This window comes from Geotrypetes seraphini, chromosome 16 (genome assembly GCF_902459505.1).
Source record: "Geotrypetes seraphini chromosome 16, aGeoSer1.1, whole genome shotgun sequence".
NCBI lineage: Eukaryota > Metazoa > Chordata > Amphibia > Gymnophiona > Dermophiidae > Geotrypetes > Geotrypetes seraphini.
The window spans coordinates 4,538,818-4,826,442 of NC_047099.1; the positions used below are offsets into that span (position 1 = coordinate 4,538,818).

Genomic DNA, 287,625 nt, shown 5'->3' on the forward strand with positions numbered 1-287,625 from the left:
CCGCCCCTCTCTTGTTTGCCGGCGTTCTAAAGCCACGCACAACTTCCGCCCCTCTCTTGAGAAATGGCAGTCCGACTCCCTTAACTTCCGCCCCTCTCTTGAGAAATGGCAGTCCGCTTCCCTTAACTTCCGCCCCTCTGTTGAGAAATGGCAGTCCGCTTCCCTTAACTTCCGCCCCTCTGTTGAGAAATGGCAGTCCGCTTCCCTTAACTTCCGCCCCTCTCTTGAAAAATGGCAGTCCGCCTCCCTTAACTTCCGCCCCTCTCTTGTTTGCCGTCGTTCTAAGTCTCGCACAACTTCCGCCCCTGGAACATTTCGACTCGTCTACTGAGTCCGTCTCTAAGAAAGCGGCAGAAAATATTTGAGCTGTACCGTGAACTACAGTCCTTAATCCCTACCCTGGAAGTCCCGCGAGAGCACAGTAAGAGAGGTTGCATGGTGGGGGTGAGGTCCGTCTAACTTCGAGCTTTTATAGTGATGCATGCCTGCAGAATGCAGGAGATATATACATTTGTAACCTATGTACACCATATGCGTGCATACCGAGTCGTATAGAGATGGTGCATGCAGGGCAAATGTCCATGGTACTTAATGTATGCATGCACCTATATAATTATCAGGCGTATATTCTGTACTGTTCCAGTGTATTCATGAAAAGTCCCAAAAGTTCACCGGTCTGTAAATTTAACACTTCGATCTTGAATCCTCAACTGTAATAATATACACTCAAATTGTGTGGGTGGGTGTATATATATATATGAAATCATAAGTTTTCAGTGCCCAATCTGCATTGGAGCCACAGCGAGATCAAATCGGGACCATCATAACGCCATCGTGGCAGGAGATTGGGCACATGATTTCATTATTTATTTATTTGAGTGTATATTATAGCTGAGGATTCAAGATCGGAGTGTTAAATTTACAGACCGGTGAACTTTTGGACTATACATATACACCATATCTCTGTCCAATATATGTGTGCACAGAGACATGATCAAAAAAAAAGTCCCCATTATAGCTGGCAAGTACAGGGAATAGGTAATGCTGCATCTCCTCACCAATACTCTTCCAATGCACAGGACTTCAGAGTACAGTTTGTCTCTGCCCTGCAGTAACCATGGGTCATTCTCTACTTCAGTCATGTGCAGGGATTCCTTGTGTGGCCTCATTTGCAGGTCAGTGGGGGCTGAAAAGTAGGGCAGTGTGTGAAAAATAAACAGAGCTGGCCCTGCAACACTGTTCCTTATTAGAGTTAGAATTCCCTCGAGTCTCAGTAAACTGGAAATAAAGCAACTTTCCACCTGGGCCTCTGCTCTCAGCCACAAGAAGTCTCTGAGCTAGTGTTAGGCAGGATAACCCCTTGATGCCTGAGCCCCACTGGGAATGCTCCAATATGACAACCATCGAGAAGTCAGGAGGAATAAATCAGTTTAAAAACAAAGCAATTGCTTTTCTAAACATGTATATCACTTTTTTAAATTGTTTTATTTTTTATTATTTTCCAAATACAAAGATATAAACCATACATCACAAACAGTGAACAAGTCCCCCACCCCCCTAGAACAAAGAGGACAACAGGCTAATTTTACATATCATCAGATAGATACAAAAATGTGTGATGTGCAAAATAAAATAAAAAAGAAACCAACAACGCCCCAGATCTACTTCACCAGTTATCACCATGCAACCAGCCGAACTGAGATTTACTAGAAGACAAGTAGTATTGTATCTCTAACAGAAATCAACGCACCTCATCTTTCCACGTAAGATAATTATCCCAATCTTTATGAAAAGGTACCATTCTTTCCATATTTATATGCCATCAATTTAGACATAAGACATATATAATCTAACTTATGCAGTACCTTTTCCATAACTGGAATCACAGGTTTTTTCCACGATTGGGCCAACATGTATATCACATTTTGACGGTGAAGGAGAGTTTAAATTGTAGCACCTGGAGGGGGTTTGGGGTGCAATGACATGGGCTTTCCACTCCGCCAGTGTAGGGCTACACATTTGTTGAGCTCCAGTTGGGTATGTGTTATTGTAAGGCTCTTATGCTCCATTTTATTGAGTTTATGCAAACCACTTCAATGGATTTTCTAGAGACATAATATCAAATATAATAAACTTTTTCATTCTTGTATAATGATTTTAGTATTCTAAACTGCCTAGAAGATGCCCCCCAGTATGCAGTATAGTAAGACGTGAAAAAAATTGAAACAAAATGTAGTTTCGGTTCACAAGAAGGTCCGCTGTCTGCTCCCTGGGCTGATGCTCATTCTCACCCTCTCACTGCCATTGCAATCTCACTACTCGTGGTCCCTTCATCCTAGCTGTTCTCATATGCACCCCTGGATCCCTCCACAAAATACTTGCTGCTCTTCATTCTCCAACAATATTCCTTCAGCATTGCACTGCCAGCATATGGTGGGTCACCTCCCCTGCTGAAAAGGCTTGAGCAGACAGCTATACAATTGTAAGGGAATTAAAATCCCTCCACACCTCAGCCTCCCAGATACACAACAATGTACCTAATGAGTGCAAATCCCCACACCCCCAGATGCATAGGAACTAATGTTAGAATTAGTTGCCTTGCAGTACTTGGGAGTCAAGTTTGCTGGAGAAGGTGACAGAGGCCAACCCTTGAGGCACCACACCTGGACAGAGTGGCACAGATTCTAACCCCTCAGACACCATATTGGGATACAGAAAGAGTTATACTGGCCCTTGGGGGGGCTGGTCCCCTGGCCTTCAAATCCTGTTCTACAACTAGGGATTCCAAGAAAGGAGTCTCTTGGGTCAGGGTGGGCCTTCATTGATGTTTAGATTATGGCACTAAATTTTCTATTTGTAACCATCTGTTTACAGCTGATGAAACCATTTCCATCACTTCAGAGAGGATCCTAGACTAGCGAGAGATGACAGAGTAGGAGGGCACTGAAGACACAGCATGAACCAAGAGATTGAGGGCGATCTGTCAAGAATGTTGACTTAAGGTCATGCCGTACCCATCAGAGAAATCAATGAGTCAGAGCCTCCCTCCTTATATACAGGGGGTGGAACCCAGTGGCATCTTGCACTCTTTGGAAGTGTTGAAGAGTCAGAACCTCTTTCATTACAAACACCCTGGAGAGGGCATCTCGTGCAACCTGGAGAAGCCAAAAGATCAGAAATGCTTCATTTACAAACATGGAGTCCCCAGAGTTCTCATGTGCTCCTTGGAGAAATCAAAGCATTGGAACCCCACTGCTTATAAGCACAGGGACAGCACAGTCCTCATGTGCCCCTTGGAGAAGTCAAAGTTTGAAGACTCGCCTCCTTATAAACACAGTGACCCTGGAGTTGTCTTCTGTCCCTTAGAAAAAGCAAAGCATCAGAGCTTCCATTCTTACAAACATGTTGTCTCCAAACTTAACTTACCTTCCCTTAAAAGATCAAAGAATCCGTATCCCCTTTCTTACAAACCCAAGAACCCCCAAGTTGTTTTATGCCCCCTGAAGCAGTTGAAGACTCAAAACTACACTGTTAGCAAAATTAGGGTCTCCAGAGTCCTTATGTGCCCCCTACAGAGGTCAAAGAGTGAAGGATTTCTTCACAAACCCAAGGACCCCCAAGTTGTCTTGTGTCCTCTAGAGAGGAAGACAAAGTGTCATAGCCTCCCATCTTATAAATACAGAGATGTCCTCTTGTGTCCCCTGAAGAGGTCAAAGGGTGAGAGCTCCCCTCAAAAACCCAATGACCCCCAAGTTGTCTTGTGTCCTCTAGAGAGGAGGGCAAAGTGTCATAGCCTCCAATTTTACAAATACAGAGATATCATCTTGTGTCCCCTGGAAAGGTCAAAGGGCGAGAGCTCTCCTTACAAACACAGGGACCCCAGAGTTGTCTTGTGTCCCCTTAAGAAGGCAAATCTTCAGGGCCCTCTTCCTTATAAATGGAGGGATCATCAAATCAACTTATGCCTCTCGGAGAGGTCAAAGGGTTTGTGCCCCTCTCCCAACAGGTGTGGAGATCCCAGAGTTGTCTTGTGTCCCCTGGAGAGGGCAGGAGGTAGGAGTCCCCTTCCTTTGAAATGCAGCTACAGTGATCTTACACTGTGCCCTCTGGAGAGGTCAAGGGGTCCGAGCTATTCTCTTTACAAACACAAATATAACAATGTCACATTATGCCCCCTGTTGAGATCAGAGGCTCAGAGTACCAAAGTTGCCAACAATGAGATTCTAGAAATTGATGACACTGAAAGCAACACCTGCAGCCACCTGGAAGCTGGCAGCCAGACTCTACAAAGAAAGGTCTCATCTCTCAGGCTAATCAGTAATGGTACAGGAGACGGAGGAGGGCCATCTCGGAGGCTACAACTCAGTCCAGAACCAGCACAACCCCACTTGTCAACATCGGAATCTTTTCCACTGGAGACAACAGGAGATGCTTGGAGCTGCCAAGGAGTCAGAGATGCAGCAGAAACGGAGACCTTCACTGACAGCAGGTTAGAAAACTTCTTTCTTGGATGGCTAAGGTATAGGAAATACTGCTTGTAGATATTGGGGCTCATTTTCAAATTACTTGAACACTCAAAAAGTGTAGTATTTGTATGTCTATACTTTGGAAATAAATCCCATATGACTTAAGAACATAAGACTAACCACACTGGGTCAGACCAGTGGTCCACAAGTCCCCGACAGAAACCCAAACACTAACAACATTCCATGCTACAAATCCTAGGGCAAGCGATGGTTTTACCCATGTCTAGTCAATAGCAGACTATGGATTTTTCCTCCAGGAATGTGTCCAAACCTTTTTTAAACCCAGATACACTAATCGCGCCTACCACATCCTCTAGCAATGAGTTCCAGAGCTTAACTATTCTCTGAATGAAAAAATCAATTCACTTTTACCAGTTGGACACAGCTCAGGATTTTGTAGACATCAATCATCTTTTCCAAGCTAAAGAGCCCCCAACCTCTTTAGCCTTTCCTCATATGAAAAGAGTTCATCCCTGTTCCCTGTGACTAGATGCTCTGTGGTTTTCTGACTCTTGATATTTTGAGTTCCCTTCCAGCCCTATTTTTCTGTAACTTTCCATGATCTCTTTCTATTTTTTTTCTCTGACTGTAGCTGATCTCCCCCAAGTCCCTGTAGAATGGGGGATTGTGGTCACTTCCAGTCTTCCTTTCAGTGATTCTTATCAGATGGTCTCTTAAGTCCATTGCAACTCTCACTTTCTCTAATTGCTGAATGGGATCATTTATACACAGGGATTTTATCACTGATGGAAGAGAAATACTTTATACGTAGACTGTAGAACATAGGTTCCCAACCTTTTTTTTTTAATTGGAGCCCACTTTTTCAGTGAATGATTCAATAGTGCCCCCCTTGGGTAAACTATATTGTACATACTATATATTGAAAAACAAGGATAAATTTTTAAAATTATTTTATTAGAATATAATAACAATATTGATGTATTGCTCACAGTATGATTTTAAAAATATGTTATTAAAAAAAATGGGATAGACTGGAGTCTTGGAAGCTCAAGATACGCTAGGGAGACAGAATTCCTGGAGGCTACACAAGATTGCTTCATGAAGCAGCTTGTTAGAGAACCAACGAGAGGAAATGCCACTCTGGATCTAATCCTAAATGGATTTAGGGGACCTGCAATGGAAGTGGAAGTAGTGGGACCGTTGGGGAAACAGCGATCATAATATGATCAAGTTCAAGGTTGAGGTAGGAATACCGAAAGGAAAGAGAACCATAGTGACAACTTTTAACTTCAGGAAAAGAAACTACGAAGCGATGAGGGAAATGGTAAGGAAGAAACTTAGGAACACTTCCCAAAAATGGCAAACGGTAGAACACGCCTGGTCTTTTTTCAAGGACACTGTGAGCGAGGCGCAAAATCTGTATATCCCCAGATTCAGAAAGGGGTGCAAAAAGAGTCGAACAAAAGACCCGGCGTGGATAACTAAAATAGTGAAGGAAGCGATAGGCAATAAGAAAAATTCATTCAGGAAATGGAAAAAGCACAAAACTGAGGGGAACTGGAAAGAGCACAGAAAGTATCAAAAAGAATGTCATCGTGTGGTTCGAAAAGCCAAAAGAGAGTATGAAGAGAGACTAGCCAGGGAAGCACGAAATTTCAAACCGTTCTTTAGATATGTTAAAGGGAAGCAGCCGGCTAGGGAGGAGATGGGACCGCTGGACGACGGAGAGTGGTAAAGGAGGCGAAAGAAGTCGCGGAAAGACTTAACATGTTCTTTTCGTCTGTATTTACAAACGAAGACACAACCAACATACCGGAACCTGAGCAATTCTTCAATGGAAATCGAGCAGAAAAATTAACATCCATGGAAGTGAGCCTTGAAGATGTGCGCAGGAAGATAGAAAAACTAAAAACTGACAAATCCCTGGGTCCGGATGGAATCCATCCAAGAGTTCTGAAGGAATTAAAGGAGGAGATAGCGGAACTACTGCAGCAAATTTTCAACCTATCCCTGAAAACAGGCATGATCCCGGAGAATTGGAAGATAGCCAACGTTACGCCCATCTTCAAAAAGGGATCAAGAGGTGACCTGGGAAACTACAGACCGGTGAGCCTGACCTCGGTTCCAGGGAAAATGGCGGAAGCACTGATAAAAGAAAACATCGATGAACATTTTGAAAGAAACAAACTTCTGATAACCAGCCAACATGGTTTCTGCAAGGGGAGATCGTGCCTAACTAACTTATTGCACTTCTTCAAAGGAATTAACAAACGGATGGACAGAGGAGACCCCATAGACATCATACCTAGATTTCCAAAAAGCCTTTGACAAGGTGCCCCATGAACGCCTACTCTGGAAACTGAAGAACCATGGGGTGGAAGGAGACGTACATAGATGGATCAGAAACTGGTTGGCGGGTAGGAAACAGAGGGTAGGGGTGAAAGGCCACTACTCGGACTGGAGGAGGGTCACAAGTGGTGTTCCGCAGGGCTCGGTGCTCGGGCCGCTGCTATTTAATATATTCATAAATGATCTAGAAACAGGGACGAAGTGCGAGACAATAAAATTTGCAGATGACACCAAACTATTTAGTGGAGCTCGGACTAAAGAGGACTGCGAAGAATTGCAAAGGGACTTGAACAAAATAGGGGAATGGGCGACGAGATGGCAGATGAAGTTCAACGTTGAGAAATGTAAAGTATTACATGTGGGAAGCAGAAACCCGAGGTACAACTATACGATGGGAGGGATGTTATTGAATGAGAGTACCCAAGAAAGGGACTTGGGGGACATGACAATGAAGCCGACGGCACAGTGCACAGTGGCCGCTAAGAGAGTGAATAGAATGCTAGGTATAATCAAGAAGGGTATTACAACCAGAACGAAAGAAGTTATACTGCCGTTGTATCGGGCGATGGTGCGTCCACATCTGGAATACTGCGTCCAATATTGGTCGTTACTCGAGAGGGTTCAGAGGAGAGTGACACGTCTGATGGGATGGAAAATCTTTTATACGCTGAGAGATTGGAGAAACTGGGTCTCTTTTCCCTGGAGAAGAGGAGACTTAGAGGGGATATGATAGAGACTTACAAGATCATGAAGGGCATAGAGAGAGTAGAGAGGGACAGATTCTTCGAACTTTCGAAAAATAAGAGAACAAGAGGGCATTCGGAAAAGTTGAAAGGGGACAGATTCAAAACAAATGCTAGGAAGTTCTTCTTTACCCAACGTGTGGTGGACACCTGGAATGCGCTTCCAGAGGACGTAATAGCGCAGAGTACGGTACTGGGGTTTAAGAAAGGATTGGACAATTTTTGTGTAGTGCAAGGGTTAACGCGCGCTAAAAATGCTAGCGCACCTTAGAGTCCCTAGTGTGACTCCCAAGTTTCAAGTTTATTTAAAATTTGATATCCCGCTTATTAAATATCTAAGCGGTGTACATGTAGTAAGTTGGGGAAAATACAATGATAGGACAGATACAAAAAAAGGGAAAAACTGTAGAGAGGGAATAGATTTTTCATATGTAATAGATTTGTCTGAAGAGGAAAGTTATTTATGAATAAATTATAAATTAAAAATGCATCTTCCTGCAGGAAAAGGGGATAGAGGGGTATAGATAGAGGATTACTGCACAGGTCCTGGACCATTAGGCCACCACGTGAGTGGACTGCTGGGCACGATGGACCTCAGGTCTGACCCAGCGGAGGCATTGCTTATGTTCTTAGTGAGAGAGCTGAGCTTGATATGATGATGAAACTTCCATCCAGTGTATGCTCCTTCCTCTCTCTCCACTTCCCTTCAGTGTCTGCTTCCCTCTCTCTCCCATCCTCACTTCCCTTCAGCATCTGTTACCCTTCCTCCCTCTCCCTCCACTTCCCTTCATGCCACTCAACCTCTTCCCCCTCATCGGGCCACCTTCCTCCCTTCCCCTCACCTTCACGGGCATTCTTCATAGTTTTCTCTTTCTGAGGTGTCCGGACATGTCCGGAGGTATCTCACCAAGTCCCGCACAACTGCCCTAAAGCTTCTCCTCTGATGCACTTCCTGTTTCCACCTAGGCGGCTTGTGTCAGAGGAGAAGCTTTAGCGCCAAAGAAGTTGAAGCGTCAAAAGTTGAAGCGTCAAAACAAAGACGACAGTGCTGCCGTAGGGAGCTACTGCTGTAGAATGTTAAATTCCTATCCTTAGAATCTCTGAAACATCTGATCTTTTTTCTGTGCCAGTCATGTTTCTCCTTCTTGTCGTTTAAAGCTCGCAGTGCTTGCCTACAAACAGTCATGAAGTTCCTTCCGATTTTCTGTGTCGAGAGTCTGTTGAATTTCCAGCTGATGGTTCACCAGTTAAGGAAAGCAATTCAGGTACTGATAATCAAAAGCTGACTGTGTTTTTCTGTCCGTTCCTCTTTGTGCCTGTGTCGATATGACTAAAAATTATTAGGCTGTCAATCCACTATCAAGTCAATAAATCTATAAATCTATCAAGTCTATAAATCTACTAGCCTCTTTTATTCAATGGTGGAAAAAAAGCCTCAGATGTCGAGCAAATGCACCATCTGGTGTCTGTATGTGATAACTAAGTGCTCTTGATTCAATCAAGAACATAAGAATTTCCATCTTCGGATCAGACCCTGGGTCCATCAAGTCTGGTGATCCGCACACACGGAGGCCCCGCCAGGTGTACCCTGGCATAGTTTTAGTCCCCATATCATTGTATGCTTCTCAAGGGAGATGTGCATCTAATTTACCCTTACCCGTATCACTCTATGCCACTCTTAAGGAGATGTGCATCTAGTTTACCCTTAAATCCTAGAACGGTGGATTCTGCAATTACTTCCTCTGGGAGAGCATTCCAGGTGTCCACCACTCGCTGCGTGAAACAGAACTTCCCAATATTCGTCCTGGACCTGTCCCCCCTCAGCTTCAGTCTATGTCCTCTTGTTCGTGTCACATTGGACATTGTAAATAACTGCTTTCCCTGCTCCATTTTGTCAAATCCTTTCAGTATTTTGAAAGTCTCGATCAGATCCCTTCGCAGTCTCCTCTTCTCAAGGGAGAACAACCCCAGTCTCCTAAGTCGTTCCTCATAGTCCAGGTTCTCCATACCTTTCACTAGCTTCATTGCTCATCTCTGCACCGTCTCTAGCAGTTTTATATCCTTCTGTAGGTATGGAGACCAATGCTGGACGCAGTATTCCAGGTGCGGTCTGACCATGGCTCTGTAGAGCGGTATTACAACTTTCTCTGATCTACTCGTAATTCCCTTCTTTATCATGCCTAGCATTCTATTTGCTTTCTTTGCCGCCGCCGCACATTGCGCCGACGGTTTCAGGGTCCTATCTATCAGTACACCCAGGTCCTTTTCCTGTTCGGTCTTTCCCAGAGTTACACCTGACATACTAGTGATCTTTATTTTTTCTGCCTAAATGCATCACTTTACATTTTTCCACATTAAAATTCATCTGCCATTTATCTGCCCACTTCTCCAATTGATTCAAGTCGCTCTGGAGTTCCTCGCTGTCCTTCTGCGATCTGATTGCCCGACATAGCTTTGTGTCGTCTGCAAACCTGATTGGCAAAAAAACAAAAACCACCTGCCTTCCTATTTTATTTAAAAAATCTTGTTTAACTAATACTCTCCTTTATTTTAATTTATTTTCTTCAGTCTTCTTTCTTTCATATTTTTTTATATCAGTCTGTTTATCAGAAGATAAAAAAAGATCTTATAAGAGGCTATTAGACTTATTGATTTGACGCCACTTTAGAAAACAGTGGCTAGAGAGAGTGGTTGTAGAAATTCCACATACTTATACCACTGTTTGTGAATTGGGATAACTTTGCCTTGTGCAAAAAAATTATTTGGAACATAAAATGAAATAGAAAGTCGTAGAAAATGAAAATGCAAGACCAAACTGATCAGACGGACTACAGTATGAAGTTAGAACCATAGGAGAACCAAAATATGTATGCTTTGTTGACGTGTCAATACCAGGTTATAGGAATGGAAAAGATTATGAAGCACTAGGATTTACAAATTGAGATTGGTGGAATAATAATAAGGGCTTTGGGGCCATACAATGGAGTCTTACAAGGAATTCAGAATTACTTAACCTGGAAGGACTATCGCCATTCCAGCTACAAAATGTATCCGTTATTCGGATGTGCATATAGTTTGTCACGATACTTGTACAATTCTTACATCCTTGGTTAGGACTTGAAATTGTGAAGGTACAATCATCCAAAAGACCATGACTTTTTAAGATTTGATGATATTATAGAGATATATACCTGGTTATTAAAATGTGTGGCGCAGCCTCAGCACCCTAAGGTTGTGGCTTCAAACCCCACGCTTCTCCTTCTGATCCCGAGCAAGTCATTTAATGCCCCCATTGGCTCAGGTACATTAAATGGAATGTGATTCCACCCGGACAAAGAAAAAATGCTTGAGTACCTGAATGAATTCATGTAAACCATTCTGAGCTCCTCTGGGAGAACAGTGTAGAAAATTGAATAAATAGTGTGAAAAGTTTCAGCTTTTGATAACCAGAGCTGGAATTGTGACATCATAATGCCTCATTCCACCAATAAGAGCCAACCTCATCAGTGATGTCACAGTGGCTTCATTGTCCTAGGCTTGGCTTACTTTTACTACATTCCGATTTCTAGAGTGGCGCAGTGGTTAAAGCTACAGCCTCAGCGCCCAGAGATTGTGGGTTCAAATCCTGTGCTGCTCCTTGTGACCCTGAGCAAGTCACTTAATCCCCCCATTGCACCAGGTACATTAGATAGTGAGCCCACCAGAACAGACAGGGAAAATGCCTGAGTACCTGAATAAATTCATGTAAACCATTCTGGGCTTCCCTGGGAGAAGAGTATAGAAAATTAAATAAATAATTGTGCCAGACACGTATGTTCATGCTTATCTGTAATTGTTTATCCACCATATGTTCTCTCTGCTTCCATCTTCATAGAGTCACCTCTGATATCCTCTTGCTTGCTCGAAAGCCCAACTTCTGGTGAAATGATCCTCGACTCTGAGGATGAGGGTGGGAGCATGTGTCACTCCAGTAGTAAGGTAAGGGGAAATGTGACAACCCCTCACACTCTGTAATACAGTGAAGGAAATCAGGTGGCAGAAGGAAGGAGCCTTTCATACAGTCAGGATAGCAGAGGGAAGGGGTGTCTTTCACAATAAGATTTTGATGTTGGCACATAGGGCATTGCACCTAGGCGTTTATTGAGGGGACTTCAGCACAGTAAGGTGAGGGAAGATATGTAACAAAGGGGGAGAGGTCTCTTCCACAGTAAAAGGGGGGGCTGACATTTCTTTCATTTTTTGATTCCCCTCTCTAGCTGTCCTTGAGGAATTATCAAAAGACAAGATTTAACACTTTCATCCCCACATTCCATGAACACTTCAGGGCAACTAGTCGCAAGTTATACACCTCATGGAGACCTCGGGTAAGAAAACAGTTGGGAATTAAATCAGTTACAGTTATTTGATATACCACACTTTACTCACAAAAAAAGTCAAATCAAAGCGGTTTACATAATATAAAAACTATGGGGAATGATTGAAAAGCAAAAGAGACAGGGAATAAACAAGACAAGTGTATCACATGTGCAGAGGGTCTGAGCACTGCTGATACTCTACACAAGTGTAATATGTATAGGTCTGGGGACGGTCTTATGCTCAATGTTGATACTGTACACAAAGCCCCATTTTTTTGCCTAACTGTACTGTAATTTGGCTAATTTACACTTCTCTCTCCAAATTTGTGGGTTTAGAACTTGCAACTTTGGTTATTCGTGAATTTCTAAACCCTGACACCCCCCCACCTCCTAGACCTCTCCACAATGTACCTGGTGGTCTAGCGGTGAGGCGGGGCAGGAGCGATCTTCCTTCGCTCTTGCCCCGTGCAGAGCCATCAACAAAAATGGCTGCTGTGAGTTCCTGCTCTAGTCTCATGAGACCATGGCAGCCATTTTTGTTGACGGCTCTGCACAGGGCAGGAAAATCGCTCCTGCTCTACTTAACTGTTAGACCACTAGGTAAGGTGTGGGGGTGGGTCAGAGTCAAGCTTAAAAGTTATTAGCGCTTTTTCCACATTCACAAGCTGGGCTCTGCCCCTAGCCCCTGCAAATATGGAGAGAGAAGTAGAATTTTAAGTGTTGGTTAATGTCAATACACGTTTCTTTTAGCCAGCAGGTGAATCCTTTGATGTGAGATCTGCTTAGCTCGACCAGCAGCTGTATGAGAAAATCATTGCGATACCCTCTTGTTATAGAGATGCTTGGAGAACGAAAGAGGACCATGGGACACGTCTCCAGTCCAGACCTCAAGCAATCACAGGAAATGCTCCCCAGCTCAAAGGGAGCATCTGACTGTGCAAGATTTAAACAGATCCCTAGGTTGCAAAGAGAGGATCCTTAATGTAAAAGGTCACAGCTAGGCCAGATTTAAGATTTTGATGCTCATAAGCAAGACCAGAGAGCAGGAGATGAGGGGGTGGGGAAGACATCCAACAGAGGAACAGAGAAAGGCCACAGTGCTCCAGTGATGCCCTTTGATGCAGCATATAACATGTGGTAGCAGGCTTCTCTTTGGCTTGGATATTTGGTGTCTTTAGAATATGGCATCCTAAGCAAATTTGCCTATACACGAGGCACATAAATTTCTGAGACTGTAAAGGGAGAGGCCTTAGATGACACTTACTGACCAGTACTTTATTTCCAATTATTCTGCATAATAAAGGTAACTTTCTTTTTTTAACATCTTTCTCTTTATTTGTGCAATGCTAGGAATGATCAGTGAAAATAGCAGAAATGTCTCTTCCCTGCACATGGCTCAGGATTTTTATAAAGATGATACAATAAGGTATTCAATGTATACTTGCAGACAGCAGGATACACAGATGTTGCCTGGGGGATACGGTGTCATGGTGAGAGAAAAGGCACAGCAATGGACTTTATTCCCTGAGGTGTCACCTAATGAAATAGTAGGCAAGAAACACCTGAGGATGGTCTCTGTTCCCTGTAATACAGTGAGATGGAAATATCTGGAAATGTGTTATCTGAATTTGAATGCAACTCTTTTTTTTTTAAGTCTCTGATAGAAAGAATATGAAAGAAGAGAGGACATTCCTGCTGTACATACTGTAATGAGAATACTGGAATGGGAGGGTGAGGAGTGTTTGGAATCCCCACCCTTGGTCCTCTTCTTTGAGAATCTCTTTGCAAATGCTGAGGTCTCTTGGTTCTCATCTTTGAGAATGCCCACTCTAATCTTCAGTTGCATTGGGACTGAAGATAGGATTCACCTGCTGTGTTACACGGATAAAAGTAGTACGACGGCTCAGCTCCTTAAGTTTCGCAGCTCCGACGTAGGTGCAGGTGGAGCGGATTCCCCCTAGAACGTCTCTGACAGTATGCTCCACATCACCTTTGAAGGGAACTTCCACCGTCTTTCCTTCTGAAGCCCTAAAAAGAAAAAAAGAGCTCAAATGTAGACAAATCCTGGGTTTCTCCCCAGCAACTCGTAACACTATCCTGCCTCTATTTTTCCCACTCACTGACACCTCTCTGTCAGAAATTCATGAAGGCTCACCGGTACTCTGCCACACCCCCAGCATGGCGCTTCATGGCAGTCTCGGAACTCATTCCATAGAAAAGTTTATATTTCTTTCCATTCTTCTCAATTATGTTGCCGCCCGATTCTGTATGTCCTGAAAGCATTCCTCCCAGCATCACAAAGTCGGCTCCTGCACCTGAGGGACAAAAGGGCCAATTCATAAGGACAGAAAAACAGCCTTACTGGGTCAGACCAATGGCCCATCAAGTCCAGTAGCTCATCTTCACAGTGGCCAATCCAGGTCACTAGTACCTGGCCAAAACCCAAAGAGTAGCAACACTCCATGTTACCGATCCACGACAAACAGTGGCTTCCCCCATTTCTGTCTCAATAACGGAAAGGTCGCCTGAAGTTAGGCACCTAAATTTTCTGTGCTAAGCACAAATGCTATAATGGCATTTAAGCGTGTAATTGTATTATGGAATACTAGTGTAAGGCAGCATTTAACATAGACACATGATGGCAGATAAAGGTCCATCCAATCTGCCCATCCACTATCTCCCCCTCTCTCTATTGGCTAAGGCTTTTTTTTTTTTAATAATTTCTTTATTCATTTTTTCATATTACAACAAGTGTATCAGAAAAAAATATATGATCTTATAAATACACACTTGATTTACCTTCATGAACACTTTAAGTACAACATATCATATTTATATTCATATTTTATAATGTTCTAAATAATATGTAATTCATTTAATATGTATGACCAATATAAATAAAATAACCCTCCCCCCTCCCAATCCCTCCCTACCTATTTCAGAAAATCTAACCTAATCCTTTAAAATTTATTAATTAATTCATACATATTGTGAGATAAATAAAATAATACCCACCCACATCCCCATTTAACAAATATCTTATTATGGGAAAATGTTATTACTCATTACAAAAATCTGCTAATGGCCTCCAAATCTTTTTTGGTAAATTTCAGAAAATTTGGCTAAGGCTCTTAATACTTGCATTATGAGGTCATAGAGCTTTATGGTTATAGAAACAGGACAGTAGATAAAGGCTAAAATGGTCCATCCGCAGCATCCACTATCTCCTCCTCTTCCTATTGGCTAAGGCTCTTTACACCTGCGTTGTGAGGTCATAGAGCTTTATGGTTATAGAAACAGGACAGTAGATAAAGGCTAAAATGGTCCATCCGCAGCATCCACTATCTCCTCCTCTTCCTATTGGCTAAGGCTCTTTACACCTGCGTTGTGAGGTCATAGAGCTTTATGGTTATAGAAACAGGACAGTAGATAAAGGCTAAAATGGTCCATCCGCAGCATCCACTATCTCCTCCTCTTCCTATTGGCTAAGGCTCTTTACACCTGTGTTGTGAGGTCATAGAGCTTTATGGTTATAGAAACAGGACAGTAGATAAAGGCTAAAATGGTCCATCCGCAGCATCCACTATCTCCTCCTCTTCCTATTGGCTAAGGCTCTTTACACCTGCGTTGTGAGGTTATAGAGCTTTATGGTTATAGAAACTTACACCCTCTCTATGGCAGTTGTAAAAGCGCCTCTGAATACAGCACCTTACCTACGTAACTGATAGTATTGTATAAAGTACACAGTAGACTAGACGGGATGCCCATGCCCCACCCACAAGAATGGCCCTGAGCAGTTAGACGTTATCCCACCCACAAGAATGGCCCTGAGCAGTTAGACGTTATACATGCGTACTTTATGCACATGGGTTATGACCCTATTCCAATGCTAGTTAAGGCCAATTATCACCAATCAAGTAATTAAATTGCACATGCTCCATGTGTGTTCCACAGGTTATATCGCCATTCTTGGTCACTTCCCTCTACTGAAATTCTCCTTAACAATTCAAAAAGGTAAAAACAGAAAAATGAAAAAACACTAAACATAATTTTAGTGTTTTGCGGCTGATTGTCGCATCTTATACAGGGAGGTTTTCACAAACGAGGTTCTTGGTTTTGTTATTAGTGGAAATACCTTCTTTGTTTATTTCCTACAGAATTTTAGGATAATTTACTCAATATCTAACTGTGTACCATTTATATAATAAGGGAGAGGCAATGGATCAGCATTACATAGGGCTGGAGAAACGGTCACCAACAAGGCAGAAAGGACAGAGAGCAAGATCAGGGTCTGTAGGGATCTTCTTTCTTGTGAGGCTGGGTTCTATGCAAGAAATCTTACCGAAGGCCTTGGCAACGTCACCTGGGCAGCAGCAGCCTCCATCCTTAAAAAATAAAGAAATACATAACAGGCTCTGCACATTAACGCTGGACTTCTATTACTAGTCCATAGAGTGCATCAGGGCATCTTCTTGAAAGGTGCCTGTACAGACCAGCACAGCACAGCTTGTGCTGGTTAGTACTGCACAGATGCAGTGGTGTTTTACCGATATAATGTGTCCATCCAGGCCATGGGCAGCATCAGCACATTCGATCACTGCGCTCAGCTGTGGGTATCCAACCCCTGTCTTCTTCCGGGTTGTGCACACAGAGCCTACACAAACAAGCATCAGCACAAAGCTAAATTATCCCTAAATATTTCTTATTTTGCTACAGATAAATTCATATGTGCTACCAGGCTAACATCTTTGTCCTGGGATAATTTCTGCTACTCTGGTTCTTCCAGTATCGCTCCTCACCCTGTTTTTGGTTTTGTCATGCTTTTCTTTTCAGAAGAAATTCTCACTCTGTTTTCCCAGAATAATTACCTGGGCCGATTCCCACTTTAATAATATCAGCTCCTGAGAGAATAAGTTCTTCCACCATCTCCCCTGTTACCACGTTCCCTGCCTACAGCAATGAGACCAAGAGAAAAACAAGCAGAAAACTGTTCCAGGAATAGCCAGCAAACACCTTTATGCATCCATGCATCTTATGTATGTCTAGTAAGGTTCTAAAAATAAGTATTTTTATATATTAAGATGTTAAATAAAATACACACACATCAGACCAAGCCTGCTTAGTCGCATCAAAGTACAGAGCAGGAAGCAATCTCTTGCAATATAGGTTAAAAATACACAGATGTATACATCACGAAGTCCTGACTAGTGAGAGAATGACAAAGAAATGTCTTTTGTGTATGAGCATAATATATATTGTACAGACAGGTATGCATACACACAAAGATATTTCTTTGATATTTACCCACCAGGCAAGACTTCTAGTTAGGCCCTCCAATGTTTCCTTTCCTCGCTGTGTGACCTAGTTTGGTTGCTGTGTCTGTGTCCATTTGCACATTGGTCTCATAAGTACAGCTGTGTGCACACCCAGTAGTCAGCAGAATGGGGTAGGCCATAGGGATTGTAACCCCTACCAGTATTTTGCCTAACACAATATGAACTATTAGCTTGGGGGAAGAGCTGGAGATTGGTTTATTTGGCCATGTACCCACTCTCCCATAGCATAGATTTGGTGTATTTTGGGTTCTCGGCCCTTTGGGTGGTTTTAAGGAAAAAATTAAGTGAGTCGGTTTAGTTGAGGGGTTTGTCTCTTAAGATTCCAGGCATTCTGCCAGCTGAACAGAGACAGCTATAGTTAGCAGAATGTCATTGGCAGGCAAAGTCATTGGCAGGCCTTCTTATCTCCTCTTTGCTTCCCTTCTTGGGATTTCTGCTAAGTCACCTTTATCTGTGCCCTTTTCTTCCACCATCAGCTCTAGACTCGATTCCTTCCATCTTGCTGGGCCATATATATTTAGAACAGACTTCCTGATTTGACATGCTCATCTCTAGCTCTCTTCAAATGCAGGCTAAAAGCCCACCTCTTTAAGGCTGCTTTTGTGAGACTCTTAGCCACTTATTTGCCTGTTCAATACCCATTAATAATTCCAATAAAAAATGAAACTCCTTAATCTCTTATTTGTCTGTTTTAAGTAGATTGTAAGTCTCAGTCTAGAGGGTGTTTATGTTGTAGATAAGCATTCCTCAGGAGCTGTATCCATCTGTCTTGTCTATAAGGCAGAAAAGATGCAGTAGGCTAATTCCCATTTCTGCTAGTTCCTACAGTCCAAGCAGAAAGGAGGGAAAAACATGCCCAGATCACCCAAATTTGGAGGAAGGAATAATTGCTTATCTGAACAAAGGAACCCTTTCCCTCCCTTTCGTTTTTTTCCTTTTATGTAATTTCCAATATAGAATGAAATTGTAACTTTTCCCCCCTTTCCTCCTTCAATCATGTCTGTCTTTAATACGACTGCAAAAATGTTAGTTGATTTATTTAATTTGTATGTTGTTTTTTTATCCAATTGTATGTGAGACCACTAACTAGTGGCTTTTTAAATTGTACATCGCTTAGAAAATTTGTATAAGCGATTCATCAAATGGTAATAAAACTTGAAACTCGTTACACAATGCATTACAACGGATGTATTCTGAAGTCCAGGCTAAAGGAAGAAACGGATACTACAATATATTAAGTGCATAGGGATACTTTACCATGATTGTGTGGTCAGGAAAGTGGGCACGCACATCCTTCACGTACTGAACAAAGTGTTCCGAGTAGCCATTGGCAACATCCAGGCAGATATAGCGGACTTGAGGTACTGCCTCCAGGATCTTCTTTATCTGTTCAAAATCGGCCTGTCCTGTGCCTGAGCTAACAGCAACATGCTGGGATATAAAGAGAGTGAGTGTGTTAGTGGTGGGGAGGGGGAGGGGGAGGGAGAAGAGCAAAAGGCCAATATGTGAAAATTAAGGGGTGAGAGCCAAGGACTGGGACTCACCTGCAGGCAATCGGGGTTCTCAACAGCAAACACTTTCCATTGATCCACTGAGTAATGCTTGTGGATGGCAGTGAAGAGTGAAAACTACAGAACAGAGAAATGGGGTTGGGGAAAGAAGGGATGTGAGACCTATCTTTACGCTATCGTTTACTTACTTCCCCCCACACACCTCTTTTAATTGCCATACATAAATTAAAAAAAAACAACAACCCAAAAAACAGTTGTGAGTCTGTGACCTAGATATTACCTTACAGAGAGCCTGTGCCATCTCAAAAGTCCCCACAGTGTCCATGTTGGCTGCGATAATGGGGATCCCAGTGTAGGACTGTTTTGAATTGCGGAAAACATAGGATCTTGCTAGCTCCACCTGCCAAAGCACAAAGGGGGAAAAAAAAGGTAATTCAGAGATCATTGGGGGAAGAAGAGGAGAAGGTCCATTCACCATCCCAGTGAGGAGAGCTTAGCAAGACAAGACCTAGGGCTCCTTTTACTAAGCTGTGCTAGCGGTTTTAGCACGCATGTTACACGCTAATGCCCCATAGAGCTGACGTTAGTATTTTTGTGTAGTGCAAGGGTTAACGCGTGCTAAAAATGCTAGCGCACTTTGGAGTCCCTAGTGTGACTCCCAAGTTTCAAGTTTATTTAAAATTTGATATCCCGCTTATTAAATATCTAAGCGGTGTACATGTAGTAAGTTGGGGAAAATACAATGATAGGACAGATACAAAAAAAGGGAAAAACTGTAGAGAGGGAATAGATTTTTCATATGTAATAGATTTGTCTGAAGAGGAAAGTATTTATAAATAAATTAAAAATGCATCTTTAAACAGAATACTCCACTGATGTTTATCGCTACAGAGGATGCAAACATTACAAATTTTTGATTGTTGCTGTTTTCTGGGTCTCGCTGCGTCTGCGCCGGCAGCACTGTCATTTGATGGCTGAAATGTCGGTTCTACCTACCCAGATGCAGCGAGACCTGGAAAACAGCACCAATCAAGACGCCAGCCATGGAAGCCTAAGAGAACATTATATATTCTTGTCACATCCTTATCTGTGTCACTAAAAAAACTGTTCTCATCTTTGACCCCCCCCCCCCAACTGTGGAAAGGATTCCATTTTCAAGTATGGTACAGTGTGAGGGCATGATGAAAGTTGGTATGTCCAGAGGAAAAGGAACTGCAGGCAAGGTGCATCTAAGTGTTGCATGAAAGATGAAATATCCTACAGGGTTGTAGTGTTTTGTGGGTTGGGCGTATCCCAAGAAAAGAACACTGCAAGTGAGGTATGTCCATGGGAGATTTAGCAAGGATAATTTCTGTCCAAAAATGTATAGATAAGCCAGGCACTAGTACAGCCCTGCATGCAGGGGTCATGATAAGGATGAAAGATAACTGTTTCAGTAAAGATGAGGCGTGCCCTGTAAGGACTGAGTATAACCTGGAGAATGCAGGTAACGTATGACCAGATTTGATACAGTTCATGGGTTCAGTATTGGTTGGTCTCTTGGAGGACATGTATTTGGTTAAATGTCTTATGTTGTTTGTATGTACTGTTCATAAGTTAAGGATGCGATTTGATGTAAACTGCTTTGAAAGAGCATTTTGGTTATGAAATGGTGCATGAGCATTTTAATAAAAATAAGGCCGAGGTGTATACAGACATGTTGAGGTACAAGCTAGGCCTGTCAGTATGTGCAGAAAAATTAGACAGGTCTGGATATGGTGCAGTAAGGGTGAGGCATATCTGGATGTCTTAGTAAGGGCAGGGTGAACCAAATGGGATGCTATAGAGACAGGGTATCAAGCTATCAGGCAAAGTTGATCAGGATGGATGATGGTTAGGGCAAGGCATGTCGCAAGGACCCATCTTTCTATAGTGTAGAAAGAGTGAGGCATATCTGGATGCATCGTAGTAAGGGCCAGATATCAGGGCTGACCAACAGGGCAATTGCCCTGAGCCTAGTGTTACCAGACATCTGGGAAAACTCGAACATGTCGGATGGACTTTGTAAAACACAGCAGTTTGCGGGTTTTGGAAAGCACCAACGAGCTCTGGCCGCATCTGGAGGTCCTCTCGTATGAGGAAAGACTAAAGAGGTCAGGGCTCTTCAGCTTGGAAAAAAGACGACCAAGGGAAGATATGATTGAAGTCTACAAAATCATGAGTGGTGTAGAACGGGTACAAGTGGATCGCTTTTCAAGATTTACAATGATGACGTCACACACTTCCACGCATGCTCAAAGCCCTCCAAACACAGCCGGAGCTCATCGGGGAAGATGAGGCTTTGTAGCGGTAGGGGCAGAACAGGGCAGGACTGGAGAGAGAACAGGGCGGGGTCATATCTCTGAAATTTTACTGTTCAAAATATGGTAACCCTACACGGACCCCCATATTAGTGTCCTATAGTAGTCCCAAACTTGCCTGAAGTTCAGTGGCGGAGCAGGGTGGGGGTGGGGGGGGTTTCCATCCCAGGCACCATGTTGGTGGGGGTGCCAGCACTCCTCCTCCTCTCTGCCCCCGCCTCTTCCCACTCATCCCCTCACCATGCGCACGCCTCCCTTCCCCCATACCTCTAGTTGTTCTCTGCTGTGAGCAACAACTTCAACGTGCTCCTCGCAACCACGTCATCTCTCCCACTGATGTTACTTCCGGGTGTCACGCATAGGAACTGACATCAGAGGGAGAGCCACTGAGGTCACGAGGAGCACACTGAATTTGTTGCTCCCAGCAGTGAACAACTAGAGGTACAGGGACTTCAGGGAAAGGGGGTGCGCATGTGGCAGGGAGGATCAGGGAAGGAGTGGGGCGTCTCTCACCCATGCTAAGCCACTGCTGACGTTGAAAGCCTACCAGTAAGACTTGGGGCACCCTCCCTACTATCTGTCTGGGGACCCATCACGTCTATCAGATACAAGACAAGGCGATCAGGAGATGCGGTGGTGATAGTGTGCTCTAAGGGAAAGAGGTATAGCACAGCCAACGTCTCTGGCAATGATGCCGCAGTCCCAGTGGTGAGCATCTCACCTCGCTGCGTGACTTCAGCGTGCTTCGCTTTGGCCGCAGCAACACGTCCTTGAAGTCGAGCTTCACATCGTTGTCAATGCGGGGCATTTTCTACACGTATGATTCACAAAACCGGTCTAGAGCCAGCCCTGGGGAGGAGAAAATGAGGCCCTTTCCCAAAGTCTGGTCAAAGGCACCACCGCTGTCTCCTTCGCACAACCTAACCAGTTCTTCTTGTGGCAAACGTCAATGGACTGGGTCGTCAAATCTGGCACGTGCCACACGGTCCTCCACCATAGGCGTTAAAGTTTCCAATTGGGTTTGTTTTGTTTTTTTTAATTAAATAGCGTTCAGCCAATGTCTTTGGCCCACCCAGGGTAAGAGGGGGAGGTGAATTTTAGATGTTTTGTGCGCAGTCTGGTGCAGAGGCGTTGACCTTCAAAGGGTTAAAGCTGAGGTGGGTGACTCCTTGACTATAAAACCAATAAATTAAAATAAAAAATTAACGGGAAAAATCTAAAAGTTTAAAAAACCCAAAACCACCAGGAAGGATCCTTCCGCAGCCGGTAACGAGTCCCTCTCCCAGTCAACGCGCGGAAGGATATCTAAGGATTGTTCTAGAATAGATCTCAGGAAGTAACGGGTGGTTGGGATCGGGCTTGCGCGCGCGCAGCAGTCGGCCTTCGTCCTCAGCGACATGGCTCCACCCACCCGCCATTCCCTGCCGGGCCTTCGGCCAATAGGCATCCCGAACTCTGTCCAGGCCGGCCAGAGCGAGGCTCAAGACGCGCCCTCTTCTTCAAGAGCTTCCGGCGCGCGGCCTCCGAGCCGCGCTCCGCGGGACTCTGGGAAGTGCAGTTCTGAGAAGGCCCCGCCTCCGATCTCTCTGATAGGGGGCGAAAGCAAAAACTACCGTGCCCGGCGAGCTAGTGGGCGGAGGCTGCTTGCGCGCGCAGTCAGTGGGGGGGGGCCTAAGGTGACTCCGGAAGCGGAAGTCGTATTAAAACCGCCGGCTGCTGCAGTCTTGCCGCTGTCGAGATGTTGATCAAGGTGAAGGTGAGGCTCTGCTAATGGTGTTGTCTTTTTTTGCCCGCTCAGGGAACGGCGTGGGAGATGCTAAGTTTCCCATGATGCACGGCGGAGCTCTGAGTGTGGATCCAGCCCTGGTTCCCTCCGGGGGAGCTGCTCGTGGTTCTGTTCCCACGGCCTCCGGGGTGCAAACAAAAGGTTGACCCTTAGTCCTCCACAGAAATAAAAGTCTGAAGAGGACCAAAACACTGCGGAGAGGATGATGTTCAAGACGAAGGCTTCTATTTAAAAATACAATCCAATAATCTGCATGAAGAAATAAATATCTAGGGACTATGGACCCAACACGGTCTGTGTTTCGACCAAACGGTCTTCCTCATCTGCGCAGAGATTCGCCTATGATTGTTTTTAGCCTCTGATCCATGAGGTTATGTATCGGGACGACCCCTAAGAAGACGTTTTTGTCCAAACGCAGACCATGTTGGACACTCGAAAGGGTCCAGAGAAAAGTAACTAGAAACTGGGCCTCTTCAAGATACTGAAGGGAATAGACTTAGTAGATAAGGACAGGTTGTTCACCCTCTCCAAGGTAGGGAGAACGAGAGGGCACTCTCTAAAGTTGAAAGGGGATCGATTCCGTAGTTCTTCTTCACCCAGAGAGTGGTAGAAACCTGGAACGCTCTTCCGGAGTCTGTCATGGGGGAAAACACCCTCCAGGGATTCAAGACAGAGTTAGACAAGTTCCTGCTTAACCAGAACGTACGCAGGTAAGGCTAGTCTCAGGGCACTGGTCTTTGATCTAAGGGCCGCCGCATGAGCGGGTTGCTGGGCACAATGGACCACTGGTCTGACCCAGTAGTTCTTATGTTCATAGTCCCCAATGCTCTGGGTCCTAGATACTTATTTCTTCATGTGGATTATTGGATTGTATTTTTAAATAAAAGCCTACATCTTGAACGTCATCCTCTCCGTAATGTTTTTGTTCTTACCCTGTTTTTACTATCACAGAATTGCTGACTTCTTGGTTATGCCTGGATTTGAACTTAACATAAGAATAGCCTTACTGGGTCAGAGCAATGGTCCATCTAGCCCAGTATCCCGTCTTCACAAGTACCTGGCAAAACCCCAAATAGCAGCATTCCATTCCACTGATTCAGGGCAAGCAGTGGCTTCTCCCATGTCTGTCTCAACAGCAGTTTATGGACTTTTCCTCCAGGAACTTGTCCAACCTTTCTTTTAAACCAGTTGTATTAACTGCTCTTGCCGCATCCTCTTGAAATGCATTCCGGAGCTTAACTATTCTCTGAGTGAAAAAATATTTCCTCCTATTGGTTTTAAAAGTATTACTCTAACTTAGAGTGTCCCCTAGTCTTTGTAAACCGTGATGCAGTAAAAAAAAAAAAAAAAAATCAATCCACTTGAACCTGTTCTACACCACTCAGGATTTTGTAGATTTCAATCATATCTCCCTTTAGCCATCTCTTTTCCAAGCTGAAGAACCCTAACCTCTTTAGTCTTTCCTCATTTGAGAAGAGTTCCATCCCCTTTATAATCTTGGTCACTCTTCTTTGAACTTTTTCTAGTGCTGTAAGTCCCATCAGGTACTAGGATGGGGTAGACAGAAATCCAGGAGTGTCTTGAAATCTCTTGCCAGGAACTGGGTAACATGGCTTCTCTGCTATCAGAACTGCTGGAGCCTGTGAACACCACCAGTCTCCAAAACTTTTGTGCACTACGTGGTTAAAAACACATGCATCCACATACTTTTTAGTAGGTTGGTTTCTGCTGCAGGCTTTAATTGGGGTAGCTTTTTGGTGTTAATTATTAAAACAAACTCAAAATGCAGTTGAACTGAAAAGAGGCCTTGTTATTTTTGTCCTGAAAAAGTAAAAGCCTGTTAGCCAAATCAAGAGGCTTCCAGGATGAATAATGAGCACCTTTGGTACATAGGGGTAGGGTGGCTGGCTGGAGCTTATCTTCCTCAAAGTACAAATTATAGGTTAGTAGAAATAATACATTTAAAATCATTATTTCTCTGCATTCTACATGGCAACTCACTACTGTCTTCTAGTACTAGGTGGCCAATCCTGGTTCTAGTGACCTGGGTTGGCCACCGTGAGAATGGGTTACTGGGCTTGATAGATCTTTAGTCTGATCCAGTAAGGCTAGTCTTATGTTCTTTTGTACAAAGGCATTCTGGAGGATGTAGGTGTATTCATTGTTTGCTGCTTTTCCCCCAAAATCAGGTATAAATGCTGTCAATAATGTATTTCTAGAATACCTTGCCAATTTTAGCTGAAAGTGGGTTTGTTTGGGGAGGGGGGGTTAATAATGTTTGTGGTTAAGGTACAGGTCTTGATCCTACTTCAGTTATATATATTTCTCTTTTTTAAATTTATTACAGACCCTGACTGGCAAGGAGATTGAGATTGATATTGAACCCACAGATAAGGTAACAGATTCTTTACAAATCTTAACAAAATAAAAGGATTCTCTTTGCCTCCCCCAGCCATTCCACTTTTTCATAATAATATTGCTTTTCTCTCTTGAGTAAACTACTCAGATCTCCTTTCTCAACAAGATAAAAAGCATTATCAAATGAAGAGGTAAGTAATGTACGGAGCTAGTGGATGAGATCTAAGGAGAGTGGGCAGGGCAGGTTTAGCCTTTAGATAGACTTGTGCAGCAGCTACATCCACACTTATTCAAAGAAACATAGCTTGTATTCCCCACAGAGTGTGAAATTTTCAAGTAGGCTACCTACCAAGGTCAATAAGCTTCTGCTAGGATTGATAAGGAAGTGAAGCTTTGTGATCATATTTAACTAGTTCTGATAAAGAATCCATTGATTTCCGATTGAATGAAGAATTTAGTTTAAATATATTTTTTTATAGGGTTTAAGGTCCGTAATGCTATATACTGGTCTTCTGTATTAATTCTTTTCATCTGGCTCTTAAAATCACGCTTGTTTGGTACATTACATTACAATTAAAAATATTTTGGTTGATCAACTCTCTAAAACGTGTTGAAAAGAAACTTAAGAATTGACACACTGGGTCAGACCAAAGTGGAGGCGTGGCCTAATGGTTAGGGCTGTAGCCTCAGCAACTCAGGTTCAGACCCAGCACTGCTCCTTGTGACCCTGACCAAGTCACTTAACACTCCATTGCCCCAAGTATATTTGTCAGATTGTGAGCCCACCAGGACAGATAGGGAGAAATACTTCAGTACCTGAATGTAAACCACTTAGGCTATAAGCAGTGTATCTAATATAATAAAACCCTAAGCCACGCATGCACACTCCCACCTGCGTGCTCCCGTTTTCCGTGAGCTGTAGGTCTCCGGCAGGTAGGAGTGCGCATGCGTGCTTGGGGTTCTGTTGTGGAGATGTAAAGGTAGGCTGTGCATCCTGGCTGGCTTCGGTGATGTCCATTCCCAGCCCTTCGCTTTAGCTGCACCAGGAGGCTTGCGAGACCAGACGGATCAGAGGACCAACGAGGACGATGGGCCGTGTGACCAGCCAATGGTGGGCCATTGCGAGGGGCAGGGCCTTGGCACTCGGTAGCTGCGATGAATGGAGAGCTGTAGTGGCGCTCACACCGCTGCTCAGTCTGCAGCACGAGGCGGGACCTGCTAGCATAAACGATGAAGCGAGGCGAGGCAGTGAGCGCGAGGCGGCTCTGACGGTTCCTGACTCCCTTGGCCAGGAGGATGGGGAACGCGTAGAGTGCAGACGGGGCACCGGGGGTCGCTGCGCCACTGTCTTCCAAGATGCCCATGCCGGAGCCCTGCGAGGTGGAGGAGAGATTCGCCATGAAGTCTGGTTTCTCTATATATTTGGAATTTCCAGACTTTATCCAGCCCTTCTTTTAAATCCAGCTACACTAACTGTTTTTGCCATATCTTCTGGCAATGAATTTCAGAGCTTTAACTATATGATGCATAAAAAAAAAATTCTCCTATAATTTTTTTTAGTATTATCACTTAAGGTGACGTCAAAGCCAGGAAGATATAATAGCTAGTAGGAAAACGGAGGTGATGATGCCGTTGTATATTTCTGGTGAGGCCCCATTTGGAATACTGTATGCAATTTTGGAAACCACACCTTCAAAAAGATATAAATAGGATGGAGTCAGTCTAGAGGTCTGCTACAAAATTAATTTGTGGCTTTTCTCATAAATCATATGGGGACAGACTTAGAAGACCTTAATATGTATACTCTAGAACAGTGGTCTCAAACTCGCGGCCCGGGGGCCACATGCGGCCCGCCAGGTACTATTTTGCGGCCCGCAGTCTATACTAGTGCTGTCTGTACTAGTGCTGCTCGCTCTTTGCAGTGTCCTCCGGCTTCCCCCCCTGGCCTCCCGCTCTTACCTTCAGATAATTATCGCTGCCTGCAGAGAGGATTGCCGATGCTGTAGCGATCCTTGCAGGCTGCTGTCATCCTTAGCAACATGTTCCCTCTACCGCGATCCTGCCCCTGACGTCAGAGGAGGGGCGGGACCGCGGCAAAGGGAACGTGCTGCGAAGGTCAATGGCAGCCTGCAAGGAATGCTACAACACCAGCGATCCTCTCTGCAGGTAGCGGTAATTAGCTGAAACTAAGACCAGGAGGCCATGTTGGAGGGAAGCTGGAGGATGCTGCAAAGAAGGGGGAAACATGCAGGCCTTCGGGGGGGGGGGGGTGAAGATTTATAAACTATAAAGAGTTTCACCTCATGCAAAATTGTCATTTCTTTAATAAGACATTAACTATTTTTTCTGCGGCCCTCCAAGTACCTACAAATCCAAAATGTGGCAAATGTGCAAAGAGTTTGAGTTTGAGACCACTGCTCTAGAGAAAAGACGGGAGCGAGGGGATATGAAGAAGATGTTTAATAAATATCTCTGTACAGGAGGTGTCTTTTTTTTTTTTCAAATGAAGGAAAACTCCATAAGGAGAGGGCATAGGATGAAGTTAAGAGGTGATAGGCTCAGGAGTAATGTAAGAAAATACTTCTTTACAGAAAGGGTGGTAGATGCGTGGAGATAAAGACTGTATCTGAATTCAAGTTAACATGGAATCTCTTAGGGAGAGGAGGAGATAACGGATATTGTGGATAGGCAGACTTAATGGGCCATTCGGCCTTTATCTGCCGTCATATTTTTATATTTCTAACTTAACGGAGTGTCCCCTAGTCTTTGTACTTTTTTGAAAGAGTAAACAATTCATGTTTATATCTATTCTACTTCACTTAGAATTTTATAGACGTCTTATCGTATCCCTCTTCAACTGTCTCGTCTCCAAGCTAAAGAGCCATAACCTCATAAGCCTTCTCTCATACAAGTCATTCCTGCCCGTTAATCATTTTTTATCGCTCTATTTTGAGATGCATTGACCAGAATTGACCACAATACTCGAGGTAAGTTTGCACCAAGGAGCGATAGAGACATTATGTGTGTGTGTGTGGATTGATCTGCAGAATGATATATCAGTTTATTCTAAACCAATATGGAGATTTGATAATGCTTTACTTGCAGACATAAAATTTATAGAAGATATTAAAGAAAAAATGCATGAATTCTTTCAATTCAATAATTCAGATTGCATAAACATTGAAATTTTATGGGACGCTTATAAAGCAACAATGAGAGGAAATATCATATATTCTGCATATATGGAAAAAACAACTTAAAAAACAATTTATACAATTGGAACAAGAAATTAAATTATTAGAACAAAAATTAATCACTAAATGGGAACATGATACATTGCAGAAATTATTAAAAACAAAAGTTAAATATAATGAGATTTCTTCTCAAATTGTAAGGAAAGATATGTTCTGTCGGCAGGTACAGTATTATGGAAATTCAAATAAAAATGGAAGATTATTAGCAAATTTTATTAAAGCAAAAAAAAAGAAAATCTAAGATTATTGCAATTAAGGATAAACGGGGCAATACACACACTAGCAATGAAGATATTATAAAACAGTTTCTTGATTTTTATAAGGATTTATATACTTCTGATACTTATGAAAATAAAGAACAAGATGGTATAGAATTTTTAAAGGCATTTATTGGACCAAATATTCCGGATCATATAAAAGGAAGTTTAGAAGAACATATATCTTTAAAAGAAATAGAATCAGCATTGAAAGCTCTTAGAGTTGGATCCGCTCCAGGTGGAGATGGATATACTGTTGAATATTATAAAACATTTCAAAATATTTTATTACCTTATCTATTAAATTTATATCAATATCAAATAAACAATGAAAATATATCAGGAACTATGGCTGATTCTGTTATAATTGTCTTACCAAAACCAAACAGGGATCTGACATTGATAACAAATTATAGGCCTATATCTTTGATGAATGTAGATGCTAAATTAATTGCTAAAGTGCTAGCTATAAGATTAGCAAAAGCTCTTCCTTTTATTATTGATATACACCAAACAGGATTTGTTGCTAAAAGATACTCTTCACATAACACTAGATTAGCATTTCATTCTCTAAATTTAGCAAAAAATTTGAATGATCCAGCTTTTCTAATATCATTAGATGCAGAAAAAGCATTTGATAGAGTAGAATGGAAGTTTATGTATCAAGCTCTAGAATGGTTTGGTATAGGACCTGGTTTTATTAAAATGATTCAAACATTATATAGCTCCCCTGGAGCAAGATTAAATATAAATAATAACTTATCTGATAAATTTAACTTGCTAAGGGGAGTTAGACAAGGTTGTCCTTTATCTCCCTTACTTTTTGATATCGTTCTAGAACCCTTATTAATTGCAATAAATCAAACTAAGGGAATAAAGGGAATCACATTTTCTAATTGGGAATTTAAATTATCTGCATATGCAGATGATATATTATTATATTTAAGAGAACCAGAAGACACCATTCCACATCTACTTAATTTAATAGAAAAATTTGGAAAATTTTCTGGATATAAAATCAATTGGGAAAAATCTGAAGTTCTTCCAATTAATATCCATTGCACCAAAGGATTATTTGATTCATATTCATTTAAATGGAAAGAGGAAGGACTAAAATATTTAGGTATTCTTATAAAAAATACAATTGACGAAACAGTTAAAGAGAATGAAAAACTTTTATTAAAGAAAATAACAGAAATGTGCGAGCAATGGAATCCTTTACATCTTTCTTGGTGGGGAAGAATCCAAACAATTAAAATGATGATTTTACCTGTGGTTTGTTATCAAATGAGTATGATTCCAATATTTTTTCAGGGGTCATTTTATAAAAAGTTAAACAGTATACTAACAAAATTTGTTTGGTTTGGGAAAAGACCAAGAATCGCTTTAGCATCATTACAAAAAACAATTAAGGAAGGAGGGGTAAATTTTCCAAATTTCTATGTACCATCAAGCCTATATTTTAAGACAAGGAATGTATTGGATCCTCCCAGATCTCATGGAAAATGTACCCGACTGGTTATATTTAAAATGGCGCCTCATGTTCCCTTTACATCCAGAACATTTCAATAGTATAACAATACCTAGGAGATATAAAGATCATAGAATTCTAACAGATACATGGAAAACATTAAGATTTATAAGCAATTTATCAAAAGATCCATTGACTAAATCTTTAAATCAATCTATTTGGGTAAACTGCAGGATCAAAATTGGTGGATTTAAAATAGTATGGAAACAATGGATAAAAGCAGGTATACGTACTTTAAAAGATATAATAATAAATGGATCACTGCTTAGTTTTTCACAATTGCAACAAAAATTTGGATTAGATAAAACACAATATTTTAAATGGATGCAATTGAAGCAGGCCATTCAGGAAGGGTTCCCTGAATGGAAGAATCTAAACACTCAATATAGTTTACTAATCCTTTGTTTTCAGGCGGATTTTCAAGGACACCAAGCCGCAAAATGGTATAAGAATATAAACGAATTTTTAAACAAAAAAAAGAGATCAGGACTTAGGGATATTTGGAGTATTGAGATAGGACAGATAATTTCTCCATCTCAATGGCAAAAATTTTGGTCCTGGAGAATACATACTACAAGATCAGCATCTATGAGTCAAACATGGTTGTTTATATTACATAGAGTTTTATGGACCCCTACGAGATTACAAAAATTAGATAGTAGTAGATCTAGTAGATGCTGGCATTGTAGGATAGAAGTGGGGACATTGGACCATTTACTATTCTTTTGTCCCTGCATTAATTCCTTTTGGAAATTAATTTGGCCCCAAATTAATAATTTATTAGAAAATCATGTTGGACTATCATATGATACAATATTATTTGGAACAGCAATGAGAACACAAAGTCTGATTTCAGCTAACAATAATAAACTTTTATTAATTTTAACAGGGGTCGCCATACAGCAAATTACTCAGAACTGGAAGGATTACACTAAATTGAATTATACTTTTTGGTGGAATTCAATTTGTCATATATATAAAATGGAAAAAGTATTGGCATTACAACAAGGTTATATTAAAAAATTTAATAAAATATGGGGACCATTGACAAATTATTCTATTGATCAGATATAATAACACATGTATAGAACATATAGAAGGGGTAGGGAGGGAAAACTATTGTAATATTAATATGATATAAAATTCTGATAAAGGGTTTATTTAATTCACATTGTAAGAACATTTAATAATAATTTCAAGTGTTTTTTCATAATTGAATGTATTACATGTATTTCACTTGATGTAAGAATTTAAAAAAAGAATAAAAAATATTTAATAATAAAAAAAAAAATAGTCTTTGTTTAATTTTCTATACCTTTTCCTAATAATTCCTACACTTTTATATTGGTGCTTTTTTGACCCCCCCACCCAGTTTTTTGAGACTTAATTACTTAGAATGTGTTTTTGTATTTAATATGTGACTTATTACAGTACTGTTAAATATTTTAACTGCTTTACAGCCACTGTGAGAGATGGTCTAATCATTTGAAAACACACAAAGTGCCTAGTCAGTTGGGTTTTCAGGATTTTCACAATGAATACACATGGGGAAGATTTGTATAAGCTGTCTCCATTGTATGCTGACTTCTCCAGAGATAGGCACACTCTTTGATGACATTTCTTGATAGATCCAATAGGCTGGTACTCTCCTCTAGCAAAGTAAGCCTTTTGGCTAACTGTAGCTCCCTCTGCCTACTCAGACAAGTTTCAGCTCTTCTCTTTCCTCACAGCAGCATTCTCCAATTTCAGAATGAAAACATTGATGACTTTTCAGCACAGCAAAAACAAAACTAATGCAAATTTGTCATGCATAATTAGAATAGCTGCAAACAGGGCTGTGCAGTCGGCACACCAAACTTTCAACTCCTCTATTTTCTACTGTGATTCCAACTCCTCCTATGCATAGTAAATCTAAGAGATTTGATTAATTGCAGCAACATATACACTTCTCCCTCCTTATTCGCGGTTTCTGCACTTGCGATTTTGATTATTTGCGGTTTTTAGCATGCTGGCTCCTCCCACCAAATTATGCCATCCATGAGTGCAGAGAAAATTTTGAAATGTTTTTCCAAGCGCTGATTCCCAGCGTGCACAGAGAAAATCGTTGATTCCCAGCACTTTCTTCACCGTTTTTTGCTCTCCTTCAGGAACAGGCCAGGTCTCCCACCATATTCACGATGGTATTTAATAGAAAACCGCAAATAACATATATGAAAGTTATTTGTGGTTTTTCTGTATTCGTGGGTCTGTTAATCCCATATCACAGCAAATACAGAGGGAGAAGTGTACTGTATATACTTGAATATAAGTCAAGATCCCCATTTATCCCCCAAAAAGGAGGAAAACTGGTTGATTCGAATATGTCAGGCAGCTTAATATCCAAGTGCCCTGCCAAAATCTTCATCCAGCCTCCTCCCTGCCAGGCACTGTACATAGCCCCCTTCCCTCCCTTTGTCAGGCTCTGCACCCAGCATCTCCTCCCTCCTCTGTCGGGCTCTGCACCCAGCTCCCTCCCTACCAGGCACTGCACACAACCCCCTGCCCTCCCTCCCAGGCTCTCCACCCTGTCCCCACTCCCTGCCCTGTCTATTGTACCTCCTCTCTGCCATGGAATCCCTGGTGGTCCAGAGGTGTAACAGGCAGGAGTGAGCTTTCCGTGCTCCTGCCCGCTGCTAATCCGGGTCGGTCGCTGCCTGCTGCGAGTTCTGGCTTCCAACCACTGAATTTGTGGGAACTATTCTGGAAGCTGCTTAGCTCCGGCCAGCAGCGCCAAAGCACGCTCTTGCTCAGTACGGCTCAACGGTTGGAAGCTGTAACTCCCGGCAGGCAGCGACCAACCAGATTAGGGGGCAGGAGCGCGGAAATCTCACTCCTGCCCACTACACATCCGGATCGCCAAGAATTCCAGCGGCAGAGGAGGTACGATAGACAGGGCAGGGAGGGGGACACAGGGTGCAGAGCCTGGTGGCCCAGCGGAGGCCTACAATAAGTTTTGGAGGTTGGTGGGTGGGCCAAATATAAACCAGGACCCCCATTTGGGCACAAAAATCCCAGTTTATATTTGAGTTTAAATGGTAGTTCCAATTTTGTACATAAAAAATCCTAATATAGCACAGAATATAATGTATTTGAAGTTTGAACAAAGAACCCAAACAAAAAAATAACATTATATTGTATAAGTATAAAATGATGTGTTTTTTCCATTTTGAAGCTTGAGTTGGTATATTTTTTCTGACTCGGATTCCACCCAAAATTGCTTCTGACTCCACAGTCACATACCTGGTTGGATGTGTACTCGAGATAGGTCAGTGCTTCTCAATCAAACACCTTTGTATTGTACCCATGAGTGGGAGTAGGTTGAGTGGAAGGTATGTCAAGGTACTTGGTTTGGAGATATGATTGTGCAAGAAGGAGGGCATTACTTACTGAGTGAACAGCCCTGGCACAGGTTTTGAGGTGGGAGATGGCGTCGCTCAGGCCCGGTAGTTGATGGTAAAGGTCTTGACACTGAATTCACCTATGATTTTTTTTGTTGTTGTTATTAGGTGGAAAGAATAAAGGAGCGTGTGGAGGAAAAAGAAGGGATCCCGCCCCAGCAACAGAGGCTCATCTACAGTGGAAAACAGATGTAGGCACCAGTGGTGGAAGGGAAATGGTGAACGGGGTGCAAAGGATAATAGGAGGAAGGCAGCAGGGATGTGATAAATGATGAAAGAAAGGGTTGAGGATTGCTTAAGAGCGATCAAGAAATGGATGGATGTAAATCATCTGAAACTGAATATGGAGAAAACGGAAATTCTAGCTTTAGGTCGTGAAAAGAACCGTGCATCGTTTCCCTCTGAGTTAGTACTTAATGATACTGGTGTCTAACCAATGTCAATATTTGGGCATGATCTTGGACTCCTTGTCTTTTAAACCGCAAATTTTGTTTGCTTTGTAAATTAAGAGATTTCTTGCCAATAGAGAACTTTCGAACAGTCATCAGTGCAATAATAACTTGATTTTTTATATAGCGCAATACCAAAAGCATTTCAAAGCGATTTACAGAGGAAGAGACTATATATTATAGACAGTGAATTACAGAAAAACATTCAAAATTACATTAGCATGTTAAGGTTAGTCAAATTTATCTGGAAGTACATCAAGGTTGAAATGGGGTCAGAGAAATTTGTCAAAGATTGACTTCCTAAAAGTTTGATAAGGAAGTGCGTTTGATTATTGCAGTGTTCTTTATTTTGGTTTACCGAAGTAGGCCATTCGAGCACTACAGTTGGTGCAAAATGCTGCAGCGAGACTGATTGTGGGGGCTTCAAAGAGAAACCGGTAATGTTAAGTAATCTTCTGAAATTATATCAGCCAACATGAACACTGTGCTCTGAGGAAAAACTGTTTGGAAGTTTCATCATATTTTTTTTTTTCCAATTTTTTATTCATTTTTTCATCTTACATCAAGTGTATAATATTACATCAATTAAATCATGCACATCGCTTGAAATTCTTTTCTACTATCATCTTAAATACATAAATTAATCCCCTCCCCCACCCTCCCTTTCCACAAATATTGTAAAGCAAGCATATTGTACATGTGTTCAAAAATATTAATTAAACCAATAATATAACTATATATCCCCCCTTTCCCATTATTATAATTATACTTTTAGTGTAAAAAGGTGGCTAATCATTACAATATGTTATCAATGGTGAAACTGTCGCGACTGTCGCTCGATGTTGACACTACAAGGCGTTCTATCATGGAACGCATTGCCTCTCGATATAAAGAATGTATCATCCTTACTAAATTTTAGGAAGCTGGTTTGAGAGAGATTTTTCATGTAGTGGGATGGTTGAGGGGAAGTTATTATATAGATGCCCGTCGTTGGGCCTGCTGCATTGAGGCTGGTTCTTGCACCTTATGACATTTAGTGTATTTTATTTTCTGTTCACCGAGATGGTTGTCTAGTGGTGTTTTTGTTCAAATTACGAGAGTTTACTTGTAACTTTCTCAGAATTATAGCGAGTAAGAAATTTTTAAATAAAATAAAGAGAAGAGGGAGGAGGCACGGAGGATAATTGCTATGGGAAGTTCGGGTTTGTTTGGTTTTTGTGTATATGCTTGTGGTGGGGTGGGGGGAACTACTTTTTGCATCTGATGTGTCCTCTCGTTGTTTCTGTTCCTTCCCTGCAGGAACGATGAGAAGACAGCAGTGGATTACAAGATCATGGGAGGTTCTGTGCTGCATCTGGTGCTGGCATTGAGGGGAGGCCTTCGACAGTGACCAGGAGACCTATGAGTCCTTGCACATTTCACCACACCCTGCTGCTCAGTTCTGTTTGGGGGAACATGGAGAAGGGAGGGGGCTTTGTTCTTTTCCCAGTAGGGCAAGGGAAGACTGCTTTGATTCCCTATGTGGAATGAACCTGTGTGGAAGTTTTTTTTCTTTGTATGTTTGTAGTGTCATGGGTATTGTATGTTCTCATTTGCAAATAAAGCTATTTCCCTGCAGACTTGTGTCTTGCTCATTTTTATGCACCGACTTTGCTTACAGTAAAGAATAACTGGAATGTGTAATGGTACTAAAAAGAAACTCTGCTAAGCAGACAGATTTCTATGTTCTATTTCTATGTTGAGAATCTCCCTATAAGGAAGAGACATTGGACCTTCCAGCCTTAAAGTACAGTTCCATGCCTGTATGAATTACAAAGCCATAATCTTCAATGGTGAAAAAACCACCTCAGGTACCTACAGGTTAATACTCGTGTTCAGGGATAACTTGTTTGGAGGATCAGCACTTTCTGATAACCCTTCCTTATTTCCTTTCTTTACAAAGGGGGGTTATTTATTTTTAGGATTTGTACACTGCTTATAGCTTAAGCGGTTTACATGCAAGTACTTAAGTGTTTTTCCTTATCTGTCCTGGTGGGCTCACAATTTAACTGATGTGCCTGGGGCAATGGAGTGTTAAGTGACTTGCCCAGGGTCACAAAGAGCAGCGCTGGGCTTGAACCTGTGACCTTGAGATGCTGAGGTTGCAGCCCTAACCACTAGGCCACTCCAAATGCAGACAATGAATCGGAAGCCAAGAACAGGCTTCGACGACGAGAACACACAACGAAGGAGTCGTGAGGACAAAGCCAGGGGTGTATGGTTCAGAAATTCACTTTATTGATAGATATGCTACAATGGCTCAAAGTCATACACCCCTGGCTGATCACTTGACATCTTGTCCTCACGATTCCGTTGAATGTTTATGCAGAAACAGTGAACTATACTGGGAACTAAATGTTACATTATAACAATAATATGGTGCAGTGTCAGGATTGCTTATGCTGAAACAGCACCATAGAGGATTCATGTAGTGTATAACAGTAGAGTCAGAGGAAATAGTCGTTTGAGGTAGTCAGTGCTTAAAGCTACAGCCTCAGCACCCTGAGGTTGTGGGTTCAAACCCACATTGCTCCTTGTGACCCTGGGCAAGTTACACTTCCCCTTTTCCATTCGCGGTTTCCCTACTCGCGATTTCACATAATCGCAATTTTTTTTGGGGGGAGGAGGAAAAAAAAACCTCCATATTTTTGTCTTCCCCCCAGCAGCCCGGCCTTACCTGGTGGGTCCAGCTGGTTTTCAGGGCAGGAGCGATCTTCCTATGCTCCTGCCCAGTGCAGATAGCCATTAGAGACTACGGGAACTCCCCACAGCCATTTCCTAATGGCTATCTGCCTGGGGCAGGAGGGTAGGAATATCGCTCCTGCCCCAAAAACCAGCTAGACCACAAGGTAAGGCCGGGATGCCAGGGGAAGGCGGAAGGGAGGCGGGGGTGGGTCAGAGCTGGATATTAGTGGTTTTTCGCCATTCGTGGCCCGGCTCTGCCCCTATCCCTCGTGAATAACGAGGGAGAAGTGTACTTAATCCCCCCATTTCCCCAGGTACATTAGATAGATTGTGAGCCCACCACAACAGACTGAGTAACTGAATAAATTCATGTAAAACCGTTCTGAGCTCCCTTGGAAGAATGGTATAGAAAATTGAATAAATAAAAGATAGGACATAAATAGAAATTGGAGTATTGTAGGTACGGTTGAATATATTATGTACAATTGGTGTTGCAGCAGAGCTTCCCAAATAGACTTGAGACATTATTTGGGTCCTAGCCTGCACATAGGGTACTTTTATTTTAACATAGGCAACAGAATCGCAGACGAACAGAATCTGTTGCTGGGGTGGGAGCCCTTCTTTCTCCTCCATGTGCTCCTTTATTCTCTCCACCTAGAAAAAAATAATAATCGAAAATGAGTTAATTATTAAGTCCTTTACCACCAGCTACCAGGCCTGAGTCATGCCATCTTCCACCTCAAAAAGCTGCAATTCTGTTGCCTTGGTCACTGCTTTGGGTGAATTTTTCAAAAAGATAAATAAAGCCTAATTTGAGGGTGAATCAGAAATTAAAGGCAATTGTTAAGCTACGTACTTGTACATTGGCTGTTGGATAGTTCGTCCACGCACTCGGCCTTTAGTTGTGTGTCCGCCATGATGGAAACACGGACACTCCATTGCAAGATTGCACCATCGAAGAATAACGTTCAGTAGTGTGCTTTCTTTGGGCAGAGGGAGTGAAAATTCACTGTCAGATACTGACTTAGTGTGGACATACAAACCTTTTGTTGATTCATGGTGTTGAGTGGGTAAAAAGGTTTAAAGCAGGAAGAACAGGTGTAACCGATGGATAACAGTGTCTCAATTGGCTGCAGATTTGGATATCGGCTATGGATATGGATCTGCATTTGCCATAATGCATGCTGACTTGGGGTACAGGGCAGTCTGCGCACGATGGGTTCCCAAACAGCTTACTGATCTGCACAAGCAACAGCATGTGGAGGTTGCGACCCAGGTCCTGAGATGGTGTGAAGAAGATCTGAGTATTCTGGAGAGAATTGTCAAGTTAGGATAAAAACTTGTACTGTAATGGTAAATCATAACCTGTTAACTATATAACATAAATGCCTCCACTGGGTCAGACCAGAGGTCCACCCACGCGGTGGCCCAACAGGTCTAAGACCTGTGCAGTAGCCCTCTATCCCTTTTTCCAGTAGGAAATTGTCCAATCCTTTCTTGAACCCCTGCACCGTACTCTGCCCTATAACGCCCTCTGGAAGCGCATTCCAGATGTCCACAACACACTGGGTAAAGAAAAACTTCCTAGCATTCATTTTGAATCTGTCCCCTTTCAGCTTTTCCGAATGCCCTCTTGTTCTTTTATGTTCTGAAAGTTTGAAGAATCTGTCCCTCTCTACTCTCTCTATGCCCTTCATGATCTTGTAGGTTTCTATATCATGTCCCATCCCATGATTAAAGGCATGGAAAACCTTTCATACACTGAAAGATTGGAGAGACTGGGGCTCTTCTCCCTGGAAAAGCGGAGACTTAAGTCCGCTTTAGTCCCCTCTAAGTCTCCGCTTTTCCAGGGAGAAGAGCCCCAGTCTCTCCAATCTTTCAGTGTATGAAAGGTTTTCCATGCCTTTAATCATTCGTGTCGCTCTCCTCTGAACCCTCTCAAGTATTGCCATATCCTTCTTAAGATACGGTAACCAATACTGGACACAGTACTCCAGGTGCGGGCGCACCATTGCCCGATACAACGGCAGGATGACTTCTTTCGTTCTGGTTGTAATACCCTTCTTGATAATACCCAACATTCTGTTTGCCTTCTTTGAGGCTGCTGCGCATTGTGCCGTTGAATTCATTGTTGTGTCCACCAGTATGCCCAAGTCCCTTTCAAGGCTACTTCCCTCTAATACTAATCCCCCCATTTGGTAGCTGAACATCCGGTTCTTTTTCCCTATATGCATGACCTTGCATTTCCCTACATTGAAGTTCATCTGCCATTTATTCGCTCACTCCTCCAGTTTGTTTAGGTCCCTTTGTAGTTTCTCACACTCTTCGGCAGTTGTAACCCTGCTACAGAGTTTGGTGTCATCCGCAAATTTTATAACTTCACATTTCATCCCCGTTTCCAGGTCATTAATAAATACATTGAAAAGCAGTGGTCCGAGTACTGACCCCTGCGGAACTCCGCTCGTGACCCTCATCCAGCCCAAGTAGTGACCTTTCACTCCAACCCTCTGCCTTCTGCCTGCCAACCAGTGTTTGACCCATCTGTGTATGTCCCCTTCCACCCCGTGATTCCACAGCTTCCTAAGTAGCCGCTCATGGGGTACCTTGTCAAAGGCCTTTTGGAAGTCGAGGTAAATGATGTCTACGGGTTCGCCTTGGTCCAACTGGTTGTTTACCCCCTCAAAGAAGTGCAGTAAGTTTGTTTGGCACGATCTTCCCTTGCAGAAGCCATGTTGGCTCGCTTTCATCAGCCCATTTTTTTCGATGTGCTCACCGATGCTATCCTTTATCAGTGCTTCTACCATCTTGCCCGGAACCGATGTCAAACTTACCGGCCTGTAGTTTCCTGGGTCTCCTCTCGATCCCTTTTTAAAGATAGGTGTAATATTTGCTGTCTTCCAGTCCTCCGGGATCTATCCAGTTTTCTAGGATAGGTTGCAAATTTGTTGGAGTATTCCCGCTATCTCGTTTTTTAGTTCTTTTAGTACCCTAGGGTGTATTCCGTCAGGGCCTGGTGATTTGTTGCTTTTTAATCTTTCTATCTGCTGGAGGACATCCTCGTGGCTTACCTCTATTGTTGACAGTTTTTCTTCTTGGTCTCCATGGAAGATCCTGTCTGGTTCTGGTACACTGGATGTGTCCTCGCTTGTGAAGACTGACGAGAAGAACTTGTTTAACCTGTCGGCCACCTCCTTTCCCTCCTTTATCACTCCTTTTCTATCTCCATCATTCAACGGTCCTACTTCCTCCCTCAATGGTTGCTTCCCTTTAACATATCTGAAGAACAATTTGAAGTTTTTTATATTATGTATGTTTAACCTGTAACTCATTCTGAGCTCTTTGGGGAAAATGGGACGGAAAACTAAATCAAGCAAGCCTCCAAGGTGTGTAGAGGGCTAACTTATTAAGTAGTCTGGCCTTTTTCTTCTAAAGGTCTTGAATATTAGAGAGAGGGCCTTAGGAGCCTGAAATATTTGCAGAAAGGATGTGACGTGTATGTTACACTCCAGCGTTCATGCTAGAGCCAGGATGGTGAGGCAAGCCTAACAGGCTCAAAGAGGTTGTTTTCTGGACTTGGCAGCGGAAGAGTTAGGCTTAGAGACGAGTGAGTCATGTTCACAAATCCGGAAATCCCTCTGATGCTCTCCTACCCTCCCCTTGGGAAGGCGGAGGAATTGAGAGGGTGGTAGAAGAACCAGAGGAAGGCAGTCTTCTTCCTTCACTGTCTTAGTCAGGCAGTGTTTGCAGGCAAAACGCACGCTCTGTTCTCGAGCAGGAAAGTCAGCTTTTTCTGCATTTCTTTCTTTTCATAGTTAAATGTCAAGGAAGCTAGAGCTGGTGGTCTTTGACTTGGGTGAGTAAAAGAAACACAAACCCCTCCACCTGCACCAGGCTGGATGCTCAACCTCCCCTCTCTCTTTTCTCTTTCCAGATTATACCCTTTGGCCATTCTGGGTGGACACCCATGTGGACCCACCCTTCCTAAAGACCAGGTGAGTGAGAGTGGGTGGGGAGGGGGAGGAGGAGGGCAAGGAGGGGGATCCTTTTGTATCTACTTCTGGCTCTTCCTACATGGTCTTTTCTCCTTCTCCGTTTCTTTAGCATTTTTTTCCGACACCATCTAGCGACTGGAACGTCACAGTGGTGATGTACCTGGTTCATGTCAGCAAACAATACCCAGTAGAGTGGTTTAATGTGCAAAAACAGACTGGATAATTCATTTCTATAGGATGGGAAGGGATTGAAGGAGATGAGTAGTAAGGATGGTGTTAATATGCATTGTGTTCTCAGGTATTATCACAAAATATGTTCTGATTTGAATTGATCATAGTTACTACTTATCACTTATATAGCGCTGAAAGGCATATGCAGTTGTGATGAATACTCTGTCTTACATATATATACAAGTATGTCAGTAACTTCAAAAAAAAAAAAAAATGCAGGAATAGATTGAATTGTGCACTCAGGGTGCAGAAATCCAAAGGAACAGCAAGAGGCTGATGTGCACTCAAGAGAGCGACCCCCCCAGATTAATAGAGCTAAAAATCTCAAGTCAGCAAAACTGGCGGGATAAGATAGGACCAGATCTGGAGGAATCTCAGTCTGTATAGAAAGAGGGAGGGCCTCTAACATCATTATTAAGAAGTTGCACTCTTTCCTAATCACAGACACTAGAAAGCATACTTACACATATACCAGCTCACATGCGAAGACATCCAACAAACACATGCATTTAGAGAGTTTGAAAAGTATTTCATGCTTTCCTCCCCCCCCCCCCCCAACAGAGCTTACGGAGAAAAATGCCTAACCTACAATACTGTGTCTCAGTACATAAGAATAACCTCACTGGGTCAGACCAATGGTCCATCAAGCCCAGAAGCCCGCTCTCACGGTGGCCAATCCAGGTCCCTAGTACCTGGCCAAACCCAAGGTGCAGCAATATTCCATGCTACCGATCCAGGGCAAGCAATGGCTTCCCCCATGTCTTTCTCAATAACAGACTATGGACTTTTCCTCCAGGAACTTGTCCAAACCTTTCTTAAAACCAGCTACGCTATCCGCTCTTACCGCAACCCCTGCCTGGCAACGCGCTCCAGAGCTTAACTAGTCTGACTGAAAAAATGTTTCCTCCTATTGGTTTTAAAAGTATTTCCCTGTAACTTTATCGAGTGTCTCCTGGTCTTTGTAATTGGAATTATGATGGCATTATGATGTCACAATACCAACTCTGGTTAGCAGAGGCTGAAACCCTTCACACTATTTATTTATTCAATTTTCTATACAGGGAGAGCTCAGAATGGTTTACATGAATTTATTCAAGTACTCAAGCATAATTCCCTGTCTGTCCCAGTGGGCTCACAGTCTATCTATATTCCATTTATCTGCATAAATAGTCATTTTCCCAGGCAAATGGCTTTTGGAAAATTCTCTCTTTAGGTACCTACATACAAAACATAGTAACATAATAAATGATGGCTGATAAAGACCCAACAGCCTTATTTTTTTGTATTCAATATTTCAGCCATAGAAGTCTGCCTGGCACTGTCATTAGATCCTAACTACTGGAGTGGCTGTCCAAGCTCACTCCAGCTTTTCTGAACCAGCCCAAATTATTGTAATTCCCGTCAAAGCCCTCCCCATCCCATCCTGACCGTATAGTCATATACGGTGCACCGATCATGCAATTTATATCCATCGCTTTCTGGGTAGAGATTCTGTGCTCGTCCCACGCTTTTTTTTCGATTTCAGCACCGATTTGCTCTCCACCACTTCCTTTGGGAGGGCATTCCAGGCATCTACCACCCTCTCTGTGAAAAAATAATTTCCTAACATTACTCTTGTCTACTGCCCGTAACCTCAATTTATGCCCTCTAGTTTTACCATAATTCCCTTCTTGGGAAAAGATTTAGTACGCTATTAATACCTTTCAAGTATTTAAACATCTGTATCATATCTGCCCTGTCCCTCCTCTCCTCCAGAGTATACATATTCAGATCTTCCAGTCTCTCCTTGTACAAAGTTAAAAGTATGACATCTATACTTGTTTACAAGATTGTTTTGAGATGGGTGATAGGCTATTCATGATGTTGAGTTAAGAACATCTCATAGAGATTCTAGAGGCATGAAAGATGCAAGGCTGAAGAGTTAACCTAGAATGGTGCTTACCAAACATTTTTGGGCTGAGACCCTATGGTGGCAATGTCCAGGACCCCATACTTCTTCGCAGAATGAACTGCCAAGTCCTCTGATGGTTTTAAAAGGTGCAAAGGATTAGTAGGTAGGTCAAACCAGGACCTCTGAAAGCTGGCTTCTCGACACCTGTGTGCACAAGAGAATATGACGTTCTGTATCAGCTCGGTCAAAGCTCCACTAAGACCAGCATCTTGTTTCCAACAGTGGCCAGTCTTGGTTATTGGAAAAGACCTGTCAGATCCCAAACAGAGAATGAGGACTTTCCCTTTTATTTCTCTGATATATGCTCTCTCTCCGTCCCTCTCTTTTGCAGTGATGGAAGGATTGTAGATCAGACAGGGCGCTCGATCAGACTCTATAACGATGTTCCTCAGGTCCTGGAAGAGTTACATAAGCAAGGGATTCTCATGGCTGCCGCCTCCAGGTAACATCTATTCCTCCCACCTTCACTGTGATCCTGAATTCTCCTATGTGTAGCCTCCCAAAAACCTGTCCAAGCTGATTCCGGTGGTGGGGGGGTGAGGGGCAGCAAGTTCTGCTCCCAATCTCAGCGTTGCTTTCTTCTTGCAGGACAGGTGAGGTGAAAGGAGCTAACCAGCTGCTACAGCTCTTCAGTCTGGATCACTACTTTTCACAGAAAGAGATCTATCCTGGGTGTAAGGTTAACCACTTCCAGAGGTGAGCTGCCGAGCTTAAGTCTTAGATGAATGTATGAAGCCAGAGCCAGAACCTGACCCTGGCCTTAACCTCCTAAGCCATCCTGAGATATCACTGCAGAGGGAAAGCATCAGTGAAAGTCCCAGCGCTCAAGGGGACTCGTCCTAGGCAAAAATCCAAGGGAATGGTGTTTTTTTTTTTTTTTTAAGTTTTTATTAGGATTTTATATACCGCCTATCAAGGTTTTATAAGCGGTTTTACAATCAGGTACTCAAGCATTTTCCCTATCTGTCCCGGTGGGCTCACAACCTATCTAACGTACCTGGGACTATGGAGGATTAAGTGACTTGCCCAGGGTCACAAGGAGCAGCGCGGGATTTGAACCCACAACCCCAGGGTGCTGAGGCTGTAGCTTCAACCACCGCACCACACACTCCTCCGTGCAAGCTGAGAAGGACACTGATGGATCAGGAGCTGTCAGTTTTTTTTTCTGTTACCTCTTTCTTGGCCTCACAATGGGGCTCTTTTACTAAAATGGGTTTAGTGCGTTCTAACACAGCCCTTTCCTGTGAGCTAAGTAGGGTTACCAGATTTTACTTTAGTAAAATCAGGACCCCCCTAGACCTGCCCACTGGCCCACCTAGCCCCGCCTCCCCCCTTCCTGTCTGACGCGATTTAGAGGAAGATTTTTAAACCCCAAAGTGCTAGGTTTTGAAAAGCCGTCCGGATATCTGGTAACCCTAGAACTAAGCCCGTTTCTTGTGCAGCCATAAAATAGGCATTTTTCTGTTTTATTGCATTTCTGGCCATAAGCTAATATTAGCGATAGCGCACAGCCATTTCAAAATTAGCGCAAGAGCACTTACTAAGCAGTTAGCACAGCGGTAAGGTCGGTGTAGTAAGTCATTTTTCCTGTGTTTAGTTAAAGGGTCCTAATGTGTATAATAAACACTACCAAAATGATGCATATTGTATACAGAAAAAACAAGAGGGAGAGAGAGAGAATGTGTGGCCGTGTCTCCTCTTTCCCTTAAAATTAGATTTGTTTTTCCTTCTCATTTTTTGTTTATTTTTCTCTCTCAGCTTTGGGGAATGTACTTTTTATTCTCTTTGCAGTAACATAACAAAATTCAACAACCAGTGTAAACTAGAGGTCTGCATCGGAACGGGGGTCCTGCGGGAAGCCCCCTTAACCCATGGGACTCCCATGGGGACCCCCCTCTGGCCCACGGGACTCCCACGGGGACCCCCCTCTAGCCAACGGGACTCCCACGGGGATGGAAGGCTTTGGAAGCAGGGTTCGTTCATATAATATAATGGACACGTCAGCCTTAGTAAAAGAGGGGGTTTATAAGTTAATTACCTGAACAGAAAACAAAAAAAAAAAGGTTCCACCAAAGAGATTCCACAAGGAAAACAGCAAAAGAAACTGTGGAATTGATGATCCTGTCAGAAGTAATTGCTGCTTTTTATGGGGACGGGCGGGGATGGAGGTAATTCCTTGCAGGGATTGGTGGAGACAGAGAGGATCCTGACGGGGATGGGTGGGATTTCTGTCCCCATGCAACTCTCTAGTGTAAACACAGCAAGTGAGAATCAAAGCACTGGTAATGGCTCAACCCAATAATATTGGCGTACAGGGCACAGACCTCAGAGACCTTGTGCTGATCTGTGAACGTGACGTTTTCCAAAGATAAGTGCAATTAAAAAAAATTGAAGCACTATCTTTTTGGGTTTTCATACATAACTTAAAGTATAGTTGAATGCTACTGAATTTGTATTTCAAGTATTAATTGAATTGATATATTTAAGCATTCGGGGTCGGACCTGACCTGCTGATTCCATCATTATGGCTTTGAAAGATCTCTGAGGTCTGTGCCTCTTACGCCAATATTATTGGTTTGAGCCATTACCAGTGCTTAGAGTCTCACTTTGTATTCTCTTCCAGGATTTTCTCAATACAGGTGAAAATGTGTTTCTGTTTTAGTTTTTGCTTGTTTTTAATTTTTTATTTATTTGCAAAATCTACAGCCCAAAATGTCCTTTGTTCTAAGTAGGTAAAAAAACAAACTGTAATAGACAAGATGTAACAAGTGCCTAAATGCTGAAAATCTACCAACCAGGGACTTTAGAAAGCCTTGTTAAATAAGAAAGCGCGGATACAGAGTCTGACTTCTTGGGTTTTCCAGTTTGGGTTGTGTCCGCATGTCTCTGTGTTCTGCCAGCGTGATTTGAGTCTGCTCTACAGGTATTCTGCACACAAGGAGGATTTGGGGAGGGTTTCTCTAAGGGTTCTCTTCCATTTTCTCCCTGTCTCTGTCTTCTCTCGGGGCAGTGTCTCCAAATGGGTTATTTTTGCCATGATACTAAACCTCCTAAGACAGGGTATATGGAGTATTATCTCAAATTGATTGCTGTGGCTCACCAAAGTACTGGCATCGTGCCAAAGAGAGCTTCATTCTGGAGTTCTTCACGCCCTCCACTACATCCAGCTCTGACAAATTATCTTTTCCTTTCAGCTTTCTTACATTACATTAGGGATTTCTATTCCGCCTGTGCCTTGCGGTTCTAGGCGGATTACATTATAGAAGATATCTGGGCAGTTCCAGTGGAATTACATTTCAGGATAGGAGTATATTACAGTAACAGTAAAAGAGTTATGATACTTCAAGTTCACAGAAGATAATACTTATCACAGAAGTTATTACATATAACAGAAGATAATGCATTTTGCAGAGGTAATACTTGGCAATTCGATCGTTTAAATCAGGTGTAATGTAGAGGAGTTACATTACACCTGATTTAAACGATCGAATTGCCAAGTATTACCTCTGCAAAATGCATTTTCCGCCTCTCTGTCCATGCAGATTTCATTTGCTCTTACTATTCAGCTTTTATTTTTCCCTCGCCCAAGTCCCCCCATTCCCCTTCCTCTCATTCCACAGTCTTACTTTAACTGTTTCCTCTTTCTGCCATCTCCTGTCTTCCTTTTAGTGAATCTTAGTGCATTTCTCTCTTGCTCTCTCTGTGTCTCATTGTCCCTTGCTTCCTCTTGCTTTTTATGTGTAGGTTTATCATCTTCCCCTTAAATCAATAAACTGCAGCAGAAAAGCCAGGACAGAGCATCTGTTAACTGAATTATTGGAACAATAAACATGTTCTGTCCCCCTGACATTTGAGGAAATGAGATGTCCTCATCTCTGTATCCATTACACAGGCCAACAAAAAAAAAATTCTTGGTGCCTTGGGTGTTTTGACCCTTTCCTGGGGTTACTTGGGGCGCTGATTCAGAAAATCGCATTGGATAGACCTCATCAGCTCTAGTTTCTTAGATAATGCTTTTGGGATAGTAGAGCCAAACATGAACATTGGGCAAAAAAAAAAGATTGGCCTCCGAGGGAATATATGGTGCTTGGAGGACAAAATGTAATCAATGAACCTTTGGTAGCACTCTTTGTGATTTGGATTGGCCACTGTTGGTGTGTGTGTATGAGGTGGGTGGATTTGAGATGATCATAAATGTTGAGTTTATTATCACAATCTTGGTGGGGAGAGGGGAAGGGGCTGATGGCTAAGAGTTTGACACCCTTGCTCTGATCCTGCTCAATTTCTGCCTCTGGTTCATGTGTTGGCTTTGCAGGATTCAGCAGAGGAATGGGATCCCCTATCAAAATATGATGTTTTTCGATGATGAAAGGCAGAACATCACAGACGTCCGTCCATTAGGTACCAGAGAAAACACTAGAGCAGCCAGGCTGGAGAGTTGATGCCTTTAGGAAGGGACCTTACAGCTGATGCTGAGAATGAGAGACCAACTCTCAGTAGCTACAGCCAGGGCCTCTCTGCCTCACTCCTTTTCTTCTTCTCACTGCCCTCCCACCCAAATCCTCTTTTTCCATCTCTTTTCACACCCTGTTCTCCTCTCACCAGCTTCCTCCCTCACTCACTTCTTGTCTCTTCTAGGCGTGACCTGTGTTCTTGTCCAGAATGGGATGAGTCTGAAAATCCTGAAGGAGGCGCTGGAGAAGTTTCCTCAATAACATACTTAAAGGGACAGCTGAATACTCCATCCTCAAGAGACTTGACAGCCAAGCTTCCCAAATCCAGTTTCTGGAAAGCAGCTTAAGAGATGCCGAGATGCCAAGACGCCTAGTTTCAGGCTGGAGATTTTAGGCACTCCTGGTTTTGAACTTACATCTCAGAGGAGTTTGAGACTTGTAGTGCATGAGCTTGCCCTTTGAATTCAGTACCGCAAGTCCCAAGATGCATTAGGAAGGGGCTATCCCAAAATCTCTAGCCTGGAACTGAGTAACTTGAGGTGAGGAAAAGCCTAGTGGTAGAGCTGCTGCCTCAGCACCCTGAGGTTGTGGGATCAAATCCCAGCACTGCCCCTTGTGACCCTGGGCAAGTCACTTAGTCCTCCATTGCCCTAGGTACAATATATGTACCTGTATATATGTAAACCACTTTGAATGTGTGACCACAAAAAAGCAGTATACAAGTCCCATTCTCTTTCCTTAATACAGCTTTCCTATTTAAGAAAATGTGTGCAATTTACAATTAATAAAAATATTCTGTAGCTCACTGTATGCAAGTAACATTTCCTTCACTCATATTTCTGTTGAATCGGTCTTTCTCCCTTATCAAGAGGCAACCCCCCCCCCACCACCACCAGCAACCCAACTGACCATCCTGGAATTTGTGTGTTTTATTGTTTTAATTCCATGGCGGAAATGTAGTGAGACAAAAAACTTCCAGAGGGGTCCTAGTCTTAGTGACTAGCAGTAAAAATGAGAAAGAGGCTGGGGACCTTTCTTGGCTGACAAACTGACAGATCGCTCCACAAAATAGGGAACAGTGGGCAGTATAACATCCAGCTCACAAGGAACCCACTGACAGTCAATTTTTCATCACTATCACCACCGAGGGGATTATAAGAAGCTAAGGATGCTGATCAATTACCTCTACTTGAAACTGCAATGCTGAAAAGTTAAGCGTTAATTTATTCTCACTTTGGAATGTTGTTGTTATTAGGAATGATGTTTTTCAAGCGCTGGGAGAAGTGGGGGGTTACCAGATTATATTCCAGTAAAATCTGGACCTACAGCCCCACCCCCAGATCTGCCCCATTATGCCCAAGTCACGCCTTGTATTGCCCCCAGGCCCAACCTGTTCTCATCCGCGTGACTGCGTCTGGAGGGCATGCGCAGATGCCCTCCCGACGCTGTCCTGAAGTGGAAGCTTTTCAAAACCCGGATACCCGGACATGTCTGGATATCTGGTAACCAAGGTCATAAGGGAGCCGAGGCTGACACGAACAGGTGGAAGTTGCTGTTTACGTTAGTGAACATTTCAAGAGGTGTTGGGGGGGGGATGCTCAAGCAGGTGGGAAGAATAGGAGGCACCCAGCATGGCCTCTCTCCCTCACTTTGCACATCATGTGATTTTTATGAGGATACAATCTTTTTCTTTAGGTACTCTTATTGGGGGAAGCCTCTGCTTGGAATGTTGCTATTCTTTTAGACACTGTATGGAATCTTGATAGTCTTAGGTTTTCTAGAATCTTTTGGTACTCTGGGTTTTGGCCAGGTACTAGGGACCTGATTGGCCACCGTGAGAACGGGCTACTGGGCTTGATGGACCATTGGTCTGACCCAGTAAGGCTATTTCCCCAGACATGTCCTCCTTTTGACATGGGTGGGCCTGGAGGCGTAGCCATGGGTTCGGATTTTCCTTTGGAAAAATCTGGTAACTCTAATTTTATCTGAAATCAAACTCAGAGCTTTAAATTTAGCACTGTCAGGAACTTGTAGCCAGTGCAGTTTTGTGGGAAGGGTGAGATAGGGTCATGCCGCTTGCAGTCCTGTATCAGCTGTGTTGCAGCATTTTGAATTTGTTGGAGTTCATGCAGACAAAAGAAAAAATTCAATCATTAAATACAAACTGTATAATAACAAGTGAGTAAATGGTAGGTTAAGCTACATGTCTTTTAGCATTTCTAACCATTCAAATAATTATCTGCCTTCCCAAGATCTCCCAGAATAGAGTTCTAAACCAAAGGGCCTTTTTTACTTTTTAGCAACAAAGTGGACAGAGCTAAAGATCTACTTTCCTAGGTATCTATCTACTTAAAGCTGTTTGGAGGGCTATAAACGGTAACCAGAGTTAAATTTCCAACCCTGAGACTGAAAATTCCTAGTTGAGGTTCTGATCCAGCTGGGAACAAATGGTGAAACTCTTACACATATATACTGTCAGCAAGACTTCAAAACACAGCATGGTTTGGACAAATTCCTGGAGTAAAATCCATGGTGACGGGACTAAATCGCGCGAGACAACGGCACGCCGACAACTGAGCGCAAGGTTGATGGCGCGCCGAAGAAAAGCACTATTTTAAAGGGCTCTGACAGGGGGTGTGGGGGGGAAACCCCCCCACTTTACTTAACAGACATTGCGCTGGCATTGTGGGGGGTTGTAACCCCCCATATTATACTTAAAACTGAACTTTTTCCCTAAAAAAACAGGCAAAAAGTTTGGTTTCAAGTATAATGAGGGGGGTTACAACCCCCCAAACCCCCCCCAACGCCAGCGCGATGTCTGTTAAGTAAAATAGGGGGGTTCCCCACCAACACCCCCCGTCGGAACCCTTTAAAATAGTGCTTTTCTTCGGCGCGCCATCAACCTTGCGCTCAGTTGTCTGCACGCCGTTGTCTCGTGCGATTTTGTCTATGAACCAAATCCATAACCATTAGGTAAACCATTTGAAAAGCCACTGCTTATCCCCAAGGTCAACTCAAGGCATAAGCCAGCTGCAAAGCTTCCAAGTTACCCAGTTCTAGGTGGGAAAGTTTTGACCAGTCTTGAATTTATGATAGCCTAATCTTGATGCATTATGGGACCTACAGCACTGATGCAAGTTTAAAACCCAGACTGGCCATTAAGTCTTCCACCTGAAACTGGGTAAGTTGGAAGCTCTGCAAAAGTCTGTCTTGACGGCTAAACCTTTACAGTTTAGAGGGAGATTTTTGGCCAGCCTTTCCTGGGTTTCTAACCACCTCACCTTGACAGTATTCTTAGCACTACAGCTACCATGTTGCTATGGGATTTAAGTTTAAACCAGGTCAGGCTAAAAAAAGGTTTCCTCGTGGAGCTGGCTAACTTGGCAGCTCAACAGCAGTGAGAGCATGTTTTGTGTGCTCTCTTCATGGAAAAGAGCTGAGCCATGACGAGAAGGGTGGGCGCTTTTTGTTTTCTTGATGGTTGGCGAGCCTTGCTGACAGAGGGACGAGCTGCTGCTGCCTGAAGTAAGCCGATGACAATGATTGATCCAATGCAGAACTTTGTGCATGCCTACACAAGCTAAAAGCTTCAAAAGCAAGGGTAGAGCCTTGTCGTGTTGGCTCCATCAATGAAATCGCCAACTAGTGTGCCTACATCTCCTCTGCTTTTCGGCTGACAGCAGGTCTTTCCTGTTCTCACATTAAAACCTTTGGTGGTTCCAGTAGCCAAAGTCATGTTTCTCTGTCTTCTCTTCCTTGTTTCTGTTCTGTCAGTTAAGAACAGCCTTACTGGGTCAGACCAATAGTCCTTCTGCACCAGTAGCCCATCCTCAAGGTGGCCAAGTCAAGTCATTGTATCCCATGATAGATAGTGTATATATACTTTATTTATATATCATTTGCATTAGTTGTATTTTGTTTGTTATAAAAATTCAATAAAATGTTTGAACTGAAAAACAAGAGCAAAGTAACATATGCTCACCATTTAAATTAGGTTGATCCTGAGTCAGTGACTAGGGAGGGGGGTCGCCACAGCATTTTGCTGCAGCCATGATGTCAAATGGGTAGAAACGGACTACAAACCCCACAGTGCTTTGGGACGTACGTTTTAAAACTCAGAACTGGCCAAAATAAAACTGGAATGGAATAACTCTGGCTACCTTTTAGGACAGGGATAGGGAACTCCAGTCCTCGAGAGCCGTATTCCAGTCGGGTTTTCAGGATTTCCCTAATGAATATGCATTGAAAGCAGTGCATGCAAATAGATCTCATGCATATTCATTGCGGAAACCCTGAAAACCCGACTGGAATACGGCTCTCGAGGACCGAAGTTCCCTACCCCCTGCTTTAGGACTTGCGACTGTTGGAAGCAGGATGTTGGACCGGACCGGTGCCGTGTTTCACTCCGTGAACTCATCGGCCGCATTATACCTGCAGCCCCCTTTAAAGTCCTTCCCTCGCGCCTGGCAAAAAGTCACGTCACGTCACGTCACGTCGTCTCGGACGGGCGTGTAGGCGGCACGGCGTAACGGCCGCCTCGTGACGTCACACCCGGAAGTGAGGGCGGCGGCGCTGCTGCTCCGCTTTCTCTGCCGAGGTTTTTGCTTCTGTTTGTTGGGTTTTCTTTTCGTTTTGAGCTTCTCTGACTTCGTGAAGGAAGCGGTGCCATGAGCGGGTTCGGCAGGCTCTTCGGGAAGGGTGAGACGGTGCCTTAAAAGCAACTATAGCCTATAAAGGGGATGACGTCACGAACCGTGGAGCCCCCGCGCGCCCCTCTTCAATGTTAATGAGCCGCGGGCGTTGCTTAGCAGCACCCTATCAGTGCGGGGATGGAAGGGAGACCCTGGCTCGTGCTGGGTTGCACTAGTGATGCACTATATGTGCTGCTCTCAGTTTGATAGCTTCTTAATGATGCTGTGAATTTTTGTTAGATGTAAGTTATTCTGTGCCTTGGTGTCTCCTCGCTGCTGCTTTTCCTACTGTCCTTTCCTGGATACTCCCTTTTGATGACCTGCAGATCCTGGCACGGACTCTTGTGGAGTGGGGGAGGAGATCTGGGGTAGAGAATGACACGGGGACAAATTTTTCCCCGTCCCCTCGGGAACTCATTTTCCCATCCTGCTCTTTTCCTGTCCCTGCAAGCTCCGTCCTCATCTGCGCTTTAAAATCATAAGTGTTCAAGGCTTGTGCTGTTAAGACAGCGCTTACAGGAATGGGGCAGGGACGGGGAAATTGAGTTCCTTCGGGGACAGGGGAACTGGATTTGATTTCCGCAACAGCTTCCTTGTGACCCTGGGCCCAGGTACAAGAACTCAGATTATGAGACCATTAGGGCAGACCTCAGCTTAGGGTACGTGTACACCCATACATACAGTGGGGTTTTCAGGTCATTCATTTGGGATGTTCTGAAAGCCCGACTGGATAGGTGTGCCCTAAGGACTGGGCTGCAAAACATTTCACTAGGGATAAAGAAAGTACCTCTGTGTAAACTATGTCGTCGTACCACGGAAAGGTGACATGTCAAATCCATGACCTTTCCTTGTGATCAGCTCACCATGAGGCCCCTAAAATCCACCTTCCAACTCCTCCCCTACTGTTGTGCAATAATGTAACATTGTAATGCCTTTTCCTAGCAGAAAGGGCCTTCTTATAGTGGTGAAGGTTGAGAGGGGGTGCTTTAGCATCATCCCTTTCAAGGAGGTCTCGGTGCCCTTTTCTCTTTCTCAGGGAAAAATGCAAAGGGCAAGGCTCCAAGTCCGCAGGAGGCAATTCAGAAGCTGCGGGAGACGGAGGAGATCCTGGTGAAGAAGCAGGAGTTTCTTGAGCAGAAGATACAGCAGGAAGTGAACACTGCCAAGAAGCATGGAACCAAAAACAAGAGAGGTAATGGGAATCAGGGGAAGAGATCAGAGGGAAAACATCTGGGAAATAATGCTAGAGGTTGCACTAGGAGAGACATCTTCCTTTCCTCTCTTCTCCCACTCTCTTTAGCTCTGTAAATTGGGTCTACCTCTCTGCTCTCATCTCTTGGGTTAAGACCTTCCCTTTGCCTTATCTCCACTGGGTGGGCATGATCTTCCAACCCCTTTTATTGCTTTCCCTTGAAAGACAAGGTTTATGTTTCTCACTCTTTCTTCTCAAAGAGATGATATTACCATGACAGCAGCCAGCTGAGTTGCCAAAGCATCATATCGACTAACAAAAGTAGTACATACATAGAAACATGATGGCAGATAAAGGCCAAATGGCCCATCTACAGCATCCCCTATCTCCTCCTCTCCCTGAGACCTCACATGCCTGTTCCATGCTTTCTTGAATTCAGTCTTTGTCTCCGCCACTTCTACCGGGAGACTATTCCACGCATCTGCCACCCTTTCTGTAAAAACATATTTCCTTAGATTATACCTGAGCCTCTCGCCTCTTAACTTCATCCCATGCCCTCTCACCCTGGAGTTTCCTTTCAGTTGAAAGAGATTGGCCTCATGCCGAGTTCTGGTATTGGTTGCTATTGTTTCTGTTCAAGTTGCATTTTTGACAGGGGAACAACTTACTTTATTGGTTTAGCTGCTGCTGCTGCTTCCCCCACTACTACCACAGGCTTTCATTTTTTTTTTTTTTAATTTTGCTTATTCTTTATTGGTAAGGTTAATATTTGGGGGTTTTCTCATTACATCCTTTTCTGCTCTTTCTTCCCAAATAGCGGCGCTGCAGGCTCTGAAGCGTAAGAAGCGCTACGAGCAGCAGCTAAATCAGATTGATGGCACGTTGTCTACCATTGAATTCCAGCGTGAGTCCCTGGAGAATGCCACCACCAACACGGAGGTGCTGAAGACCATGTCCGAGGCCGCCCGAGCTATGAAAGAGGCCCACCAGCACATGTAAGTATGGCTGTCACATGACTGCAGAAAAGCAGCCCCATCGGCAGATGTAAGTGAGGATATGTGTCGGGGTGAATTTATACGAGGGCTGTTCAAAAAGTATCAGACCTTTATTCATAAAAAAAATACTCGTATTCAGATACAACAATCTTATACTAATCTCCTTCAAAGTAGTCCCTTTGGGCTGCCACACACTTCTTCCAATGGTTCTGCCACTGATGGAAGCAGCGCTGGAACGCCTCTTTTGAGATTGGTCGCAACTGGTTAGTCGTATTCTGCATGATGGCTTCTCTTGACTAAAATCTGGTCCCTTTCAGGGGCATTTTCATCTTGTGGAAAAGCCAGAAGTCAGACGGAGTCCTGTCGGGAGAGTAGGGAGCCTGAGGAATCACAGGTGTGTTGTGTTTGGCCAGGAAACTCCGTATCAAATGTGAAGAATGGGCAGGTGCGTTATCGTGATGGAGCTGCCAATTGCCCGCTTCCCACAGGTCTGGCCGTTTGCGTCTCACAGTGTTACGAAGGCGACACAGAACCTCTTGGTAGAACCCCTTGGTGATTCGACGATCCTGCATCACCAGGGTCCTCACTTGGTCAATGACGATCTTCACTTTCCACTGATGTGTGGCCATCTCTGAGGCGGTTGTACCACTCCTTAATCTGTGTGGTGCCCATTGCTTTTTCCCCGAAGGCCTGTTGAATTTTGCGAATCGTTTCCACTTGGGAATCGCCAAGCTTTACACAAAATTTTATGTCATTTTGTCAAGAATGAAAATCGGACGGCGCTCAATTACCCTTCCTCACTCATTAGCGGTCTGGCGGCGACTGACAGCTTCTGTAGGTGGGAAAAAAATTCAAGCATGCGCATTAGGGTTGCCTACATACGTGCACCAAACCATAGCAGCAGCAATTCATATGTTCTTAAATTGGAACTTTTGATTCTCAGTTTTATTACACTTAAATATATTGTTGGTGATTTTTCCCTTGACAGTCTTCTCCTTGATGTCAGCCATGTTTATATGCTTTTTAAGGACTGGAGTGTTTTTAGACCTATGAAGCTCAGGTCTTTTTCGTCACTTCTATTTTTATTTTTTTGTATTGCTCTTGTGGAGTTTGTGATATGTTTAGCTGTTTGCTGACGTAGGTAAGAAGACTCAAGGGTTAAACACTTTAAGCTGAGTGTGTATGTTGTTAATAGATTGAGTGACATAATGCCCCCCCCAAAATGCTGATGTTGGTGTGGCTGATGCTTGTCATGTTGACCCACATAACCCAGACGGCACCTGAGCTTGAGCTGTGTCCTGTAATATAAATGGAATTTGTGCTGAGGTTTCAGTTGTTAGCAGTCCTCTTCCCACTGTCTGCATGTCTGAGGAAGACATGGGGATTTGTCCCCCATCCCCACAAGAACTCAATTTCCCCGTCCCTGTGAGTTTTGTCGCTGCCCCATTCCTATAAGCTCCATGGGGCGGTGGATGGCCTTGTCCCCGTACCTGTGGTGAGCACCTTTCCCCCCTCTCTACCGTTTTGGCAGGTTAGCTGCGGGTAACGTCCACCATGTCATTCTCTAACCTGGAAATGCATTTGGTCGCTACTCTTTGCAAATGGTCCTTGATGAACTTTTGATAGCCTTTGGACTTGTTCTTCGCATACATTTTAAATTGTGTATGGATCTGGTAGTTCTTTTGAGCATGATCTGCTTGGATTAGGGAAGAGGGTTTATTTGTTATATGAAGGTTCTTTTTCTCTTTGAGCTGCAATATGAGAAATGTGTTTGTTATGCAAAAAAATATACTAGCTACAAGTTTGCTATATTACGTTTTCTATCCATGTGATTCTTCTGTTGTTACAGCATCCAGTGTTCTTATTGCACTTTGTGGCATACTGTTTAATAACGATATCTGTCAATTAAAAAGAAACATTCTTTGAAACCACCCTTTCCCTTTACAAAGAGGCTGAATCTGCCTGTGTTGCTTTGAAGGGACATCGAGAAGGTGGATGACCTGATGGCAGAGATCACAGAGCAGCAGGAGATAGCACAGGAGATTTCAGACGCCATTTCCCGACCTGTAGGCTTCGGAGACGATGTGGATGAGGTGAAGATACATGTCTCTCTTTTTCAGCCTCTTTATTATTTTATTTATTTGGATTTCGCTTATGCCTTGTACAGTTCTAGTTCAAAACAAGCTACATTCAGGTATAGGAGGTGTTTCTGTGTTATGTTTGTTTCTCTCTCTCCTCTTCCTTTTCTCTCTAGTTCTTTCTCTGATGTATACTCAGGAGACTTTATTGACACGTGTCACCAAAGAAATATATAAAGTGTAAAAAAAAAATCAAAATTACAAAGCACAGAATAGACAATAACAGAGAGAGTTCCAAAATCCTTATGCTGGTTCTGGTCCATATTAATGACATTTCTAGCCTCTGTGTGGCCTTGTATATGTGTCTCTGCTGCCTGCTCTATCCATCCTCCTGTCTCTTCTTCAGTCTGCCTCTGCATTTAAGATTGTTGATGTTTCTGACTATGTTGGAGCTTTTCTAGGTATATCACTGCTCACGTTCTCCCCCGTCTAATCCTCTCTTCAGGACGATTTACTTGCTGAGCTGGAAGAGTTGGAGCAGGAAGACCTGGAGAACGAGTTACTAAGTGTGGGAGAGGAGGACCTCCCTAGCGTCCCAGCCAACCGTCTGCCGTCTGTCCCAGGTACCTTCCTCCAAGATCGGGATTCTGCTCTGAGCTGAGGGGGGGGTTAATAGAAAAAGTGAGGGATGCAATGGCAGTTGGAACTCACCTGATGCCTTGTTTTATTCCCAGCATCCCGAGTGGCGGAAGATGACGATGAGGATATGAAGGAGTTGGCTTCATGGGCATCCTGACCTCTCAAAGAAGAAACACCATTAACACACAAGAGTGCAGAAGGCTTGAGAGAGGAGGGGTTTGGGTCAGGTTGGATGCAGGAGAGGGAAACCCTAGGTTATTTTTCTCTCAGGAAATGGCAATTTCCCTCAAATTGTAAATAGTCCTTTAGTAAGAACCTGCTTTCTATCAATAGGAGCAGGAATACAGAATAATTCATGTCCACATTTAGAAACAGCAGTGTGTGGTGGGTGCAGACAATGTGACATGTGGCTCAGATGGAAAAAGGCAGAAGGTCCTGTTGGCCTTTCGCATGCCTCCAGCATCTATCCATCACCCTGAGCATGCTTTTAGCACCCAAATGTCATGTGGAGAAACTCGGGTTGCCCGCCCTGCACCATCAAAAGAATCTCTCACTTGGAGCATTCTTTATCAAAGGTATCTGTTACCAGAGGATTATATCTGTATCCTCAGGGTTCCCCCAGTGCTAAGAACCCCAGTGACAGGGCTCTTCCCACGCTCTGTCATTCTCCAACTCCTGCTTCATGACCTTTGCCCTTCCTGTGCTGCAACTCAGCACACAATCCATAAAGCTTGTTCTGTGGTGCCTTATCTCTCCCTCCCCCCCCCCCCCTCAGCTCCTTTCCTTCTTCCACCATGCTGCATGCCCAGCACTGAACTGGTTAAGAGAATTTGGCTAAGGCTGTCTGATCTTCATCCTTTTGTTTAGCGGATTTGGATCATAGGAACCAGAGGAAGAAGCCTGGTCCCACCTTGAAAACGGTGTCATTTTGTTCTCCATCAGTAGTGACAATGACAGTATCTCTCCTTGGTATTGCTTGTGAGAAGCTATTTATCAAAGAAATTTATCAAAAAGAAAAGTTAGTAATTCAAGAAATTGTAACAAGGGAGGAAATTCTACTCCCTGTAGCCGGCTTTTACAAGGTACAGAAAGTTTCACTCTGAGCCTGCTCTGTTCGTTTTCCAACTTTTATATTTTGCCATGCTTGCTATCTGACTTTCCTGAGAGTTTTCTTAGCAAATCTGCTTGTGACACCTAATTTCCCTTGTTGTTCTTGGATTGCATATCTACACCTTGCTTCCAGCCCCCCTTCCTAGCTCTCGTGGGCCTGAGTTGTTTCCCTGGCCATATAAGGGTGTTCATCCTCTCTTCTTCTTTCATGTGCAGCTGAAGGCCATCGTGTCCTGTCTACTATCTTTGGGCTGGGAGCCAAGGACGTGTTGCCTAGGTCCAGTCCTGTAAAGTTTCATTTTCCTTGTGAATGATAACGGGTTCTTGAGAAATGCACAGCCATTTTGTAGGCCTTCCATTATGAATGCCTTCTTTGCCTCCATCTTGTGAACATTCTTTCTCACTTGGTAGGAAACCTGAGTTTCATTCCAAGGTCCATTGTAGTCTTGGCCAGTGGGATTTGAGAGGTTCAGAGTGTGTGTTCTCAGTACATAGTTGTCGGGCACATTTGCATAGATTGTTTGATGACCAGGTTCGTTTGCATAATTTGCTCCCTTGGAAAAACCAGAGCTGTTTCTGGCCCTTGAGCCACCAGTGTTACAGGATATGCTGATAGGTGAACCACCTCTATCGCTGGGATGTGATTGAGGTGGGGGAGAGCACCCCAAAGGCAACTTAAGTCTCCCTCTGTGTTCTTTTTTTAAGGTACTTTGTATAATATATGCAGTAAATAATTTAATCAGGTAACAAAAAGAAGATACAGTATATTTGTGTCTGTTTTATCCCCATCAGTTCATCATTCCTCTGATAACTCCCGATTATTCTGCTGCTGTTAATCACATTTCAGCCTTACTTGGATTTTATTTTTCAAAAGATGTAGAAAATAATAAACATGTGATCTTTAGAACAAAATCAAACTCGTTTCTGGAGATTATTCTTTGACATGCACTCAACAATTAATCAACCAGAACTTTCTCATCTGTCCCACAATAAAAAAATGCCTTCTCATTCCTTCCCATTCCCAGTCCTCTATGCTTCACACTGGGAGAAAACTGTCTCCCATGCGATATCTGGAGGTGTCCCTCTCCCCATACTGAATAAAGCTGTCTCTTCCCTTTTCCTTCCACATTGACCTATATCCTGTTCCTAGAGCTCTCTTACTGAAGGGGACTGTGCCCTTTGCACTCCTAGAACTTTCCCTGAGATGGCGCTTTTTCCCACCTCTCATCCCCTAAGGAGCTGTTTCCATCTCATCCTCAGGGGACTCCTGCCTCATACTGAAGAAGACTATCTTCAGTCCCACACTGAATGGTCTCTCTCCTTCCCATCCCCACTGGTGTCACACATTTAAGGTGGCTGTTCTCCTTCTCTGTACCGCATTGCAGGGGGCTGCCTTGCTGTGTTTGAATCAGTAATGCACATTCATTTTCTCTTGGTCTAAGTTGGACATTGGGAGGTACTAGAAGGTTACAGCTGGTTTTTGTTTTTTTATTTCATTGATATTAGGATTCAAATGTAGATTCTATCTTCCTTTGTCTTCCCTCCTGTTTCCTGGAGGGTCTCTGTAGCACTGATTGTGCCTGGGGAAGTGGTGATAATATCCCAGTTTCTCTGCTGCAACATTGCTGGCTCCCTAGAGCACGCCTCCCTTCAGTTGAGCCATGCTGTCACTAGGGGTGATGTAGAGCCTCATGGTTGCTTCGGGGACAATGACCTCCCTTACGAAATCATCACGCTTGATCATGGGCGGCGCAAAAGGTGAGCAAATAGCTGGTATGTCGTCGTATGAGATGGGGGCACACATGACTTCCAAGGCCTTGATCTCTTGTTCAGGCCGCTCAGGTAGGAACTTCTGCACCCAAGGGCTCCGCAGTACATCCAAGATTGTGATGCGCTGGGAAGCCGGGGTCAACATCTTCCAGATCAAGACCTGTACGGTAAAATGCATTAGAGAGAGGCCTGCATTAGAGGATGTACTTGAAAGGCATGAAGTTTATCAAGTTTATTAAAACTTTGATATACCGCCTTATCAAAATTTAAAGCGGTTTTTACAACAATTAAAATTATATAAAAGAAAACAGAACAAGGGCATTAAAACAAAGACAAACAAGTACACATGACATAGTGGAACGAGGGAAGATGAGGAAGAACTACAATGATTGGCTAGTAAAGAACAAAAAAACAGGAAAAATGAAAGGAAGGGGGAAACGAAATAGAAAAGGTCAGAATGGCCTAACTAGTATAAAATTCAAAACATCCTTAAAAGGACGATCAGAAGCATCTGCTTTTAAACTGGATTTAAATTTGTCTAGGGAATTAATCTCTGTTAAGTAGCAAGGGGCTGAATTCCAAAGTGAGGGGGCCGTAACTGAGAAGATATTGGTTCTCATGGTATTGATGTGTCTTAACGAGGGAATTGAAAGCAGATTTTGGTTGGAGGATTGAGGAGAGCACTAGGAAGAGTGCGGAATCAGGAGTCTGTTTATTAATTCGGGCTGACCTGCAATTCTAGTTTTCTGTGTTCAATGGGAAGCCAGTGTGCTCTAACTAAGAGTGGGGTGACATGATCAAATTTTCTTGCATCAAAGATGATTTTTATTACGGTATTTTGAACAATTTGTAAACGCCTAATGAAAAAGAGGGAAAGAGGACTGTTTCAGCACGTTCCAGAAAGATGAGAGAAAATGAGACCTATTTTAGCACATTCTGGAAAGGCCTGAGGCAGAGAAATAGATATTCTTCAGGATGCACTACCGTGTTTCTCTGAAAATAAGACCAGGTCTTATATTAATTTTGGCTCCAAAAAATGCTTTAGGGCTTATTTTCAGGGGATGTCTTTTTTTTCATGTACAACAATCATCTCTCCCTCTCCACCCCAATTCTTCCTCTTTCCTTTCTCACCCCCCACCCCATATACAGCATCTTTCCTCCCCTCTCACCCATCCCCTTGTGCAGCATCTTTCTAGCCCTCCCTCCCATCCCCCTGTGCCACAGAACCCAACCGACCCTCCCACTTTGAAACTGAAATACCTCCACTCTGTGGCCTCCAAAAACAGCAGCGGTGGCAGCGCTTTGAACGGGCTGCTTCACGACCTTCCCGCCGGGGCCTTCCCTCTGTCGCATCACTGATGATGTCATTAGTGATGCGACAGGGGGGAAGGCCGCGGAGCAGCCTGTTAAAAGCACCGCTGCTGCTTTAGGAGGCCTCAGAGCGGAGGTTTGTCAGGTCTCACCAGGGTGAGTCAGATTTTTTTCAGCGAATTGGGCAGCACTAGTGTTGGGGATGGAGTTTGGGAGTGTTAGGGACATTTAGGGGTGGGGCCTTCAGGGGTCGATCTTAACTAGGGCTTATTTTAGGGGTGGGGCTTATATTAGGAGCATCTTTAAAAATCAGGCTAGGGCTTATTTTCGGTGAAACACGGTAGAAAAGCCTGAGAGAGAAGGTCTGCTTCGGCATATTCTGGAAAGACCTGAGAGAGAGAAATGTGAGGTCTGCTTCAACGTGTTCTAGAACAGTGTTTCCTAAGTCAGTCCTGGAGTACTTTGCCAGTCAGATTTTTAGGTTTTGCATAAAAGATACAATGGAGACAGTGTATGTCCTATCCACCCCTCTCCCTCATTTATATACAGTGGTACCTCGGTTTACAAGTGCACCGGTTTGCGAGTGTTTTGCAAGACGAGCAAAACATTTGCAAACTTGATGCCTCGTAAACCGAGCTTGCCTCACTGTACGAGCCCCCCCCCCTCCCCCCGGCGATCCTACTTCCCCCCCCCCAAGCATGGCAATGACATCCCTTACCCCGACTGGGCACTAGTGCCGGTGCCCGAAGATCCTCCCTCTTCTGGCGCGGCCTAGGCTGGGCAGTGCGTCGGAGATCCTCCCTCTTCTGGGCTGGGTTGGGCTGACTTTGAGCATTTGCGCATGCTCAAAGCCTTCTGGTCTCACTCTCTCCAAGATTCTCAGATTCAGAATCTCGGAGAGATCGAGACCAGAAAGCTTTGAGCATGCGCAAATGCTCAAAGCCAGTCCAGCCCAGCCCAGCCCAGAAGAGGAAGGATCTCCGACGTATCGCCCAGCCTAGGCCGCACCAGAAGAACTTCGGGCACCGGTGCTGGTGCCGGTGCCCAGTCGGGGTAAGGGATGTCATTGCCGTGCTCGGGGGCAGATGTAGGATCGCGGTGGAGGGGGGGGGCAGCGCGAGCGGGGGGAAGATGCCGGTTCGCAGGGGGGGATGCCGGATCGCGGGGAGGGGTATGGAGCAGCGTCAGTGGCCTCAAGGGGGGGGAATGAAGCAGCACCGGTAGCCTCGGGGGGGGGGAGGAGGTGTGAATGCTTGGTGGAGGAAGTGTGGAACAAGGCTCAGCAAGAGGAAAAGGGGAGACTGCTCAAAATGGGCAGAGGAACAGTGAATGCAGGTGGCAGGGGTGGAGGTTGTATCTGGTGAATTTGCAAGGCTGTCGGCAAGAAAACTAGTTGTTTGCTGTCTGCTAGAGAAGGGGGAAAGGTGGAACCAATCAAAACGAGTTTCCCTTCCTATGGGGAACTTGCTTTGATATACGAGCAATTTGGTTTACGAGCATGCTTCTGGAACGAATTATGCTCGTAAACCAAGGTTCCACTGTATATTTTTTTTATCTCGATCTATTTTTTGCCACCTTTTGTATCTTCCTCCATGTGATGTCAGTCTTGTCATGTTACCTCCCCTCTCACTAAATTTTGAGATTTTTTTTAAAATTTCTTTTCCTTTTTAAAATTTTCTTTTAAATTTATTTTATTGACTGTAAACCCGTCTACATATAACTTGATGGACGGTATATCAAGAAAATAATAAACTTGGAATCTCATGCATATGCATTGGGGATATTCTGAAAACCTGACTGGCATGGGGATACTCCAGAACCAACTCTAGAAGGATTTGAAAGAGGAAAAGGCCTATGTCAGGATGCTTGCTTAAACATATTCCAGGCCAAGACCTGTTCAACAAAGACTTTAGAGAGAGGCCTTCTTTAACATGCTCTAGAAAAGTGTGTGTAAGAGAGGTCTGCTTCAGCATCTTCCAAACAAAGACCTGTGAAACAAAAGAAAGGCTTTAGAGAGGGGTGTCTTCCATAACAAGGGCTGCAAAACAAAGGAGGAAAAGTCCATAGTCTGTTATTGAGAAAGACAAGGGGGGGAAGCCTCTGCTTGCCCTGATTGGGAGCATGGAATATTTCTATTCTTTGGGTTTTTACCCGGTACTTGGGACCAGTGCTCCCTCTAAGCGGGCGGGTGTTGTGGGCAAAATTTTTTTCGCTGTGCGCTACAAATATCGGGCGCCAGCGCCAACTCGCCCGATTCTCCTCTCGCCGCCCTGCCATCTCCGTACGCCGTGCGCTGTGACGTAAACTTGTGCGCTGCGATGCAATATTTTGTGCGCCAGCGCACGCCAGCGCAGCTTAGAGGGAACACTGCTTGGGACCTGGATTGGCCACCGTGAAAACAGGGTACTGGGCTTGATGGACCATTGGTTTGACCCAGTAAGGCTAGTCTTATGTTCTTATGTTAGAAAAGCCTGGTTTAACATCCAATAAACCAGGCCTTAGAAGTACTAGGAGTGCTACAGCAAAAGAGTAATATTAAAGAAAGACAGAAAGAGAGAAGCAGACAGATATCAAAAGGTAGGCATTACTAAGAACCCTGGCTAAGCATGGAGCACATACTCTCCCTTTGATAATGGGCACCTGGAATAACCAGCAACTGGAATCCTGTAGAGTATCTTGGAAGGAGGGGGGCATACCTTGCTTTCCTGACACAACTTCTCCTTCTGGGGGAAGTACACCACTGTCTGCATCTCCTTCAGTAGCTTCCTTAGGTTGGTGTCGTCAAAGGGCATGTGGCCTGTAAGAAGGGCATAGAGGATGACACCCATGCTCCAGACATCAGACAGGAAGGGGTTGTAAGGGTTCCCAAGCAGGATCTCGGGACAGGCGTAAGCATAGCTGCCACAGAATGTCTGGCTCAAGTTGGAGAAGCAATTGAGGTTACGGGGTCCCCCGATCGAGGAGGCAGCTGTCAGCTTGGAGAAACCAAAGTTTGAAATTTTGATGTTCTCCGCCGTGTCCAGGAGGAGGTTCTCCAGCTTCAGGTCCCTGAGAAATTGTAGGGAGGAAGAGGATGGTAAGAGACATGGAAATGGAGCAGATGTTTTGGGAACCAAAGCAGTAAGAGAAATCCATGTATGAAACAGACACAAGGGAACGCTTTGTTTCTCCAGCCAATACAATTTGCATTTCGATCACTTAATGGGGTCTTTAATAACTCCCTTACTGAATCATAACAGCTCTCATCTCTCCCTCCCCCTCCCCATCCATCTATCCTCCTTCCCGATACTCAGGCTCCACTTATGCTTTCCTTTTCCCTATTTTAAAGATAACCGTATAGACGTAACATCTTATATACCAATAATGACTTCTTGCTATTGAAGGAAAGCACTGAATATAGCCTTCCCAAACTGAGGAAAACACTTTATTCTGTTTCCTTTGCTGCTAAAAGTCACAAAAGGTGGAACTACTAACTCCTGGAGACATCAGGATATGTATTAAAATATAATGTTTATTAAAATCAAGAAGTGCAACAGTCTGTGTCAAACAATACCAAAATTACAACGTATCACAGAATAAACTGGAAGCTAGGCCCTACACGGGCTGTGTTTCATTTATACAGTTGCCTTCCTCAGGGGTCCCGTCTCTCGCATTGATTTCCGATGGTATCTTGAATATTTTGAAATTCTGGTGTCGACAAAACCTCGGACACAACTGCCGAAAATCAAGTGTAGTGTCTAGCTTGCAGTTGATTCTGCGATAATTTTGGCAATGTTTGACACAGACTGTTGCACTTCTTGATTTTAATAAACATTATATTTTAATACATATCCTGGTGTCTCCAGGAGCTGGTTCCCCCTTTTGTGACTTTGGACACTTTCGCTTGTTCTGTGGAACTTTGGTCCCTTCCCATGGATTTTGGGCTCGCTGTGCTTCACTGCACATCCCTTCCAGGTGATTTGAGGATTTTGCTCCTTTGTTGCTGCTCCAATATCATTAGATTATGGAATTAATTCCTCCAAAACCAATAAGCTGGGGATTCATCTTGTGTCCAATGTTGGAAAACACATGTTCCCCCTACTAAGCAGGCCTTTTCGATACATAACCTTTCTCTCTTTCCTTTTACCTTACCTAAAAATGTACCCCAAACCAACCTTAATCAATTGACCTATTAATTTTAGGAAGTGTTGTAATAACTCTTTATCTAAAAGGTTTTCTTTAAACACAGCAAAATGCATCCAATACCCCCCTTAGCTCCAAAATGTCCAGTTAAACCGTTACTGCTTCATATCACCTAAGTGTTGCTTATTGAAATGGCAGAAAGATCGTGTTACCCATCTGATATCAATGCAAACATCACTGTCGGTGCAGAGAAAACATATCTTACATCTGTCTGAATAAATCCACATAGAAAGCCTTTCTGACTTGAGGCAATTCTAGTCAGCTGATAAACAGGGAAGTGGGCCTCAGTGGATAGCTGATAAGCATTGAATTAGCACTCTGAACATGGTATATAGTGTTGCCCACGGCTGTGGCTTTGACCTCAGTTACTGCAGCGTCCACTTTGTGCTCTGAAAGGGGATTACAGTGGGGGTTTGGAGAGCAAATCATATTGAACCTGGATCTTCAGTGCATGCAAAATGGGGCTATTGCATCCTCCTTTTGCATGCAAAATGATTACTGCAGGCATCTGTTTCTGACATTTAAAGCAGCAGCCCTGGACGATAGAAGGTCTTCTGGGTAATGGCATTCCCTCACCGTCCACCCTTCCTATAAACTAAACTAAACCTTAAGTTTGTATACCGCATCCTCTCCACAATCGTAGAGCTTGGCACGGATTACAGGAATTGATATTAAGAAGGAACTCCAATGAAGGGTTACAGGAACATAGTATAAAGAATGTTTAGAGGGACTTAGTATACCATAGAGGGAGGAAGTATTACATTTTTGAGAATAGCTAGGTTTTCAGATGTTTTCGGAATAGTTGAAGGGAGCTCAGATTCCGAAGTGGGATAGTAAGATTATTCCAGAGCTCTGAAGGAGAGGGATGTCCCTAGTTTTCCTGCATGGGATATACCTTTTAATGAGGAGAAGGATAGTTTGAATTTTTGGGTGGATCTAGTGGTATCAGGATTCAAGGAATTCCAAGATAATAGAATAAGGGGAGAAAGGATGCTGTGTAGGATCTTAAAAGTTAGGCAGGTGCATTTAAAGTGAACCCTGGAGATTACTGGAAGCCAGTGAAGTTTGGATAGGAGCGGGGAGATATGGTCAAATTTACTTTTTGCGAAGATTAGCTTAGCTGCGGTATTCTGAATCTGCTGAAGTCTTTTCTTGGTTAGACTTAAGTAGATGGAGTTACAATAGTCCAGTCTGGAAAGAATACCTATACCTACTGGGGCTTACCTGTGTACAATTCCTTTGCTGTGGATGTAGGCCATGCCGAGCGTCAGCTGACTGAACCACTTCCCAGCCAGAGCCTCTTCACAGGGGCCCGAGTTCTGAATCTTCTCCAGGACATCGCCCCCTTGGGCCAGTTCCAGAATCATGTACATGCGGCTGGTGGTCTCTATCGCCTGATAGAAACTGATCAGGTTTCTATGCCGCAAAACTTTCATTACCTGAGGAAGGAAAGATATGAGACCAGGTAACGTTGTTTCCCGAGACGCATTGCCTCAAACACACTGAGAGAGAACACCATTGCTTTAAATCAGTGGTCTCAAACTCGCGGCCCGCCAGGTACTATTTTGAGACCCTTGGTATGTTTATGCTAATCACAAAAGTAAAATAAAACAGTTTCTTGATCATATGTCTTTTTAGCTATAAATTACAATATTATTATTAAGACTTAGCCAAAAGGAAAGATTTATAAACTATAAAAAGTTTTACCTCAAGCAAAATTGTCATTTCTTTAATAAGACATTTAATTGGTTGTTTTTTGTTTTTTTTTTCTGAGGCCCTCCAATTTACCTACAAATCCAAAATGTGGCCCTGCAAAGGGTTGGAGTTTGAGACCACTGCCTTAGATACACCAATGGAGATTTGGAGCCAATTAAAAAGGGACATAACAATTGCTCAGTGGTCGTTAGATCATAGACTGGCTCTTAATATTGAGAAATGTGTCTCTTGTTGAATTACAGGACATTATCCACAACCAAAGACAGATGTTGACATTTTGGAAATAAAAATTCCATCAGTTGAGAGTTTGGAAATATTTTGGAATTTTTGTTGATTATCAATTAACTTTTGAGAGTCAAGTTTTGGATGAGAGCTTTGCGGGCAATAAGGGGATATTTTCAGGGGAAAAAACATTTACATACTCTTATTCATGCATTAGTAATTTTAAAATCAGATTATTGTAACATTACAAACTATTCAAAATACTGCTATAAAAGTACTAGGTTATAATAGTTATTTGAGTAACCCCTCTCCATTTGTAATTTGTTGGTTGCCAGTTTTTTATAGAACTCGCTTCAAAGCTCTAATTCTTCCACATAGAGCCTTTTATTCTCAGCCGCCCAATTGTTTGCACTCTCTGACAATTCCTTATGCACCAATAAAGAACCCTAAGATCTATTCAGGATAATAGATTAATACTCCCATCAGCAAACATTTTCAAGAAATGAAGCATTTGATTTCGTTGCACCAAATTTATCTTAAAATTATGTTAAAGACCTTCTTCTGTGAAGCTCTTGGGAAAGATGCAATTTACTCTAAACTAATCCATATTTTCTCGTGGATTTTTGGGTTTTCAGTTAGTTTCCTGTGATTTGACATTGGTACAAGATGTATTTGTGTATTATTTATATGAGTGAATGTTTGGTTTTGAGTTGTTTAGGTCTGTCCTATTTTAAGTTGGAGTTCTTTTTCACTGGTTATATATTTATAAGCTGCTTGGACCTGCTTTAATAAAACTAGATCATTTGATATGTTGCCTGCTTCATTTCTGACTTAAAAACTCTTTATCGTAGCACAAAGATGAATAACAAATTGAGAATGGATGAGTAGCACGTTTATAACCTGCTTGCTTTCTTTATAACCTGTTTGTCTGTCTTGTCTGTTCAGATAATAAACTCTTTTGAGCAGGGACTGTCTTCTTTGTGAGTCTCTACAGCGCTGCATACGTCTGGTAGCGCTATAGAAATAATTCATAGTAGTAGCTTAACAATCAAGGCACAACTCAAAGTGGGAAACAAACAGATAAAATATATAAAAGCAATGAATGAAATGTGAAGGATAATCAGGAAATCTTGGTAAGCTAAAGAAAAATGGAGTTAATGTACATCAAGAAATGTTATCATCTACAGCATTATTTTAACAACCACGTCTTCAAATCGTGTCAAAACTTCTGAAACTGCAGTGCGGTCATCGGTTCCTATATGGGATCTCCTTCTAGCCCTTTCCGTGCTTGTACGTCCTCCGTTTGAGCCTCTCAGTGGTTTACATGGAAGGACCTTAATCTTAAGGCAGTTTTTCTTGGTGGCCATTTTCTCTACGAGATTAATTTTTGGTGTTGCAGGTCTTTTTTTGTGTAGACCTCCCTTCCTGGAGTTCTTTAGAGAGTGGGTCGTGCTGTAGCCAGTCCCCTCCTTTCTTCCAAAGGTGGTCTCGCCGTTTCATGGTGACCAGTCCATGATCCTCCTGGTCTTGTGCAAGCGGGAAGGCTCAGAGCAGATGCAGTTGCGCAAGTGGATTTACATAGGGGCCTTAGCTCTTATGTTTAGTGGATCCAGGAGGTCTGTAAGTTGGACCGTCCTTTTGTCCTCTTAGCGGATCCTCGTAAGGGGGACAATGCTTCCGAGGCGACCATTGTGCGATGGTACAAGGAGGCTATCGCTTTGGTGAACCTTCTCCAAAAGAAGCCTGTTCAGAATTTCACAAATCTCATTCCACTCGGGGTCAAGCAGCTTCTTGGGCTGAATCTTCTCTTGTACCTCCAGTGGATATCTGGAAAGCTGCAGTCTAGTCTTCTCTCCATTCTTTTGTTCGACACTGCCATATGGACGTTCAGGCGCATCGGGATGCATTGTTCAGTGAGCGTGTTCTTGTGGTGGCTCCTTGGGGGTCCCATCCATGATGGGTACTGCTTTGGTACGTCCCATCCATTTCTGTGCTGATCTGCAAGGGTGCTAAAAAAAGAGGGAAGTAGGTCCTTACCTGCTAATTTTCTTTCTTTTAGTCCCTCCAGACCAGCACACACCCCACCTGGTAATTTTGTTCAGTTTTTTTTGCAAAGAGTACGAGTTTTTTCCTGCAGTATTTGGTTGTTGGGGAGTTTAAAGAGCGGCGGCATTTGGTTTGAATGGTTTTGCTGACGAATTGTGGGTCATTTTGAAGGGTTCTTGTTCTAATCGGTATCCAGCAGTGTTCCCTGGTCCATTTTGGGACTATTCCTTGGTCTTCTCCAAGTGTGTGGAGTTGTAGGTTCTTGTTTAGCTTAGCTGATTTCTCTTGGCTGTTCGTAAAGACTGATTGTAAGAGGGCCTGCATAGTAGAGGTCTGCACGGGAACGGGGATCGCAGGAATCCCACGGGGATCCCCTCAAGGTCAACGGGACTCCCATGGGGACCCCTCTGAGCCCGACAGGACTCCCACGGGGATGGATCCGGGATTCCCATTCCGAGGCCTACCTAATGTCAATCGTTGAAATTTTCAAGTTGAGATTGATCCGGGTCCAGCGCCGCAGCGGGAACAGCCATACATAGGCGCTCAGTGTGCCTACGTGCTGAGCTCACTGCATTGCAGCTGATTGGTCGGGCGGTGTCACGTGCAAGGCTAGAGCAGGAAGTCAGCCTGTATTTGGTGAGCTGCCCGAGTCCCCCAAAGGCCCCGATACCGGCGACTGAGAGGAGGAGAAGAAGACCTGATTCAGAAGCGGTGGCGCGACCAAGGAAAATGCTTCATGTTGAATGGAGTGTTGTTTAATCAGGTAAATCTCTTTTTATTTTGCCCTGATGTCTTGTTTTACTCTCTGCTCTGGTTCACGCTTCTCTTTCCGTTTGCTACCGGCACTTCTCTATTTTGGTTGTATTCTGATGATGGCTTTTATATGGGATTTTCCTTTGGTTTTTTTTTAACTACAGAATCCAGTCTGTTTCACATTACTTATTTTATTGTTTAAGTTGTGTTCTAGGTTTTTGCTTGACTTGTTCCCCTTGATCCATATATTATGCCTTTTTGTCTCTATGCTATCATTGCTAGATTCTCTCATTTATCATGTGGCCAGATTTTAGAAATGCTTTTGGCTTTTCTATGTTTAATTGAGTTTGGTCCTCATTTTAGTTTTGTTACACTATTTATGCATACATTTGGTATTTTATTCAGGTTTCAGGTTTATTTAAAAATTTTATATACCGCCTTATCAAAATTCAAAGCGGTTTTACATAATATATAAAAACAAAGAGTAGAAAGGCATACATTAAAAACAAATTATAATTATTAAAACAGATAGTCAAACACATAGACGAACATTAACTTACCGAAACAAAATGAAAAAGGGTAGAAATACATTTGTGTAATGAAAAAGAGAGCGAGAAGGATCGAAACAAAAGGGAGGGAACAAAAAATAAATAATTGAGTATTTTGTAGAAAAGATTAAAATGAATAAGAAAAGCAAGGAGCAAAGTTCCATTACAGTCCTTAAAAGGACTATTTTACTCCAAATGCGTCTTTTAAAAAAAAAAAAGGCCTTCAAGCTACTTTTAAATTTATCAAGTGATGAAATTTCTCTTATATAATTTGGTGCTGAGTTCCAGATGGTAGGGGCCGTAACAGAAAAGATTTTCTGCTTATTTATACTGTTATGTGTTTCATTTATATATTGCTTCATGCAGTTCTATCTTTGCATGTTATTTACATTGTACATTTTTGATCCTTTTATTTGTTTTACATATGTTTTTATGTATGCATTTTTTTGGTTTAAGGCTATGATTTTATCCTCTTTGGATTATATCTTCTATTACCATTTTTAATATGTTATGTTTTTCTCTCCATCTTCACTTTCTGCCCTACATCTATCTTTGTTTCTGGCAAAAAACAGGGATTATATATCTTATATTGGAAAGTCGTTGTATAAAATGAGAAAAAACTGACTAAAATGAACAAATATCTCACAGGGATGGAAGGAAAGGGGAGAGTGAGAGAGAAGAGATGGTGCACTGCAATGGAGTTGAAGAGGAGAAGAGAGATGGAAGAAATGCTGTTAATGGATAGAATAGGGGAGAAGAAAGAGGGAAGAGATGGTATACATAGATACCCACTGCAGCATTTCTAGCCTGAGGAATTCAAGCTGAGATTGAGCCTGGTTCCCTAAATGTAACAACCCAAAGAAGAGGAGCGGCAGCAGGAAAGGTTTGTGGATCTCATGATTGAGTTCATGCTAGCAAACCATCTTAGTATCTTGGACTAAGGGGTGCATTACCTGGATTTCACGTGGTAGGAATTTTTCCAGGTATTCCCCTGATGCCTTCTTCTTGGAAATGATTTTCATGGCCACATTGACCTTCTGCTTCTCCAGTTTGGCCTCATACACAGTACCATAAGAGCCATATCCGATGGTTTTGGTGATTTGGTAGCCATATTTTTCCATCACCGAGCGGGCATCCACACGGGGGTCTGCTGTGGTTTGTGTTTCCATGCCTTTTGAAGCGGCCATGGCTCATGAGGTGTGGGGGGGGAGAGCTCCCAGCCACCCACACTCTCCCCCCCCACCAACAAAAGAAATCGTCACCACGGACTTAAAGCGCCCTGTGGCGCAGGGACAATGAGGCCTTGTCCCACCTCTTCATCGCCGATGAACCAGCTTGTTGAAAGAACGCACCTACAAAGTTTGTAATTCCCCCTGCTGCACGTCACAGTGATGACCACGGGAAGCTTCTCCCTGCTGGAATGAGAATGGGTGAATCTTCAACAGTGGTGTTTTTATACTTCTCCTCTCAGGGTCCCTTTGTTTTCTCCTGCTTGGGGTGTTGCCGGGTGGTGGAGCTCATGGTTCCCAGGTTCCAGCTGTGACCTCGCAGTGATGTCACAATCTATACCTTAGCCTCAATGTCCAGTGCTTTCTGAGTGGCTGCTTCAGCTGTGATGTCATTGCCCAGACATGGGTAAAGAAGGCTCCCTTTCTGTTCCCCTCCAGGGCAGGCTGTGATGATTAACAGTACAATGATGCCATGGGCCTTGAGTGTGTGGAGGAACTTGGCTTCTTGGAGTAAGGGCAATTTGAAGGGTAGGGTTACCATACTTGGGAAGTCAGAAAAGAGGACCTTGGCCCCGCCTCAGCCCTGCCTCCCATCAGTCTTGCTCCTGCCCTGCCCTTGGCCCCAGCCCTGCCTACCACCAATCTTATTCCTGCCCCACCATCCCCACCCTTCATCTATTTCCTTAGTTCCTCTTTCTGTCTTTCCAACTCCCTTCCCCCCACAGGTGCTTCTTTCTTTCTCACTCTCGCACCCATCCTCTTATGGGCGCTTCTCTCTCTGTCTCCCCCTCCCCCAGCAGGATCTGGGGCTCGCTTTCTCTCCATCCATGGCTCTCCCTTGTCCCCCGCTGAAATGTTCAATCTTCGGGCAGGCTGGCAGCATCAGCAAGGTGAGCCTGTTGCCATCGGCCTGTCCCAGAAGCCTTTATTCTGCAGCAACATCCTGTTCCAATGTAGGCGGGACAGCTGTAGAATGAAGGCTTCTGGGGCAGGCCAATGGCAGCAGGCTCACCTCACTGATGCTGCCAGTGACCTGCCCGAAGAATGAACATTTCAGCAGAGGCGGTAGGTGGGGGATGGTTGAGCCATACCTGTAAAACTCCTCCAAAGTTATCAAGCCGTCAGCCACCTAGCCAACCCTATGTAAGGGGCTTCCTCTGTTCAGTTTTGAGAAAATCCATCCCTCTGGGATACAGACATGACGCATATATCACCATTCAATCCCAGTATTTTATATTTTGAGAAAAATGGTTGTAACAAAATTAGGGTAAGGTAGGTTTGTTTTTTACCTGGGGTCTTTTTTTTTTCAGGGGGAGGTTCTGATTGGGGCCTGGGAATAGCTTTCAAGTCTCAGGCATTTGTTCATGTGTGTTTCTATCTCAGTGTGTATTTTATGCATACTTTGTATTTCAAGTTAAATTTATTTGATATACTGCAAACATATAACTGAGGTAAAAATCTCAGCAGTTTCCAATAAGAAGGGTGGGGATGAATGCAAACAAATGGTATACCAACTGGAAAGACATGTCTTGAAACATTAGGAAAGTAGGGTGAGTTACATTTGAGAAGAGGAATAGGGATGGATGAGAACATATAAGGAAAGGGTAAAAATATAACCATTTACGATTGCTGCCTGCGCCTTTTGAGTATAAGCAGAATCCACTTATCTCTTTCCTCTCAATAGCGACCTACTGTCCTTTTGATCACTTTTCTCCTCAACAATGAATTTCTAATTACTTCTCTTTCTTCTTCCCCTCTTGAAGTCGGTCAATTTGTACCTTTGCTTAATCTTTTGTAAACCGCATAGAACTTCACGGTATTGCGGTATGTAAGCTGTTATTATTATTATTATTTATTATTATGTCTGAGATTGTAGTTTCAGGTTTATTCAAGTCTTGATATACCGTTTTTATAGTTAAAGTGGTTTCCAATTAATACAAAGTTTTTAAAAAATTAAAATAAAGGGAACAAATTCACAATTACCATACAGACACATGATACACATGGGCAAATGGGGAGGATACATTGCATAAAATAAAAGGGCAGGTAAAAAACAAAAAGGTACAAAGGGAATCATTAATGCCTGATGTATGAGATTTTGAATTAAAAAAATTAAGTGTACATCTGAAAAGCATCTCTGAAAAGAAATGATTTAAGATTAGATTTAAAATTATTGAGTTTCCTTTTTTGTCACAAGGTCAGAGGTAAAGTATTCCACAGTGTGGGAGCGGTTACAGAAAATGATTGTTTTCCGCGTTGTATCACAAAACAGTTGGGCTGAAGGGACCGCTAAAAGATATTGTTGGGAAGAACGTAGAGTCCTATGTGGATCATATGGTATTAACATCCTATCTATAAAGGATGGAATATGATTAAATTGAACTTTAAAAGTAAGAAGTAGTATTTTGAAAGTAATCCTATGTGAAATGAGTAGCCAGTGAGCTTTTCTGAGGAGTGGTGTTACATGGTTGAATTTTTTAGCGTTAAAAATGATTTTTATAGCAATGTTCTGGATGACCTGTAATCTCCTGATCTCCTTTTGAGCGATGCCCTGATAAAGTGAATTACAATAATCTAAAGTTGAAATGACTAAAGAATAGATAAGAATATTGATTGAATTTGGGTTAAGTAGTGATTTGAGAGATTGTATCTTAAGTCTCAAAGAGTGAGCTGTCTGTGCAGATAGTGAAGTAGAGAAATTTAAAAAGTTGTGAGCAGAATGCCAGAGAAAAATAATATGCCTTTAATTGTGTCTTGAATGTCAGAAATGAACTTTCAGTGCAGAGATACTGTAGTAAGGTACAGAATTCCAGAGGGTGGAAATGAGGAATTCCTGTGAACATCAATTGTTGAAATGAAGGAACAACTAATAACTTGTTGGGATGATCGAAGAGTTATTTGCGGAGAGTATTGAACCAAAAGGCTAAATGAAAAGGAAGGCAGACAGACCACTAGATAATATTTGATGAGAGAGTATATTGTACTTGAAAGGGATGCGATATGAGACGGGAAGAATATGCTCAACTTTTTAAGTGGTCGAATTTGGAACGACGATGAAGGAAAGTCAAGCTTGGGACATAAATGAATGCTTTTTTTTATTGTGAAGCCAGAGCATAATCTCACAAAATGCATACACACATGGGATCATATTATAAAAATTCAATAAAATGTATTGAAAACAAGAAAAATGTATACAACTCTCTAATTTTGACTATTTTGGTTGCCCTGTTGTACCAACTCCATGACGTAGGATGGTAATGCCCAAAGTGAGGCTTGGATACAGTGGGAGAGGCTATTGGAGCACTAGAAAGAGGCTTGGAAATGCACCTAAGGAGGCTATTTGGAGCATCAGAATGAAGGTTCGGAATATACTACAGTATATCGATTTTGGAGCACTAGAATGAGGCTTGCAACGCACTTAGCGAGACATCAGAACGAGGTTTGGAGAATACCGAACTTATTGGAGCACCAGAATGAGGCTTGGATTCACAGCGAAGCGGCCGAAACAGCACACTGAAGCTCGGAAGTTTGTTGAACAGTGAATGTCGCCGAGAAACGTCCCGCAGGGCACGAAAGTGGACCAAAAGCGCGCAGCCGGCCTTCAGAGAAATAGCCGGGACTGGCAACGCTCCCCGTCACTGGGCAGGCGCTTCTGTCGCCTCGTGAACGTCATGGGGCGGGTTTGCGGCTGCGCAAATAGAGGCGGAACGGGGATCCGGTGCTTGCTGACGTGACGGTGAGTGTGGATTGAGGACAGGGGACGGGGAATGGGGGGAGAGAGGAGAGAAGGTGGAGGGTGGGAGAGGGGAGTTGTGGAGAGGAAAGGTGGAGGGTGGGAGTGCAGGTTAAAGAGAGGGTGGAGGGTGGGAGAGGGGGTTGAAGGGAGGGAAAGTAGAAAATGGACAGATAAGAGAAAGTGGAGGGTGGGGGGGGGATGAAAATAGGGAAGGAGGAGGGTGGAAGAGGGGGAAAGTGGAAGATAGAGGAAAGAAGGAAAGTGGATAATGGAAAGAGAAGAGAAGTTAGGAGAGGAGAGCAGATAGGAAAAAGGATGGAGATAGGAGAGAAGGTGCAGGATGGGAGTTGGGATGAAGAGAAGGAAAGTGGATGATGGAGGGAGGAAATGTGGAGGGTGGGAGAGGGGGTTATAGAGAGGGAAAGTGGAAGATGGACAGAGGAGAGAAGGTGGAGGGAGGGAAAGTGGAAGATAGAGGAGAGTAGGTGGAGGAAGAGAAGGAAAGTGGACATTAGAGAGAGGAGAGAAGGTGCAGGATAGGAGATGGGATGAATAGAAGGAAAGTGGACGATGGAGTGAGAAAATGTGGAGGGTGGGAGAAGGGGTTGAAGAGAGGGTGGAGGGTGGGAGAGGGGGGATGAAAACAGGGAAGGTGGAGGGAGGGAAAGTGGAAGGGGGAGAGAGGAGGGAAGTTGGGAGAGGAGAGAAGATGGAGCTAGGAGAGAAGGTGCAGGATGGGATGAAGGGAATGAAAGTGGGTGGAGGGTGGTGAGGTGGAATGGAGAGAAAGAAAGTGGAGGATGGAGATAGGAAAGATGGAGGTGGGAGAGTGGGGATGGAGAGAATGAAGGTAAAGAGTCATGGACTTGATATGCTGCAACCTTTCTGTAGCAGGAGCAAAGCTGCTTATATATAATATGCAGGTACTTTCTCTGCCCTAGTGGGCTCATAATGTAATTTTTTTTTGGACCTGGAACAAGGGAGGGTTAAGTGAATTTGAACCCACTTCCCCAGGTTCATAGCTTACTGTACTAACCGTTAGGCAGCTGTTCCACTCTATAAGAAGAAGGAAGAGGGCGGCGAGAAAAAAAGCTGGTAGGAGAGGGGGTTGTACGGTAGATGGATTTGGGGTGGGCAATCAAGTGGAACACTGGTGCACCTTCAGTGCGGACATATGGGAAACTGGGGTGATGGGTTGGAAGTGTGTAGGAGATTTAGTGGTCTGGTGAAGTCAATCCTGAGACTGTAAGACAAGGATGCCCTGATGCCCACTTTGTGCTGGGGCAGGACACATATGTCTTCCTACTTTGATGGGTTTATAAATTGTTCTTGAGGCAAAATGTTACAGTTTTATAAAATATTTTGGTTTTCCTTCCTGTTTTCCCCGTTATTCTTATTCTTCTGTCTTTTGCTCCTCTAATCCTGCTCTCTCCATCATTCTTCCACCATGATCTCTGCTCCCTGGTGTAGATCTCAGATCCTGAAACCAGGCAATGGCTTCCATGACTGGCATTTCCCTTTTCTGTCTGTTATGGGTCTTTGCTATCAAGAACTGCTCAGCAGGTGAAGGCCGCTACAAGATTGGGGAGCAGGTCATGTTATATGTGAACAAAGTAGGACCCTACCACAACCCTCAGGAGACTTATCACTACTACCAGCTCCCAGTCTGCTCTCCAAAGGAAATCCGCCACAAGAGCCTCACTCTCGGGGAGGTGTTGGATGGGGATCGTATGGCTGAATCCATGTACAAAATACAGTTTCGTCAAAACATGGACAATGTCCCTCTTTGTGAGCTGAAACTTGATGCCAACCAGGTAAGACGGGGGGGGGGATGGGGAAAGGAGAAAGGAATTGGGGAAAAAGTGACATCAAACTGGTGAGATGGTGCAGGAGGAACTATGCTGTTTGGGGATTGTGGGAAGCTGAGATTAGACAAAACCAGTAATAGGAGGTTGGTGATAAATCATAATGTTATCCTTGGAAAGGTCTTGGATCTATCTCCCTGCTCTCTCCCCAGGTGCAGACCCTGCGGCAGGCCATTGAAGAACTGTATTACTTTGAATTTGTTCTGGATGAGATCCCTATCCGGGGCTTCCTAGGTTATATGGAGGAGAGCGGCTTCCTGCCACATACTCACAAACTGGGACTCTGGACCCACCTGGATTTTAACGTGCATTACAATAACGATCGCGTCATTTTTGCTAATGTCAGCGTGCAGGACGTCAAACCTTTTAGCCTGGATGATGGTCGGGAGCCACTTAGCCTGACCCACACTTATAGTGTGCATTGGTATGAGACTTTGGTGACTTACGAGCGGCGTGGGGACCGCTTACAGAACTCCAGCTTCTTTCCAAAGACCCTGGAGATACACTGGCTTTCCATCATCAACTCTCTGGTGCTGGTCTTCCTGCTCACTGGCTTCGTGATCATCATCCTGATGAGGGTGCTGAAGAGCGACCTTGCTCGCTACAACCTGGATGAAGATGCTGGTGATGACTTTGACCAGGGCGACAATGGCTGGAAGATCATCCACACTGACGTCTTCCGTTTTCCACCATACAAGAGTCTGCTGTGTGCTGTACTGGGTGTGGGTTCCCAGTTTCTTGCCCTGGGCACTGGTAAGGACTGTGCACTGGGTTCAGAACCCAGCTTCTCACCTTTGACATCTTAATGGCACTGTACCCACTGGTAGATACCCATTTTCTTACACTCTGCTGTTTTATGAACCATGTATAAAGAAGGGGGACAAGTTACAACCAATGTAACAAGAGTGATAAAGTGCATGTGTTGAAATGAAAAAAATCACTCTGTAGACCTATTCAAAGAGTTATATGGATGATATAACACAGTTCCACAAAAACTTGCTCAGAATCAAGGAGGGAAAAACTGGGGCTAACCCCGGAAAAAACCACCTCACAGCCCAATCATCGCACGGAGAGTAAACAGAACGTTATATCATTTCATATATGCTTTTTGTCTTATGAAAAAACCACTGACGTTCAGCACACTGTTTACTAAGCTTTTAGTCAAAGAACTGAGCAAACTTAACTTGCAGCTTGCGGGGGGGGGGGGGAGGGGTTGTATTCATCTGCCCTGCCAGGATCTGCACCTAGTCCCCCTCACTCCCTGTCCTGCCAGACTCTCAACCCTGTCCCCCCCCCCTTCCATCCCTGCCAAGCTCTGCACCCTGTCGCTCCCCCTCTCTCACAGTGTCCTGTAGACCTCCACTGAGCCTACTGTATGACCATTGGTTGGCCTGTCTCCTGTCCCGACCAATTCTGACAATTTTTTACCTCCTGCCTGCCTCCTGCATGTACCTTTTTGAATCCTTGGTGGTCCAGCAGTGTACCGAGCAGAAGTGAGCTTTCTAGGCTGCGCTGTCCCCCTCCCTGAATGGCTGCCAGTTCTCATAAGTCCCATGAGAACTGGTGGCAGCCATTCAGGGAGTGGCTCAGCACCGGGCAGGAGCACAAAGAGCTCACTCCTGCCTGGTACACCGCTGGATCACAGCCATTCAAAGGGGCTCAATGTGGTGCAGGAGTGCAGAAAGCCTGCTCCAGCCCAATACACCACTGGACCACCAGGGATTCAAAAAGGTATACGGGAGGAGGCAGGAGGGAGGTTAAAAAATTATCAGAGTCGACTGGGACAGGAGATGGGAGGAATCCCTCCCGGCCCAGCCCACCCCACCAGGTCATATGGCAGGCTGGCGGAGGCCTGCAATGGGGAGGGGGGGAGCCGCTGACCTGAATATAAGATGAGACCCCCCTGTTGGAGGGAGAGAATTATAGAGAATGCTGTGGGGCATGTCACAAGCAGCTTCCAAGGATTGCACTGAATCTATTTTTATCAGGTACTGCCACACAGGAAGCACAGTGGGGATTCCTGGGCAGGGGAGAAGGTATGGAAGGGAGCAGCTTTCTAGCAGAAGGGAAAGGGAGAGAGAGGGGCTGGCCTTGGTAGGGTTGCATAAATAAGATGACCTGGTTTTTCCTGTTCTTATTTGGCCCAAGATTTCGCAACTTATAATTGAGTGTATATAGCAGTTTTCATCTCTCACTTTCTCATCCCCTGCCTCTGCCTTCCTCCTGCCTCTCTCTTTCTCTTCATTTGGTTTGGTTAATGGATGTAACCCGAGACTCTTCACTCCCTCAGGTATCATTGTCATGGCTCTCTTGGGAATATTTAATATTCACCGTCACGGTGCTATAAACTCGGCTGCCATCCTCCTCTACGCACTCACCTGTTGCATCTCTGGTTACGTATCCAGCAACTTTTATCGCAAGATTGGAGGAGAGCGCTGGGTCTGGAACATTATTCTCACCACCAGTCTATTCTCAGGTAAACGCAGTCACATTTCTTTTCACTACACTACGCTTTGGATGGATTTTTAAGATGGGTGGTTAAGGAAATGGTAACTTAAGAATAGTCTTTGCAGTAGAACTCTTCAAGTTCCAAGTTTATTTGTGATTTGATAAAAACGCTTATAAAAACTTTCTAAGCGCTGTACATAATAATAAAAATATGGGGTACATTTTCAGGCAGCACGGCGCAAGCATTCATCTCGCAGATTTAGTGTCATTTGACTGCTTGTTACTGTATTTTAAGGACCCCTGAGGAAGGCTAGATTAAGCCAAAACACGGCCTGTGTAGAGTTTGGTCATCATCAATGCAGTGCAATCATTGGTCTTCAACTGTTGGAATGAATATGACTTTTTAGTACCTTGTGATTTATTTGGTTTGTCTTCCACACCAATAAACTTTCCAATTTTAAACTTTTGGAAGTCCAGGATCTGGTTCCACATTTTTGTTCTTCTGTACAACCCAGTCTTTGTGGTACCAAGGTCTATTCCTGTGGTGGGTAGGACCGTCCTGATGACGTAGACCAACCCACAGTGTCGTTCTGTTCTTCTGTACAAAACATACAGAAGTACATACATGTGCAATCATTGGACAGCAACTAACAAGAACAAAAGGAAAAGAAAAGTTCACAATGAAAGGGCGCATGACTAGTAAAATTTTAAAGAAAATAGAAGAATTGAATGATGGACTGATCGGTTGTTTAGATGTGCTGAGGTAAGTAGATTTAAGTTTCAAACGCGTCCTTAAAGAGAAAAGTTTGAAAGGAACTCTTAAATTTTCCTAGTATGGGTTTCTCTCTAAGATGATTTGGGAGCGAGGTCCAAAGCTGGGGCGCGGTGAGTGAAAAGATCTCAACTGATGATTTTTAACGAGGGTAGTGAAAGGAGATAATGAGCACTCGAACGAAGTAATCTCATGGTGGAATAGGGAATTAACAATCTGTCTCAAAAGATAGGGGAGTGAGTTTGACGAATCTTAAATGTTAAAAGGGCAGTTTTATAGGAAATACGATGAGGGATTGGCAACCAGTGAGCCTTTCTTAAGACCGAAGCATCCCAGTATGTGCCAGAATATCGTCTCATGATCACTTCCCCCCAAACATACCAGCCCATATTAGAAAAGAACCTACTTTAGAAGATTCAAGGGCTCCCTGAAGAGTTTTCGAGGTCTGATCCACTTGTCACCTAATCTTTACTCCGCACAAGCCACAAGCTCGGACTCCGATCGGCTGCTTTTAACCCTTTGCCCTATTGTTTTTAGCCCTTTTTATGTTCTTCATTACTATAACAATTTATAGCTCTATCTCTTCCTGATTGAGCCTCAAGTAAGTAATATGAATGTCAGTTACGACATGTTTTTATTATTATGGAAATCGCTTAGAAATTTTATAAGCATTGTATCAAAATTTATTTTAATAAACTTGTAAACAAGCACCGAAGAGACAGACATCCCAGATGTCAGCATAGAGCAGAGGTTTCCAGGACACTATCAAAATGAAAAAGTGTGGGATAAATTAGCATTTCTTCTCTCCATTGTATATCAGTAGCATTTGCCACGCTCTTATTAATAGAAGACCTAATAAATTATTTTTCTTTTTTTGTTATATATCACTCTTCATTTGCAATTAAGCCAATCCAACCGTGACCTCAGCGTCATATTTCATGTAAAGTTCGAGCTTACAGTAGTCAGTCTCCTCATCAGTTACGTCTTCTATGTATTCATAAATAATCTTATATGTGATGCAGCTTAACCTTTTCCTATCGTAATAAATTTTACGTTACGCTGGTTCCAATCGTAATTATTTTAGCAAAGTTTAGTATTATTTACCGTTATCATTTACGGCTATTGTAAACATAACGTAAATAAGTCATAAGTCTGTAAATTCAAATATTTTGGCTCTTTATTAGACCACACAGACCGTTTATCCACTGTCTCTGTCATTTTTGGAATGTCCAATAAATTCAAGTTTTAAGTTTATTTAAATCTTGATATACCGCTTTTATAGTCAAAGTGGTTTCCAATTAATGCAAAGTTTTAAAAAGATTTAAAAAAAAATAAAGGGAACAAATTCACAATTACCATACAGACACAACATGATACAGATGAGCAAATGGGGAGGATACATTGCATAAAATAAAAGAAAGGGGAGGTAAAAAACAAAAGGTACATAGGGAATCGTTAACGTAAGGCCTGATGTCTGAGATTTTGAATTAAAAAATTAAGTATAAATCTCAAAAGCATCTCTGAAAAGAAATGTTTTAAGATTAGATTTAAAGTTATTGAGATTCTTTTCTTGTCTCGAGGTCAGAGGTAAAGTATTTCACAGTGTGGGAGCGGTCACAGAGAAGATTGTTTTCCGCGTTGTATCATAAAACAGTTGGCGGACTGAAGGGACCGCTAAAAGGTTTAGTTGGGAAGAACGTAGAGTTCTCTGTGGATCATATGGGATTAACACCCTATCTATAAAGGATGGAATGTGATTAGAGATCTTACTTGATTAACTGAAATGTGACGTTCAAGTGTAGCCGCTGAGGTCACGGTTGGCTTGGATTAAGTGCAAATGAAGAATTTATCAGGTCTTCTATGATTGAGAGTGTGGCGAATGGTATTGATATACAATATTGTCTCCATTGTATGCAGATTTGTCTCGTGTGTATTCATTGAGAGTATTCCGAAAACTTGACTGGCCAGGTGGGTCCCGAGGATTGGGTTAACCCCTATTGTAGCGGGAGCCCCCCACCCCCTTTCTTGGGAGCAAGAAATTGCGTGAGGTTCTCTGTGTATTCATACTGACCAGCTGCTACTCTTTTCAGCTCCCTTTTTCCTGACCTGGAGTGTAGTGAACTCTGTCCACTGGGTCAATGGTTCCACACAGGCTCTGCCTGTCACCACCATCCTCCTTCTCCTCACTGTGTGGCTGGTCGTCGGCTTCCCTCTCACGGTCATCGGTGGCATCTTTGGCAAGAACAATGCTGGCAGTTTTGAAGCTCCATGCCGGACCAAGAATATTGCCCGAGAAATCCCTCAACAGCCCTGGTACAAGTCTGCCTTGGTGCACATGACCATCGGAGGCTTCTTGCCATTCAGGTAATATCCTCACCATCTTTTCTGCTCCCTACAGGTCGGTCACTCAGTCTAATGTTCTGTCACTGCTGCTACTACTACTTATCACTTATATAGTGCTCAAAGGCGTATTCACTGGTATACATTTTGAAATTTATAGACGGTCCCTGCTTGGAAGAGCTTACAATCTTACTTGGACAGACAGACAGACATGACATAGGGTTGGGGATGCAGAACCTAAGGTGAGAGAAGTTAGGAGTCAAAAGCACTCTCCAAGAGGTGGGCTGACATTTATAGACGGTCCCTACTTGGAAGAGCTTACAAATCTACCTTGGACAGCCAGACACGACATATAGGGTTGGGGATGCAGAACCTAAGGTGAGAGGAGTTAGGAGTCAAAAGCACTCTCCAAGAGGTGGACTTTTAACTGGGCCTTGAACACTGCCAGAGATGAAGCCTGCCATAGGCATTCGAGCAGCTTGTTCCAAACATACGGCACAGCCAAATAGAAGGCCCAGAGTCTGGAGTTGGCAGTTGAAGAGAAGGGCACAGATAGGAGGGTCTTAGCAGCTGAGCGGAGCTCACAGGGTGGGTGGGATCGTAGGGGGAGATAAGTGAAGAGAGAGAGTGAGTGGCAGCTGAGTGAGTGCATTTGCCTGCCCAATCAATTCCCAACAACCAACAATCTGGCAGTATTAATAACTTTAAGATGTCTTTCCCTCCCCAGCTGCACTAGAAATGAGATGACTTTGTGGCAACACGTTTGTGCATTTTTCTCCTTTGTTTGTTTGGAGTTTTAGTTTGTTCTGTAGAAAACCTGCTCTTTATAGAAATTAAGTTCATCCAGCAGAGACTAGCATTACAGTACTGCAGTTTACAGTTGCTGGCTGTTAGTGTGGAAAGGGTTAACTCGCAGGCAGTTTAAAGCTTTCATCATAAAGTGTACGGGGACAGACGTAAAGATCTCAGTATGTAGACTTTGGGGAGTGTGTGGTGCAGTGGTTAGAGCTACAGCCTCGGCACCCCGAGGATGTGGGTTCAAATCCCGCACCGCTCCTTGTGACCCTGGGCAAGTCACCTAATCCCCATTGCCCCAGGTACTTTAGAAAGAGTGGGAACCCACCAGGGACAGTTAGGGAATAATTCTTGAATACCTGAATAATTTGTAATCTGCAAAGAATTATAGAATAGGCGGAATATAAATTATTAAAAAAAAAAAAAAAAGATGGGGGAATATGATAGACATTTAAATACCTCCATGGCATAAAAATGTCCAAGAAGCAAATCTCTTTCAATTGAAAGGACGCTCTGGAATGAGGGATCGGAATTAAACTTGTCTCTGTCTCTTTGCAGATTGCAAGCACACATAGTTCTTGCCCCTCAAACCCCTTTCCATTGCTCTGTGAATAATTCCTTCTTTCTTTCCTCTCCAACCCTCCCAGTGCCATCTCGGTGGAACTGTATTACATCTTCGCCACCGTGTGGGGCCGAGAGCAGTATACACTCTACGGAATCCTCTTCCTGGTCTTCGCCATCCTTCTGAGCGTGGGCGCCTGCATCTCGGTGGCGCTGACCTACTTCCAGCTTTCGGGGGAGGACCACCGCTGGTGGTGGCGCTCTGTGCTGAGCACTGGCTCCACGGGGGGCTTCATCTTCCTCTACTCCATCTTTTACTACTGTCGCCGTTCCAACATGTCGGGGAGCATGCAGACAGTGGAGTTCTTTGGCTACACCTTCCTCACTGCTTTTGTGTTTTTCCTCATGTTGGGCACCGTTTCTTTTGCTGCATCCCTCAAGTTTATTCGTTACATCTATGTGAACCTGAAGATGGATTGAGAGCTGCTGTGCCCGTCTACCACCTTGCCTTCCCCTCCGTGAGGCAATCCCCCGTGGAAGCTCAAATACATAAACTTTCTTCCCACCTTGGAGGAAAAGGGGGCAGACTCTTTCCTGGACCTGCCCTTGAGTTCAGTGGATTGGAAGAGACTGAGGGGGTGACGGGAGGATGCGAGAAGGCTAGGCATAGTTTTTAGATCTCACATTGGGATATGAAGTGATCCCCTGACCCCTTCATCCCCTAGGATGCCTTACACATGCTTTATGCTGCAGACAGGTTGCAAGCGAGATGGGACACAAGGGTGGAGGGCTGTGTATGAAAAAATGATTCTAATCAAGCCTGACAGAAGAAGGGGGAGAATTTCTATGCCCTTCAAATTCTCCTCCTTTCTCTTTGTCGACTCCATAGGAAATGACTGGTTTTGTGTGTAAGAACTTTTCTAGACTGTACGGTGGCTCCACATCTGGAATAATCTCACCTGTAGGCTATGAGGCAGCTGTGCATGAGCTGTGCAAGGGGATGTAGAGTTCAAGAAGCGTGTGTGGAAGAGTCTTCACCTAATGTCCTAGGGTGCGAGAATGTGTGTTTGAAGCGCAAAGAGCTCTCCTTTTTCAGGTGACTGCGGATGTGCACAAAGGCAGGTGCTGCTGGTACAGACCTGAGCAGACATAGATACATGTTTCTGCTGCCTCTAAGCTTAATGCTCCTTTCTAGGGCTTTTCTCCTCTGGTTTCTGAAGAGGAAAGAGTGACCTTCACCTCCTGGATGTGACACACATTTGCCAATTTGGTTCATTCCTATTAAATTAAGTTTGGTGCCTCGTTTCTCATCTTTTTCATTCAATTTTTTTTTATTTTTTTTTGCTTTGTATTAGCACTCAGAACTTTGTGGGTAGGGATTACTGTTGTGGAGATTTATACAGAAACTTCTATAAATAACTTTAATAGGTTATAAATATTATATAATGTAATGAATGCATATATATATATGTATATATTTGTAGAATTTTTGTTTTCCCTTTATATTTTGTCTCAGCATTTGGAAGGGTTTTTTCTTTTTTCTAATTTACATCTTCTATTTTTCAGTTCTTTTAATAACCCTTTCGTAATTAAAGGTTGAAATTTAAGAGTGGGTGATGGTCTTATTAGGCTGCAGTTAGGGAACTCTTTAAAAATAAAATAAAAAAAGAAGCTCAGATCACAACTGGTGTCCTGGAAGGGTCAGGAATTGAATTAATCACTCAGTGATTGTGAAATTTCTCAAACCCCCCCTTCCCCCCCAGTGCATCTTGAAAAGGAAGTGACGAGTCCCAGCCTGGCCTATGGAGCAGGAGATCCAGAGGAAGAGGTGGGACTGCAGAATAGCTGAGGAAGGCCAGTGTTGCTCTGTTGGGGGTGAGGGAGGAATAAAGCTCAGGAGCTAGACCCTTGGGTTGCTGAGAATTAGCTAGAGGTGATGGGAGTTTGAGCTTTCTGGGTCTAAGACCCCATACCTCACTGTTTCCGTGCTGTCTCGAATTCTTAGGTTGGTTCCATACAAGTTATTAAACAGCTTACTTATGCTTCTAACACTCTGGTTCACATTTACTCTCATACAAGACAGCCTGTGGGAATTCTGGCTTCTTCTAGAACCACCACGACAGAATGCCAGACATCAGGCCACAGTGAAAGACCTGGATGGAGGGGAGGGGCTAAGATGGAACTACCTAAGTGCAACCAGGAAACCGATCAGACATAAGGTTGCTTAATGGGAGAGAAAATGCCTTTTGCTTTAAAAAAGAATCTGAAAGGAAGGTTTGGACTAAACTTGCATTTACCATCAGCGGTCAGATTTCAGGGGTGTTGCTCAGGTCTGGTCCTCAAGGGCCACAGGCGAGCCAGGTTATCAAGATATCCACAGTGAATATGCATCAGATAGATTTATCCTGAAAACCTGGCTTACTTATGAACTTTGTGGACTGGAATTGAGTAGCAGGATCCTAGAACAGTAATATTTCTCTCAACTGAGGCACATCCACTTGAGTTTTCAGGATATCCACAAATCTATCTTATGTGTATGCATTATAGATATCATAGAATGGTCCATCCAGTCTGAAGTCTCTTCTTTGATATTTCTGGGCCATAGACTGTAAAGTCTGGTATTGTCCTAGGTTCCAAATGCTGAAGTTGCCGTCCAAGGTCACTCCAGCCTATCCCACAGCTACCGTAAAGCCTGGTCAGTAACATCCTTCTGTTCCATATTGGTGGAGTTCCCATTGATGCCCATCCTACACCAAATCACCATATATGGGACACAGACCGTGCAAGCCTGTCCAATACCGGCCTTAGTTCTTTAATTTACATCCGTCATTTTCTAATTAGAGATCCTCTATTTTTATCCCACGCTTTTTTGAATTCCATCACCGTTTTCCTCTTCACCACTTCCCTCGGGAGGGCATTCCAGGCATCTCCCACCCTCTCCGTGGAGAAGAATTTCCTAACATTGCTCCTAAGTCTTCTTCCCCATAACCTCAAATCAGGCCCTCTACTTTGACCATTTTTTCTTCTCTGGAAAGGATTTGGTTCTATATTAATGCCTTTCAAGTATTTAAACATCTGTATCGTATCTCCCCTGTCCTTCCCCTCCTCCAGAGTACATCATATTTAGGTCCTTCTGAAAACCCAACTGGCCGAGTGTGCTCCAGGGACTGGACTAAGACATAGTGGTCTATTACAGAGTTGCCAAGTTATCCAGTTCCACAAGAGGGGCTTTTTAAAAATGTCTATCCCAAAGCAGTGTGGGATTTGTAATCCTGGATCCTATCCATATAAATCAGTGCTGGCAGTGCTAAAATGCACCTGATAAGGCAGTCCAAGATTTCTGACAGACCTAACATCTCTCTCATGGAACAGGATAGCTTTTAAGCTCTGGGTCCTAAATGCTGCATGGGTTATCAAGCCAGTCCTCGGGACTAGAGAATGACATGGGGGACACATTTTTCCCCGTCCCTGTGAGGTTTGTCGCTGTTCCTGCCTCTGCCCCATTCAAGCTCAGCCTTAACCGCACAAGCCTCAAACACTTATGCAGGAATGGAGCAGGGACAGGAAAAGAACTTGCTTGGATGAGACGGGGAAAAATTTGTCCCTATGTCATTCTCTACTCAGGACTAACCTGGCCTGTCAAGTTTCCAGGATATCCACAATGAATAATCGTAAGAGAGATTTACAGACCTAGGAGCCAGGTATTGCACATCTCTCTCATGATTGTTCATGGTAGATATCCTGAAAATCTGATAGGCTGGGTGTGTCTAAGTCAGGGGTAGGCAATTCCAGTCCTTGAGAGCTGGAGCCAGGTCAGGTTTTCAGGATATCCACAATGAATATGTATGAGTTGGATTTGCATGCACTGCCTCCTTGAGATGCAAATCTATCTCGTGCATATTTATTGTGGATATCCTGAAAACCTGACCTGGCTCCGGTTCTCGAGGACTGGAATTGCCTACCCCTGGTCTAAGTAATGGGTTGATAACCATCTGAGTATTATTGGATCTTAAGACTTCTTAGTGCTGGGATTCTCAAACCAGTCCTCTGGGCAAATCCAGCCAGCCAGCTTTTCAGGATATCTGTAGTAATGATGCATGAGAGAAATTGCATGTGTGGCCCCCCTCCCTTTGTAGGCAGATGAATCTCACACACATTCATTGTGGATATCTTGGATTAAAAAATGCATTGGAAAACAGACACTTAGAACCTTACTAGCTGGACACTCAAGGATGGGTTGAGAACACTTGTCCTAGTGGATTACAAAGTCAAGATGCTTCAATAGATAGTCAGATTATGTGCTTTTCGTTCGCTACTTTAAATACCTGACCAACCAAGAATGGGGGAGTTTGCATCTGTGGTCTGAACTGAGGTCTTGTCTCTACCCCCTGACCCAGCTGGGGCTCAGCCTTTGACCCCCTAATAAAAGAGGGTGAGTGGGAGAGACTGGACCCCTTCTATGATTCTAAGTTTTGTGTTGGATGCCTGGAATGTCTTCCTAGAGAAGGTGGTGGAGGTAAAAATAAGAGGGATGTAGACAGAGCCCTAAGTGACAGGAGCATGGAAATCAGGCTCTGATGACCCTTCAAAACAGGAATGAAACAACTTTTTTCACTGCTAAGAAGACAGGGGAGGGGGTAACCTACATGGAGGGGCAGTTATAATTCTAACCACCTTACTGGGCAATGGGTTGGGCCCAGAGGTGCCAAATTACACAGTTCCAGGAAGAGGACACTTTGGCTAATCTTGGTTTTAAACTTGCATCCCAGTGCACTGTGGGATTTGTAGTCCTTGATTATATTTTCCATTGACGGTGCTGTGGGTCCCATGATGCAACAGGATGAGGTTGGCAGAAATCCAGAACATATCTAAAGTCTCCCTCTTGGAACTAGGTACCTTGGAAGTGCTGAGGGCCATTTTGGGTTTTTTTTTTATCTGCCATGCAGTATGTTACTGTGAACATCTGGCCTCACCTGTACCCTATCCCTTGCCCATTTTAAGAACAGACCTTGCTTATCTCTGGTCCAGCTTTCTTGACCCTCTGAGTTTAGGCATCTGCAAGTTACCCAATTACAGGCTGGAGATGTTTTGGCCAGTCCTGGTTCTAAATTTATATCCTAAAGCAGTGTAGGATTTGTAGTGTCTGATCCTGTCCATTGAATGAGTGCTGCAAGTCCCATAATGCAACAGAATGGGGTGGTTAGAAATCCAAGACCATCCTAAAATTCTCCAGCACGGATCTGGGTAACTTGGCGACTCTGCATTGGTGCTTTGTGTCTTTGGTGAATTCATATTACATCATGACGTGGAATTAGGAAATCCATAGTTGGTGCCCGAGTCATCTCTGGATGATTGCTGTAACGTCTGAAATGTAAAGGCTGCGATGTACATGGTGAGAGAAAAGAATCCAGGCATATGACAACATTCTTCACATTGCACTGGTCTAAAGTTTGTACTGGCTGAAGGAAATTGCCTCACTGGGTCATTTATAGCAGACTCCTGTGTACAAAGTGAGCTGGCATTCTTGTGCTCAGAATAGCAAGTTCCTGCTCAGTTTCCAAGTTACCCAGTTCCAGGAGGCAGATTTTCAGGCCTAGATTTATGATCAGAATAAAGAGCTTACAGTCTAGTCAAGACAGACAAACCGGACAAGAAGGTGCTCAGGTGGGAGAACCATATACAGCTGCATTATGATGTCATCAATAATTCTGGGTATGACCAAATGCATTGTGATGTCACTGAGCGTTCAGCCAACTTCTATTACTACTACTACTAATCAGTTATATAATGCTACTAGACAGACGCAGAAGAGACAGTCTTGTCTGAAAAGAGCTTACAATCTAGTCAAGACACAAATTGGACAAGGTGCTTTAATACACAGTGCTCAGGTGCGGGAACCACATACAGCTGCATTATGATGTCATCAATAATTCTGGCTTTGACCCAGATGCATTGTGATGTCACTGAGCGTTCAGACAGCTTCTTCTACTACTACTTAATAATTTCTATAGCGCTACTAAACATACGCAGTGTTGTACATCAAAACGTAGAAGGGACAGTCCCTGCTCAAAAGAGCTTACACTCTAGTCAAGACAGACAAACTGGATAAGAAGGTGCTTTAAAACACTGTGCTTGGGGGGGAATTACAGAGAGAATGATAAGATAGATATTGGTGCTTAGCAGGTGGATTGGAGTTTACAATGGAACGCACTGCTTTTAGTGGGTATAGGATTACTGTGTGGCCCCACCCTATTCTGTCCACAGCCCTGCCCTGTTCTACCCCCACTCAAACTTCATCTCTTCAGGGCTGCGCCTGGAGGGCATCTGTGCATGTGGCACAATAACAACATGTGTGTGATGTCATTGCATGGCATCCATGCATGCACAGATGCCCTCCAGATGTGGCCCTGAGCTCAACGATTTTCCAAACCTGGACAAAGTGACAGGTTTAGAAAATCCATCTAGACGCTTCAACAGTTCTCTAAAAAGAGGACAAGTCCAGGTAAATCCGGACTTCTGCTAATCCTAAGTGGGTAGAATCAGGAAGTACAAATTACACACTGCACTGGAATGTAAGTTTAAAAGCAGGGCAGGCCAAAAAGCCTAACTGCTTCAACTGAATAACGTAAAGCAGCTCTGTTCTTAATTTAGTTTATTTGCTCTGTTCTTAATTCAGTTTAGTTTGCTATACCGCCTTCACATATTCCTGTTCAATTAAAAAAACAAACAAAAAACCCATGTAACTGGCTGGTTTTGTTTAAGTTGGAAGCCCAAAAGCACAGGAGCAAACTGCCACATCCCTGAAAACGTTGAAAAGATGACTTCTTTAAAGAGGAGAGACTTGTGAAGCCTCCCTTTGAAAGAGAGATAAGCAAAATCAGGTCTGATTTTGTGCCCAGTGTACGCTGGGACCTGTAGTTTCACAGTCTTAAGAACCAGGATCTCTAGAGCAGGGCTGCCCAAGTTCGATCCTCGAGATCTACTGGCAGGCCAGGTTTTCAGGATATCCACAATGAACATGCATGAGAGAGATTTGCATACCAAGAAGGCAGTGCAGGCAAATCTCTCTCATGCATATTCATTGTGGATATCCTGAAAACCTGGCCTGCCAGTAGATCTCGCGAGGACTGGACTTGGGCAGCCCTGCTCTAGAGCAATGCTTCCTCATGCCAGTGACAAGTCTTAAACATTGATAGTATGAGCAACAAGTTCTAAAAACCAACAGTTTTCCAGATTTGCAAGTATTTTTGTGAGCGACGTTCCTTGAATGTCTGAGCAATTGCTTGCGTGCTCAGCTTAGTGTCCAATGTCGGTCCTCGAGGGCCGCAGTCCAGTCGGGTTTTCAGGATTTCCCCAATGAATATACATGAGGTCTATTTGCATGCACTGCTTTCATTGTATGCTAATAGATCTCATGCATATTCACTGGGGAAATCCTGAAAACCCGACTGGACTGCGGCCCTCGAGGACCGACATTGGACACCCCTGGCTTAGAGCAGTGGTCTCAAACTCGCGGCCCGCCAGGTCCTATTTTGAGGCCCTCGGTATATTTATCATAATCAGAAAAGTAAAATAAAACCGTTTCTTAATCATATGTCTCTTTAGCTATAAATTACAATATTATTATTAAGACAGCCAAAAGGAAAGATTTAGAAACTATAAAGACCTCATAAAACCTCATGCAAAATTGTCCAATAAGACATTACCTATATTTTCTGAGACCCTCCAAGTACCTACAAATCCAAAATGTGGCCCTGCAAAGGGTTTGAGGTTGGAGACCCCAGAATGGACTGTGTGTGAAAGCACCAGGTCCTGCTTTCAGAGCTGCATGTAAGCCTCCGTCCAGCAGAGGGGGATGTGGCGCCACAGGAAGGCCAAGCTCTCTCCTTCTCTCTGGGTCTCCATGTGGAGTGCAGGAAGTGCAACTGCAGCAGCTCCTGATTGGGTGCCAGGAGGAGGGGACACTCTTTCTGTCTGTGTGTTAGGGCTCAGCCTGTGCTGGATGTGTGTCTCTGACTCTGCTGAGCCTTGGTATGTTCCTCCTGCTCCTGTTTATCATCTCTAGAGTGTGTGTACGGTGTTCATTTAACATGCAGTGATCGGTCCCTGCTCAGAAGAGCTTACAATCTACTTTGGACAGACAGACAGGACATATAGAGGGAGGGGGTTGCACAGAGAATGATAGGCAATTTTACAGTGAGTGGGGGATAGGAGTTGAAAGCAGCCTTGGAAAAGTGGATGTGTGTCTCTCTCTCTGTCTATGGGGCTCAGCCTGGACTTGCCCTGCACATGTCCCCAGGGGCCTGGCCTTTACCCACTCTATGCGTGTCTATCTAAGGCAGTCTCTGCTGACCCTGCCTGTTAATCTGCTTGTCGGGGCTCTCTCTCACACAGATCTTAAATATTAACATTTTCTTCTCCTCGTTGACCTTACACACTACAAGTATATTTTCATCTGTGTGCCCCTCATCAGTCCATCCCATATTACTAGATAAACAGATGGGACAAAGGCAGGTGTTGCAATTTGGCTCTTTCTTTCTGATAATGCCCATTGCCTCTTTGCTTAAATGTATCCCCCTCTCTCCTGTGCCTTCGCAGTCTCTAGACGATTCCACAAAACATTGACATATCTTTCACTTTCTCTTCCTTTGTGTTTCTCAGTTTGCTCTCCTTCCATCTGTGCCATGGCGGGCATCCTGGAATCCATCCTCACCAACTTACTGCAGCCGGACAATGCCGTCATACAACAGGTAGCCCTTTAGGGGGGCAGTGGGGTGATGAAGATGGTGAACCTTTCATAAAGTAGGTGGCCCACTGAGAGGCAATGATGTGAGTGAGGTCTGGGGCAATAGGGAGAGGTCGCTTCTGTCATGGAGCAGGTATTTCACTAAGAAACAATGGTATGAGGGGAGAGGGTGTTATATAGCAGGTATCCCACTTCTGGTGATGAGGTTGCAGTCGGTGGAAAACAGGCAACGTGAAGGAGAACATTGTTATAAGGTGGGCAGCCAACTTAGATGCAAAGGGGGCAGAGAAAAATTGTCAGAGAAAAAGTGGATGAGGAGTGGGAAGAGGCTTTTTACAGGAAATGCAGGTGGGGGGGGGTGGAGGAAGCTGTATTAGATGCCATGTATTTTTTTCTGCCCTCCATGTCCTCAGGCTACAGCACAGCTGAAGGAGGCGTTTAAAGACCCTGCAGTGCTCGCTATGATGTGTGAAGTGCTGACTGCCTCATCAAATCCTCAGGTAACCAGGAGAAGCCCCCCCGGGGCATCTAATCCCTGATGGGGGAGGGGGTGGATGTGTGTGAGGAGGGAAGAGTTGTGAAAGGCAGTTCTATAGCCTAAGCCAGGGATACTCAAAGGGTTCCACAGGCCAGTTGAGTTTTCAGGATGTCCCTAATGAATATTCATGAGAGAGATTTACATATAATACAGGTGACAGGCTTGCAAATGACTCTCATGCATACTGGGTCAGGCCAATGGTCCATCTAGCCCAGTATCCTGTCTTCATGGAGGCCAATCCAAGTCAAAACCCAAATAGTAGTAACATTCCATGCTACTGATCCAGGGCAAGCAGTGGCTTCTATGTCTCAACAGCACTTTGTGGATTTATCCTCCAGGAACCTTTTTTTAAACCAGCTACATTATCTGCTCTTACAATGTGTCCTCTGGCAGTGTGTTTTAGAGCTTAACTATCGTCTGAGTGAAAAAATATTTCCTCTTGGTTTCAAAAGTTTTCCCTGTAACTTCATCGAGTGTCCTCTAGTCTTTGTAATTTTTGACGGAGTGAAAAATTGATCCACTCAGGATTTTGTAGACTTCAATCATATCTCCCCTCTCTTTTCCAGGCTGAAGAGCCCTAACCTCTCTAGTCTTCCTGAAAACCCAACTGGCCTGTGGACCCCCAGAATAGGTTTGAGTCCCCCTGATATAGATACACGAATACACGTGTCATGAAAAATTTCTCTTCCTCAAATACCCGCATAATTTGCATAGCCTGTATTGACACGGGAATACGCATATGGGCAGGGCTCACATAATATTGCATGTTGTGCCACATTTAGGCTTCCACACTTATGCCAGGTCTATTGGTAGTGTAACCGGGGGTGGGGACAGGTAAATGTTAGATGTGCTGATTTACAGTATTGGATTTCTTAACCGCCCCAAGGCAGTTTACAATAAATTGAATAGTAATCACTAATCAGATACTCCTAAAATATTTTCCCTATCTGTCCCGGCAGGCTCACAATCTAATTGTGGAACTTGGGATCATGGAGGGTTAAGTGATTTGTCCAGAGTCACAAGGAGCAGGCTGGGATTGAACTCGCAACCTCAGGGTGCTGAGGCAGCAGCTCTAACCACTAGCGCCCCCCCCCCCCCCCCCCATGCTAGTATTCTCTAATACTGCCTAGGGGCCCAAATGGAGTGATCTGCTATGTCATGGCACCCAGCCGTAGAATTTCCCCCTGCCGTCTCTGAGGGGATGGGGAGCCATGTGTACAAATTAGTTCTGTACTTGAGGAGGGGAAAATCTTTGTATCTTTTTGAATGGATTTGATGCAAGCACAGAGTTCTGGATTTCAACCCTGTATTGAACGACAGATCAGTTCTGGCAGTTGGGATATATTGGCAGTGTGGGCCAGTTAGCCTTTTTCCACCTCACCCCTATGCTACGGTAATGGAGGGTCTGTGTGTGAGGAGAGGGTCTCCTGTGCCCCCGAGAATGGATTCAATCGTTGTCCCTTCACCACAGTGCCTCTGTTCCTGCTTCCTTCTCACTGTAAGGTTGGAGGGGTTATGGTTGAAGCGGCCTTACAATCCTAGGCTGACACTCACCTTGTCTCTCTTCTCTCCGCTTAGATCCGGCAGTTTGCTGCAGTGCTGGTGAGGAGGCGTTTGACCAAGCACTGGAAACAAGTAAATCTTGAGCTCCGAGAAAAGTGAGTGAGGGTCTCTCCCCTTTGCTGCTTTTCTTATACCTAGCCCCGAGGAGGTGAAGAATGAAAGGACAGCAGAGCTGGAAGGAAACACTCTAGCCTCCCTACCGGAAGGGAAAGAACTTCCAGGCCCTGTGCTTGGAATAACATAGTAACATAGTAAATGACGGCAGATAAAGACCCAAGTGGTCCATCCAGCCTGCCCAACCATACTTGCTTCATAAATTAATTTAATTTAAATGGTCCTTTTTATTAGATATTTCTGGGCCAGAAACCCAGAGCCCTGCTCGGTAGTGTGCTTAGGTTCCAGTTACTGGAAACTCTTATCAAAGCTCACTCCAGCCCATCTTAACCATCCCAGCCATCAAAACCCTCCTCAGCCCGTCCTCAACTGAATGTCCATATACGGGACACAGGCCGTGCAAGCCTGCCCAGTACTGGCCTTAGTTCCTTCAATGTATACCCATTATTTTCTGATTAGAGATAATTAGGAATAATCTCTCCAGGGAGTAAGCTGCCCAGCTTCTTGAGGCCTGGAGTATAAGGCTAGGGGTGAAAGGTCGGAATTGGGCTGTACTTCTATGGCTTCATTGGACAAATAATATATAAATGTTGGTTTATTTTGTGTGTTTGTTCGTTTCAGCCTGAAGTCTCTGGTGCTGGAAGCAATACAGCGGGAACCAGAGTAAGTATAAGGGAAGTGGTCGTACCCACTGTATAGCATGAAATATGGCAGCATCACTGATTCATTTCTATTATGAACCTTAAGAGACATCAGTTACAGCAACTCTTAAATGCCAAAAGAACCTGTGGAGCTCATTTTCAAAGCACTTAAACACACATAGGTTACTCTGGTACTTTGTGTGTCTTAAGTGCTTTGAAAATGAGCCTCTTTATCTTTTAGGCTTTTGAACGTCTGTCATTTACCAGTTTCCCCCTTTCCTTTAGAACACGGGTTCTCAATCCAGTCCTCGGGACACTCCCAACCAGTCCGGGTTTCGGGATTCCCACCATGCATATGCATGAGATGCATTTACATACAATGGGGGGGGGGGGGTTGACATGCAAATCATTCTCATGTAAATTCATGGTGCATATCCTGCAAACTCAGCTGACTGAGTGTGTCCTGAGTTCTGAGTTGAGAACCTCTACTTTAGCAGGAGAGTGTGGCGTAATGGTTAGAGCTACGGCCTCAGCACTCTGAGGTTGTGGGTTCAAATCCTGTGCTGCTCCCTGTGACCCGTGAACCCACCGGTTCCCACAGGGAAAATGCTTGAAGTACTTGTATGTAAACCGCTCCGAGTGTGTTTGTATAACTACAAAGGCGGTATACAAGTCCATATCTCTCCCTTCCCCCCCCCAATTCATGTTTGATCTTAAGTCTCATCTCATTGGGCTTTTGTGCAGATCCCACACTGCATTGATTGCTCTGTTCTGGAGGTACGGCTTTCAGAATGGGACACCATGTTCCAAGTGAGGTCCCACCAAAGCCCTTTGAAGAGGGCTTATTGCCTTCGTAAATACGGTTACAGTTAGTTATTTTATTTGATATACTGCCATTTTTAACAAACAAGTCAAGCCTAACAGGCTAGTGTCTGGAGCATGAACTTTTAGGAAATCTGTGAAATCTTATTTGTATGACAAATTTACCTGAGAAACCTCTTCTGTAAATTCTTCCCCTTACCAAATGTTTAAGGAAATCTCTTTTGGAAGGCAATTTTGGCTAAAGAAACCCAACCATAGTAGTTATGTAATTTCATTTGTATTTCATCTGCGTCTGGCAGATTCTCTTTGTTGTAAACTGCTCTGAACTGTTAAGGTATAGCGGGTTATGAATAAATTATTATTATTTACAATAAATAAAAACCAGTGGGCAATATTTAAAATAAAAACATAACAAGGGGAATGTACACAAACAAATTAACCAAACTAGACACAAGAGGACAATAGGGCAGGAAAGGTTTATAATATCTTAAGGGAAAAACAAGCAGGGTAGGATACAGAAAGAATAAGAAAAAGTAAAGATAAATGTAAGATAGTGACTATCTGATCACCAATAATATGAAAAAGTTACAAGGAAATTAACTACCTAGTCAGAATTATGAGAAAATATTGCACTCTCTAGTCACAAGTCATGGCGTTGCCACACTTGGACAGACCGAAGGTCCTTCGGTCCCAGTATCCCAGTTTCCTAAGTGGCCATTCTAGGTCATAAGTACCTGGCAAGATCCCCAAAAAAGTAAAACAGAGTTTGTTTCTTATCCTAGAAACGAGCACTGGATTTTCCCAAGACGATCTTAATAATGGCTTATGGGTTTTTCTTTTTTTTTAATCCCTTCTAAGCTAATTGCTTTTACAACATTCTCTCCTGGAGGAGTTGCCGTACAGCGAGAGATTAGAGAAACTGGGCCTCTTTTCCCTTGAAAAGAGGAGACTGAGAGGGGACATGATCAAAACATTGAAGGGAATAGACTTAGTAGATAAAGACAGATTCTTCACCCTCTCCAAGGTAGGGAGAACAGGAGCGCACTCTCTAAAGTTGAAAGGGGATAGATTCTGTACAAACTAAGGAAGTTCTTCTTCACCCAGAGAGTGTTGGAAAACTGGAACGCTCTTCCGGAGGTTGTTATAGGGGAAAACACCTCCAGGGATTCAAGACAAAGTAGATAGGAGAACGAGAGGGCACTCTCTAAAGTTAAAAGGGGAGAGATTCCGTACAAACGTAAGGAAGTTCTTCACCCAGAGAGTGGTGGAAAACTGGAACGCTCTTCCGGAGGTTGTTATAGGGGAAAACACCCTCTAGGGATTCAAGACAAGGTTGGACAAGTTCCTGCTGAACCAGAACGTATGCAGTTAGAGCTAGTCTCAGTTAGGGCACTGGTCTTTGACCTAGGGGCCGCCGCGGGAGCGGCCACGATGGACCCAGCAGCGGCAATTATGTTCTTATGTTGTGCCTCTTTCTACACATCTCAGTAGCCCTCTGACTTTGACACCTACCTTACCATGCTTTTACCTTGAGAACACTGGGTACGATCACCCCAGCGTTTCTCTCCTTCTTTGTGCACATCCGTTTCTTACCCCTGTATCGTGCACTGCCTTTGGCTCTTTGCATCCCACATTCAGGATTCTACACTTCATGTACTGGTTTAACTGACAGTGTAACAAGCGGAAATAGGGTATGATTTCCAAATCAATAAGAAATAAATGCTAAAACCAAGAACAAATTGTAGTTTTTTTTACATGAAATTCATAAAACAGAAAAGTTCTTGAGGGTGAGCTTTTTCCATCTCTTGACATCCTTGCTCGTGCTTTATTTCTTCGCAGACACAAGGTTCGTCATGCTGTGGCTCAGCTCGCAGCTATTATTCTGAAGAATGAGACCCTACAGAAATGGCCCCAGCTCTTGCACTTCCTCCAACAGGCATCCCGCAGCTCTGTCCCTGAGCAGAGACAGGTAAGGAGGGGAGGGATCCCTGAGGTGTGAACACAGAGGATCTCCTAATTAGAAAATGAGTGGTATCATTTAAAGAACTAAGGCCGGTACTGGGCAGACTTGCACCGTCTGTGTCCCGTTTGTGGGCTAGGAAGGGCTTCAATGGGAGCTCCAGTAATTTGGAACATGAGGACGGTGCTGGGTTCAGACTTTATGGTCTGTGGCCCAGAAATATCGAAGGAAAAAAGACAATTTAATCGTGAATATATAATGCATGTAACTATTGGGCAGACCGGATGGGACCTTTCAAGTCGTCGTCTTCTGTCATTTACTATGCTACTATGTTGAGCACAAATAGGTCATAGGATGAGAGGGGGGTCAGGTGTCTAATCCCAAGCAAAGGCAGCTAATGGGATGGATAGGGGATCAGGGGTATGATCCTGAGCATAGGCAGACAATGGGGGAAGGATTCTACAGGGGAGTGGAGTAGAACGGGTACAAGTGGATCGATTTTTCACTCCGTCAAAAATTACAAAGACTAGGGGACACTTGATGAAGTTAGAGGGAAATACTTTTAAAACCAATAGGAGAAAAAAAATTTCCACTCGGAGAATAGTTAAGCTCTGGAGCGCGTTACCAGAGGTTGTGGTAAGAGTGGATAGCGTAGCTGGTTTTAAGAAAGGTTTGGACAAGTTCTTGGAGGAAAAGTCCATAGTCTGTTATTGAGAAAAACATGGGGGAAGCCACTGCTTGCCCTGGTTCAGTAGCATGGAATATTGCTACACCTTGGGTTTTGGCCAGGTACTAGTGACCGGGATTGGCTACCGTGAGAACGGGCTACCGTGCTTGATGGACTATTGGTCTGACCCAGTAAGGCTAATTCTTATGTTATGTTTATTGTCCCTCATATCCCTGCTTCTTTTCCCTTTCCCACTCTTCTCTGTGCACTTTATCCCTCCCCATTTCTCCCTGTATCTTTCTTCCCCCTATTCTGTCACATTGCAGGTGGGTCTCCTCCTTCTCAGCACAGTGGTGGAAGCCAGCCCTGAAGCCTTCCAGCCCCATTTCCGGGACCTCCTGCGGCTTTTCCACCAGACATTGACAGACCGCGGTAACAAGGTCGTTTTGCACTACTCCATCCAGACCGTCACCGTCATGGTATCTTATATGGGCACCGATGAAATGGTGAGAGAACTGGTTCCAATTCCCTCGCCTCTGCTCACTTGTGCTTCTCCCCTGGCTTGCGAGAGGGTGTTACAAGAGGCCTCGCCTCCCTCACCCTGCTGTACTCTGTGTCCATGATTTCCACTTTCAAGCAAGGCCAGCGGAAGGGTATTGGGCACCCTAGGCAAACATATAACGTTCGTTGTACTTGGGCTGCCCACCCCACCCCCAAAAAACCCCCATGATCGGCCTCGCTCTGCTTGTCAGGACAAGAAGTTCTTTAACTTGCACTTCCCCCCGCCCACCCACAGCTGTTGCCCTAGGTGACGGCCTAGTCTTGCTTGATAATTGGACAGACCCTGTGTTCTACCCACCTCCCCTCCTGACAAGGGTCCTAATGAAATCACTGCATCCACCTATTGTAAAACGTTACTGAAGCTCATGCAAACTGCTCAGAATTGACTTCCCAGTTGTTAGAAGCTTCCAATAAACAATAAACCTTTATCTTTTAACCCCCCCTTGTGTATCCCTTGCCGCTTTTTCCCCTCAGTGGCTTGCTTGCTTCTTCGCTGCTCTGTTTCCCTCAGCGCCCCTCATAGGACTCTTACCTTGGCATCTTCTTTTGTTCCAGAATCTCATGCGATCTCTGATTCCAAAGATCATCTCGGCCATTAGAGAGTTAATTAGACTGGACGAGGTGAGGATCTGATGGCAAACTGCAGCGCACACCTAGCTGCCTGTCCTCCTTAGCGTGATTACAGGTTATGCATGTGTGTGATGTGTTCATTTCAGGCACACAAGGTGAACTGTCAGAGGTCACGTGACTCGGGGATGCATGGAAAACAGATTTTGAGCTATCCACGTCTCTTCCCCCCAACTAGTCTGCACATCAGCTAGGTGCTGAGTCTCAAGGAATTTAATGCAGGCTATGTTCAGGCAGTTAGCGTCTCATGATATTTAAAGCTTTTTTGTTAGACGTTCTCCGCCCTCCCAGCTTCTTCTGGGATCTCTCTCGCCCGTAGGTGCAGGCCATTGAGGCAATGGAGGTCTTTGACGAAATGATGGAGAGCGAGGTGTCGATCATTATCCAGCATCTCTCCGAAGTTGTTCATTTCTGCCTAGAGGTGAGAGCAACAGAGTCCGAAGAACCACCATCTCCCCTTCCTCTGCCTTATCTTTCCCCAACCCCACAGCCTGCTAAGGCAGAGGGGGAGGAATAGCATTTGTGACTCCTTACAAGGTTTAAACAACGAAAGAGGGCGGATGGAATTGTACACATCAACCAGAGATAAAATGAATATTTATTAAAAAGTCAATAAAAGAGTCTTTATCAAATGTCAAGTTCAATCTGTGTTGCAGACCCGACACGGTCCATGTTTCAGCATTGAAGTCTCCAGTTGATGGAAGTCCACTCATTAGTCATAGCAAAATTAGATTACTGTAATAGCCTTCTCAATGGAACCACTCAAAAAGAAATCGAGCGCCTACAAATAATTCAAAACGCCGCCATTAAATTTATAACAAAATCCAAAAAATTTGATTATGTAACCCCTCTGTTATGTAAGGCCCATTGGTTACCGATTAAAAAATAGGATTTCTTATAAAATTGCATTATTAACCTTCAAAACACTTCAGACCAAATCTCCCCAATTTATCGAAAAATACTTGATTCCGTACGAGCCAACCGCCTTCTCAGAACTTCAGACCGTAAACTATTTACCATTCCCTCGTTGAGAGTAATTGGCACCAAGCGTCAAGACATCTTTTCCGTAGTTGCCCCCCAACTTTGGAACACTCTGCCCGCTCTTGTTAGAGAAGAAAATAACTTGGATCGCTTCAAGAGCCTTCTTAAAAGCCATCTATTTAAAGAAGCCTTCAGTACCTAGTCCCTTTCTATTCCTTCTGATTTCAAGCTATTCAAAGAAACAAGAGGCAGCATTTACCCTCCTTGTGTCCTTTCCTTTAATGTTTCCTATCCTTTACAATTGTATTTCTTCCCCAACTACCTACCGATCTCATTTGGAATATTGCGTTCAATTCTGGTCTCCTTATCTCAAGAAAGATATAGTGGTGCTAGAAAAGGTTCAAAGAAGAGCGACCAAGATGGCAAAGGGGATGGAACTCCTCTCGTTTGAGGAAAGACTAAAACGGTTAGGGCTCTTCAGCTTGAAAAAGAGACGGCTGAGGAGACATATGATTGAAGTCTACAAAATCCTGAGTGGAGTAGAATAGGTACAAGTGGATCAATTTTTCACTCCATCAAAAATTACAAAGACTAGGGGACATTCGATGAAATTACGGGGAAATACTTTTAAAACCAATAGGAGGAAATATTTTTTCACTTAGAGAATAGTAAATGCATTGGCAGAGGTTGTGGTAAGAGCGGATAGCGTAGCTGGTTTTAAGAAAGGTTTGGACAAGTTCCTGGAGGAAAAGTCCATAGTCTGTTATTGAGAAAGACATGGGGGAAGCCACTGCTTGCCCTGATCGGTAGCATGGAATATTGCTGCACCTTGGGTTTGGCCAGGTACTAGGGACCTGGATTGGCCACCGTGAGAGCGGGCTTCTGGGCTTGATGGACCATTGGTCTGACCCAGTAAGGCTATTCCTATGTTTCTTGTTAGTCCTGTCTAGACTGTATAATATCAAGTACGCCATTTAATTTATATCGTTTAATCTCTGTTTTGTAACTATTTGTACTGTTATTGGCGTGCTTTATTTTTTTCACCCCTTACATTTTAATTGTAAACTCGCTTAGAAACCTGATAAGCGACAGAATCAAATTTTAATAAAAACCTGAAACCTGATGAGAGTTTTCAAGCATTGTTTCTCCTTGGAGGGCTTTTGTTGCTCGAGTATCGGTACTGAATTATCAATAAAGTGTTATTTTGCCATTAGCAATTATCAATAATACAAGACTGCCATAGATTGGGTAGTTCTTGTACCCCTGAGGCAGACTCCAATGCAGAAACACGGACTGTATTATCATTTGATAAAGACTCTTTTATTGACTTTTTAATAAATATTCATTTTATCTCCCATCCTGGAGTGGAGGAGTGGCCTAGTGATTAGGGCTGTGGCCTTAGCACCCTGAGGTTGCAGGTTCAAGGCCAGCGCTGCTCCTTGTGACCCTGGACAAGTCACTAACACTCCATTGTACCAGGTACATTAGACAGATTGTGACCCTGCCGAGATAGATCGAAACACATACTTGAGTACATAAGCGGTGTATAAATACTAAAAAAATAAATCTCTGGTTGATGCGTACAATTCCATCCCCAGTCTTTCGTTGTTTGATTATTCTTCATGGGGTTTGTTTTCTTCGTTTTTTTGCTTACAAGGTTTTACTTTTTTTTTTTTTTTTTTTCTGTTTTGGATTTCTCAGATTGCAGCAAACCGGGAACTGGGGGACAATCTGCGGGTGAAAGCCCTATCCTGTATCAGCTTCCTGATCAAACTGAAGAGCAAGGTGAGGGAAGGGAGTGAGAAATGGAAGTAAGGGATTACTGGTCTGGTTTTTGTGGAGTTTGGTGTGATGGCTAGCTTGTGTTTTCTTTCATGTTGTCACACTGACCCAACCTTCTTTTCCAGAGTATAGTAAGGGGCAGAGGGTTCTGGTCTGTTTTTCTGAGGAGTGGATAATCTTATTGCGTCTCTCTCGCCCGGTCTGTCTCTTTGACACTACTTGTCCCTCTTGACCAGGGGTCTCCAAACCTTTGACCATGAGGGCCACATTGGGTACTTCAGCACTTTTCAGATATGAGTTTTATTGAAAGCAGAAAATGTTATAAACTAATTACAGAGTATGTGAGATTAAATTATCGTATATTAATGGCAACGAACACTACCAGCAAATTCTCATATTTTCATTACAAATGATAATCAAAACATTAATGTGAATGATGGAACTGTTTTTAAAATCTTATTAAACTGAGGTTCAAAATTTGAAATGCTGTTTACAAGTATAACTTCAAATGTTCATCAAATAAATTTGCCCTGTATATTGACTTGATAGATTTCATTTGGGAAAAAGTTTGTTTGCAAAGATACATTGTCCCGAAAATGGAGATAAATTTTACAAGCAAATTTGGAAACTGTTCAGAGTTCAAAAATGTATAAAAATCGATTGTTTCCTTCCTTGTATTTATCTTTAATATGTTAATTTTCCTGAAGTTCAGTAATTTCCATTTAAATTTGACTTGGGACATCAGCAACATTACAATGAACGGATTTTGAAACAATCTAATTTCTCTAGAATTGGCATCCAAATCCGCAAATCGCTTCTGAAATTGTTTAAGATCTGAAATAACTAAATTTTCGAACGAGAGAGGAAATTCTGCTTCACCCTTTTTATGCAATTATAGCATAAGAGCTAATTTGTATTTTATCTGTATCCCATGTATTAGCTCACCTTGTGGTAAACCGCCTAGAACTTTTTCGGTATGGCGGTATATAAGAATAAAATTATTATTATTATCTACACTGTCGATCGAGGCCGAACAAGTAGGAAGAAATATCGCAGAGTATTTACTCAGTATTAAATAAGTATTTACGGAGTATTTACGATTCAGTATTAAGTAAAGTTGTGAATAATACAGTGGTACCTCGGAATCCGAACTTAATCCGTTCCAGAACTCCGTTTGAGTTCCAAGACAATTTTTCCCATTGAAAATAATGAAACCAAATTAATCCATTCCTTGGTCCCACAAACTCAGGCAGAGAAAGCAAGATCAGCAACGGCAAGCGGAATCCGAACTTACGGGAACTGCAAGCGTTGCTCAGCCCAAAGCTTCCCTCTGACGCGAACCGCCAAGGCAGAAACAGGAAGCTGCTTCAGAAGGGAAGATTTGGGCTGAGCAACGCTTGCAGTTCCCGTACGTTCGGATTCCGGGGCAAAACGTAATAAAAAGAATAGTTCAGATTCCAAGGTACAACTGTATTAATATTAACATAATATGGAATATCAGTATATTTTGAACACAATTTTAATTAATGCATTTGAAATCTATCAACATCCTGTGTTTTGGGTTTTTTTTTTTTTGCGGATTCTCATTGGAAAATTAGGCAAATTGGCACATTTCCGCACAATTCTTCCGCGGACCGGATAAAATCATATCGCGGGCCGTACTTTGGAGACCACTGTTTCAGAGGATAGTGAAAGGGAAGGTAGACGGGGGAGCTTTGGTTGCTCTTCACTCTCTCTGATGCACTTTCTCTTTATCTGTCTCTCCTCTCCTCTCGCCCCCCCCTTCCCGTGGGCTTCAGGCAATAGTGAAACAGAAGCTGTTGGCTCCCATCCTGAACACCCTCTTCCCAATCATGAGTGCGGAGCCCCCCCTCGGGGAGATGGATCCTGAAGATAATGAGGAACAGGATTCCGACATGGAGGAGGATGCCGAGGTCCAAACGCCCAAACACTTCTCCGTCCAGGTAAAGCAGCAAGTGCCTGGACCCAGCTCTGTCGCTGTCTCGCCCTGTCCTTTTGTTTGTCGCTCTCTCCCATATAGTCTCATTTTCTCGCTCTCTTTCTCTCACTGCCCCAGATCCTTGGCGAATGTTCTCGAACCGTCTGCACTTAATAGTATTATTCATTCCCTCATAATTTCAAAACTAGATTACTGTAATTCATTACTGAAATGCATTACACGGAACCAATTAAGGAGACTGCAATTAATCCAAAATACTGCTATAAAAATTCTTACAAACTCTAAAAAAAAAAATATGATCACGTAATGCCACTTCTGAAAAACGCTCACTGGTTGCCTATACCCCACGGCATTTCCTATAAAATAGCCATTTTATCATTCAAAATTCAACAATCACACTACCCCACTTTCTTAGACAGACAATACCCCTTTGTCCTCCAAGAACTTGATGTTCAATGCTAGGTTGCATAGGGAGAGGTATGGCCAGTAGGAAAAAGGCGGTATTGATGCCCCTGTATAAGACTCTGGTAAGACCTCATTTAGAATATTGTGTACAATTCTGGAAACCGCACCTTCAAAAAGATATAAAAAGGATGGAGTCGGTCCAGAGGAAAGCTACTAAAATGGTATGTGGTCTTCATGATAAGGCGTATGGGAACAGACAATCTGTATACTTTGGAGGAAAGATGGGAGATATGATACAGACGTTTAAATACCTACGTAATGTAAATGCGCATGAGTCGAGTCTCTTTCATTTGAAAGGAAGCTCTGGAATGAGAGGGCAAAGGATGAAGTTAAGAGGTGAGAGGCTCCAGAATAATCTGAGGAAATTCTTTTTAACGGAAAGGTTGGCAGATGCGTGGAACAGTCTCCCAGAAGAGGTGGTGGAACAGAGATTGTTTGAATTCAAGAGGGCCTGGGATGGGCACGTGGGATCTCTCAGAGAGAGAAAGAGATAATGGTTGCTGCGGATGGGCAGACTAGATGGGCCATTTGGCCTTTATCTGACGTCATGTTTCTATGTTTCAAGCAAACAAAATTTACTTTCAGTTCCCACATTAAAAATCATTAACACGAGATGCAATGAAATTTTCTCGATCACTGCTCCCCAATTATGGAATGTGCTTCCAACCCACCTTAGAGAAGAAAAATCTTTAGACAGATTTAAGTGCTCCTTGAAAACTTTTGTATTTAAGGACGCGTTTGAAATTTTAAACATTTTAATTCAGTCCTGTCCAAACAGAACAGTGCTTCTTCCTTGGCCCTACACTACCTCTTCCAAAAGATTTTGATTTAATTGTGTCCCCGAGCCCTTTCCTCTTTCCATTAGTGTTATCTCTCCTATAAGCATTGTAGTTCTACCCTCCTTTTTCCGTCATGTTTCTGTTTGTAAAACGTCCTTTTTTCATTAAGTTTGTTTTTAATCTTAATTGTTTGATATTTCCCATTTCTATGTAGAGTACTCCCCCTGAAATTCGCAGGGGTTCCGTTATAGGAACCCCCGTGAATTTTGAAAAACCGCAAATGCGGTTTTTCACCTGTCAAAAGGCAGGGGAGGCAGGAGAGGTCAGCTGGAGATGTAGGAGAGGGTAGCTGGAGCGCCGGCGGGTGAAGAAAATAACTCGCGGTCTTCTCCGACCGCTTCTTCCTGTAGTAAAGTCGGGCTACATCAATCAGGAGCTGCTTTGACACACAGCTCCTGATTGGTGTAGCCCAACTTTACTACAGGACGAGGCGGTCGGAGCAGACCGTGAATGAGCGAGTCCGCAAACCGCAAATTCGCAGGGGAACACTGTACTTTACTTAGAAATTCTTTTATAAGCGTTTGATCAAATTTTAAAATAAACTTGAAACTTGCTGTCCTTGGGGGTGGTTTGTCACACCACCCCTAATTTATTTCTTGCTGTCGCAGGTTGTTGACATGTTGGCACTTCACCTTCCACCAGAGAAGCTCTTCCCTCAGCTGGTGAGTACCACGCTACCTTCTCCCTCCTCCTGCAGTACTGTCCAGCTGGTACGTGGTGTCACTTCTGTCTTTCTCGCTGCAGACTCTGCTGATGGAGCCAGCACTGCTCAGTATGAACCCGTATCAGCGTAAAGCTGGCCTGATGTGTCTAGCGGTGCTGTCTGAAGGCTGTGCGGACCACATCCGGCATAAGTAGGTGTAATGCATGTGACAGGAAATAACAATAAATTCATATCTGCAGGTCACCACCCTCTAACACTTTTCTCCCTGTCTCTCTCAGGCATCTCCAGCCCATGTTGCAGATCGTCTGTCAGGCCCTGGGAGATGAGAATCAGGTGGTCAGGAATGCTGCACTCTTTGCTTTGGGACAGTTCTCGGAGAACCTTCAAGTATGAGTACAATTTAATCCAGTATCTTGTGTTTCCTTCCCCCCCAGCCTTATATTCTCATCCCCTGCTGCCTCCTTCTTTCACCCAAAAAGGAAATTTCAAAATGTAACAGGAATTTAAGCTATCTATGGGCATAACCCATTTGTTCTGGACCAATCTGTTGAAATTAAAGGAAAGAAAATTAGCAGGTAAGAACTAATTTTCTTTCCTTAGCCTCATCAACAGATTGGTCCAGAACAAATGGGTTATGCCTGTCTGCCAGCACAGATTCTGGACTGGTCTGATAGAACTAAAGGAAAGAAAATTAGGTAGACATATTTTCTCTTTTCCCCTCCTGCTGACGGATCTCTGGTGGTCTTCTCTTCTCATGTCCTGTTTTTTCTTTATGAAGCCTGATATCAGTAACTTCTCTGAGGAAATCATGCCACTATTGCTGAATTACTTCTCCAGTCTGGAACCATCTCACATAGGACACCTGGAGAAAGTCTATTACGCACTCGAGAACTTCGTGGAAAACCTGGGTAAGTGCCCTGATTCTGTGTTCAAGAGGGATAGGGTGGCGAGTGTCTAAAGGATTAGATCAAGAGCATGGATGCGGTATACTTGAATTTCAGCAATGTTTGAACTCGGGGGTATGCAAAGATTTTTAAAGAGTGGGTCACATGATCGGAAATCCATATGTAGCATGATTTATACTCAAAATGTATGCATCTCGGAAATGGGGATTTGACTGTATGGGATGATGGTTATATTGCTCATCGTTATGCTTGTATTTGCAATTTTTCAATAAATATTTAAAACTTAAAAAAAAAAAAAGTATGCATCTCTTTGAAATTGTGAGATGAAATATCTACTAAATAGCTGGCTAGTTAGGTAAAAAAAGTTATTTTAAAAAATCTCAACACCATGAAGAAACAGAAGATACCACCTTCCCAACATAGGAAAGCAAGAAAAACTCAAGTTTCTTTTATATGTTGAGATTCGACTCAAAACATGTTTTGGCTTAAGGACCTGCTTCAGGAGACTGAATAATAGTTGTATAAAGAGATATCAAGAAACATCACCTATAATTAATGACTTATGAGCAAGCTTCTTGTTGCTGATCTGCCCAATGTGTGGTGGCAGCCAAAACAGCAAACAGTGCTAGGAATTATTAAAGGGATTGTTAACAAGACTAAGAATGTCATAATGCCCCTGTATCGCTCCATGGTGAGACCTCATCTGGAGTATTGCATTCAATTCTGGTCTCCTTATCTCAAGAAAGATTTAGTGGCACTAGAAAAGGTTCAAAGAAGAACGACCAAGATGATAAAGGGGATGGAACTCCTCTCGTATGAGGAAAGACAAGAAAAGTTAGGGCTCTTCAGCTTGGAAAAGAGACGGCTGAGGGGAGATAGGATTGAAGTCTACAAAATCCTGAGTGGAGTAGAACGGGTACAAGTGGATCGATTTTTCACTCCATCAAAAATTACAAAGACTAGGGGACACTCGATGAAGTTACAGGGAAATACTTTTAAAACCAATAGGAGGAAATATTTTTTCACTCAGAGAATAGTTAATCTCTGGAATGCATTGCCATAGGTTGTGGTAAGAGCAGATAGCGTAGCTGGTTTTAAGAACAGTTTGGACAAGTTCTGGAGGAAAAGTCCATAGTCTTGCTGTTGAGACAGACATGGGACGGTAGCATGGAATGCTGCTACTATTTGGGTTTTTGCCAGGTACTTGTAACTTGGATTGGCCTCCGTGAAGACAGGATACTGGGCTGGATGGACCATTGGTTTGACCTAGTGAGGCTACTCTTGTGAGCCAAGTCTAGGACAATCAAGCCATTGTGACATTACTGATGAGGCATTGGTTGAATGAGGCATTATAACGTCACAATCTCGTCTCTGGAATGTTGTTACTGTTTGGCTTTTTGCCAGGTACTTGTGACTTGGATTGGCCTCCGCGAAGTTGGGATACTGGGCTGGATGGACCATTATTAGTCTGACCTAGTAAGGCTATTCTTATGTTCTTATGTTTATTTAAAGTCTGATATTCTGCTCTTAAGAGGGAACCATCAGAGTGGTTTACAGTTTATAATATATTAAAATTAGAGAGCGGAAAAGAACTACAATTCACCTAGAGAAAGTGGAAATCAAAGAATCCTAGTTGCGGTAGAGATAGACTAAATGCGAAAGATGTCAAGATTGCTGTAGTCCAGGCGTGAGCAGAGGGTGAATTAAATGCATCTTGGAAGAGGAAGGTTTTTAATCCAGCTTTCAACTTGGTGCAGGACCTTTCTAGGCAGAGACAAGAGGGGAAGGGGGTTCCCTAGGGTAGCTTCATTCATCCATTTGCCAATGTGCGTCATGTGTGGAGTTCTAATCCTGGTTTTTTTTGCCATGATTCTGTATGTGGGACACGCTCGTTTTTGTCTCCCATGGATTGCAAGAAGGGAGGAAGCTGGTTTCTTGACTTGTCTCCGAGTTAAAGGTTATCCCTCCTTTCTATCACCCAGGCCCAAAGATTCAGCCATATCTTCCCACACTCATGGAACGAGTGTTGGCATCACTGCGTGAATCAGAGCGAAATCGCATCAAAGAGCTCTCTGTCAGTACAATCGGATCTATCGGTAGGTTTCTCTGGATGGGGGGGGGGTCTCCTTTCTCAGCTCCCTGTCTAATACCCCCCATAATATGATCCTCTTTCTATGATATTTTTCTCCTCTCTCATGCTCATACTTTTCTCGTTATCCCCTTCCAGCCACAGCTGCAGAGTCGTTACTGCTGCCATATTTCCCAGCGGTGATTGAGCACCTGAAAGGGTATCTGGTAAACACCCATGAGGATTTCCGGCCTGTTCAGATCCAGTCCCTTGGTAATTGAATTTGCAATATCTTTGGTTACCTGTTTATTATACAGGGTGCCCATAAAAACACTCCTTGGTTTTAAATGGTTACACAATCAAAACTTATTGGAATATATTTATAAATAAGATGACAGCAAATACAAGTCCCAAAAAGCTCGGTGAGCAAGATCTTACACAATCGCTTGCACTTTTACCCATATAAGCTGCAATTGGTGCAGAAGTTACAACCTTCAAACAATGCAATGCGCCAAAATGACCAGGTGTTCCTCAAGTGGCCCCCGAGATCATCGGACATTACTGCTTGTGACTTTTTCCTTTGGGGGTACACGAAAGACCTCCGCTACCCACAGTTATGGATGATCTTGAGGATCACGCCGGATATGCTTCGGAGAGTCTGGTCCGAGCTCGATTATCGCATCGATGTTTTCCGAGTAACAGGTGGGGCGCACATCGAGTGTATGTAATCATCAGATACCATGTGAAATTTTATGAGTTGATGAAAGCATCAAAGGTGAAAGAATATTCCAATAAATTTAGCTTTTTTAACCATTTAAAATCAAGGTGTGTTTTTGTGGGCACCCTGTAGAATTTGATTTAAAGCTTTAATTCTTGCGCATCGAGTCTTCTACTCTTTACAGCCTGATTATTTGCATTTGTTTCTAATTCCTTATTCACCATCAAGAACTTTAAGATCTATTCAAGACAATAGATTGGTAATACCCTCTGTTCGTAGAGCTAGGTGGAAGTCTACACGGAATAAAGCGTTCTGTTTTGCAGTTCCAAACTTATGGAATCTATTGCCTTGAGAGTTAAAATTAGAGGCAAATTTTTAATCTTTTAAAAATTATGTTAAGAAAAGTTTTTTTAAAAAGAAGCATTCGGACAAGATTTGAATCAATCTGAAATTACTCATATCTTCTAAACGTTTTGGATCTTCAATCAGCAGTCCTGTGAAATCTTAATATCATATTCTTTCTCGCTCTCTAAACCGGTACAGCTAGGAGAAAAGTGCCGGTTTGCAGAAAAATACAGTAAATTTAAAGGAACAGTACCCTTTAGACACAGCCTCAAGGTTTGGGGGAGGGGGGTTTGTTTCACAACAGGCTCTACTGGTTGTTTAAGCCGGAGGCCTGACCGGTATTGGTGTCCAGGGTGCTAGCTGAGGCACCTCTACAAAAACCTAGGGAGGTGGAGGAAGGGTGGGGAGTAGGGACCCAACTTGAGACTCGTCGGGTTTGACACCCCCAAGGTCAGATGGACCCCCAAATAGGTTCTGTCCAAGCTCCGTCCGGCACCAAAAAGGGAATCAGGGGTCCTAAACAAAGCCCAACAGCTCTAATAAGGGGGAGGCCTAAATTTTTTTCTAGCTTACCACCTACTTGGATATTGAGCAAGACTGGTTTGGGAGGGGGAGCCTCAGCTAATATACTACAATCAAAGTTTTGATCTCAGTCTCCACCTGCTGGTTACAGTGAGCTATTATCCATCAGTTAAGAACTGTGCCGGTTTAGAGAGATTAAAAGAGAGGAAATTAGCTGGTAAGAACCTAATTTCTCCTTATTGTTTTATTTAGGAGTGAATGTTTTCTTGTATACTTGCTGTTTGTGTGGGTTAGGTCTATCCTATTTATTTAATTATTTATATAACGCATATCCTACAATTCTATGTGGATTACAAATTATTCAGGTATTCGAGCAATTTTCCCTATCTGTCTCGGCGGGCTCACACTCTATCTAATGCACCTGGGGCAATGGGGATTAAGTGACTTGCCAAGGGTCACAAGGAGCAGTGCGGGATTTGAACCCACAATCCCAGGGCTGTAGCTCCAGCCACCGCACCACACACTCTTTGTATTTTGTAAACCACTTGGACCAGTAAAATTAATGAGCGGTATAACAAGATTATTAAACCATAAACTATGTTATAAGCAGGTGGAAGGGGTGGTGGTGAGGCAGGCAGATAATGGGGAGTGGGGTAAGAGAGAGAAGACAGGGGGCAGCTGGTCGGAGAATAAGTGTGTTCTTCGGTTGCAGAGACCTTGGGCCTCCTGGCACGTACCCTGGGCAAAGACGTTTTCCTGCCCCTTAGTGAAGAATGCTGTCAGCTGGGCCTGAGCCTCTCCGACCAGGTGGACGACCCTGACTTGCGGCGCTGCACGTGAGTTAACTGTCGTAGGGGTTCTTGAGGAGGGGATGGGGCGATGGGGCTGTGTGAGGTACAGCCTTGCCCACCCACACGCTGTCATGGCTTCCTCCCCGCAGGTACAGCCTCTTTGGTGCTCTCTCCTTGATGATGGGGGACAGCATTTCCTCGCACCTGGAGAAAATAACGACGCTCATGCGCCTTTCTCTGAAGTCCACAGAGGGTGTGGTGGTGAGTAGCTGGGTGGGGTACCCTCCCTTTCTTTCTGCCTTCAGCAGGACTGCTGGATATCCTCTCGCATGGACTGCCTCTGTATAAGACTCTGGTGAGACCTCATTTAGAATATTGTGTACAATTCTGGAAACCACACCTTCAAAAAGATATAAAAAGGATGAAGTCAGCCAGAGGAAGGCTACTGAAATGGTGTGTGGTCTTCGTGATAAGGAGTATGGGAACAGACTTAAAGATATCAATCTGTATACTTTAGAGGAAAGGCGGGAGAGGGGAAATATTATAATAATAATAACTTTATTTTTCTATACCGCCATAGTCAGTCGACTTCTAGGCGGTTCACATCGAAAGAAGGCTGGACATTCAGCGAATTACAAATGTGTGAGGGGAATGTTGCAGCAGAAAGGGTTGAAGGGGAGGGAAAGTAAGCGGGGTTGAGGGGATGGAAGTGAGAGGGGGTTGGTATTGCCTGAGAGATTGTTTCGGATTTGAAGGTGAAAAATGTGTAGAGTGAAGGTCGGTCTGTTTAGGTGATGAATTTGTCAAACAGAATGGTTATGATAGAGACGTTTAAATACCTGCGCAATGTAAATGCGCATGAGTCGAATCTCTTTCATTTGAAAGGAAACTCTGCAATGGGAGGGCATAGGATGAAGTTAAAAGGTGACGGGCTCAGGAGTAATCTGAGGAAATATTTTTTTCCAGAAAGGGTGGTAGATGTGTGGAACAGTCTCCCGGAAGAGGTGATAGAAACAGAGACTGTGTCTGAATTCAAGAGGGCCTGGGATAGGCATGTGGGATCTCTCGGAGAAAGACAGAGATAATGGTTATTGTGGATGGGCCATTTGGCTTTTATCTGTTGTCATGTTTCTGTGTTATTGCTCCCCTAAATCTCACAACCCTCCTTCCCTACCAGCACCGGCAAATTTAATACCAGGTTTATGTGTTGGGTGAAACCAGGGTAGAAAAAAAAAAATGTTACGTCTGCTCTACCAAGTGGCCGTGTCTTTTTTTTAATCAAACCATTTGATTTCCTGAGGCTTCTGAAAGGGAAAATCTAGCACAGAAATGCTGTTGCAGAAGACAGAACTCTGCTCTTCGCCTCCTCCTTTGCTGCTGTCTTACATTTTCTGTCTCGCCACTAGACTCACTACAGTGAGAACATATCGTTTTTGCTGTTTGATGATGATGAGGCTGAGGAAGAGGAAGATTCACAGATTCATGATGAGGAGATCGAGGATGATGACCCAGACATTGAAGGGTGAGACGAAAGCAAAATACTTGACAAGAAAGAGAATTTCATTTTGTAGAGGTTAGAAAGAGAGAAGTGAGAAAAGGTATGGGAGGAGGGGGATGCTGGACAAGGTGAAGAGGTGATGAGAGATATAGAAGCAAGGAGAGGCTGAATAAGAAGAGGCATGGAAGGAGAGGAAAGCAAATGAGGGCCCAGAGATGAGAGGAGAGAAGCAGGAAGAGGCTGAGATTGAACTAGAGGGGAAGGGGAGAGAATGAAGAGGGTTTGGCGGGTGTGGTCAAGAGGTGAGAGGAGATGTAGAAGCAGGGAGAGACTGAGGCTCAATGGAGGGGGGGAAGGAATAGGAAGATGCATGGAAGGAGGGGGAAAGGAAATGAGGGCCAGAGATGAGAGGAGAATCAGGGAGAGGTTGAGATTGAACTAGAGGGGAGGGGGGAGAGAATGAAGAGGGTTTGGCGGGTGTGGTCCAGAGGTGAGAGGAGATGTAGAAGCAGGGAGAGACTGAGGCTCAGTGGAGGGGGGAAGGAGGGGGAAAGGAAATGAGGGCCCAGAGATGAGAGGAGAATCATAGAGAGGCTGAGATTGAACTAGAGGGGACGGGGGGAGAGAATGAAGAGGGTTTGGCGGGTGTGGTCAAGAGGTGAGAGGAGATGTGCAGGAAGAGGCTGAGAATATTATTATTTTTAATATTTATATACCACTTTTAAGTGGTTTACATTCAGGTAATCAAGTATTTTTCCCACTCTATCCTGGGGGTTCACAATCTATCTAATGTACCTGGGGCGATGGTGGATTAAGTGACTTGCCCAGGGTCACAGGGAGCAGCACGGTATTTGAACCCACAGCCTCAGTGTGCTGAGGCTGTAGCTCTAACCCCTGTGAAAAGAGGAATTGAGGGAGGGAATAGTGGGGCTCTGAGTGAGGCTCAGAAGTGAAAGGAAAGAAGCAGGGCGAAGCTGCATAGGGGTGCGGGTAGTGGAAGAGGATAGGAAAAGGGGGGCTGGATAAAGAATTCAGGAGGGTAGGAAAAGCTCTGGATCAAAGGCCAACTGTTAGAGAACATGATGATGTCACTGTTGCTGCTGTTTTTCGATAGATTCACTGTGGAAAATGCTTATATTGATGAAAAGGAAGATGCGTGTGTAGCCCTGGGAGAGATTGCCCTCAATGCCAGGTAAAAACATTCCCCAGCATTGCATTTGCTAAATTCTCCTATGAGAGTGAGAAGAAGAGTTTGTGGGTATGCCCTGGCAAAAGATTTCCAATGGCTGTCTATATACAATGTGAATTTTCTCTCGTTTGGTCATAGCTGTATCTTTAAGACAGTGGTTCCCGAACTGTGGGTCATGACCCCAAATGGGATCACAAATTAAGCGAATGGGGGGGTCAAATAAATCTCTGTTTCTGCTTCATCAGGGCTCCCCCCACCCCCAAGGCTTGCACTAGCTACTGCTTTTCCACTCTGAATGAACTGAGGTCTGGGGTCATGTTAGATGAAAGTTTGGGAATCTCTACTCTAAGCATTTCTGTCTTCTCTCCTCTTTCTCAGCGGCGCTTTCATACCATACCTTGAGCCATGCTTTGAGGAAGTATTTAAACACCATGAGGTGAGTGTTTCCCTCCCGGGCAGAGCTGCGTTTTGGACTATGTGCTACAGGCCCCCTGGGGGTCACATCTGGGGTTAGGATGGGTGGTGATAGTTTAAGCCTCTTGAATCTGAAAATGCGACCAAGGGTCTTAACTTCCCACTCCAGTTGCCTGGTTTTATACGTTATGGTCCAGCAGTTTCCTTCTCTTCTTTGGGTTTTGAGCGCCTGTCTCTGCTGGGGGCATATGGCACCCTCCCAACTGCCCCTCTGCCTTTGAGACAGACATTGGGGAAGCCACAGCTTGCCTTGGATCGGTAGCAGGGAATATTGCTACTGTTTGGGTTTCTGCCAGGTACTGTGAACTGGATTGGCCACTGTTGGAAACAGGAGCCTGGGCTTGATGGACCATTGGTCTAACCCAATATGGCTGTTCTTATGCTTTCAAGTCCAGACAATCCAGTGACAATCCATTGATTAAGGGCAGCCTCACATTTCAATTCCTTGGGGTCCTCACCAGATCAGTCCAGAACTTGCAAGTGGACATAGAAAAATACTGAAGTGCTGGAGATACACAATGTCCTTATAGTTTAGAGCACATTCCGGTGTTTTTCTATCTCCAGCAGGCGGAAGGTGGTCTGCTGTGCAGCTGCTGGACTGATGGATGAGGTCACTTCTGGACCACTTTGGTCAGCTGATAGCCAGTTGAGCAGGTCTGCATGGATCCTGATGTTGGGTGTCCAGAAGATCCCTTCTTTCCCCCTCCCCACACTGGGGCTGTGAACACTGCCTTTGCAGCAAAAGCTGGGCTCGGGAGACAGTCTGATTCTTTGCTGTCTTTTTAGATGATTCGTAGGAAAAGTTCCTCATCGCAGTGTCTAGGGAAGTGACTCAACTGAAATTCCGTTTTTTTATTCACTGTCAGATACAGACTGATCCTGTTATATCTTTCCATCTCTTTGTCCGTCCATCCCACCACTCCATTCTTTTCTGTCTCCAAATCTCCATCTCCCTCCTGTCACCTGTCTCCAGTCTCCTCATATGAATATCAGAAAAGCCGTCTATGAGACGCTTGGTCAGTTCTGCCGAGCCCTCCATAAGGTCTGCCAGAACAGCCCTCCACAGCAAAATTCAGCAGGTAAGGGGTGCTGGAGTTGAGGAGAAGATGGCACAGAATGATGGGATGTGGGAGGGGCCTTCTTGGTATGACATGGTCTGGAATCCAGAGAGCAGAATGTCTAAAATCTCTCGTCTTGTTCTCTCAAGGCCTCTTGGTATCATGGGGTCTTAAGAGAAAATTGGTCAGGGGACCTCTTGTGTGATATAGTCTGGGATCTGGTGGACTGGGACCACTTAGTGTGGTGCAGTTTGAGATCTGATGAGCAGGAGGTCGGGGGGGGGCACTTGGTATGGTGAAGTCTGGGATCTGTAGGACAGGAAGTAAACCAGGCCTTTTGATGTGGTGAGATTTATAGAGGGAGTAAAAGCTTAGGAGAGAGGGGCCTTGTGGTGTGTTATGAAGATGTTTTTGTGTCGGTGTGTGGCTCCTCCCTACAGCTCTTCAGAAAATGCTGGACCTGGTCTTTCCTGTGTACTTTAAGGCCATCCAAGAAGACAAGGAACGGCTGGTGGTGATGAGCATATTGGAGGCCATGAACGACATCATCAAGGACTGCAAGAGCACGGCCATGCAGGATGCCAGGCGATTGGGTGAGATATGTCAGGTGGTTCGTCTGGTGCTACAGCAGAAGGTAGGGTGCTCAAAGCGTGAATGTAACAACCCTGTGCCCTTTTCTCATGCCAGGTCTCTACTGCATTTGACATTTCTTGAGGTCTTTAATGGACACAGTACAATCTCCCATTCACTCTGTCTCTATCCCTGCGACATTTGCAAGTGCTCTCTCTCTCTCCCCCCTCTCTCTTTCTTTCTCCCTCCCCCCCTCTCTTCATATATCATCTTTGTGCATTTAATTGCTTTCTCTCCATCTCTTTAGGTGTTTTTCTGTCTTTATGCCCCTCTCCTTCTCCAGGTTTGTCTTCCCCCCCTCTCTCTTTGATATTTGTGACACTTGTGGAGAGAGGGAGAGAGAACAGGAAGTGCACTTCCTCTGTGCCTTTCTCCAAGTGTTCTTCTGTCAACTGTCTCTCTTTGAATGTTTCTGTCTCTAGGAATTTTTTTTTCAGCCCTCTGATATTTTTGAGGTTTCTTGTAAAGACACTGGACAATCTCTGCTCTCTCTTTTTCTATTACATTATATCTTGGTCTTGGTGAGACTTTGCCCTTGCTTACAAACCCTCCTCCCTCTCTCCTCAACAGACATGCTGTCAAGACCCTGAGGCTGAAGATGGTGATGATGACGATGGACAGCAGGTAAATGAACCTAAGATGGACAGCTACTGGTAACAGAAAAGACCTATAACCACATAGGGGCCATTTTTTCCTCATATTTGCCAATATAGGCATATATCATGCCACTTAAATCACCCTATGTGTAAAAGTGTCTGCATGTTCTCTGCTGAAATTTTCAGAGGAGAGTGGGTGAATTTCACACTTGCTGTCCGATATTCAAAACGATTTAGCTGGCTGTTGACCAGTTAAATCGCTTAGTCGGGGCCGGCTGCTAATTTTCAGCTGCACTTAACTGGCCGAGTGCCGCTGAAATTTGCAGTTAGCGGCCGACTCAAAGCCGGCTACGTTGATGGCGTTCCAGGGACAGAGTCAGCATTTGGCCGCTTAAGTGCCAATATTCAATCCTTAGCAGCCAGGGTTAGTGTCTGTCCTGTCTCTTATGTGGTAAACCGAACTTCTGTTATACTTGACTGGAAACAATCCAAGCCGAGTAGTTGTGTTTTATATATGAAACCCTCAGACTTCTGCGCTGCTCAATGTATTCACTGAAGCAGCTGATAGCAGATATGCAGTTTTCTTTCATTGGGTTTTCATATTTTGGTTTTTCAGTTTTTTTACCAAATAATCTCTTCAACGTTCTTGTATCTAAATGCACTGGATTACATGCAACTAGAAAAAATATATGACAAGCGATACTTATCTTTAGTTAGTCGCTGAATCTGTGAATCTCAGCCGGTACATTAATAGCCCGACGGGACCCATTTTGCCGGTTGAGGCTTTTTCAAGGGTCAAACTATTCAGGTGTGCACAGCTTGACCCGCACTTCACAGGTCAAAAATGGCACCTGAATAGTTTGACCCTTGAAAAAGCCTCAACCGGCAAAACGGGTCCCGTCGGGCTATTAATGTACCGGCTGAGCGTTCCTGTCACAGATTCAGCGACTAACTAAAGATAAGTATCGCTTGTCATATATTTTTTCTAGTTGCATGTAATCCAGTGCATTTAGATACAAGAACGTTGAAGAGATTATTTGGTAAAAAAACTGAAAAACCAAAATATGAAAACCCAATGAAAGAAAACTGCATATCTGCTATCAGCTGCTTCAGTGAATACATTGAGCAGCGCAGAAGTCTGAGGGTTTCATATATAAAACACAACTACTCGGCTTGGATTGTTTCCAGTCAAGTATAACATCAGTTTGGTTTGCTTTTGATTGTATATAGCTTGAACTTAAAACCATTGGTTGCTTAGTAGTGATTTCTTATGTGGTAACCCACACCTGCTTAAGAGCTGAATGTCAACTTAAGGGGCAATGTTTTAACCAGCTCAAAATAACCAGGTGATCAAAGTCGGGCCTGGGAATAACTCTGTTGGTGTGCAAACCTGCTCTCTGTCACTGGCTGAATATCTACCCCGTAGTTTATGAATTCTGTGCATATAGTTCAAGTTCAATTTATTTGATATATATAAAACCAGAGTAAAAATCTGAGCGGTTTACAATGTGTTAACAAATTCAAATGTACAAACATATCAAGAAACATGAAGGAAAGAAAAATATGGATTGGTTTACAATTAAATCTGAGGACAGGGGAGAAAAAAGGGGTATAAACATGTTAAGGTGTGGGATAAATATGTGATCATGCTCTATTTTCGTCCATACCTATGAAATTATACGCAAAATATTACGCCTGCTCTCTGTGGGCTCATTTCGCACATGATTTGTGCCGGTGTTCGAGAGGTCTCTCTCTAAAATACGCTCTTTATTTACAAAGTCTTGTTCCTATTTACATTTTAGAAAACTGCTAAAATCAATATTATTTACAAAATTCCAAGTATTGTAGATCGCTGGCAGTGTCCAGTTTTTGCATCGCCCCGTAAGCTTTTGCGATCTAGAAATGTAATGTAAAGTAAACTGCAAACAGACAGCCTTTGTCTTCACAGAAAGCTGTGCAAACCTGGTAGAATGTTTGAGGATCAACACCCACTTGGAATTTTCAAGCCTGACCCTCCTCCATGTGTGTGTAGACTGGCTGTCTCCGACCATGGTGTATCATAGAGTGGAATCTGTATTGACATTTCCCTTAAGATGCGCACGGGGTCGTCTTGGGAAATACAGGCAGCAGAGACGTTGTCGTAATTTTCTGCTGCTCCCCTCCCGAGGGACTCGCCTGGCTTGTGTGCCTGGGCTGTTCTGCTTTGGCCTAGGACTCTTGCACACCCCTAGGGCTCTTTAGACACTGATGTACAAAGGTTACATTCCTAGCCATGTTTGTCTCTCTCTTCCTTTCATCTAGTCCTCGTTTGGATCAGCTCTGGTCTCTCTTGTGCGCTCTGTCGGGTGTCGCTCTTCTGTTCCACTGGCTCTGAATAGCTGTGTCTCATGTTTTGATTCTCCTGTTTGTCTCTTCCCTGCTTGTTCTGAGTTGTTCTGTATCTCGCTGTCATGTTTTTACCTTTCTCTTTTTCCCTCTGTCTCTCTTTTCTCTTTCCCTTCCTGGTTATGAGATATATTTAATGCTTTGTGCTTCTCGCTCTTCTCTGTTATAAGAAACTGGGGAGGGGTGTCTCTTCAACAGTCTGGTCTGACCTGATCCAACATACAGAATCTGGGAAGGTTATCCTGCCATCAGTCAAGGAGTTCAGCCCGTTCACACAGCATCTTCACCTGCCCTTCTCGGAGCAGTTTCTGGCTTGCTGGTTGGGAGTAAAGAGTCCAGCCCCAGGATCAGGGGCCCACTAAGCCACCAGAAAGGGGCCACAGCGTAGAGGAAGGGAACCACCGCTAGCCAGAGCAGACCCCAGGAGGCAATCTTGGGGACCCTGGAGGCGTGAGGGAGCTTGGGATGACCCAAGCAACTGCAGATGTACGTGGCCGCCAGTAATAGAGCAATGGAGGGGAGCAGGGTATCTGGAAGATAGGGGGCTGTTAAACAGCTGGAAATATGGCAGCGGACCTCCCCCCATTCCGGACAGAGCTCCCCCTGCAGGACTCCCCACAGAAAGTCACGGCTGCCATAGGAGGCCCCTACTAGCCAGCAGCTGAGTGTGAAGAGACAGTTCACCAGAGGCAACAAGGGCCCTGAGCCCCAGGCAGAGCAGAGACCCTCACTGAGGAGCAAACCCGGCAACAGGAGCAGAACACTGTTGTACAGCTGGTTTTGGAAGGCCAGGAAGTGGAGAGAAAGATGATTCAGTTGGCGATCTTCCAGGAGGGCACAGGCCCATTGGATTAGGAGGTACCCTGTAGCAAAGACGGAGAAGGTGAGAGGAGGATTTGTATTACACACTACCAGCATCTAGATTTTCCTCACTGCAGTGGGGCATTAAGACTAGTCGAGATTACGCCAATTCATGCTTTTCGTACTATCTAAGTTACGATTATGGCAATTTAGCATATGCAGGCATGGGAACAGGTCAACTGATGCGCTTACAAACAGTACAAAATGGTGCGATTCGGCTGCTAGGCTAAGCATATATTCGTGATCATGTGACACCTCTGTACCTGAAATTCCATTGGTTGCCAATAGAATTTAGGATCAAATTTAAGATCTTTTTTTTTCCAAATCTTTATTCATTTTAACATATACATCAAGTGTACATTAAAATATGAACACAACATATTACATTATCACTTGATAATTCCATAACAATATATAGCTAAAAGATTTATATCCCACCCCCATCTCATATGTTGGCACATCGAGCATTGTTTGAGTTCCAGCTATTATATTTTTCTAACTTGGTGTTATTTTCTGCACCGAGGCATCTATTACGATCTTTGAATGACAATAGGGTCGCTGGTCCTCATATTTCGAAGGCCCATCTTGCCTCAGCTAGAGATTGTGCATTTTTCTATTTAGTTCCACGGTTATGGAACTGAGGCAAGAAGAATCGTACTATGTATAAATTTTAAAAGACATCTAAAAGCACATTTTTTTCAATTGAAGAAATGAGTTTGGGACTGCAGTCTGTACTTATTCATTTATTTTTAAAATAATTTTTGGTTTATATTAATTAGTTCATTTTCATTATTGATATTTTGATTGTTATGGAATATTATGTTACAAAAACAATTATTTTTCTCCTGTTCTGTCCTTTTCAAAATTGTTTTGTATAATATATTGTAAACCCTTGGATCCTTTTTGGCTATATACGCGGTATATAAAGTTTTTCATAAACATAAAGTGACGGCACCCCGTTAGCAGCTAGAGCTTCCTTGCCAAAGTGACGCTACCTTACTTCCCTCCCTATTAACAGGAGAAGTTCCCTTGCAGAAGTCACCCCACTTCCCTTGATCACAATCGGAGAGCTTATAAACCACTTAATCCCATTACTGGTTCAATGTGGCTAATAAAATACATATGAAAACACGCCACAAGCACATTTCAAATTGAAAAATTATGCACCACCTACGCTTCTTTCTGTGTGAGTGGGACGTGGCAGAAGAAAGGCTCCGCCGGCCAGAGAGAGACTGCTTGCATTGCTGTCTCTACCGCGACCCGTTGCACTGTTTGGAGGACTGGCGGATGATGAGTGAAGAGCTGGAAAGATGCAAAACTTGGGCACAGGGTGAGAAGAGGAAGGGGAGGGTTCAACTGCAGGCGGCCCCTGCCATTGAACGGCCCTGGGCATTTTGCTGGGCTCGCTCGATGGTAGGATGCTCCTGACCCCTATGTGAATCACTCAGTTCTAATAAGTTGGCAAGACAAGACACCCCTTTGCTAAATTGGTATAACATCAGTCACCCTCCTAGAAACAGAGGTAGGTTTGAAAGATAGGTTACAGCTTGCTTGTAGTAATGCAAGAGCTTCCATGTAGCAAGATTATCCTCTCACCCGTATTAGCTGCATGGGTTTCCTTAGGGGGAGTTCCTCCCCCCCCCACTTTCCTGATACATTGCCAGGTGGTATGTATTGAGAAAGACATGGGGGAAGCCACTGCTTGCCCTGGTTCAGTAGCATGGAATGTTGCTCCTACTTGGGATTCCAGAATTTTTTGTTACTTTTTGGGGATTTTGGAATATTGCTATTCTTTAGGATTCTACTCTTACTAGGGACCTGGATTGGCCACTGTGAGAACGGGCTACTGGGCTTGATGGACCATTGGTCTGACCCAGTAAGGCTATTCTTATGTTCTTATTTAGGACTGCTGGGCAACAGGGTCCTGATTACCTGTGATGAGGAAATCTGTGAGGCTGAGGATGAGGATGGAATAGGTACCGATGGAATGCTTTCTGCTCCTGAGCAACGGCAACACCGGAAGATTCATGACATTCCTCAAGATCTCCAAGCACAGCACAGATTCCGCCACACTCATGGCAGCTCCTCGGCCTCCGTCACACTCGACAGACCAGGCTTCTTCACTTTCACTCTCGGGGGCCTGGTCTCTCTTCAGCCGTTTAACCCATTCATGGGCTTGCTGGGTTTTCTCCTCTCTAGTCTCTCTTCCACTCAGGATGACTGCGCGTCTCGCCTCTCACACTCGGGGTCTTGGTCTCTGCAGGATGCACGCAAGTGGGAAGCTGAATGAAGAATGACGACACAAATTACTTAGCTATCATCTTTTCATTTATTTTATCGGTTATCACAAAAATCATGGTTTATTAGAGGCTTTTCTATACCGCTTCCTGTGTACCAACAAGTTGAAGTAATTCACAATTAAAAGCATAAAGTAGAAAAGACTAACCCCCTCTTTGACTAAGGCACGGTAAATGCTAACGCAGCCATTATACTCTATGGACTTGTTAGCATCTAGGGCTCCTTTTATCAAGCCGCGCTAGCGGGATGTTAACGCACGCAACGTGTCGTCAAGCGTTAACCCCCGCGCTGGCCTAAAAACTACCGCCTGATAGCTGCTAGCGTGGCTTGATAAAAGGAGCCCTTAGTGTGCGCCAATCGATTAGCGCACCTTAGCAAAAGGATCCCTAAAGTGTCTCCAAATTATTATAGACTAGTATTTTAGCCCGTTACATTAACGGGTGCTAGAATATATGTCTTTCTTTCTGTGTCTCTCTCCCTCCCTCTGTCTTTTTTTTTGTCTGTCTCTCTCCCTGGCCCCCTTTGTCTGTCTGTCTTTCTGTGTCTTTCTCTCTGCCCCTGTGCCTTTCTTCTTTTCTTTCTGTCTTCCTTCCTCTCGCTGTCTGGCTTTCTTTCTATCTATCTGTCTCTCTCCCCCCCATTTCCCTGTGCAGCAGCCACAGCAGCATTCCCTCCCCCTCCATGTACCTGTGCAGCAGCATTCCCTCCTCCTCCACTACTTCCCTGTACAGCAGCATTTAGATCCCCCCTTCCCTGTGCAGCAGCCACAGCAGCAGCAGCATTCCCTCCCACCCCACACCACTTCCCTGTGCAGCAGCAGCAGCGTTTCCCTTACCCCCCTTTCCCTTCCCTCGGTCTTGCCTGCTCCCTTAGTCCCTTGCCGCCCCCACCCTTCTCTTCCCGCGGTCCGACAAATCTGCTGATTCCAGCAGCGTGTGCAGCACTCTACAAACACTGCTTCGGGGCATTTTACTGCCCTGATTTACTCTGGCATGTCCCCGATGACATCATCAGAGACGCGGCAGAGCAAATCAGGGCAGTAAAAGGCCCCGAAGCAGCATGTGTAGAGTGCTGCACACGCTGCTGGAATCAGCTGGTTTGGAGTTGGGACCGGGGCATCCCTTCGCGGCTGGAGTGTTTTGGGCTTCCCTTCCCGCGAGGTGTCGCCGCGGCTCCTCTCGATCCCGCCAGCGTCGGAAGCCTTCTCCGACACTGGTGCAGCTGATGAGAGGAGCTGACACGGAGAGCAGGGAGTCCAGCGCTGGCGTCCAGTCCTGCCGGCGAGTGGTAAGTGCTGGGAAGTAAGGCTGAGGACTCGCGCATGTGCACTCCTGCGGCCACAGACCTACGGATCATGGAAGCACGCAGATAGGAGTGTGCATGCGCGAGGTAGGGTTTTATTATATAGGATTAGATTCAAACACAACAAGCATTTTCATGCTGACATAAAATAAAGGGGTGTAGACTGAGGAGGTACTCTGACAGCATACTAATTCAATAACCACATTATCTACCACAGGGCTCCTTTTTTTTTTTCTTAATTTACAATAAGAAGAGATCCTGAATGGAACAACCTCCCCAATCAGCAGCTAACTATTCAGCGTGGGAAAAGGAGACCGCAAGTTCTTCATGTCAAACTCCAGCTCATTAACTTGTCAGCTGAGAAGTAACATGTTCAGAATGAACTTCCTGCTCAACAGGTTCGGGGCAGGCATAGGCCACAGGACGCAGCACACCTTCATCTCTGGGGCAAACCTCAGAGCCATTCAATGTCCTTTTCATGCATTATTGGAGTGCTCTTCAGCAAATGAAGAGGCAGGGTAATAACGTTCCGGCTTTGTTTGCCAAGGCACTATTGTTTAGAGTTCATGACATTGCATTTGCTAAGTAAACTAACTGAGTAAATAACTGTAATAAAGACCAGCCTAATTCTAATCGTTAACTCTCTTATCACATAGTGAAGAAATAAACGGCCACCAAGCTCCATCCTTCGCCTGATTAAATTAGCATTTTTGCATGGCCCCTCTCCTCTCTCCCTCCATTGCACATAGTCTTTCTCCTTTTTTTTCTCATCTGGCTCTCATCAGGGAGCCTTTGTGCAAGATGCCTCGAAAGAACACTGTCATTCCAAGCTGGCAAATGGAAGACATGTCTAACCACCCTCATTTCAAATACACCCTCCTACCTAGCCTTCAGGAAATCAATCAAAACCTATCGCTTTGACAAATTTCTCTGACTCCCCCCTGCCACTGATATACTTACTGCATATCTGACCTATTTTCGGTCTTACCCAACCATTCTCGATTCCCTAATGTAATCAATCTACTCTACCAATGTAATTGACAATTCTCTCTGTAACTTTGCTGTCTATGCACAGTTTCTTCCTCTGTAAACCTCTCTGAACCGCTTCTGGTATTGCGGTATACAAAAATAGTTGTTATTATTATTAATATTACTCCATTCAGCTATCATCAGGGACTCTCGCCCACAGGCTTTTTTTCTCTGTATGCCTTATGTTATAAGATACAACATTTACCTGTGTGGGGAATTCATGTCAGCTCTCCAGCAAATTCTTCTAAAGGATGGTTCTAGTGTTCTCTCATTCCCTGTCTTTCGCGGGTCGTCTCTTCTCCCTTCTCCCCCCATCACAGACTGTCTTACTGCCTTTCTGATTCCCCTCGTGTCTCCATCTCTCTGAAGGAGTGAGCGTTCCAGCTCACATTTGGATGCTGGAGAACCTGTTCGGCAGGTAGAACGGACTCGGGGCGTGGAGCATCCCAGCCCTTCATCTATGTGTGTGTCTCGCTCACCAAATTTTTGTGGCACTCTCTCTCTCACTTTCTGTCGTTATGAATTTAACATATTGATAAATCTATGTTTTGAGTGGGTAAATTGTTCTTCTCTTTCCTGTTTGGAGACACTAATATGTTTGGATATTACAGCTTCTGCCACAAGCCCCTCCCACGTGGCAAGGTGCATTTCTTGAATTTTGCATATTTTCTTTCCAGTGAAAAATAATGTTTTGCATCTGAAATCCTGAGCGGGATCATCTGTGTTTTTGTAATTTGTCTTCAGGTTTCTGGAAATAGTGCAACTTAGCAGAACACTGTATCTCAAGGCAAATTTTATGGTCTAATTTTATGCAGCAATCCAGTGTTTGACCACAAACAGAAGAGACGAGAGAGACACGGAGTCTGTAAGTCAGCTACTTCCAGCTTATCCTGGTTGTAACAAGAGAAAACTTCAGGACTCTCTGTCCCCTCTGCAGCCAAGAATTGAAAAGTCCTGAAACACTTTTAATCTTGAGCATATGAGACATACTGGTTCATGGAAGCAGGGTGACCCCCTCCTACTCGTATTACTGCTTGTATCTTTCACCTGTAGCAGGAGTGTACTGATGGTGCTTCTGTCTCTATCCCACAGGCGGAGTATGACTCGATGCTGATAGAATATGCAGGTGAAGGGATACCTCTTATAGCCCTTGCAGTTGGGGGACAGATGTTTGCTCCTTACTTTGCTGGATTCCTACCCCTGCTCCTCAGTAAGATGGTATGTTCTCTGTCATGATCTGATTACTCTCTCTCCCTTTCCCTTTGTAGAATATATTAGATTGATATACTGCCAAAGCAGTTAGCATATTATATATAGGTACATACAAATATCTCATCGTCCCTCCAGACCGGCACAGACGAATGGGTTTACGCTCCTCTGCCAGCAGATGGAGACAGACATTGACTTTTGGCTGTAATACAAGTGTGCAGTCCCATCTACAATCAGTCTGTTCTCAAGTGTCCAGCAGGTGGAGGTGGTAAACCTGTGCAGTCTTTCCTCTGGCTAGTTAGGGCCTTTTGGATCTGATTAGTGGCTTTTTTTATTGTCCCTTTTTCTGTCCGGACAGAGCTTGGAGGACCTTTTGGGGGTGTCCATCCGACTTCGGGGGTGCCACACTCCAGCTGCTAAGTCCCTCCCCCCATTTCCCCCACTTTCCCAATTTTTTTATTAGAGGCTCCTCAGCTTTGAGAGCCTGTGGGGTCTGCTCCTTTGTTAGTTAAAGATTTTATTAAAAAAAAAAAAAAAGAACAGTCCCGAGGCAGTACCGGTCTGAAAGGAAGCCTTTAATTATGATTAATTGATTTTTATTACTAACTGGCACTTTCCCCCTCCTTTACTAATGTGTAGCGTGGGTTTTAGCACTGGTAGCGGCGGTGACTGCTCCGACGCGGATAGAATTCCTATGAGCATTGGAGTAGTTACCGCTGGTGCTAAAACCCACACTACTCTTTCGTAAAGGAGGGGGTTAGTTTTTTCCTCCCTAGCGATTCATTGAGCACTTCAAAGATTGATATATACCGCCTTTCTGTAGTACAACCAAAGCAGTTAGCATATTATATATGGCTACATACTTATTTCCCACCAGTGATAATCAAAATACAAGAGTAATACTTCTACACTGCATAAATACACACCGAGATTATTAGCGATATATCACACACCCAACTGTAAGCTGATAAGTATCTTTTACCATTGAGCTCTTGGACAGAAAAGGTTTTAGTGTCGATACATGATTGGATGGCTAGTTTTAAAATTAAAGAAAAAATTACAGTTTTCTTGCCTTCTAATAATAAGACACATGAAAAAAAAGTTACAATTAAATGGGATTAATTACATCATTAGTCCAACATTAAAAGTTTTAGGGGTCCAATTAGATTGGAATTTATCAATGAAATCACAAATAGATTTGCTAGTTTGAAAGGGATTTGTAACGTTATGGAAGTTAAGATCCATTCGTTTTTATTTTGAACCCTATCTGTTTCAGTTATTGGAGTCCTAGATGTTAGATTTGTACATCCAACTCCTGAAAATTAAGTGCCGGCATTTACACCAGGTTTCAGCAGGCGTAAATCCTAGTGCCTAAACTTTGGGTGTGGGAATCCACTTTAAACACTGTTCTGTAAAATGCACTCTCCGCAGAGCACCCTTTACAGCGTAGATATTTTGGGTGCTGTTTACTCTGTAGACCCAATGTTCACTCTTTCCAAAAATACTAGGACTAGGAGACATGCGATGAAGCTACTAACTGGAGAAAATACTTTTTCACACAACATGTAATTAAACTCTGGAATTTGTTGTTGGAGAATGTGGTGAAATCAGTTAGCTTAGCGGGGTTTAAAAAATGCTTGGATAATTTATTAAAAGAGAAGTCCATGGGCCATTATTGAGATGGCTTGGGGAAATCCACTGCTTATTCCTAGGATAAGCAGCATAAAATCTGTTTGACTACTTGAGATCTAGCTAGGTACTTGGGACCTGGGTTGGCCACTGTTGGAAAGAGGATATTGGGCTTGATGGACTTTTGGTCTGACCCAGTATGGCAGGTCTTATGTTCTTAATGTTATTGGTATATCGTACTCGTAATGATAGCATATGTGGTATGTACATTTCACAAATATGCAAACATGCCTTGCTGTTATCAGTAATATCTCAAACACCTACAGGTAATTTAAATACATTCCCAGAGGATGTTGGAATGTGAACTTAAGGCCTCTTTTACAAACCTGCATGGCAAATGCTTTGACGCCTACTCAGTTCCTTTGGGCGCTGGAACATTTACTGCGTCGTAAAAGAGTTGATGCTTATTGCTAATGTGTTTATGGGCCCATTGCTAACATAAGCTTTGTTCTGGTTTTCCAAACAGACGGGCAACACGTCCTGTCTTGGTGCTTATCTGGTAACTCCTCTCTCCTACAGAAACCAAACAGTTCGTCATCCGACAAGTCATTTGCTGTGGGCACGATTGCAGAGACAGTGCAGGCGCTGGGTCCTTTCTCTGCACAGTTCTTGCCTCGCCTCCTGCCGGTGCTACTCGCTGGCGCCAGAGAGGATAACGAGGAAGTGAGAAGCAATTCGGTTTTTGGCCTAGGCGTGGTGGTGGAGCATGGAAAGGAGGCTGCGTTTGAGTATCCTTTTGGGATCGGATCCTGCATCTGGATGCAGTCTCTCTTGGGTGGAGTCCTGAAGAAGAAGGAACAATCAGAAACTTTGTTAGCCTAACTCAGTGTATCGCAAACACTAAACTCGGGACTAAATGCGCGGACATCGACCGGTGACATTGCACGCATGTACGTGACATCATCACGTCGATGTCCGCGCATGCTCAGAGGCCCTCCAGATGAAGCCCTGAGCTTGAGGGCCTTCCAAAACCTGGATAAATTGCTGGGTTTAGGAAATCCCTCCATCGCTGGGAGGGGGGGGGGGTGCAGAGAGGAGGAGAAGTGCTGATGCCTGTCTCGCCGTGGCACACAGTTTGCGATTCATTGGCCTAACTAAAGGAAGTTGCTTCTTAAGGTACGCGGGCTGCTTGTTGGGGGTATGCGGCCTGGCCACAGTGGAGGATATTCCCTGCCCGTCAATAGAAGCTGCTGCCGACGGGGATCCCTGCCTTGCCCGTCTGTCCCGAATCTGTTACTTGATACAGCCACACTCGCTCCATCCACCTAGAAAACTCTGTGCAGGGACGTGACACACACTGCACATAAGTAGCTGACCCGGATCCAATATTTCTTTTTTCTGCCTCCTGCAAGCTCTCTCTCATCCTGACCTCCTTCCCTTCGCCTCCCTCTGTGAGTTCAACATTTTACTCTCTGCCCTTTCCCCCTTCCCCTGAATGTGACACTTCTCCTTCCCTCCTTTCTTCCCTCCCCATCTCCATCTCTCTCTCTCTCTCCATGAGTCCAACACATTTTGCTTGCTGCATGGTTCCTCTTCTCCGGACCTCATTCCCTTCTCCAACCAATATCTCTCTCTCTCTCCCTCCACGAGTCCAACATTTCTTCCTCTCTCCTCCACCCCTATTGGCAGCATGTCTCCCTCTCTCACTCACTATCCATCTATCTTGAAAGATCCAGGCATCTCTCCCACCCCCTCTACTGCCACATCCAACATTTCTCTTATCCCCTGGATCATGTGGAGCATTTTTCACAACTGTCCACCAGCCCCATTTCTCCTTCTATCACCCCTCTCCAGCACCACACCACATCTCTCCCTCAATCACTATGTCCAACATTCCTCCCCGTCTTACCCTTCAATCTGTACTTCTGTACCACTATATCCAACATTTCTCCCTCTCATCCTTCTCTTTCATACATCTCTTTCCTCTCTCCATGACCAATTTTCCTTTCTTCCTTTCCCCATGTGCCACCATCTTTCCCTCTCACTTACACACTCATACCCAAAAATTCTGCCTTTCTATTCCCTCCCTCCTATGTCCCAAGTTAGTGCCCGCTTCCTCCCTCCCTTCTGTGTCCCATGTTCATGCCCCCTCCCTTCTTTCTGTGTCGAGTTTGTGCCTCCCTCCCCTGCATGTAAGTAGCTGCACGTAAGTAGCCACCAGTCCGTAGAAGCCGCCGGTGGGGATCCCGCCTTCTTGCCCGCTTCCTGCCGCTGCTGAGGATCCCTCCCTCCCTGTCCAGTTCTTGTTTGAGTCTCACTTGCTCCTTCTGTCTTCAGTGGCACTCCTTGCAGGGACGGCGCAGGTAGCGATTCACCTGCTGCATGTGGCTGACCCACAAGCCTTCCCTTTGACGTCAACTCTGACATTAGAGAGAAGGTTTCCGGGTCAGCTACTTACGTGCAGCATGGAAATCGCTGCCTGTACCAACCCTGGAAGGAGTTTTGCTGAAGACTGAAGGAGCGAGTGCGGCTCAAGCAAGAACTTGGTCGACTTCGGGGAGGACGGGCAGGGAGGGAGGGATCAGCAGCAGGGGGCGGGCAGGAAGGCAAGATCTCCGGCAGCAGATAAGAGGTCAGCAAATAAGGTTTTCAGGATATCGCTAATGAATATGTATGAGGGAGATGTGACATGCAAATCTCTTGTGCATATTCATTAGGGACATTCTGAAGTGCTGGAACATTAGCAGCTCTCAAGGACTGGGAGTAATACCACTGTTCTAGACCATTCTTGAAATCTTCCTGTACCCCTCATGCTGGTCACCTCTTTCAGACTACCTGTTACATATCATTCTGGAGGTCTGTGATCTAACTGACCAGTCAGAAAGTAGGGTTTTTTTTCCTATTTTCTCCGTAATTGGGAACACATTCTCCCATGTGTCTTTTCTCTCTTCTTGCCATGTTTCCTGAACATTCTTTATCACAGACACTACCCCAAGATCCTGGGAGTCCTTTCTTCCATCATTGCTCAAGAGGAAAACATCCGGGTCAAGGACAATGTCTGTGGGGCGGTGTCACGCTTGATCATGACCAGTCCAGAGCGTGTCCCAGTTGATCAGGTAAGGAGATTATTGGGTCTTTTCAGCCAGAGAAAGGAAGAAATCTATTGAAAGTCCTGTTGTTTTGCTTTGGGATGGCTAGGTTCTCCTGGTATAGATATGAGATGGGGGTGGGATATAAATCTTTTAGCTATATATTGTTATGGAATTATCAAGTGATAATGTAATATGTTGTGTTCATATTTTAATGTACACTTGATGTATATGTTAAAATGAATAAAGATTTTGAAAAAAAAAAAAAAGAATGTTTTGAAGGGACCGATGAGATGTTTTGGGGTATTTTAAGTGGTTTGGTGATAGTTTGGGGTATACACTTCTCCCTCCGTATTCGAGGTGATTTGGGCTGGACTGAACCGCGAATTCGTAAAAACCACGAATAACTTATCATATGGTGTTTCAGCTTCCCTACCCTGCCTGCAGCCTTCTTCAAATTGAGCCCGGCGCCGCCATGACGGGTCCTCCTCAGCAGCTGAGAGAGAGGGGGGATGGTAGGCTGGGTGGAGCCAGGGGGTACCTCTTCCCTGGCCGGAGGAAGCTAAACTCACGCTTTATCCACCAGCTCCTGCACTTTCCCCATATTCAGTATGTCGGCAGCTTCCCCACAACGGGGACGGACTGATTTCAGCTGGTCCCTATGCGACCTCTTGAACTGGATGGGAGTGTGGAGGGGGCGGGAGAGGGGAAAACAGCCCACTACGGATTTCCTCTCCCACTCCCGGGAATCCTGACAGAACAGCCGCAGCCTCTCGCTCCTGCCTCCAAAGCCACTGCAAGTCCAGTCGCTCAGGGAGAGTCGCGGCACTCATGTTACGGCGCTCTGCATGGGAAGGCATGTCTTCTCGCAGGGCAGCCCTGGGAGTTATAGTTCGTGGAGACGGGAGCGAGGATTTTGCTTCCTGGTTTTTCAGTTTACAGTAGTTCCTGTTTCTGCACTCATGGAAAAACTGCAAATACAGAGGGGGAAGTGTATTAGATTCTTAAGAACATAAGAAGTTGCCTCCGCAGAGTCAGACCAGAGGTCCATCCCGCCCAGCGGTCCGCTCCCGCGGCGGCCCATCAGGCCTATCACCTGTGCAGTGGTCCCTGACTATTCCTATAACCTACCTCAACTCCTATCTGTACCCCTCAATCCCCTTATCCTCTTGTGTTGCTACTGATGAGAAATTTAAGATGTACTGGGTGGATGAATAGGTATTTGGGAATATAGGATCTCTCAGTGACGTTGGAATAGATGGAATAATAAAGTGTTTCTGGATTACTTAGGTCCTTCCAGTGATGTTGAAATCTATGCCTCTAAAGGATGATTTTGAAGAAAATACAACCACTTTCAATTGCATTGCATTTTTATATAAGGAAAACCCTGAACAGGTAAATTATTTGTTGGGCTTTATTAACAGCCTTTATGAAAAGATTCACCCAAGGTGGTGTACAGCGAGTACGATGCATAACCTTACCTTTTCCATGGTCTGTGTTCCCTATCACACATAAATGTTTGACTTTGCAAATAGACATGATGTTCCCTCTGATCCCAACCCCCCCTCACAAGGTTGCTAATACTGATGAAAAGAATTGGTCATAGCTCTGGGTTTCCTCACATCTCTTTGCGTTCATAGTGGACTCTTTCTACCACTTTGACTAATTTGCTTAACCGCTTTCTCGTTCAATTAAGAACCTCCTGTCCCATCCCCACCCTAGTTGTTTGATTGCCAGTCTTCTATGTGGATCCCTGTCAAAAGCCACCTCTCTCCTTTCTTTTACCATTTTATTCATCCTTATTTTGGTTTCAAAAATTTTACTAATACATAGTAACATAGTAGATGTTGGAAGAAAAAGACCTGAATGGTCCATCCAGTCTGCCCAACCTGATTCAATCTAAAAATTTGTTGGGGGGATTTTTTTTTCTTCTTGTTAGCTATTTCTGGGCAAGAATCCAAAGCTCTGCCCGGTACTGTTCTTAGGTTCCAACTACTGAAGTCTCCATCACAGCTCACTCCAGTCCATCTACACCATCCCAGCCATTGAAGCCCTTCCCAGCCCATCCTCCACCAAACGGCCATATACAGACACAGATCGTGCAAGTCTGCCCAGTACTGGCCTTAGTTCTTCAATATTTACTTTTATTTTCTGATTCTAGATCTTCTGTGTTCATCCCATGCTTTTTTGAACTCCGTCACCGTTTTCATCTCCATCACCTCTCTCAGGAGCGCATTCCAGGCATCCACCACCCTCTCTATAAAGAAGAATTTCCTTACATTGCTCTTGAGTCTCCCACCCGTCAACCTCAAATTATATCCTCTGGTTTTACCATTTTCCTTTCTCTGGAAAAGATTTTGTTCTACGTTAATACCTTTCAAGTATTTCAACGTCTGAATCATATCTCCCCTGTCCCTCCTTTCCTCTAAGGTATACATATTCAGGGCTTCACGTCTCTCCTCATATGTCTTTTGGCGCAAAGCTCCTATCATTTTCATTGCCCTCCTCTGGACCGCTTCAAGTCTTTTTGTGTCATTTGCCAGATATGGTCTCCAAAACTGAACACAATACTCGCAAGTGGGGCCTCACCAACGACCTGTACAGGGGCATCCACACCTTCATTCTTTTTTTTTTTTAACTTGAAAATCTTTATTAAAAGTTTTGTATTATACAAGCAAAATAAGGATATCAAGGCTCAAGCACTCCATAGTATTGAACAAAAGACAACAGGCTCAGAAATCACAATACAGCAAGAAGAAAACATCATTGCCAACCAGATATCCCCTGCAATGAATCACAAATCCCCCCACCCCTCCCAAGTAAACTGAAATATACAGAGTGGACACCTCCCTGTGGTTCCTTCAGGAAGTTATCCCCACAACAACAATCCCCCCAAACCCCCCAGCCCCAGTAAACTTAAACCAAAGTATCAATCTTGTCCATAATAACAGTCCAAGTTCGGATAGATGAAAATAGTGCCCATGACGTTTAGCAATTGAAAGTTCCATGGTACACAATTGATGAAACTGCAAATACCATTCTAACATAACAGGTGCCTCGGATCTTTTCCAGGATTTAGCAATTAAACATTTAGCTGCAGCCAATCCCCACCTGCGGAGTTTAGTTTGCCAAGTGTGTTCACACACATTATGTAAGCCTAGTAAACATTCCACTGGCACCAGCGGGAGCACAACTTGCAACAATTGGGATAAACAGCCAACAACATTTTTCCAGAAGATTTGTAAAGGAAGACAGTCCCACCAAATATGCAAAAAGGTGCCAACGGCCCCCCCACACCTCCAACACAATGCAGAAGATCTCGGAAACATTTTATGTAACCTAGCAGGGGTATAATACCACCTGGTAAACACCTTGTAGGCATTCTCCTGTATAAGAACACAAGAGGATGCCTTGCCCACCGCAAGACAAAGTTGAGTCCACTCCCTCTCTGAGAAAGAACACCCCAAGTCCCGTTCCCAAAGACCTTTGTATTTAGGGTGAAAGACAACCGAGCCCCTAAAATATTGATAGAGAACTGAAATGGGTTTGGGCAGGTTACGAAGTGTAAGCCACAGATGTTCCAAGGGAGCCCTAGTCCTAATCGAATCCCCAGTCCAGCCCTGTGATTGAATAAAATGTCGGGTTTGGGAGTAAGCTAAAAAATCCCCCTTAGGCAAAGCTGCACTCTTCTGAAAAGCCTCAAAGGACACCAGGATCCCCCTATGAAGGACATCCGAGAACGTCCGGAGTCCCTGACGCTCCCAGCGCTGAAAAACCGAACTCTCCCTACCCGCCGGAAAAGATGGTTCGTCCCCCAACGCCCCCAGCAGCGAAGGCACCATCCCTGCTCCCCATTTCTTCCGCGTCTCCCACCATATCCGCAAAAGGTGCGTCAAAATAGGGTTTCTCAAAGTTCTAAAAACCACCCGTGCAGATAAAGAGGACCAAATCAAGGTTCGTAAAACCCGGGTACCCATTAATTGCTGTTCCAATTGTACTACACATTTTTGTTCCGCTATATCCCAATCCAACAAAATTCGCAATTGTGCAGCCCTATAATACCAGAACAAATTGGGAAGTGCTCGTCCCCCAGACTCACGGGGCAGCCACAAACACTGACGAGAGATCCGAGGCGGTTTCCCCTTCCAGATAAACCGGAAGAAGAGAGTATGAAGTTCTTTCAACACCACAGTCGGGAGCGGTATAGGCAGTGTTTGAAAAAGAAATAATAAACGAGGCAAAATATTCATTTTAATAACCGCTATCCGTCCCCACCAAGACAACCACAGCCCAGACCACCGCTGCAAGTCCACCTTGATTTGCCTAATAATGGGGGTATAATTTAAAGTGTACAGTTGAGACAAATCCCGAGAGATATAGATCCCCAAATATTTCAGCGCCCCAGAAGCCCAACGAAACGGGAATCTTCCCGACAGTCCCCTCTCTTCATCGGCAGTCAAGGTGATCCCCAACAATTCCGACTTATCCAGATTAACCGTAAAGCCGGACACCATACCAAATTCGGCAAAAATGTCTAACAAGATAGGGAGGGAAAGTTCAGGGTCACGCACATATAACAAAACATCATCAGCAAATAACGCAAGCCGATGTTCCTGAGCCCCGATCCATAAACCCCTCATGTCTGGATGTTCACGTATGTGGATAGCTAAGGGTTCAATAGACAGTGCGAACAAAAGCGGAGAGAGAGGGCACCCCTGGCGTGTACCCCGTTCAATTGAAAAAAATTCGGTGTAGTCCCCATTCACCCTAATAGTCGCCCTCGGTGACCGGTAGAATGCTTGCACCCAAGCCAGAAAGAAATCCCCACACCCCGTCCGCTCCATGACCTGCCATAAAAAGTCCCAACCCACCTGATCAAAAGCTTTCTCCGCATCAACTGCTAAGAGAGCTACTTTATCCAAATTGTGCTGCGCCTCCCAGAGAAGATGCAGCGTTCTTCGGATATTGTCTCCAACCTGGCGTCTTTGAATAAACCCCGATTGATCCATATGAATCAGGCTAGGCAAGCACTTCCCCAGCCTGAGGGCCAAAACTTTAGCCAAAATTTTTGCATCGGTGTTCAATAATGAAAGTGGCCTCGGTAAAGAACAGTCTAGATGGTAAGTCCTCTTCATCATCAGGTTCCCTGTTTAGCTGCTCGCTTGCCAGAGCGCAGAACTGTAGACCAAGCGCCAGGTACTCCCGAAGTACTAGCTGTAGCCGGCGCTGGCACCGTCTCCGGGATATTCACACAACCCAGCTCTTTCATAGCTATCCAGGCTTCCGTGACCGTAGCCACCTTTCGAGACCTCCCGTTGATAGTAAGCCAGACCCCAAAGGGGAACAGCCACCTGTATTTGTGGCCACCATCCCTCAGCACTTACGTGACCTCTTTGAACGCCCTGCGCTTCTGTAGTGTAGACCATGCTAGGTCCTGGTAGACACCCACTTCCAACTCTTTCCAACGAAACCGGGGGTGGCGCCGTGCCATCTGCAAAATCTTCTCTTTGAGGGAAAAATCCGCAAAGCAAGCGATGATATCTTTATAGCCAGGACCTCTCACAGGACCCAAGCTCCGATGCGCTCTCTGTAGTTTAATCTCCTCAGGTATCTCAGCTCCATCCACACTTAGGAGGCTCTGACAAAACTCTCGCACCACAGTCTTGCAATCACGATATGCCTCCCCCTCCGGGATTCCCTTAAATCGCAGGTTACACCGGCGTGACCTATTCTCAAGATCCTCCACCTGTGCCTGTAGTTCCTGCAGCTCAGATGTTAAATGGCCTGTGGATTCCTGGACCCCAGTAACTGTGGCAGACAGAGCCTCCACGTGCTCTTCAGAGGCTAACACTCTGGCTCCCAACTCCCCCACATCCGCACGGAGCTCCGCCAGGGCGGCTTTCACATCCACTTTCACATCCCTACCATTTCATCCTTCAGGTCCTGGAACCACATTTGAAAAGACTTGTGCACCGTCTCACTGAGCTCCCCTGAGATCGCCAAAGTCCCAGCTTCAATCATCTCTGTCGGCGCCGACGGCCCCGCGGCCATTTTAAGCGCGTCTCCTGCACTCCCCTGTGCCTCACTCGCTGTTTTCTCTCCTCCTTCGCCGAAATATTTAAATTTATCTAATTTCTTCTGCGTCGCCATGGCTTCACCCGCGAACCGCGATCTTGATAATGAGCGCGTTTTAGCGCTGGAAGCTGAAAAAGCTCTTTTTCTCACCGGCCCCTACGGAGCTCCCGATTCAGGCAGCCATGCGCTGGGATGACGTCACTTCCCCCCCCCCACACCTTCATTCTTCTACTTGTCGCACTGTTCTTTCACCTTTAGAATATGTAAATATGTAAATAAAAAAAATAATGTTAAGAGGAAGGAAGTTGAAAGATATTCGTGCAAAATCCAACAGGAAAAGTCATCAGCTTTAATAAATATACTCTCAAACTGAGATGCTTGAAGACTTCATCCACATGTCTCCTCTCAATCCCTCTGTCTATTTCTGCAATCTTGCCCTGAACACAGAAGAACCTAGGCTATGCTCTCTTTAAAGACTGCAGATCTTCCCTCTGTGGCATTACAGAATGGTTCCAAAACCTTAACCCCGTTGCATGCAGAAATATACGCAGTCTATATCTTAGTAAGGAATGCAATAGGGAAATCAGAACTAAAGTCCCTGCGTGCAAAGTATATTGGTATTAGACCCCCTAGAATGTGTCAAGTTAGGATGAAGACTTGTACTGTAATTATGGCAAATCTAGTGCAAATCGTAACCTGTTAACTGTATATTATGTATGTTTAGCATGTAACCCATTCTGAGTTCTTTGGAGAAAACGGGATAGAAAACGTTGCTTGGTGTCTTATAATTTACTACTTTTTGAGATACTGTAGTTAGACTGATGGGTCTATAGTAACTTGCCTCGTTCCTGTTTGTAATTTTGTGTGGTATGATTACTACGTGTCTAGTCCCTTGGATCCTCTCTTATCTCCAAAGAAAAGGTGAGCAGACCTGGAAGGGGGACAGGGGTCAGCACTTCCTCGAGTACGTCATCTGCTTTCATTTCTTAAAATAGCCCCACTGCTGCAGAGAGATTTGCTCTCCCACATCCTGTTTTCCCTGCATGTAACTGATGTTTCCTTTTCATCTTTATTCTTCTCTCGTTTTCTCTTTGTCTTTCCACCTCTCTATTCCCCATTCGTCTGTTTCTCCTTCCTAGGTGGTCCAGCATATGAAGGAGATTGTCCGGATTTTCAGCCACGTCTTGGGGACAGAAGAAATAAAACCAGGTAAGGGAAATGGCTCTGAAGACCATTTTCAAAAGGGAGTCAGCTACCCAAGTGGAGCGGTTTGAAAACAATTTCCAACCACTGAGTTTTGTAATTCTTTGTGAATGTACAGTTCTCTTTATGTTAACCACAGAGAGCTGCAAGGTATCCAATTTATAAAATTGGATATGGCACATCAGCCATCAGGTAGCATTTGGTATATTTTATTTACTGCCTTGGACATCGGCATCAAAGCAGGTCTATAAAATTTTACTACTTGGCTCTTATCTTCCCACTGTATAAATTTGGCTTTCTAGGCAGCAAGCTTGAGTTGAGGGAAGGCTGTGCACTTCTACTGATGTTCCAAAATACGCATGTGTATTTTGCAAAGCTGCAGGGTCAGAGGGAGGCTGAGGAACACCCAGTAATAAATAGGTAGAAAAAGTCGGGGGCAAGTGCTCAGGTTGAGCAAGGGGGAGGATTGAGAATCCTTCGGTCAATCAGAGGACATGGGGAGATGGAATTGAACAGTGGCAAGGGTTTCAGCACCATTGCTAGCAAATGATTAAGGATCATCCAAGCTTAGTCGTTTTCTTTTTGCCTTAGGCTTCTAATTAGAATGAAACTCGCTATTGCTATTTCTTGGATCTCAAATTTGAGGACTTGAGCTGAATTTAAGCAAAGTTTTCTTTATTATGAATCATAATTTGCTTTAATTTATCTTAGTTAACTGTTTCAATTGTAATGATGGTATCTTGAGCCTATTACTTGTTTTATCTTTAGCTTTCTGTACAAGTGGATACTTGATATGTATTTGAAAAATGATTTTAGGTCCTTTTTAAGGATTATTACCAGTTTTATAGTGCCACTTCACACCAGTTCATAACCCAACATCTGGACTGGTCTGGAGAGCCTAAAGGAAGGAAAATTAGCAGGTAAGATGGAAAAGATGATAGCGTTACAACAAGGGAATATTCATAATTTAAAAAAAATATGGGGACCATTGACTAGTTACTCTAATGATCAGATATCTTAGCACATGGATAGATTATATTTGGGGTTAGGGAGGGTAATGTATATCACATGGAAATAGGAGTATTGATAAAAGGGGGGTATTTATTTTATCTTACAAGATTATTTGATTCTTATTCAAGTGTTATGTGGAAATTGTCTTTGATTATGTATATTCACTTGATGTAAGATTTGAAAATGAATAAAGATTTACAAAAAAAAGCAGGTAAGACCTAATTTCACCTTCCCATAGATACTGGATTGTTACTGAATAATCCACAGGTCTCTTCTTCATATGCATGTGTGTCTTGCCCTTGTTCCCTGTCTTTCTCGAAACCCATTTCATATCACCTTTCTCATTCTCACAGAGACGACAGCTACACTCCTCCTCCTGCTGAAGGATGTGGCGCAGAGGTTTCCTCAGGAGCTCCAGAATGCAATAATGTCACTTCCTGCAGACAAGGCCACCAAAATCAACACTGCCCTGGCTGCCCCCTGAGGTAAGTGCATGTGCTTCCCTCACACTAATTGTGCACGTCTTGGTTTAAATGCATGTACTTGCGTTCTTACTGTGGGTGAGTCTGCATATATTTTTATTTTTTTAATTTCTTACATCTAAGCAGTATATGGATGACATAGTCACAGTTACCCCACTGAGTTCATGGCAACTACATTCCTTTATCCACAGGAGAACCTGTTGTCCTTTTTCTCCCTTTTCTGCAAGAGAAGGTTTTGTTTGAATGTAAATGTGGCTGAGCAATGAAGTCATCAGGAACAACGGCATAGCCTCGGTATCGGTTCACCTCTCGATGTCTCAAAAAGGACATTCCTCACATTCCTCCTTCTGTTTCCTCCAGGGTTCCAGAAACCATGCGAGAATGCTGCTCGTGCCTCAAAAGCAGGGGGACCCGGGATGTGTCTTCTCAAATGCCGAAGCTACTTTTAGGAACTAACAATTTTAACCTCTAACATGAAACAGCCAAAGAAGAAATTTGCCACAATGTAAGCGCAGCAGAGGCCATGGCACCAGCATCCAGCTACCACGTTAAAGAAAGAGACACTGCCCCCGTTCTTGGCTCTTTCAGTCTGTTCCAGGAATTGCACATCTTACTCCCAGCAATGGTGAAACTTGGTGGGGGAACTGTGCTCTCCCGTTTGCCCATTTCCTGTTACCTTTGCCAGTATTCCCCTTTGTGATTCCTCATTGAAACCTAAGGATGGGAGTTTGGTTGGATGATGCCAAGTTGAAAGTTCCTCCGTTTGGTTGTCTTTTATTTAAAATGCATTTTGAAGTTGAAGGTTTGAGACTCTCTCACTGTATTTCACTGGGCACGGTCTCCCACGGTCACTTCCAAACTGTTTGGAACATTTGCTAAGGTTGTGGTTTTAAGCTCCTTGCCCCACCTTCGTGGTTCGAGAGAGGAAACCGTAAAATGAATTCTTTATTAATGAGTGTTTCGTTGTGCAGAACAGAAAGGGGCTCTGTCGTCTGCAATAAAAAAAAGAATTGTTTTGCTCAAAACCAGGTGGCTATGTTCACTTATCATCAGGGACACTATACGTGTGTGTGTAATTTCTTTCTCTGCAGGAAGTGGGGTGTGTTGCAGATGTATGGCTGGTAGGAATGTGTAATTGGGAGATAGTTTCTTGCAGTTTTTTAAAGTACTCAACAAATGAAAGAAGACATTTCTGCAGTTCAGCAGTAAACTTTAATAATACTGAATTCATGAAGTATAAAACTATTCAAACACATTATTCCAAAGAAAGAGAATAATAGGATAACATTATTTAAATATATAAATTTCAACCTGCCAACATTATGCTAAAGGTAGAAAAGACAAGTCCTTTAAGCACCGTGTAGGATATTGGAAGAACTTAAAAACATGTAACACTGTTTCTGAACAAGTTGTTGGGATTGGTGGTATTTCAAAATGGCCGAGAGCCGTTTGCTGCCTTACACTGTCCTGGGAAAGAGCGGGCCTGGTTTTATCAAGATACGCTTGTATGGTTCCTCTTGCTTCAGGCTGAGAAAGCGAGCCTTGCAGAGGACTGAAGGGGAGAAAGAAGACAAGAGAAGATGAATGCCTGGGGACAAACAGAAGCCAACACAAACATGGATATAAATACCCACATCAATCGTATATCGGGAACATACTATGCAAAGGTATACTAACACACAGAAAGCAAAGAAAATCCCCAGACCAGCACAGACGGATGGCTTTACGCTCCTCTGCCAGCAGGTGGAGACAGACATTGATTTTTGGCTGTAGTACAAGTGTGCAGTCCCATCTACAATCAGTCTGTTCTCAGTGTCCAGCAGGTGGAGGTGGTAAGCCTGGGCAGTCTTTCCTCTGGTTAGTTAGGGCCTGTTGGATCTGATTAGTGGCCTTTTTTTATTGTCCCTTTTTCTGTCCAGAGCTTGGAGGACTCTTTCAGGGGGTCTGTCTGACCTCAGGGTTGCTACACGCCAGCGGCTAAGTCCCTCCCCCACCCCCATTTTTTTTTATTAGAGGTGCCTCAGCTGTACGCCTTGCCTAAAGGCAAAGACTACAGATTTGAGAGCCATTGGGATCTGCTCCTTTTGGTAAAGTTTTTTCTTTAAAACACACACAAAAAAAAGCAGTGCCACTGTTGAGACAGACATGGGCACTGCTTGCCCTGGATTGGTGGCTGCTACTATTTGAGTTTTTGCCAGGTACTTGTGATTTGGATTGGCCACCGTGAAGATGGGATACTGGGCTGGATGGACCTTTGGTCTGATCAGTAAGGCTACTCTTATGTTCTTATTGCTGATAGAATTCAGTGTGTTCTGTCTCCACCTGCTGGTTGAGGAGCGTAAACCCATTTGTCTGTGCCAGTCTGGAGGGGCGATAAAGAAGTTTCTGTTCTCTGCAAACTCCTGCTGGTTCCAATTGCAAAATGCTATCAGTTCCTCCCAGAGCAATCTTGGCAGCCATTTTGACGGAGCAATGGCATGGGACAGGAACAAGGGAAGGGGGTGTTCCTGCCCCCAGAGAGGCCAAAAGATCACCACGGCTCACCTACAGGTGAGATGGCTAGATGGGGTGGGGCAGAAGATGATGCCGAATCCCATACCCAGAAATTTGGTCAGCCTCTACAGCAGGTGGCTGCATGGTGCCTTTGTGTACAGTAGGTGCAGTTTTTGTTAACAGCTTAACAATAGTGAAATGACCAAATAAGTACAAATCAGTTCAATAGAAATAGGAACTTCTTCCTTATTTCAAGTAGCAACCTGTTTAGTCAATTATTAGGCCCTCAGCGTCACCACTCAGAACTCAAACGTATCACCGTTCTGAGCTTTACGTGACAAATCGTCACTGGGTCTAGTTTTTCTAATTTTTAACTTTTACAAGAGCTTTATATATTTAAATATTTATGACTTTCTTATAATTTTCAATGTAGTTCGACTTATTTTACTTAGCTTGAATGTAGTTTTCTCTAGTAGAGATGTTTTTTAATCAGGCAGGGTGACCCTGCCTGATTAAAAAACATCTCTACTAGAGAAAACCAGTGCTCTAAATGAGTCCAGCCTCAACTGCGTACGTTCCTGCTATGTATGCATTAGGACAGTGGTCCCCCAACCCTGTCCTGGAGGACCACTAGCCAGTCGGGTTTTCAGGATAGCCCTAATGAATATGCATGGGGCAGATCTGCATTCCTATCATCTTCATTACATGCAAATCTTTATCATGCATATTCTTTAGGGCTATCCTGAAAACCCGACTGGCTAGTGGTCCTCCAGGATACCGCATTAGAACAATTCAACTTGTAGCACACAATGAACATTAACTGCGTTATTTAAAGTAGAAAACACAAGTGCGTTAACTACAAACTCACAACGCTCCTTGTTTCCCTCTTACCAAGGCAGTTAAAGAACACCTTAGAGGCAACCAATCGGGAGAATGTGTAAGGCACCAAACTCACAAAATCTGTCTCTCCATATTGCTCAATCTGAGCCTGCACAATTCTGTAACAGAGACAAAGAGAAAAAGAAGAAGAAAGCCTGTCAGAGAGAAAGGAACAAAGAAACAGCTTGGTGGGACCCGATAGATGCCTGAAAGAGAAGGAAAACTGGGAAGCAAGCCTTACTACGCCAATGGATGCCATACAGTGGCATAGTAAGGGGGGGAGGGGTGGTTCACCCAAGGCACCATCTTGGTAGGGGCACTGGCACCCGTCCTCCTCTTCCCCCCACCCCACTGCACGCATGCGCCTTCCCTTCCCTCGTACCTGTGTAATTTTCCCGGAGTGTTAGCACTATGTTTGGATAGTTGTTTGACTATGGAAAAACGGTTCATATTCAGTCGCTCGGGAGACACCAGTGCGCTGTGGGAAAATTTTGTTTTAAAGAACTCCAAAGCGGAGTGTGAAGGGGATCCCCCCACTTTACTGCATAGTGTTCGCGCTGCTGTTGGGGGGGGGGAGTTCGGGGGATTGGAACCCTCCATTATAGAGAAAACGGAACTTTTTCCGATTTTTTTTCAATAAAAGTTCAGTTTTTTCTATAATGTGGGGGGGTTGCACCCCCCCCCCAAGGCAGCGCAAACAGTATGCAGTAAAGTGCGGGGGTTCCCCCCACACCCCCATCGGAGCTCTTTAAAACTAAGTTTTCCTGCAGCGCACTTGTGTCTTGCGTCAAATTGTCAGCGCTCGATTGTCGGCGCGCTGGTGTCTGGCAACGAGATTGTCCTGTCACCGGAAAAACAAATACAGTGGTACCTCGGTTTACGAGTGCACCGGTTTGCGAGTGTTTTGCAAGACGAGCAAAACATTCGCAAAATCGGCACCTTGGAAACCTACCGTGGCTCGATTTACGAGCGCCCCCCCCCCCCAATCCTGAACCCTCCCCACCCATGATCCAGCACCCTCCTCCCGTGATCCGGCACCCCCCGCCGCGATCCAGCACCCCCACCGACGCGATTGGGCACCCCCCCCCCCCCGCCGCTTCTTACCATCATCTGGGCACCGGCATGTCCTGTGCGTTGGTGCCGGTGCCCGAAGATCGGCCTCCTCTTCTGGGCCTTGAGCATCTGCGCATGCTCAAGGCCTGCGAGTTCACGTTCTCTCCGAGATAGAATGTGAACTGCGCAGATGCTCAAGGCCCAGCAGAAGAGGAGACCAATCTTCGGGCACCGGCACCAACGCACAGGACATGCAGATGTCGTGATGACTGCCATGTGTATGCACCAAGACCCTGCAGACAAGGCCTTCAGCCGGCGGGGGGGAAGGAGGGGGTCAAAAGGAGAGGCGGGGAGAGCAGTAGCAGTACCGGGAAGGAGGAGAGGTGCCAGCTATCTACAGGATGTGCCTCTCTCCCCGAGGCAGTCAGCTAGCACCAGTGACTCTCCTCCTCGCCGGTGTCTCATGGCACACACAGTTTACAATTCACTGCATTAGAGGAAAAGGGAGCGAGTCTGTCAGTGCCCAAATGAACGGCTGTTAACAGAAAGCCTGTTAATACCTCACAAATCTCTGTGAGAGAACTGAAAACCCGGTCAGGCTTGCACTCACCTACGCACAGCCTCCACTGTGATCTCTGTGCTATCCCAAGGCAGCTCTGGTCCTAGTTCTGGCAACTCCTGAACAATGGGCAGAGCTGTTTCCTCCACCTCAGGGATGAACCTGAAAAGAAAGCAAAGACATGACGCAGACCAAATCCTCCATGGAAGAAACTGCCGGCCTCTGCCAGCATGCCCTCCCAGCCACCCTCTTGGTTACTTTCACCTCGGAGTCTTGGTTCACCCCCGATAAAAGTCCCACTGGGCGCCAACCGGGGGAAGGACCCACAGGAGTCATTGGAGCAGACGGGCAGAGGAGGGTACACCGGAGGAATCACGACCACTCCTACAGGCATCCTGAAAGGACTGCATGCGTTGAAAGAAGGGGCCCCTGGAGGCCACACCCTGAGCAGGGCAATACCTACAGAAGTCACCGAGCTCAATTTTAGCAACTTCCTAATCCACCAAGAACCAGTCATCAGATTCCTGGTCACGGACCTGCTTGTACCACCGGAAACAAGCCCGGGCAACCAAATCACCACAAATCGCTGCCTGGACACACAAAATAGCCACTTTAAAACACTGCTTGAGCAAGAGACTCCATCTTGCGATCCTGCAAATCCCTCAAGACTGAAACACCCTCAACTGACACCGTATGTTTACATGCGATAGCCGAAACTACCACATCGACCACAGGAGAGGTGGGGGGGGGGGAGAGGGAGGGACTCGACCAGTTGAGTATGGCACCCCTGGAGTCAGACGAACCCCTGAAAGGGTCCTCCAAGCGCAATCAGGCACCACAAAAAAAAGGACAAGAAGGCCAAATCAAAATCCAACAGGTCCTACACTAAACTAAAGAAAGACTGCATAGGCTTACCACCTCCATCTGCTGGAGAATGAAAACACTTGTACTACAGCTAAAAGTCAATGTCTCAGTCTCCACCTGCTGGCAGAGGAGCATCAACTAAAGAATGACATGGGACAATTTTTTTCCCATCCCTGCAGGAACTCATTTTCCCGTCCCGGCAAGTTCTTTTCCTGTCCCTGCCCCTGCCCCTGCCCCATTCCTGCAAGCTCCGTCCTCATCCGCACAAGCCTCAAACACTTTAAAATCCTAAGTAGCCACATTCTAGAGCTCAGATTGTGATGTCAAAAGGCCTCATTCCACCAATGCCTAAGCTCCATCCTCATCCGCACGAGCCTCAGACACTTTCAAATCATAAGTGTTTGAGGCTTGTGCAGTTAAGGCAGAGCTTACAAGAATGGGGCAGGGACAGCGACATAACTCACGGGAATGGGATGGGAAAATTGAGTTCCTACGGGGAAAAATTTTTCATTCTCTAGCGTCAACCCATCCGGTCTGGAAGGATGCTAAGAACTTTGAGATGATCAGACCTACCTCCTCTCCTCTGGAGTCACCAAAAGTATCCGTGTCTTCTCCTCCTCCGATATCTCCAGGGAGATTTCTGCAGGATGCAAACAGAGAAAGACAATGAAACACAGTCAACTTGAGAACAGAAAAGTTCGCAAAAAATGCAGAGTGAGGGAATAAAATCACCAAAAAATGAGCTTGGAACTGCAGTTTGTATAATGCTGTTATCTACTTTGAATACAATTTTAGGTGTATTAACTTAATTTATTTTATAAATTGATTGTCCTAAGATACTGTTTTATTTGGCATGTCAATGAGGGCTAAGAGCCAAATATCATCTAAGAACAACAAGCTTCTACTAATTATGACAGGAGTTGCCATACAACAAATAACGAGTCATTGGGAAAATTGGAAGAGACTTAACTTTGGTGGAAATTGTTGGGTCACATATATAAAATGGAAAAAACAATAGCCATACAGAAAGGGAACTTTAAAAAATTAACAAATTATTGCAATGAATAGATTTCATTTTTCCCTTAATAGTATAAGTTCAAAATAGGGGGAGGGGGGATAATTTATGATCTTTTATTAATGGTTAGGAAAATAGGAAAATATTTAATAAATGATATAAATGTTTAATACATAATATGAAAGGGGTGGTAGGGACGGAGATAAACTTTATAATTTAATTTATTGCTGAATATTAAGTGTTTTATCTAAGTTTAAATGATTGTACTTGTTGACGCACTTATTGTAAGTGAAAAATGAATAAAGATTTTATTTTAAAAAAAATTTCTTTTTTTTTTCTTTCTTTCCTTTTCTATGTGAATGGCTGTATACGTGGTATATAAAGTTTCTAACTATTCTCTGAATGAAAAAAATTTCCTCCTATTTGATTTAAAAGTATTTCTCAGTAACACATCAAATGTCCCCTAGTCTTTGTAATTTTTGATGGAGTGAAAATCGATCCAAGTACTCACCAGACGAGATCAAGGGACCACTGGGTTCCAGTCCTTCACGAAGAACCTGCAAAATGGGGAGAAGCAAGGCATCAGCAAACAGTGGGGTGGGTGGGGGGCAGACCGTCCTGGGCGCCGTCTCGGGGGCACCGGCACCTCTCCACCTCACTCTGCCACACTCACGCCATCCCTCCCCCACCCTGTACTGCTGAAGATCTCCCAGCGTGAGCAATTTCTCCAGTGTGTTGCTTGCGCCGGCCTGGTTCCCCTTAGAATCTCTTCCGGGTCGCAGGGTTAGGAAGTGACGTCCGAGGGAAACCTGATGCTGGCGCAAGCGGCATGCTGGAAAAGCCACTCACGCTGGCGAAGATTTACAGAGCTGCATGGGGGGAAGGGCGAGGGTGGGCAGGGAGAGTGCGAGGAGGGTGCGGGGGGCACCTCCTACCCTTGCTACGCCACTGTCAGCAAAGGAGTCATCTTCTCTCAACTTCAAGAAAGAGGAGGGCTAATGGGATTAAGAAATGAGATTAAGAAATGAGATAGGGGGGGCAGGATCGGCAACAATTAGGTGACACAACCACAAATGCAGATCTTTTTGGAATATAATTTTACATTATATAAGTACTTTTCCTTCTTATTTATTGATTCTATTTTCTATACTGTTCTCCTAGGGAGCTCAGAATGGTTTACATGAATTTATTCAGTTACTCAGGCATTTTTCCCTGTCTGTCCTGGTGGGCTCACAATCTGTCTAATGTACCTAGAGCAATGGGGGGAATTAAGTGACTTGCCCAGGATCACAAGGAGCAGCGTGGGGTTTGAACCCACAACCTCCGGGTGCTGAGGCTGTAGCTTTAACCACTGCGTCACTCTAGAAATCAGAATGTAGTAAAAGTGAGCCAAGTCTAGGCCAATCAAGTCTAGGCCAATCAACCTCACTGATGAGGTTGGCTCTTATTGGTGGAATTAAACTTTATGACATCACAATACCAGCTCTGGTAATCAGAGGCTGAAATTTTTCACATGATTTATTTATTCAGTTTTTTTATACTGTTTTTCCCAAGGGAACCTTTTCTTTAAGAGATAGGAGAGAGACCTTAAGAGAAACAAAGGAGCAGAAATGGCGGTTGGTGAGAAGGGAGGAGGAGGGTAGGAATCTGGCACCACTAGTAAACTATACCCATAAGGCCAATGATGGAATATTTGAACATCATAGCACCAGCCCTCTCCTACTACCTTATGAAATAAAAAAATAAAACATAAACGGGAACAGACTAAATCAAAATCAAGCTGTTAGATGGAAAATTTGAAAATTGATCTGAGTCCTTAGAGATGACAGAAGCATTCAGTCCCCAGGTGTGCAAAAAAAAAATCCAAACGTGAAAAAACAATCAAGAGGCAAAAGTAATATCCACTCTGTGAAAAAAACTCCAAAAAACAAGCAGTCATTACTTCTCTTCCACTCCTCACCACTAGGTTTATCCCAAGCCCAAAAGGAGCTGCACACAACCTCAAACTAAACCTGAGGTAATACGCCAGAAGCCACACCAGAAAGCTTTGCAGGGATCCAAGTTTATTTAATCCTTGATATACCATTTATCAAAAACATACCTAAACGGTTTACAATTAACAGAAAATTGTTAAAATAAAATGTAAGCTTAAGAGTAAAAAGTGTGTGTGTGTGTGGGGGGGGGGGGGAGGGATGACAATACAATAGACTTACTGTAATAAAAGGAAAAATGGGAAAAGGTAAGAGCTTAAATACAATAAAAAATAAAATCTTAAAGTAGGGGTAGGGAACTCTGGTCCTCAAGAGCTGTATTCCAGTCGGGTTTTCAGGATTTCCCCAATGCATATGCATGAGATCTATTTGCATGCACTGCTTTCAATGCATATGCATTGGGGAAATCCTGAAAACCCGACTGGAATACGGCTCTCGAGGACCGGAGTTCCCTACCCCTGTCTTAAAGGGAGGGAAGAAACGGAGGGGCACACTAGGGTAGGGGTCGCTTCAAAAGAAGCGTTTCAGTTTGGTACTGCCGACTGCATAGAAGCTGTTAGGGCTCGAAGTGAATGGAATCAAACTGAGAAGGCGTCTTTAAAAAGGAATGTTTACATCTGAATTTTTCAAGAGATGTTTCTTGTCTAAGATCTGACGGAAGGGAGTTCCATAACATGGGGGCAGTGACTGAGAATATAGTTTTGCGGCTAGAATCGAGAAATAGTTCACAAATAGAAGGGATAGAAAATAGATTTTGAGTCGTGGAACGCAGATTCCAGGAATGAGAAGTTTGTCGATAAATGCGGGTGAATTGGACTGCTTGGTTTTAAACGTTAACATAAGTGTTTTGTAAGTGATACAATGAAGAATGGGTAGCCAGGGAGCTTTGAGCAAGAGAGGGGTCACATGGTCAAATTTTTAGCTTTGTAGATGAGTTGAACTGCGGTATATTTTAACAGTTGAAGCCGGCAAATTTCCTTTTGTGTAATACCTTGATAGAAAGTATTGCAGTAGTCGATGGAGATAACAAGGGAGTGAATCAGGATGTTGATGGAGGAGGGATCTAGTAGGGAAAGAATAGAACGAATGAGTCTTAGTTTGTAAGAGCATTTCTGAGTGACATTGCTGATTTGGTGATGAAAGTTAAGATTTACGTCATTAATAACTCCTAGGAGCTTGATTTTATTGTCAAGTTGGATAGTGCGTGAATCAATGCTGATTGGATGGTTCAGAGTTATTTTGGGAAAAGTAGAGAAAAATACACTCCTGGATTTGGAGATGTTTAAGGAAAGCTTGTTTTGCCAAAGCCAAGAGTTGATCCTGTTGAGTTTATTATTGATTTCTTCTATTTCTGCTTATGTAGTGGAGTTCAGGGGGTGAAGTAATTGGATATCGTCGGCATATGCGAAAATAGTAAAACCTATAGATTGTGCCAGGGTAAGAAGAGGGCTCATAAAGATGTTGAAAAGGAGGGGAGAGAGGTTTGAGTTATTGTTGAAGATGTGGTATTACTGACATGAACTTTGTTAACCCCTTCCCTCCTTACATGTACTATTGTATTAGTAATGAATGTTTTGTTTGTTGGTTTTTAATATTTTATATAATTTTGGAACTTGTGTAAATCGCATTGGATTTGGATTATGCGAGGTAATCAAAGAAACTAAATAAACTTGAAACTATGGTGTAAATCATTGTACTGAGGTCCCTGTGATGCCTATGAATTGTAATCTGTTAAGCAGTAAGGTGTGGTCAATAGTATCAAAAGCAGATGTCAGGTCAAGTGATATCAGGAGGACTGTTTGTAACTAACCCGATTCGTGAAAGTTCAGTGGAGTGATGAGCTCGGAAACCTGTCTGGTATGGGTGGAGAGCATTGGTAAAGAGAATACTGAGAGTGAAGCTGCAATACAGAGGGCTACATGGCAAAGCTCTAGCGTCCTCTCTATGGCCACCTGTGGGTAGATGGACACAATCCACACATGTCTGGAGGGGAAACATTTGATGTAAAAAAAAACAACAAAAACACGCTAAAGCATTTTTGCTCATAAGAGTTACATTTAAGAATCAGGTAGGAGTCTAGCAGAATATTTTTACTCTAGCAACAAGTATCTTCAAATCTCCTTCCCACTGTGAAGGGAGATTTTAGTGTTGGTTACATGGTCCCATATTTCTCTCACTGAAGGAAAACAAAACCCATGGGAATGAAAACAATTTTGCCTCCTCCAGTTAGTGGTAGATTTCCCAAGAGATAAGCCTTGAGAGGAGGGGGGGGGGCTCTGCTTGTTTTCATTCCCCGCCTGAAGGGACAGTGCCTGATGATATCCATCAGTTGTAGAGCTTTTTATCCTACTTGTCCAGAAAGAAAGTGATTACCCTTCCCCCTCCCCCCCCCAAGTAGGGACAAGGCCCTAGGGAGTAGACAGGTTTTCTATAAGGCTCCATCACGCCATTTCCCACCTCTGCCTCACTGGTAGTTTCTTGCTCTCTCCGTCTTTCTTCTTCCTCTTCCTCAGCCTCTGCTGCCCTCCGGGCAGCGTAGTCTACACGTTCAACCACAGCACAGCGAGACCAAAGGCTGCGTAAGACAGGTGGGATCCAGCGATCTGAGATCCACAGCAAAGATCAAGAATGAAAGGAAACAGTTGAACGGGGCAGGAGACAAAGACAATATTTCTTGTAACATTCGTCAAACAGCCATTACAATACTTACCGAAGTAGTACATATGATACATCACATATTCTCTTCCCAAAAAAGCTCACAATCAAGATAAAACGTTTGGAAAATAGATCACCAGCTGGTGATACTGGTAAAACAGGATGTCACTGGTGTTCTTGTGTCACTGTTGGTGGTAGTTGTGGAATTAGTTAAGTCAGTGTATCGCAATCTGTTTCCCGACAAGACGCCAGCTAACTGCTTACAGGATGTGCCTCTCGTGGCACATTCTGTAGGCAGTCAGCCGGCGCCGATGACTCTCCTCGCCAGCGTCTTCTCCTCTCCTCTCCCCGCACCTCCCCTCCTCCAGGATCCCCCACCGAAGAAGTGACAGCATCAGCGTCGCAGCCGGAGAGCCTCCACTCATGTGCAGATATCAACGTGATGACATCACACATGCACGCGACGTCTACGCACTTCTGGGTGCCTTCCGGCTGAGGCACTGGGTTTAGTGTGCCGCTGTCCAAAAAGTTTGCGGGACACCGAGCTAAGTCTTGGGATCTACTACAGGGGCAAGACTGGGAGCTAGGCCTTCACATGCCAATAATGAGTCTGGAAAATGACTCGCTACATGTCACAAGGGGGCGTGATAACACTGAAAGGATTTTTGAGGTTGGTGTTCCAAGCACTAGGATGAAAAGAACATAAAACTAGCCATACTGGGTCAGATTCACTGACGGAAACCCAAAGAGTAGCAACATTCCATGCTACCGACCCCAGGGCAAGCAGAGGCTTCCCCCATGTCTATCTCAATAGCAACATAAGAACATAAGCAGTGCCTCCGCTGGGTCAGACCATAGGTCCATCCTGCCCGGCAGTCCGCTCCCGCGGCGGCCCAAACAGGTCACGACCTATCTGAATCACCAGAAGGGGCTCCCTTGCCACCTTGGTTTCTCATTGAAGTCCTATCTTCCCATCGTAGTCCTAACCCTCCGGTCTTGCACATGCACGACCCGATTGGGTCTCCACACTTACTACCTGGTTAGCTTTCTATACCTGTGTTACATCCCAGCACCTCTCTCAGTATCCCACGATCCCTTTATCCCTCAGGAATCCGTCCAATCCCTGTACCGTACTCTGCCTGATCACTTCCTCTGGTAGTGCATTCCAAGTGTCTATGACCCTTTGGGTGAAGAAAAACTTCCTTGCATTTGTTCTGAACCTATCTCCCTTCAGTTTCTCCGAATGCCCCCTCGTACCTGTTGTCCCTTTCAGCCTGAAGAATCTGTCCCTATCCACCCTCTCTATGCCCCTCATGATCCTGAAGGTCTCTATCATATCTCCCCTGAGCCTCCTTTTTTCCTTTCAATGTCTTTTCCACTATATATATAAATTACATTGAAAATAGAATATACTATATTATCCACCCCCTATCTCTCTCAGTAACTCTATCTTGGCTAGAGAGTGAAAAAAGAAAGACAGATGAGCTATGAAGCTAAGTAAAATCTGAAGAGGATACAATGTTTTTGAAGTCAAGTGAATACCCAAACAGGATGAGCTATATACTATATCCTCTAATACTGTGAAGATTATGAAACAGGATTATAAGATCTGCATTATGAATTTTTTCAAAATAACTAAATATGTTTAAGAAGGAAAACTTTTGAAATTATCTATGAGTAGACTTTAACTCGATAAAAGTATTATGAAATCAGCCCTCCTTAAACGGATCAATTAATTTTTTTTTCCAATTCTTTATTCATTTTATCATCTTACAACAAGTACACAATATTACATCATAAAAAATAAACACATCACTTGAATTTCTTACTAATATCATCCTAAATTTATAAATTAATCCCTCCCCACCCACCCTTCCCTTAAATATTTCAATCAAAAATATCATATAAATATTATAAACATATTTAATAATTAACCTTTAAAAAGAAATGTATACCACCCCCACCCCCTATGTATAAATATACTATCAGTGAAAAATGATGTCTAATCATTACAATAATTTGCCAATGGACCCCCAGATCTTTTCAAAATTGTTATAATTCCCATTCTGCAAAGCAATTACTCTTTCCATTTTATAAATGTGGCACAACGAATTCCACTAGAATGTATAATTAAGATTGTTATAATTTTTCCAGTTACTAGTGATATGTTGCATTGTTCCTACTGGAACAATCGACTAACTCATTCCACCTCAATCAGACACAGGAGAACCCACACAATATTCGCACAACTGCCAACCAAAAAGGTCAAACGAAAAAAAATATATGACAACCTACTGGCCACCAGAGCAGCGAACCTGGACCGACAACTCGGCAATCTGCTGACTTCATCCACAGACTACAAAACTTTCAGAAAAGAAACTAAAACCTTACTATTCAAAAAACACATAAAACCAATTATCACTCTACCAACAAATTTTCAAACTCTATCAACGCCTTAGCAAATTAGAAAACCTTACCATATAAGCTTATGTATTAAGATCATAACAATTCTTATGTAATCCACCTTGAACCGCAAGGTAAAGGTGGAATAGAAGTCACTAATGTAATGTAAATCCAGTCATTATCAATAAAAGTTTGTTATTACTTGATGATATTTGACTCTTTGTTCTCATAGACATACCGAACAGAATAGTTTTTAAAAGTGTTTATTGAGTTTTAAGGTAGTAAATAGAAAGAAAATGATTTAAAAAAGTTATAAATAAAAAAATAAAAATATATAGATATAAAATGATGGGGGGAGGTGGTATAGCCTATGATTGAAACTGGTGAAATGTGCTGCTATTGATACATATAACAAAGCAGTCATCCTAATTCTGAGGCTCTTTATCCACCTATAGTTAGAAGATAGAGTTACTGAGAGAGATAGGGGGTGGATGATATAGTATATTCTATTTTCAATGTAATTTATATGTATCTCAATAGCAGAGCTAGGGAGGGAGAGAAAAGATCAGACAAAAATACAGTGCTAAAAAGCAGAGAACAAATATTAAAGAGTCCCCCAAACAGTACATAAACACTCGGCTGACAATACCCACCATAAGTTGGGTTGTTCAACAATTCTGCTGCAGTCTTTCTCCGTCTGTGGGGCAACTCTACCGGGTCCTGCAGAAAACATAGAAAAATAGATGGACAGGGACCTCCAAACTGAGCCTCTGGGGTGACCATCTACGGAGCAGAGCATACTGAAGAGACACATGTGGGCCCGCGCCCACCTCACAACATCCAGGAACGCTGCCATCGACCCCAAGACTTGGAGGAAATCCTGCGCCCGAGGACAACGGGACGCCAAAAGAAGGCGAATCTGAGATTGCAATTTGCTCACCCGGGCCTCTGGAAGGAAGACCTTCCCCAAGGAGGTGTTGAACAGAACCCCAAGGTACTCCAGATGCTGAGCGGGGACACTGCACGTGCTTCTACAAGTTTTCAAGTTTTTATTAAAATTTGATGCTATGGCTTATATATATTCTAAGCGATTTACAGATAAAAAAGGGGGGAAACAAATAAAAAAAAGAAAAAACGCCTCTGACGATCCTTAGGAAGCATATACGCTGACAACATCTCCATAGGCCACAGCAGGCTTCTGTAGCAGCCTCTCCTTTCTTCAGGAACCAATTTGCAAAACTTATTGGTCACATATAAATGCTCTACACATATCCAAATGATGAAGAAAATGAAAATCATCCTAAAATCCTCCTTCCAAAACGACAGCAGTGGAATCACTTGATTGACATGAAAAGGCCAACATCAATTTTAAAAGAAGGAACTAGCTGAATCAATCCATCCACCAACACATCCATCTATCTATCATGCTTCATGTGTTCATCAACTCATCCATCCATCTACTGAACTGGCCATCTATTCTCCGATCTACAGGTATTTTATTCTCACATTCCCATTCGTCCAGCCATCTGTCAATCAACCAACCACCTACTCAGCCAGTCATTAGGTGATGGCACATACCATATGTACTCAAATTTAAGTTGAGACCCAATAAAGAGGAAAAATGGTTGACTCGAATATAAGACGGGGGCTTAATATTCAAGTGCCATGTCCTGCCAGGATCTGCACCTAGTGTCCTCTCCTTCACACCCTCCCCTGCCAGGTTCTGCACTCAGCCCCCGTCCTTGCCAAGTTCTGCACCCAGCCCCTCTTCCCTCCCTGCCCTGCAAGGCTGCACTCAGCCCCCTTCCCTACCAGACTCTGCACCCAGCCCCCTTCCATCCCTACCCTACCAGGCCCTGAACTCAGCCCCCTTCCCTGCCAAGCTCTGAACCCAGCCCCCCTCACTCCCTTCCAGGCTCTGCACCCTGTCCACCCCTCCCTGCCAGGCTCTGCACTCTGTCCCACCTTCCTTCCCTGTACCCTCTTCCCCCTCTAGTTGTCTAGTGGTAGGCTGGGACAGGAGGGATCCATCCTGTCTCCTGTCCCACCTGATACAATTTTATACACACATCCTCCCCCACGTACCTTTTCCCTGGTGGTCCAGCGGTGTATCCCGCACTGAGCCCCTCCTGCCGATCTCACGGCCAGCAGCGCACCCGGGCGGCACGCAGGAGTGAGCTTTTCGAGCTCACACCCAGCCCTGTGCTGCTCCCTGAATGGTTGCCGCAAGAACCGCAGGCATCCTTTCAGGGAGCAGCATAGGGTTGGCAGGAGCTCGAAAAGCTTGCTCCTGCAGGCGGGCCTGAATGCGCCGCTGGCCACGAGATCGGCAGGAGGAGCTCAGTGCAGGATACACCATTGGACCACCAAGGAAAAGGTACACGGGGGAAGGTGTTGGGTGGTCACTGGGTGATAACCCAAATATAGGATGAGACCCCCTTTTTTGGCCCAAAAGTCTCATCCTATATTCGAGTATATACGATAATTACCATAAATCCAAATGGAACACCCACTGCATTCCTGCCGTTTAATTGGTCTCTAGGTTCACTACTCTTTTTTGGCCTAGACTTGGCCAGTGTGTTCTTGCTTTTAAATACCAACTTTGCTTCCGTTACCTGCAGAAGAAGGGCTTGTCCACGTACCCTCCCCCCACTCCAACTGTGCCTGAACAGTCACCTGCAGCTGACAATGTATTTGGACATCGGCAATCTGTTCTTCCATCTCCTGCCGCGGTATCTGCAACATTTCATCTATGAAGCGAAGTTGGCGGCGCCGTCTGCGTGGTCTGGTGGGCGGCAGCTCAAAGATTTCAGGCAGGGGCAGCTGTTCGGGATGTTAGACAGATTACATCTTGTGCTGAAACAAACCTAGCACCATCTTACTACCGCAAAACGAATGAAGCACTTGAAAAGCAAAAAATTAGGAGATATTACTAAGAGGCAGGGACGGGGGGGGGAGGCTCTTACCTCAGGACTTTTAGGAGGTGCTCTTACAGCTTTTGGAGAGACGGAGACAGGGATGGAAGGGGGAGGAGGCTTTGGCACCTCAGGAGGCGTTAGTTCTGTTAATTGGCAGAGGAAAAAAAACAGTTATTACTTATTTAAAAATGCATATGTTACAATTCTGAGTGGCTTCCACATGAACATAATAATCAAAAGAAAAGAAAGAAAAAGAAAATTTACCCAAATAAACCAGCATAAAAACATTGGCCAACAGATAAACAATAGAAGAAACTGGCTGCGCCTGGTTTGAGTTCAGCAACTGAATCTTCCTCTTGGTGAGTCTCTGGCGTATGGCTATCTCTTTGTTTCCGCAATGGAATCCCCCATAGTGAAGGCATTTTCTCATTAAGAGAGCAAAAGCTGGTCACAGCAGGTTATTTCACTAGCTCGACGACACCTTCTCACAGGGCACAAGAAGGCTTTTACTCACCTGCAGGGACGGCTGGAACAGGTGGCATGAGAATGGGCTCCCCAGTGACCTCATGCAACAGTACAGTAGAGTCAAACTCTGGTCCCAGTTCCTCCTGTAACCTACAGAGGGAACAGCAAAGGACACGGTGAACGTAAATTTCTGTCAACGAGCAATGTAATGAGTGCAAACGTATGCTCAGATGAGTGAATTTACACAATGCTGTGTGCGTGTTCCTGAATTATTTGTATTTAGCTGTGGCTATTTCGTTATCCACGGGGCGGGGGGGTTACAACCTAAGTCTGTACCGGGAGGCAATAAGAACATAAGAATTGCCGCTGCTGGGTCAGACCCGTGGTCCATTGGGCCCAGCAGTCTGCTCACTTGGTGGCCCTTTGGTCAAAGACCAGTGCTCTAAATGAGTCCAGCCTTACCTGCATATGTTCCGGTTTAGCAGGAACTTGTCCAACCTTGTCTTGAATCCCTGGAGGGTGTTTTCCCCTATGACAGACTACGGAAGAGCGTTCTTGTTTTCTACCACTCTCTGGGTGAAGAAGAACTTCCTTACGTTTGTACAGGATCTATCCCCTTTCAACTTTAGAGAGTGCCCTCTCGTTCTCCCTACCTTGGAGAGGGTGAACAATCTGTCTTTATCTGCTAAGTCTATTCCCTTCAGTATTTTGAATGTTTCGATCATGTCCCCTGTGTTGGAGGAAAAAGAGGCACAGTTTCTTCAATCTCTCACTGTATGGCAACTCCTCCAGCCCCTTAACCATTTTAGTCACTTTCCTGGACCCTTTTGAGTAGTACCTTCTTCATGTACGGCGACCAGTGCTGGACGCAGTACTCCAGGTGAGGGTGCACCATGGCCCGGTACAGCGGCATGATAACCTTCTCCGATCTGTTCATGATCCCCTTCCTAATCATTCCTAGCATTCTATTCACCCTTTTCTCCGCCATCGACTTGTCGATCAGAATGGAGGGTGAAGTGACTTGCCCCAGCTTACAAGCAGCAGCAAAATTTGAACTTTGGCTTCCCTGGTTCTTCGTCCATTGTTATAACCATTAGACTTTTACGCCACTGTGTAAATCCATCTTTACCTTCCCTTCAGTCAAAGGCTGTACTCAGAAAAGATTCATTAACTAACTCTTATCATACCAAGCTGCTTCTGGGGATATCAAACTGGGCAAGGAGGAGAGTATGTTGTAATGGTGAGAGCTACAGCCTCAGCACCCTAAGGTTGAGAGGTCAAACCCCGCACTGCTTCCTGTGAACCTGGACAAGTCACTTCATCCTCCAGTGTGATCCCGACAGTCAGACAGGGAAAATGCTTGAAATTCCTGGATCTAAACCACTTTTGAGTGTGGTTGTAAAGCTATCTCATTCCACCAATGCCTAAGAGCCAACCTACGTTTCCAAGTTTATTAATTACTTGATAGTTCCACGAAGTAACTAAACAGTTGACAATAAAAATGAGATTAAAAACCAAAAGCAGTTCTAGTTAAAACAATAAGGGGGAGTTAATGAACCAATAAAGACGGATGCAGAAGGAGGCACGGGAAATAAAAATTACATTAAGATATCAAAATAAAAGAAAAAGGGGAGTGAAAATACAGTAGGCTGGGAATCACTTCTGAAGAAATGGTTCTTAACCTTGGCTGGAAGAGTCTAGCCTCAAATGTTAAAGGCATCTTTAAACATAACATAACATCATACTTCTTAACCGAGTAACCATGAGTTCTACACAGTTGATTAAAGATTATAAACTGAAAACAATTTAAGAATGACAGAAAGAAATTATTTGATCAAGTACTGCCGTACAGTAAGAGATTAGAGAAACTGGGCCTCTTCTCTATTGAAAAAGAGGAGACTGAGCGGGGACATGATCGAAACATTCAAGATAATGAAGGGAATAGACTTAGTAGATAAAGACAGGTTGTTCGCCATCTCCGAGGTAGGGAAAATGAGAGGGCACTCTCTAAAGTTGAAAGGGGATAGATTTCGTACAAACGTAAGGAAGTTCTTCTTCACGTAGAGAGTGGTAGAAAACTGGAACGCTCTTCCGGAGTCTGACGTAGGGGAAAACACCCTCCAAGGATTCAAGACAAAGTTAGACAAGTTCCTGCTGTACCAGAACGTACACAGGTAAGGCTAGTCTCAGTTAGGGCACTGATCTTTCACCTGCGGACTGCCGGGCACGATGGACCACTGGTCTGACCCAGCAGCGGCAGTTCTTATGTTCTTATGAAAAGAGATAAGTTTTCAGTTGAGTTCTGAAATATTTATAAGAACAAGCTCCAAGCAATAACAATTGAAATTCTCTGTTGTGTGAAGCTGCTTGGAATGCTAAAGTCCAGAAATTTCTTACTTTTACAGCCTTGTACTGGCGGAGAGGTGAATAGGGCATGAGACTCTACCATTTTTATACGATGCTAGAGAGAATCTATTAACCATATAAAACGGAGCGGTATAGCAAAAGCAACCCAACTTAAACAGAACACCAGCCTCCATTGGCAGCCAATGCGATTCACAATAAAATGGAGTCACCTGATCATATTCTTTAAGACCGTAGATCATTCTAACCACTGTATTCTGAATCAGTATGAGTCGAACCATGTCTTTCTTGGGAATTGTTCAATACACAATATTACAATAATCCAAAAGACTCAATAATAGAGATTGTACCAGAAGTTTAAAAGCAGAAAACCCAAAAAGGGGTTTAATGGTACGCAGTTTCCAGAGCGTGTAATAACCCTTACGTACCACAGCATCTATTTGTTTTTTCATAGTCAGATGCTGGTCCAAAATAACTCCCAATATTTTAATTGTTGGTTGAATTGTATACAAGGTAGAATTTTTACTAATCAATGGCTCGTGAATAATCTTATGTGGCGACACAACAAAAATACTTTGTCTTATCGGGGTTAAGCTTGAGTTAAACAGAAAAGTTTTGATCTTGGATCTGAATTTAAGAACATAAGAAGCACCATCTCCGGATCAGACCTTCGGTCCATCAAGTCCGGCGATCCGCACACGCGGAGGCCCTGCCAGGCGTACACTTGGCGTAATTTTTAGTCACCCATATCATTCTATGCCTCTCTTAAGGAGATGTGCATCTAGTTTGCTTTTGAATCCTAGGACGGTCGATTCCGCAATAACCTCCTCTAGGAGAGCATTCCAGGTGTCAACCACTCTCTGCGTGAAGCAGAACTTCCTGATATTTGTCTTGAACTTGTCCCCCCTTAGCTTCATTCTGTGTCCTTTTGTCCGTGTCAAATTGGACAATGTAAATAATTTTTCTGCTCTATTTTGTCGATTCCTTTCAGTATTTTGAAGGTCTCGATCATATCCCCTCGCAGTCTCCTTTTCTCAAGAGAGAACACTCCCAGTCTCTTAAGTTGATCCTCGTATTCCAGTTTCTCCATACCATTTACTTGTTTCGTTGCTTGTCTCTGCACCCTCTCCAGCAGTTTTATATCTTTCTTTAGGTTGGGAGACCAATGTTGGACGCAGTATTCCAAGTGGAGTCTGACCATTGCCCTATAAAGCGGCATTATGACCCTCTCCGATCTACTCATGATTCCATTCTTTATCGTGCCCAACATCCTATTTGCTTTCTTTGCCGCCGCCACACATTGTGCTGACAGTTTCAGGGTCCTATCTATCAGTACACCCAGGTCCTTTTCTTGTTCGCTCTTACCCAGAGTTGCACCTGACATTCTGTACTCGTATTCCTTGTTTTTTCTGCCTAAATGCATTACTTGCCATTTCTCCGCCCATTTCTCCAAATGACACAAGTCGCTCTGGAGTTCCTCGCTATCCTTCTATCCTATTTCTCCAAAGAGGGTTCTAGTCTGATATCGAGAGGCAGAGCGTTCCAAAGAGAGGGTGCAGTAACTGAAAAGACTGCCTTACTCAGATGGATGGGATAACAAGAAAGTTTTGATTGTTGGATCGCAACATTCGAGAGGAGGTATAAGGTATTATCGATAAAAGCTGGAATGTTTGTGTGTTTGGTTTTGAAAGTAAGAAGAAGTATTTTATAGGTTATATGGCGTGTAATAGGCAACCAGTGAGCATCGCGGAGTAGAGGAGTAACGTGGTCAAATTTGTATGCTTTATATATGGATTTTCCTACTGTATTCTGCAAGATTTGAAGCTGACGTATTTCTTTCTGTGTTGTGCTCTGGTAGAGGGAATTACAATAGTCAACATGAGAGATAACCACCGAATGAATGAGATGTCACAATGGTTTCATTGTTCTATACTTGGCTCACTTCTAATTTTGTATTGGAGGAGAGCGTGGCGCAGTGGTTAGAGCTGCAGCCTCAGCACCTTGAGGTTGTGGGTTCAAATCCCGCACTGCTTCCTGTGACCTCAGGCAAGTAACTTCCACTGCCCCAGGTACATTAGATAGATTGTGAACCCATTAGGACAGATAGAGAAATGCTTGCTGTACCTGTATGTAAACCTCTTTGCAAGTGGTTGAAAAAACAACAAAAAGGCAATATACAATACCCAATCCCCTCCTTCTCCAAAATGGTTAGAATATCAGCCTCATACATGTATTCTGTGACAAATTCAGAGTTTTTGTCTCTGAATAGCCAGGATTTGCACTGTGGTAGGTATGTAGTCCTGTCCCTTTAAGGCATAGGGCTGTTAAGGCATGGGAAGGAAGCTTGCCCTGCACTAGGTAATGCCTAAGCCTGTTTTCAAGCCCTGGCTTAGGGGGCATGGCCTTGAGCTCCTAAAAGGCCAGGTCAGAGTACAGGAAGTCAGAAGGGGACAGGAAGAGACAGGATCCCAGGAACCAAAGCTATCAGAGCCTCATAGACCGGGAAGGAAGCTGCAGTCAGGACAAGGAGAACTGGTCTGAGCAGAGACAGTTCAGGAGCAAAGCGTGAGTGCCCTACCAGAGATTTTCCTGCTGACTGGGATATGCACGAGGCAGGTGAATTTCCTCTCTGTCCAGGGTCCAGGAACCAGCTGAAGCTATGCAAATCAGCTAAAACAGTAAGTTTAAGATTTGCTTAAACCTTCCTGCTTACTGTGTGTGTTAGCACCATCCTTTATTTTGGAAGAAAAGTTACTGAGCAGTGGAAACATTTTGAATTTTGTGTCAGTATCCAGTTGCTCCCAGTTGTGGCTGATTGGTGTGCTGTGTGCAACTGAGAGTAGCTCAATGCAGTTCAAACGGAGCTGGAAGTTACAAGTCTGTGTTATAGGTTGAAGAACTTACCTGTGAATCTGCAATAGGCTATCCACCATCTCCTAAGGAACTGCTAAACTCTGTTTATCTGTTAAAGGATGGTATGAGCCAAGTTAATGAAAACTACTGTGCTTACCTTAAATTGAAACCCGATAACCTCTTTTGAGGTTTTTTTTGCTGCTGGTTTTGTTTTCTAGCTTTTTGTCCATGCCAGTGCCTCAAACTGGAGGTTGGGGATTTATACAAATATTTGTTTTTGCAAAGACTATTTCCTGGGCTATTGATTGAATGTATATCCAGATTCTGGCTTGTGAAATATACATGAACTATGACCAAAGGGTTGAAACTTATCTGGCCGGTGGCCTGAATAAAACCTTTATTTTTTTTCTAAGTCATTCTGACTATGTGTCTCTTTTGTGCTGTTAGGCGGTTGCCTAGCCTGACAAAAGATCTGAGGGGGTCCCTCAAGCTTTAGAGGACACGCAGGGGAGATTATTGTTGCTGCCCAAACGCACTAACCAAGCCGGTTAGGTGCCTAGGGGTGACGATTCTAGAAAGCTATTAAATACTAGGAAGTTTTTCTTCACCCAACGTGTGGTGGACACCTGGAATGCGCTTCCAGAGGGCGTGATAGGACAGAGCACGGTATTGGGGTTCAAGAAGGGATTGGACAAGTTTCTGTTGGAAAAAGGGATAGAGGGCTATAGATAGAGGATTACTGCACAGGTCTTGGACCTGTTGGGCCGCCGCATGAGCGGACTGCTGGACAAGATGGACCTCAGTTCTGACCCAGCGGAGGCACTTCTTATGTTCTTATGTAAAAACACGTCTGTTCTCAAAATTCTTGTAATCCCTCCTAAGAAGCGTACTGATGCACAATTACTGTTAACTGGTCGATGCCAAAGTTCTATTGTCAGTCCACCTCTTTTGTAAACCGCAGAGAACCGAAAGGCTTTTGTGATAAATAAAAAAATTTACTCGCCACTCTCCTGACCACTTTTCAAGAAAAGTGGTCAGGAGAGTGGCGAGTAAAAATGGACTAGGGCTACACCTTGATAAATCTATCTAGCGAAACATGTTGGTGAGACACCGTAGTGGCAGGACCACATTGATATAAAAGCTAAGTAATAGTCTTTATTTCACTTCTTAGTGTGATACAAGCACTTATTTAAAACATTTAAAATATCATATATAAATATTGGAAAGAAAGCTGATCCAGTGACGAGGCAGCACGTAAAGCCCGAGACAGTGAAGTTTTGAGCCTCTGGTGGTGTTTCTGAGGATCTGGTTCTAACGGTTTAGACCTACAGAGCAGTGCTTTCTAGCTGAGATAACTGGAAGCAGGGAGGTATATGTGATCTGATTCACCGTAGTCATAATATACTTTTGCCAGTGTTGATTTTGAAGTTACATTAAGTAAGCACACATTACATCAGTGTGTCTCTGCTCATAGCAACAGATGTGAACTAACGCTTCTTCTGTACCTTGATGGAGGGGACAGCGCTACTGGAACCTCTATTTCTTGCCTGCGCACCTCTTCCCTGGCCTCTGAAAGAAACAGTAGGTAGGTGAGATATAAGAAATTAGAGAGCAGCCCATGATATAAGTCGTGCAAACGGAAGCAACGCCCAACATACACTTAATTCAGACAATTCAGTATCCAGGGCTTATAACACAGATGATGTCACTGGACTAGCTAGCATGGTGAAGAGAGCTGGTAATAAATATTTTAAAGAAATAAAATAGAGCTGTGTTCTCTATCTCCATCTGCTGGTGGAGTGAAATAAACCCATTTTTTATTCTTAACTGCTTTGATCTGGTTGCAGGAGAAGAATGAAAATGAAGTTTGGCTCACTTTTCAGAACAGGTAACCTCAGTACAATTGCTCAGCCAGTGCCTTAGGGACAGACAGGGAAAAATGCTTGAGTACCTGAAAATATTCATGTAAACCATTCCGAGCTCCCCTGGGAGAATGGTATAAAAAATTGAGTAAATACATATTTTTGTTTTGTACATTTCACCCAAAAAATCTTCCCAATCCGAATCGAGACAGGACAGGAGCGGAACGAACTTACAATAAAGAGACTCTCAACTGAGTATATATAATTAATGTGATAGTGATGGGCAGGTGCTCAGTTTTCACAGCTGCCTGAGGAACCTCCCTCAAAGCACTGCTGCCACAATAGTACACCCTGGACCTTGCCCGGTGAGTAAGTGAAAGTGTAATAACATGCTATTTAAATGAGTTTGTTCCGCTGCTCCCATCAAGAAAAGGGTAGTACAGCAACCACAGTTAGTAAAAATTATCCTACGCCAAAGAAGCGCAAAAGTCAGAGAAGTCACAAAATTGCTGGAAACAAAAACGCCATGCAACCACAAATCAACAAAACAATACAGAAATCATTTGCGGTCATGAGAAACCTAAGGCAAGTTTGAAAATTCTTCGACAGAAAACAATTCCAGCTCATGGTCCAGTCCCTCGTCCTAGGTCTCCTTGACTACAGCGACATCCTCTATCTCCCCTGCAACAATGATAAAACAACTACAAACAGTACAAAACACAGCCCTGAGACTAATCTATTCACTAAGAAAACACGATCACATCACCGAGGCATACCTCGACTCATACTGGCTCCCAATTCAAGCAAGAATACTATTTAAATTCTACTGTCTATTATTTAAATCCATAAATGGTGACAGCCCAGCCTACTTGAACAACCGCCTAATCCAAACCACCACAACCAGACACAGGAGAACCCAGACACCATTCACGTACCCTCCAATCAGAGACGTCAAACGGAAAAAACTGTACGATGGCCTTCTAGCCACACAGGCGGCAAAACTAGACCACCAACTCTCCAATCGACTAATTGCGACCCCAGACTACAAAACTTTCAGAAAAGAAATAAAAACCCTGCTATTCAAGGAGTGTGTGGCGCGGTGGTTGAAGCTACAGCCTCAGCACCCTGGGGTTGTGGGTTCAAACCCCGCCCTGCTCCTTGTGACCCTGGGCAAGTCACTTAATCCTCCAGAGCCCCAGGTACGTTAGATAGATTATGAGCCCGCCGGGACAGATAGGGAAAATGCTTAAGTACCTGATTGTAAAACCGCTTAGAAAACCTTGATAGGCGGTATATAAAATCCTAATAAACTTAAACTTAACTAACACCGTACGAAACATTTCAATCCTCTGAAGCAACCCGCTCTACTCTGTAACACCTCTGGACATACCCAGATATCCTCTTCTGTAATCCGCCTTGAACCGCAAGGTAATGGCAGAATAAAAATCACTAATGTAATGTATCAAAAACCAAGACACATAAACTGCAAGTCCAGATAATCCACAGCTGTGAAAACTGAGCACCTGCCCATCACTATCACATTAATTACATATACGCAGTTGAGAGTTTATTTATTGTTCAGTTCGTTCCGCTCTAGTACCATCTCGATTCGGGTTGGGAAGATTTTTCTGGATTTCTAGTATTGGTACTCTTCCCTCTTTTTTTTTTTTTTTTTTTTTTCATTAGGATTATACATTTCACCAGCACAGTGCTTTTGGGACTGAAGTATTATCTTCCTTCCACATACTCCCATGACTCAGCCTCACCCGCCTCTTTTGGGCGCTTCCTGCGCAATTCTCTTGTAACACGTTGCTCACGGGGAACCTCTTCCATTGGGAACAGGGGTTCTACGGCCATTAGAAAGTCAAGCTCCTCGTTAGTGATCTCACGTAGATCTTTCTCAGGCTGGGGGGAAATCACACATAGCTGGGGTCACTGATTGCAGAAGAGGTGTGAAAGGTCAATTCCCACACTTACAGAGCCCGAAGCTCCTAATCCCCACTACACCCACCTCAATCTCTGGAAGCCTAATTGGCTCTTCTTCCCTCAGTGTGATCTGCTCAGGAGACATGAGGTGCTTCTGGTCTGGCACTGGTAAAGAGAGACAGAGAGAGATCAGACGTGGAAATAGACAATAGCAGAGTGAAGGTTTCTGTAAGAGAGTATACGTTATTGCATGGCTGCATGTTAGGAGGGGAAGGAGTAGATTGTTGGAACTGGGGTACTGTGACTGCTCTCACGAGATATAGGAGGAGTCCGTTCCAGCCGCCTCCGCTCTGGACTTGGAGTCTCCAGGAGAGAGCGTACCTTTCAGAGACAGAGAGAAATGGCAATCATGCATGCATTTATTTCTATTTATATGTTGTCCGTCTTATACAGCTCTGGGTATTGTACGGTACCACAGAACAGATAAAAAATATAGTTAAGAAAAGGCCAATAATAAAATAAATAAAAATAATTACACATTAAAGTTCCCTACATGATCTGCAGACAAATCAAAACACTAAGACAAAGGAAAACACAAATAAAAGACAGAAAACTAAGAAATCGGAGAAACAGCCAGACAGAAAGACACACACTTACACCAAAGAACAGAGGGAATGACGTCTTTCAGAGAGATTATAATTAGACAGACAGTTGTGCCTCTCTTCCTCTTCTAGATCAATTCTTCTACCTGTGGGATGTCCATTGGGCTGGGGAGATCGGGCGCCACATTCATAACCCCAAAAAAGGGATCCAGGGCACCTTCTGTCATGAGCATGACGGACAGAGGATCCGGTAGCAGCAGGCCAGGTCTGGGAAAGGATAGTCAGAAGGTAAACCACACAAACGAATGTCCTCAGTTGTCGGCATTATCACTGCATATCTGGCACTGTATAATACTTTAGAATTGCCCTGGAGCAATGTTCTGTTTCCCCATAGTGCAATAAAACGATAATGTATTGACGACCATTTTGTGCAGTGTTGTTTAACCCTCTATCGGGCCAACAACTGTTTCAACTTATTTCGACAGCATTACATGAAAGACAGTTCCTTCTCTCTACAGCTCCCGGTTTGATTATTATTCAGGACTAATTAAAGGTCTCTTACTCATGCAATGTGGTTCTGAAAACTTTCATCTTAAAAAGCTCCATCTCTATCCAAACATTCTATTGGTTTTCTTGCGATTAGTTGCCTCATCTGCAAGAGCTTTATTTTATCCTATTTTCTGACTTTTGTTCTTGCTGCATAATTTAGTTACACATCTGAAGACATAGACTGCTTACAGTCAGCACCTCTGGGAGAGATATCAGGCACTTATGGAGAGGTTTCTAGAGAAAGCGCTGGCAACTGAAGGCCTGCCCTCCTGTCCCTCTTCCAGTGGTTCCCAAACTTGGTCCTGGAGGTGCCCCAGCAGGTCAGGTTTTCAGGATAATGGATATCCTTTATGAATATTCATGAGAAAGATTTGCATGCCGTGGAAGTAGCTGTGATGTGTGAGATCTCTGCTGTGATCCTGGTTTGGGTATCCTATCCAGTATAATAATAATAATAATTTATTTCTTATATACCGCTATACCAGAAGTTCTAAGCGGTTTACAACAGGGATACATACAGTCAGTGATTGAGATATAAGGTAAGAACAGTTAATCTGATACAAGGTAAAAACAGTTGCAAGGGCATCCCTTAAATCTAAAATCTATAAGTTGGAACAGTGGTGTAAGTAGGAAGTGGACAGCTGTTGTGAATTGATAAAGAGATAGGAGGAACAAGATTAGAGATTAGAACTTGTCAAACAGACGTGTCTTCAGTAATTTTCTAAAGTCAAGGTAAGAAGTAGCCTCAAGTATGGGTTTTCCAAGCCATGTGTTCGATTTAGCTGCCTGGAATGATAACATTCTATCACAAAACTTCTTGTATTGACATGATTTCAGGGAGGGATAATTAAATAGATTTATTCTGCGGGTGATCTTATTAGAACAGTTTAGAGTGAATTGAGAGGCAAGGTAAGCTGGTAGCATCCCGAAAACAGCTTTGTAGCTAATGCAGGCAAACTTGAAGAGAACTCTAGATTCCACAGGCAGCCAGTGAAGTTTCTGAAAATAAGGGGTAATGTGTTCCCATTTTTTTAGACCGAAGATTAGACGGAGTGTTCTGAATGAGCTGCTTTTGAGATTAAAGTATGATGAATATACAGACGGAGCCTCAATCCAACAAGCTCCTGAAGATGCCTTAGCGGCGAAACACGGTCTCGTGTTGAGCGATATTATCGTACACAATTTGAACAGATTGTGGAAGAAACCATACAGTACAAATCAACTGGAACTATAACAAGAACATGCTGAAAGCTGAATGATTTGTCTGACAACGTGGAAACTTCAAGCATTTTTCAACTGATAAGTGGATTTGCACAAGTTCTTTTAATTTTAAATTGATTGTATGAATTGGGGGGTTCTGTATGTTGTTAGATGAATGGTATGTGTTCAAATTAGGTATTTATATGATAATATTGATAAATTAATGATTATATAATAAAAAGGTTATACCTTACATTTATTATGTGAATAGCTTTTTTCATGGTGTGTATTATCTAATCAATTGAATAGAATTGATAAGTCCTAGAGTTAATTGTATATGAATATTCGTTAGGGCTATTCTGGAAACCTGACTGGCTGGGATGCCTCCAGGACCAGGTTTGGTCTATCCCATTGGGGTTTCACCAGTTGTGTGTCGAGGCCTGTGATGTGCTGATAATACTCACTGCTCGGGCTGCACCATATCGATGCGGAGCTGCTTCTCTGCACGAAACAAGCGCTCCAAGGTGAATTTAATTTCTTCTACGTATAGAGGAGGAACAGGGAGAAAGAGGAGACAAAAAAGAGCGGAAGGAGAGAAGGGGAAGTGACAAAGTGAGAAAGGTACGAAATAGATTTAAAGGCTTCCTTAAATGTTTTCTTGTTAAGGATGCATTTGAAAGCTATGATTAGAGCGTTAGTAACACTCAGATTACTTTCTTAACCATCAGAGCTTCTTAACTTCTATATTCTTAATTTTTACTGAACCTTCCTTTTGTTCATCCTTTAAATGTCTCCTCTCCAATTGTAGTTCATCCCTCTTTCCCAACTTGTTTCTAGTTAGTCTAGTTTTTGTGAATGACCAGACATGTATGTTTTTTACGTATCCCTCATTTGAATCGATGTGTATCACTTAGAAATACTTATAAGCGTTCAATCAAATTTTAAATAAAACTTGAAAAACTAGAGGTAAGAAGGATCACGACAGGAAAGAAAGGAAGGAGAAGGGTTAGGGATAGATTCACTAAGCTTTGCGAGCCTTTTCCGACCCCAACCCGATTCATTAACCTTCTGGCCAGGCCAATCCAATCCGCACCTAATCTGATCCGCACATGCAAATGAGGGGAAATGGCATGCAAAATAGGAAAGCAGCGATTCACTAAACCAACGAAGGAACACTGATTGGGCTGGCCGATCCAAAAAGAAGCAACTGCTGAGGACCAGTCGCTCACGTCCTTGCCGACTGTCCTGCTCTCTGCCGCCCTGAAACCATCAAAATAAAAAACATCTCCCTTGTGCAAAACGCGCCCTGCTCTCTGCAAGCCTGTGTTTTTAACCCGTGGGTTTGAAGTGGGGCTGCACTATGGTGTGTTCTGCTTAGTTGTTCCAGTCTGGCTGCAAAGCATGTTCTGTTCCCTTGAAATGATTCTCGTAGGGCCAGCGAGTGCAGCCCCCCCCCCCTTCTGTTTTGGCCTCAGAGCAAGCGCATGCACGGATCGCATCTCCAGGCAGAGAGGATACTCTGGTCATCGCTGGGATCATTTGTGGGCATGTGTCCAATCAGATTATTTGCATGGGGACTCTTTAGTGAATCGGTCGCTTGGCAAGACTTGGCCATGGTTCGCCCACGGTTCGGATAGGTGAGTTTAGTGAATCTAGGCCTAATTTAGTTGGGGGGAGGAGAGGCACCAAGAGAGGGGGAAAGGGAAACAAAAAATGGAGGGGAGGGGAAGAGGTGCCAAGTAAGGAGGAAAAGAGGGAAAGGGAAACAACAAATTTACAAGGGGGGTGGGGGGAACAAGGATCAAGAAAGGAAAGAAAGGGTGGAGGGGAAAACAAAAAGCTCAGTTAGGGGGACCGGAGACACCAAGGCCTAGATGCACAAAAGTCAGTCGGTATTACTGACTGGATCGCTGTTGGCCTATTTGCTGGCCAATTCCCCAACAACGATCGATGCATGCAAACGTGACCTATTCAATCGCTCAGTGAGCAATTGGCACATGCGCAAAGCCCTAACAGCAGTGAAAGGAAAGAAGCCTCTTGTCATTGTTATTAGGGCTTCTGGTTTTGTTTATTTTTAATGGCACAACCTTTCCCATTTAAAAAAAAAAAACCCCAACAAATCCCGCGCCATGCCCTCCCACCCTGCGCTGGCACCCCTCACCGCCACCAACCTCAGGCAAAATGGCAGGTAGGATGCCCACTCCCTCCTGCCATGAAGACACCCCTCCAAAAAAGCAGGAGGGATGCCAACTCCCTCCTGCCATGAAGGCACCCACTCCTCCTCCAGATCCCCTTGCCCTGTACCTTTAAAGTTGGGAGCAGGAGGTACCGAAAAAACCACCTCCTCCTCCTCAACGACAACACTGGGCCAACAGAGAGGGGCCTAAGGCCCTGATTTGCAGAGTCATTTATTTAAAGAAGCTTTTAACATTTGATTTAAAATTTACAGTATCCTTTTTTTTTATTTTTTTATAATTTTATACAATATTCCCAAGCATAAACATCTTATACAGAAACATTGTATTAAGACAAATAAAAAGAAAGAAAATAAATTACAATACAGCATAGAAGATATTAAACATCTTAACATCTTCTCCTTATAAAGACAATCTCTAGTCCACAGTTATTGGATCCAAGACTTCAATAGGATGAGAAAAATCGAAAAGATCATAATAATAATCTTAAACTTAAGAAAATCTAAGTGGATGACATCGTGGGGAACTAATCATGAGTTTCTGTTGTTACTTCCATTTTTTCACCTTTCTTAGTTAGGTGTGTTGGATCAAAGAAAACATATTTATCTGACCCATAATGAACAATACATTTACAAGGAAATCTTAGGAAAAATTTTCCTCCCACTGAATTTACTCCAGATTTTAATAACAGAAACTGCTTTCTTCGTTTTTGAGTCTCTTCTGGAAAAATTTGTACTTTCTGACCCAGGAACTCTTTAGTTCTATTTTTAAAGAACATCTTCATAATCCAGTTCTTATCTGGCATCAATACAACTGTTACCAGCAATGTCGCAGGTTTAACTAATTCCTTCATTGAACTTTCCAATAGTGTAGTAATGTCCAATTTTGATTCCTGTTGTCCCTCGTTGATTAATTGCTGATCCAATTTTCTATCAGGCAGGTAAAATACTTGTGTAAATGGTGGAATTAATTCTTCTGAAACTGAGAAAATCTCTAAAAAATATTTTAGATTATTTTAAATTAATAAAGGGATTTGATAAAATAGATCAAGAAGAATCATTACTAACTTTTTCGGAGGTGACTCGGACAAGAGGTCACAGACTGAAACTGAGTGGCAGCAGGTTCAGGACGAATGTCAGGAAGTTGTTTTTCACACAGCGTGCACTGGGAATTTGGAATGCTCTCCCGGAGGATGTTGTGACAGAGATTACTGTTCTGGGATTCAAGCGCAAGTTGGATGCACACCTTCTTGCAAATTGTATCGAGGGCTATGGTATAACTGGGTCTCCAATCAGGAGTACTTAAATGGGCCGCCGCGTGTGCGGATCACCGGACTGGATGAACCTCGGTCTGATCCGGTGAAGGCTTTTCTTATGTTCTTATTTCCCTAGGAGACATAGAAGGAATCCTAGGGAAGTTTAGGAACCGCAAATTATTGGCTCGTTGGCCATTTTCAATCATTTCCAGTTTCATCCTGATATTTGTACTATCTCCAATCACAGTTTCTTGTACTTGTTTAACTCCTACTATTTCACTTTCATTTTTTTCTGAGATGATTTTAACTGAAGTCATTTCTGATTGCAATTGAGTCCGTTCTTGTTCCTGCTTATCAATTTTCATTTCCAGTACTTTAATTTGTGGATTCAATGAGTTTCCTAATTTAACTACTAAGTCCCAAAGAGACTCCATTGTAATTTCAGTGGGTTTTTCAACCAAAAAGGAGGAAGTCTCACCTGCCAAACTTGTGGGTATCAAGTTTTGTTGTACCTACGTTTTCCTTGATGTTCCAGCCGCAGTATCTCTCTCCAGACTCATAGATCCATAACATGAACCAGCCTCCTGGGCTACTGGCACTGCCTCTATGGACGCGCCTGGTGCCTGCGGCGAGCTAGTATGCTGCGGTTGGGGGGGGAGCGTCTCTTACTTCCGGGCTCAGCGTGACCTCTAGCCCTTGGATCCTACCGGCGTCACCCCGAACCACCGAGTCCTGCGGGCGATTCCCTGAAGTTACCGGCTCCCTCTGAAGCCGAGTCAAGAGCCGTTCAATAGTGAGAGGAGGAGGATTTTCAGAGCGCCACGAGGCTCCGGCGGCACTTCTCCCTCTCTTCTTAGGCATAAGGAAGTTCTCAGAACAAGCTGAGCAATTATGAACAGGTAAATTCCAAAATCTACTGAACGCTCAGGAGATGCTTCTGAAATTCAGCCACTCGTGGCCATCTTGGATCCGGGATAAATAACTCTACAGTTTCCTTTTTAACTCCCTTAAGGAATTAAGCAGCAACAAGCCCTTTTCTTTTGTTTTTTTCCTTATTTGTCTTTCGTTCCTATCCAAATTGTATTTCTAACCCTATTTCCTTTTGTCTCCCGACTGTCTGTCTCATTTGTCCCTTTTTAATATGCCAATTATTAGTTGATGTTTCTTTGTAATTTGTTGTTTTTTGGGTTTTTTGGTAAGTTTTAATGGTAATGTTAATGGCATTTTTATTATGTTCATCTTTGTCTTTTTATGTCCTTCACTAGATACGGTCTCCAAATTTGAACACAATACTCCAAGTGGGGTCTCACCATCGACCTGTACAGAGGCATCAACACCTTCTTTCTTCTACTGGGCCACCGCCTTTACATACTGTTTCTTCACCTTTAGATCTTTGGACACTATCACCTCAAAGTCCCTCTCCCCATCCGTGCATATCAGCCTCTCACCTCCCAGCACATACGGCTCCTTCCGATTTCTAATCTCCAAATGCATTACTCTGCACGTCTTCGCATTGAATTTTAGTTGCCAGATATTAGACCATTCTTCTAACTTTTGCAGATCCTTTTTCATGTTTTCCACTCCCTCTCCTTGGTGTCTACTCTGTTACAAATCTTGGTATCATCGGCAAAAAGGCAAACTTTTCCTTCTAACCCTTCGGCAATGTCGCTCACAAAGATATTGAACAGAATCGGCCCCAGCACTGATCCCTGAGGGACTCCACTACTCACCTTTCCCTCCTCCATGCAAATTCTATTAACCATCACCCTCTGGCATCTGACCGTCAACCAGTTTCTAATCCAGTTCACCACTTTGGGTCCTAACTTCAGCCCGTCAAGTTTGTTCAAGAGCCTTCTATGAAGAACCATGTCAAAGGCTTTGCTGAAATCTAAGTAAATTATGTGTAGTATATGCCCTTGATCCAATTCTCCAGTCACCCAATCAAAGAATTCAATCAGATTCGTCTGGCACGATTTACCTTTTGTAAAACCATGTTGCCTCAGATCCTGTAACCCATTTGATTCTAGGAATTTCACTATGCTTTCTTTCAGCAACGCTTCCATTATTTTTCCAATAACTGAAGTGAGGCTTACTGGCCTGTGGTTTCCCGCTTCATCTCTACGACCACTTTTGTGAATAGGGACCACATCCGCTCTTCTTCAATCCGCAGAAACCACTCCCGTCTCTAGAACTTTGTTGAACAAGTTTTTAATAGGACCCGCCAGAACCTCTCTGAGCTCCCTCAGTATCCTGGGATGGATCCTGTCCGGTCCCATCGCTTTGTCCACCTTCAATTTTTCAAGATGTTCATAAACACTTTCTTCTGTGAACAACACAGTATCTACTCCATTCTCATGTGCAACTTTGTCAGACAATCTCAGTCCTTCTCCAGAACCTTCTTCCGTGAACACAGAAATATTTGTTTAACATGTTTGCTTTTTCTTCATCGCTCTCCACATATCGATACATATCATGTTTTAGTCTCGCAATTCCATTTTTCTTCCATTGTGACATCACTGATGAGGTTGGCTCTTATTGGTAGAATTGATGGTTAGCAACCAATTATTGGCGCTAAATGGCTCATTAGTCAATTTCATTGCATGCACATCTCGGATTAGTGCAGTTTACTGGGCAGAAATTTGTGTGCCATTTTTAGGATCCGGGGGTTAGTGTGCAAATTTGCGAGGGAGGTTTATAGAATAACATAACAAATTCACTTATATACCGCAGTAACCTCTCAGTTCAACGGGGTTAACAACAGGCAAGAGTCTGTACAAGCACAGTGTCACATTCAGAAGAATCTGTCAAATAAGTAGGTCGTTAGCATTTTTTTAAAGGAAAGATAGGAGTTGGGAGTTTATCAGGCCAGAAAAGGGTTTATCCCAAGATCCAGCTTGAACAAGTTAAAATTGAAAAAAACTTTTGTATATGCCACATTTTACAGTAGGAAATGTAAATAATCTAAAATGTCAGGAAAAATATTTTCTGTCAGTAAATTTTAAGAGATCAATAATATAACCAGGTATAAGGCCAAACAATGTCTTGTAACAGGTACAACCTAACTTGAATAATAATCTTTTTTTATTTATTTATAAGTTCTTAGTTTTACAATCAAGCATAATAAAACTTGAAATAAGATCAAATAGTTCACATTAGAAACAAAATCATAATAAGGAAACAATAGTATTTGATTATTTAGTCCACAATATTAATATAAAAGAAAATCAACAGGTTAATGAAAATCAGTTTACATTATAAGGAAGTGGTAATACTCTTCATTACCTAAAGCCGGTAAAGCAAGTTACACATTTGTTACCGGTACTCCTCTCTCCTTTGATTCAATAAATTCTATCAGCTGTTTGGGTTCAAAAAAAAAAAAAAGGAAATTCTTAGTTTGATAAGTAACAAAACATTTTACCGGGAATTTTAATAAATATATTCCTCCCAAGGCCAGGATTCTTGGCCTCAATGCCAAGAATTCCTTTCTCCGCCTCTGGAACTTTTGAGACATGTCTGGAAATATACAAATTTTAGAACCCAAAAACTGATCATTTAAATGGCGGAAATACAATCGTAGTATATATTCCCTATCACTTTCCAAAGGTAACTAACAAGGTTTTCCATTCTGTTATAACCTCTAGCGAGCTCTCCCAAAAAGTTGTTAAGTCCATCTCCACCCCTTTATCTCCTTGATTCTCATTCGGAGTAGAAACTCCTACAGGATTTTTCATCTGAAGGTAATTAACTCTGATAATAGGAGGTAAATTTTCTGGTGGAATACATAATATTTCTTTGAGGTATTTCCTAACCATCTCTATAGGAGAGATCACAGGGGATTTAGGAAAATTTAAAAGTCTCAGGTTATTTTTTTCTCAGTTGATTTTCAAAACTCTACATTTTCCTAGAAATGTAAGATCTTTCCTTTACCAATTCAAACTCTCTCTGTTTCATTTCAGAGAGTTTTGTCTCCTGCTTCTCTACTTTTTCTTTTATTTGAGATATAGTCAGTCCCTGTTGTTCCACTTTGGAAAAGATAGTCCCATAGTCAGTCGATAATGTAGAAAAAGATAGCTTTAGATTAGCATCCATAACTGATATGGCTTGCCATAGCGCCTCCAAGTCTATCTTTGCGGGCTTTTCCAACACCCCAAATTATAAGTTGGACCCTCCTTGCACTCCTTCTCCTGACGAGGCAAGTGCTGGGCTCCCTCCTAAGCCGGGATCAGAGGATTCAACTCTGGAACTCATCTGCCCCAGCTCTCCTTCCACCAGCGTGCTTCCGGGTTGGGGTGGTGTTGTCCGCTGCTCCGGGCTCAATGACGCCCTTCCTGTTAGCACGGGTTCACCCGAGAAAATCGGGCTTTCCCCTGAGTCGTCTGAGCGGGAGAAAGCCTCTGCAATTGTTGTCTGGACCAAACGCTGCTGGGCTACCGTCGCTGGAGGGTTATAATGGAGGGCTCCCTTTCTCTTCCCCATGTCTCCCGACCGGGGAAGACTATCAGGCAGTGTCGACCAAACAAGGTAACGGAGTTCCCCTCTCAGGCGTCCGCTTCCGACGCCATCTTGATTTTCTCTTCCCGATCTCTATATTCTTCCTTGAATAATATTCTTGTCTCAACTGGGAGCCAATGTATCTTCCGACAGAATTTAGTTACGTGCATAACTTATTTGTTAAATTAGGCACTATTTGACCCTAACTACCAATGATAAACTCTCGTATAATTGGAATTAACTGGTGCTGTCCTAATTTGCAGTTACACATGCAACGACCCTTGGTTGTAATTCTATAACTCTGGAAGCATTGCCTGCTGTATGTCAATCACCAGCAGATGCTGCATCCAGAATCACATCTTTTAAAAAAATAAGTGCCTTAAATGTAGGCCATTTTAAAAGCCTACATTTAAGGCGCCAGTCTCGTGCCTACGGAGGTAGATAGGGACACCCAAGGACTATTCCGGTGCAAACCACATCCATGGCAGCCTTAGGCATCCCTATGTACGCAGTAGGAAATCTATCGCTGCCTAACTTCGGGTCATTGTTTGAAGAATTTGGCCCTTAGGATCTGATTCTGGAAGTGGTGCAACTGCTACTGGTGTGTGGTCATTGGTATAGGTGAGACCAACTCAAACATCAGCTGCCGTGTGTGACTCAAGCTTGCAGATAGCTGAGTCGCAGCAGGGAAGCAGATATCCCGTTGTTTCTTCTACAGCTGAAGCATCTGTTTCACCACAAGAATTGCCAAGCTTCTTTGGACCAGGTAAAAGATACTTGGTAGGCCAGGTTCTGGCTTGAAGGCTAGAAGTTGGGCAAGCTTGGTCTAGAATGGACCATCTGCTGTCATTTCTAAGTTACCGAGTTAAGGGTGGACAATTTTCAGACATCCCCTTTAATCAGGTTAAATGGGTACTTTCAGTTCTAAATAAGTCCCTCCATGGCTCTATATGGGAAAAGAGGGTAAAGGCTTTGACTGAACAGGTGCTAATGGGATAGTCAGAAAGGGGTTTGATTACTTCTGTTGATACAATACTGACACAGACAGATAAAGATATCAGAGAGACAGATACCAATAGGATATTGACTATACAGCACTGCCAACCAGACAGATGTAGTGACGAGACCCAGACAAAACCATTTTTAGCATACTGAGAAGAGAGACCCCTTGAAACAACAAAAACTAATGTAAAACCCTTTATAAGATACTCACCAATGAGATAGTCACATTGCTTGTGGTAGACACAGATGACTCCATATCCAAGTTGTGCTGATAAGTAGAGGGAGAAACGGGGGCGGGGGCCTCCAGGGTAAGGAGGCACAACTCGTACCAGTACATACTCAATGATCTGCTCACTACCATGCGGGAAGAGGGCGAGGATGCAAAAGAAAAGAGAGCAATAAGGGGCAAGATGGAGAGAGGAGTAGAAAAATACCAAACAGGATGGAAAAGCAAAGAGGAAGGAAAGAAACAGAGGGATGCAAAGGACAGAGAGAGAGAGAAAGAGGAAAGAGAAAAAAAACGGTTAAAATGCATGGACTGTACATTTCTAGAAGCTTCTGAGAATATGTAGAATATCTCCATGAGACCCAATGTAAAACAAAGAATCCCTCCTCCATTACATACCAGGTTTCTACAACGTTCACCTTCAGGTATTCCCTCTTCACAATCTTTGTACCTCGAGTTGCTGCTAGCCTGAGAGAAAAAAAAAAGAAAACAAAAGGATGGAGGAAAAACTTTTGTAAGACTTAACTCCCTTCATGTACTGGTTCACATGGATGGAGTCTACTCACGCACCAACACCCACCCTTCACAAATCTGCACTAACATGTTTAATCCTTCCTATACTGAAATGTCCTTGTGCTGATTTCATCCACTGGACATACTCCCTAGTCTGAGTCATCAACATCACAGGACACCCTATCCCACCACTGCCATTTGCATGTTGAAGGATACAAAGCAATGTACAAAGACTTACTGTAGGGCCTTATTTGCATAAGTCAGTAGGAGCTGAAAATAGGATAATATTTAAAAAACACACTCAATGAAAGGGTAAGTCCTAGAGAATGACACAGGGCCAAATATTTCCCTATCCCCACGGGAACTCATTTTCCCATCCTGGCAAATTCTTTTCCTGTCCCTGCCCCATTCCTGCAAGCTCCGTCCTCATCTGCACAAGCCTCAAACACTTTAAAATCATAAGTGTTCGAGGCTTGTGTGGTTAAGCCTGAGTGTAGAGGAATGGGGCGGGGAAGGCAATAAAACTCGTGGGGACTCGTGAGTTCCTGCAGAGATGGGGAAAAATTTGTCCCCGTGCCATTCTCTCATCAACCCGCCCCTAACCAATGCCTTCTCCTCCCTGCTGGTATTGGCAAGTCATTGTACAAACTGTTTAATTAATCCTTCCACTAGAATGATGCCCATCACTACTAGCAACTGCAGAGCATTCAGTTTCATTTATTTACCAGATAGTGGCAAAGCGTCCGGTGTGTCGCTGAAGCACATTGGGATAATAAAACATTTCCTTTATCTGATACTGTGTTGAAACCCACAGCCTTCTCCTATAATTCTCTCCCTCTTTTCCTCTGGAGATCGACTTCTCTCCCAACCTTTCTACCCAAGGAACTGAGACTTGCTTTAATCAAACAATTACTTTAATCAGGAAGGCCAGAGCCTATCCATCTGCCTGGGGAGAGACTGGAAGATCTAGTCATTGCTTTTATTACTTATCCCATCAAATTACTTTTTAACCAAACTATAAAAGCAAAAATTCAGAAATATCAAAGCTAAACTCAAACTATTCCCAAATAAGTCATGACCATAGTAAAACAAACTTACATCTCTTTAGATGTTTGGCCAGACTGAAACATCACGACGCTTAATTTTCTTCCTAAAAAATATTATTTTTGTACCCTACTTCCCATAAAAGCAAATTTGTTCCATATATATTTTATTCAACAACATAATCATAAGACACTTCTTCCGTTTTCCAGCCTTTGATCAGAAAATAAATAATCAGCGAAGGCAGCAGAAGCAAAAAGAAAAGGAAGACGAGGAGAAATGTGCCGAGGTGCCACAGGTGGAGGCCAAGTAACAGTTGAAGGATGAAGTGTTGCACGTGGCGGCGGCGGTGCTGGAGTCGTTGCAGGCGGCGGAAAAAGACAAGCCGGAGGAGCGACTGAATCAACTGGAACCGGTGCAAGGCAGCTGAGAGGATATGCAGGCGCTGGAGCCGAAGGAGGAGGCGGAAGACGCGGCTAAGACGGCGCTTGAGACAAAAGAGGAGCAAAAACAAGAGGACCAGGACAAAGAGGACCAACAGGAGAGGAAGGAGGTAAGACCCTTCCTCTTCCTGTGGTAAAGTCGATTGCTTTGAGGCTGAAATCTTCCTAGCCAGAAAAGAAAGCGAGGGGGCAGCTCCCTTGCCCCCTCCTTTGTCCCACCAGCTTCTTTGGCAGAGGGAAAGCGCGATGGCGGCCAAAGTCCTTCACTTCCAGACCACTTAGTCAGAGGCTGAAATCTATCCTCAGAAGATGAGGCATTTAAAAAAAAAAAAAAGTTAGACCATCGGCCACAAATTAATTCATAGGAGGCTGATGGAGATGGAGGAACAGAAGACAGTGCTCCCTCTCCTCTCCCTTTGAACTTCTGAGGAGCCTCTTTGGAGGCCAAAATCTGTCAGCCTCCCTTCAGTTCTCTTAAAGGCTTTTAAGCCAGGATGAGCCTCACTGAGGGCAGCAGATGGGAAGCTGAGAGGAGCTCAGTCTGTGACATGTCATCAAAGGACAGGGACCTCAGCTTCTCTACCCTGGGATCTGCCCTAGAACACCACCTCTCTAGCCTGTGTTTATTCATTTACACAAGTTGATCATTTCCTTCTCCTATTGTGATTAGTTAACGCTTAGCTAGGATGAACTACGGAATTAATTAATTGCTAGAACGAAACCCAACCCGACCCACAACCGCCACCTCCCGCCGCAGCTCTGAACAATCTGACCCCGCCCCGGCTCCTTTATACAGTACTCATCTCGCTCCCCCCCCCCCCCGCCCTTTAACACTTTCTACCAATCAGCACCCAGGAGGACGTTATCCAATCACTAAAGAGAAAGAGGAAATGATTCCATTCGTTTCACGGCCGGGGCCAATCAGAAGGCGCTCCGCCCGAAGGCAGCTGTCCACTGCGACCTGTTTTCCCGGCTTCTGCCCTCCAATCACGGCTCTCTCTGCTTTTCCCCGCGCTGTCAAGTGCTGGTTCCTCTCGAGCATCCCCTTCTCCCTTAGCAACCGATGACGTCACCGCATCCGCGCTCGCCAATGAGAACGCGGCTTCTTATCTTTTTGGGGCTGGAAGAAAACCATGTGGCTGCTACAGACATTCCTCTCCAACAAGTGACTCTTAGTCGAATATTGCCATGGTGCACTTGGGGCTCATTTGCATGCCCTCACCTACAAATCACCAATTCCAGGGGCACAGCCAGCCACCCAATTTGGAGTGGGCCTGGACCCAAGATGGGTGGGCAGATCTCTCCCCAGCACTATGATGTCTCAAGCCGCCCCTCTCCCACCTGAGCAATGTGGCCCCCCTGGCCCTCAGGTGATCCGCCCTTCCAAGTTTCCAAGTTTATTAAGTATTTGATTAATCGCTTATTCCAAATTCTAAGCGATGTACAAAATATTAAAATATTAAATGACAGTAATTGAAGGGAAACAAATTACAGTGGTACCTTGGATTACGAGCATAATCCGTTCCAGGAGCATGCTCGTAATCCAAAATGCTCGTATATCAAAGCAAGTTTCCCCATAGGAAGTAAGGGAAACTTGCTTTGATATATTTCCACCCCAAACCTTCCCCCCCCCCCCCCCACGAGAACCGGCATTGCTCCCCCCGAAGGCCCCCCACCCCGCGAAAGGGCACCCTCCCCCCGCGATCCGGCACCCCCCCGCCGCCATCATGCCCCCCCCCCCCCCGCTGCCACCGGCACCCCCCCGCTGCCACCTGAGATCCCCCAACCCACCCGAACCCTCTTCTTACTTCCAGTGTAGCCTCTGCATCGGCATCGCCGGCATCAGCATGTCCTGTGCCTGAAAATCTGCTTCCTGTGCTGGGCCTTGAGCATGCGCGCATCAGATCCTGCCGGGTGTCTGAGCTCCGCCCCCCCCTCCCCACCCCGTAGTCCGCTGGGGAGAATCAACTGCCTGCTTTCTTTTAAAAACAAGCAAAGGGATCAGCCACCACTATCGGGAGACTATTGACCCGATCCTGCCGAGTATCTGTGCTCCGCCCAATAACTACCTGCTTTTTATTTCCAAGCAGCGGGATCAGCCATCGCCACTACAGAGAGTCCATCGACCCGATCCTGCGATTAAGAACTGCCTGCCTGCATATGTAACTGCTAGGCATATGTTACCATCAGAGTCATACAATTGCTAGATGAAAATTTAACCGCTAGATGTATGTGTAATTGGTGAAGTCTTGACTTAGGACTACTTAGGAATTTTTGAGGCATATGTTATTATCAGAGACACAAATAGCTGTTAAATGCATGAGTAACTGATAGCTGCATGTGTAATTACTAGAGACTTGTCGTAGAACTGCTTAAGATCTGTATCCCTTTGGACCACCTTCAAAACCTACACCAATCCAGTCAACAACCATACAAACAATTAACTGAAAAATTTACAGGGAAACCATTACACTTCTGTGCTTGGAAGAAATACCATACCCCGCAAACATGAATCTCCTCCTGATTTTCCTGATCTGTCTGCTAATTGGCAACATCAAAGATGTTAACTCCCTCCACCCACAATCACAATCAATCAACTACCCGGATCTCTCACTTTTACACATCTCTATTCCACAAGAAAACATAACAAATCACATTACTGCTATCTCAAATAAAAGAAGACACCAACGAACCCTTAAAAAAAGAATAAGGCAAGTAAAACCCATCAAAACCAATACCGCTACCAAACCTATCACACACACATCTGTCCCCTGTGCATACCTTAATACTAGATCTGTCAGGAATAAAGCTTTCCTAATTAATGATTGGATCATTAACAAGCAAATAGCCTGCCTTTTACTAACTGAAACATGGTTACTATCAGAAGATGATCCAATAATAACTGACCTCCTACCAGACAATTTTAAAATCCTTACGCTAAGCCGCGTGGAAAAAAAAGGAGGATTCTTAAAGATGGATTTGAGTTCGAACTATTAGATTCCAAAATGAGCAACCAACTAGAAATTCTAGCCTGTAAAATTAGCAACCGTCATCTAGAAGAATCCCTATCATGCATATTATTCTATGTCCCACCAAAAAGCTGGCCAAAAGCCAAAGAAGACTTCTGTGCATTTGTCCTAAACAATTCACTCAGTTCTTCTTACAATATCATCGCAGGAGACATAAACTTACACCTAGATGAAGAGGACAATACAAACGCGAAAGAGTTTAAAAACTTTCTATCTCTACTCAATTACAACCTCCCTCTACCCACACAAACACATGAAAAAGGCCATCAGTTAGATATGGTAGCCATGTCCACAAAGGACATCCCAAACCCTGCCATCTCTATACGTAAAGGCACCTGGTGTTATGATATCTGGTCTGATCATTTTACTTATTATTTCAAGCTAATCTGGTCTTATTCTAAATCTAAAACACGCCCAATAATAAAAAGAGAACATCACACCAGAGGCTATATTAATCCAATAGATTTCTGGTCACAATAATAATTGCAATCTGAAATAGAAGAAGAAATCGATTTCTGGGATCACTGGATGACAACCAGCACATCCATTTTAGATAAAATCGCCCCTATACGCAATAGCAAAAGCAATGCAAATAAATATAACAAATGGTTTGACACCGAACTTCTAAAACTGAAACAACTACCTAGACGACTAGAAAGAACTTGGAAAAAAACAGGAGAACTAACAGACCGTAACAAATGGAGAGCTAACATAAAAATCTACAAACAAATGATAAAAGACAAACGTAAAGCATTCTACTCAATTAAAATCAACTCATCTTGTAATGGTTCACAAGGAATCAATACAAAAGAGCTATTCAACCTGATCACAAATTTATTTGACACCACTCGCTACACCACACCCACACACAACTCTAAGTCAGTGGTTCCCAACCCTGTCCTGGAGGAACACCAGGCCAATTGGGTTTTCAGGCTAGCCCTAATGAATATGCATGAAGCAAATTTGCATGCCTATCACTTCCATCATATGCAAATCTCTCTCATGCATATTCATTAGGGCTTCTTCATGTATGGCGACCAGTGCTGTACACAGTATTCCAGGTGAGGGCGCACCATGGCCCGGTACAGCGGCATGATAACCTTCTTCGATCTGTTCGTGATCCCCTTCTTTATCATTCCTAGCATTCTGTTTGCCTTTTTTGCCACCGCTACACATTGCATGGATGGCTTCATCGACTTGTCAATCAGAACTCCCAAGCCCCTTTCCTGGGAGGTCTCTCCAAGTACCGCCCCGGACATCCTGTATTCGTGCATGAGATTTTTGTTACCGACATGCATCACTTTACACTTATCCACGTTAAACCTCATCTGCCATGTCGATGCCCATTTCTCGAGCCTGATTATGTCACGTTGCAGATCTTCGCAACTCTGAATAACTTCGTATCATCTGCAAATTTAATCACCTCGCTCGTCGTACCTATGTCCAGATCATTTATAAAGATGTTGAGGAGCACGGGTCCAAGCATCGAGCTTTGCTGCACCCCACTGGTGACGCTCTTCCAGTCCAAGTATTGTCCATTTACCCCCACTCTCTGTTTCCTATGCTCCAGCCAGTTTTTAATCCACATGAGTATTTCACCCTCGATTCCATAGCTCACAATTTTCAGAAGTAGTCGTTCATGCGGAACTTTGTCAAATGCCTTCTGAAAATCCAGATATACAATGTTGACCGGGTCACCCTTGTCTATCTGCCTGTTTACTCTCTCAAAGAAGTGCAGCAAGTTCATCAAACAAGATCTGCCTTTGCTGAAATCGTGCTGGCTGGGCCTCATCAGTCCGTGTCCGTCAAGGTGATCAATGACGCGGTCCTTTATCAGCACCTCTACTGTCTTTCCTGGTACCAAGGTCTGCAGTTTCCCAGGTCTCCCCTCAAACCTGTTTTGAAGATCGGCGTAACATTCGCCACCTTCTAGTCCTCTGTAATCTTTCCTGATTCGATCGACAGATTGGCTATTAGTTGAAGTAGTTCAGCTATGGTCCCTTTCAGTTCCTTGATGACCCTCGGATGGATGCCATCTGGTCCCAGGGGTTTATCGCTCTTAAGCCTATCAATCTGCCTGCATACTTCTTCTAGACTAACCGTTAACCCTGTCAGTTTCCCGTTTTCACTTCCAGCATATAGCTTGATGGGTTCCGGTATGCTGTGTATATCCTATTCGGTAAATACAGACGCAAAAAATGTGTTCAGTCTGTCAGCGATTGCATTGTCCTCCTTTATTCCTTGGTCATCCAACGGTCTCACTGCTTCCTTCGCGGGTCGTTTCCCTTTAATATATCGAAAGACCAAGTTAGTTAATAAGACCTATAATTTATTTTCTAAAACCTCATATACTAAATATAATTTATTTCACTCCTGTCAGTATATATTATTTGAAAGTGCCTCTACCGAAGCCATAGCATAAGTTATCTGTTCGATATCTCTATGTGGCCTCACCACTGACAATACAGAACCTCTCCACCGTGGCAAAGAGCCCATCTCTCCTTACATTTAATCGCTATCAAATCTTGCAGTCACTATATTATATCTTACCCCTTCAATAATCAACAACTCCCAGGAACCACATTATGCCCTTGCCAAAACGGTGATTTCAACCGGCAGAGAGCAAAGCGTCTCTTAGAGTAAAAAGCAGAAATCTCCAGTGAAGCAGGCCCTCCATAGCAGCTTGTTACATGCCTCTCCCTCAACTTATAAGAAGAACCCAGAAAAGGAGGCATTTAATTCTTTAACAGTGTAGGGCAATTGGCCATCTGTTCGACAATATAGCCTGGCTAGGGTCATTTGACAAATGTAACACACAGGCAAGCTGGTCCTGACCATTCCCCAAAGCAATGCCAATGATTTCCCCGACTGTCCGGAAACCAATGCTCAGAGTATACAATACCCGGGAGTTTCCCCCCTCATATACAGTACCGAGGATTTTTTTGGCTCTTGATATAATTCACCATAGGAGGGGTCTCTACCACAGCTGAGTTACCGTACGTACCACAATGACTGCAATCATCAGAGGAGCTCCCCTGCCAGAGCCTTCAATGTAGGCCACCCAGTCAAAGATTTGGGCGGTGTGCTATGCTTCCTTCTGTGCTTCTTTCAGCAAATCTAATTCACAATGGTGGTGAGCAGCATCGCTAGGCTGGAATCTTTGTCCCGTGAGGGTGTAACATAGGTCTGACAGATAGATCTGATCCCAAATTCAAAAATGACGAGGCAACGGAACAGGGAATGTAGAAATCCTCAAGGCATCTCTTCAGCTGATAGGATATAGGACACACTCATGTCCCGGCCAAAATAAAATGAGCTCCTTCTCCACTGTCAGCTGGTAAAAAAACCAACAACCCCAACTTTAACCGAAGCACTTTCACCACTTATAAAATAAATATATAAATGAAATAATTTGGTATGTAGTCACTCCTGCATATTTAAGTCATTGAGTCCAAGTGTTCACTCAGAAATTCATCTAGCTTAGCCGGCTCCTCATAATGAATGGTATTGCCGTTGAGAGTAACTTTCATAACTGCTGGATAGAAAAGCCCTTATCGGGCTCCCAACTGTCACAAACGTGGTCTCATCATCAAAAACTGCTTTCTTCGCTGAGCGGTAACCTTGGCAAAATCAGGTACTAAATGAATCGAGTGACCCTGATATTTCAATAATTGTGACTTCTTGACCGTATTTAAGACTTCCAAAGCATGTAATTTACATATTAAAGGCCTTGGATTCTTTGAGCTCTCTCTACCTCTAGGGGGAAATGCAGCTTCAAAAATAGTATCTTCGGTAGAAAATCTTCCAAAAAGGAAATAGGATTTGTTCCCTCCAAATCCTCTGGGAGCCCCCAAATCCTTAAATTAGATCTATGGCTCCTGTTATTCGTATCCTCAAGCTCCCTAGAAATACGGGTCAGATCCTTGCAATCAGTTTGAACCCTGCTCAAAAAGTTCTCCATAACTGTAACTCTTTGTTCTATCCCATTAGTCTTTTGCTTACATACTTTTAACCGATGTGACAGGGTATGAACCTCCTCTTTCACAAGCTTAAGTTCAGTATTATTTTCATTAAGCAGACTTTTAAGGCATTTAAATTTAAATTTAAATTCTGCCATCATCAGATATCATAGCACAATGATAGATCATATAATAGGGGTTAGGGTGGGTACAATATTATAATAACAGATGATTTATAATTTATTGCAAAAGGGGTTTTTATATATGTTTGTATTAAAAAAATATATATTGATGGATATTCAAGTGTATATTGAAAATTATATGTATTATATATTTATCACTTGATGTAAGAAATTTAAAATGAATAAAGAACTTTAAAAAAAAAATAAATTCTGCCATCATCTGTTCAAATTCAGATGGATCTTTAGACAGTGGCACCTTAGAGGGGGTTGGTGAATCCGGTTTAAGGCATTTAACGTTTCCCCCTGCCACGATTGATGATTCAATTTTGGATTGCTTTCCTGTGGCCATCCTTGTAGCAGTTATATTCATAAATGAAATTGTACCTGTTCAGAGGAAAAATTTTGCCTTGTACTCTAATAATACAGCTCAAAGGTGCAGATGGAGGAGGAGCAGTGGAATCAACCAACCATCTTGGCTGTCAGCAAGCCATGCCCCTCGCAGAGACTTCCAAAAATTTGTCCACTGCTTTTTCCTAAGACAATCAGCCTGGCGTTCAGTGGGGATAAAAGGTGGACTGGATCCATTCGTTAACTAATCCAGAGAGGGATGGAGACTTCGAATATTCCTGTGTTTCCACCGCTTTTGAAATGGGTCATACAGGACATCACTGTCTCTTAGCTAATGAGGCTAAAAGCTTCCCTGGCATAGACAGCAGTGGCACCAGGTCTTCAGAGCAGTGGGAGCCTAAGCAGAAGGGATGGGAATGTGCACCCAACACTCCTGGAGTTTGAAGAAGAGTACAGTTCCTCAGAAGAACATCTTGCTGTTACATATTTTTAGAGAGGGTATTTCCTTGATTAAATGGATTTCAAAAATAAAAGATGAATCGATATTGGGAACTCTGATAGGCTAAGCCTGTCCCGCTGAGGCGTTTGCTGTGTATTTCCACTACACCTGACCCGTTTCTGTTTGCAATGCTAATTATTAAGCAGGGAGCTTATCCAGGCACAGGACCTTGGGCTGGTGCCTCCTGAGAAGAAGCACGTTACAGAATATTTGGGGTGGAAAAGGGGAGTATAAATGCATCATCTCATATCCACCGCCATTCCCAAGAGTGGCAGATGAATGAACTGGTGTAATAATAATAATATTGAACTGAACAAACCAAGATGTATATCATTGATGCCTAGTAATCAATAAGCCACTGTTGTTCAGTCTGACAAGTCATATACTGGTTTGTCTAATACAACTAACTAGTATTGAATGCATCTACCCTTGGGGGTGCATCTATCATATGTATGGATCTTCAGGCAGCAATTGGGTATATATCACCATAAGAACATAAGTAGTCGCCTCCGCCGGGGCAGACCATAGGTCCATCCTGCCCAGCGGTCCGCTCACGCGGCGGCCCATCAGGCATATTGCCTGAGCAGCAGTCCCTGACTAATTTTATACCTACCTCTACACTTATCTCTAAACCTTCCACTGCTCTTATCTGTACCCCTCAATCCCTTTGTCCTCCAGGAACCTATCCAGGTCTTCCTTGAAACCCTGTACTGTGCTATTTCCTATCACGGCTTCCGGAAGGGTGTTCCATGTGTCCACCACCCTCTGTGTGAAAAAAAATTTCCTTGCGTTTGTTCTAAACCTGTCCCCCTTCAATTTCATCGAGTGTCCCCTTGTTCTTGTGGTTTCTTTCAAATTGAAAAATCTGTCCTTGTCAACCTTTTCGATGCCCCTCAGGATCTTGAAGGTCACTTCCTTTATTAATTCAATGAATCACTCTCCTATTTATCTAAGTGCCTTTTTTTTAGTAATGTATTTTTTATATATATATATAAAACCTATCATTTTTTCAATAACAGACCACAGGTTCACTATAAGCTAAGTGATGGTCTGTTATTGAAAAAATGATAGGTTTTATATATATATAAAAAATACATTACTAAAAAAAAGGCACTTAGATAAATAGGAGAGTGATTCATTGAATTAATAAAGGTTGGACCAATGAAGCATTAAGCAACTGGTGATATATACCCAATTGCTGCCTGAAGGTCCATACATATGATAGATGCACCCCCAAGGGTAGATGCATTCAATACTAGCTTGTCCTTTAAGTTAGTTGTATTAGACAAACCAGTATATGACTTATCATTGATGCCTGACATAACATGACCAGAATCACACAATTCTGAGGGTTATGGTTCCAGGATAATTAGCATAGAAACATGACGCCAGATAAAGGCCAAATGGCCCATCTAGTCTGCCCATCCACAGTAATCATTATCGCTTTCTCTCTCTCAGAGATCCCACTTGCCTATCCCAGGCCCTCTTGAATTCAGACACAGGCTCTGTTTTCACCACTTCTTCCGGGAGACTGTTCAACACATCTGTTCAACACCCGGAAAAAAGTATTTTCTCAGATTAGTCCAGAGACTATCAACTCTTAACTTCATCCTGCAGAGTTTCCTTTCAAATGAACGCGACTTGACTCATGCACATTTATATTAGGTAGGTATTTAAACGTTTCTATTCTATCTTTCCTCTCCCGCCTTTCCTCCAAAGTATACAGATTGTCTGTCTCCATACGCGTTATCACGAAGACCACACACCATTTTAGTAGCCTTCCTCTGGACCGACTCCATCTTTTTTATATCTTTTTGAAGGTGCAGCCTCCAGAATTGTACACAATATTCTAAATGAGATCTCACCAGAGTCTTATACAGTGGCATCAATACCTCCTTTTTCCTATTGGTCATACCTCTCCCTATGCAACCTAGCATCCTTCTAGCTTTCGCTGTCACCTTTTCAACCTGTTTGGCCACCTTAAGATTATCACATACAATCACATCCAAGTCCCCCTCTTCTGTCGTGCACATAAGTTCTTTACCCCCTAAACTGTATCGTTTTCTATTTTCTATTTTCTATTAACAAATTCAAAGTGGTCAAGAAAATAACTAGGTAAAAGACCATGTAATGACTTAAAACATATACAACCAAACTTAAACAATATTCTCACCTCAATTGGCAGCCAGTGTAATTTTTGGTAATATTTTCTCACATGGTCGAATTTATTCAGACTGAATATCAAACGAACAGCGGTATTTGGAATAACTTGCAACCTCTTGATGTTACTCTTATAGACTGACAAATAAAGGATATTACAGTAATCTAAAGTGCTTAGAATAAGTGATTGTACCATTAGCCTAAAGGAGGAAAGGTCTAATGGTTCAAAGCTTCCATTAAAGAAAATAACATTTTCTAACAAGAGTATAAATATGAATTGGATTTCCAAAATTTTAATAACTGGTTCAGATTTATGGAATTTTCCTTGATCATACTTAAAGGAGAAGCCTGGAAAAATTTTGTATTCTCATTTTTCAGAACTGGGCACGAGCATAAGGGTGAACATGCATGTATACACCTCGCTTACACCCATATTCTGTACCTAGTGCAGTAAAACCTTGGTTTGCGAGCATATTTGTTCCAGAAGCATGCTTGTATATCAAAGTGAATTTCCCCATAGGAAATAATGGAAACTCAGACGATTCGTTCCACAACCCAAAAACTTTAATACAAAATACTATTGCAACACCTCGCCCATTTAGAACAGTCACTACACTCCTGCAGCGTCAGAGAGAGAAGAACCAGCGGCTCAGTTGTGATGATGTGACGTGTGTATACTGTATGTACTTGTATTGCAAGACCTTGCATGTTTATCAAGTTAAAATTAAATTAAATGTTTTGCTTGTCTTGCAAAACACTTGTATACCAAGTTATTGCAATCCAAGGTTTTACTGTATATATAATAGTGTAATAATGCAAATGCAAACATGAGACTCTAGCCAAGTGGCTTGAAGACCAACAATCACAATGGAATCCATCTGGATCTGTATTTAAAAACCACTCTGTTTTGGGCATGAGGTGGGGTTTTTGTTAGATGGATAATAAAGATCTTTGGAAGTCATTTTGCATTTTCTCTGAGGGCCACCTAGCAAAGCCACCTTAAGAAAGTACAAGGCCTGTATGAAAGAGTCAACTATGAAAGCAATGAGAGGTGAGTTGGGTGTCTTGAATGAGTTAGGAGGGAAATCAGCAAATGATTGAAATCAAGAGCTCGGCTAATACAAGGAGGAGACATAGGTTTAGCATAGGAGTAGCACAAGCTAGGCCATCGCCACGGAGATCGCAGGAGCTCATGGAGTCTAGCAAATGGGAACCAGATCATCTTCAATATGGAATGTAATTTTAGATACTTCAAGATGATCTAGAAAAGCCTGAGGCAACTTAAATAATGATGGTGATGTTTCTGTTTTGGAAATGTTCCCTCTCTTTTACTAAACTGCGATTAGCACAGGAAGCCACGCTGAATGTTCTGCGCTACTCCTGACACACATCCTTTTTTTTTTTGGGGGGGGGGATACAATTGCTAGTAATATACTTATATCTTGCACAATAGTTTGTATGGTAAATAGATTGCTCCAAATAAATGCTTTTGATATAGAATTTTAGCAGACGTTTAAGTCTATTATATTCTAGAAATGCAGATTACAAGCTCTGACAATCCTTAGTGGACCTCACTGGTTCACATTCAGACAACTAAACTTAAGTTTTCGGCTTTGGTTCAGCTAAAACTAGCCCCCTCCTTTACTAATTCGTAGCATGGGATTTAGCGCCGGCAGAGGCAATAACTGCTCCGAAGCACATAGAATTCCTATTCATAGAATTGTCCGTCAAGCCCCTTCCCTTGTTTAAAAGCAGACTGAAAACCCACCTTCATATAGCTTTCAATCCTTAACCCTACTCCTCTGCCCTCCAACCGTTCCCCTTAACTGTATCCATGACATCCTGTTTAGATTCTAATTCTAAGCTCTTTTGAGCAGACACTGTTTTCTTATTCTTTGTGACTGGGCAGCGAGAAATAATTAATAGTAGTCGTGAGCCTTCTTTATTCCTAAACTTCTAGACACTTCCAGCTCTTTACAGCAACATTCTCGCTCCTGAGCAATAATCTCTTTCAGATCTCTTTACCCCTTTCTTGCTCCCTCTATCTCTAACTCACAGCTCCCATCCTCTGACCCCATCACCCAGCTTCTCTTCTTTCATCTCCTTTCTGCCAACTCCTGCCTTCCTTTTCTCAGCCAGTAAACCCTTCCTAGTCTTCTCCCTCCAATCCCAGCGAATGTCTGGTCAGTGTACAGTTTGCAGTTTGACACCCCTGGCCAACCAAGCTCCTTATAATAGAGTTTCCAAGATATCCATTTCCAGGAGGGAAATTTTGGGCCTGGCCTGGATTTCTGACCCTATGGGACCTGCAGTACTGATTTAGCATCAGGGACTACAAGTCCCACAATGCCTTGGGACATAAATTCAAAACCAGGACTTGCCAACAAGTCTTCCTGGAACTGGGTAACTTTACAGCTCTGTTGAAAGGGTAGGAAGCAGGAAATGCATTTCCTCACCTTTAATTCCAGCTCCTCTACTTCAAATCTTTCATCTGTTCAGGACCTGGGACTGAGACTCCAGCTAATGAGTTTGACTGGACAGCACAGCTCTGAAAACAAACTTGAAGTGAGTTTAGGAACTGAATAGAGATCAGGATACTAAGGAGGTTTTCATGTGAGGGAAGGAAAGAATAGAGAGACTTGGGGGTACAATATAAACTCAGGGGATTAGGACACTTTATTAGGGTTACCCTATGGCTCCAGAAAAAGGAGGACGGATTGAGTCATATGGAAAAGATTTTGTTCTACGTTAATACCCTATAAAATATTTCAACGTCTGAATCGTATCTCCCCTGTCCCTCCTTTCCTCTAGGGCAGGGGTCTCAAAGTCCCTCCTTAAGGGCCGCAAACCAGTCGGGTTTTCAGGATTTCCCCAATGAATATGCATGCAATCTATGTGCATGCACTGCTTTCAATGCATATTCATTGGGGAAATCTTGAAAACCTGCCTGGATTGCGGCCCTCAAGGAGGGACTTTGAGATCTCTGCTCTAGGATATACATATTCAAGGCTTCCAGTCTCTCCTCATATATCTTATATTTGTGTTTTGCACTGTTGTTTGAAAAATCAATAAAGATTTATAAAAAAAAAAAAAAAAAGAAGTGAATGAATGAATCACTCTTTATTTGCCCTTTTAAATTGTTCACCATCAGTTGGTTATTGAGAAAAACTGCTTTGCGTTCCATAGTTGGGGAAGAGGGCGTGATAGAGTATGAACCTTATCCATCGGGAGTGATGTTGGTACTGCTCAGGTAGGGGGATAAAAGGTCCAGCCTTTATGCTATACATTTGCCACAGGAGGGCAGCACTGAGCATCTCTGCAGTACTGATGCCAAGGAGGAAGACATTGGCTGCAGCTGACCTGTGGACATCAAGCAGAAAAATCTAGGTTCAGCCTTTATACCATACATTTGCCACAGGAGGGCAGCACTGAGCATCTCTGCAGTATAAAGACACTAAAGAGAAACAGTTTTAATGTTCTGAATGTCATATGTATAAAAATAACATGCTGAACAGATACATTTTAAATGATCTAAATGTGATAAGTATAAAGACACTAAAAAGATACCTTTTAAATGTTCTGAATGTGATAAGTCTAAAGACACTGAGCAGATACATTTTAAATGTTCTAAATGTGATAAGTATAAAGACACTGAAAAGATACCTTTTAAATGTTCTGAATGTGATAAGTATAAAGACACTGAATAGATACTTTTTCAATGTTTTGAATGTGATAAGTATAAAAACATTGAACAGATACCTTTTCAATGTTCTGAATGTGATAAGTATAAAGACACATAGTGAAGAGAAACAAATTAAATGTTCTCAATGTGATATGTATTTTAGGCATGCTTTGTGTCTACAATATCATATAAAAACATACTGGAGAGATACCGTTTCAATGTTCTGAATGTGATAAGTATAAAGACACTGAACAGATACCTTTTAAATGTTCTGAATGTGATAAGTATAAAGACACTGAAAAGATACCTTTCAAATGTTCTGAATGTGATATGTATTGTACGCATGCTTTGTCTCTGCAATATCTTATACAGACACATACTGAAGAGATACTGTTTCAATGTTCTGAATGTGATAAGTATAAAGACACTGAATAGATACTTTTTCAATGTTCTGAATGTGATAAGTATAAAAACACTGAACAGATACTTTTCAATGTTCTGAATGTGATAAGTATAAAAAGACTGAACAGATACCTTTTAAATGTTCTGTATGTGATAAGTATAAAGACATTGAACAGATACTTTTAAATGTTCTGAATGTGATAAGAATAAAGACACTGAATAGATACTTTTTCAATATTCTGAATGTGATAAGTATAAAAACACTGAACAGATACTTTTTCAATGTTCTGAATGTGATAAGTATAAAAATACTGAACAGATACCTTTTCAATGTTCTGAATGTGATAAGTATAAAGACACATAGTGAAGAGAAACAAATTAAATGTTCTCAATGTGATATGTATTTTAGGCATGCTTTGTGTCTACAATAACATATAAAAACACATACTGGAGAGATACCGTTTCAATGTTCTGAATGTGATAAATATAAAGACACTGAACAGATACCTTTTAAATGTTCTCAATGTGATAAGTATAAAGACACTGAAGAGAAATCTTTTAAATGTTCTAAATGTAATAAGCATAAAGATACTCAATGTCATAAGCATAAGGACACATACTAAACAGATACCTTTTAAATGTTCTGAATGTGATAAGATAAAGACACATAGTGAAGAGAAACAAATTAAATGTTCTCAATGTGATATGTATTTTAGGCATGCTTTGTGTCTACAATATATAAAAACACATACTGGAGAGATACCGTTTCAATGTTCTGAATGTGATAAGTATAAAGACACTGAAAAGATGCCTTTCAAATGTTCTGAATGTGATATGTATTGTACGCATGCTTTGTCTCTGCAATATCATATAAAGACACATACTGAAGAGATACCTTTTAAATGTTTCAAGTTTAATTAGGATTTTATATACCGCCTATCAAGGTTATCTAAGTGGTTTTACAACCAGGTACTCAAGCATTTTCCCTCTCTGTCCCGGTGGGCTCACAATCTAGCTAACATACCTGGGGCTATGGAGGACTGAGTGACTTGCCCAGGGTCACAAGGGTCACAATGTTCTGAATGTGATAAGAATAACGACACTGAACAGATACCTTTTAAATGTTCTGAATGTGATAAGTATAAAGACACTGAAAAAATACCTTTCAAATATTCTGAATGTGATATGTATTGTACGCATGCTTTGTCTCTGCAATATCATATACAGACACATACTGAAGAGATACTGTTTCAATGTTCTGAATGTGATAAGTATAAAGACACTGAATAGATACTTTTTCAATGTTCTGAATGTGATAAGTATAAAAAGACTGAACAGATACCTTTTAAATGTTCTGAATGTGATAAGTATAAAGACATTGAACAGATACTTTTAAATGTTCTGAATGTGATAAGAATAAAGACACTGAATAGATACTTTTTCAATGTTCTGAATGTGATCAGTATAAAAACACTGAACAGATACCTTTTCAATGTTCTGAATGTGATAAGTATAAAGACACATAATGAAGAGAAACAAATTAAATGTTCTAAATGTGATATGTATTTTAGGCATGCTTTATCTCTGCAATATCATATAAAGACACATACTGAAGAGATACCATTTCAATGTTCTGAATGTGGTAAGAATAAAGACACTGAAGAGATACCATTTCAATGTTCTGAATGTGATAAGTATAAAGACACTGAACAGATACCTTTTAAATGTTCCGAATGTGATAAGTATAAAGATACATAGTGAAGAGAAACAATTTAAATGTTCTGAATGTGATATGTATTTTAAGTATGTTTGTCTCTGCAATATCATATAAACACACATACTGAAGAGATACCGTTTAAATGTTCTGAATGTGATAAGAATAAAGACACTGATTAGATACTTTTTCAATGTTCTGAATGTGATAAGTATAAAGACACTGAACAGATACGTTTTTAATGTTATAAATGTGATAAGTATAGAAATACTGAAGAGATACCTTTTAAATGTTATAAATGTGATAAGTATAGAGACACTGAAGAGATACCGTTTAAATGTTCTAAATGTGATAAGTATAGATACACTGTAGAAAAATCCTTTAAATGTTCTGAATAAATAAAGTTTTTTGAACTTAAAAAAAATGTTCTGAATGTGATAAGTACAGATACACTGTAGAGAAATCCTTTAAATGTTCTGAATGTGATATGTATTTTAGGCATTCTTAGTCTCAGCAATATTATATAAAGACACATACTGAAGAGATACTTTTTAAATGTTCTAAATGTGACAGGTAAAAAGACACTGAAGAGATACCTTTTAAATGTTCTAAATGTGACAGGTAAAAAGACACTGAAGAGATACATTTTAAATGCTCTAAATGTCATAAGTAGACAGACAATGTAGAGAAATTCTTTAAATGTTTTGAATGCGTTATGTATTTTAAGCATACTTTGTCTCTGCAATATCGTATAAAGACACATACTGAATAGATACCTTTTAAATGTTCTGAATATGATGAGTATAAAGACACTGTAGAGTCCCCTTTTACTAAACCGCAATAGTGGATTTTAGGGCAGGGAGCCTATGAGCGTCGAGAGCAGCGCTGGGCATTCAGCGCAGCTACTTGCGCTAAAAACTGCTATTGTGGTTTAGTAAAAAGGGAGGGGGTGGGTATTTGTCTATTTTTGTATGGTTGTTACTGAGGTGACAGTGCATAGAGTCATCTGCTTTGACATCTTTGAAAAAAAAAACCAGAATAGGAATGATAATTAACAATTCTATGCGTACAGTGTGCGTTGTGTTTTTTTTTTTAAATTTTATTGTTGGTAGATCATTTTGACTTGGTCATTTTAAAAGTAGCTCACGAGTCAAAAAAGTGATAGAGTATGAACCTAATCTATCGGGAGTGATGTTATGCTAGACATTTGCCACAGGAGGGCAGCACTGAGTATCATAAGAACATAAGAACATAAGAACATAAGAACTGCCTTCTCCGGATCAGACCTTCGGTCCATCAAGTCCGGCGATCCGCACACGCGGAGGCCCTGCCAGGTGTACACCTGGCTTAATTTATAGTCCCACTAACTCAAAAACTATCACCCAAAGTGGCTCTGAAAAGTATGCTACCAAAAATTATACAAAAATACCACTTATACTAGTGTTACACCCACATACACTTCTTTTTTTCATTTTCTTTTTTCTTTTTCTATTTTCTTTTATTTTTTTTTTTTTTAAGTTCAAAAAAGTTTAATTTTTTATCAACACTTTCAATAAACTTTTCTATTCACTCAGGAAAAAGCCTCAGAGTAGGAGCCCACGTTCAGTCCAATCATAGACTTTACTTCCAGCGTGGTTTTTTTTGCTCCGTGGTTTGAAAAACTCCTGTGCAGCTGAGAACATATGTACAGTTGAGCACAATGCTTGAATGCTTCTGCCAGTAGCCCTGAAGCAGCGGATTAAGTGTGTTATCCGCGAAACGTTGGCAGGCAGCGGCAATGAACTGGTAGCATAACAACATACAAAATGAACGCTGAAATAAGATAAGTGCTTGGTTGCTAGTTTTTTCAAACTACAATAGTGTTGCTTCCACAACCAGTACTGATATAAAAGAAGTAGCGTTTGCTAAGATTGATTAAGATATTTATGACAGAAACTTTTTAGATAATTCAGCAATATAGAAACATTTTAGACTATTTAGCAATAAAATTGAGTCTCAGGTTTTTTTAGCCAATGACTGGAACCACGGAGCAAAAAAAACCACGCTGGAAGTAAAGTCTATGATTGGACTGAACGTGGGCTCCTACTCTGAGGCTTTTTCCTGAGTGAATAGAAAAGTTTATTGAAAGTGTTGATAAAAAATTAAAAGAAAATAGAAAAAGAAAAAAGAAAATGAAAAAAAGAAGTGTATGTGGGTGTAACACTAGTATAAGTGGTATTTTTGTATAATTTTTGGTAGCATTAATTTATAGTCCACCATATCCTTATATGCCTCTCTTAAGGAGATATGCATCTAGTTTGCTCTTGAAACCTATCTCTGTAGTACTGATTCCTGAAACTGTTCAGGTAGGGGGATAAAATAAATAAAACTTTTTTTGAACTTAAAAAAAAAAGGTTTAGCCTTTATGCTATACATTTGCCACAGGAGGGCAGCACTGAGCATCGCTGCAATATAAAGACACTGAAGAGAAACAGTTTAAATGTTCTGAATGTCATATGTATAAAAATAACATACTGAACAGATACATTTTAAATGTTCTAAATGTGATAAGTTTAAAGACAATGAAGCAAAACCCTTTAAATGTTCTGAATTTGATATGTATTACAGGCATGCTTTGTCTCTGCAATATCATACACACATAGTGAAGAGATACCTTATAAATGTTCTAAATGTGATAATTATAAAGACATTGAAGAGAAACAGTTTTAATGTTCTGAATGTCATATGTATAAAAATAACATACTGAACAGATACATTTTAAATGTTCTAAATGTGATAAGTTTAAAGACAATGAAGCAAAACCCATTAAATGTTCTGAATTTGATATGTATTACAGGCATGCTTTGTCTCTGCAATATCATACACACATAGTGAAGAGATACCTTATAAATGTTCTAAATGTGATAAGTATAAAGACATCGAAGAGAAACAGTTTTAATGTTCTGAATGTCATATGTATAAAAATAACATACTGAACAGATACATTTTAAATGTTCTAAATGTGATAAGTTTAAAGACACTGAAGAGATACCTTTTAAATGTTATAAATGTAATAAGTATAGAGATACTGAAGAGATACCTTTTAAATGTTATAAATGTGATAAGTATAGAGACACTGAAGAGATACCGTTTAAATGTTCTAAATGTGATAAGTATAGATACACTGTAGAAAAATCCTTTAAATGTTCTGAATAAATAAAGTTTTTTGAACTTAAAAAAATGTTCTGAATGTGATAAGTACAGATACAGTGTAGAGAAATCCTTTAAATGTTCTGAATGTGATATGTATTTTAGGCATTCTTAGTCTCAGCAATATTATATAAAGACACATACTGAAGAGATACTTTTTAAATGTTCTAAATGTGACAGGTAAAAAGACACTGAAGAGATACCTTTTAAATGTTCTAAATGTGACAGGTAAAAAGACACTGAAGAGATACCTTTTAAATGTTCTAAATGTGACAAGTAAAAAGACACTGAAGAGATACCTTTTAAATGTTCTAAATGTTATAAGTATAGAGACACTGAAGAGATACATTTAAATGTTCTAAATGTCATAAGTAGACAGACAATGTAGAGAAATTCTTTAAATGTTTTGAATGCATTATGTATTTTAAGCATACTTTGTCTCTGCAATATCGTATAAAGACACATACTGAATAGATACCTTTTAAATGTTCTGAATATGATGAGTATAAAGACACTGTAGAGTCCCCTTTTACTAAACCGCAATAGTGGATTTTAGGGCAGGGAGCCTATGAGCGTCGAGAGCAGCGCTGGGCATTCAGCGCAGCTACTTGCGCTAAAAACTGCTATTGTGGTTTAGTAAAAAGGGAGGGGGTGGGTATTTGTCTATTTTTGTATGGTTGTTACTGAGGTGACAGTGCATAGAGTCATCTGCTTTGACATCTTTGAAAAAAAACCCCAGAATAGGAATGATAATTAACAATTCTATGCGTACAGTGTGCGTTGTGTTTTTTTTTAAATTTTATTGTTGGTAGATCATTTTGACTTGGTCATTTTAAAAGTAGCTCGCGAGTCAAAAAAGTGATAGAGTATGAACCTAATCTATCGGGAGTGATGTTATGCTAGACATTTGCCACAGGAGGGCAGCACTGAGCATCGCTGCAATATAAAGACACTGAAGAGAAACAGTTTAAATGTTCTGAATGTCATATGTATAAAAATAACATACTGAACAGATACATTTTAAATGTTCTAAATGTGATAAGTTTAAAGACACTGAAGAGATACCTTTTAAATGTTATAAATGTGATAAGTATAGAAATACTGAAGAGATACCTTTTAAATGTTATAAATGTGATAAGTATAGAGACACTGAAGAGATACCGTTTAAATGTTCTGAATGTGATAAGTACTGATACACTGTAGAGAAATCCTTTAAATGTTCTGAATGTGATATGTATTTTAGGCATTCTTAGTCTCAGCAATATTATATAAAGACACATACTGAAGAGATACCTTTTAAATGTTCTAAATGTGACAGGTAAAAAGACACTGAAGAGATACCTTTTAAATGTTCTAAATGTCATAAATAGACAGACAATGTAGAGAAATTCTTTAAATGTATTGAATGCGTTATGTATTTTAAGCATACTTTGTCTCTGCAATATCGTATAAAGACACATACTGAATAGATACCTTTTAAATGTTCTGAATATGATGAGTATAAAGACACTGTAGAGTCCCCTTTTACTAAACCGCAATAGTGGATTTTAGGGCAGGGAGCCTATGAGCGTCGAGAGCAGCGCTGGGCATTCAGCGCAGCTACTTGCGCTAAAAACTGCTATTGTGGTTTAGTAAAAAGGGAGGGGGTGGGTATTTGTCTATTTTTGTATGGTTGTTACTGAGGTGACAGTGCATAGAGTCATCTGCTTTGACATCTTTGAAAAAAAAACCAGAATAGGAATGATAATTAACAATTCTATGCGTACAGTGTGCGTTGTGTTTTTTTTTTAAATTTTATTGTTGGTAGATCATTTTGACTTGGTCATTTTAAAAGTAGCTCGCGAGTCAAAAAAGTGATAGAGTATGAACCTAATCTATCGGGAGTGATGTTATGCTAGACATTTGCCACAGGAGGGCAGCACTGAGTATCTCTGTAGTACTGATTCCTGAAACTGTTCAGGTAGGGGGATAAAATAAATAAAACTTTTTTTGAACTTAAAAAAAAAAGGTTTAGCCTTTATGCTATACATTTGCCACAGGAGGGCAGCACTGAGCATCGCTGCAATATAAAGACACTGAAGAGAAACAGTTTAAATGTTCTGAATGTCATATGTATAAAAATAACATACTGAACAGATACATTTTAAATGTTCTATATGTGATAAGTTTAAAGACAATGAAGCAAAACCCTTTAAATGTTCTGAATTTGATATGTATTACAGGCATGCTTTGTCTCTGCAATATCATACACACATAGTGAAGAGATACCTTATAAATGTTCTAAATGTGATAAGTATAAAGACATCGAAGAGAAACAGTTTTAATGTTCTGAATGTCATATGTATAAAAATAACATACTGAACAGATACATTTTAAATGTTCTAAATGTGATAAGTTTAAAGACACTGAAGAGATACCTTTTAAATGTTATAAATGTGATAAGTATAGAAATACTGAAGAGATACCTTTTAAATGTTATAAATGTGATAAGTATAGATACACTGTAGAAAAATCCTTTAAATGTTCTGAATAAATAAAACTTTTTTGAACTTAAAAAAAATGTTCTGAATGTGATAAGTACAGATACACTGTAGAGAAATCCTTTAAATGTTCTGAAGGTGATATGTATTTTAGGCATTCTTAGTCTCAGCAATATTATATAAAGACACATACTGAAGAGATACCTTTTAAATGTTCTAAATGTGACAGGTAAAAAGACACTGAAGAGATACCTTTTAAATGTTCTAAATGTGATAAGTATAGAGATACTGAAGAGATACCTTTTAAATGTTCTAAATGTGACAGGTAAAAAGACACTGAAGAGATATATTTTAAATGTTCTGAATGTGATAAGTAGAAAGACACTGATGAGAAACCTTTTAAATGTTCTAAATGTCATAAGTAGACAGACAATGTAGAGAAATTCTTTAAATGTTTTGAATGCGTTATGTATTTTAAGCATACTTTGTCTCTGCAATATCGTATAAAGACACATACTGAATAGATACCTTTCAAATGTTCTGAATATGATGAATATAAAGACACTGTAGAGAAATCTTTATATATTTTTAATGTGTTATGTATTTTAGGCATGCTTTGTCTCTGCAATGTCATATAAAGACACATACTGAAGAGATACCTTTTAAATGTTCAAAATGTGATAAGTATAGAGACACTGTAGAGATACCTTTTGAACATACTAAATGTGATATGTATGAAAACACTGATGAGGTACCTTTTAGGAATGTGATATTTATTTTAGGTATTCTTGTCTCAGCAATATCGTATAAAGACATACAGAAGAGATATCTTTTAAATATTCTAAATGTGATACGTATAAAGACACTCTAGAGATACAATTTAAATGTTTTAAATGTGATAAGTATAAAGACACTGAAAAGAAATTCTTTCAATGTTCTGAATATGATATGTATTATATGTAATTTATTTGTAATGTAATTTATTTCTTATATACCGCTACATCCGTTAGGTTCTAAGCGGTTTACAGAAAATATACATTAAGATTAGAAATAGGAAAGGTACTTGAAAAATTCCCTTACTGTCCCGAAGGCTCACAATCTAACTAAAGTACCTGGAGGGTAATAGAGAAGTGAAAAGTAGAGTTAGAGGAAAAATAAAAATAAAATAAACATTTTAACAAGACAGCATTGATCTAAATACTTTGGGATGTAGAAGAGAGGAGAGAAAGGAATAGAAGCAGAAGGGGGAGACGTTGAACAGTAGAATTCTGGAGAAATTTAAATGATAGAAATAGAACAAAACAAAGTCAAAATGCAAAACAATAGATAAGATTAAAGATAAATCATAAGCTGGAAAGAAAAATAAAATAAAACTTTGTCTTCAATCCACGGTTTCAGCGTCAGTGATGAAGTGGAGCAAGTAAGTTTAGGAGGAGCGATGACGTTTCCAGAAAAAAGGGCTTCTTCAGGGAAGAGACTTGGCCGACAGTCCCAGGATGTCTATGTCTCCTCCCCTGCGATGTTCTCCCATCCATGCATTCCCTCCCAGACACACTGCCCGTGCCCCAGCCGCTCCAAGGAGGCTGCCCCAGATGAGGCCCACGGTGAATGCAGGATTCTCTCCTCTGCGGGAAAGCAGCCCGGAGCCGACAGTCGATCTTCATAGCGGATTGCAGGGGGGGAAGAGTTCACACTCTTGGTAGGATCGGGTCTGTGTTATAGGCATGCTTTGTCTCAGCAATATCGTATAAAGACACATACTGAAGAGATACCTTTTAAATGTTCTAAATGTGACAAGTAAAAACACACTGAAGAGATACCTTTAAAATGTTCTAAATGTGATAAAGTATAGAGACTCTGAAGAGATACCTTTTAAATGTTCTGAATGTGATAAAGAACATAAGAACTGCCATCTCCGGTTCAGACCCATGGTCCATCGAGTCCGGTGATCCGCACATGCGGAGGCCCAGTCAGGTATACACCTGATGTAGTTTTATACATCCATATCCCTCTATGCCTCTCGTAAGGAGATGTGCATCTAATTTGCCTTTGAATCCTAGCACAGTGGATTCCTTAATAACCTCCTTTGGGAGAGCATTCCAGGCGTCTACCACTCGCTTTGTGAAGCAGAACTTCCTGACATTTGTCCTGGACACTGATGAGAAACCTTTTAAATGTTCTAAATGTGATAAGTATAGATACACTGTAGAAAAATCCTTTAAATGTTCTGAATGTGATATGTATTTTAGGCATTTTTTGTCTCAGCAATATCGTATAAAGACACATACTGAAGAGATACCTTTTAAATGTTCTAAATGTGACAAGTAAAAAGACACTGAAGAAATACCTTTTAAATGTTCTAAATGTCATAAGTATAGAGACACTGAAGAGATATATTTTAAATGTTCTGAATGTGATAAGTAGAAAGACACTGATGAGAAACCTTTTAAATGTTCTAAATGTCATAAGTAGACAGACAATGTAGAGAAATTCTTTAAATATTTTGAATGCGTTATGTATTATAAGCATGCTTTGTCTCTGCAATATCGTATAGAGACACATACTGAAGAGATACCTTTTAAATATTCTAAATGTGATAAATATAAAGTCACTCCTAAATGTGATAAGTATAAAGACACTGATGAGGTACCTTTTAAATGTTCTAAATTTGATAAGTAGAGAGACAATGAAGAGATACCTTTTAAATGTTCTGAATGTCATAAGTATAAAGACACTGAAGGGAATCCTTTTTAATATTGAGAATGAAATATGTATTTTAGGCCGATTTCGATCTAGTTGATCACACCATACTACTCCAGATACTATACACTATAGGGATCTCTGTCAGGGTTTACAACTGGTTCCAAGGATTCCTCAAAACAAGAACTTATAGAGTTAAGTAAAAGATACTAAATCCGACCCATGGTCAAACCCCTGTGGAATGCCACAGGGGTTTCCACTGTCACCCATTCTATTTAATCTCTTCATATCCTTCCTTGGTACCACCTTAGACAACCTAAACATAACATCTTTCAGCTATGCAGATGACATAACCATTCTCCTCCCCTACGATACCCAAGACTTCACCTCATCAGGACACTTGGAAATAATATTGGAGGAAGTAGAAAAATGGATGACTAACCACAAACTGAAGCTGAACTCGAACAAAACCAAATTCCTAATGCTAGAAATAGCAAAAATCCATCCATAGACCTGGAAATTAAAGCAACCAAATACCCAATACAGATCTCACTCAAAATCCTGGGAGTGCTAATAGGCAGATGCTGCACAATGCAGACTCAAATAATTTTCCCAAGTATAGTCCACTCCCTGGTACCATATCTTCAACATCCCAAATAAGTAACCAGAAACCTGATATAATTCCAATGTAATGTAATCTGAATCCTCAATTTGTAACCTGTATCAGAAATTTTCCAATGTAATGCATCCTCCTGGAAATGTCCAGCTCTCTTCCAATGTAATCCGCTTTGAATCGCAAGATACAAGTGGAATATAAATCACTAATATAACGTAATGTAATGTAATGTAATATAATACTGAAGAGAGGAAGGCTGGATCACATTTTCTCCCCTTTATACTTCTCCTTCCTTGATTTAGATTTACAATTTAATCAGCCAGTCACATTTAGAACAATGAAAAGGTATCTGTTCAGTATGTGTCTTTATACTTATGACATTCAGAACATTTAGAACATTTTTCTTCAGTGTCTTTATACTTATCACATTCAGAACATTTAAAATGTATCTTTTCAGCATCTGTTTTACATTCAGAATATTTAAAAGGTGTCTCTTCAATAAGTTTCTTTATACTTATGACATTTGGAACATTTAAAAGGTATCTCTTCAGTGTCTTTATGCCTATCACATTCTGAACATTTAAAACATTTCTCTTCAGTGTGTTTATACCTCCTCTAGACTGACCATCAATCCTGTCAGCTTTTCGTCTTCATTTCCAGCATATAGCCTGATGGGTTCCAGTATGCTGTATACATCTTCTTTGGTAAATACAGATGAAAAAATGTGTTCAGTTTGTTGGCGATTGCTTTGTCCTCCTTTAGCGCTCCCTTTATCCCACGTCATCCAACAGTCCCACCGCTTCCTTCACGGGTCATTTCCCCTTAATATATTGAAGTTCTTCACCTCCTTGGTTTATTTTTTCCTCGTAGTCTCTTTTGGCCCTTTCCTAACCCCTCTATCCCTCTCCCTTCATCACCCCTCACCTCTTCTTTTTTGCAGACTTCTCTCTCCTGGGAAATAACCTCTAGCGATTAACTTACCCCTTCCTATTGCACCTCCAGCCTCTGTCCCCATCACCCAGCCCTTCTCCCCTAATGATTCCTTAATCCCTTCTTAACTCCTCTATCTCTCTCCCCCAGCTCCACCCCCGGTGAATGTCTTCATCACCCCTCACCTCTTCTTTTTTTGCAGACTTCTCTGTCCTAGGAAATAACCTCTTGCGATTCACTTACCCCACTGACAGCTGCAGTCAAGATGTGTCTTATCCTTGCTTCCAGTAGCTCTCTCTTCCTCCTGTAGCCCATTGGTCAGATATTCCAGCCAATAGGCTATAAAGGGAGGCGGGAGCAGTACTAGGACAGAAGCACTTCCTTCCTACCCTGCTCCATGTGTCTCCTGTGGAGATTTCAGCAGCCCTGATTGCCCAAGCCGATTAACAGTTAACCTGGCCCCTGAAGCCGAGGTGAGATTTTAAGGGTGTCAAACTGCAGTCCTGGAATGCAGCAAAGTATCCAGGATTCCAGGATATTCATAATAATGTAGGTAACTAGCATATCTTATTTTTGTATGCAAATATAATCAAGCGTATTTACTAAGGATATCCTGAAACCCTGACAGGTTCACAGCCCTCCAGTATTGCAGTTTGACACCCCTAGCCAACCAAGCTACTTATAACAGAGTTTCCAAGATATCCATTTCCAAGAGGGAAATTTGGGGCCTGGCCTAGATTTCTGACCCTATGGGATCTGCAGTACTGATTTAGGATTCCCACAATGCCTTGGGAAAAAGTTCAAAACCAGGACTTGCCAACAAGTCTTCCTGGAACTGGGTAACTTTACAGCTCTGTTGTAAGGGCAGGAAGCAGGAAATGCATTTCCTCGCCTTTAATTCCAGCTCCTGTTCTTAAAATCTCTCATCTGTTCAGTACCTGGGACTGAGACTCCAGCTAATGAATTTGACTGGACAGCATAGTTCTGAAAACAAACTTGAAGTGAGTTCAGGAACTGAATAGAGATCAGGATACTATGGAGGATTTCATGTGAGGGAGGGAAAGAATAGAGAGACTTGGGGGTACAATATAAACTCAGGGGATTAGGACACTTTATTTGGGTTACCCTATGGCTCCAGAAAAAGGGCCAAAATATGGATGATTTGTTTATACGAAAAGCCGAATTACGCCAAAGGGAAACATAGGCAGAGCGGGTAATAGGGAATTCCAATAAATCATCTAATTCTAATAGGCATTTTATAGATTGAGAGATAAGTGGATTTGTTTGAGGCAATAATGCATCAGAAGTTAAAAGAGGGGCTAATATTGGATAAGTTGGAAAAAAGGCATGTTCCAATCGAAGCCAGAGGTGAAGATAATCATGCAAGGTAGAGAACCAATTGCTCGTGTGTTTCAGAATAAAAGCCTTATGATAAGATAGGAAATCAGGGAGGAAAACTCCGGCTTTATCCTTAGAAGCTTTTAACTTTTTAAGGGCGATTTTGGGAGATTTATTGTTCCATAAGAAAGTGGAGATATGTTTATCACTAGATTTATAGAAAGAAAGAGGAAATAGATATGGGACCATACTGAGTATGAAGTTGATCTTTGGAGCAACCACCATTTTAATGGTTTCTATTCGACCCCACTAGGAAAGAGGGAGAGGGTGCCACGATTGAATTAACGTTTTAAGAATATCTATGAGATTAATACAGTTGTGGTGAATAGTAGCAGAGAGAGAGGCATATAAATCCAGGCCAAGGTATCTCAATTTGGATGGTGACCAGAGCAAGTTAAATGCTTGAACAGAGTTAGGGAGAGAATGGGTATTGAGAGGCAAAACTTCAGTTTTCTGTTGGTTAATTTTATAGCCAGAAAAAGAGGAAAACATTTTGATAAGATCAAATAAAGCAGGGAGGGAACTATCAGGTTTAGTAAGATATAAAAGTATATCGTCGGCACAAGCTGAGAGTTTGTATTCTGTTTTATTATATGAAATGCCTGAAATGTTAACATCAGAATTTACAGCAAGAAGAGGCTCAAGAGCTAAATTAAAAAGATATGGTGAAAGGGGACAACCCTGACGAGTACCACGTTGTAACGTAAAGAAGGGTGACAGCAAATTGTTGGTGATGATAGTGGCTTTAGGGTTAGAATAGAGAATTTGGACGTATTCTATAAATTTAGGAGGAAAGCCAAACCAATGAAGAGTATGAAATAAGTGAGACCATTCAACCCGGTCATAGGTTTTCTCTGCGTCTAGAGATAAAGCTAGACAGGGGTCTTTTAGTCATAGGTAGGGAGTGAGGGAGGTACAGATAGGAAAGTGAAAGATGAGGGGGAGATATGTGGTGGAAAGGGAACAGTGGGACAGACTGAAAGGGATGCAAGAGAGAGGAATGTTGGACATAGTGGTGAAGGGAATGGAGGGAGAGATGTGGCATGGTGCTGGAGAGGGGTGATAGGAGGAGAAATGTTGGGCATGGGGCTGGTGGGCAGGGGCAAAAGATGCTGCACATAGTCCGGGGGATGAGAGAGGGATAAATGCTGGACCATGGTAGGAGAAACCAATGGACAGCAACAGAAGAATTTACAGAAGACGGGAAAGCAGAAAAAAAGAAACTGGGACCAACTTTATGGAAAAATAAGTCTCCAGACAACAAAGGTAAAAACAGAATTTATTGACTAAAATATGTTAGCTTTGGGAAATGTATATAGCAGATGTCTTTGTATTGTGTTCAAAAGAAAAGGAAATGCATTTCTGGTTTTATTTCTACAGTGTAGTTGAAGTACTTGCTGACCCCTGGCTGTGGCTGCTGATGATCCCCAAGCACTGCAAGCAGAGGACCTCTTCTAGAGACAGCCAGAACTCCCTTCCACCAAGCGCAGCAGCCACTGGCAGCATCCATGAGACACTGAGGTGCCAGCATCTGTGACTCAGGGACAATGCTGCTGCCTGCCAAGCTTGGCAAAAGCGAGCCTTGGCCACTTTCAGAGGAAGTCCTCAGCTGACATAGCTTGGGGGGTCCTCATAAGCTGAGTATTTATATTTTATATTTACATTAGAGGCTCTGGTAGAAACCATTTACAAAGTATGTATTCTTCCCAATTAATATTTCCAAATTAATAAAGTGTCTTTGCTTATTTGTAAATGGGTCTCTACCAGAGCCTTTAATTCACTAACATAATTAAATGAAATAACTAATTCTGAAGTTTATATGGGCGGGGATGGAGGTATTCTTCGCGGGGACTGGTGGGGACGGGTGGGATTTCTGTCCCCACAACTCTCTAGTCCAGAGAAGAGCGACTAAAATGGTTAAGGGGCTGGAGGAGTTGCCGTATAGTGAAAAATTGGAGAAACTGGGCCTCTTCTCCCTTGAAAAGAGGAGATTGAGAGGGGATATGATCGAAACATTCAAGGTGCTAAAGGGAATAGACTTAGTAGATAGGTTGTTCACCCTCTCCAAGGTAGGGAGAACGAGGGGCACTCTCTAAAATTGTATGACCAAATGCTTCCCAAAACCCTTCAAAAATACCCCAGAGTTACTCCCCTCTCAGCACCTGTACCCAGCCCTCTACCTACCCAAGGTAGTGTAGAGGAGAGTAACAAACCCCGGGGAAGTCCAACCCTTCCCAAACTGATGGAAAACAAACTGCACCCCAGAGTCCCCAACAGACTGCCAGCAACATAAACATCCCCCTTCAAGCCAAACAGGTTAAAAGTACAGACATTCTATAAAATCGTCTAATATTAGAACAAAAGATGAGAGCCAAAGGCAACAGACAACCACACAGTGGCTTTGCTGGCTCACAAATAGCTAGAAAAGCCCACGAACAGCAAACACACCCCCCCAAAAAAAAATCAAGTGGCAGATCTGACAGGTTTCTTTCCAGATCTCAACACTGTAGTCCATGTCCCGCTCGGTCTAGACGTCACTGCTATCTCAGGAAGGTTCGAGCAGCCCAGATCTTGCATCTCCGACCACGCTTCTGCAACGGTGCTCACTCGCTTAGATCTTCCATTCAGAGTCAACCACACCCCAAAGAGAAATAGCCAGCGAAACCTATGTCCACCTGCACGCAAAGCCTGGGTAACTTCTTTAAAGGTCTTGCGTTTCTATAGCGTAGACCATGCTAGATCTTGAAATACTCCCACAGCCAGATCTTGCCAATGAAAAGTCACCTTCAAAACACGCTCCTTTAAATCATAATCGCCAAAGCAAGCGATAATATCCTTAGTGCCGGGACCTCTAGTTGGCAACAGGCTATGATGTGCCCATAGTAAAAGCATGAGATCTGGCACGTCTGCTCCATCAGCCTGCAGCAATTGTTCACAAAACTCCCGCACCACTATTTTGCAGTCCCGATAGGCCTGCACCTCTGGTATGCCTTTAAAATGCAGATTATAGTGCCGGGATTAATTTTCAAGATACTCTGCCTGCGCTTGTAGGTGTTGCAGTTCAGTAGATATACGATCGGTAGATTCTTTAATCCCAGACACCGATGTAGAAAGGGTTTCCATGTGGTCTTCAGAGGTGGAAACTCATGCACCCAACTCACTAACATCAGAGCGGAGTTCTACGCTTTAACATCGACGTGGACCCCAATCATCTCCTCCTTCAATGCTTTAAACCACATCTGTGAGCCTCCTCGCCGTTCTCCAACTGTTGAGCAGGGAGACCCTCATCCTCCAACTCTGAATGAGTCGCCTGCCCTGCCGCCATCTTATTTTTCTCCAGAGGACCTCCAGGCAGGTCTGCAGAGGACTTCTCACCCCCTTCGCCATAACCTTACTGACCCTCGACCTCCCAAGAGTCAGAGATTGCTATGCGCTGGAGGCTTTTAACTCCACAATTCTTATCAGCCCCTATGGAGCTCTTGATTTAGGCAGCCATTCACCGGGATGTAAAAATCTGGCAACTACTCTGTCCGGATCTTATTTCTTTTCCTGCATCTTATAGAGTTACCGCTAAGGGAAGGTACTTTGCTGATTAATGCCCATCTGGAGTTTTCTCTTTCACCAATGTGTCCAGTTTCCTTGCATCCAGCTTTTTACTGGTCAGAATGGGGATGACCCAGGTGATCATAATCTCTTCATTCTCGAGAATTCTCTTAGGGTTGTGGGTCCCCCAGTGCTCTTCCAGTCCAATGATGCTAAAATATTTACAAAGTTCCCAAATAGGGTAACTGTTCCTAGTAGTTACATTTCTGGTTTTCCATTTTCCTACTCCTGTATTTGCTGCGATCCGTATCTCTCGTAATGCACTGACCTGGGTTGCAATTTCCAATTTCTTATCCTTTGGTTTCAGTTCTCCTTTCCTGACCATTACTGGTTGTTTATTCTAAGCTTGAAAATAAATAAAACTTTTTTGAACTTAAAAAAAGTGTCCATTTTTGTTTGATTTACATTTCCCACAGGAGGGCAGCACTGAGCATCTCTGCAGAATAAAGATACTGAAGAGAAACTGATTTAATGTTCTGAATGTGATAAGTATAAAGACATAATGAAGAGATACAATTTCAAAGTTCTAAATGTAATACGCATAAAATCAATAAAGAGATACAATTTAAATGTTGTAAATGTGATAAGTATAAAGACACTGAATAGATACCTTTTAAATGTTCTGAATGTCACAAGCATAGAAACAATAAAGAGATACCTTTTAAATGTTCTAAATGTGATAAGTATAAAGACACTGAAGAGATACCTTTTAAATGTTCTAAATGTCACAAGTATAAAACCAATAAAGAGATACCTTTTCAATGTTCTAAATGTGATAAGTATACAAACAATGAAAAGATACCTTCTAAATGTTCTGAATGTGATAAGTATACAGTAACATACTGAAGGGATATCTTTTAAATGTTCTGAATATGATAAGTATAAAGACATATACTGAAGAGATACCTTTTCAATGTTCTAAATGTGATAAGTATAAAACCAATAAAGAGATACCTTTTAAATGTTCTGAATGTGATAATCATAAAAACAATGAAAAGATACCTTTTAAATGTCTCGAATGTGATAAGTATACAGACACATACTGAAGAGATACCTTTTAAATATTCTGAATGTCACATATAAACAATAAAGAGATACCTTTTCAATGTTCTAAATGTGATAAGTATACAAACAGTGAAAAGATACCTTCTAAATGTTCTGAATGTGATAAGCATAAAAATAATGAAAAGATACCTTTTAAAAGTCCCAAATGTGATAAGTATACAGTAACATACTGAAGGGATACCTTTTAAATGTTCTTAATGTGATAAGCATAAAAACAATGAATAGATATCTTTTAAATGTTCTGAATATGATAAGTATAAAGACATATACTGAAGAGATACCTTTTCAATGTTCTAAATGTGATAAGTATAAAACCAATAAAGAGATAACTTTTAAATGTTCTGAAGGTGATAATCATAAAAACAATGAAAAGAAACCTTTTAAATGTCTCAAATGTGATAAGTATACAGACACATACTGAAGGGATACCTTTTAAATATTCTAAATGTGATAAGTATAAAGATACTGAAGAAATACCTTTTAAACGTTCTGAATGTGATAAGTAAAAAAACACTGAACAGATACATTTTAAATGTTCTAAATGTGATAAGTATAAAGACACTGAGGAGATACCTTCTAAACGTTCTGAATGTCACAAGTATAAAAAAATAAAGAGATACCTTTTAAATGTTCTGAAGGTGATAATCATAAAAACAATGAAAAGATACTTTTTAAATGTCTCGAATGTGATAAGTATACAGACACATACTGAAGAGATACCTTTTAAATATTCTGAATGTCACATATAAACAACAAAGAGATACCTTTTCAATGTTCTAAATGTGATGAGTATAAAGACTTTTTAAATGTTCTGAATGTGATAAGCATAAAAATAATGAAAAGATACCTTTTAAATGTCCCGAATGTGATAAGTATACAGTAACATACTGAAGTGATACCTTTTAAATGTTCTGAATGTCACAAGCATAGAAACAATAAAGATACGTTTTAAATGTTCTAAATGTGATAAGTATAAAAACACTGAAGAGATACCTTCTAAATGTTCTAAATGTGATAAGCATAAAATAATGAAAAGATACCTTTTAAATGTTCTGAATATGATAACTATAAAGACACATCACATTTAGAACATTTTAAAAGTATCTGTTCAATATGTGTCTTTATACTTACAATATTTGGATCATTTAAAAGGTATCTTTTCATTGTTTTATGCTTATCACAGTCAGAACATTTAAAAGGTATCTATTTATTGTTCTTATGATTATCACGTTCAAAACATTTAAAAAGTATCTCTTTATTGTTTTTATGATTATCACATTCAGAACGTTTAAAAGTATCTCTTTACTGATTTTATGATTATCACGTTCAGAACATTTAAAAGGTATCTCTTTTATGTTTCTATGCTTGTGACATTCAGAACATTTAAAAGGTATCTCTTCAGTATGTGTCTGTATACTTATCACATTCGGGACATTTAAAATGTATTTGCTCAGTATGTGTTTTATGCTTATCACATTCAGAACATTTAAATGTTTCTCTTAAGTGTCTGTAAACATCACATTTATAACATTTAAATGGTTTCTCTTCAGTGTCTTTATACTTATGACATGCAGAATATTAAATGGATTTCTTCAGTATGTGTCTTTATATGATAGAGCAGAGACAAAGCATACCTATAATACATAACACATTCAGAATGTATACATAGTATTTGTTCAGTATGTGTTTTATATTTTATTAGAGACAAATCATGCTTAAAATACATATCACATTCAGAATGTTTAAACGGTTTCTCTTCAGTGTCTTTATACTTACCACATTTAGAACATTTAAAATGTTTCTCTTCAATGTCTTTAAACTTATTACATTTAGAACATTTAAAATGTATCTGTTCAGTACGTTATTTTTATACATATGACATTCAGAACATTTAAACGGTGTCTCTTCAGTGTCTTTATACTGCAGAGATGCTTAGTGCTGCCCTCCTGTGGCAAATATATAGCATAAAGGCTGAACCTTTTATCCCCCTACCTGAACAGTTTTAGGAATCAGTACTGCAGAGATGCTCAGTGCTGCCCTCCTGTGGCAAATGTCTAGCATAAAAGCTGAACCATTTATCCCCCCTAACTGATCAGAGTTTGAGCATCACTCCCGATGGATTAGGTTCATACTTTATCTATCACATTATATTTAGAGAATGCCATCTTCCCCAACTATAGAACACATTTAAAAGGTATCTCTTCAGTGTCTTTATACTTATCACATTTAGAACATTTAAAACGTTTCTCTTCATTTTTTATACTTATCACTGAACAGAAACCATTTAAATGTTCTAAATGTAATTAAGACAAGGAAAAGAAACTAATGTATCATAACACCTTTACAGAAGCTCATATAGACCGCTCTGAATTGACTCCACTGTTATTAGTAGCGGTATAGAAGCTCTCAATAATCATAATCATAAAATACTGTTACCAGGAAAATTAACATCATTCTTTGTATATAGAGCAGCTTAAAGGATTATGCATCAATATGTCATAAACAAGCTGTAAGCTATCAGCTAGAAATAATGATACCTTCAGTACATTTAGAAGTATGCTCTGTTGTGACATGACCATTACTCGTTGTTTATTCTATGCTTGAAAATAAATAAAACTTTTTTGAACTTAAAAAAAATCATTCTTTGTAAGAGTATCTGTGTGCACTATGCAGTTATTTAATTATACTATGTATGCTGATTTGTAACCCATTCTGTACTCTTTTGGGAAGATGGGCTAAGCAACCAAATAAATATTTTTTTAAAAAAATGCATATAAAGAAATTTTATGCTGAATTTCAAATCTTAGTTTTAGAGGTGCTATTCTAGATAGATTGCCTAATAGAGATGGCTATTTTTAATAGCTCAGTGCTATCCTCCTATGGTCATTCCTCAGATTGCACATTGAATTGCTTAAATCTGTTAATAATAGAGACTTTCCCAACTGTGCAGAGCAACTGCCTGCTCTGCCCTCCTCAAACTGGCTGTGCAGCTGAAGCTCCTCTCCTTTTAAATATAATAATAACTTTATTCTTTTATACCACCATAACCAAAAGTGCTAGGTGGTTTACACTAAAAAGAGCTGTACAATCAGCGAAATAAGGCTTCCAACTGGATCCAGTGCTGGGTTAACTCCTTTGCAGGTAAGGACTTGGACTTCTGAGTTCCCCATTGCATTCCCTAAGAAAAGCAAGATTTAGAAGGGAGATCATAGGTCAGTTCTGGGTTTCTGACAGCCTTATTCTTGATTCCTTTGATTTTCAGCACAAAGTTCAGTGGGTAGCCTGGAACTGGGCAACTTGGTAGCCCTGGTTTGTTTGCTTACCAGCCTTTAGGGAAAACTCTACAGCTTCTGCATAGCACAGGCTGTTTCAGAAGCCATCCTGAAGGCTGGTCTAGTAAGTCTCAAATGTGACCTTGGATTTGCTACACCATCCCAGGTCGACTAATCTGATCCAGTCCTGAATTTTACCCTACTCCATGCAGAGACTTGTTCTAATTGTGCACTGAGACAATCAGCCTGGCTTTCAGTGGGGATTAAAGGTGGACTGGATCCATTCACTAACTAATCCAGAGAGGGATGGAGACTTCAAATATTCCTGTGTTTCCACTGCTTTTGAAATGGGTCATACAGGGCATCAATGTATCTTAGCTAATGAGGTTAAAAGCTTCCCTGAGCTAGACAGCAGTGGCACCAGGTCTTCAGGGCGATGGGTACCTAAGCAGAAGGAATGTGAATGTGAATCGACACTCCTGGAGTTTGGAGAAGAGTACAGTTCCTCTGAAGAACATCTTGCTGCCCTTGATTAAATGGATTTCAAAAATAAAAGATAAATCGATATAGGGAACTCTAATGAGCCAAGTCTGTCCTGATGAGGCGTTTGCTGTGTATTTTCCACTACACCTGACCTGTTTCTGTTTGCATTGGTAATTATTAAGAAGGGAGCTTATCCAAGCATAGGAACTTGGGCTGGTGCTTCCTGAGAAGAAGCATGCCACAGAATATTTGGGGTGAAAAAGGGGAGTATAAGTGCATCATCTCCTATCCACCACCCTCCCTAAAATGTATAGTGTATTTAGCTGCAATAGTAAACCTTGTATTACATGTGTGCATACATAGGGCAACTGATTTGGTATAAATATGTGCATATAAGTAGAATGATGGATTATTGGCATAACCATGCCGGCATTAATAACTTGGTAACATCACCACAGAGCTCTGTGTATTTCAGTATAGAGTCCATGCATTGTAACACCTCACAAGTCGTACAGACTCCCAGATTAACATGCCAAGTAAAGTGGTCATTCCAGTAAGTTTCTTCTAGTTATCTAGTGATTGAGAGATGGGGAAAGGGAGAGAGAGCAGAGAAAGTTTCCTGCACAGATCTCTCTGAGATGAAGAGAAGTGGCATTGTGAGTATTAAAACTGCAAGTATAGTTTAGACATCCCGGCCAAGTTATGTTTCTCTGAATTCTAAATTGAACAGAAGCTGACACAAACTCAAAAGTGACTGGGCTAATGGCCAGCTGCTGCAGTTGGTTGGTTTTTCCAACCACCACCACCTGTGGTAATGAAAAACTGATATCCAGAAGGAGCAACAGGAGGTTGCACGATCGAGATAGCGGCGATATTCACACCACTATGTAGATAAAGTTAGGGAGTCAGTTTTCTCTCCACTGGCAGCCACACGAAAGGGTGACTCATCTGGATGGTTCTCTGTGACGGTCTCTCCCATAGCCCCTCCTCCTCTGAGCTCCAGGCATTTTGGCCCAAATTCACTAAACCTCCAAACAGTGTGCGATCCATTTCCATTTGCATGCCGGCCGACGAATTCACTAAAGGCCTGCATGCAAATGGGACGATCATTAACACGCCCCCCTACCCACGGCCAGAGCGATCCCTGCTCTTGCGCACACCCTGATGACAGTGATAAGAGAAGCAACCTCCTGTCACTGCTGTCAGGGCTCAGCCCCGATCTCTCCTGGACTCCTGCTCATGGACTCTCCTGCTCATGGACTCTCCTGCTCTCTGCCGCCGTTCCCTGCAGTGTAAGCCTCTATTTATATGTTTGATTTATGTATATCACATGGAGTCTTACGTCACATCCCATTGTCACTCTATCACATTACTTATGTCATTGTTTTTATTCATTTAACATCACACCATATGTCCATTTTTCATGTCTTTATACATCTGTAATTGTATATTCTTAGCAATCTTTATTTATATTTGTTCAGACCCCAGAGGAAGGTATGTTTACTGAAACACGGACCGTGTCGGGTCCTTAGGTTTGTTTGATGGGTGGTAACACTGACCGCATTTATATTTGATATAATAAACATAGTCTGCATCTTGTACATTTTCTCTGCAGTCCTTTTCGGTTTTTGTTTGTTGGATTTTTTTTTTTCTTTTCAGTAATTCAGTTACCAAGCTTGAAAATAAATAAAACTTTTTTGAACTTAAAAAAAAAAAAAACAGGTCTGCAGCAGTCGGGTTTGCCAATAGTAAAACCCGAGTTTAAATAGCCAAGCAACTGTTAGTGAATCAATCGCTTGGCTAATTTGCATGGGAGGATCGCTACAGGCTATAGTGAATGGGGTTGGAGGGAAATTTGGTCGCAAAGGGCTTGCAAACCGATCGGTTTGCTTAGTGAATTTGGGCCTTTGTCCCTGATTTTGTGCATGTACACATACACCTGACCAGTGTTCCCTCTAAGCGGGCGGGTGTTGTGAGCAAACTTTTTTCACCGTGAGCCAAAAATATCGGGCGCCAGCAAGTTATGAGCCAACTCGCCCGATTCTCCTCTCGCCGCCCTGCCATCTGCCGTACGCCTCTTCCGATCGTGCGCTGTGACGAGAAACGTGTGCGCTGCGATGTAATATTTTGTGCGCCAGCGCACACCAGCGCAGCTTAGCGGGAACACTGGTTCAAATGGTTTTATTTATTTCCCCAAATTTATTTTTGTTATACGCATTGAAAATATTTGATATTGCGTTTAAATCAAAATCTCAATAAACTTGAAACGAGTGCCCGTGAGATTGTGGGAGGGTTAAATACTCAAAACTTAGAAGTTTTTGCTACGCCAGCTTTCTGGTATCTTTACATACAGTGGCGTACCTAGCATATGTAACATCCGGGGCCCATCATTTTTTGGCACCCCCCCCATCTGTAAGAAAAACATGATTTTTAGTAACAAACCACACGTCACACATGAGTACCTAGGAAAAGGCAGCATCTTACATATTGCAGTGAGCAGTACATCAATACACCCATTGTAAAACTAAACAAGCCAGACCAGCACAGATCAATCCTACACCGTCAATCCTAACAGAAAACCATGTCTTTCGAACACACAGAACACAGAAAACACCTTCGCCTAGTAAGGAATATGTAATCACAAACTAACCCCTCCCTCTTTTACAAAACTGTAGTGTGGATTTTAGCTACGGAGGTAACAGCTCTGATGCTCATAAAATTCTGAGCATCAGAGCTGCTACCACCAAGGCTGGTGCTAAAAACGCTTCACAGTTTTGTAAAAGGGGGGATAAAATAAAAATACATAGACAAAGGTTAAATTGAACCAGCAAGAAGCTGGACTCTGCATACAATGCTTCACAGAAACAGTGACACATGTCTCCTAAAGCAATAAATAAATAGAAATTTTTTTCTACCTTTGTCTTCTGTGGTTTCTCCTTTCCTCATCTTCTTGTAACTCTCTTCCTTCCATCCACTGTCTGCCGTCTCTCTTCCCCTATATGGCATCTTCTCTCCTTCTATGCCCCTTCCAGAAACTGTATGCCTCCCCCTTCCATCTCTCCTTTCACCCCATTGGTCTGGCATCTCTCTCCTCGCCTTCCCTCTCCCACACCTCTCCTCATAGTCTGGTATCTCCCCTTCCCTGATTCTCTGGCATCTCTCTCCTTTCCTTTTCTTCCATCTTTCGCTCCCCCTCCATGCTCTCACATCTCCCCCTTCCTTTTCCCTTAGACTGGCATACCTTCCTCCTACGCTCCAAGCCCTGGCATCTCCTTTAATTCCCTCCCTCATCTTCCTTCTCCCTCCAGCTGGGTACCGCAACACTCTTCCCTGCAGCTCTGCACTTCCCCACAATTGCCATGCTTCGGTTCCTCTTCTTCCTTCCTTCCTCCCCCCCCCCCCCGCGGGACCCTGCGGCACCATCAACTCTTACTCCCTCTAATGTCGGCCCTGCAGCTCCAGACTTCCTCGCACCTTCTCCCCTCCCCCTTTGGATCGCTATTATTTTAAATGTTATAGCCGCGGAGCTGTATCCATCAGTGGAGATGTCTAACCTCGGCCTGCCCCGGAACTCTTACTGCAACAGTGACTTCCTGTTCCTGCCTAGACGGGCGGCTGCTGCAGTAAGAGTTCCGGGGCAGGCCGAGGTTAGACATCTCCACTGATGGATACAGCTCCGCGGCTATAACATTTAAAATAATAGCGATCCAAAGGGGGAGGGGAGAAGGTGCGAGGAAGTCTGGAGCTGCAGGGCCGACATTAGAGGGAGTAAGAGTTGATGGTGCCGCAGGGTCCCGCGGGGGGGGGGGGGGGAGGAAGGAAGGAAGAAGAGGAACCGAAGCATGGCAATTGTGGGGAAGTGCAATCCCCCCAATGCGTCCCCTTACCTTACCGACGCGTGTGTGCGCTGTGAAGAGAAACTTTGCGCTGCGATGTAATATTTTGTGCGTGAGCGCAGGCCAACGCAGCTTAGCGGGAACACTGCACCTGACCAATCCTATTCAATATGTTTATGAATGACATTGCCGAAGGGTTAGAAGGTTCGCCTTTTTGCGGATGATACCAAGATTTGTAACACAGTAGACACTGAGGAGGGAGTGGAAAACATGAAAAAGGATCTGCAAAAGTTAGAGGAATGGTCTAATATCTGGCAACTAAAATTCAATGCAGAGTAATAATAATAATAATTATTATTATTTTATTTCTTATATACCGCTATACCATAAGTTCAAAGCAGTTTACAACAAGTTACATACAATGAGAATAAGAGATGTTTACAACAAGAAGTAAGAGATGTTCACAGCGAGATACATACAATGAGTGTATGAGATGTAAGGGGAACAGAAAAAGTACTTTCTGGGATACAAATTGCAAATGGAAGAGAACCAAGATGGTTTGAATCAAAAGGAAGTATCTAGTCAGAGATTGGGGTGCAGGGGAAAACAATTTAGGTGGAATACCTTTACAAATGGGAAGAAGGATGAGTTAATCTAAAATCAAGAGAATTGGGGATTGGGATGAGGATAGCTGAGGGGGATTGGGCAAGATTTAGGAATTAGAATTTGTTAAAGAGACGGGTCTTCAGTGATTTTCTGAAGTCGGCATAAGAAGTGGCCTCGAGAATGGGTTTTACGAGCCATGTGTTCAGTTTGGCTGCCTGGAATGATAACATTCTGTCTAGGAACTTCTTGTAAAGACATGATTTCAGGGATGGGTAATTAAAGAGATTTATTCAGGATGAATTGAGAGACGAGGTAAGTTGGTAGCATCCCAAAGATAGCTTTGTAGCTGATGCAGGCAAACTTGAAGAGTATTCTGGATTCCACCGGCAACCAGTGGAGTATCTGGAAGTATGGGGTGATATGTTTCCATTTTTCTAAACCAAAGATGAGCCGGACTGCAGTGTTCTGAATTAATCTTAGCTTGTTAAGTGTCTTCTTATAAGCTCCCAGATATATAAGGTTGCAGTAATCCAGCGTACTCAAGATGGATGATTGTACGAGTAATCGAAAGGATGATTCACCGAAGAATTTTTTAATGGTGCGGAGCTTCCATAGGACTGATATACTTTTTTTGAACATTAAATTTGTATGCTTTTCCAGGGTTAGGTGTTTGTCAAGGGTGACTCCTAGTATTTTTATAGTTTGGTCAATTTCATAATCATGGCCATTCACGTGAATCGTGTTGTCTTTTATCTTTTCATTGGGAGATGCCAGGAAAAATTTAGTTTTTTCTGTGTTCAGTTTTAGTTTGAAGGCCGTCATCCAAAGCTCTATTTGCTTTAGGATATTGGTTAAGAGATTAATAAAGTCTGACGACAGACAGGTTAGTGGTAGCACTACAGTAATGTCGTCAGCGTAGATGAGTTTTAGGCTTTGTAGCAGGTATCCCAATGTGATATGGTAGATGTTAAATAAGGACGGAGATAGCGGGGAGCCCTGGGGCAATCCGCAGTTGTTTTTCCAGCTGAAGGAGAATTTGTCTTCTTTGAATACCTGATAGGATCTGAACTCGAGGAATTCCTGGAACCAGTTGTAAGCGTTTTCTGTGATGCCTAAGGATTCTAAACAGTTCATTAAGATGGTGTGATCTACTAGGTCGAAGGCAGAACTTAGGTCCAGTTGTAGAATCATTGCACTGGTGCCTTGACTGAGAAGGGAATGTAGGTGGTTTAGGAGTGAGGCCATAATTGTTTTGGTGCTGAAGCCGGGTCTGAAACCTGATTGGTTGTTCTGCAGAAGGTTGAATTTGTCTAGGTAGGTATTTAGTTCAGCGTTTACCAGGCCTTCCATTAATTTAGCAGCAAGAGGGATGTTTGCGACAGGTCTAAAATTGGCTATGTTATTGGATGTTTCTTTGGTGTTCTTTTTAATAGGAGTTATTACGATTTGACCCAAGTCCTCTGGAAACTTGCCAATGGATAGTTGTAGGTTGATCCAGTCTAGTAGTGTGGCTTTGAAGTTGATAGGGGCCGCTTTCATCACATTTGGGGGGCAGGGGTCCAGTCTGCAGTATGATTTGGCGTACTTGTTGTAGAGCTTATTGAATGTTTGCCAGTCAATCTCTTTGATGTTGGACCAACTCATGTCGGCTGTAGATGCATCTCGGTCGTGGGGGAAGATGTAGTCCCAGTGGGAGTCTTGAGGGCTTGATAAAGCAAGTCTTAATTTTTTTATTTTTGAATTGAAAAAATCGTCTAGGTCGTCTGCCGTAACTGTGAGTTCTTCTACCAGGTTTGTGTAGGAATGAGTATCGCACAGGTCATTGACTAGTTTAAACAGCTTGCTGTTGTTTAAGGAGATGTTACCTATTTTGTGGGCATAGAAGGTTTTTTTCTTCTCTTTGGTTATGTTTTTATAGCTTTTTAGCATTTGGCGCCAGGCGTCTCTAGTCTCTGGGATTCCTGATTTTGACCATTTCCTTTCTAAGCTTCTTAACTCTCTCTTTATCTCAAGGAGCTCTAGGTCAAACCAGCCTGTTAGGTTTCTAGGTCTAAACCTTCTTTTTTTCACTGGGACCATTTCGTTTAGGATGTGGGTGCTGGTGCAGATCCAGGAACTCATGAATTGATTAAAATCCTCATCTCGGTTGTGAATAATATCGTAGTGAGACCAGAATTCCATGGGGTTGATCTTGCCTCTGCTGGTGTGGAATTGTGTGGGTTTGTTCTTAACTTTCATTGTGACAGAGGTTGTTTTCCATTGCCATTCAAATTCAAAATTACATATTTTGTGATCAGACCATAGAGAATCAGACCAGGTTTCTGATATCCATCGAATAGTGGGATTTATTGAGTTTATTGAGGACAGTGATACCAGGTCCAGTTGGTGGCCTTTTTTGTGAGTTGTTACCGAGGGTGGGTTAGGGAAGCCTAGTGAAGCTAGAAAGGACCAAAATTCTGTAGTCTCTGGATGATCTGATAGCTCTAGGTGTAAGTTTATATCTCCGCATAAGAGGTTATAAGGCCCTGTTAGAGAATTGGTTAAGAGGAACTCGTGGAATTCTTCTTTGGCTGAGGTCCATTTTTGGGGGGGAATGTAGGCTAGAGTGATTATTAGAGAGTCTGCTAGAAGTTCTGAATGTAGCTTTAGAGATAAGATTTCCAAGTTGGAGGAGGAATTAGAGCTTAGAATGGAGCAGTTTAAGTTGTTTTTAAAGATTATCGCCAGTCCTCCACCCCTGCCTCTTTCTCTTGCTAAGGATAGGATTTTGAAGTTAGGGGGGAGGCATTCTTGGATGATAATGTCGTGATCCGAGAGTAGCCAAGTCTCCGTTAGTAGGACGAAGTCAGGATTGTTGTCAGTTAGCCAGTCATAAATTAGTTGGGATTTGTTCCTCATAGATCTTATATTTAGAGTAGCATAAGGGGACTTTGGGGAAGGGGTGGAAGAAGCTAAGTTTTTTAGTGCTCGGTCTTTTTTGATGTATGGTCTGGGAGGTCTGCGGACTGGGATCTCTGAAGGGCTAGAGTCTTTGTAATCATAGGCTAATGGGGGTTTGGGTTTGAAGTTACGTACTTTCGAGTAGTAGGTGGGGAGTGGGAGTAGGTAAGGGAGGGCGGTTGTCTTGCTTCTTAAACCGATTAGGTATAAGGCGAGAAGAAGTATGCTCAGGCTATGGTGAAGGAGCGCCATATTGTTGAGATAATCGGAATATACAATTGTACAGTAGCCAATTAGAGGTTACTTATGAGTTACAGAAAACCAAGCTAGACTCTACAGAATACACAGGTTATACAATTGTACAGTGGTCAGATAGCAAGTTATCTGCCCTAAAGGGGGTTCTTTAAGGCTCTTAGCCAGAATCAGAAGTACAATTATATATTTATACGTTAGATATACCGCCTTGGCGAAGTTAGAGTCTTGTGGGTGCAGCAAATCCGTTGTTTCACAAGGCATTTCACAAAGGCGCTCACTAAGGCGCATGCGCCTTTCTCAGCGTGCCAAGTGGCTGCGCGCTGTTGGCGCTGTGGCTATTTTAAAGTGTTCCCCTGCTGGATTGGGGTAGGGGCGGAGCTTTGCTCTCACTCTCTGCTGGGCATTTGAGGATTAATAATCAGAAGGAGCTGTATATGCTGGGAGGTGAGAGGCTGATATGCACAGATGGGGAGAGGGACCTTGGGGTAATAATGTCCGAAGATCTAAAGACGAAAAAAACTGTGTGACAAGGCGGTGGCTGCTGTCAGAAGGATGCTGGGCTGTATAAAGAGAGGCGTAGTCAGTAGAAGGAAGAAGGTGTTGATGCCCCTGTACAGGTCATTGGTAAGGCCCCACTTGAAGTATTGTGTTCAGTTTTGGAGACCGTATCTGGCGAAGGACGTAAGAAGACTTGAGGCGGTCCAGAGGAGGGCGACGAAAATGATAGGAGGCTTGCGCCAGAAGACGTATGAGGAGAGACTGGAAGCCCTGAATATGTATACCCTAGAGCAGGAGTGTCCAACCTTTTGGCTTCCCTGGGCCACAATGGCCCCAAAAAATTTTTCTGGGGCCACGCAAATGTTGCAGCAAGACAGAGGAGGGAGCTGGCAAGACGGTAAACACCCGGGGGCAGCAGAGGAAAACACTGCATCGCCATCGATCGGAGCCGCACAAAATACTTCATGGTGTCACATACGGCCCTCGGGCCACAGGTTGGACACCCCTGCCCTAGAGGAAAAGAGGGACAGGGGAGATATGTTCAGACGTTTAAATACTTGAAGGTATTAACGTAGAACAAAATCTTTTCCAGAGAAAAGAAAATGGTAAAACCAAAGGACATAATTTGAGGTTCAGGGGTGGTAGATTCAAGAGCAATGTTAGGAAATTCTACTTTACGGAGAGGGTGGTGGATGCCTGGAATGCGCTCGCGAGAGAGGTGGTGGAGAGAAAAACGGTGACGGAGTTCAAAGAAGCGTGGGATGAACACAGAGGATCTAGAATCAGAAAATAATAATAAATATTAAAGAACTAAGGCCAGTACTGGGCAGACTTGCACAGTCTGTGTCTGTATATGACCGTTTGGTGCTGGATGGGCTGGGGAGGGCTTCAGTGGCTGGGATGGTGTATGTGGGCTGGAGTGGGCTTTGGCAGGGACTTCAGTAGTTGGAACCTAAGAACAGTCCCGGGCAGAGCTTTGGATTCTTGACCAGAAATAGCTAAGAAGAAAAAAAACAACCCAACAACAAATTTTTAGATTGAATCAGGTTGGGCAGACCGGATGGACAATTCAGGTCTTTATCTGCCGTCATCTACTACGTTCCTTGAAAGGTATTAACGTAGAGCAAAATCTTTTCCAGAGAAAGGAAAATGGTAAAACCAGAGGGCAAAATTTAAGGTTGAGGGGTGGTAGAGTAATGTTAGGAAATTCTTCTTTACAGAGAGGGTAATTGATGCATGCATGGCAGAGTTCAAACAAGCATGGGATGAACACAGAGGATCTAGAATCAGAAAATAATGGTATATATTGAAGAACTAAGGCCAGTACTGGGCAGACTTGCAAGGTTGAGGATGGGCTTCAATGGCTGGGATGGTTTAGATGGACTGGAGTGAGTTTTGACAGAGACTCCAGTAGACAGAGCCTAAGCACATTACCAGGCAGAGCTCTGGGTTTCTGGCCAAGAAATATCTAAGGAAAAGGACCATTTAAATTAAATGATTAATTTATAGAGCGTGAATGAATGTGTCAACTACTAGGATTTGAACCTAGAAATGGATAAATATAAGTTCCAAAAAGCTCTAATTGTGAAAACCTGGCTGGCTCAAAGGTTGAGTGCTGGGTTAGTAACAGGGAGTTGAGGGTTCAAGCCTCAGCTAAGGAGTAGGGATGATACTGTGCCAAGAGAAGAGGGCAGTAATCTGAAGTCTTTTTGTGCCTACTACTAGGATTTGAACCTAGAAATGGATAAATATAAGTTCCGAAAAGGTCTATATGTGAAAGTCTGGCTGGCTCAATGGTTGAGTGCTGGGTTAGTAACTGGAGAATGAGGGTTCGAATCTCAGCTAAGGAGTGCTGGATTAGTAACAGGAGACTGAGGGTTCAAGCCTCAGCGAAGGAGTAGGGATGATACTGTGCCAAGAGAACAGGGTAGTAACCTGAAGTTGAGGGTTCAAGTTATTTTGTGTCTACTACTAATAATCCTACTAGGATTATTTTGAACCTAGAAATGGATAAATATAAGTTCCAAAAGATCTAGATGTGCATCCCTGGCTGGCTCAAGGGTTCAGTGCTGGGTTAATAACAGGGCTGAAATTACTCCATGTGAAGACAAGGGGGTAGTTTTACTCAAATTTAGTCCATTTTTCATAGTGAAAAGTTGCATAATCCCCAGCTGCTGCTGGTGGCTCTTGCAAAGAGGGTAGTAAGATGTGAAGGGAAGAGGTTGAAGGTTCAAGTCTCAGTTTGACTGAAATTTAGTCCATAGTAAAAAGTAGCTTAAAATGTCTACTAGAGTTATTAGATTTCTTGCTTTCACTGTAGTTACTGAACCTCCTCTGCCCCTTATTCCTCCTCCCCCCCATACTACCAACTCTTCCAGTCTATCTAATTCCTTCACTTACCTGCTATTATCCCATCTAGCTTTGGACTAAGCTAGACTCGAACCTGTGACCTCCTATATTGAGGTCAAGCCCTTTAGCCACTGAGCCACCAGTCAGGCAGGTACTAGGTGTTCTCGGTTTCTTCCCTTTATCCCTTTCATGCTTTGATTTGGATTAAAATTCAAACATCCAGTCCCGGGAGTCAAACCCAGGACTCTTCGGTGCAAGGTAACAAAGCATTCCTCTAGTCCACCACTGGACTTATGAAAGTTGGTTTACTTTTTCTCTTCCTTATACTTCTAATTCCATGATTTGGATTTTTAAAATTCAAATATCCTGTCCTGGGAGTCAAACCCAGGACTCTTTGGTGCAAGGTAACAAAGTATTCCTTTAGTCCACCACTGGACTCTTGAAAGTTGGTTTATTTTTTCTCTTCCTTATACTTCTAATTCCATGATTTGGATTTTTAAAATTCAAATATCCTGTCCTGGGAGTCGAACCCAGGACTCTTTGGTGCAAGGTAACAAAGCATTCCTCTAGTCCACCACTGGACTCATGAAAGTTGGTTTAATTTTTTTCTTCCTTATACTATTCCTTCTTTGATTTCAATTAAAAATTCAAACAGCCAGTCAGGGGAGTTCAACTCAGTACTCTTTGGTGCAAGATAACAAATATTCCTCTATTCCACAACTGGATTGGTGATGGTTGGTTCACTTTTTCTCTTTCTTATACGTCTCCTTCCTTGATATGGATTTTTAAAATTCAAACATCCAGTCCTGGGAGTCGAACCCAGGACTCTTTACTACAAGGTAACAATCTTTCCTCTAGTCCACAACTGGACTGGTAAGAATTGGCTTACTTTTTCTCCCCCTTATACCTCTCCTCCCATCATTCTGGTATAACTTTCAAACAACTCAAGAAATAGGGGATTTCAACCCACAACCTTTAAGTACAGGTTAGGTACACAGCCAATAAGCCACAAGCTGCTTCATATAATGCTACTAATTTTGCTCCCTTTTATACCTCTCATTCCCTAATATGAATTTAAAATTCAAACAGCTAGTCAGGGATGGGATTTGAACCCAGGTCTCTCTGGTACAAGGTAACAAACTATTCCACTACTCCATCACTGGACTGTCAAAGTATGGCTCACTAATAGCTAATTGTGCTTTTCTCAGTTTTTGTAAATTGGTCTCTGAACCAATAGCTTCTTCCTGAATCCCTGTACTAATCCCAGACTTGAAGCCCTCACACCTACGAATCCTCTGTGCTTATCTTAGACTGTACATGACATTAGTGGAGAGCCTTGGATTTGAGAATAATCCCATCACTTATTTTTTATAGTTGAGATATGCTGCCACAAATCATAGGGAAAAGAAGAACAGCTGAGGTGATCAGTGTTTTGTTGTTTTTTGGGGGGTTTTTATTTTGTAAATCTTACCACAGTAGATTAAACACAGTCAGTGCATTTATCCAGAGAGGCAGTCAGAGCTAGTGCTATTCAAAGACACTTAGAAACTTCTTTATACTGTCTTAACTCTATATCTGTGTAGGTCTGTGGTTATGGAATTAAAAAAAAGACCCTCTGGTAACTGAATAACACTGGAGACCTCTCACTCTGCCCAAAGACCACCCTGGCACTACCTGAGAAGCAATGAGGCGATTTGTAATAATTGGTCTGGATAATTGCCCTCAATCAGCACCAGTGTTACCAATTTACAAAAACTGAAAAAAAGCACAATTAGCTATTAGTGAGCCAAACTTTGACAGTCCAGTGATGGAGTAGTGGAATAGTTTGTTACCTTGTACCAGAGAGATCTGGGTTCAAATCCCATCCCCGACTAGCTGATTGAATTTTAAATTCATATTAGGGAATGAGAGGTATAATAGGGAGCAAAATTAGCAGCATTATATGAAGCAGCTTGTAGCATGGTGGCTGTGTACATGATCAGTACTTAAAGGTTGTGGGTTGAAATCCCCTATTTCTTGAGTTGTTTGAAAGTTAAACCAGAATGATGGGAGGAGAGGTATAAGGGGGAGAAAAAGTGAGCCAATTCTTACCAGTCCAGTTGTGGACTAGAGGAAAAATTGTTACCTTGTAGTAAAGAGTTCTGGGTTCGACTCCCAGGACTGGATGTTTGAATTTTAAAAATCCATATCAAGGAAGGAGACGTATAAGAAAGAGAAAAAGTGAACCAACCATCACCAATCCAGTTGTGGAATAGAGGAATATTTGTTATCTTGCACCAAAGAGTACTGAGTTGAACTCCCCTGACTGGCTGTTTGAATTTTTAATTGAAATCAAAGAAGGAATAGTATAAGGAAGAAAAAAATTAAACCAACTTTCATGAGTCCAGTGGTGGACTAGAGGAATGCTTTGTTACCTTGCACCAAAGAGTCCTGGGTTCGACTCCCAGGACAGGATATTTGAATTTTAAAAATCCAAATCAAGGAATTAGAAGTATAAGGAAGAGAAAAAGTAAACCAACTTTCATGAGTCCAGTGGTGGACTAGAGGAATGCTTTGTTACCTTGCACCAAAGAGTCCTGGGTTCGACTCCCAGGACAGGATATTTGAATTTTAAAAATCCAAATCAAGGAATTAGAAGTATAAGGAAGAGAAAAAGTAAACCAACTTTCATGAGTCCAGTGGTGGACTAGAGGAATGCTTTGTTACCTTGCACCAAAGAGTCCTGGGTTCAACTCCCGGGACTGGATGTTTGAATTTTAATCCAAATCAAAGCATGAAAGGGATAAAGGGAAGAAACCGAAAACACCTAGTACCTGCCTGACTGGTGGCTCAGTGGCTAAAGGGCTTGACCTCAATATAGGAGGTCACAGGTTCGAGTCTAGCTTAGTCCAAAGCTAGATGGGACAATAGCAGGTAAGTGAAGGAATTAGATAGACTGGAAGAGGTGGGTGTATGGGGTGGAGGAGGAAGAAGGGGCAGAGGAGGTTCAGTAACTACAGTGAAAGCAAGAAATCTAGTAGACATTTTAAGCTACTTTTTACTATGAACTAAATTTCAGTCAAACTGAGACTTGAACCTTCAACCTCTTCCCTTCACATCTTACTACCCTCTTTGCAAGAGCCACCAACAGCAGCTGGGGATTATGCAACTTTTCACTATGAAAAATGGACTAAATTTGAGTAAAACTACCCCCTTGTCTTCACATGGAGTAGTTTCAGCCCTGTTATTAACCCAGCACTGAACCCTTGAGCCAGCCAGGGATGCACATCTAGACCTTTTGGAACTTATATTTATCCATTTCTAGGTTAAAAATAATTCTAGTAGTAGACACAAAATGACATGAACCCTTAACTTCAGGTTATTACCCTCTTCTCTTGGCACAGTATCATCCCTACTCCTTAGCTGAGGCTTGAACCCTCAGTCTCCTGTTACTAATCCAGCACTCCTTAGCTGAGATTTGAACCCTCAGTCTCCAGTTACTAACCCAGCACTCAACCATTGAGCCAGCTAGGCTTTCACAAATAGATCTTTTCGGAACTTATATTTATCCTTTTATGGATTCAAATCCTAGTAGTAAACACAAAAAGACTTGAAATTACTACCCTTTTTTTTGGGGCAGTATCATCCCTACTCCTTATCTGAGGTTTGAACCCTCAGCCTCCTGTTACTAACCCAGCACTCAACCCTTGAGCCAGCCAGGCTTTCACAGATAAACATTTTCGGAACTTATATTTATCCATTTTTGGGTTCAAATCCTAGTAGTAAATACAAAAAGACTTGAACTTTCAAATTACTACCCTTTTTTCTTGGAGCAGTATCATCCCTACTCCTTAGCTGAGGTTTGAACCCTCAGCCTCCTGTTACTAACCCAACATTCAACCCTTGAGCCAGCCAGGATTTCACATGAAGACCTTTTCGGAACTTATATTTATCCATTTCTGGGTTAAAATCCTAGTAGTTGACACATCCATTCACGCTCTATATATTAATCATTTAATTTAAATGGTCCTTTTCCTTAGATATTTCTTGGCCAGAAACCCAGAGCTCTGCCTGGTAGTCTCCTTCAAAACTCACTCCAGCCCATGTAAACCATCCCAGCCATCGAAGCCCTCCCCAGCCCATCCTCAACTGTGCAAGTCTGCCCAGTACTGGCCTTAGTTCTTCAATATATACCATTATTTTCTGATTAGAGACCATCTGTGTTCATCCAATGCTTGTATGAACTCTGTCACCATTTTCCTCTCCACCACCTCCCTCGGGATCGCATTCGATGCATCAATTACCCTCTCCGTAAAGTAGAATTTCCTAACATTGCTCTTGAATCTACCACCCCTCAACCTCTGATTAAGTCCTCTGGTTTCACCATTTTCCTTTCTCTGGAAAAGATTTAATTCTTATGTTAACACTTTTCAAGTATTTGAATGTCTGAATCATATCTCCCCTATCCCTCCTTTCCTCTAGGGCAGGGGTGTTAAACCTTTTGGCTTCCCTGGGCCGCATTGGCTGAAAAAAAATGTTTCTGGGGCCGCACAAACGCTGCAGCAAGACAGAGGAGGGAGCCGGCATAACGGAAAACACTGCATCACCCTCGACCGGGGCCACACAAAATACTTCACAGGGACACATGCGGCCCTTGGGCCGCAGGTTGGACACCCCTGCTCTATGGAGACTTCCAGTCTCTCCTCATATGTCTTTTGGCGCAAACCTCCTACTATTTTCGTCGCCTTTCTCAGGACCGCTTCAAGTCTTCTTATGTCCTTTGCCAGTAATAGTCTTCACAATTGAACACAATACTACAAGTGTGGCCTCACCAACGACCCGTCCAAGGGCATCAACATCTTCTTTCTTCTTTCTACAGGCTACACCACTTTCTGCAACAGAGTAGACATGCCGGATGTGCATGAGTCGAGTCTCTTTCATTTGAAAGGAAACTCTGCAATGAGAGCGCATAGGATGAAGTTAAGAGGTGATAGGCTTCGGAGTAATCTGAGGAAATACTTTTTTCCAGAAAGGGTGGTAGATGCATGGAACAGTCTCCCGGAAGAGGTGGTGGAAACAGAGACTGTCTCTGAATTCAAGAGGGCCTGGGATGGGCACGTGGGATCTCTCAGAGAGAGAAATAGATAATGGTTACTGTGGATGGGCAGACTAGATGAGCCATTTGGCCTTTATCTGGCATCATGTTTCTATGTTTATTATCCTGGAACCATTACACTCAGAATTTTGTGATTCTGGACATGTTATGTCAGGCATCAATGATATACATCTTGATTTAATGGGTTCGATATTATTACGCCAGTTCATTCATCTGCCACTCTTGGGGAGGGCGGTGGATAGGAGATGATACCAAATATTCTGTGACATGCTTCTTCTCAGGAGGCACCAGCCCAAGGTCCTGTGCCTGGATAAGCTCCATGTTTAATAGCATTGTGAAAAGAAACGAGTCAGGTATAGTGGAAATACACAGCAAACGCCTCAGCGGGACAGGCTTGGCCCATCAGAGTTCCCAATATCGACTCATCTTTTATTTTTGAAATCCATTTAATCTAGGAAATACCTTCTCTAAAAATACGTAGCAACATGATGTTCTTCTGAGGAACTGTACTCTTCTCCAAACTCCAAGAGTGCCGGGTGCACATTCCCATCCCTTCTGCATAGGTTCCCACCACCCTGAAAACCTGGTGCCACTGCTGTCTATGCCAGGGAAGCTTTTAGCCTCATTAGCTAAGAGACAGTGATGTCCTGTATGACCCAGTTCAAAAGCGGTGGAAACACAGGAATATTCAAAGTCTCCATCCCTCTCTGGATTAGTTAATGAATGAATCCAGTCCACTTTTTATCCCCCACTGAATGCCATGCTGATTGTCTCAAGAAAAAGCAGTGGACAATTAAAACAAGTCTCTGCACACAGTGGGATAAAAATTCAGGAATGATTCAGTTTGGTCGACCTGGCATGGAGTAGCAAATGCACAGTCATTTGAGACTCGCTAGACCAGCCCTCAGGATGGCTACTGAAACAGCTTATGCTGTGCAGAAGCTGTGGAGTGTTCCCTAAAGGCTGGCAAGTGAACCCAGGGCTACCAAGTTTCCCAGTTCCAGGCTGGAGCCTTTTTGTCCTGTCCTGGTTTTGAACTTCCATCCTAAAGCACTAGGGTTTACCCACTGAACTCTGTGCTGAAAATCAAACACTTCAAAATAAGGCTGTCAGAAACCCAGAACTGACCAATGATCTCCCTTCTGGATCTGGGCAATTTGGCAGTTGTGGCACATAGCCTCCAAAATGCACTGTCTCTATGATCTTAGAAGCAAGGAGTTAATATACTGAATATTTGTCATCCTTCTACTGCCCTTTGTATGTTTTAATAGATAAGTGAGAGGTAAAAATAAATTCCAGAATTTTTAAGGTAGAAGGCATCCAGCTAGCTGGCCAGTCTGAGGAGGGACAGAGAAGGGTGCAGTAAAGGTTGCTGTAAATTTATACTAATGATTAAGCGATTATACCTGTATTCTGAGGAATGACCACAGGAGGACAGCACTGAGCTATTAAATATAGTTCTCTCTAATGTAATTAGCGCCCTCGTGTGGCCCTGTCCAGAATAGCACCTATAAATCTAAGATTTGAAATTCACCATAAAATTTCTTTATATGCATTTTGTTTTTATTTATATATTTATTTGGTTGCTTAGCCCATCCTCCCAAAAGAGCTCAGAATGGGTTACAGATCAGCATACATAGTATAATTAAATAACTACATAACAGACAGTTTCTATTCCAAAGAATGATGTTAATTTTCCTGGTAACAGTATTTTACACACATTCATGTAACAATTTAGAAGTCAGAGTCTATAAATTGCAGTCCAGTTCATGTGAAAATTAAAGTGTTTACTGCTTTCCTAAAGTTTGATCATTTTTAAAGGGTTACCCAGCATATGCAGTGCCAAGACAAGAAATACAGAAATCAAGAAGAGCCCGGGGAAGCCTAGTTCAGTAATACACAACCACCAACTCCTATGGTGGGAGGTTGTTGTATTGTTTTTAAAAGCAGGTGAGAGAAACATCTATGTGGGAGATTTTACATATAAGGATGCTGCATGGAGGCAGAAGAGTGCAGTAGGTGAATCCCAGTGGTTTCTCCAAGCACCATCTGTCTCTAGATTCTAGATTTTAGCAAAGCCTTTGACTGTGTTCCACACAGACGTCTAATAAATAAACTGAGTGCACTCGGGCCAGGTCAGGAACTGGTCGAGTGGAAGGCGACAGAGGGTAGTGATCAATGGAGATCGCTCCGAGGAACGGGATGTTACCAGTGGTGCGCCTCAAGGTTCTGTTCTTGAGCCTGTTCTTTTCAACACTTTTTATAAATGATATTGCTGAAGGGTTGTCAGGTAAGATTTGCCTCTTTGCTGATGATACCAAAATCTGCAATAGAGTAGACATGCCGGATGGTGTGAACAACATGAAAAAAGACCTGGCGAAGCTTGAAGAATGGTCTAAAATTTTGCAGGTAAAATTTAATGCTAAGAAATGCCAGGTAATTCATTTGGACTGCAAAAACCAGAGGGAACGGTACAGTTTAGAGGGTGAAGAACTTATGTGCAAGATGGAATAGGGGGACTTGGGTTTGATTGTATGTGATAATCTTAAGGTGGCCAAACAGGTTGAAAAGATGACGGTGAAAGCTAGAAGGATTCTAGGTTGCATCAGGAGAGGTATGGCCAGATGGAAAAAGGAGGTATTGATGCCCCTGTATAAGACTTTGGTGAGACCTCATTTAGAATATTGTGTACAATTCTGGTGGCTGCACCTTCAAAAAGATATAAAAAGGATGGAGTCGGTCCAGAGGAAGGCTACTAAAATGGTGGGTGGTCTTCGTGATAAGGCGTATGGGGACAGACAATCTGTATACTTTGGAGGAAAGGCGGGAGAGGGGAGATATGATAGAACCGTTCAAATACCTACATAATGTAAATGCGCATGAGTCGAGTCGCTTTCATTTGAAAGGAAGCTCTGGAATGAGAAGGCATAGGATGAAGTTAAGAGGTGATAGGCTCCGAAGTAATCTAAGGAAATACTTTTTCACAGAAAGGGTGGTAGATGCGTGGAACAGTCTCCCGGAAGAGGTGGTAGAGATAGAGACTGTGTCTGAATTCAAAAGGACCTGAGATAGGCACGTGGGATCTCTCGGAGAGAGAAAGAGATAATGGTTACTGCGGATGGGCAGACTAGATGGGCCATTTGGCCTTTATCTGTCATCATGTTCCTATGCTAAATCCTAACTCACATTCGCGGTCTAACACCAGCTCTAGCAGGATACACATTTCAAATTTGACATATTGTAATCACAAAGCAGAAATTAAAATTATTTTTTCTATCTTTTCTTTTCTGGTCATTATTCAGATCATGTTGGTCCCAGGCTCTGGTTGTCTTCTGATAAATCGCTTACTAGGGTCTCCTGCCCATTTGTTGTTTCCTTCTTTCTCTGTGCTAACCATCTATCTTCCATCTCTGTCCTCCTCTTCCATTTCCCTTCCCTGGAGGTCTGGCATCTTTCCTTTTTATCGTCTCCATCCCTGCAGCTACAGCAATGGACCCCACCATCCCCAGATCCACCATCTCTCCTTTTCTCAACTACCCTTTCATCCAGCATCTATCCCTCCTTCCCCACCATCCCAGGGTCCACCATCTCTCCCCAACTACCCTCTTATCCAGTATCTCTATCCCCCCACCTCTACACCATCCCTTGTGTCCAACTTCTCTCCCTTTCTGTTCCTTCCCTCTCTAAATTCCATTGTCCAACATCTCTCTCCCTCTCCTCTGTTTTTAGATCCATTATTTCTCCCCCCTCCCCCCAGTCTGGTATATGCACGTCTCTTTGAACCCACCCTTCCCTCCCTCCCTCCCTCCATGTACTTCTACACCAGTGCCCCCTCCCCTGAAGACCTGGTCCTTCCTGAAGGCTTGCACCCCTGCCCCCCGCAGGCCTGCATGTTCCTCCCTGGCCTCCCGCTCTTACCTTAAGATAATCATCATGCTGCAGAGAGGATCGCGGTGCTAACCGAGTTTACTCCCTCTCCCCTGATGCCAGTTCTTTTGGTTACATAGAAACATAGAAAAATGACGGCAGAAAAGGGCCAAAGCCCAACAAGTCTGCCCACTCTAGTAACCCTTCGCCTTGAATTTGTTCACCACCCCCTGCCTTTACATCATTAGAGATCCCACTGAATATCCCATTTATTTTTAAAATCTGCCACACTGTTGGCCTCAATCACCTGCAGTGGGAGTTCATTCCAATGATCGACCACCCTCTCGGTGAAGAAATCCTTTCTGAAGTCACCATAAAATTTTCCTCCCCTAATTATATGTGTAGCAGGATTAAGGTGCAGTGAAATATCCCACCTCATACTTGTGCTCAGGATTGGCCAGGTGCTGGGCTTAAGGGACTGTGTTCTTCCCTCTCAGTGAGCACAGAAATGGAAACCCCTTTTCTCTCTAAACTTCAGGCCCAACCCCTTCTTACCCTCCCTCCATCACTCCCTTTGTGGGGGTTTTTGTGCAGGGCTAACTCACCCTCTTAATGCTACAGCTGGAGCTTGGGCTTTTCTGTTGCTGTTGGTTCTTTGTCTCTTCCGTTGGAGGTTCTCTGGTGTCTGGATCATGCAAGGCTATAATTATTGCTAGGGAGCAGTGGTCACTGGTCCTTGTTCCTCCTTGCTGAAGTTGAAGGAGTTGCTTTTGCTGGGATCTCCCCAAGGCTAAATGTGTTGGATGCTGAAGGGCCCCCCGTAATTATCTTCACCTGTCCACCATTTGCCCTGCCCCCCACCTCTCTAATGTTATGAGAGTGTCTCCTCATTCAAAGACCATCTGACACCTCCTGAGCATTGCACCCCACTTCCAGGGGCACCATGTTCTGAGAGGTGGGTGGGTAGGTAGCCTAAGCAGCGCGTTGGAATGATGACTGTAGCTTGGAGATGGCTCAGCAGAGAAAAACAAAAGACCTCAAACCAGAATTGCAAAAAAGAGACTCAACAGAGATAAAGCAAGGCTAGTGCAGAGGTTACAGGAACCATCTGCTTTGAATTCTGCAGCCAAATTTGTGGGAGAGAAGCCAGATCCTCTCTCCCCTTGCTGCTGACAGATCTGGGAACCATGCTGCGGGTGGGGAGGGGAAGGTGGGCTCAACAAGAGATACACAGCAAACACACATCACAAAGTAGGAGGTGTGATGTAATTTTGGTGAATGAGTGAGCACAGCTGTGATCAGTAGACCTGGAACACATCCTGAGCTTCTTCTGCCATTGCCATACAAATGTGGGCTTTTTTCCTGCCTTTAATCTGTTATCTAGCATTTGTACTGAAGCTGTGTGATGGTGAGGAGAGAGTGGTTTTTGCCCCTGCGGTGGCCATTGCATTCATAATTCTCCTCATTCTCCTTTGCAGTATCCATACTGTGAATAGTTAAGCTCAATCCTAGGCAGGGCTGAGGCTAAGATACAGTTTGGCAATTCTTTATCAGCAGAGAGCTGGGATGTGTTTGGAACAAAACAACAGATCCTCTTCTACCTTCTCTCTGTTATTCCAAATTCCCAGCTTAATCTCTCTTTAGGACCCAAGAGCCTTCTCCCGCTCGACCTTCCCCAGAAGTAGTAATGTTTGAATATTTTAATTTACCTAGGCCAGAATAACAAAACTAAAAGTCTTTAAGCAACAAAGCCTTTACCAGCATCCTTAAGAGTTTGAGCCATCTCTCTTGTAGTTCTGTGCCAGCATTAGCCTCTAATCTCATGTTTTCTTGTGTCAACTACTAGGATTTGAGCTTAGAAATTGATAAATATAAGTTCTGAAAAGCTCTTGCTCTGAAAGCCTGGTTGAGTGCTGGGTTAGTAACAGGAGGCTGAGGGTTCAAGCTTCCGCTAAGGAAGAGGGTATTTTTACTCAAATTTAGTCCAATTCTCATAGTAAGGAGAAGGGCTGATACTGCTCGGCGAAGAGGATAGTTTTACTCAAATTTAGTCAATTCTTCATGGTAAAAGGTAGCATAATCCCCAGCTTGCGAAGAGGGTAGTAACAGGAGGTTGAAGGTTCAGTTCTCAGCTAAGGAGTAGGGGCTGAAACTGCTCCAAGTGAAGAGAAGAGGGTAGTTTTACTCAAATTTAGCCTAATTTTCATAGTAAAAGGTAAGCCCTCACAGCTGGTCTCTGCCCCTCCAGTCCCCATGCCAGCTCTCTCCCTCTGCTTAACTATTCTGATCCCATCTAGCTTCTGACTAAGCTAGACTCAACCCCACAATCTCCCATATCGAATCAGAGTGCTTTAACCACTGAGCCACCAGTCAAGCAGGTCCTACGTGTTTTTCATTTCTTCCCTTTATACCTTTCATGCCTTGATTTGTATTTAAAATTCAAAGAACCAGACACGAGAATCGAACCCACAACCCTTTGGTGCACGGTAACAAACCTGTCCTCAAGTCCACCACTGGATTGATAAAGGTTGTTTCACTTTTTCTCTTCCTTATACTTCTTCTTTGAATTGGATTTACAATCCAAAGAACTCATCAAGCAGGGGATTTAAACCCATGACCTTTGGTTACTGAGCAAAAACACAACCACTAGGCCGCTTCATATAAGACTCTTCATTTTTCTCCCTCTCATTCCGTGATTTGGATTTAAAATTCAAACAGCCAGTCAGGGGAGTTGAAGCCAGGACTTTCCTCCAGTCCATTTATTCAGCCTCTTACTCCAAAAACAAGATCACTTTTCACTAGCCCACTGAGGTTTGGTTGACTTTTCTCTCCCTTATACCTTTCTCTCTCTGATTTGCTTTAAAACCTAGATAAAATACATTTATTTATTTACTTAAAGAATTTGAACCCTCAGCCTCTTGCTCCAAAAGCAAGGATCCTTTCCACTAGGCCACCACTTACACAGTGTCGTTTTAGTTGATTTTTATGTCCCTTATACTTTTCTCTCTCTGATTTGCTTTTAAATATAGATAAAAGACATTTATTCACTGAAATGACTTGAATCCTCAGTCTCTTGCTCCAGAAACAGGACCGGACCACCTCCCACTAGGCCACCACTACACAGTGATGTATGGGTTGACTTTTCTCTGCTTTATACCTTTCTCTCTCTGATTCGATTTAAAAAAATAGATAAAACACATTTATTTATTCACTGAAAGGATTTGAACTCTCAGCCTCTTGCTTCAAAAAGCAAGAACACCTTCCAGTAGGCCACCACCTACCCAATGACTCTTGGGCTGATTTTTTCTGGCCCTTAGAGTTTTCTCTCTCTGATTTGCTTTTAAATATAGATTAAAAAACACTGATTTTATTCACTGAAAGGATTTGAACCCTCTGCCTCTTGCTCCAAAAATAGGAGCATTGCCCACTGGGCCACCACTTACCAAATAACTTTTAGAGTGACTTTTCTCTCCCTTATATTTTTCTCTCTCTGATTCGCTTTTAAAAATAGATAAAAAGACATTTATTTATTAACTGGAAAGATTTGAATCCTCCGTCTCTTGCTCCCCAAGCATGGGCACCTTCTACTAGGCCACCACTTTCCCAATGACGTGTGGGTTTTCTTTTCTCTCTCCTTAAACCTTTCTCTCTCTGATTTGATTCTAAAAATAGATAAAAGACATTTATTTATTCACTGAAAGAATTTGAACTCTCAGCCTCTTGCTCCAAAAGCAAAAACACATTCTAAAAGGCCACCACTTACCCAGTAACTTTTCAATTGACTTTTCTCTCCCTTATATTTTTCGCTCTCTGATTTGCTTTTAAAAATAGATAAAAGACATTTATCCACTGAAAGGATTTGAACCCTCAGCCTCTTGCTCCAAAAAGCATGAACACTTTCCACTAGGCCACCACTAACAAGTCTTCAGCCAACTATTTGAGACCTTCTAGAGAGGGCTTCTCAGCCAGAACTCACATCTCACAGTCCCAGATAACAGTCACCAACTTGCAGTAAAATGACTATATGGCCGGAGTGAAATCAGTTAGCTGGGCGGGCCTAGGGATCCGGAGTTTACTAGAGTAAAATCTGGCAACTACTCTCACCGTATCTCTTGGTACTTGAGGATCTTCTTTCTTTTCCTGCAGCTTATAGGGTTATCGCTAAGGGCAGACACTTTGCTGATCAATGCCCATCTGGGATTTTTCTCTTTCACCACTGTGTCCAGTATTTTTGCATCCAGCTTTTTACTGGTCAGAATGGGGATGACCCAGGTGATCATAATCTCTTCATTCTAGAGAATTCTCTTAGGGTTGTGGGTCCCCCAGTGCTCTTCCAGTCCAATCATGCTAAAGTGTTTACAAAGTTCCCAGCGGATGTTATTTCATTGCGTCTTTCTACATTGAAAATTACTACCCTCAGCACCTTGCAGCCGTCTATGAATAGGATAACTTTTCCTATCAGTTACATTTCTGTTTTTTCCATTTTCCCACTCCTGTATTTGCTGCGATCCGTATCTCCCGTAATCCACTGTCCTGGGTTGCAACTTTCCAAATTCTTATCCTTTGGTTTCAGTTCCCCTTTCCTTAAATGTGTCTAGTTTTGATTGATTTACATTTCCTACTCTGTTTCCACATTAACCACCTGGTTTTTTCCATGCTGGTGGGGGTGATGCTGAAACTCTGCTCAGACAGGGGAAAAATGGTTCAGCCGGACCACACCTAAAGAGGAGGGGAGCTGCGGCGCGAAGGCAGCACAAGCCGCGTGGAGGCTTGAAATCGGAGAGAGGTAGACGGGAGTAAGGAGGGCTGAGGAGCAGAAGGTAGCGGCGGCGAGGGCGGGCAGCGGCGAGAGTAAGCTCCGCCCACCCGCACCGCGTCACCAGCGGAGCCAGAGGCCGGACCACACCTAAAGAGGAGGGGAGCTGCGGCGCGAAGGCAGCACAAGCCGCGTGGAGGCTTGAAATCGGAGAGAGGTAGACGGGAGTAAGGAGGGCTGAGGAGCAGAAGGTAGCGGCGGCGAGGGCGGGCAGCGGCGAGAGTAAGCTCCGCCCACCCGCACCGCGTCACCAGCGGAGCCAGAGGCCGGACCACACCTAAAGAGGAGGGGAGCTGCGGCGCGAAGGCAGCACAAGCCGCGTGGAGGCTTGAAATCGGAGAGAGGTAGACGGGAGTAAGGAGGGCTGAGGAGCAGAAGGTAGCGGCGGCGAGGGCGGGCAGCGGCGAGAGTAAGCTCCGCCCACCCGCACCGCGTCACCAGCGGAGCCAGAGGCCGGACCACACCTAAAGAGGAGAGGAGCTGCGGCGCGAAGGCAGCACAAGCCGCGTGGAGGCTTGAAATCGGAGAGAGGTAGCCGGGAGTAAGGAGGGCTGAGGAGCAGAAGGTAGCGGCGGCGAGGGCGGGCAGCGGCGAGAGTAAGCTCCGCCCACCCGCACCGCGTCACCAGCGGAGCCAGAGGCCGGACCACACCTAAAGAGGAGGGGAGCCAACGGCGCCCAGCCGTTCGGCGCGCGGCGAAGGCGAGCGGAAAAGGCGCTCGCCTTAGCGAGAGCGCCTTTGCGAAGGGCCTTAAGAAGGGCAGGCCAGGTCACTACATCCAAGGACTCCAAGGAAGGAAGACAGCAAGGTAAGGAAGTAAACACATACACGCACACACACAAGTAAAAGGGAAGCAAACACAGAAAAGAAGGAAGGAGTAGGCCCAGGAAGGACCACACATCAAAGGAACGACAGGCAAGGAAGGCACTGAAGAACAGTAGCAAAGGCAAAAGACAAGGTAGAAGCAGGCTAAGAAGGTAGCGCACACACATACACAGAGACAGCAGTAACAAGCTCAGCAGGACAAGAAAAGGCGGACTCAAGAGAGAACACGAGCTAAAGGAGAAGGCAACCACAGAGTGTAAGCAAGGGGCAAATAGCACAAGCGCATAAATAAAAGGAAGCGAAAGACGAAGAAGGTAAGCAAGAGCCAGGCACAGGAGTGAACACACTAGCAAAGAGCAACAGGACTCCTAGAGAGCGGACAAATATGGAAGCGGAAGGAACCCGAAGGATGTGCTTCCCAGTGTACTGCACGGACTGCCACATGTATGACTACCTCCCCTCCGGGCAGCAGTCATATGTGTGCGGACGATGCCAGGAACTGGAGAGCTTGAAGAGCGAAGTCAGCCGACTGAAGATCAGGATCCAAGAGCTGGAGGGACTCTACATCTCCGAAGCCCCCTTCCAGTCAGCCGAAGACCCCATGCGAGAGGGGTGCATCAAGGAACAAGTCAGGGAGCTCGAGAGGTTCATCGAGGATGCCTACAGGAGAGTGGAAGAACATGAGCACGGAAGGGAGGAAGACACACAGAGCAGAGGACAAGAGGATGCCTACAGGAGAGTGGAAGAACATGAGCACGGAAGGGAGGAAGACACACAGAGCAGAGGACAAGAAACATCTGACACCAAGGTAGAGGATACCCACGGAGGAACCTTGCTGGAAGAAACAGAGAACACCAAGGACACAGACCTGCGACCGACACGGAGGCTGAAAGAAGGGAAAGCTGCAATCCTGGTGGGAGACTCAATCCTGAGGCACGTTGACAGTCACATAGCAGGAGGGAGAGAGGATCGGCTAGTGACCTGTCTCCCAGGAGCAAGAACAAAGGACATCGTTGACAAGATTGAGAGAATCCTGGAAGGAGCAGAGACGGAAGAGACAGCAGTGATAGTCCACGTCGGGACGAACGATGTCACCAGGAGGGATTACAGCAAAAATGCACTGACTGAACAATTCAAGATCTTAGGAAGGAAACTGAAGATGAGGACCCAGAGGATAGCCTTCTCAGAGATCCTTCCAGTACCGAGGGCAGAAACGAAGAGGCAGACAGAGCTACAATCAATTAACGCATGGATGAGAAAATGGTGTGAGGAAGAGGGATTTCTCTTTGTGAGGAACTGGACAACGTTCTGGGGAAAGAACAAGCTTTTCAAGAATGATGGTCTACACCTGAGCAAGGCGGGAACAAAGCAACTAGCAAATAACATCAGAAGAGCGATAGAGCAAGCTTTAAACTAAGTAGTAGGGGAAAGCCGACAGTCGACCTGGTATCGACGGTTCGGGAAACAGTACCCAGTGAGGGTACTGAGGGGAAAGATTTTGGGGAAGACACAAGTGGCAAGCAACAGACTATGAACAAACAAGGGAGTCAGATGAAGCGAGAAGGGGAAAGGAGGAACATACTGAAAGGGGAAGTCAAAACGGGACTGGATGATGAGAAAGAACAAGAGGAGGACAGTAGAAACACGCCACAAGGGGAAGGCAATAGGAATCTACCACAAAGAGAGGACAAAAGAGACAATACTCAGGAGTTGGCAGGCCAGGAAGGGGACAGAATGAAGCAGGAAATGCAAGGGAAAATAGAAAGGAAGGGAAAATGCCAGGACTTGAACTGCATGTATACTAATGCAAGGAGCCTAAAGAACAAAATGGGGGAACTAGAAGTCATGGCCAAAAATGAGAGACTAGACATCATAGGGATCACGGAAACATGGTGGAACGAGGAAAACAAATGGGACATAGTACTGCCAGGATACAAACTCTACCGAAAAGACAGGACTTACCAGAAGGGGGGAGGAATAGCACTATACATAAGGGATACCATTCACTCAACCACTGTGGACACAGCAGAGACAAATGCCCAACTGGAGTCATTGTGGATCAAAGTACCAGGAAGCAACGGATCTGAGATAAAGATGGGATTGTTCTACCGTCCACCTGGGCAAACTGAAGCTGAAGATACAGAAATGGTAGCCGAGCTGAGAAGGGAATGCAAGAACCCAAACACCATAGTTATGGGAGATTTCAACTACCCTGGGATAGACTGGTGTCTTGGAAATTCAAAATGTGCAAAGGAAATGGAGTTCCTGGAAGCAATCCAGGACTGCTTCATGGAACAACTAGTCGAGGCACCAACGAGAGGATCAGCGACTCTGGATCTGATCCTCAATGGGCTGAAAGGCCCCGCGAAGGATGTGGAGATCATAGGACCACTAGGAACCAGTGACCACAACATGATTCAGTTCAAAGTGCAAGTAGGAGTACCTATGGGAAAGAGAACCAAGGCAATAACATTTAACTTCAAGAAAGGGAACTATGATGCCATGAGACAAATGGTGAGAAAGAAGCTCAGAAACAGCTCCAAGGAAACTCGGACTGTGGAGCAAGCCTGGTCCCTATTCAAGGACACAGTAAACAAGGCGCAAAACCTATATATACCAAGATTTAGGAAAGGTTCCAAGAAAAATCAAACAAAGGACCCTGCATGGATAACCAGTGAAGTAAAGAAAGTGATAGGAGACAAGAAAAAATCATTTCGGAAGTGGAAAAAGGACAAAACTGAAGGAAACTGGAGAGAGCACAGGAAGCAACAAAAAGAATGTCACCGAGTAGTCAGGAAAGCCAAGAAAGAGTATGAGGAGAGACTGGCCAAGGAAGCAAGAAATTTCAAACCATTTTTCAGATATGTGAAAGGGAAACAGCCAGCGAGGGAGGAGGTGGGGCCCCTGGATGAGGGTGACCGGAAGGGAGTGGTGAAAGAGGAAAAGGAGGTGGCTGGTAGGCTAAACAAGTTCTTCTCGTCGGTCTTTACAATAGAGGACACATCCAGTGTGCCAGAACCGGAAAAAATCTTCAGGGGAGATCAAGAGGGGAAATTATCATGCATGAAGGTAAGCCTCGAAGACGTTCTTAGGCAGATAGATAGATTAAGAACGGACAAGGCTCCGGGCCCAGACGGGATCCACCCGAGAATACTGAAAGAGCTCAGAGATGAAACAGCAGAGTTACTGCAGCATATTTGCAACCTGTCCTTGAAAACAGGGGTAATCCCGGAGGACTGGAAGATAGCGAATGTTACACCGATCTTCAAGAAAGGATCGAGAGGCGACCCGGGAAACTACAGACCGGTGAGCTTAACCTCCGTTCCAGGGAAGATGGTCGAATCAATGATCAGGGAAGGTATCAATGAGCATATAGAAAAAAATAATCTGATGAGATCGAGCCAGCATGGTTTCTGTAAAGGCCGATCATGCCAGACAAATCTACTGCATTTCTTTGAGGGGATAAGTAAGCAATTGGACCAAGGTGACCCAGTAGACATTATATATCTAGATTTCCAAAAAGCCTTTGACAAGGTGCCCCATGAACGATTACTGAAGAAACTGTGGAGTCACGGGGTGGAAGGGGACGTGTACAGATGGATCAAAAATTGGCTGGCGGACAGGAAACAGAGGGTAGGAGTAAAGGGGCACTACTCTGACTGGATAGGGGTCACAAGTGGTGTTCCGCAAGGGTCAGTGCTGGGACCATTGCTGTTCAATATATTTATTAATGATCTAGAAACGGGGACAAAGTGTGAAGTTATCAAGTTCGCGGATGACACAAAACTCTCCAGCAGGGCCAGAACTGTTGAGGAATGCAAAGAATTACAAAGCGACCTGAACAAGCTGAGTGAGTGGGCAAAAAAATGGCAGATGAGCTTCAATGTGGAGAAATGTAAGGTCTTGCACATAGGGAAGGGGAACTCCATGTACAGCTATACGATGGGAGGGAGGGTACTCGGGAAAGGCAGCCAGGAAAAAGATCTGGGGGTATTGGTAGATAACACAATGAAGCCGGCGGCACAATGTGCAGCGGCCTCAAAAAAAGCGAACAGAATGTTGGGCATTATCAAAAAAGGTATCACTACCAGAACAAAAGAAGTTATCCTGCCACTGTATCGAGCAATGGTGCGCCCACATCTGGAATACTGCGTCCAATACTGGTCGCCATACCTCAAGAAGGACATGGCAATACTCGAAAGGGTCCAGAGGAGGGCAACGAGGATGATAAAGGGTATGGAGAACCTTTCATATGCCGAACGGTTAGACAGGCTGGGGCTCTTTACCCTGGAGAAGCGGAGACTGAGAGGGGACATGATAGAAACTTATAAAATCATGAAAGGCATAGAGAAGGTGGAGAGGGACAGATTCTTTAGACTAGCAGGGACAACTAAAACAAGAGGTCATTCAGAAAAACTGAGAGGAGACAGATTCATAACGAATGCAAGGAGGTTCTTCTTCACTCAGAGGGTGGTGGACACCTGGAACGCGCTTCCCGGAGAGGTAATAAGACAGAGTACAATTCTGGGGTTCAAAAAGGGACTGGATGACTTCCTGGAAGCGAAGGGGATAACAGGGTACAGATAGAGGTTTACCGTACAGGACATTGAGCGAATAGGGTATGGATATTTCAGGTTAGGTAGGGAACACTTTCAGGTCATGGACCTGGGGGGCCGCCGCGGGAGCGGACTGCCGGGCACGATGGACCCCTGGTCTGACCCGGCAGAGGCAACGCTTATGTTCTTATGTTCTTATGTTCTTTATGCTAGACATTTGCCACAGGAGGGCAGCACTGAGTATCTCTGCAGTACTGATTCCTGAAGCAATGGCGCCTTGCAGTGCAAATGACTGGAATAGCGTCTGCAAACTACCAGTAGAGCAAAAATGCAGATTTTGGGAAAGTGAATGAATGAATCCTTTTTTATTTGCCTTTTTAAATTGTTCTCCATTGGTTGGTTATTGAGATAAACTGCTTTGCGTTCCATAGTTGGAGAAGAGGGCGTTCTCTAAATATAATGTGATAGAGTATACTATGAACCTAATTCATCGGGAGTGATGTTGAAATTCTGCTTAGGTAAGGGGATAAATGGTTCAGCCTTTATGCTAGACATTTGCCACAGGAGGGCAGCACTGAGCATCTCTGAAGTATAAAGACACTGAAGAGAAACAGTTTTAATGTTCTGAATGTCAAATGTATAAAAATAACATACTGAACAGACACATTTTAAATGTTCTAAAAATGGTCTAAGTGTGTTAACTATAAAGACACTGAAGAGAAATCCTTTAAATGTTCTGAATGTGATATGTATTATAGGCACGCTTTGTCTCAGCAATATCGTATAAAGACACATACTGAAGAGATACCTTTTAAATGTTCTGAATGTGATATGTATTTTAGGCATTCTTAGTCTCAGCAATATTGTATAAAGACACATACTGAAGAGATACCTTTTAAATGTTCTAAATGTGACAAGTAAAAAGACACTGAAGAGATACCTTTTAAATGTTCTGAATGTGATAAGTAGAAAACACTGATGAGAAACCGTTTAAATGTTCTAAATGTCATAAGTAGACAGACAATGTAGAGAAATCCTTTAAATGTTTTGAATGCGTTATGTATTTTAAGCATACTTTGTCTCTGCAATGTCATATAAAGACACATATTGAAGAGATACCTTTTAAATGTTCAAAATGTGATAAATATAAAGACACTGAAGAGATACCTTTTAAATGTCCTAAATGTGATAAATATAGAGACACTGTAGAGATAACTTTTGAATATACTAAATGTGATAAGTATAAAGACACTGATGAGGTACCTTTTAAATGTTCTGAATGTGAAATGTATTTTAGGCATTCTTTGTCTCAGCAATATCGTATAAAGATACATACTGAAGAGATACCTTTTAAATGTTCTAAATGTCACAAGTAGAAAGACACTGAACTGAAATCTTTTAAATATTCTGCATGTCATTACATATAAAGACATATACTGAACAGATACCTTTCAATGTTCTGAATGTGATAAGTATAAAGACACTGTAGAGAAATCCTTTAAATGTTTTGAATGCGTTATGTATTTTAAGCATGCTTTGTCTCTGCAATATCATATAAAGACACATACTGAAGAGATATCTTTTAAATATTCTAAATGTGATACGTATAGAGACATTGTAGAAATACAATTTAAATGTTCTAAATGTGATAAGTATAAAGACACTGATGAGGTCCTTTTAAATATTCTGAATGTGATGTGTATTTTAGGTATTCTTTTTCTCTGCAATATCGTATAAAGATACATATTGAAGAGATACCTTTTAAATGTTCTAAATGTGATAGAGACATTGAAGAGATACCTTTTGAATGTTCTGAATGTGATAAGTAGAAAGACACTGATGAGAAACCTTTTAAATGTTCTAAATGTCATAAATAGACAGACACTGTAGAGAAATCCTTTAAATGTTTTGAATGCGTTTTGTATTTTAAGCATGCTTTGTCTCTGCAATATCATATAAAGACACATACTGAAGAGATACTTTTTAAATGTTCTAAATGTGATAAGTATAAATACAATGAAGAGATACCTTTTAAATATTATGAAGTAATATGTATTTTAGGCATACTGAAGAGATGAAGGTTGGATCACATTTTCTCCCCTTTATACTTCTCCTTCCTTGATTTAGATTTACAATTCAAACAGCCAGTCACATTTAGAACATTGAAAAGGTATCTGTTCAGTATGTGTCTTTATACTTATGACATTAAGAACATTTTAAATGTTTCTTTTCAGTGTGTTTATACTTATCACATTCAAAACATTTAAAAGGTTTCTCTTCAGAATGTGTCTTTATAATTATGACATTCAGAACATTTAAAAGGTATCTCTTCAGTGTCTTTATGCCTATCACATTCTGAACATTTAAAACTTTTCTGTTCAGAATGTGTTTTTAAACTCATCCCATTCAGAACATTTAAAAAGTTTATTTTCAGCATGTCTTTATATCTATGACATTAAGAACATTTGAAAGGTATCTCTTCAGGTTATTTTTGCCTATCACATTAAGAACCTTTAAAACATTTATGTTCAGTACGTGTCTTTATACTTATCGCTTTCAGAACATTTAAAAAGTTTCTCTTCAGTATATTTCTTCATATGATATTGCAGAGACAACACATGCCTAAAATACATATCACATTCACCTGGAATACTGCGTCCAGCACTGGTCGCTGTAAATGAAGAAGGATACGGTACTACTCGAATAACTAAAATGGTTAATGGACTGGACGAGTTGCCGTACATTGAGAGATTAGAGAAACCGGGGCTCTTCTCCCTTGAAAAGAGGAGACTGAGAGGGGACATGATCGAAACATTCAAGATAATGAAGAGAATAGACTTAGTAAATAAAGACATGTTGTTCACCGTCTCCAAACATACAAACGTTAGGAAGTTCTTCTTCACCCAGGAAGTGGTAGAAAACTGGAACATTCTTCCGGAGTTTGTTATAGGAGAAAGCACCCTCCAGGGATTCAAGACAAAGTTAGACAAGTTCCTGAATCAAGCACAGAATCTAAGGAAGCAAGAAAAAAAGCATTGATCAGCAGAGCACACTGTGGCAGACGAGGTGGACCTTCTCACAATAACACAGTGTGGTCCTGGTGTCTGTCTGTCTGCTTCATTACACAATTAAAAACACAAAACCAAAATAAAGTGATATCGTCAGCCTACCAGAGAGTCAGCATTTGAAAATGGCTCAAGAGATGGATTAGGTTTATATTCTATCACGCTATTCCAGTCACTGGCAACTGGAGTGCGCCATTGCTTCAGGAATCAGTACATAAGAACATAACATAAGAAACGCCTTCGCCGGATCAGACCGAGGTCCATCTAGTCCAGCGATCTGCACCCGCGGCGGCCCATTTAAGTACTCCTTTTTGGAGACCCAGAATTACCGTATCCCTCAATATGATATGCAAGAAGGTGTGTATCCAACTTGCGCTTGAATCCCAGTACAGTAGTCTCCTCCACAACCTCCCAGGGGAGTGCATTCCAAGCACCCACCACACGCTGCGCAAAACAGAACTTCCCGACATTTGTCCTGAACCTACTGCCACTCAGTTTCAGGCTATGACCTCTAGTCTGTGTCACATTGGAAAATGTTAGTAATGCTGTTTCTTGGTCCATTGGTCAGGTTAATATGTGGCCAGATTCAGGGATGCCTCAGCCTTCTGCTCAAGGTGCAACCCTTGTCCTTGCTTAGAAAGTATACCTGGCAGGAGGGAGAGGGAGAGGAAATGAGAAACAGGGCCTCAGAACCAAACCCAGGCCTAGATCCACACACAGGCACAGATCCGCACACAGGGCCTAGGTCGGTATGCCGACCTGGCCTGCGCTCAGAACCGCCTGCGTGCGGACCCCGTCAGTGTTCTGATGCCCTGAATCAGAACTTATCAGATCTCCATCTCTACAGGCAGCTAAACTTTAATGCTAAGAAATGCAAGGTCATGCATTTGGGCTGCAAAAACCAGAGGGAACTGTACAGTTTAGGGGGTGAAGAACTTATGTGCATGACGGAAGAGGGGGACTTGGGTGTGATTGTATGTGATAATGTTAAGGTGGCCAAACAGGTTGAAGAGGTGAAGGCGAAAGCTAAAAGGATTCTAGGATGCATAGGGAGAGGTATGGCCTATAGGAAAAAGGAGGTACTGATGCTCCTGTATAAGACTCTGGTGAGACCTCATTTAGAATACTGTGTTCAATTCTAGAGGCCGAACCTTCAAAAAGATATAAAAAAAGATGCAGTCAGTCCAGAGGAAGGCTACTAAAATGGTGTGTGGTCTTCGTGATAAGGCGTATGGGGACAGACAATCTGTATACTTTGGAGGAAAGGCGATTGAGGGAAGATATGACAGAAATGTGCAGGATCGAGTCGCTTTCATTTGAAAGGAAACTCTGCAATGAGAGGGCATAGGATGAAGTTAAGAGGTGATAGTCTCCAGAGTAATCTGAGGAAGTTCCTTTTTATGGAAAGGGTGGTAGATGCGTGGAACAGTCTCCCGGAAGAGGTGGTGGAAACAGAGACTGTCTCTGAATTCAAGAGGGCTTGGGATAGGCACGTGAGATCTCTCAGAGAGAGAAAGCGATAATGCTTACTGTGGATGGGCAGAATGGATGGGCCATTTGGCCTTTATCTGGCATCATGTTTCTATGTTCATTATCTTGGAACCATTATGCTCAGAATTTTGTGATTCGGGACATGGTATCGGTAATATTCATCTTAGTTTAATGGGTTCAATATTATTATTATTACTCCAGTTCATTCATCTGTCACTCTTGGGGAGGGCGGTGGATAGGAGATGATGCACTTATACTCCCCTTTTCCATCCAGAATATTCTGTGACGTGCTTCTTCTCAGGAAGCACCAGCCCAAGGTCCTGCTTAATAATTAGCATTGCGAACAGAAACGGGTCAGGTGTAGTGGAAATACATAGCAAACGCCTCAGCGGGACAGGCTTGGCCCATCAGAGTTCCAATATCAATTCATAAGAACATAAGAATTGCCGCTGCTGGTTCAGACCAGTGGTCCATCATGCCCAGCAATCCGCTCACGCGGCGGCCCTCTGGTCACCCTAACTGAGACTAGTCCTACCGGCATACGTCCTTGTTCATTATGAACTTGTCTAACTTTGTCTTGAATCCCTGGAGGGTGTTTTCCCCCATGACAGACTCCGGAAGAGCGTTCCAGGTTTCTACCACTCTCTGGGTGAAGAAGAACTTCCTTATGTTTGTAGGGAATCTATCCCCTTTCAACTTTAGAGAGTGCCCTCTCGTTCTCTCTACCTTGGAGGGTGAACAACCTGTCTTTATCTACTAAGTCTATTCCCTTCAGTACCTTGAATGTTTCAATCATGTCCCCTCTCAATCTCCTCTGTTCGAGGGAGAAAAGGCCCAGTTTCTCTAATCTTTCACTGTACGGCAACTCTTCCTGCCTTTTAACCATCTTAGTTGTTCTTTTCTGGACCCTTTCGAGTAATACCGCGTCCTTCTTCATATACGGTGACCAGTGCTGGACACAGTGCTCTAGGTGAGGGCACACCATGGCCCGGTACAGCGGCATGATAACCTTCTCCGATCTGTTTCTGATCCCCTTCTTTATCATTCCTATCATTCTGTTCACCCTTTTTGCCGCAGTCGCACATTGCGTGGACGGCTTCATCGACTTGTCGATCAGAACTCCCAAGTCTCTTTCCTGGGAGGTCTCTCCAAGTACCGACCCGGACATCCTGTATCTGTGCATGAGATTTTTGTTACCGACATGCATCACTTTACACTTATCCACGTTGAACCTCATCTGCCATGTTGACGCCCATTCCTCAAGTCTGATTATGTCACGTTGCAGATCTTCGCAATCTCCCTGTGTCTTCACTATTCTGAATAACTTTGTATCATTCGCAAATTTAATCACCTCACTCGTCATACCAATGTCTAGATCATTTATAAAGATGTTGAGAAGCACGGGTCCAAGCACCGAGCCCTGCGGCACCCCACTGGTGACGCCCTTCCAGTCCGAGTATTGTCCATTTATCCCCACTCTCTGTTTCCTATGATCCAGCCAGTTTTTAATCTACATGAGTATTTCACCCTCAATTCTATGGCTCGTAATTTTCCGAAGTAGTCATTTACGCCTTCTGAAAATCCAGATATACAATGTCGACCGGGTCACCCTTGTCTATCTGTCTGTTTATTCCCTCAAAGAAGTGCAGCAAGTTCATCAAACACGATCTGCCTTTGCTAAAAACGTGCTGACTGCTCCTCATCAGCCCCTGTCCATCAAGGTGATCAATGATGCGATCCTTTATTAGCGACTCTACCATCTTTCCCGGTACCGAGGTCAGACTCACCGATCTGTAGTTTCCCAGATCTCCCCTCGAACCTTTCTTGAAGATCGGCATAACATTTGCCACCTTCCAGTCTTCCGATATCTTTCCCGATTTGATCGACAGATTGGCTATTAGTTGAAGCAGTTCAGCTATGGTCCCTTTCACTTCCTTCATGACTCTCGGATGGATGCCGGTCTCATATGGATCCCCGGTCTCGGAAATTTATCGCTCTTAAGCCTATCAAGCTGCCTACATACCTCCTGTAGACTAACCGTCAATCCTGTCAGCTTTTCATCTTCATTTCCAGCATATAGCCTGGTGGGTTCCAGTATGCTGTAAACATCTTCTTCGGTAAATACAGACGCAAAAAATGTGTTCGGTTTGTCGGCGATTGCTTTGTCCTCCTTTAGCGCTCCCTTTATTCCATGGTCATCCAACGGTCCCACCGCTTCCTTCGCGGGTCGTTTCCCCTTAATATATCAAAAGAACAGCTTGAAGTTCTTCACCTCCTTGGTTTATTTTTTCCTCATAGTCTCTTTTGGCCTCTTCCTAATCCATCTATCCCTCTCCCTTCATCACTCTTCTTTTTTGCAGAATTCTCTGTCCTGGGAAATAACCTCTTGCGATTCACTTACCCCCATTGACAGCTGCAGTCAGGATGTGGCTTATCCTTGTTTCTAGTAGCTCTCTCTTCCTCCTGTAGCATAGTGGTCAGATATTCCAGCCAATAGGCTATAAAGGGAGGCGGGAGCAGTACTAGGACAGAAGCACTTCCTTCCTATCCTGCCCCATGTGTCTCCTGTGAAGCTTTCAGCAGCCCTGATTGCCCAAGCTGATTAACAGTTAACCTGGCCCCAGAAGCCAAGGTGAGATTTTAGGGGTGTCAAACTGCAGTCCTGGAATGCAGCAAAGTATCCAGGATTCCAGGATATTCATAATGATGTCGGTAACTAGCATATCTTATTTTTATATGCAAATATAATCAAGCGTATTTACTAAGGATATCCTGAAACCCTGACAGGTTCACAGCCCTCCAGTATTGCAGTTTGCCACCCCTAGCCAACCAAACTCATTATACCAGAGTTTCTGAGATATCCATTTCCAGGAGGGAAATTTTGGGCCTGGCCTAGATTTCTGACCCTATGGGATCTGCAGTACTGATTTAGGATCAGGGACTACAAGTCCCACAATACCTTGGGACATAAATTCAAAACCAGGACTTGCTGGAACTGGGTAACGTTACAGCTCTGTTGTAAGGGTAGGAATCAGGAAATGCATTTCCTCGCTTTTAATTCCAGCCCCTCTACTTTAAATCTCTCATCTGTTCAGTACCTGGGACTGAGACTCCAGCTAATGAGTTTGACTGGACAGCATAGTTCTGAAAACAAACTTGAAGTGAGTTCAGGAACTGAATAGAGATCAGGATACTATGGAGGATTTCATGTGAGGGAGGGAAAGAATAGAGAGACTTGGGGGTACAATATAAACTCAGGGGATTAGGACACTTTATTAGGGTTACCCTATGGCTCCAGAAAAAGGAGGACAGATTGAGTCATCTGAATTTTACTTCCAATGTTTTCACTGGAAGTAAAACCCAGATGCCTTAATCCGTCCTCCTTTTTCTGGAGCCATAGGGTAACCCTACACTTTATCATTCACACTTTCTACTGTGTTTTCCTGGCTCCATCTATACTTCTAGTTCTGGTAAAGGTTCTCTAATTTTAAAATTGCTTGTATATTCTTTCCAGAAATACAAGGTGTATTTGTATTTTATACTTAGAAACATAGAAACATAGAAGATGACAGCAGAAAAGGGCCATAGCCCATCAATTCTGCCCACTCTCATGACCCACCCCTTTGATTTTACAGACCCCCCCCCCTTTACATCTTTAGAGATCCTACGTGAAAATCCCATTTACTTTTAAACTCTGACACACTGTTGGCCTCAATCACCTGCAGTGGGAGTTCGTTCCAGCAATCGACCACCCGTTCTGTGAAGAAATACTTTCTGGAATCACTATGAAATTTCCCTCCCCTGATTTTTAGCGGATGCCCTAAAAATCAGGGGAGGGAAATTTCATAGTGATTCCAGAAAGTATTTATAGTTAGATGACAGGTGTGTTTTAACTTTTCCCGTCTTTCTGGAATATGAAAAAAAGGACCAATAGAACACAACTGCCTTGCTATTGTAAATTTCAGATCCCTGTAGTCTGAGGCCATATGAATACAGCACGGATGGCTGGAGGAAAAACTAAGTGATGAAACAGACACCCAACTAAAGAATACATATCAAACAGCTGAACAGAGAAATGGGGTGGGGGGATGCAATAATAAGTGACAACCGCCCTTAATCCAAGAGCATAGAAAAGTAGAGTGTTTTTGTGATTAGAATTTTTTTTAAAAAAATGCTCTGGTTACAGGACACACAGATAAGTCAATTTCTCTCAGGAGCAGTGTCTCCAAATGGATCACTTTTGCATAGGATACGTAGTCCAGTATCGTTGCTTGTGCGCTTTCTTGTAGAAGGCTACACACTGTCAACAGCAATGAAAAAATCAGAAATTGTTGGGTGGAACTGGGAGGGGGGGTCTACAGGTCAACAGAGTAAAATCTGGCAACTATTCTGCCCGTATCTCTTGGTACTTGAGGATCTTCTTTCTTTTCCTGCAGCTTATAGAGTTACCACTAAGGGCAGACACTTTGCTGATTAATGCACATCTGGAGTTTTTCTCTTTCACCATTGTGTCCAGTTTCCCGGTATCCAGCTTTTTACTGGTCAGAATGGGGATGACCCAGGTGATCATAATCTCTTCATTCTCTTAGGGTTGTGGGTCCCCCCAGTGCTCTTCCAGTCCAATGATGCTAAAGTGTTTACAAATTTCCCAGCGGATTTGAGATGTTATTTCATTGCATCTTTCTACATTGAAAATTACTACCCTCAGCACCTTGCAGGCGTCTAAAAATAGGGTAACTGTTCCTAGCAGTTACATTTCTGGTTTTCCATTTTCTAACTCCTGTATTTGCTGCGATCCGTATCTCTCGTAATGCACTGTCCTGGGTTGCAATTTCCAATTTCTTATCCTTTGGTTTCAGTTCTCCTTTCCTGACCATTACTGGTTGTTTATTCTAAGCTTGAAAATAAATAAAACTTTTTTGAACTTAAAAAAAAAAAGTGTCCATTTTTGTTTGATTTACATTTCCCACTCTGTTTCCACATTAACCACCTGTTTTTATTCATGCTGGTGGGGGTAATGTTGAAACTCTGCTCAGGTAGGGGAAAAATGGTTCAGCCGTTATGCTATATGTTTGCCACAGGAGGGCAGCACTGTGCATCTTTGCAGTACTCATTCCTGAAACTGCTTAGGTAGGGGGATAAAAGGTTCAGCCTTTATGCTATACATTTGCCACAGGAGGGCAGCACTGAGCATCTCTGAGATACTTTAGAGAAACAGATTTAATGTTCTGAATGTGATAAGTATAAAGACACTAAATAGATACATTTTAAATGTTCTGAATGTCACAAACATAGAAACAATAAAGAGATACCTTTTAAATGTTCTAACTGTGATAAGTATAAAGACACTGAAGAGATACCTTTTAAATGTTCTGAATGTCACAAACATAGAAACAATAAAGAGATACCTTTTAAATGTTCTAACTGTGATAAGTATAAAGACACTGAAGAGATACCTTTTAAATGTTCTGAATGTCACAAGTATAAAACCAATAAAGAGATACATTTTCAATGTTCTAAATGTGATAAGTATACAAACAATGAAAAGATACCTTCTAAATGTTCTGAATGTGATAAGCATAAAATAATGAAAAGATACCAATTAAAAGTCCCGAATGTGATAAGTATACAGTAACATACTGAAGGGATACCTTTAAATGTTCTTAATGTGATAAGCATAAAAACAATGAAGAGATATCTTTTAAATGTTCTGAATATGATAAGTATAAAGATATATACTGAAGAGATACCTTTTCAATGTTCTAAATGTGATAAGTATAAAGACCTTTTAAATGTTCTGAATTGCACAAGCATAGAAACAATAAAGAGATACATTTTAAATGTTCTAAATGTGATAAGTATAAAGACACTGAGGAGATACCTTCTAAACGTTCTGAATGTCACAAGTATAAAAAAAATAAAGAGATACCTTTTAAATGTTCTGAATGTTATAATCATAAAAATAATGAAAAGATACCTTTTAAATGTCCCTAATGTGATAAATATACAGTAACATACTGAAGGGATACCTTTTAAATGTTCTGAATGTCACAAGCATACAAACAATAAAGATACCTTTTAAATGTTCTAAATGTGATAAGTATAAAGACACTGAAGAGATACATTTTAAATATTCTGAATGTCACATATAAACAATAAAGAGATACCTTTTCAATGTTCTAAATGTGATAACTATAAAACCAATAAAGAGATACCTTTTAAATGTTCTGAATGTGATAATCATAAAAACAATGAAAAGATACCTTTTAAATGTCTCGAATGTGATAAGTATAAAGATACTGAAGAAATACCTTTTAAACGTTCTGAATGTGATAAGTATAAAGACACTGAACAGATACATTTTAAATGTTCTAAATGTGATAAGTATAAAGACACTGTGGAGATACCTTCTAAACGTTCTGAATGTCACAAGAATAAAAAAAATAAAGAGATACCTTTTAAATGTTCTGAATATGATAATCATAAAACAATGAAAAGATACCTTTTAAATGTCTCGAATGTGATAAGTATACAGACACATACTGAGGAGATACCTTTTAAATATTCTGAATGTCACATATAAACAACAAAGAGATACCTTTTCAATGTTCTAAATGTGATGAGTATAAAGACCTTTTAAATGTTCTGAATGTCACAAGTATAAAAAAATAAAGAGATACCTTTTAAATGTTCTGAATGTGATAATCATAAAAATAATGAAAAGATACCTTTTAAATGTCCCTAATGTGATAAATATACAGTAACATACTGAAGGGATACCTTTTAAATGTTCTGAATGTCACAAGCATAGAAACAATAAAGATACCTTTTAAATGTTCCAAATGTGATAAGTATAAAGACACTGAAGAGATACCTTTTAAATATTCTGAATGTCACATATAAACAATAAAGAGATACCTTTTCAATGTTCTAAATGTGATAAGTATAAAACTAATAAAGAGATACCTTTTAAATGTTCTGAATGTGATAATCATAAAAAACAATGAAAAGATACCTTTTAAATGTCTCGAATGTGATAAGTATAAAGATACTGAAGAAATACCTTTTAAACGTTCTGAATGTGATAAGTATAAAGACACTGAACAGATACATTTTAAATGTTCTAAATGTGATAAGTATAAAGACACTGTGGAGATACCTTCTAAACGTTCTGAATGTCACAAGAATAAAAAAATAAAGAGATACCTTTTAAATGTTCTGAATGTGATAATCATAAAACAATGAAAAGATACCTTTTAAATGTCTCGAATGTGATAAGTATACAGACACATACTGAAGAGATACCTTTTAAATATTCTGAATGTCACATATAAACAATAAAGAGATACCTTTTCAATGTTCTAAATGTGATAAGTATAAAGACCTTTTAAATGTTCTGAATGTCACAAGCATAGAAACAATAAAGAGATACATTTTAAATGTTCTAAATGTGATAAGTATAAAACCAATAAAGAGATACCTTTTCAATGTTCTGAATGTGATAATCATAAAAACAATGAAAAGATACCTTTTAAATGTCTCGAATGTGATAAGTATAAAGATACTGAAGAAATACCTTTCAAACGTTCTGAATGTGATAAGTATAAAGACACTGAACAGATACATTTTAAATATTCTAAATGTGATAAGTATAAAGACACTGTGGAGATACCTTCTAAACGTTCTGAATGTCACAAGAATAAAAAAATAAAGAGATACCTTTTAAATGTTCTGAATGTGATAATCATAAAAACAATGAAAAGATACTTTTTAAATGTCTCGAGTGTGATAAGTATACAGACACATACTGAAGAGATACCTTTTAAATATTCTGAATGTCACATATAAACAACAAAGAGATACCTTTTCAATGTTCTAAATGTGATGAGTATAAAGACACTGAAGAGATACCTTTTAAATATTCTGAATGTCACATATAAACAATAAAGCGATACCTTTTCAATGTTCTAAATGTGATAAGTATAAAACCAATAAAGAGATACCTTTTAAATGTTCTGAATGTGATAATCATAAAAACAATGAAAAGATACCTTTTAAATGTCTCGAATGTGATAAGTATACAGACACATACTGAAGAGATACCTTTTAAATATTCTGAATGTCACATATAAACAATAAAGAGATACCTTTTCAATGTTCTAAATGTGATGAGTATAAAGACCTTTTAAATGTTCTGAATGTGATAAGCATAAAAATAATGAAAAGATACCTTTTAAATGTCCCGAATGTGATAAGTATACAGTAACATACTGAAGGGATACCTTTTAAATGTTCTGAATGTAACAAGCATAGAAACAATATAGATACCTTTTAAATGTTCTGAATGTCACAAGTATAAAACCAATAAAGAGATACATTTTCAATGTTCTAAATGTGATAAGTATAAAGACACTGAACCTTTTAAATATTCTGAATGTCACATATAAACAATAAAGAGATACCTTTTCAATGTTCTAAATGTGATAAGTATACAAACAATGAAAATATACCTTCTAAATGTTCTGAATGTGATAAGCATAAAATAATGAAAAGATACCATTTAAAAGTCCCGAATGTGATAAGTATACAGTAACATACTGAAGGGATACCTTTAAATGTTCTTAATGTGATAAGCATAAAAACAATGTAGAGATATCTTTTAAATGTTCTGAATATGATAAGTATAAAGATATATACTGAAGAAATACCTTTTAAATGTTATAAATTTGATAAGTATAAAAACAATAAAGAGATACCTTTTCAATGTTCTGAATGTGATAATCATAAAACAATGAAAAGATACCTTTTAAATGTCTCGAATGTGATAAGTATACAGACACATACTGAAGAGATACCTTTTAAATATTCTGAATGTCACATATAAACAATAAAGAGATACCTTTTCAATGTTCTAAATGTGATAAGTATAAAGACCTTTTAAATGTTCTGAATGTCACAAGCATAGAAACAATAAGTATAAAACCAATAAAGAGATACCTTTTCAATGTTCTGAATGTGATAATCATAAAAACAATGAAAAGATACCTTTTAAATGTCTCGAATGTGATAAGTATAAAGATACTGAAGAAATACCTTTTAAACGTTCTGAATGTGATAAGTATAAAGACACTGAACAGATACATTTTAAATATTTTAAATGTGATAAGTATAAAGACACTGTGGAGATACCTTCTAAACGTTCTGAATGTCACAAGAATAAAAAAATAAAGAGATACCTTTTAAATGTTCTGAATGTGATAATCATAAAAACAATGAAAAGATACTTTTTAAATGTCTCGAGTGTGATAAGTATACAGACACATACTGAAGAGATACCTTTTAAATATTCTGAATGTCACATATAAACAACAAAGAGATACCTTTTCAATGTTCTAAATGTGATGAGTATAAAGACCTTTTAAATGTTCTGAATGTGATAAGCATAAAAATAATGAAAAGATACCTTTTAAATGTCCCGAATGTGATAAGTATACAGTCTCTTAATTCGTATTGTGAATAACACTATCTCCTTACAAACACAACGCTGTCACACAAATCACTACTCACTACTTTTAAGAGAAGAACAGGGGTCTCAAGTGCTCACACTCAAAGGCCCGAGATATACTTCAAAGCCAATGAATGATATATTGAGCTATCATCAATCCCGTTTATTTTCTCTATATTTTGTAGTGGTTAATTTTCTTATTTTTAGTTAATATTCATTGTGTTTAAATAATCTTTCAATAATTTATTTTAATACTCCTTTGCCATTAAATATTTTTCAACACTACTTAGCTTATTCATTCTTTTCCTTCCTCTTATGCTTTTCTATTGATTCTCTTGACTCTCACTCTCTACGGAAGAACTCCGTTTCGCTCCCGTGCGTATTACTCGGGGCTTCATCAGGAAAGTGCCAAAGGTCTCTGTAAAAGGCAAAGAAACTTTAATTTTAATATACTCCATTAAAACCCTATATTAACTATCCTTAACTCTTAATAAACAATTGTTTGACATTTTCTGCTCTTGCATAACCACAAATTAAGACATCAGTAGGATGGGATTATGATAGGGAAGTAGATTCTGATAGGTTTAACTTTTCAAAGGTTGTTTTGAAAAACCGGAAGTGACGACAGACGCTCTCCAAGATAAAAAACAGTAAGATTTTTAAGTTAGAACTTTTCTTCCTTTCCAGATGAAGAGGACACATTAGAACGAAATAATTTCCGCTTCATAAAACAAAAAAAGAGCATTAATATTGCGCTGAAAAATTTACGAGGTAAGATTAGACTAGTTACCTTGGAGAAAGGACAAAAATTAGGACGGTTTGTCCGCTAATATTAGCCTTCTTTTATATTATGGCAAAGTTAAAGGGGTATTGCTCTATTAATGTGAATGTGATATGATAAATGCAAGTTTTTGAATTAAATACTGTAGAAGCACAATTTGAAAGAGAAATAAAGAGTTTCATAATTGAGTCCCTTAAGTACGCCGGGTAGCTTTGTTAACACGAGAAATAATAGAGTTAAGGATAGTTAATATAGGGTTTTAATGGAGTATATTAAAATTAAAGTTTCTTTGCCTTTTACAGAGACCTTTGGCACTTTCCTGATGAAGCCCCGAGTAATACGCACGGGAGCGAAACGGAGTTCTTCCGTAGAGAGTGAGAGTCAAGAGAATCAATAGAAAAGCATAAGAGGAAGGAAAAGAATGAATAAGCTAAGTAGCGTTGAAAAATATTTAATGGCAAAGGAGTATTAAAATAAATTATTGAAAGATTATTTAAACACAATGAATATTAACTAAAAATAAGAAAATTAACCACTACAAAATATAGAGAAAATAAACGGGATTGATGATAGCTCAATATATCATTCATTGGCTTTGAAGTATATCTCGGGCCTTTGAGTGTGAGCACTTGAGACCCCTGTTCTTCTCTTAAAAGTAGTGAGTAGTGATAAGTATACAGTAACATACTGAAGGGATACCTTTTAAATGTTCTGAATGTCACAAGCATAGAAACAATATAGATACCTTTTAAATGTTCTAAATGTGATAAGTATAAAAACACTGAAGAGATACCTTTTAAATGTTCTGAATATGATAACTATAAAGACACATCACATTTAGAACATTTTAAAAGTATCTGTTCAATATGTGTCTTTATACTTACAATATTTGGATCATTTAAAAGGTATCTTTTCATTGTTTTATGCTTATCACAGTCAGAACATTTAAAAGGTATCTATTTATTGTTCTTATGATTATCACGTTCAAAACATTTAAAAAGTATCTCTTTATTGTTTTTATGATTATCACATTCAGAACATTTAAAAGGTATCTCTTTACTGATTTTATGATTATCACGTTCAGAACATTTAAAAGGTATCTCTTCAGTATGTGTCTGTATACTTATCACATTCGGGACATTTAAATGGTATCTTTTCATTGTTTCTATGCTTATCACATTCAGAATATCTTTAAGGTATCTCTTTATTGTTTTTTACTTATCACATTCAGAACATTCAAAATGTATTTGCTCAGTATGTGTTTTATGCTTATCACATTCAGAACATTTAAATGTTTCTCTTAAGTGTCTGTAAACATCACATATAACATTTAAATGGTATCTCTTCAGTATGTGTCTATATGATATTGCAGAGAAAAAGCATACCTATAATACATATCATATTCAGAACATTTAAATGGTTTCTCTTCAGTGTCTTTATACTTATGACATGCAGAATATTTAAATGGATTTCTTCAGTATGTGTCTTTATATGATAGTGCAGAGACAAAGCATACCTATAATACATATCACATTCAGAACATATACATGGTATTTGTTCAGTATATGTTTTATATTTTATTAGAGACAAATCATGCTTAAAATACATATCACATTCAGAATGTTTAAACGGTTTCTCTTCAGTGTCTTTATACTTACCACATTTAGAACATTTAAAATGTTTCTCTTCAATGTCTTTAAACTTATCACATTTAGAACATTTAAAATGTATCTGTTCAGTACGTTATTTTTATACATATGACATTCAGAACATTTAAACTGTGTCTCTTCAGTGTCTTTATACTGCAGAGATGCTTAGTGTTGCCCTCCTGTGGCAAATATATAGCATAAAGGCTGAACCTTTTATCCCCCTACCTGAACAGAGTTTGAGCATCACTCCCGATGGATTAGGTTCATACTATATTTAGAGAATGCCCTCTTCCCCAACTATAGAACACATTTAAAAGGTATCTCTTCAGTGTCTTTATACTTATCACATTTAGAACATTTAAAACGTTTCTCTTCATTTTTTTATACTTATCACTGAAGAGAAATATTTTAAATGTTCTAAATGTAATAAGTATAAACACACTGAAGAGAAACGATTTAAATGTTCTGAATGTGATAAGTATAAAGACACTGAACAGAAACCATTTAAATGTTCTAAATGTAATTAAGTCAAGGAAAAGAAACTAATGTACCTTTACAGAAGCTCATATAGACCGCTCTGAATTGACTCCACTGCTCTCAATAATCATAATCATAAAATATTGTTACTAGTAAAATTAACATCATTCTTTGTATATAGAGCAGCTTAAAGGATTAAGAACATAAGAACATAAGCAGTGCCTCCGCCGGGTCAGACCACAGGTCCATCCCGCCCAGCAGTCCGCTCCCGCGGCGGCCCAAAACAGGTCAAGACCTGTCTGAATCATCAGAAGGGGCTCCCTTGCCACCTTGGTTTCCCATTTAAGTCCTGCCTTCCTATCAAAGTCCTAGCCCTCCGGTCTTGCACATGCACGACCAGGTTAGTTTATACACATTACCTGATTTACTTCCTATACTTGTGTTACCTCCCAGCTCCTCCCTCAGTATCCCACGATCCCTTTATCCCTCAGGAATCCATCCAATCCCTGTTTGAATCCTTGTACCGTATTCTGCCTGATCACTTCCTCCGGTAGCGCATTCCAAGTGTCCACGACCCTTTGGGTGAAAAAAAACTTCCTTGCATTTGTTTTGAACCTATCTCCCTTCAGTTTCTCAGAATGTCCCCTCGTATTTGCTGTCCCCTTCAGTCTAAAGAATCTGTCCCTATCCACCTTCTCTATGCCCCTCATGATCTTGAAAGTCTCTATCATATCTCCCCTGAGCCTCCTTTTCTCCAGAGAGAAGAGCCCCAGCCTATCCAGCCTCTCGGCATATGAGCAGTGTTCCAGCCCTCTTACCAATTTCGTTGCTCTCCTTTGGACTCTCTCAAGTACCGCCATGTCCTTCTTGAGGTGCGGCGACCAATACTGAACGCAGTACTCCAGATGTGGACGTACCATCGCTCGATACAAAGGCATGATGACTTCCCGTGTTCTGGTTGCTATGCCCTTCTTTATGATGCCCAGCATCCTGTTGGCTTTTTTCGAGGCTGCTGCGCACTGTGCAGATGGCTTCAGTGATGCATCCACCAGCACACCCAAGTCTCTCTCGAGTCTGCTGTCTCCCAACCATACCCCCCCTAATTTGTAGCTGAACAACGGGTTCTTTTTCCCTATATGCATGACCTTGCATTTGTCCACGTTGAAGCGCATTTGCCATTTGTTTGCCCAGTCTTCCAGCTTGTCCAGGTCCCTTTGTAGGTCCTCACACTCCTCCCTGGTCGTAACTCTGCCGCACAGTTTGGTATCGTCTGCGAATTTTATAACCTCACACTTTGCCTCCTTTTCCAGGTCATTGATGAATATGTTAAAGAGTAAAGGCCCCAGCACCGATCCCTGTGGCACACCGCTCGTGACTCCCCGCCAGTCAGAATATTGACCCTTTACTCCAACCCTCTGCAGTCTTCCCGACAACCAGTGCTTGATCCATCTGTGCACATCCCCTCCCACCCCGTGGTTCCACAGCTTCTTAAGTAGCCTTTCATGTGGCACCTTGTCGAAAGCCTTTTGAAAGTCGAGGTAAATGATGTCTATGGGCTCCCCATTGTCCACCCGACTGCTTATTCCCTCAAAGAAGTACAGAAGGTTCGTTAGGCACGACCTTCCCTTACAGAATCCGTGCTGGCTTGTTCTCAGTAGGCCATTTCTCTCGATGTGCTCGCAAATGCCGTCCTTGATCATAACTTCCACAATCTTCCCTATAATTGAAGTCAGGCTCACCGGCCTGTAGTTTCCGGGGTCACCCCTCGATCCTTTCTTGAAGATGGGTGTGACATTTGCCAATTTCCAGTCCTCCGGCACCTCACCAGTTTTCAAGGATAGGTTGCAAACATGTTGTATTGTGCCCGCTATTTCCTGTCTTAGTTCCTTCAGAACCCTTGGATGGATCCCGTCCGGGCCCGGTGATTTGCCGCATTTTAACCTGTCTATCTGTTTGAGGACATCCTCCCTACTTACCTCTATGTGCTCTAATTTTTCAGTCTGTTCCCCACTCATGAGCTCCTCTGAGTCTGGTATATTAGATTTGTCTTCGCTCGTGAAAACCGACGAGAAGAACGTGTTCAACCTCTCAGCTACCTCTTTATCCTCCTTAATCACTCCCTTCCTGTCCCCATCGTCCAATGGCCCTACTTCCTCTCTCGCTGGTCGCTTCCCCTTTATGTAACTGAAGAATGCCTTGAAGTTTTTCGCCTCCTTGGCCAGCCCCTCTTCGTATTTCCCTTTTGCTTTTCTAACCTCCCGGTGGCATTCCTTTTGGCATTTCCTGTGCGCCTGGTGATTTTCCTCTGTTGGGTCCTTTTTCCATCTCCGGAAAGATTATGCATCAATATGTCATAAACAAGCTGTAAGCTATCAGCGAGAAATAATGATACTGTCAGTACATTTAGAAGTATGCTCTGTTGTGACATGACCATTACTCGTTGTTTATTCTATGCTTGAAAATAAATAAAACTTTTTTGAACTTAAAAAAAATCATTCTTTGTAAGAGTATCTGTGCAGTTATTTAATTATACTATGTATGCTGATTTGTAACCCATTCTGTACTCTTTTGGCAAGACGGGCTAAGCAACCAAATAAATATTTTTTTAAAAAAAATGCATATAAAGAAATTTTATGCTGAATTTCAAATCTAAGTTTTATAGGTGCTATTCTAGATAGTGCCACACGAGGGCGCCATTGCCTAATAGAGATGGCTATTTTTAATAGCTCAGTGCTGTCCTCCTATGGTAATTCCTCAGATTGCACATTGAATTGCTTAAATCTGTTAATAATAGAGACTTTCCCAACTGTGCAGAGCAACTGCCTGCTCTGCCCTCCTCAAACTGGCTGTGCAGCTGAAGCTCCTCTCCTTTTAAATATAATAATAACTTTATTCTTTTATACCACCATAACCAAAAGTGCTAGGTGGTTTACACTAAAAAGAGCTGTACAATCAGCGAAATAAGGCTTCCAACTGGATCCAGTGCTGGGTTTACTCCTTTGCAGGTAAGGACTTGGACTTCTGAGTTCCCCATTGCATTCCCTAAGAAAAGCAAGATTTAGAAGGGAGATCATAGGTCAGTTCTGGGTTTCTGACAGCCTTATTCTTGATTCCTTTGATTTTCAGCACAAAGTTCAGTTGGTAGCCTGGAACTGGGCAACTTGGTAGCCCTGGTTTGTTTGCTTACCAGCCTTTAGGGAAAACTCTACAGCTTCTGCATAGCACAGGCTGTTTCAGTAGCCATCCTGAAGGCTGGTCTAGTAAGTCTCAAATGTGACCTTGGATTTGCTACACCATCCCAGGTCGACTAATCTGATCCAGTCCTGAATTTTACCCTACTCCATGCAGAGACTTGTTCTAATTGTCCACTGAGACAATCAGCCTGGCTTTCAGTGGGGATTAAAGGTGGACTGGATCCATTCATTAACTAATCCAGAGAGGGATGGAGACTTCAAATATTCCTGTGTTTCCACTGCTTTTGAAATGGGTCATACAGGGCATCAATGTATCTTAGCTAATGAGGTTAAAAGCTTCCCTGAGCTAGACAGCAGTGGCACCAGGTCTTCAGGGCGATGGGTACCTAAGCAGAAGGAATGTGAATGTGAATCGACACTCCTGGAGTTTGGAGAAGAGTACAGTTCCTCTGAAGAACATCTTGCTGTCCTTGATTAAATGGATTTCAAAAATAAAAGATAAATCGATATAGGGAACTCTAATGAGCCAAGTCTGTCCTGATGAGGCGTTTGCTGTGTATTTTCCACTACACCTGACCTGTTTCTGTTTGCATTGGTAATTATTAAGAAGGGAGCTTATCCAGGCATAAGAACTTGGGCTGGTGCTTCCTGAGAAGAAGCATGCCACAGAATATTTGGGGTGAAAAAGGGGAGTATAAGTGCATCATCTCCTATCCACCACCCTCCCCAAGAGTGGTAGATGAATGAACTGGCGTAATAATAATATCAAACCCATTAAACCAAGATGTATATCACTGATGCCTGACATAACATGTCCAGAATCACAAAATTCTGAGGGTTATGGTTCCAGGATAATTATTCTAGAATCGGATGGTTAAAGATGGGGCTGGGAGAGACCTTGGGTATTCATCTACTGTACTCCCTTGCCTCCATGCAGGATCCCTTTATGTAAAATTTCCCAGATAGATGCTTCTCTAACCTGCTGTTAAGAACAACCCCCAACATTCTCCCATCATAGGAGTTAGTGGTTGCATATCACCGAACTGGGCTTCCCCAGGCTCTCCTTTATTTCTGTTTTTCTTATCTTGGCACTACATACGCCAGGTAACTCTTTATAAATTATCAAACTTTAGAAAAGCAGTAAAAACTTTTATTTTCACATGAACTGGACTGCAATTATAGACTCTGACTTCTAAATTGTTACCTGAATGATTCTAAAATGTATAGTGTATTTAGCTGCAATAGTAAACCTTGTATTACATGTGTGCATACATAGGGCAACTGATTTGGTATAAATATGTGCATATAAGTAGGATGATGGATTATTGGCATAACCATGCCGGCATTAATAACTTGGTAACATCACCACAGAGCTCTGTGTATTTCAGTATAGAGCCCATGCATTGTAACACCTCACAAGTCGTACAGACTCCCAGATTAACATGCCAAGTAAAGTGGTCATTCCAGTAAGTTTCTTCTAGTTATCTAGCTGCTGATTGAGAGATGGGGAAAGGGAGAGAGAGCAGAGGAAGTTTCCTGCACAGATCTCTCTGAGATGAAGAGAAGTGGCATTGTGAGTATTAAAAATGCAAGTTTAGTTTAGACATCCCGGCCAAGTTATGTTTCTCTGAATTCTAAATTGAACAGAAGCTGACACAAACTCAAAAGTGACTGGGCTAATGGCCAGCTGCTGCAGTTGGTTGGTTTTTCCAACCACCACCACCTGTGGTAGTGAAAAACCGATATCCAGAAGGAGCAACAGGAGGCTGCACGATCGAGATAGCGGCGATATTCACACCACTATGTAGATAAAGTTAGGGAGTCAGTTTTCTCTCCACTGGCAGCCACACGAAAGGGTGACTCATCTGGATGGTTCTCTGTGACGGTCTCTCCCATAGCCCCTCCTCCTCTGAGCTCCAGGCATTTTGGCCCAAATTCACTAAACCTCCAAACAGTGTGCGATCCATTTCCATTTGCATGCCGGCCGACGAATTCACTAAAGGCCTGCATGCAAATGGGACGATCGTTAACCTACCCACGGCCAGAGCGATCCCTGCTCTTGCGCACACCCTGATGACAGTGACAAGAGAAGAAACCTCCTGTCACTGCTGTCAGGGCTCAGCCCCGATCTCTCCTGCCTGCTCCTGGACTCTCCTGCTCTCTGCTGCCGTTCCCTGCAGTGCAAGCCTCTATTTATATGTTTGGTTTATGTATATCACATGGAGTCTTACGTCACATCCCATTGTCACTCTATCACATTACTTATGTCATTGTTTTTATTCATTTAACATCACACCATATGTCCATTTTTCATGTCTTTATACATCTGTAATTGTATATTCTTAGCAATCTTTATTTATATTTGTTCAGACCCCAGAGGAAGGTGTGTTTACTGAAACACGGACAGGGTCGGGTCCTTAGGTTTGTTTGAAGGGTGGTAACACTGACTGCATTTATATTTGATATAATAAACATAGTCTGCATCTTGTACATTTTCTCTGCAGTCCTTTTTGGTTTTTGTTTGTTGGATTTTTTCTTTTCTTTTCAGTAACTCAGTTACCGACAGGTCTGCAGCAGTCGGGTTTGCCAATAGTAAAACATGATTCGAAATAGCCAAGCAATTGTTAGTGAATCAATCGCTTGGCTATTTTGCATGGGGTTTTGTTAATTTGCATGGGAGGATCGCTACAGGCTTTAGTGAATGGGGTTGTAGAGAAATTTGGAAGCAAAGGGCTCGCAAACCCATCGGTACACGATCGGTTTGCTTAGTGAATTTGGGCCTTTGTTCCTGATTTTGTGCATGTACACATACACGAGTGTGCACACACAAGCCACAGCAAATAAATAGTACCAAACAGTTCAGGACTTGCCCAGGGGAGTTCCCTGCAAAGCCCAGAGTTACAACAACAGGATCAAACCAGGAAAGACAGGGTTTAAATCCCACTGACCCCAATAGCAATCTTGGACAAGTCTTTTCATCCATCATTGCCCTGGGTACAGAACCTGTTTGTACCTACTTGAAAAATTGAAGGTGGACAAAGCAATGGAAGCGAATGGGATCCATCCCAGGATATTGAGGGAGCTCAGAGAGGTTCTAGTGGTCCTATTAAAGATTTGGTCAATAAATCTTTGGAGACGGGAGTGGTTCCTAGGGATTGGAGAAGAGCGGATGTGGTGCCAATTTACAAAAGTAGTCACAAGAGATGAAGCAGGAAACTGCGGTTATTGGAAAAATAATGGAAGCGTTACTGAAAGAAAGGATAGTGAAATTCCTAGAATCATATGGGTTACAGGATCCAAGGCAACATGGCTTTACTAAAGGTAAATCGTGCCAAACAAATCTGATTGAATATTTTGATTAGGTGACAAGAGAATTGGACCAAGGACATATATGCTAGATGTAATTTACTTAGATTTCAGCAAAGCCCTTGAACAAACCTGATGGGCTGAAGTTAAGACCTAAAACGGTGAACTGGATTAGAAACTCATTGACGGACAGACGCCAGAGGGTGGTGGTTAATGGAATTCGCTTGGAGGAGGGAAAGGTGAGTAATGGAGTCCCTCAAGGATCAGTGCTGGGGCCAATCCTGTTCAATATGTTTATGAGTGACATTGCCAAAGGGTTAGAAGGTTCGCCTTTTTGCGGATGATACCAAGATTTGTAACAGAGTAGACACCGAGGAGGGAGTGGAAAACTTGAAAAAGGGTCTGCAAAAGTTAGAGGAATGGTCTAATATCTGGCAACTAAAATTCAATGCAGAGTAATGCATTTGGGGATTAATAATCGGAAGGAGCTGTATATGCTGGGAGATGAGAGGCTGATATGCACAGATGTGGAGAGGGAACTTGGGGTGATAGTGTCCGAAGATCTAAAGATGAAAAAACAGTGTGACAAGGGGGTGGCTGCTGCCAGAAGGATGCTGGGCTGCATAAAGAGAAGGTGTTGATGCCCCTGTACAAGTCATTGGTAAGGCCCCACTTGGAGTATTGTGTTCAGTTTTGGAGACCGTATCTGGCGAAGGACGTAAGAAGACTTGAGGCACTCCAAAGGAGGACGATGAAAATGATAAGAGGTTTGCACCAAAAGACGTATGAGGAGAGACTGGAAGCCCTGAATATGTATACCCTAGAGCAGAAGTGTCCAACCTTTTGGCTTCCCTGGGCTGCATTGGCCCCCCAAATTTTTTCTGGGGCCGCGCAAATGTTGCAGCAAGACAGAGGAGGGAGCTGGCAAGACGGTAAACACCCGGGGGCAGCAGAGGAAAACACTGCATCGCCCTCGACATTCAGAACATTGAAAAGGTATCTCTTTATTGGTTTTATACTTATCACATTTATAACATTTAAAAGGTATTTCTTCAGTATCTTTATACTTATCACATTCGAGACATTTAAAAGGTATCTTTTCATTGTTTTTATGATTATCACATTCAGAACATTTAAAAGGTATCTCTTTATTGGTTTTATAGTTATCACATTTAGAACATTGAAAAGGTATCTCTTTATTGTTTATATGTGACATTCAGAATATTTAAAAGGTATCTCTTCAGTGTCTTTATACTTATCACATTTAGAACATTTAAAAGGTATCTTTATTGTTTCTATGCTTGTGACATTCAGAACATTTAAAAGGTATCCCTTCAGTATGTTACTGTATATTTATCACATTAGGGACATTTAAAAGGTATCTTTTCATTATTTTTATGATTATCACATTCAGAACATTTAAAAGGTATCTCTTTATTTTTTTTATACTTGTGACATTCAGAACGTTTAGAAGGTATCTCCTCAGTGTCTTTATACTTATCACATTTAGAACATTTAAAATGTATCTCTTTATTGTTTCTATGCTTGTGACATTCAGAACATTTAAAAGGTCTTTATACTTATCACATTTAGAACATTGAAAAGGTATCTCTTTATTGTTTATATGTGACATTCAGAATATTTAAAAGGTATCTCTTCAGTATGTGTCTGTATACTTATCACATTCGAGACATTTAAAAGTTATCTTTTCATTGTTTTATGATTATCACATTCAGAACATTGAAAAGGTATCTCTTTATTGGTTTTATACTTATCACATTTAGAACATTGAAAAGGTATCTCTTCAGTATATATCTTTATACTTATCATATTCAGAACATTTAAAAGATATCTCTTCATTGTTTTTATGCTTATCACATTAAGAACATTTAAAGGTATCCCTTCAGTATGTTACTGTATACTTATCACATTCGGGACTTTTAATTGGTATCTTTTCATTATTTTATGCTTATCACATTCAGAACATTTAGAAGGTATCTTTTCATTGTTTGTATACTTATCACATTTAGAACATTGAAAATGTATCTCTTTATTGGTTTTATACTTGTGACATTCAGAACATTTAAAAGGTATCTCTTCAGTGTCTTTATACTTATCACAGTTAGAACATTTAAAAGGTATCTCTTTATTGTTTCTATGTTTGTGACATTCAGAACATTTAAAAGGTATCTCTTCAGTGTCTTTATACTTATCACAGTTAGAACATTTAAAAGGTATCTCTTTATTGTTTCTATGTTTGTGACATTCAGAACATTTAAAATGTATCTATTTAGTGTCTTTATACTTATCACATTCAGAACATTAAATCTGTTTCTCTAAAGTATCTCAGAGATGCTCAGTGCTGCCCTCCTGTGGCAAATGTATAGCATAAAGGCTGAACCTTTTATCCCCCTACCTAAGCAGTTTCAGGAATGAGTACTGCAAAGATGCACAGTGCTGCCCTCCTGTGGCAAACGTATAGCATAAAGGCTGAACCATTTTTCCCCTACCTGAGCAGAGTTTCAACATTACCCCCACCAGCATGAATAAAAACAGGTGGTTAATGTGGAAACAGAGTGGGAAATGTAAATCAAACAAAAATGGACACTTTTTTTTTTTAAGTTCAAAAAAGTTTTATTTATTTTCAAGCTTAGAATAAACAACCAGTAATGGTCAGGAAAGGAGAACTGAAACCAAAGGATAAGAAATTGGAAATTGCAACCCAGGACAGTGCATTACGAGAGATACGGATCGCAGCAAATACAGGAGTTAGAAAATGGAAAACCAGAAATGTAACTGCTAGGAACAGTTACCCTATTTTTAGGTGCTGAGGGTAGTAATTTTCAATGTAGAAAGATGCAATGAAATAACATCTCAAATCCGCTGGGAAATTTGTAAACACTTTAGCATCATTGGACTGGAAGAGCACTGGGGGGACCCACAACCCTAAGAGAATGAAGAGATTATGATCACCTGGGTCATCCCCATTCTGACCAGTAAAAAGCTGGATGCCGGGAAACTGGAGACATTGGTGAAAGAGAAAACTCCAGATGGGCATTAATCAGCAAAGTGCCTGCCCCTAGCGGTAACTCTATAAGATGCAGGAAAAGAAAGAAGATCCGGACAGAGTAGTTGCCAGATTTTTACATCCCGGTGAATGGCTGCCTAAATCGAGAGCTCCATAGGGGCTGATGAGAATTGTGGAGTTAAAAGCCTCCAGCGCATAGCAATCTCTGACTCTTGGGAGATCGAGGGTCAGTAAGGTTATGGCGAAGGGGGTGAGAAGTCCTCTGCAGACCTGCCTGGAGGTCCTCTGGAGAAAAATAAGATGGCGGCAGGGCAGGCGACTCATTCAGAGTTGAGGATGAGGGTATCCCTGCTCAACAGTTGGAGAACGGTGAGGAGGCTCACAGATGTGGTTTAAAGCATTGAAGGAGGAGATGATTGGGGTCCACGTCGATGTTAAAGCGTAGAACTCCGCTCTGATGTTAGTGAGTTGGGTGCATGAGTTTCCACCTCTGAAGACCACATGGAAACCCTTTCTACATCGGTGTCTGGGATTAAAGAATCTACCGATCGTATATCTACTGAACTACAACACCTACAAGCGCAGGCAGAGTATCTTGAAAATTAATCCCGGCGCTATAATCTGCATTTTAAAGGCATACCAGAGGTGCAGGCCTATCGGGACTGCAAAATAGTGGTGCGGGAGTTTTGTGAACAATTGCTGCAGGCTGATGGAGCAGACGTGCCAGTTCTCATAAGAACATAAGAAGTTGCCTCCGCTGAGGCAGACCCTAGGTCCATCCTGCTCAGCGGTCCTCTCCCGCGGTGGCCCATAAGGCCCATTGTCTGAGCAATGGTCTATACCTATCTATACCCCTCAATCCCTTTTTCTTCTAGGAATCTATCCAAACCTTCTTTGAAACCATTTAATGTTTTCTTGTCTACAACAGCCTCTGGAAGCGCGTTCCATGTATCCACCACCCTCTGAGTGAAAAAGAACTTCCTAGCGTTTGTTCTAAACCTGTCCCCTTTCAATTTCTCCGAGTGCCCCCTTGTACTTGTGGCGCCCCTTAATTTGAAAAATCTGTCCCTGTCTACTTTTTCTATGCCCTTCAGGATCTTGAAGGTTTCTATCATGTCTCCTCTAAGTCTTCGCTTCTCCAGGGAGAAAAGTCCCAACTGCTTCAATCTGTCAGTATATGGGAGATTTTCCATTCCCTTTATCAGTCTAGTTGCTCTTCTTTGTACTCCCTCAAGTACCGCCATGTCTTTCTTGAGGTACGGTGACCAGTACTGGACACAGTACTCCAGATGCGGCCGTACCATTGCACGATACAGCGGCATGATGACTTCCTTCGTCCTGGTCGTAATACCCTTCTTAATGATACCCAACATTCTGTTTGCTTTCCTTGAGGCCGTGGCGCATTGGGCCGATGCCTTCAGTGTTGCATTTACCATCACTCCCAGGTCTCTCTCCAGGTTGCTGACGCCTAGTGGTGTTCCCCCCATTTTGTATGTGAACATCGGGTTCTTTTTCCCCACGTGCATGACCTTGCATTTCCCCACGTTGAAGCTCATCTGCCATTTTTCGGCCCACTTTTCCAGCTGCGTTAGATCCTTTTGAAGATCTTCGCAGTCTTCCCTGGTTTGAGCCCTGCTTTATAGTTTGGTGTCATCTGCAAATTTAATGACCTCACACTTGGTTCCCGCCTCTAGGTCATTTATGTAGATATTGAACAGGAGCGGTCCCAGAACCGACCCCTGCGGAACTCCGCTCGTGACCCCTTTTACTATGGGCACATCATAGCCTGTTGCCAACTAGAGGTCCCGGCACTAAGGATATTATCGCTTGCTTTGTCGATTACAATTTAAAGGAGTGTGTTTTGTAGAGGACTTTTTGTAGGCAAGTTCTGGCGGTGGGAGTATTTCAAGATCTAGCATGGTCTACGCTACAGAAACGCAAGACCTTTAAAGAAGTTACCCAGGCTTTGCGTGCAGGTGAACATAGGTTTCGCTGGCTATTTCCCTTTGGGGTGTGGTTGACTGTGAATGGAAGATCTAAGCGAGTGAGCACCGTTGCAGAAGCATGGTCGGAGATGCAAGATCTGGGCTGCTCGAACCTTCCTGAGATAGCAGTGACGTCTAGGCCGAGCGGGACATGGACTACAGTGTTGAGATCTGGAAAGAAACCTGTCAGATCTGCCACTTGATTTTTTTTTTTGGGGGGGGGGTGCTGTTTGTGGGCTTTTCTAGCTATTTGTGAGCCAGCAAAGCCACTGTGTGGTTGTCTGTTGCCTTTGGCTCTCATCTTTTGTTCTAATATTAGACAATTTTATAGAATGTCTCTACTTTTAACCTGTTTGGCTTGAAGTGGGATGTTTATGTTGCTGGCAGTCTGTTGGGGATTCTGGGGTGCAGTTTGTTTTCCATCGGTTTGGGAAGGGTTGGACTTCCCTGGGGTTTGTTGCTCTCCTCTACACTACCTTGGGGAGGTAGAGAGTGCCCTCTTGTTCTCCCTACCTTGGAGAGGGTGAACAACCTGTCCTATCCACTAAGTCTATTCCCTTTAGTACCTTGAATGTTTCGATCATATCCCCTCTCAATCTCCTCTTTTCAAGGGAGAAGAGGCCCAGTTTCTTCAATCTCTAACTGTACGGCAACTCCTCCAGCCCCTTAACCATTTTAGTCACTCTTCTCTGGACTAGAGAGTTGCACGGGGGACAGAAATCCCACCCGTCCCCGTGAGGAATCCCTCCATCCCCGCCCATCCATGTGAAGAATCCCATCCATCCCCGCGAGAAATCCCTCCATCCACGCCCGTCCCTGTGAAGAATCCCATCCGTTCCTGCCCATCCCTATAAACTTCAGAATTAGTCATTTCATTTAATTATGCTACTGAATTAAAGACTCTGGTAGAGACCCTTTATTAATTTGGAAATATTAATTGGGAAGAATACATACTTTGTAAATGGTTTCTACCAGAGCCTCTAATGTAAATATAAAATATAAATACTCAGCTTATGAGGACCCCCCAAGGTATGTCAGCTGAGGACTTCCTCTGAAGGTGGCCGAGGCTCCCTTTTGTCAAGCTTAGCAGGCAGCAGCAGTGTCCCTGAGTCACAGATGCTGGCACCTCAGTGTCTCATGGATGCTGCCAGTGGCTGCTGCGCTTGGTGGAAGGGAGTTCTGGCTGTCTCTAGAAGAGGTCCTCTGCTTGCAGTGCTTGGGGACCATCAGCAACCACAGCCAGGGGTCAGCAAGTACTTCAACTACACTGTAGAAATAAAACCAGAAATGCATTTCCTTTTCTTTTGAACACAATACAAAGACATCTGCTATATACATTTCCCAAAGCTAACATATTTTAGTCAATAAATTCTGCTTTTACCTTTGTTGTCTGGAGACTTATTTTTCCATCAAGTTGGTCCCAGTTTCTTTTTTTCTGCTTTACCGTCTTCTGTAAATTCTTCTGTTGCTGTCCATTGGTTCCTCCTACCAGGGTCCAGCATTTATCCCTCTCTCATGTCTCATTCCCCGGACCATGTGCAGCATCTTTTGCCCCTGCCCATCAGCCCCATGCCCAACATTTCTCTTTCTATCACCCCTCTCCAGCACCATGCCACATCTCTCCCTCCATTCCCTTCACCACTATGTCCAACATTCCTCCCTCTTGCATCCCTTTCAATCTTTCCCGCTGTTCCCTTTCCACCACATTTCTCCCTCTCATCTTTCACTTCCCTATCTGTACCTCCTTCTCTCCCAATGACCAAAAATTCTCCACTTTCTTCCATTCCCCGTGTACACCATCTTTCTTTCCCTCTCACTGACACACATATGGCGTGCTATACTATAATAAAAGACATTTTAAAAGGTAGGGTAACTCCTTATTGGGGCCAGTTGTTTTCTAAACATAGCTGTTGAATGAAATTTAGTCCTACAGTTATTTTCTTTCAGATTTCCATTGCCGGGTATTGACTTTCATTTAGCTCCTTATTATCTCATATGAAAAAACCACAATTCTAATCACACAATAATTCTATAGTGCTGTGGTCATCCCTCAATCCTTTAAATATGATACCTCTTTATTAACAGAAATGATAGGAAAGAGTAAAAGAGACTTGACTAGTATACTTGTTTCCCTCTCCTGTTAGCTTGACAGTAAACTACACAAGAAAACACTATATACATTTCTTTATCAGGCACAGCAACAAACGGTTCAACATGCACAACTGAGATAATAGGACCAGTATAGAAATACAAAGATGTACTATATTAAGAGACCATAGTTTCCACATAAACACTCGAAAACCCCAGCTAAAAGTAACTAGTCTTTAACAACTTTCAAAAAGCATTAACGATTTAAAACGTAAATAAAAAGGCACAGAATACTAGCCATGCAGCAACGGAAGTTACCGTCTGAACTACAGAACCTAGTTAATTTAAAAATAGGGAGCAAGCATAACAACAGTACGTTCACTATATAATGCAGAAACGATCAATTACTTCTCTTCAACAATGCTTTTGTTCCCACCTCTGTTTGCTCCTTTTTTTTTTTGTATTTTTAAACCACGCTAATCTGCCAACTGTGATCAGTTCTAACCAGGATATACTATGGCAACTAATCCCTCGGGGTCCCACCAATTTAAAGATGCCTCCATCCACGCCCACCTTCTCCCCTTTAATCAGTTCAAATGGATAAGGGAAGCTAAGTAGCAAGAGCTCAACCTACCTTATTAGGTGGGCTAGTTACGTCTTTAAAGAATGGCAGACAGCCAATCTAGTTCCTCTCTAAGGGAAGAGGCGGTACCTTTCTGGTTTGAATGGACAGAATGATGCAATAGGGCACCAGTGGGTGGATACTCGCTGAGTAACTAAGCTGATGTGGCTGGGAGCATTGTAGAAAACAAGATACTGTATTACTATTTAAAAGCTGGAATGTGCAAGAACAAATTAGCAGGAGGATCGGTTTCTTCCTAGTGCGCATGCAGTAAGTTCTTTTTAGCAGGAGGGCATAAAAAGAAAACGAGAGCCACTCGGCTTGAGCTGCCTCCAAAACGTGGGATCCCCACAACCCTGAGGGGCATCTTCCCAAAAGAAACCAGAATGGGTTACAAATCAGCATTCATAGTATAATGAAATAATTGCATAACACACACAGATACTCTTACAAAGAATGATGTTAATTTTCCTGGTAACAGTATTTTATGATGATGATTATTGAGAGCTTCTATACCGCAATTAATGACAGTGGAGTCAATTCAGAGCGGTCTACATGAGCTTCTGTAAAGGTGTTATGATACATTAGTTTCTCTTCATTGTCTTAATACTTATTACATTTAGAACATTTAAATGATTTCTCTTCAGTGTCTTTATACTTATCACATTCAGAACATTTAAAAGGTATCTCTTCATTGTCTTTATATTATCACATTCAGAACATTTAAAAGGTATCTTTTCATTGTTTTTATAAATATCACATTCAGAACAATTAGAAGGTATCTCTTCAGTGTCTTTATACTTATCACATTTAGCATATTTAAAAAGTATCTCTTCAGAATGTGTCTGTATATGATATTGCTGAGACAAAGAATGCCTAAAATACATATCACAATCGGAAGATTTAGAAGGTACCTCGTCGGTCTCTTTATACTTATCACATTTAGAACATTTAAAAGGTATCTGTTCAGTATATGTCTTTATACCTATGACACACAGACTATTTAAAGATTTCTCTTCAGTGTCTTTTTTCTTTTGACATTCAGAACATTTAAAAGGTATCTCTTCGGTATATCTGTATACTTATCATATTCGGGACATTTAAAAGGTATCTTTTCATTGTTTTTCTGCTTATCACATTCAGAACATTTAGAAGGTATTTTTTCAATGTCTTTTTATTTATCACATTTAGAACATTTAAAAGGTATCTCTTTATTGTTTTTATATTTGTGACATTCAGAACATTTAGAAGGTATCTCTTCAGTGTCTTTATACTTATCACATTCAGAACATTTAGAAGGTATCTTTTTATTGTTTCTATACTTTTGACATTCAGAACATTGAGAAGGTATCTCTTCAGTGGTTTTATGATTATCACATTTAGAACTTTGAAAAGGTATCTCTTCAGTATGTCTTTATACTTATCACATTCAGAACATTTAAACCGTTTCACTTTAGTATCTTTATTCTGCAGAGATGCTCAGTGCTGCCCTCCTGTGGCAAATGTATAGCATAAAGGCTGAACCATTTTCCCCTACCTGAGCAGAGTTTCAACATTACCCCCACCAGCATGAAAAGAAACAGGAGGTTAATGTGGAAACAGAGTGGGAAATGTAAATCAAACAAAAATGGACACTTTTTTTTTTTAAGTTCTAAAAAGTTTTATTTATTTTCAAGCTTAGAATAAACAACCAGTAATGGTCAGGAAAGGAGAACTGAAACCAAAGGATAAGAAATTGGAAATTGCAACCCAGGACAGTGCATTACGAGAGATACGGATCGCAGCAAATACAGGAGTTAGAAAATGGAAAACCAGAAATGTAACTGCTAGGAACAGTTACCCTATTTTTAGACGCCTGCAAGGTGCTGAGGGTAGTAATTTTCACTGTAGAAAGATGCAATGAAATAACATCTCAAATCCGCTGGGAAATTTGTAAACACTTTAGCATCATTGGACTGGAAGAGCACTGGGGGGACCCACAACCCTAAGAGAATGAAGAGATTATGATCACCTGGGTCATCCCCATTCTGACCAGTAAAAAGCTGGATACCGGGAAACTGGACACAATGGTGAAAGAGAAAAACTCCAGATGTGCATTAATCAGCAAAGTGTCTGCCCTTAGTGGTAACTCTATAAGCTGCAGGAAAAGAAAGAAGATCCTCAAGTACCAAGAGATACGGGCAGAATAGTTGCCAGATTTTACTCTGTTGACCTGTAGACCCCCCCTCCCAGTTCCACCCAACAATTTCTGATTTTTTCATTGCTGTTGACAGTGTGTAGCCTTCTACAAGAAAGCGCACAAGCAACGATACTGGACTACGTATCCTATGCAAAAGTGATCCATTTGGAGACACTGCTCCTGAGAGAAATTGACTTATCTGTGTGTCCTGTAACCAGAGCATTTTTTTTAAAAAATTCTAATCACAAAAACACTCTACTTTTCTATGCTCTTGGATTAAGGGCGGTTGTCACTTATTATTGCATCCCCCCACCCCATTTCTCTGTTCAGCTGTTTGATATGTATTCTTTAGTTGGGTGTCTGTTTCATCACTTAGTTTTTCCTCCAGCCATCCGTGCTGTATTCATATGGCCTCAGACTACAGGGATCTGAAATTTACAATAGCAAGGCAGTTGTGTTCTATTGGTCCTTTTTTTCATATTCCAGAAAGACGGGAAAAGTTAAAACACACCTGTCATCTAACTATAAATACTTTCTGGAATCACTATGAAATTTCCCTCCCCTGATTTTTAGGGCATCCGCTAAAAATCAGGGGAGGGAAATTTCATAGTGATTCCAGAAAGTATTTCTTCACAGAACGGGTGGTCGATTGCTGGAACGAACTCCCACTGCAGGTGATTGAGGCCAACAGTGTGTTAGAGTTTAAAAGTAAATGGGATTTTCACGTAGGATCTCTAAAGATGTAAAGGGGGGGGGGTCTGTAAAATCAAAGGGGTGGGTCATGAGAGTGGGCAGAATTGATGGGCTATGGCCCTTTTCTGCTGTCATCTTCTATGTTTCTATGTTTCTAAGTATAAAATACAAATACACCTTGTATTTCTGGAAAGAATATACAAGCAATTTTAAAATTAGAGAACCTTTACCAGAACCAGAAGTATAGATGGAGCCAGGAAAACACAGTAGAAAGTGTGAATGATAAAGTGTAGGGTTACCCTATGGCTCCAGAAAAAGGAGGACGGATTAAGGCATCTGGGTTTTACTTCCAGTGAAAACATTGGAAGTAAAATTCAGATGACTCAATCTGTCCTCCTTTTTCTGGAGCCATAGGGTAACCCTAATAAAGTGTCCTAATCCCCTGAGTTTATATTGTACCCCCAAGTCTCTCTATTCTTTCCCTCCCTCACATGAAATCCTCCATAGTATCCTGATCTCTATTCAGTTCCTGAACTCACTTCAAGTTTGTTTTCAGAACTATGCTGTCCAGTCAAACTCATTAGCTGGAGTCTCAGTCCCAGGTACTGAACAGATGAGAGATTTAAAGTAGAGGGGCTGGAATTAAAAGCGAGGAAATGCATTTCCTGATTCCTACCCTTACAACAGAGCTGTAACGTTACCCAGTTCCAGCAAGTCCTGGTTTTGAATTTTCAAATGCTGACTCTCTGGTAGGCTGACGATATCACTTTATTTTGGTTTTGTGTTTTTAATTGTGTAATGAAGCAGACAGACAGACACCAGGACCACACTGTGTTATTGTGAGAAGGTCCACCTCGTCTGCCACAGTGTGCTCTGCTGATCAATGCTTTTTTTCTTGCTTCCTTAGATTCTGTGCTTGATTCAGGAACTTGTCTAACTTTGTCTTGAATCCCTGGAGGGTGCTTTCTCCTATAACAAACTCCGGAAGAATGTTCCAGTTTTCTACCACTTCCTGGGTGAAGAAGAACTTCCTAACGTTTGTATGTTTGGAGACGGTGAACAACCTGTCTTTATTTACTAAGTCTATTCTCTTCATTATCTTGAATGTTTCGATCATGTCCCCTCTCAGTCTCCTCTTTTCAAGGGAGAAGAGCCCCGGTTTCTCTAATCTCTCAATGTACGGCAACTCGTCCAGTCCATTAACGATTTTAGTCATTCGAGTAGTACCGTATCCTTCTTCATTTACAGCGACCAGTGCTGGATGCAGTATTCCAGGTGAATGTGATATGTATTTTAGGCATGTGTTGTCTCTGCAATATCATATGAAGAAATATACTGAAGAGAAACTTTTTAAATGTTCTGAAAGCGATAAGTATAAAGACACGTACTGAACAGAAACATTTTAAAGGTTCTTAATGTGATAGGCAAAAAGAAACTGAAGAGATACCTTTCAAATGTTCTTAATGTCATAGATATAAAGACACATGCTGAAAATAAACTTTTTAAATGTTCTGAATGGGATGAGTTTAAAAACACATTCTGAACAGAAAAGTTTTAAATGTTCAGAATGTGATAGGCATAAAGACACTGAAGAGATACCTTTTAAATGTTCTGAATGTCATAATTATAAAGACACATTCTGAAGAGAAACCTTTTAAATGTTTTGAATGTGATAAGTATAAACACACTGAAAAGAAACATTTAAAATGTTCTTAATGTCATAAGTATAAAGACACATACTGAACAGATACCTTTTCAATGTTCTAAATGTGACTGGCTGTTTGAATTGTAAATCTAAATCAAGGAAGGAGAAGTATAAAGGGGAGAAAATGTGATCCAACCTTCATCTCTTCAGTATGCCTAAAATACATATTACTTCATAATATTTAAAAGGTATCTCTTCATTGTATTTATACTTATCACATTTAGAACATTTAAAAAGTATCTCTTCAGTATGTGTCTTTATATGATATTGCAGAGACAAAGCATGCTTAAAATATATAACACATTCAAAACATTTAAAGAATTTCTCTACAGTGTCTGTCTATTTATGACATTTAGAACATTTAAAAGGTTTCTCATCAGTGTCTTTCTACTTATCACATTCAGAACATTCAAAAGGTATCTCTTCAGTATGTGTCTTTATATGATATTGCTGAGACAAGAAATGCCTAAAATAAATATCACATTCAGAAAATTTAAAAGGTATCTGTTCAGTATGTGGCTTTATATTATATTACAGAGACAAAGAATGCTTAAAATACAAAACGCATTCAAAACATTTAAAGGATTTCTCTACAGTGTCTGTTTACTTATGACATTTAGAACATTTAAAAGGTTTCTCATCAGTGTCTTTCTTTTTATCACATTCAGAAAATTTAAAAGGTATCTCTTCAATGTCTCTATCACATTTAGAACATTTAAAAGGTATCTCTTCAGTATGTATCTTTATACGATATTGCAGAGAAAAAGAATACCTAAAATACACATCACATTCAGAATATTTAAAAGGACCTCATCAGTGTCTTTATACTTATCACATTTAGAACATTTAGAACATTTAAATTGTATTTCTACAGTGTCTCTATACGTATCACATTTAGAATATTTAAAAGATATCTCTTCAGTATGTGTCTTTATATGATATTGCAGAGACAAAGCATGCTTAAAATACATAACGCATTCAAAACATTTAAAGGATTTCTCTACAGTGTCTTTATACTTATCACATTCAGAACATTGAAAGGTATCTGTTCAGTATATGTCTTTATATGTATGACATGCAGAATATTTAAAAGATTTCAGTTCAGTGTCTTTCTACTTGTGACATTTAGAACATTTAAAAGGTATCTCTTCAGTATGTATCTTTATACGATATTGCTGAGACAAAGCGTGCCTATAATACATATCACATTCAGAACATTTAAAAGGTACCTCATCAGTGTCTTTATACTTATCACATTTAGTATATTCAAAAGTTATCTCTACAGTGTCCCTATATTTATCACATTTAGGACATTTAAAAGGTATCTCTTCCGTGTCTTTATATTTATCACATTTTGAACATTTAAAAGGTATCTCTTCAATATGTGTCATTATATGACATTGCAGAGACAAAGTATGCTTAAAATACATAACGCATTCAAAACATTTAAAGGATTTCTCTACATTGTCTGTCTACTTATGACATTTAGAACATTTAAACGGTTTCTCATCAGTGTTTTCTACTTATCACATTCAGAACATTTAAAAGGTATCTCTTCAGTGTCTTTTTACTTGTCACATTTAGAACATTTAAAAGGTATCTCTTCAGTATGTGTCTTTATACGATATTGCTGAGACTAAGAATGCCTAAAATACATATCACATTCAGAACATTTAAAAGGTATCTCTTCAGTATGTGTCTTTATACGATATTGCTGAGACAAAGCGTGCCTATAATACATATCACATTCAGAACATTTAAAGGATTTCTCTTCAGTGTCTTTATAGTTAACACACTTAGACCATTTTTAGAACATTTAAAATGTGTCTGTTCAGTATGTTATTTTTATACATTTGACATTCAGAACATTAAAACTGTTTCTCTTCAGTGTCTTTATACTTCAGAGATGCTCAGTGCTGCCCTCCTGTGGCAAATGTCTAGCATAAAGGCTGAACCATTTATCCCCTTACCTAAGCAGAGTTTCAACATCACTCCCGATGAATTAGGTTCATAGTATACTCTATCACATTATATTTAGAGAACGCCCTCTTCTCCAACTATGGAACGCAAAGCAGTTTATCTCAATAACCAACCAATGGAGAACAATTTAAAAAGGCAAATAAAAAAGGATTCATTCATTCACTTTCCCAAAATCTGCATTTTTGCTCTACTGGTAGTTTGCAGACGCTATTCCAGTCATTTGCACTGCAAGGCGCCATTGCTTCAGGAATCAGTACTGCAGAGATACTCAGTGCTGCCCTCCTGTGGCAAATGTCTAGCATAAAGGCTGAACCATTTTTCCCCTGTCTGAGCAGAGTTTCAGCATCACCCCCACCAGCATGGAAAAAACCAGGTGGTTAATGTGGAAACAGAGTAGGAAATGTAAATCAATCAAAACTAGACACATTTAAGGAAAGGGGAACTGAAACCAAAGGATAAGAATTTGGAAAGTTGCAACCCAGGACAGTGGATTACGGGAGATACGGATCGCAGCAAATACAGGAGTGGGAAAATGGAAAAACAGAAATGTAACTGATAGGAAAAGTTATCCTATTCATAGACGGCTGCAAGGTGCTGAGGGTAGTAATTTTCAATGTAGAAAGACGCAATGAAATAACATCCGCTGGGAACTTTGTAAACACTTTAGCATGATTGGACTGGAAGAGCACTGGGGGACCCACAACCCTAAGAGAATTCTCTAGAATGAAGAGATTATGATCACCTGGGTCATCCCCATTCTGACCAGTAAAAAGCTGGATGCAAAAATACTGGACACAGTGGTGAAAGAGAAAAATCCCAGATGGGCATTGATCAGCAAAGTGTCTGCCCTTAGCGATAACCCTATAAGCTGCAGGAAAAGAAAGAAGATCCTCAAGTACCAAGAGATACGGTCAGAGTAGTTGCCAGATTTTACTCTAGTAAACTCCGGATCCCTAGGCCCGCCCAGCTAACTGATTTCACTCCGGCCATATAGTCATTTTACTGCAAGTTGGTGACTGTTATCTGGGACTGTGAGATGTGAGTTCTGGCTGAGAAGCCCTCTCTAGAAGGTCTCAAATAGTTGGCTGAAGACTTGTTAGTGGTGGCCTAGTGGAAAGTGTTCATGCTTTTTGGAGCAAGAGGCTGAGGGTTCAAATCCTTTCAGTGGATAAATGTCTTTTATCTATTTTTAAAAGCAAATCAGAGAGCGAAAAATATAAGGGAGAGAAAAGTCAATTGAAAAGTTACTGGGTAAGTGGTGGCCTTTTAGAATGTGTTTTTGCTTTTGGAGCAAGAGGCTGAGAGTTCAAATTCTTTCAGTGAATAAATAAATGTCTTTTATCTATTTTTAGAATCAAATCAGAGAGAGAAAGGTTTAAGGAGAGAGAAAAGAAAACCCACACGTCATTGGGAAAGTGGTGGCCTAGTAGAAGGTGCCCATGCTTGGGGAGCAAGAGACGGAGGATTCAAATCTTTCCAGTTAATAAATAAATGTCTTTTTATCTATTTTTAAAAGCGAATCAGAGAGAGAAAAATATAAGGGAGAGAAAAGTCACTCTAAAAGTTATTTGGTAAGTGGTGGCCCAGTGGGCAATGCTCCTATTTTTGGAGCAAGAGGCAGAGGGTTGAAATCCTTTCAGTGAATAAAATCAGTGTTTTTTAATCTATATTTAAAAGCAAATCAGAGAGAGAAAACTCTAAGGGCCAGAAAAATCAGCCCAAGAGTCATTGGGTAGGTGGTGGCCTACTGGAAGGTGTTCTTGCTTTTTGAAGCAAGAGGCTGAGAGTTCAAATCCTTTCAGTGAATAAATAAATGTGTTTTATCTATTTTTTTAAATCGAATCAGAGAGAGAAAGGTATAAAGCAGAGAAAAGTCAACCCATACATCACTGTGTAGTGGTGGCCTAGTGGGAGGTGGTCCGGTCCTGTTTCTGGAGCAAGAGACTGAGGATTCAAGTCATTTCAGTGAATAAATGTCTTTTATCTATATTTAAAAGAAAATCAGAGAGAGAAAAGTATAAGGAACATAAAAATCAACTTAAACCGTCACTGTGTAAGTGGTGGCCTAGTGGAAAGGGTCCTTGCTTTTGGAGCAAGAGGCTGAGGGTTCAAATTCTTTAAGTAAATAAATAAATGTATTTTATCTAGGTTTTAAAGCAAATCAGAGAGAGAAAGGTATAAGGGAGAGAAAAGTCAACCAAACCTCAGTGGGCTAGTGAAAAGTGATCTTGTTTTTGGAGTAAGAGGCTGAATAAATGGACTGGAAGAAAGTCCTGGCTTCAACTCCCCTGACTGGCTGTTTGAATTTTAAATCCAAATCACAGAATGAGAGGGAGAAAAATGAAGAGTCTTATATGAAGCGGCCTAGTGGTTGTGTTTTTGCTCAGTAACCAAAGGTCATCCCCTGCTTGATGAGTTCTTTGAATTGTAAATCCAATTCAAAGAAGAAGTATAAGGAAGAGAAAAAGTGAAACAACCTTTATCAATCCAGTGGTGGACTTGAGGACAGGTTTGTTACCGTGCACCAAAGGGTTGTGGGTTCGATTCTCGTGTCTGGCTCTTTGAATTTTAAATACAAATCATGGCATGAAAGGTATAAAGGGAAGAAATGAAAAACACGTAGGACCTGCTTGACTGGTGGCTCAGTGGTTAAAGCACTCTGATTCGATATGGGAGATTGTGGGGTTGAGTCTAGCTTAGTCAGAAGCTAGATGGGATCAGAATAGTTAAGCAGAGGGAGAGAGCTGGCATGGGGACTGGAGGGGCAGAGACCAGCTGTGGGGGCTTACCTTTTACTATAAAAATTGGGCTAAATTTGAGTAAAACTACCCTCTTCTCTTCACTTGGAGCAGTTTCAGCCCCTACTCCTTAGCTGAGAACTGAACCCTCAACCTCCTGTTACTACCCTCTTCGCAAGCTGGGGATTATGCTACCTTTTACCATGAAGAATTGACTAAATTTGAGTAAAACTATCCTCTTCGCCGAGCAGTATCAGCCCTTCTCCTTACTATGAGAATTGGACTAAATTTGAGTAAAAATACCCTCTTCCTTAGCGGAAGCTTGAACCCTCAGCCTCCTGTTACTAACCCAGCACTCAACCAGGCTTTCAGAGCAAGAGCTTTTCAGAACTTATATTTATCAATTTCTAAGCTCAAATCCTAGTAGTTGACACAAGAAAACATGAGATTAGAGGCTAATGCTGGCACAGAACTACAAGAGAGATGGCTCAAACTCTTAAGGGTGCTGGTAAAGGCTTTGTTGCTTAAAGACTTTTAGTTTTGTTATTCTGGCCTAGGTAAATTAAAATATTCAAACATTACTACTTCTGGGGAAGGTCGAGCGGGAGAAGGCTCTTGGGTCCTAAAGAGAGACTAAGCTGGGAATTTGGAATAACAGAGAGAAGGTAGAAGAGGATCTGTTGTTTTGTTCCAAACACATCCCAGCTCTCTGCTGATAAAGAATTGCCAAACTGTATCTTAGCCTCAGCCCTGCCTAGGATTGAGCTTAACTATTCACAGTATGGATACTGCAAAGGAGAATGAGGAGAATTATGAATGCAATGGCCACCGCAGGGGCAAAAACCACTCTCTCCTCACCATCACACAGCTTCAGTACAAATGCTAGATAACAGATTAAAGGCAGGAAAAAAGCCCACATTTGTATGGCAATGGCAGAAGAAGCTCAGGATGTGTTCCAGGTCTACTGATCACAGCTGTGCTCACTCATTCACCAAAATTACATCACACCTCCTACTTTGTGATGTGTGTTTGCTGTGTATCTCTTGTTGAGCCCACCTTCCCCTCCCCACCCACAGCATGGTTCCCAGATCTGTCAGCAGCAAGGGGAGAGAGGATCTGGCTTCTCTC

General features: G+C 42.5%; 10 protein-coding genes across 26 annotated transcripts; 6 read left to right on the forward strand and 4 right to left on the reverse strand.

Annotated features, from left to right (window-relative positions):
- The first annotated feature begins 236 nt into the window (after window positions 1–236).
- LOC117349548 lies at window positions 237–13,255 on the forward strand. 7 transcript variants are annotated; one of them, XM_033923101.1, is made up of 6 exons: window positions 238–449; window positions 2,875–4,489; window positions 8,738–8,844; window positions 11,454–11,557; window positions 11,836–11,943; window positions 12,685–13,255. In XM_033923101.1, exons 2-6 carry the CDS (start codon window positions 3,006–3,008, stop codon window positions 12,718–12,720), a joined length of 1,839 nt encoding a protein of 612 aa, XP_033778992.1. In that variant the 5' UTR covers window positions 238–449; window positions 2,875–3,005; the 3' UTR covers window positions 12,721–13,255. The 7 variants fall into 7 exon arrangements, 5 of the variants coding, with proteins under 5 accessions (XP_033778992.1, XP_033778991.1, XP_033778993.1 ...); XM_033923100.1 differs by having other exon boundaries at window positions 238–421; XM_033923102.1 differs by having other exon boundaries at window positions 238–421; window positions 12,689–13,255.
- Window positions 13,247–22,551, reverse strand: GMPR2 (guanosine monophosphate reductase 2). The gene is made up of 9 exons (XM_033923106.1): window positions 21,842–22,551; window positions 19,062–19,181; window positions 18,815–18,898; window positions 18,528–18,701; window positions 16,803–16,884; window positions 16,482–16,588; window positions 16,277–16,319; window positions 14,090–14,249; window positions 13,247–13,962 (listed from the first exon to the last, which is right to left on the reverse strand). Exons 1-9 carry the CDS (start codon window positions 21,926–21,928, stop codon window positions 13,764–13,766), a joined length of 1,056 nt encoding a protein of 351 aa, XP_033778997.1. The 5' UTR covers window positions 21,929–22,551; the 3' UTR covers window positions 13,247–13,763.
- Window positions 22,552–22,727: 176 nt separating this feature from the next.
- Window positions 22,728–35,809, forward strand: NEDD8 (NEDD8 ubiquitin like modifier). Its single transcript, XM_033923109.1, has 4 exons — window positions 22,728–22,876; window positions 25,254–25,301; window positions 33,852–33,934; window positions 35,492–35,809. The coding sequence occupies exons 1-4, from the start codon at window positions 22,859–22,861 to the stop codon at window positions 35,580–35,582; spliced, it is 240 nt and encodes a 79-aa protein (XP_033779000.1). The 5' UTR covers window positions 22,728–22,858; the 3' UTR covers window positions 35,583–35,809.
- Window positions 35,810–40,494: 4,685 nt separating this feature from the next.
- On the forward strand, window positions 40,495–48,354 carry LOC117349550 (magnesium-dependent phosphatase 1-like). Of its 2 annotated transcripts, XM_033923107.1 has the most exons (6): window positions 40,510–40,769; window positions 40,848–40,908; window positions 43,422–43,532; window positions 43,679–43,786; window positions 47,406–47,491; window positions 47,729–48,354. In XM_033923107.1, exons 1-6 carry the CDS (start codon window positions 40,733–40,735, stop codon window positions 47,803–47,805), a joined length of 480 nt encoding a protein of 159 aa, XP_033778998.1. In that variant the 5' UTR covers window positions 40,510–40,732; the 3' UTR covers window positions 47,806–48,354. The 2 variants fall into 2 exon arrangements, with proteins under 2 accessions (XP_033778999.1, XP_033778998.1); XM_033923108.1 differs by lacking the exon at window positions 47,406–47,491 and having other exon boundaries at window positions 40,495–40,769.
- A 3,698-nt stretch (window positions 48,355–52,052) lies between these two features.
- Window positions 52,053–59,161, forward strand: CHMP4A (charged multivesicular body protein 4A). The gene is made up of 6 exons (XM_033923747.1): window positions 52,053–52,242; window positions 53,272–53,427; window positions 54,245–54,422; window positions 56,401–56,515; window positions 57,006–57,123; window positions 57,235–59,161. Exons 1-6 carry the CDS (start codon window positions 52,212–52,214, stop codon window positions 57,294–57,296), a joined length of 660 nt encoding a protein of 219 aa, XP_033779638.1. The 5' UTR covers window positions 52,053–52,211; the 3' UTR covers window positions 57,297–59,161.
- Window positions 59,162–59,367: 206 nt separating this feature from the next.
- On the reverse strand, window positions 59,368–75,618 carry TSSK4 (testis specific serine kinase 4). 2 transcript variants are annotated; one of them, XM_033923746.1, is made up of 4 exons: window positions 75,484–75,618; window positions 66,737–66,951; window positions 64,027–64,378; window positions 59,368–60,179 (listed from the first exon to the last, which is right to left on the reverse strand). In XM_033923746.1, the coding sequence occupies exons 2-4, from the start codon at window positions 66,946–66,948 to the stop codon at window positions 59,883–59,885; spliced, it is 861 nt and encodes a 286-aa protein (XP_033779637.1). In that variant the 5' UTR covers window positions 66,949–66,951; window positions 75,484–75,618; the 3' UTR covers window positions 59,368–59,882. The 2 variants fall into 2 exon arrangements, with proteins under 2 accessions (XP_033779637.1, XP_033779636.1); XM_033923745.1 differs by having other exon boundaries at window positions 75,445–75,575.
- Window positions 75,554–86,155, forward strand: TM9SF1 (transmembrane 9 superfamily member 1). 2 transcript variants are annotated; one of them, XM_033923742.1, is made up of 6 exons: window positions 75,554–75,762; window positions 77,233–77,576; window positions 77,780–78,380; window positions 79,918–80,103; window positions 82,938–83,211; window positions 84,630–86,155. In XM_033923742.1, exons 2-6 carry the CDS (start codon window positions 77,256–77,258, stop codon window positions 85,021–85,023), a joined length of 1,776 nt encoding a protein of 591 aa, XP_033779633.1. In that variant the 5' UTR covers window positions 75,554–75,762; window positions 77,233–77,255; the 3' UTR covers window positions 85,024–86,155. The 2 variants fall into 2 exon arrangements, with proteins under 2 accessions (XP_033779633.1, XP_033779635.1); XM_033923744.1 differs by lacking the exon at window positions 75,554–75,762 and adding an exon at window positions 76,477–76,685.
- A 6,267-nt stretch (window positions 86,156–92,422) lies between these two features.
- IPO4 (importin 4) lies at window positions 92,423–141,882 on the forward strand. The gene is made up of 32 exons (XM_033924033.1): window positions 92,423–92,574; window positions 93,205–93,293; window positions 93,703–93,789; window positions 95,406–95,485; window positions 96,126–96,167; window positions 98,807–98,936; window positions 99,921–100,100; window positions 100,711–100,776; window positions 101,102–101,203; window positions 103,465–103,548; window positions 105,345–105,509; window positions 107,418–107,471; window positions 107,554–107,663; window positions 107,752–107,860; window positions 108,252–108,381; window positions 110,361–110,474; window positions 110,606–110,719; window positions 112,744–112,867; window positions 112,972–113,083; window positions 114,229–114,344; window positions 115,435–115,512; window positions 115,888–115,945; window positions 116,957–117,062; window positions 117,482–117,675; window positions 118,242–118,295; window positions 127,235–127,360; window positions 129,560–129,768; window positions 131,964–132,096; window positions 133,360–133,464; window positions 139,284–139,353; window positions 140,712–140,843; window positions 141,201–141,882. Exons 2-31 carry the CDS (start codon window positions 93,228–93,230, stop codon window positions 140,840–140,842), a joined length of 3,249 nt encoding a protein of 1,082 aa, XP_033779924.1. The 5' UTR covers window positions 92,423–92,574; window positions 93,205–93,227; the 3' UTR covers window position 140,843; window positions 141,201–141,882.
- On the reverse strand, window positions 119,711–126,519 carry LOC117350088. The gene is made up of 3 exons (XM_033924043.1): window positions 126,348–126,519; window positions 123,446–123,795; window positions 119,711–121,515 (listed from the first exon to the last, which is right to left on the reverse strand). The coding sequence occupies exons 2-3, from the start codon at window positions 123,588–123,590 to the stop codon at window positions 120,923–120,925; spliced, it is 738 nt and encodes a 245-aa protein (XP_033779934.1). The 5' UTR covers window positions 123,591–123,795; window positions 126,348–126,519; the 3' UTR covers window positions 119,711–120,922.
- Window positions 141,883–142,040: 158 nt separating the features above from the next.
- Window positions 142,041–181,373, reverse strand: REC8 (REC8 meiotic recombination protein). 8 transcript variants are annotated; one of them, XM_033924034.1, is made up of 19 exons: window positions 179,899–181,373; window positions 179,060–179,128; window positions 178,646–178,788; window positions 169,956–170,031; window positions 167,889–168,009; window positions 167,455–167,521; window positions 167,226–167,305; window positions 166,981–167,119; window positions 164,858–164,921; window positions 158,185–158,285; window positions 157,719–157,813; window positions 157,429–157,575; window positions 155,406–155,472; window positions 152,152–152,297; window positions 148,215–148,260; window positions 147,262–147,328; window positions 145,876–145,986; window positions 144,225–144,331; window positions 142,041–142,392 (listed from the first exon to the last, which is right to left on the reverse strand). In XM_033924034.1, exons 1-19 carry the CDS (start codon window positions 179,952–179,954, stop codon window positions 142,298–142,300), a joined length of 1,797 nt encoding a protein of 598 aa, XP_033779925.1. In that variant the 5' UTR covers window positions 179,955–181,373; the 3' UTR covers window positions 142,041–142,297. The 8 variants fall into 8 exon arrangements, with proteins under 8 accessions (XP_033779925.1, XP_033779927.1, XP_033779926.1 ...); XM_033924036.1 differs by lacking the exon at window positions 179,899–181,373 and adding an exon at window positions 179,262–179,363; XM_033924035.1 differs by lacking the exon at window positions 179,899–181,373 and adding an exon at window positions 179,241–179,269.
- Between the last annotated feature and the right edge of the window lie 106,252 nt (window positions 181,374–287,625).

What these genes read in the sequence shown, in the direction of transcription:
- LOC117349548 (XM_033923101.1), top strand. Translation starts at nt 3,006, where the DNA reads ATGCCGTACCCATCAGAGAAATCAATGAGTCAGAGCCTCCCTCCTTAT. An exon ending in TGTGTCACTCCAGTAGTAAG is followed by an intron (nt 11,558 to 11,835) that starts GTAAGGGGAAAT and finishes TCCCCTCTCTAG; the next exon opens with CTGTCCTTGAGGAATTATCA. An exon ending in ACACCTCATGGAGACCTCGG is followed by an intron (nt 11,944 to 12,684) that starts GTAAGAAAACAG and finishes CGTTTCTTTTAG; the next exon opens with CCAGCAGGTGAATCCTTTGA.
- GMPR2 (XM_033923106.1), bottom strand. Translation starts at nt 21,928, where the DNA reads ATGCCCCGCATTGACAACGATGTGAAGCTCGACTTCAAGGACGTGTTG. An exon ending in CGCTGAAGTCACGCAGCGAG is followed by an intron (nt 19,182 to 21,841) that starts GTGAGATGCTCA and finishes GTGCTTTGGCAG; the next exon opens with GTGGAGCTAGCAAGATCCTA. An exon ending in AGAACCCCGATTGCCTGCAG is followed by an intron (nt 18,702 to 18,814) that starts GTGAGTCCCAGT and finishes TTTATATCCCAG; the next exon opens with CATGTTGCTGTTAGCTCAGG.
- NEDD8 (XM_033923109.1), top strand. An exon ending in ATATTGAACCCACAGATAAG is followed by an intron (nt 25,302 to 33,851) that starts GTAACAGATTCT and finishes TGTTGTTATTAG; the next exon opens with GTGGAAAGAATAAAGGAGCG. An exon ending in ATCTACAGTGGAAAACAGAT is followed by an intron (nt 33,935 to 35,491) that starts GTAGGCACCAGT and finishes CCTTCCCTGCAG; the next exon opens with GAACGATGAGAAGACAGCAG.
- LOC117349550 (XM_033923108.1), top strand. Translation starts at nt 40,733, where the DNA reads ATGTCAAGGAAGCTAGAGCTGGTGGTCTTTGACTTGG. An exon ending in CCACCCTTCCTAAAGACCAG is followed by an intron (nt 40,909 to 43,421) that starts GTGAGTGAGAGT and finishes TCTCTTTTGCAG; the next exon opens with TGATGGAAGGATTGTAGATC. An exon ending in AAGGTTAACCACTTCCAGAG is followed by an intron (nt 43,787 to 47,728) that starts GTGAGCTGCCGA and finishes TGTCTCTTCTAG; the next exon opens with GCGTGACCTGTGTTCTTGTC.
- CHMP4A (XM_033923747.1), top strand. Translation starts at nt 52,212, where the DNA reads ATGAGCGGGTTCGGCAGGCTCTTCGGGAAGG. An exon ending in TCGGAGACGATGTGGATGAG is followed by an intron (nt 56,516 to 57,005) that starts GTGAAGATACAT and finishes TCCTCTCTTCAG; the next exon opens with GACGATTTACTTGCTGAGCT. An exon ending in CCGTCTGCCGTCTGTCCCAG is followed by an intron (nt 57,124 to 57,234) that starts GTACCTTCCTCC and finishes TTTTATTCCCAG; the next exon opens with CATCCCGAGTGGCGGAAGAT.
- TSSK4 (XM_033923746.1), bottom strand. Translation starts at nt 66,948, where the DNA reads ATGAAAGTTTTGCGGCATAGAAACCTGATCAGTTTCTATCAGGCGATA. An exon ending in AGCAAAGGAATTGTACACAG is followed by an intron (nt 64,379 to 66,736) that starts GTAAGCCCCAGT and finishes ACAATTTCTCAG; the next exon opens with GGACCTGAAGCTGGAGAACC. An exon ending in AGTTGTGTCAGGAAAGCAAG is followed by an intron (nt 60,180 to 64,026) that starts GTATGCCCCCCT and finishes TTTACCGTACAG; the next exon opens with GTCTTGATCTGGAAGATGTT.
- TM9SF1 (XM_033923742.1), top strand. Translation starts at nt 77,256, where the DNA reads ATGGCTTCCATGACTGGCATTTCCCTTTTCTGTCTGTTATGGGTCTTT. An exon ending in GTTTCTTGCCCTGGGCACTG is followed by an intron (nt 78,381 to 79,917) that starts GTAAGGACTGTG and finishes TCACTCCCTCAG; the next exon opens with GTATCATTGTCATGGCTCTC. An exon ending in CACCACCAGTCTATTCTCAG is followed by an intron (nt 80,104 to 82,937) that starts GTAAACGCAGTC and finishes TACTCTTTTCAG; the next exon opens with CTCCCTTTTTCCTGACCTGG.
- IPO4 (XM_033924033.1), top strand. Translation starts at nt 93,228, where the DNA reads ATGGCGGGCATCCTGGAATCCATCCTCACCAACTTACTGCAGCCGGAC. An exon ending in AGTCCACAGAGGGTGTGGTG is followed by an intron (nt 113,084 to 114,228) that starts GTGAGTAGCTGG and finishes TCTCGCCACTAG; the next exon opens with ACTCACTACAGTGAGAACAT. An exon ending in GAGATTGCCCTCAATGCCAG is followed by an intron (nt 115,513 to 115,887) that starts GTAAAAACATTC and finishes CCTCTTTCTCAG; the next exon opens with CGGCGCTTTCATACCATACC.
- LOC117350088 (XM_033924043.1), bottom strand. Translation starts at nt 123,590, where the DNA reads ATGAGTGTGGCGGAATCTGTGCTGTGCTTGGAGATCTTGAGGAATGTC. An exon ending in CACAGATTTCCTCATCACAG is followed by an intron (nt 121,516 to 123,445) that starts GTAATCAGGACC and finishes TCTTTGCTACAG; the next exon opens with GGTACCTCCTAATCCAATGG.
- REC8 (XM_033924034.1), bottom strand. Translation starts at nt 179,954, where the DNA reads ATGTTTTATTATCCCAATGTGCTTCAGCGACACACCGGACGCTTTGCC. An exon ending in GATATGGTGCAGCCCGAGCA is followed by an intron (nt 168,010 to 169,955) that starts GTGAGTATTATC and finishes ATCCTTTCCCAG; the next exon opens with ACCTGGCCTGCTGCTACCGG. An exon ending in GTGACTCCAGAGGAGAGGAG is followed by an intron (nt 145,987 to 147,261) that starts GTAGGTCTGATC and finishes CTTTCTTTTCAG; the next exon opens with GTTCATCCCTGAGGTGGAGG.